The sequence below is a fragment of the Rattus norvegicus genome, chromosome 10 (genome assembly GCF_036323735.1).
Source record: "Rattus norvegicus strain BN/NHsdMcwi chromosome 10, GRCr8, whole genome shotgun sequence".
Classification (NCBI taxonomy): Eukaryota; Metazoa; Chordata; class Mammalia; order Rodentia; family Muridae; genus Rattus; species Rattus norvegicus.
In genome coordinates this window covers 15,650,072-15,910,185 of record NC_086028.1, presented here as the reverse complement: position 1 = coordinate 15,910,185, position 260,114 = coordinate 15,650,072, and the positions used below count along the sequence as shown (strand labels likewise).

At 47.2% G+C, this 260,114-nt stretch overlaps 15 protein-coding genes, 2 long non-coding RNA genes, 2 other non-coding genes and 3 pseudogenes across 66 annotated transcripts in view; 15 read left to right on the top strand and 7 right to left on the bottom strand.

Moving 5' to 3' along the window:
- Nucleotides 1-3,204: 3,204 nt before the first annotated feature.
- Nucleotides 3,205-9,489, top strand: Mpg (N-methylpurine-DNA glycosylase). 2 transcript variants are annotated; one of them, XM_039085191.2, is made up of 4 exons: nt 3,205-3,435; nt 4,439-4,636; nt 6,644-6,848; nt 7,441-7,862. In XM_039085191.2, exons 1-4 carry the CDS (start codon nt 3,262-3,264, stop codon nt 7,446-7,448), a joined length of 585 nt encoding a protein of 194 aa, XP_038941119.1. In that variant the 5' UTR covers nt 3,205-3,261; the 3' UTR covers nt 7,449-7,862. The 2 variants fall into 2 exon arrangements, with proteins under 2 accessions (XP_038941119.1, NP_036733.2); NM_012601.2 differs by lacking the exon at nt 7,441-7,862 and adding an exon at nt 9,040-9,489 and having other exon boundaries at nt 3,262-3,435.
- Nucleotides 9,490-9,924: 435 nt separating this feature from the next.
- On the bottom strand, nt 9,925-50,447 carry Nprl3 (NPR3-like, GATOR1 complex subunit). Of its 12 annotated transcripts, none has more exons than XM_006246011.4 (14): nt 50,021-50,412; nt 41,214-41,283; nt 37,660-37,698; nt 34,017-34,146; nt 32,497-32,571; nt 29,052-29,205; nt 26,583-26,664; nt 20,130-20,267; nt 18,025-18,181; nt 14,321-14,427; nt 13,823-13,952; nt 11,733-11,922; nt 11,043-11,235; nt 9,925-10,406 (listed from the first exon to the last, which is right to left on the bottom strand). In XM_006246011.4, exons 1-14 carry the CDS (start codon nt 50,022-50,024, stop codon nt 10,241-10,243), a joined length of 1,635 nt encoding a protein of 544 aa, XP_006246073.1. In that variant the 5' UTR covers nt 50,025-50,412; the 3' UTR covers nt 9,925-10,240. The 12 variants fall into 12 exon arrangements, 10 of the variants coding, with proteins under 10 accessions (XP_006246073.1, NP_001381164.1, XP_038942220.1 ...); NM_001394235.1 differs by having other exon boundaries at nt 50,136-50,369; XM_039086292.2 differs by lacking the exon at nt 37,660-37,698.
- Nucleotides 50,448-60,428: 9,981 nt separating this feature from the next.
- Hbz (hemoglobin subunit zeta) lies at nt 60,429-61,907 on the top strand. Its single transcript, NM_001172845.1, has 3 exons — nt 60,429-60,573; nt 61,359-61,563; nt 61,669-61,907. The coding sequence occupies exons 1-3, from the start codon at nt 60,479-60,481 to the stop codon at nt 61,795-61,797; spliced, it is 429 nt and encodes a 142-aa protein (NP_001166316.1). The 5' UTR covers nt 60,429-60,478; the 3' UTR covers nt 61,798-61,907.
- A 248-nt stretch (nt 61,908-62,155) lies between these two features.
- LOC103693292 (uncharacterized) lies at nt 62,156-67,028 on the bottom strand. Of its 4 annotated transcripts, none has more exons than XR_005490071.2 (4): nt 66,892-67,028; nt 65,094-65,229; nt 63,879-63,982; nt 62,156-63,225 (listed from the first exon to the last, which is right to left on the bottom strand). It is a non-coding gene; the product is annotated as an uncharacterized LOC103693292 (long non-coding RNA). The 4 variants fall into 4 exon arrangements; XR_594623.3 differs by lacking the exon at nt 66,892-67,028 and adding an exon at nt 65,893-66,817; XR_005490070.2 differs by lacking the exon at nt 66,892-67,028 and adding an exon at nt 65,893-66,817 and having other exon boundaries at nt 62,156-62,383.
- Nucleotides 67,029-67,605: 577 nt separating this feature from the next.
- On the top strand, nt 67,606-68,462 carry Hba-a1 (hemoglobin alpha, adult chain 1). The gene is made up of 3 exons (NM_013096.2): nt 67,606-67,733; nt 67,849-68,053; nt 68,239-68,462. Exons 1-3 carry the CDS (start codon nt 67,639-67,641, stop codon nt 68,365-68,367), a joined length of 429 nt encoding a protein of 142 aa, NP_037228.1. The 5' UTR covers nt 67,606-67,638; the 3' UTR covers nt 68,368-68,462.
- A 1,649-nt stretch (nt 68,463-70,111) lies between these two features.
- Nucleotides 70,112-71,434, top strand: Hbq1b (hemoglobin subunit theta 1B). 2 transcript variants are annotated; one of them, XM_017597613.3, is made up of 3 exons: nt 70,112-70,422; nt 70,589-70,793; nt 70,902-71,434. In XM_017597613.3, exons 1-3 carry the CDS (start codon nt 70,214-70,216, stop codon nt 71,028-71,030), a joined length of 543 nt encoding a protein of 180 aa, XP_017453102.1. In that variant the 5' UTR covers nt 70,112-70,213; the 3' UTR covers nt 71,031-71,434. The 2 variants fall into 2 exon arrangements, with proteins under 2 accessions (XP_017453102.1, NP_001395656.1); NM_001408727.1 differs by having other exon boundaries at nt 70,347-70,491.
- A 9,613-nt stretch (nt 71,435-81,047) lies between these two features.
- On the top strand, nt 81,048-81,895 carry Hba-a2 (hemoglobin alpha, adult chain 2). The gene is made up of 3 exons (NM_001007722.2): nt 81,048-81,175; nt 81,291-81,495; nt 81,681-81,895. The coding sequence occupies exons 1-3, from the start codon at nt 81,081-81,083 to the stop codon at nt 81,807-81,809; spliced, it is 429 nt and encodes a 142-aa protein (NP_001007723.1). The 5' UTR covers nt 81,048-81,080; the 3' UTR covers nt 81,810-81,895.
- A 2,291-nt stretch (nt 81,896-84,186) lies between these two features.
- On the top strand, nt 84,187-84,958 carry LOC134480765 (hemoglobin subunit theta-1-like; annotated as a pseudogene).
- An 8,284-nt stretch (nt 84,959-93,242) lies between these two features.
- Hba-a3 (hemoglobin alpha, adult chain 3) lies at nt 93,243-94,087 on the top strand. The gene is made up of 3 exons (NM_001013853.2): nt 93,243-93,368; nt 93,484-93,688; nt 93,874-94,087. Exons 1-3 carry the CDS (start codon nt 93,274-93,276, stop codon nt 94,000-94,002), a joined length of 429 nt encoding a protein of 142 aa, NP_001013875.1. The 5' UTR covers nt 93,243-93,273; the 3' UTR covers nt 94,003-94,087.
- On the top strand, nt 95,678-96,551 carry Hbq1 (hemoglobin, theta 1; annotated as a pseudogene).
- On the bottom strand, nt 98,600-132,349 carry Luc7l (LUC7-like). Of its 7 annotated transcripts, none has more exons than XM_017597369.3 (11): nt 132,182-132,319; nt 131,226-131,296; nt 130,164-130,258; nt 126,379-126,477; nt 117,100-117,210; nt 115,819-115,962; nt 109,277-109,453; nt 106,315-106,403; nt 105,062-105,091; nt 104,290-104,457; nt 98,600-102,952 (listed from the first exon to the last, which is right to left on the bottom strand). In XM_017597369.3, the coding sequence occupies exons 4-11, from the start codon at nt 126,472-126,474 to the stop codon at nt 102,811-102,813; spliced, it is 957 nt and encodes a 318-aa protein (XP_017452858.1). In that variant the 5' UTR covers nt 126,475-126,477; nt 130,164-130,258; nt 131,226-131,296; nt 132,182-132,319; the 3' UTR covers nt 98,600-102,810. The 7 variants fall into 7 exon arrangements, with proteins under 7 accessions (XP_017452858.1, XP_038942217.1, XP_063125392.1 ...); XM_039086289.2 differs by lacking the exon at nt 132,182-132,319 and adding an exon at nt 131,686-132,173; XM_063269322.1 differs by lacking the exon at nt 132,182-132,319 and adding an exon at nt 131,686-132,173 and having other exon boundaries at nt 130,164-131,296.
- On the top strand, nt 120,621-120,722 carry LOC120095468 (small nucleolar RNA U13). The gene has a single exon (XR_005490932.1). It is a non-coding gene; the product is annotated as a small nucleolar RNA U13 (small nucleolar RNA).
- Nucleotides 132,236-135,038, top strand: LOC108352066 (uncharacterized). Of its 2 annotated transcripts, none has more exons than XR_005490068.2 (3): nt 132,236-132,375; nt 133,792-133,891; nt 134,547-135,038. It is a non-coding gene; the product is annotated as an uncharacterized LOC108352066 (long non-coding RNA). The 2 variants fall into 2 exon arrangements; XR_001840124.3 differs by lacking the exon at nt 132,236-132,375 and adding an exon at nt 132,468-132,608.
- On the top strand, nt 134,542-134,647 carry LOC120095416 (small nucleolar RNA SNORA44; annotated as a pseudogene).
- A 7,104-nt stretch (nt 135,039-142,142) lies between the features above and the next one.
- On the top strand, nt 142,143-173,445 carry Fam234a (family with sequence similarity 234, member A). 14 transcript variants are annotated; one of them, XM_063269318.1, is made up of 15 exons: nt 142,222-142,432; nt 146,932-147,054; nt 147,567-147,663; nt 160,368-160,451; nt 165,204-165,504; nt 167,462-167,578; nt 167,890-168,081; nt 168,797-168,927; nt 169,346-169,478; nt 169,710-169,839; nt 170,906-171,046; nt 171,320-171,395; nt 171,586-171,741; nt 172,207-172,309; nt 172,401-173,434. In XM_063269318.1, the coding sequence occupies exons 5-15, from the start codon at nt 165,237-165,239 to the stop codon at nt 172,610-172,612; spliced, it is 1,659 nt and encodes a 552-aa protein (XP_063125388.1). In that variant the 5' UTR covers nt 142,222-142,432; nt 146,932-147,054; nt 147,567-147,663; nt 160,368-160,451; nt 165,204-165,236; the 3' UTR covers nt 172,613-173,434. The 14 variants fall into 14 exon arrangements, with proteins under 14 accessions (XP_038942209.1, XP_038942210.1, XP_063125390.1 ...); XM_063269316.1 differs by having other exon boundaries at nt 142,222-142,448; XM_063269317.1 differs by lacking the exon at nt 147,567-147,663.
- A 1,204-nt stretch (nt 173,446-174,649) lies between these two features.
- On the bottom strand, nt 174,650-182,907 carry Rgs11 (regulator of G-protein signaling 11). The gene is made up of 17 exons (NM_019338.2): nt 182,830-182,907; nt 182,478-182,574; nt 182,358-182,408; nt 182,180-182,286; nt 181,455-181,506; nt 181,303-181,361; nt 180,853-180,929; nt 180,590-180,671; nt 179,998-180,066; nt 178,481-178,504; nt 178,345-178,406; nt 178,137-178,250; nt 177,925-178,040; nt 177,711-177,798; nt 177,495-177,633; nt 175,592-175,674; nt 174,650-175,508 (listed from the first exon to the last, which is right to left on the bottom strand). The coding sequence occupies exons 1-17, from the start codon at nt 182,896-182,898 to the stop codon at nt 175,394-175,396; spliced, it is 1,404 nt and encodes a 467-aa protein (NP_062211.1). The 5' UTR covers nt 182,899-182,907; the 3' UTR covers nt 174,650-175,393.
- Nucleotides 182,908-184,466: 1,559 nt separating this feature from the next.
- Arhgdig (Rho GDP dissociation inhibitor gamma) lies at nt 184,467-186,661 on the top strand. 2 transcript variants are annotated; one of them, XM_039086280.2, is made up of 6 exons: nt 184,467-184,777; nt 185,469-185,648; nt 185,741-185,824; nt 186,012-186,070; nt 186,165-186,228; nt 186,306-186,659. In XM_039086280.2, exons 1-6 carry the CDS (start codon nt 184,705-184,707, stop codon nt 186,503-186,505), a joined length of 660 nt encoding a protein of 219 aa, XP_038942208.1. In that variant the 5' UTR covers nt 184,467-184,704; the 3' UTR covers nt 186,506-186,659.
- A 138-nt stretch (nt 186,662-186,799) lies between these two features.
- Pdia2 (protein disulfide isomerase family A, member 2) lies at nt 186,800-189,885 on the top strand. 4 transcript variants are annotated; one of them, XR_005489718.2, is made up of 11 exons: nt 186,800-187,018; nt 187,621-187,827; nt 187,931-188,064; nt 188,141-188,278; nt 188,346-188,462; nt 188,578-188,703; nt 188,776-188,973; nt 189,062-189,182; nt 189,273-189,454; nt 189,552-189,652; nt 189,754-189,885. XR_005489718.2 is itself a non-coding variant. In NM_001105775.2 (11 exons), exons 1-11 carry the CDS (start codon nt 186,811-186,813, stop codon nt 189,796-189,798), a joined length of 1,584 nt encoding a protein of 527 aa, NP_001099245.2. In that variant the 3' UTR covers nt 189,799-189,885. The 4 variants fall into 4 exon arrangements, 3 of the variants coding, with proteins under 3 accessions (XP_038941296.1, NP_001099245.2, XP_038941297.1); NM_001105775.2 differs by having other exon boundaries at nt 186,811-187,018; nt 189,545-189,652; XM_039085368.2 differs by lacking the exon at nt 188,776-188,973 and having other exon boundaries at nt 189,545-189,652.
- Nucleotides 189,886-190,093: 208 nt separating this feature from the next.
- Nucleotides 190,094-242,292, bottom strand: Axin1 (axin 1). 4 transcript variants are annotated; one of them, XM_063269923.1, is made up of 11 exons: nt 241,930-242,292; nt 237,328-238,286; nt 209,707-209,847; nt 201,343-201,439; nt 199,214-199,351; nt 196,922-197,439; nt 196,394-196,564; nt 195,089-195,334; nt 192,890-192,997; nt 191,565-191,732; nt 190,094-190,955 (listed from the first exon to the last, which is right to left on the bottom strand). In XM_063269923.1, the coding sequence occupies exons 2-11, from the start codon at nt 238,218-238,220 to the stop codon at nt 190,829-190,831; spliced, it is 2,607 nt and encodes an 868-aa protein (XP_063125993.1). In that variant the 5' UTR covers nt 238,221-238,286; nt 241,930-242,292; the 3' UTR covers nt 190,094-190,828. The 4 variants fall into 4 exon arrangements, with proteins under 4 accessions (XP_063125993.1, XP_063125992.1, NP_077381.1 ...); XM_063269922.1 differs by lacking the exon at nt 241,930-242,292 and adding an exon at nt 241,673-241,809; NM_024405.2 differs by lacking the exon at nt 192,890-192,997 and having other exon boundaries at nt 241,930-242,228.
- Nucleotides 220,972-221,097, top strand: LOC120095465 (U6atac minor spliceosomal RNA). The gene has a single exon (XR_005490931.1). It is a non-coding gene; the product is annotated as a U6atac minor spliceosomal RNA (small nuclear RNA).
- Nucleotides 242,293-254,123: 11,831 nt separating the features above from the next.
- Mrpl28 (mitochondrial ribosomal protein L28) lies at nt 254,124-257,180 on the bottom strand. 2 transcript variants are annotated; one of them, NM_001398816.1, is made up of 5 exons: nt 256,680-257,007; nt 255,790-255,942; nt 255,073-255,207; nt 254,903-254,989; nt 254,124-254,466 (listed from the first exon to the last, which is right to left on the bottom strand). In NM_001398816.1, the coding sequence occupies exons 1-5, from the start codon at nt 256,965-256,967 to the stop codon at nt 254,356-254,358; spliced, it is 774 nt and encodes a 257-aa protein (NP_001385745.1). In that variant the 5' UTR covers nt 256,968-257,007; the 3' UTR covers nt 254,124-254,355. The 2 variants fall into 2 exon arrangements, with proteins under 2 accessions (NP_001385745.1, XP_063125657.1); XM_063269587.1 differs by having other exon boundaries at nt 254,124-255,207; nt 255,780-255,942; nt 256,680-257,180.
- Nucleotides 257,181-257,273: 93 nt separating this feature from the next.
- Pgap6 (post-GPI attachment to proteins 6) overlaps nt 257,274-260,114 on the bottom strand; it is a 9,832-nt gene continuing 6,991 nt past the window's right edge. For 2 of the 4 annotated variants that reach the window (XM_063268946.1, XM_063268947.1), the window contains exons 10-13: nt 260,044-260,114; nt 259,821-259,967; nt 258,863-258,979; nt 258,162-258,573 (exon numbers count right to left, since the gene is read on the bottom strand). The exon at nt 260,044-260,114 is cut by the window's right edge and continues 108 nt beyond it. In XM_063268946.1, the coding sequence (XP_063125016.1) occupies nt 258,277-258,573; nt 258,863-258,979; nt 259,821-259,967; nt 260,044-260,114 (632 nt within the window). In that variant the 3' untranslated portion in view covers nt 258,162-258,276. Of the gene's footprint in view, nt 258,574-258,862; nt 258,980-259,820; nt 259,968-260,043 lie in introns of those variants that run through there. The other 2 variants (NM_001106991.1, XR_010055170.1) reach the window with 2 other exon arrangements.

Genomic DNA, 260,114 nt, shown 5'->3' with positions numbered 1-260,114 from the left:
GGACTTAGTCCTCTTTTCTTACAAAAAGAATTCTATGTTTATTTATGCCTCTCTGTGTGTGGCCCACAGAAGGATCTCCCTGGAACTGTAGTTATAGACAGTTGTGAGTTGTCCAGTGTGAGTGCTGGGAACCAAGCCCTGGTCCTCTGTGAGAGCAACAAGCACTCTTAACTGCTGAGCCATCTTTCCAGTTCCGGAGTCATCTTCAATGTAAGAGTACCACAGACAAGGCTGTCTGCATGCAGTGGCAGAAAAACAGCTCTCTGGGATTCATTGCTCCAAACCTTGTAGTTCCCACACTCCAGGGGAGTCTGCGGCAGCCCCTCTGGCAAACCCCTCCTATGTCCATGCATAGGAGTTGTTCCTGAGAACGTGGTGCCTGCAGACAAACGTCCATCTCAGCATATGGGGGTTCAGGATTCCCCAGATGAAACTCATCGTAAAGTCCTGATGTAAGGGCATCAGGACAGTTTGAGTAGAAGAGTGTGTGGAAAAAATTGTCAGGCCTTTATCCAGTCTCTACAGTCCCAGTACCTCCTACCTGTCCTATTGACCTAAACTTTGGGTGGAAGAATGTTTTACACAGAATTCAATCCATGGCTTCTCTCATACTTTTATTGGCTGTAAAGAACAGAAGTCAGCTGCAATTCCTAATACTCGGGAACTGGTGGACAGGTGTCGGGATGGACGGGCTTCTACACTAGCTCCAGGTCCTGTGTAGCACTCTGTCAGCACCTGTGTGGTTAAGACCCCTGAGCAGTAAAAGGGCTCCCAATGGACACTTCCTGAACCTTCAGTTAGCTTCCTGGCACCACACAGAGAGATGTAGAGACTGACTCTGGACACTAGCTGTCTGGGGAGAAGACCCCTCATGGTATTGGACTCAGAAGGGGGCCCTATAAGCTCCTGGGCCAACATCCTAGCAGCCTGACAGCAGACCTTCTCTTGACCCGTCTGATGGTTACCCTCTAACTATCAAACAGCTAACTATCAAGGGTCCCCCAGCTACAGAGACTGCTGAGGACCGCCAGGGTGACAGCGGCCACTCTGCTGAGAAGCTGCTGAAGGCTGCCTGTTTCCAAACCAGGAGCCAACTGACCTCAGCACATCCCCTGCTTTGCCCATGTTAGACAGGAGACTGAAGCAATGTGTTAGGCCCCTGAGACAGTAAAACTGAAGCCTAGAGAGCTGTCAGGAACTGGCAGCCCATGCCACCATCACTGGAGGCAGTGCCAACATCCCCACAACCTGTGGGGAATCAAAATAACTCACACCATCACCAACCCCAACCTTGATTCCTTTCAAAGAATCCTCCAGTGGCAGGCATCCTTGCCACCAGCCAGGCACAAGGTACACTGGGCACAGAAGAGGTCCCAGGCTCCTTCCTCTTGGACATTCTCTTATTCCTGGCAAGCCTGCTGGCAAAACACACAGGGAAGCCCAACCCAGCACTTCCAGCCTGTAGTGGGAGCCTCACACCACAAACCAGGAAGTGTGGAGGAGGGGCAGCCGTTGCACAATCCCACACTCTGGCCAGAACATCTGGAGAATAAGATGCTGGCCACCACCCCTGTCTCTGCCTGGGGCAGAAGCCAGGCTGCCCACCAAACAGAAGGAGCTTGTCATTCACCCAAAGGTGGGAATGAGACAGCTTTCTAGGAGTCTTCAGAATGCTCCAGGGGACCAGAACCCAACTAGGGTCTCAGTTTCCCTCCTAGATTGGGAAGGGGTATTATCCTCACAGGAAAAGAGAGGCATTGTTCCCTCAGAATGGCTATGGGGATAAGGCCAACCTCCTTAGTTCAAATTTACAACATATTGCCCCCACCCCACCCCCGGAAACTGCACAGAGTGCCACAAACAGCTGGATGGCTTCCAGCAGGCAAAGGCTGCCGCTCCCTCCCCAGGAAGTCCCAGTTGAGGCCCAGGAGAGGGAATGGCTGAGCCCCAGCCTGGGCCAGAGTTCAGTCCCTGAGCTGGCCAGTGAGAAGCAGTTGAGGACCAGAGAGTCCTTAGGCTAAATGCCTTGTTCATGTAAGGGTCCCAAGCATATGGCCTCTTGCTCTGTCCTGTTTCACGTCTCTGGTCCCAGATGCCAGAAGCTCAGAAATCCAAGACAGCTCTAACAAGCCCTCAAAGGTGTGAATATAGGTGTGAATATATAGGTGTGAATATGGCAGTGTGAATGGAGACGGTAGGAATGTGTCTGCTAAGAAACCCTTCAAACCTGCACCACCCCTAGAATGGTTGCAGAGGGTGAGGGTGATGCTGCTGGGTGGGGAGGCTGCCACTCACCTGAAGTGGGAGAGGAGAGCCTATCCCAGGACCTCCCTTCCTTTGGGCCAGTCACTTCCCATTCGAGGCTCAAGTCTCCTGCACAGATGCACAGCCTCATTTGAAAGGTTACAGATAAGGTAAGGGGCAAGCTTAGGTCCCAGAGAAGTAAGAATTAAGAGATACTGGGCAACGGTTACCCAGCTCAGCTCCCTGCAGTTCTGGACCTGCCCTCCAAGCTAGTTCTGCTTAGGTGGTGAGCCCTCTTCGCAGCAGTTCCAAGCATCAGGGGTCCAGGGATGTAAGTGGGGCTCCACTGCAGAGGCAGAATTCCCTTCCCTCCCACCTATCAGCTGTGATCACCCAGGGTAGGGTTCTCCAGATGGGGAAGGCATCCGCTTCCGGTCAGTTCCACCATCCAGCGATAAAGCTGGAGAAGGAGAATTCCAGGATCAAAACCCAGACTGAGGGGTTGGGGATTTAGCTCAGTGGTAGAGCGCTTGCCTAGGAAGCGCAAGGCCCTGGGTTCGGTCCCCAGCTCCGAAAAAAAAAGAACCCAAAAAAAAAAAAAAAAAAAAACCACAAAAAACACAAAAAAAACCAAGAAAAAAAAAAAAAAACCAGACTGAGATTCCCTCATGCTTGTTCTCTACAACACCCAACGCACCCTCTGTGGCCCACCCTATCTCAAGGCAGGGCCTTCTGATCCGGGACCCTCGAAAAGTCAGTCCAGGTTCAGAGAGTATTGCTTGATGGCAGTCGGGCCATTGGGACAGAACCAGACCTAGAGAACCTGGGTTCCAATCCTAGTGGTGAAAGTAAAGGTTTCTACACTCGCCCCGCCCTGTCCCTCCCTCTAGGCTCCTCACTCCGCCTCTTCTGCAGATTTGCCCCACCCCCGCGCTGTACGCCTTCTGCGCAGACTCAGGCTTCAGTCCCCGCCCTCACTGCGCTTCCGGTGGCCTGGGCTGTGCTGGCGGCGGCTAGATGCGCGGCCGCGGTGGTACTGCGCGCCTGGGCAGAGGATCCCTAAAACCGGTGTCCGTGGTGCTCCCCGACACCGAGCACCCTGCATTTCCTGGACGAACCCGCCGCCCAGGGAATGCCAGAGCAGGATCCCAAGTGACCGGATCTCGTGAGGTCGGCCAGATGCCAGCGCCGGTGAGAGGGGGCGCAGCGTCGCGAAGTCTGAGCCCACGGCGAGCTGGCACAGTGGGTCGGGCTGCAGAGACGGTCACGTCAGCATCCATTCCCGGCCACCTGGCAGCCTTAGTCCAACCTGGACGTCAGCACAACAGATAAAAATAATGGGTCTTACCCGGGCGTGGTGGCGCACGCCTGTACTTGAGAAGTGACTAGAAGCAGGAGGATCAGGAGTTCAAAGCCAGCGCAGTGATTTTTTGTTTTGTTTTGTTTTGTTTTTTTTAAAGTAATGATTCGTTAACCAGCCAGCCCATCTTGAACTGAGGACAGATCTCAGGTTCACTACCCAGTTGTCCTTTTAATCCCCTCCTGTTGTACCACAATAGTTGAAGGATGTGGTCAGATTTCCTTGCTTTGTTTATGGGCTGTTGGTAGAGTAGCACCTGCTGGTCCTATAGACCCATAGATTTCTTGTCCCAGTTCCTAGTTAATATCCAAGCAGTCAGAGGACAGCAGGTGCCTGAACACTTAGAATGTGACCAGGCAGGCGGACATCTCCATGCACACCCATTTGTATGCCAGGTCTTGTCAATACCGAGGGGCCTATCTTTTGAGTAGTGCCTGGACAAACTCCGATAGGCCCTGCCCAGGTTCTGACTGTATTTTAATTTCTGGCCAGGATTAGGAATAAAGAACCAGGTTCCAGAAACAAGTTGTGGAGATGGTGTGATTGGCAGGAATCAGAAAAACCAGCTCGTTTGTATTGGAGTCAGGCACCCACCTTCTCCTAATGCCCCTTACCTATGTTTCCCCTATGTGCAGCAGGTATGGGCAGAGAATGCCCACCCATCCTGTCACCACTAACAGCCCATATTACCTACACCAAGTCCCAAGGCCCTCTGAGGCTGTATTAGCTGTAGGGTTCTGTTTATGCCTCAGAATGGCTTAAATAGACACCTTACTTTACAGATAAAGGAACAGGCAGGCAAGCAGACACTTCTTTTGTTTTTAACCATAACAGCTTTCACGAAAGATCGGGCAAAAAAAGCAGCAACTGGCACAGTCAGAGCAGCAGCAGACCCCTAAGGAGAGACTCTCTTCGACCCCTGGCCTCCTGCGAAGTATCTACTTCTCGAGCCCAGAGGACCGCCCTGCCCGGCTAGGACCGGAGTATTTTGACCAGCCCGCAGTCACCCTAGCCCGTGCATTTCTGGGACAGGTAACGTAATACAGGAGCAAGTTCCAGAAGCTCTTTTCTTGTTACTACTCGGTCTCTCATCCCTGACTCGGCCTCCCTTGTGCATACATAGGTAGCTTCCTTGTCCATATGGGCCCCATAGTCTGACTGTTGTCTGGGATCACTGCAAAGAATAAGAATATTGTTAGTGGTGTCCCTTGGTGGAGTCAGCAGGGCCCCTGGCAACTGTCCTGCTTGGGCAATAACAAGAGGTATGTTCTGACGCTTATCCACCAGGGAAATAGGGACTGTTCTGAAGTAACCTTAAGACAGGGTGTCTGCACGGGCCATTGATGGGTATTGGCCCCAGCATCTGTGAGAGACCATTCTTGCCTACCCTGTTCCCTGATGACTGGGGCCAGGGATACCATTAGGCTGCCAGCGTCTGAATCACTTGAAAGAGCTGGCCTCCTCACTGCATGGCTCAGTACCCAAGGCTCAGCACACGCCCAGCCATGCTTACAGTGGAAGTGGGGACTACTCCAGGCCCAGCCTGGGGCAGCTTACCGTACAGCCTGTCTCCTTCTGAAGTGCACGTCGTGGAGCTGACGGGGTTCATCTAGAACCCACTACTCCTTGGTGCTAGAGCTAGACCCTCTGGTTCTAATGGTTCCCTGGCCTACCTTTTCCTTTAGCAAGCTTCCTTTTATGGCATCATGGCTACGAACAGCCAGTTTCTCTACTAGAACTGGGGCTTCGAGTTCCAGGAACAGACCCTGACCTATCAGAGCAGGGATGGGATTCTGTTCTCAGGATGTTTTAAGCTGCAGGGATCTGTGTTCCTTCTAACAGCACCGTAATAATCAACAGCTACGATATAAACCATGGTGCAGAATTATCTCAGGTCAAGGGCTCAAGGATGGCCCAACAACACCGTCACCACCATCACACATCTGCCTGCCTCTACTCAGCTTCCTGGCATATCAGCTGGCTCCCACACATGCCCACTGGAACCTGCATTGGTAGACAAGATGATGTCCAGGAGAGAAAGGGGTATTTTCGCCTGTGTATCCCTTCGGTCAAGGAAAACCCAGGTGTGGGTCCTAAGCCCAGTAAAAGGTTCGTTGCAGTGGGCTGCCAGGACAGCAGCTACTCTGGACTGAGGAGCATGTCGTTTTTCCCAGACCCTCCATCAGAAAAGCCCCAGGAGGTTCCTCAAGAAGCTCGTGTGGGGTTCCCAGTGTGGCCCTTGGAGACATGGGAGCACGTGGGTAGAGTTTGTGAAGGAACACTCCCTGGCCTTTATCTCTTCCTAAAACATTCCTGTCTTCAGTGTTCTGGGTTCCTGAAAGAATTTTCAGGCTTCCTTGACAAACACTGGCCCCCTCTTTTCCTCTACCCTGCTGTTACCAACTGGCACCGTGGTTCTACTTGGGCTAAGAAGAAGGTGCCTTCTGACCAAATAATCCCTCAAACCTGTGAGGGAATTAACGTGGCTGGATGCTGAAATCCTTCTACAAGCCCTGGCTGAATCAATGTTGGTCATTCCTAGGATTACAGTCCGAGCTGGCACTGCATGAGCAGGACCTGCTGGCTACTTCTCACTAAGGCCTCAGCACTGGTGGGCACAATCTGAGCTCGTGGATCCTCTGTGGCTGCCTTAGCAGCCTAGCTTCACAAGCAGGCCACAAAATCACAGTAGGGACACCCTTGGGCCCAATGAACATTAAGGGAACTCTGGAAGATGTGGAGAGGTAGAGACCACCACTGAGGGGACTTGGAAGTCAACCTGCACTGTGACTCCAAGTGAATCCTGAGGTGTGCTTAGAACCCTTAGTGAATAAGAACTAGAGTTGGTCAGGAGGGGCTGGTGACCCTAACATCAGCATTCAGGCTCTGAGCAAAAAGCCCAAGAGGCAGAATGGAGAAGCCAGGTAGCTGGGTCCATCTGGGCCTGGATGCCTGGTATACCTTGAGTTTAAAAGAGGTCTAAGGGGACTGTCCAGGTGGGTTGGCCCCCATCAACCTGAGCAGAATCACTGCCCACAGGTCCTTGTCCGGCGACTTGCTGATGGAACAGAACTCCGTGGGCGCATTGTAGAGACTGAGGCATACTTGGGGCCAGAAGACGAAGCTGCCCACTCAAGGGGTGGCCGGCAGACCCCCCGTAACCGTGGCATGTTCATGAAACCTGGAACTCTGTACGTGTACCTCATCTATGGCATGTACTTCTGCTTGAATGTCTCCAGTCAAGGTCAGTAGTCCTGGGCCTGAGGGAACAGACAGGCTAGCAGCTGGCCAACCCCCCTGAAAGACTTGGGTACATAGGTATTTGAGTAGGAAAGTGCCATTGCCAGGGCAGAGTTAGGATTTCAGGAGCGTTGGCTGTTCTTGAGGGGTGGGCGAGGCTGGCTGAGGCAGCTGAGCTACACACAATAGAGGCTATGGGCCAACCTGAATGCAAAGCAGTCTGTGGCCGGAGTCTGGAGTTAGATTTGGAGTCAGATGGAGGTCGGGAAGTGCAAGAGCCTGACTTTGGGTGAGCTGGGCGCACACAGGAACTTTGCTGAAAACCTTGTTATGGGATCGAGTTCAGTTATTCTCGGCCAGGAGCACTTCTGCCCCCATAGGGGACATTAGGCAGCGTGTGGGGACATATTTGAATATGGTGCCTGACTAGCACCTAGCAGGTAAGGCGGGGATGCTGCCAGAAACCCTGTGATAAGCACATAGACCTGGCCCAACAGCTTTAGTGGAAGGATGCTGGTACAGTGCTCATGGGAGAAACCAACTCTCCTCTGGGGTCCAGCTTTGTCCTGACAGGCATGTGGCTTTGTGTTTCTCAGTGGTCTGAGCCAGAAGAACCAAGAACCAGTACCATCCTGCCAAAGCCACTGCTGGCTAGGAGTGTGGATGGCATATCTCAGTACCTGTGAGCTGAGCCTTCCCTGTTTGTCCCTAAGTGACCAATGTTCTTGGTTTGTTGGACAAGTACTTTGATACAGGGAACTGTTGTTACCTACAGCAGGTGACTGAGGGTCTACCACAGGGGACTTGGGAGCTGCAGGTGAGTGGACCACAGGACTGGCTGTGCACCTACCACAGTGCCAATTCTGAGCGACACTATGGATGACTAGACATCAAAAGATCACAAGACAGGGCTGAAGATTAATTCAGTTGTTAACAGCATCAGCTGCTCTGGCAAAGGACCTGGGTTCTCTTCCCAGCCCCATGCATACAAGTAGTACAGACATACATACAGACAAAACAGTTTTTATTTAAAAACAAAGACCACAGAAGCCTTCTTGGACAGAACCAACCCTGCTTGTGTGGCTGATGTAAGGGAACGAGCTAACTAACCGTGGTTAGTACTACAGTCTCTGGGAGAGAAGAGGTTCCGAGCACAGGGTGGACAAGGCAGAGGCAAGCAGGCCCATCCAAGTTGAGCGCAGTCCCACAAGAGTGCACAGGGTCCTGGCCAGGGCCATCCATGTTGAGTAGAGGCTGAGGACATGGATGTCACTGGCCAGGTGTGAGTGCTGAGGGTATGAGAAGAAAATGAGGATTGAAAGGCCAAACAGAGCAGAGCTCAGGATGCCAAGTTAAAGCAGATGTGTAGCAGAGTTCCACAAGGACATGGGGGTCAAAGTGTTTGCATGAGGATGAGGAAGAGCCAAGAGAAGTGGGGGTACTAAGGTGGCTCTGGGGGACTGAGTAGGGACCATGTGTCCTGTACTTACCGACACTCTGTAACCTGCTTCTCCCTGCAGTGAGAGACGTCCCAGGTAGTGACCTTGGGGTACTGCCTAGTGGGGGATTCAAAGGACTGACTGTCCAGGCCTTCCTGACCTGTATCATTCTGGATTGGGTCTGAGACTTGCTGTGTTCTAGCAGAGTGACATGCCTCTGTCCTAGAGGTGCTAGCTCTCTGGAGCTTCCTCTGTCACCCTCATAGCCACTAACAGTGAAGACCAGGGAAGCAGGCTACAGAGATAGCCCAGTGGTTAAGGACATTTACAGCTCTTCCAGAGGGTCCCAGTCCAGATCCTGCATCAGGCAGTTTACAATTGCCCATAACTCTAACTCCTGGGGATCCTCTCAGAGCACATAGATACATGTATGAATACACAGAGACACATTAAAAAAAAAAAAAAAAAAAGACTAGGGAAGCTACAGAAAGAGGAAGCTGATGCCCAAATCTTGCCCACACTGGTTGATCATAGTTCTGGCTCTGAGGACAGTGGTGAGACTGTCAGTCTTCCGTGGTGGAGGCTTCCCAAGGTACTCAGGGAAGGCTTAGCAGCCTAGTCAATGCTATAGAGAAGGCGGAGGGAGAGGGGTCTGATTCAGTGCTGTCAGAAAGACAGCAGCACCTCTGTGACACTGGGTGTGTGCATGGGCAGGAGACCTGAGGTTTACTTCCAAGCTTTCTGTCTGTCTCACAGGGGCTGGGGCTTGTGTCTTGCTAAGAGCACTAGAGCCATTGGAGGGCCTAGAGACCATGCGGCAGCTTCGAAACTCCCTCCGGAAAAGCACTGTCGGCCGTTCCCTCAAGGACCGCGAGCTCTGTAATGGTCCCTCCAAACTGTGCCAGGCCCTAGCCATTGATAAGAGCTTTGACCAGCGAGACCTGGCCCAAGATGAGGCTGTGTGGCTGGAGCATGGCCCTCTGGAGTCCAGCAGCCCAGCTGTGGTGGCGGCAGCCCGCATAGGTATTGGCCATGCAGGGGAATGGACACAGAAGCCCTTGCGCTTCTATGTCCAGGGCAGCCCATGGGTCAGTGTGGTAGATAGAGTGGCTGAACAGATGTATCAGCCTCAGCAAACAGCGTGCTCTGATTGTTCAAAAGTAAAATAAATAACTTGTTTGTAGAGAACTGTCCAAGTCTCAGCCAGAATTCGTGTTCATGTAGTTAATTCTTTATCCCGGTCGGGAAACCGGGGTACCCAGTACATATAGCAACAGAGAGGGAGAACATCAGTGTGCAGTATATACACCTAAGAGCAGAATGATTAAACAAGTGTTTTAGACCCTCTCCAGGGTAGCTCCACAAGGGGCATGCTGGGAAAGGGATGAGAAGGACACAGCTGTATGTGCACAAAGGGCTTGGATTCTGAAGCCGCGTCCTATAAGATCTTCCCCAGCGCAGCAATGAAGCTGCCGTAAGGACCAGATTGAAGAGGGAGGCTGGAGAGATACCAACGATTACAAGTGCTTCCTGCTCTCCTGTTCTATTCCCAGCACCACATGCAGTGGCTCACAACCTCCATAACTCTAAGGCCTGCTTTTGTCTGACCTCTGAGGGCACACATACACACAAAACCATAAATAAAAATAAATAAATATATTTTTTAAAAGTGACATGGATGGCACACATCTGTAGTCATAGCACTTGGAGGACAGGCAGTAAGATCAGGAGTTCAAGGTCATCCTTAGCTAACAGTAAATATGAGGTCTGGGCTAGAATTTCAGGGAAAAGACAAAGCCCAACAATGGTTGCCCCATAGCTGCTTCTGACCAGACTGACGACCGACACAGGGAGCAGTTCTGCCAGGCTAGGGTTGCCTATCCCCCTAAGGCCAGTCAGGAACTCTGCAGCAGAGGGGAGGTTGTTTCCATCCACACACTCAGCATGCCACCTGGGCTCATGTGAGCAGTGCCTGGAAGACAGCAATAACGGGGTCCTCATGGGTGGTCACCACCAGCACGCTGCGGAATTTGTCAAAGAGCATGAGCAGCTGGGAACGCCGTGTGTTCTCATTGTACATGATCTCCTCCAGATGGTGGCGGCCACGGAAGTAGTGAAGGAGCCTGGAGGAGACAGGACAGTGTGAGCCTAGCCCAAGGCCAGTGCTACTGAGGACAGCCATTGGTGGGTCAGTCTAAGCCGCCTGCAGGCCTGTACAGAGCTGTGGGATGAGATCCAAGCATCCTGCACCCGATGTCCACCAGTCCCCCGAGGCAGGTGGTGGTAGGCCTAAAGAGAGCCAGGAAGCCGCCTGCCGTGCAGACTCAGAGCCACTTGAGCATGCACCCTGCTGAAGGGAGGAGAGCTCAGGGCTTCCTTCTGCTCCCCATGGCATGGGGCAGTCTGCTCCCGAGAGCTTCTGCAGCTGGGTCCTGCACAAAGAAGGCCTGGGTACAGAAAGGCCTGGATCAGCACTTAAGAGTTGCAAATGGTACTCCAATAGTCTGCAGTGTGTTTCTTCAAACAGAATGACAACCTGACCTCTCCTATAACACCATGCCCTTCCATCACCTAAGGCAGGATGGACATGGCTCTGATACAGGGCCAACAATCAGGACATACTCCTGCAGAGCCTGGACAACAGCTCCTGCTGTGCACACACGGACCCCGGAGCCACCACTTCACTGGGCTGTGCAAGGCGACCAGCACTCACTCCCATTAACAGTCCTCCACGTCCCACGCAGTCAGCTGCTCCCTACCTGGCAAACATACGGAGGTCCTCAGGGTTTTGGGCTGCGGGCACATTGAGGATAGCAGCCCGCTCATGCTCTGAGAGGCTGGCCAGCAGGTTCTCTGTCATCCGTTTGTTCAGTGGTGAGTCCCCACTGGGGAGCAGCTCTGCACTGGAGTTGTCCATACTGGGGCTGGTGAGGGTCATGTCGTCACTGCTGGCTGTGGATTGGAAAGGCCAGCTGGATTCCAGTGTACCAAGGCGGAGGCACCAAAGGCACCCCAGACTCCGGAGGGCATCCAGACCCTGAGACCACCGCCACACTCGCCTCCAACTGTACAGTCTGCCTTCATGCAAGAACTCACTGCCATCCCACCACCTAAGTGCCTAATGTGTGGCTAAGCTGGAGTACAAGGAGCCACCCTACAGAAGTAGCTTCAAGGACCCAGAATGAAAGCTGTACACGCACCACACCCCTGGCAGGAATGGGTGTCTTGTCCCACCTCAGCCAACATGGAGGCTAAAGCACTAGACAGGTAGAGATATATGGACCCTGGCAGTACAGGGGACAGGAGGACGAGGTCTCCACGGGAACAGGCAGGTGAGTACAGACGTGTAAAAACACCTCTTATTCCAACAATGCCCAGACTTCCTGGATGTCACCACCAGAGTCTCCCAGCCCCCATTACCAGACAGATGTCCTGGAAGGGGATCCTACTTGGGGAGCCAAAGCTTAGAGCATTGGGTGTGCTGAGGCTGCGGCCACCAACTCGGGCTGTGAAGGGGACGTCATCCTCTCGAGGTCGGGGCTCCTCCTCACTGGGTGATGCCATTAGGCAAACATAGGTATGCAGCTGGATGAGCAGCCGGCGCTGCAGCATCCACACCACCATCTGGATGAGCTGGGTCTGTGGGTGAGCAGAGCAAGACAGCGGGTGGGCTGGGCCCCTGACCCAAGCCTGGAGGAACAGGCTCCTGTCCCTGGGGATTAAGAGAACTGTGGTCCACAGCAGCCCCAGTACCGAAATAGGAAGGCCTCCTATTAGGAAAAAAGGACCCTCAACTGCGGGTAGCTCTGCAAGGTCAGCATACCCCAGGGAACACAGTGGGGCCAGAAGAACTCCCAGACCACACATGCACTAGCTCCCATCATGCACCTGGCTTCCCTCCCTAGCCAACTTACCCTAGAGCCAGACCTGTTCCTGCCTCCCACCCTCACCTCCAGCCCACTAAGACCTGCTGCCATCAGACAGTCCACTGCTAGGCAAGCCCACACAAAGTTCAGAGAGGAAACTGTCATGAGTCCTTGGCTCTACCTCAAAATCTGCTTCAAGAACACAGGTGATTCTAAAAGGAAGCAGGAAGAGGACCCACAGTTCCTATGTGAAGCCAATGGCTCTTCCTTGTGAGCACGGCCACAGCAGTGGAACCTAGTGCCAGGTAGTACCCAACACTGATGGAAAAATATCTCTCAGGCACAGACACCAAGCAGCAAGGTGTGTACACACAGTACCAGTGCTCTGACCTTTGGGAGGCCCAGAAGAGCTACTGCCCAGGTCACTCATGGTAGGGAGCTGGGTTACTGGGGAGGAAGATACACACCCACCATGGTCAAAACCAAATAGAATTCTAAAGAACTGAAGCTATTGTAACAAAATGTAAAAAATAAAACACAAAAGCTTCATAACACTGGACAGCATGTCTCTGGGATGTGGCAAACCAAACAGCTCCATCCCAGGCCTCTGACAAGGCCTGAAGCAGCTGCTCAGACATGGCCTGGAAGATCAGCCGTTATCCTGACAACTGGGAAGTTTCTGCTGGGATGGGAGCTTTGCCAGACCCTCCCCCAGAGAGCTGCCTGGGGGAGAGAGGGAGGTGCAGATGCAAAGTGCATCTTTCATCCTCCTGGCTCTGTTCCTGGAAACCAAGGGCCCTGTGAAAGACAGCTTTAGAACTCTGGCACACTCAGCATGTAAATGAGCTAAACACTCAGGATCTTATTCCCATTCACAATCTGAGAAGGGAAGTGTTTGACTTTAAGGACTGATTTTGCCCAGTGTATCTGGCAGCTATTAAAACAAATACTTTGCTTTTGAAGATAAACCATGGAGATCACCCAGCTTGTCTCCAACACCTGTGTTCTTTCCCTAGCTTCCCACCTAGAGCTTAAAGCACTGAACAGGGGAAGGGGCAAAGCTTCTCTGACTCCAAGTCACCATCTGACCATCTCTCGAGCATGGGGCAGGGAAAAGTGACTGACCCCTACAGCCCACTGCAAATTTATCCCCTACACCTTGAGAAGCATCCCCACCACAACCAGCCTCTAACTGCCAGCCTCTGTCCTGACTCAGGCCCACCATCCAAGACTCAACCCTAGCCTGACACTGAGGGCCTACTTAGGAAAAGGACTCTAGCCCAGCGACATGGGATTCCACACAAAGAACCCATGGCTCCTAAGCCCCCAGAGGAAGGGACACACGACCTGAAGTGCCTCGGAAAGCAGGGCCCAGGCTTGATGAGAACAAGAGAACAAGGCTGTCTGCTGTCTGCTGTCTGCACCTCCGTCTGTGAGAAGCCCTGCCCAAGGCAGCACAAGGCAATCCTGTCAGCCCAGGAAAAGCTAATACCCTCTGGCAAACTTAAACCCATACTAGACCTAAGAATGCCCATGGTGGGCTCCATGGGCACAGGAAGCCTGCAGTGCTTGCCAGTAAATCCCACCAACCATGGCAAACGATCAACAGTGCTAAGAGCCTTGGAATCAGGGGCCACCAGACAGGAAGCCACATAGGGGCTCTATTGACTCACCTCCTGTGCAGGGGGGGCCAGGGGGCTCCTGAACTCCGATAAAGAAACGGGCAAGGAAAACTTGGCCAGGACAGATGGCAGGTCATGAGACGGGAACTGGCGGGAGAACTGCTCAGCTAGTGGAGAGTACCTGGGGCAGACAGCCATGGTCAGTGCATTTCCCATGCTCACTGCAATTATCTCGGTGAGCATAATGACATCAGAATAAAGTATGGTGACCCAGCAGGCCTTCAGATGGCAGAATTATACTCATTGTCCCTCAAGATATGGCAGGAACCACAAACCCCTGACTTCAGCCAGGAAGAGATGGCCTTACCATGGGTGACACCAAACCAGACTGTGATCTGCACCTGAGCACGCTATTGGCAGCATCACGAATATAGTGGGATCTGGCCTCGTGGCTTCAAAGCCTCTAGGGCCACTGGGGGCGCCATTAAAGGGTCCTGCTGGGCGTTTTCTAGCTCCAGACTCCAGATTTTAGCAGCCAGTGGTACTTACAGACACACACTGGCATTGGGAGACAGGACATAGACGTTGTTCTCACACAGTGGATAGATGATGACGGCCTTGCCCCAGTACACCAGGTGAGCTGCAAGCTGGAAGACCTGCAGACCAAGGGAGATGGAAGGACTAAACTTGGAGGCCATGGCCTTCCTGTCTGAAGAAAATACCCTCTGCAACTCTTCCAACTTGAAGCAGCATTGTAGCACCCCAGCCCAAGTCAGTGGAACCATCATCACTGTTCCTGTATTCGGAGTCCCTGTGCTGCTTGATACCACTGTTTTGCTAGGCAGCAGGCACATGACCACGGACACTGGAGTGCTTGGAGCATGGGCAGAAGCACAGCATTCTCAGGTCCACCAGACACCCAGCCCCGTTTTCCAAAGTAATAAACAGAGTCTAATCCTATCCACCCCTGCATATGCACAGGTCCCTATGCACTCTGCTTTCCCCAGAGACCATCCTCCATTCTGCTCTCCTAAGCTCTCAGATACCAGGAAATACACAAAGATACCAGAAATCCTTTCTAGGGTAGCCTCAGTACACACCAACTTTATGGGGGCAGCCAGACCTGAAAACAGCACCACAGCCCTCATAAGGTGTGTGAAGCCTCAAGCAATGGCACTTGATGCTTTCAGGTGAGTTCTGCCTTGACAGTGTCTGTTACACTGCTAAGGGCAGTTGTCAGCATCAGCCAACAACCAGCTCAAACATGGAGGAAACAGCCAGCTCACTGTTGCCCTCTTTGCTCTTATCCCACATTTCAGACTTGAGCTCTCAGGCAAAGACACACCCACTTTCTCTGTATCTGCGGACAGTGACTTCCAATCTCATCCCCCCTTCACCCCTAAAACATTCTCCATTAAGAAGCCAAAATGTGGGGCTGGGGATTTAGCTCAGTGGTAGAGCGCTTACCTAGGAAACGCAAGGCCCTGGGTTCGGTCCCCAGCTCCAAAAAAAAGAACCAAAAAAAAAAAAAAAAAAAAAAGAAGCCAAAATGCCACTCTTGGAACTAAAAATCCAAAATAAGCATGACAGAAGTGGAACCAAGGTGCCAGCACATCTATGCTCCCCTGGGTTGTTCCAACAAAGAATCTGCCCTTGCCTCTTCCTTGGTTTGAAGCCTCATCAAAGCCAATCTCTACTCTTGAATGCACATCACCTCCTTCTCCTCTGCAGTCAACTCTCTTTCAACCCCCATCTTAAAAATATTGCATGCGTGCGTGCGTGCATGCATGCGGTGTACGTGTGTTCATGCTAATGTACCCACAGAAGCCAGAAGAGGCTGTCAGAGGCACTGGAGATGCAACCTGCCCAACATGGGTGCTAAGAACCAAACTTGGATCTTCTACCAGAACACTAAGTGCTCTTAACCTCTAAGCCAGCAGTTCTCAGCCTTCCCAATGCTATACCCTTCCTCATGTTGAAGCCCTGGGTTCAGTCTCTAATATTGCCCAAAACAATGTGTGCACACACAGTAATGCCTGAGGAGGCCTGAGGATGCTGACACACCCAAGAAGTCAGGAGGCTGAGGCAGAAAGATTCTAAGTTTGAAAACAGTCAAGTCTATACAGAGATATCCTATCTCAAAACAATAAAAACTTGGAGGGCCTGTAATCCCAGCACTCAGAAGGCAAGCAGAGATCTCTGTGAGTTCGAGGCCAACCTGTTCTACAGAACGAGTTCCAGGACAGCCAGGGCTGCAGAGAAACCCTGTCTCAAACAGTCCTTCTCCCTCAGCCTCCTGAGGGCTTGGGTTACAAAAGTGTGTCACAAGGCCCATCTGAGTGACCTTAGAGCATGTGTGACAGTCATATTTGAGACAGATGTTCCCTAAAGGTTCATCTACAGGAAACAGCAGTGGCAGAAAATGGTGCGGTGAGTTACAGAGAATGGCTGGGGCTAGACCTCACAGGACACACCAGCAGTAAACTCTGATTTATATCAGGTTCAGCAGGGAGTTAGTTCGGAAGGAAACACCCTCCTCCCCAATCCCAGACAAGACCAAGACAAGGAAATGGAAGAGACATCAAAGGTTTATCAGAAGACTGTGACAGTGAAGTCAGGCACAGGCCTAGCATAGACTCCATCAAACAGCCTCTTAGTAAAGTCTTTTCAAACATGGAGGAGGAAGTGAAAATAGCCATCATCCACATAGCCCAGACTCCTTAGGACAGCAGCACCGCCCCTCTCTGTGGGTGTTCAGAGACAGTGAATACATTCAAAGTTCTGCGTAGATGCTAGAGGGAAGCAGAATGAGATCCTTGCTGAATCTTGTCCAGCTTGAGATGCCAAGTTGAAATACAAAGGCAGGATATGCTAAGTGCTCTCACAGAGCCTATGAAGAGTCAGAGATAGAGAGAAGGACCAACTTATCCTGAGAATAGAAAGGGCTTTGGAAAAAGCAATCCAATAGGCCCACAAAGCAAACACTCTCAGCAATGCTAACCCCACATAGAGGCAGGAGGCCTAGCCGGAGGGACCCAAGGGGGCCTGCCTCAGAGCCATGGCCACTTCATCCCACAGAGAGAAGGCTGGACTTTGCCCAAACTGAGGGCCCGGTTAGGCCTCTGCTACCCTCTGGTGGCCACAGGGTGCACAGCACCACCAGATGAGGATGTTGGCATTTATTCCCTTGGTCCTGCACCTACAGCCCTGGCAGAGGTGACTCAGACAACACTCCAGCCCCAGAAAAACAGTTTCTTCTGTGCTTTTCCTCCTCCACACTTCAACTAAGGGGCCTTCTTTCTGAGCCCAGAGGGCAACCACAAACACTTGCTTGGGGCTGTCTCTGCAGCTCTGCCACATTTCCTTCTCCACGGGAATGAGGGGATGTTGGTGAGTCTAGGCTGGTTTGGAAAAAAGGGAAGAAGGAACAGAAGAAAAGAGATGTGTGTGGAGCGTAACTCGTTTAGACACAGTCCCACAGGCATCAGAGGCAGAGGGAAGCAAATCCTCGGTTCTATAGGGTTTTCTTGAACATTTGATCAGACTTAGCTGACCGCCAGAATAAGGCTCCATCTCTGCATATCATCATTAAAGATATGTACTTTATTAAAAACAAAACAAAGGGGCTGGAGAGATGGCTCAGCGGTTAAGAGCACTGACTGCTCTTCCAGAGGTCCTGAGTTCAATTCCCAGCAACCACATGGTGGCTCACAACCATTTGTAATGGAGATTCAATGCCCTCTTCTGGTGTTTCAGAATACGGTAACAGTGTACTCACATACATAAAATAAATACATATTTTTTTTTAGAAAAAGGATAAAAGGTAGGAAAATGTACAAAAAATAGAAGCTACACGGTAGGGTAAGTTACCCACTCAAGTCCTAGCTCTCGCTTCCCACAGGCTTGCTCATAGAGCAGTGTGAGACTGTCCTAAGCTGGTAGATTCACTGTGTGGACTATACTACTCCCCAAGCTGTTCTCCAGGCCTTTGCAGGAAACACTTCTCTCCTTTCTCCCAAGGCTTGCCCCACCTCTGCTTAACAGAGAAAGAAGTCAGTCCTGTGGCTCTAAACTAAGTGTGACCAGATACGAGAACCCCAAGCCTCCTACCGTGAACCGTGGCAGGACATAGAGCATCTACTGTGTGCTAGACAAGGGCCCTGGGGACTCAGCACAGCAGGCAGTCTTTCCTGATCCCCACAGGCTACCTCCCTTAATGTTCTTCCCACTCCTCCAAGCGCCCAGGGCCCTACCTGCAGCAAGGCCAGATCAGCATCCTGGGCTAGCTGCTGTAGGTTCTTCACAGCAGACGTGGTCTTGATCACCCGCACCAGAGCCGGGGAGCAGTCAATGGGAAGCTCACTCAATAGAGACTTCTCGTCACTGAGCAGTAGCAAAGCATGGTAGGGGCTGAAGGACAGAGGCACATGTCAGCGAGACATAAAGAGCTATGGGGCCCTGAAATACCAGGGCACAGCTAAAGTCCATAGGCACTGGGCAGGAGAGGTTGAGGGGAAATCAGATAGAAAGCCAAGGACCACTGCAGCAGTAATGCTGTCGTCTCTCCCCTCTGGGATTCTCCCAGCTCTCTCTCTCTCTCTCTCTCTCCCTCTTCCTCTTCCTCTCTCTCTCTCTCTCTCTCTCTCTCTCTCTCTCTCTCTCTTGCACGCGCATGCGCGCACATGGGTATGTGTGTCAGAGACAGAGAGACTGAGATATGTATGTGGGGGGGGGGGGCAGTGCATGAGCCTATGCATGTAAGTATGCAGCCCAGAGGTCGGCATCAGATGTCTTTATCACTTGCCTTTTTCCACACTTATTTATTTACGTGAGGCGCACGCATGAAGTTCCCTTCTTCTCCCATGTAGGTTTCAGGAACTGAACTCAGGTCACGTCAAGCCTGGCAGTGAGTGTCTTTACCTGCTGACCAGCTTATCAATCCTCAATCTTATTTGAGACAGGGTTTCTCTGTATAGCCCTGGCTCCTGGAACTTAGGACCAGGCTGGCCTTGAACTCAGAGATCCTCCTGCCTCTGCTTCCCAAGTGCTGGGATTAAGGGCGATGTACCATCAGGGCTGGAGAGATGGCTCAGAGAATTTCCAGAACAAAGCAACTAGTAAGGTCTCAGACAGCAGCTGAGGGGAGGCAGGATGGGGAATCTCTCACCGGATGGCTTTCAGGCTCCGTTCAATAGCCTCAGGAGGGATCAGACTTCAAGCTGCATAGGCTCAGTGGTTAAGAGCACTGACTGCTTTTCCAGAGGTCCTGAGTTCAATTCCCAGCAACTACATGGTGGCTCACAACCATCTGTTATGGGATTTGATGCCCTCTTCTGGGGTATCTGAAGACAGCTACAGTGTACTCAAAATAAATAAATCTTTAAAAAAAAAGGGGGGGGTGTGCCATCATGCCTAGCTCCCCACCTTACTTTTTGAGCTAGGACCTCTCACTGAAGTCACCAAGCCTTTGGGACCTGCCTGTGTCTGCCACTCATACTTATGCATGGTGGCTGGTACAGATCTTCAATTCCAACACCTGAGTGGCAAAGACAGATGAATCTCTGTGAATTCAAGGCTAGCCTAGTATACATAGTAAGTTCCAGGTCAGCTAGGAAGACAGAAAGTCTCTGTCTCATGTCTACTGCATGCATGTAGTGATAAAGTGCTTGCCCTAGCATGTGCAAAACCCTAGGTTTATTCATTAGTACCACAAAAAAAAAAAAAAAAAAAAAAAAAAAAAGAGGTGGGGGTGATGTCTTTCTAAACACAGGAAAAACAAAATATCCATCAACTATGAGTAGAACTACAGAAATATGCTCAGCCATTTGATGTGGAGCATAGATATGGGACTGTAGGAGGACTGGACTAAGTAATCTGCCTTCTGGCATTTCCAGTACTGAGGAATGTGCCCAGATTTCTTCTATTTTTTTTCCTTCTTTATAGTGCTGAGAACAGAGCCAGGCCTAGAGAGCACTGCACCACTAGGTTATAGTCCCAGTCCTGTGCTTAGTTTTCCTTACAGGGAACCAGCTAATCCAAGAAAGTAATTGGCTCCCATGATTTCTAATGAAATGATGGCAATCTTCTCAAGTTCTAGGTTAGACCCAAGCTGCCCTGCAGGCCTGGGCAAGGCCCTTGGCAGGTTCTACTTACTTAGTCAATGCCAGAAAGACCTAGGAAAAACCTAGAATGGGTCATTTCTGGGCAGAATTAGATGGGAAATCATGTGGTCTTATTAACGTCAAAGCTCTACATGGCAATTTCTACACCAGGAAGAACAAAGGGGAATTTCTAGAACAAAGCAACTAGTAAGGTCTCAGACAGCAGCTGAGGGGAGGCAGGATGGGGTATCTCTCACCGGATGGCTTTCAGGCTCCGTTCAATAGCCTCAGGAGGGATCAGACTTGAAGCTGCATAGTGGATCTTGTGGGGAAGACAGAAGCTCACTTCTAGCCAGCTGTTAATGTGAAGCCGTACTACACCAGATGTGCACAGGCTGTGAAGAGTGAACATTGTTACTATGGTGGGCATCTGCTTATTTCCAGTGAACAACACCCTATTCACAGATGGTGGCCTCATATGCTGCCCTGTTGGCTAGAGGAAAACGCAGGTGGAGATCTCAGGGGTACAAGAATATCTTTTCAGATCTCAGTATACCTAAGAAAATGTTAGGAATATACACATAGACACAAACAAACTCTGTCTGGCCTTAGAATAATGTATAATCCATTCAGCCCATCAGGACTAAAAGAAGCTTCGTCCATCTCCCGGAAATTCACTGTGGCAAACACCTGGCACCCACAGCACACCCTCTCTCTGAGAGGGCCTGTCTTGAACACCTGATGTAGACCCCAGCACAGCTGGGCAGCTGGGCAGAATCGGGCTTATCTCCACGGAGAAGAGACGGGTAGAAGAGGGAGGCTGTCAGAGCCTACAGAATGTTAATGGTAGGAAGCGCAGAGCACCTCCCTTTTTGGTGGTGGAGAACCACAGGTACAATCTGTGCAGTTATCAGAGGACATGCAGTGACGACCCAGCAAAGCCCAAATATTCCTCCACAGCAAACCTTTTCCTCCACATTCTCAGTGATTGACACATACTTACAGTTCAATGTGCTCAGGCATGGCAGCATACAGCATCTCAAATCATCAACAAATCCTATGTGCTCTGCCTGCAAATCCAGACCTCTTCAGCAAAACCAGGCCAGAGCTGCCCAGACAACCAGCACCTGAGGGGGTGCCCTTCTCCTCTTTCCTTACAGCTTCTCCCTGGGCAGTGTCATCCATGGATTTCCAACACAGAGAGCCCTGTGTGTGCTGCACACACTTCCTGTCCTGCCCTCACTTCCTTCCCCATCATTCAAGTCCAGCATTCTCAGGATCTGGCACTTAGGTTTGCCATGGCCTCTCTTCCCAGCTGTCTCTTGTCTTTCTTATAACTCCAATCTCATATGTACACTCTCAGTGAGGGATCCTGGCCCCACCTTCATTCTGGCCCCTCACCCTGCACGCTGTATCCATGACCACAGGATTCTACCTGCTTGCTACCTAATACTGTCCTAACCAACCACACCAGGTATATGCAAGGTTTGCACTGGCACACGAAACACTCATGAGTGGAAAGGGGGAGAACCCAGAGTCAGGCAGTATTCTGCAGGAACGCTGTCCTCCCAGAAACCCATCCTGTAGACAGGTGGCCCTGTGGGTTGTCCCTACAGAACTACACCCAGGAGGGCAGGGTTGTGTGAAGGAAGAGCCCCACCCATGGCTCAGCCACACAATCCTGGTGCTAAGTGCCAACAACATGTGCTTATTAAATAGAATTTGTTCAGGTCTATATGCTGAGTGGGCAAAAAGTATGTTAGTGAACTTCTGAAATGAAATTATACACATGACATAAGGAAAGAAAAGCAACTGCTCAGGCCTGAGAAAGGTATTTCCTGTCATCTGCCCCAACCCAGTCAAGTTCAGAAGAGCCAACCAGGCAGGCAGCCTCCTTCATCCAGTGTAGCAAAGACAACTTAAAACTCCATGACTCTGTTCTCAAACAGGACACATCCCCTGGGCTTCTAAACTACCAATCTCTATAGTACCTTCCCTGGTCTTGTTTCCACTCAGAAGAGCAGCCAAGAAGTATTTTCCCACCACCACCCACTCTGCTATTCTCAGCTCCCAGTATGGGAATGGCCAAGGATAGAGCAGGCTAGTGGTTAAAGGGGGTGTGGCAAGGGCTCTTCCTGCCTGGGTCAAAGGTCAAATGTTTGGGTACTGTGGGAGAAACAAGGCCCTTGTTCCAGGCTCCCGAAAACACACTTTTGTTTTCTCTTTTCTCCCACCCCTGTTTCTTTTTCCCAGACAGGGTCTCTCTATGTATTAGTTCTCAATATGTAGGCTGGATTCAAACTCACAGAGATGTGCCTGCCTCTGATGTCCAAGAGCTGGGAGTAAAGATGTGTGCTGCAACGCCCCTCCCCGCTCGCGCTCACTCGCTCGCTCTCTCTCTCTCGCTCGCTCTCTCTCTTTCTCTCTCTCTCGCTCGCTCTCTCTCTTTCTCTCTCTCTCTCTCCCCCTCCCTCCCTTTCTTTCCCTCCCTCCTTCCCTCCCTCCTTCCTTTCTTTCTTTCCTTCCTTCCTTCCTTCCTTCCTTCCTTCCTTCCTTTCTTTCTTTCTTTCTTTCTAGGCAGAATTTTGGGACTGGAGAGATGGCTCAGTGGTTAAGAGCACTGACTGTTTTCCCAAAGGTCCTGAGTTCAATTCCAAGCAACCACATGGTGGCTCACAACCATCTGTAATGGGATCGGATATCCTCCCGATCGGATATCGGTGTGTCTGAAGACAGCTACAGTGTATTCACATGCATTAAATAAATAAACAAACAAACAAACAAACAGACAGACAGACAGACAGACAGACAGAATTTTGTTGTGTACTACAAGCTGGCCTCAAACTTGTGATTCTCCTGCCTCTACCTCCCAAATGCTGAGATTCTCAGCATGTAGCACAATAGCTGCCAAGGACTATTACAGTCTCTTCCTGGGGCCTCCAGCAATAGACAAGAGCTCTAAGCTTCTGAATTGTCCCCAGAGGGTTGCCAGGAACTCTAGCCAACAGATTCAAATGCAAAAACAAGTTTTTTTTCTCCTTCAAGCAGAGAATAAGCGGAGGGGAAAGGAAGCGGGAGAAGAACATATCTGTGACCCTCACTCCCCAGGATCTCTGCAGCATCCACTGATTAATGCAAACTACCTCATGGCTCCAAAACATCTGCTCCTGCTTCTCCCAGGGCCTCAACCTCCTAGGGGTGGGTGTACGGAGGGCACCACAGGCTGTGGCTGAGCCTAGTGGACAATGGTGGTTCACCAAGGAGGTTCACGGGGTAACCAAACTTTGGAGTAACCAAACTTTAAAGTCTGTTAAGAGCAGGGTTTAATGAGTGTCAAGATGTGGGTCAAAGACCCCGATTGGCCTTTCTAGGAACGGACCCGAACCAACTATGTGTGTGTGTAGTTTCCAGAGCTGCACCACTCTTCGGGATGGAAAGCAAAGCTCACAACCAACCCTGAGAAACACTGCGTCAGGAAAGCCTCTCAGCATTCACAGAGGTGGGAAAGGGTCACACTGCTGCGCTGTGGTCACGCCCATGCAAACACTAGCCAGGCTCCTCCAATTGACTTGTGGTCACAAGGGAAGAAATAGAAGGTCCTGTTTTTGAGCTCTCTTATTTAGGGCAGTACAGGGTGGCTACTGGAACAACATGGGATCAGAACTACATACCGAGTCTCTTGTCATTTCAAACATGGTTGATCCTGTCCACCAAGGACCCCAGTGATGTGGGGACAACCATGTGCTAGGTGCAGCTCTAAGTAGTGTTTCAGGCACCTGGGACACAGCAAGAGAGGAGACAAACTGCAGCCTTTTACTTAGAAGATTCTTACTCTGGATGGGGCAGTTTATAAACTAGAGTTATAAGGAAGGTACATAGAGACTGGTGTGGCAGTGCAGGCCAGGGTTAAATGCTAGCTGTGGGCATGAGGGGCACATTAAGTAAGGCCTTTATAACACACTCAAATTCATAATTCAGGTGTGTCTCGACCTCGGGCCAGCTGACTCAGATCCCCAGCCTGTGTCCTTCCCTCTGAATATTTTGTACTGAGCTAGAGTCTCCTTACAAACGAACCAAGCTCTGTGGTGTGGAGACACTAAACCCTGCCATTAGGAGTCCCCTGAGTACCAGATGCACATCTGGACAAACCTCTAGAGTACATTGGGAGGACAAGGAGTGTTAGAAACATGCCTGCCCAACTTCTAGCCTCTAGCTCTAGAGATAGTCAGGTGAATCCTTCACAGCAAAACTGTAAACCAGGAAACACACTAAAGTCTGTTGAGAGAAGGGAAGAACAGGGCTGCCCCTGCTTCTGTGATCTGCATTTCAAGATGAGACCCAGGGTCTGTATCCAGAAAGTTCCCTGCTGAGCTTGTGTTCCTGTTCGCAGGAGTTCAATATTTAGTTTGAAAATTCAATATTTAGCAGAAAGATGCTGTCCCCCGAGCTTATCCAGCCTGCATCCAGCATTAGAGTCCAGCCCTTCTGCAACAGGAGATAAATGTTCCTGCCAGGGTCCTGCATCTACACACCATGACTGTGCAGGGCACCGCAGTCCTATCTTCTGCACCCAAGATGTACCGTGTGCAAGCTATCGCACTCCCACACTCCTTGGCCTGCCTTTAGCTAATAACCAAGAGGTCACTTCTGACCTCACCTCAGCTAAGCCTCTACTCTGAGACTCTGTCATGTATCCTGTGTGCCCTGCCCCACACAGCATCCAAGCTTCCTACTACATGTGATAGGATACAGCACGAAGCAAGAGGCTTCAAAAATCCTACCTTGAAACCTCAAACAAAACTTTACATGTATGTACATTTTTTAATGAAATACAGACTAGCTCTCGGAACATCTACAGGCTTCTCTTGCTCTTGCTCTTGTGCGATTAACAATGCAGTCAGCACTACTTACCCGGCCAGGCCTCAGACAGCATTCCCACCACCTGAGCTCCCAGACCCAACCACGGTCCCTGTTAATTCAAAGAATCACTCAACAGAACACTTCTTCACACCACAAGCAATTTATATCATCACTCCTCCTGCCACTCCATATCTCTTTAACTGTGGATGAGCTGTGCAGAGGGTTGTGTTATAGAAAGTGAAGGGACATCCCTGACCGAAGGGATGCGACCTTGGGGAGACATGGGACCATGGAGTTAGTTCCAGAAGGAGACCCAGGTACTTGGACAACCAGGTAACCTCCTAAGGGATTCCTACTTCCACTCTATAGTCACAGACACTCAGGGAATAGGGTTGCCATCTAGAGCTATACCAGAACTTTGGCTTTGGTTAAAATAGTAAGTCCAGAACAATTCTATTGAACGGATGCTCTTAAAGCTCAATGCCAATTAAGCCCACAACCTCCTGTCTTTTAGGTTTTCTTTGAGAACACCTTTCTCAGGGATCTGGCAAAGAGCTACGTCAGAAGGCAGATGTAATAGTTGATGCTACCCACCCAATGTATACTCAGCTACACCTTTTTATTGCTGAGGGAAGAGGACCTAGAGGCCAATCACAGGCTTGTGGGGTGAGGCTGAGAATGAATCAGGCCAAGAGGGCTACTGGGCAATCATAGAGGTGTACAATATCAGGCAGGGGTGGGAGCAGAGAAGGTCACAACTGCCACATCCTGCCATACAAGTGTGGCTCTCAGCCTCCCAGGACAGGTTCCAGGACCCAGGGCTGCTGGCTGCTGTAGGAGTTCACCTGGAGAAATGAGACCATACCCTTAGGCACTAACAAACAGGGTTTCTGGCTAGAAAGATCTTGAATGCCTTTCTCACCAAAAGCTCAAATTCTGTGTTCCTCTGAATTGGTCCACTAGGTGGCACTGTGAGGCCTCAAGCCCTGAGCTGTGCCTGGCAGATGACAAAGCTTTGTAAGGTTTTACATTTTTCCCACTACGTCCTTTTTCATTTTAGAAACCTAAAGTCACTGGTTTCCTTTTTACTTTGTTTATTAGATGCTATGAAGCCAAGCTTTGTCTCCATAAGTGAATTAGTTCCAGGCCAGCCAGGGCTATAAAACAGAACCCTGTCTAAAAAATAAAAGAGAGAAAGCAAGTATCACACACCTAGATCAAGCCACTCTCACTCAGTGAGAGTCTATCATACACACACACACATACACACGCACACACAAAGGCTTAAGTATTTTGTATGTATTTAATAGAGTATTCAGCCACCAATGTAATCAAATCCATATGAGGTTTCCATTGTGTTCCCAATACTTGCTGACCTCAGATGGTCAGTGTCTCAAACTCCAGCTCTCCCAGAGCAGAGCCTGTCACAGTCACCTCCAACTCTGCCCACTGAACTTGGATTTCCTAGAGTGAGAAGAGGCAATGGTGACAGCCACCTCGATGCAGATGGTAAAGAACGTGGCTCTAGGTTAGGCTCAATAAGTGCTGCTGCCTGAATGGCTGGAAAGCACTGTCTGTGTCACGGACAGTTGTGGGCGGAGCTTCTGTTGTAAAGGGTCAGGAGGTAACCGTCTCTGCGAAGTAAAGCACTCAACGAAGGGGCTGCCATTAGGAAAACGGACACCAAAGTGGTTCCCTGAAAAGTGGCCACACAAGTGTCCCATCCTTAACCTTTCTTGTCCCTGTCTCAGCAGAGCTCCAGCACACACGCACACAGAGCCCATGCAGCACTGTCTGAGGGAAGCTGGCCAGAAAGAGGAGGTTCAACAGCACAGCCCTAGGGGCCTTACCTGTCATAAGCTTCTTTGAGGTCCCTAGCCAGCTTGCACTTGGGCAGGATGTGGTGGAATGGGGACTGAGGACCTTCATTTGCTACAAGAAAAACAACTGTTAAGGATTTACAACTTCCAAAGCAAGAAATATGCACAGGCCAGAACATGAGCAATCTTTAGAACAAATTCAGCATTAACAAGTAATGGTAAACCAATGCTAACATCAAAAACTCCTGTAAGTAGATGGATGAAGCAAAGAAGTGCAGACTGACAGGAGCCGGATGTAGATCGCTCCTGAGAGACACAGCCGAATACAGCAAATACAGAGGCGAATGCCAGCAGCAAACCACTGAACTGAGAATAGGACCCCCGTTGAAGGAATCAGAGAAAGAACTGGAAGAGCTTGAAGGGGCTCAAGACCCCATATGTACAACAATGCCAGGCAACCAGAGCTTCCAGGGACTAAGTCACTACCTAAAGACTATACATGGACTGACCCTGGACTCTGACCTCATAGGTAGCAATGAATATCCTAGTAAGAGCACCAGTGGAAGGGGAAGCCCTGGGTCCTGCTAAGACTGAACCCCCAGTGAACTAGACTGTTGGGGGGAGGGCGGCAATGGGGGGAGGGTTGGGAGGGGAACACCCACAAGGAAGGGGAGGGGGGAGGGGGATGTTTGCCCGGAAACCGGGAAAGGGAATAACACTCGAAATGTATATAAGAAATACTCAAGTTAATAAAAACAAAAAAAACAAACAAAAAAAAAAACTCCTGTAATCATCACCATCACCACCATAATCAATATATCCCTGATCCCTGTAAAAGTAGACTCAGGCTGATCTGAGAAACTATGAAAACTATTTGTATTTAAACTTGTTAACCTTGTAGTCACAGGAGTGAACCGTGAGCTCCACCGCCTCCCACAGAAGGCGCATGTCTCTTGGCTCAGCAGCCCCTACCCTCTGTTGCAGGGAATTCCCATGCCATTCCACTTTTCTCCCACACTGTACAATCATGAGATGCATCTTTTACCTTCATGAATCTCTAACAAAAATATATATAATTAAGATGAACATGGGTTTTTAATATTTAATTTTTTAACAAGTTTTTGTTGGTGTTTTGGGGTAGTTTCTTTCTTTTTGAGACAGGGTCTCACTGTGTAACCTTGGCTGGCCTAGACCTCATTCTGTAGACCAGACTGGCCTCAAAAGTCAGAGATCCCCACTTGCCTCTTTTTCTTATGTCCTGGGATTAAAGGAAGTACCAATCACACCCAGATCTAAATCTTAAAAGAAAATTTCTGGATTGTTTCCTATCATACTTATAATTAGCTAAAACAGAAAACATAAGTGTTGTTTGTTTTGCTGTCTCTCTGCTTGGGTCCTAGAGCTGGAATGCAGGGCCTCGCACACACTAGGCACACACTCTACACCCATTTCCAGGTTCGTAATACAAGTGGGTTCTGTGCTGGAGACAGTCTCTCTATATCCATGACTGTCCTGGAACCCAGCAAACCCTTTGCCTTCTATGGGCTAGTATAAAAGGTACACACCACCATGCCCATCTAATTTTCAGAGGAAAACAGTAAATTTTTCACTGAAAATACATTAGAATCAGACCAGACTTTGTTAGTTTGTAATAATTTGGTCTAATTTCGGTTCCTTGTTCTTTCTTCTGCAGTTTTAAGGTGAGCCTTGGAGAAGGAGGCTGAGGTCATTCCCAGTTTCTCTCCAGTGTAGTCCTCTAGGCACACTAAAGGCTACACAGTGTCTATCAGCACAGATTATTTTTTGGATTGGTTAGAGGACAGTTAGGTTCTTCAATTTAAAAGCCAAGGATGGAAATCACCCAATTTACCAGCTGGATGTTCTCAATGGCTCCGCCCTGATTTTCCTATCCCGGGACAAATTATGTAGCACAACCAAAGCCAGGCAGAGGTATCTGTCCTAAATGAAAGGTGATCACATAGCAATGTATGGGGTTCTTCCTAGAGAGATCAATTCAGACCCATCCATTTAGCAAAGCAGATCCGTATATGTACCCCTAGAAGAGCTATCTTGTACCGGTCATGACCAGCTCAATGTGAAGATCCTGTAACTTCTCTGGCCAGTCTCTGCTTACCAAGTATTGTAAGGACTCCCTCTCCAGTGTCCAGCTCACCAGATGCCAAAGCTCTGGTTAGCTTCTGACATTGAGGTGTAATGTAGGAGAGGCCCCTGGAGCTAGAGAGTCTCTGTCCTCTCAGCGTACCCAAGTCCACAAAGAGAACTAACTGGCATGTGATCAAACTTGCAAGGCAGCAAGCCTGCCCTTCCCTGCACAGAGGATCTCTCTAATAGTGTCCCTGGAACTCGAGAGCTGACTTAGAGCATTATCTGCAATTCCCTGAAAACAAAGCAGAATGACCAGCTGGTCCTCTAGAGACACTACACAAAGAGAAGCCATCGGCCAGAGCAGACCCATGCTCAGCAGGCTGCTGCACTCACCATCGGCCATAGCAGACACCTCATCCTGAAGTGCTAAGATCAGCTTGGCCTCCCGTGTGAGGTACTGGCAGCGGCGCTCCTCATGTTGCAGGACGGTAGCAATGCGCCGGGACAAGGTGTGCAGACAGTTTATCACTGACGGGTCAGCATTGGCCTGCACTCAGAATATGTGTACAGAGATACATTTATAAGACTCTAATACATGTGTACAGCAAAAACGTAGACCATGAAGGAGGCCCTCTCCATTGCTTTCCACTGGTTTCTCCTCATAGCAATTGCCATGCAGAATTCCCTGTGCATGCCCATAGCCTGCCTATAAGCCTGCTGGCTGACTTTCTCATCTTCTAGTCTTGGGAACAACTGTCTAGAGGGTTGCAGAGATGAACACACATCCCCACTACACTAGGACTGTAGAGAAAAGCAAGGGACAGCTAAGGGTACTGATCCCACCCACCTATTATGTGATCTTGGGTCACAGGTCATCATCTGAAGAAGGAAAACTGACTGAGCAGAGGAAACTATTCACTTATGGCACTCAACAGTTTGACCTGACCAAAACCTTGGAGGTATCTGTAATCACTGTTGTAAATTGACCAATCATGAACATGTCTGGCCTATTGTTTATAGGAATTCATTCACAACAGGCCACACTGTTCCAGGACAAAAAATACAAAAAAAGTGTTATGCTGTTCATTAAATGTATGTCAGGGATGAATTATTCCTAGTAAAGACCCAATCTGTTAATCAGATTAATACTAGGCTCCCAGCCCATGTCCCTCCGCAGTGTCCACTGCACACTCACACTAACCAGGCCAAAGTAGCATAGAGAAGGTGCTTGGTCAGAAGTGCCCTCACCCCTCTGGAACCTATCAGTGACCATAGTTAACCAGCAGGTGTACACACCCAGGCCAAGGGTGGAGCAGGCCTCTGTGAGATCTATGGAGATGCTTGAATGAGCAGATAACTGAGCCGAACATGACTCAGAGTTTCTAGAGCCACCAGGACTGCTGAGTAACACTTGGGGGTACAGGGTTAGAAGTGGAAGGGACAAATGGCACCGCTGATTAGGACTTCTCATGCTGTTCCCATCCTGATTATTTGCCAAGTGACCCTGTGTCTGTCACCTTTACGTCAATTATCTTACCCAGACAACACTTTGTATACCTGGTGTTGGAAAGATTTTCTGTATTCTCAATAAGCTCCATATTTATAAACAGAAGTAAAGCCTGGGCAAACTTGCAACAAGGCAGTCTGTCCTGATTCTTCCTGCTTGGGGCACTCCTTGATCATGTCCTAAAAGGGCTGATGTAAGAGTATATACAACTGCCTCAAAACAAAACTCACATTTAGAAGATTCCATGTAGAAGCACTCGCTAGAAAAGCAGGGAGAAGATAACCTTGGACACAGACTTTCCTTTGACGAATGACTCAAGTCATAGTGAGTCACCCTCTCTGCTGGAGGTGCCACCAGCTGAGGTACAAAAGCATCCTTAAACAGCTGCTGGGGACCAACTGTTTGAGTTTCCCCTTTATGCGAGGCGGTTCTCACCCCCACGCCATTAGGCTCAATGACATACACTGAAGGGATATCTGCTATGTCTTGTTTGTACGGGCTAACACTGAGGTAGCTGCCTTCAGCACCGGAGGTATGCAGGCATATGCTGAGAAAGCTGCCACCTAGAATATGTCAGACTTCAATGGAAATGCTAACAAAGAGTGGACGTACAGCTAGGATGGCAGCTTACTCCTCACTTGGGAGGCAGAGGTAGAAGGATCAAGTCTGCATATGAAGGTTGAGGCCAGCCTGGCCTATGTGACACCATCTCAGACAAAGGGAACATTCACAGTACGGAATAAGAAGCAACACCCAAGTTACTATATCGTCACCCATGGGACTTTCCGCCTGCAGATATAACTACACCTTCATAGCAGCTTCCAGACCGCAGGACACAGAAAATCTGCCCAAAGAGACGAATCTGGAGGTGGGAAATGTGACTGGACTAATAGAGACAGAGACCACACACACGGAGCGGGATTTGCATTTTGCCCACACAGGCCAACTGAAAACCATTCTCAATGAGGACATTTACAGGCCAAGTACTAGTTAATACCAACTTACCATGGCTAATTCTCGTCAGATTCCAAAGGGCATTGTGGCATACAATAATAACCACTGTCTCATAGCTATGCCCTGTGATGGAACAATGAATGGGTGTACTTCAGGCATGGGGCACACACATGGTGATAATCTTGGCACTTGAGAGGTGGAGGCAGGAGGATCAGGAGTTCTAGGCCATCCTTAGGCCAGCCTGGGATATATGAGACCATTTCTAAAAAAGTAACAAAAGCCAGGCACGGTGTCACACACCTTTTAATCCCAGCACTGGGGAGGCAGAGGCAGGTAGATTTCTGTGAGTTCAGTCTAGCCTGATCTACACAACAAGTTCCAGGCCAGCCAAAGTTACATACTGAAACCCTGTCTCAAAAGAACGAAACAAAAACAAAGGAAAACAAACCAAGTGCTGGAGAGGTGGCTCAGAGCTCAGACCCTTCGTTGCTCTTCGGAGGTGCTGAGTTCTGTTCCTGGAACACATGAGGTGGCTCACAGCCACTTACTATTTGCTGTGATGAGAGTCAGGTTCTTACTACACAGCCAAAGACAAGCAGTCATGAGGACTTCAGTTGTATACTTTCTTGGAGCACTAAATACTGGGGCACTAAGATAGGGTTTCACGTAGCGCAAACTGGCCTCAAATTCACTATGTAGCAGAAAGTGACCTTGAACTCCTGATTGTCCCACCTCAGTTCCCCAAATGCTGGTCTAGCTGAGTGCTCATCTGTCTGGTTTTGAAATAAGATCTTATTCTGTGGCACAGGCTGGCCTCAAATTTGTGGTAATTCTCCAGCTTCCTCCGCCCAAGTGCTGGGGTAACAGGTGTGTGCCACCATAGACTTTAAAATGGGAAACATTCAGGGCTAAGGATGTAGTTAGTAATAGAGTGCTTACCCAACATGCATGAGGCTCTGGATTCCATTACGACCACTGTTTTAGTTTTTTCACCTACCCCCTTTTAAGGTTTTATTTATTTTATATATGTGAGTACACCATCATCCTCAGACACACCAGAAAGGGACATTAGATCCCATTACAGATGATTGTAAGTCACCATGCGGTTGCTGGGAATTGAACTCAGGACCTCTGGAAGAGCAATGAGTGCTCCTAACCACTGAGCCATCTCTCCAGCCCATCTACCACTGTTAATAAAGTACATATGGTTATGTGTATATATTTTACAAAAAAGTTGGAGGAAGGGGAGGAGAGAGAAGCAATGAGCTATGCCTCCACCTGCATGTTACCGAAAGGGCAAGTGCCATGCCCTCAGCCTGAGCTCCCTGGACACTGGGAGCTCCCTCAGATCCTCCTAACCACTTGTACAACACTCACCCTCAGTGCAAACACCACATTAAAAAGGATCATGGTCGGTGCTTCCCGCTTTGGAGATGGATCTGTTTTGGAGACCTGAAAAAGAGCATAAGTCTAATAAATCAAAAGACACAATACCTTACCTATCTCTTTGTGACAGGGTATCCCTATGAACTGCAGGGTGACCTAGAACTTAATATGAGTCCAAGCTGGTCTTGAACTCCAGTGATTCCCAATACTGGAATCAGAGGGTGGGACACCACGGACAGCAGAGAACCACAACTTTCTACAGAAAACTGTAGTGCTTTTGCTCAGAGAGAAGTCAACCACCACACAAACAACTGAATCACATATGTGCAGTGAGCAAAATGGCTTACGCTCAGAGTTCAGTGATTGAAATCATGCTGACGATGCCCAAAGTGACAGGACAGAAAAGGATGCACATGGGAGGAGAGCCCAGAACCATGCCCCTGATGCCCTGGCAAGGACTTGGAACATTTAGAGATAGGATAGTACCCAGCAGCCCTGATGCAAAGGCAGCCAGTCTTGCTACAGTGTTGGCCTCCACGCAGTCTCAATAACAAGTACCAAAGCACTCAAACGTACCACTTGGAGAGGCATTCTTCAAGCCTAATTACCAGTGTTGCCTATAGATGGAGTTAAATACCTGGGTCCCAACTCTCCCTACAACACCCAGGAAATGTACCCATCCCTGCCTATTACTGCAATTCTACAGGAAGGAACTGTCAACTCCCCCTTCTCACCCACAGACAGAACAGAGCCCTGTCATTAAAGGCCACTGCAGGGAGGGAGGGTACTATCAAAGGTGAGAAGTTCCTCACATGGATCAAGCTTGCAAGTCACAGCACAGCTCTTTGTACATCTCTAAATGATATGGCACACTGAAACGGTTCTGCATCCAAGTGACGCTGTCATGGAGTCTGCCTGTTCGCAAAGGGTTTACTGGCTCTAGTGTACAATCTCCTTCGGGTATTAGCACACTGAACCTTGCTCTAACATTCCTCAGTGCCCAAATACTCATCCATCAGAGAACATATATAGAAAGCAACAATACGTGCTAAAATACGTTGGTTATTAAAATAGCACTTCAACAGGGAGCACCATTGTTTAAAAGTTCAGAACAATTGTCAGTTAACTCATTTTTGCCTTCATCTATATATAAGAGGAAAGGCCAAATAGTAGAGATCCAGAATGTAGTCAGCAAAGGGTAGTAACAGAGGCTGTAGCTCAGTGGGCCAACAATTGCATAGCATGTGGAAGACTATGGGTTCCATTCATCACTGAATAAAAAGACAAGCTACTGGCAGGGACTATAGCACCTGGGGACAAGTACCCTGTCATCCTCTGCTGGATCCCCAGGACCCATGAAGGTATACATCTGATGGCAAGTGGCTGATCAGATCTGCTACCCTCCTCACACATTCACTAGCATCAACGTCAGCACAATTCCGATCCTCAGAGCCAGTAAAGGCCAGGCTCACCCACCCTAGAAAGATCCTACCTGCTGAGGAGAGCCATACCTGCCCCAGAGCATGCTGCAGCAGTGTTGGGTGCCCCACAAACCGTACATTATCAATCTTCAGCTCAAACTTTTGGCCGCACATTTCAGATTTGGTTGCCAAAATTGTTGCCAGAATAGCATCCGAGAACCTTAAAATTGTAAAAAGGTAGGGTGGAAACGCATTAGCAGGAATCACAGCACCGTGCCCAAGTACCCACAAGTGGGGGTGGCTCAGGAAATGACAGTTCTGTGGAGCTACTTTGTCCCCAGAGGGTGGCATTCCTATCAGTGACTCTCTTGCAGCAATCCCAAGGTTAGGGATGTGAAATCACCAGAATTACAGGTAGGAGGCAGGAGAAGCACAGGCTGAAGGCACATGCTGTCATTTCTGGCATGCTGTATGAAATTAGAAGAGAAACAGCTGCGGTTTGCATTGAAAAGGAAGATCAGCTGGGGCTGGCACTGCCCTCAGGAGCCACTCACTGAGGCTCACGGCAGAGGGGCCTCTCCTTACTGCGCTGTAGTTTGGGAACTGTGCCTCTCAATATCCATGACCCCAGTCCCTCTACAACAGGGCCACAAAAAGGACCAGGGGACAGAGCTCAAGGATGCATGCAGTATGCTAACTACATCCCTTTCAGCAGAGCTGCTCAGCCCCTCCCTTATTCTGAACACTTAAACTTGCCATTCTTGTACAAGGCATGCATACTGTGTTACAGGAACATGGGATAAACAGAAATGAGTGTCATGGAGAAGTGGGAATGGCTGGGGTGTGGGAGCTCACCCTTTCCAATAGCCATCTGTACATCTGTCTCCCTATTGGCAAACCTAATCCTCCCTGTCTGGGGACCTGGATAAGTGAGTTGTCTGCAGGGAGGGGAGCATTGGGGCCTAGTGTTGCCTCTTATCTCAGAGACCAGGGACTGAGGGCCTCCACTGTAGACATACAGGCACAGTTTCTGATCTAGCCCTAAAGGGAGAGAGCACCTATGTTCACCTATCTACTAGAGAAAGCTTTCTAATATCTAAGTAGGGTGGTTTGGGGAGGACAGCTCCAGCACTATCAGGATCACAGTCTGTCCTGGGCAGGGGGACCCTTACAGTCCTGAAAGAGACTATGTGGGACCTTAGTCTTGTTTCTTCTGGAGACATTCTCCGTGGAGGAAGGAAGGGAGACAGACTAACATCATAACTCCTCCACTGCATGATGAAAAAGGAAGGTCAGCTTCAAACAGCTGCTGTGGCTCTCAACTCCCAAGCAGCAAATGACACTGGGACAGAAAGTGGCTATGGGGGCACTCATTCCAGGCCACCCTACACAAAGCAGGGCTGTAAGACCAGTGGCCTGGAGGCAGTATGGAACAGAAAGACGTCTGGCTATGGTCAACATGCAAGGCAAGCAAGCAGCTGTGCAATTCTCCCATGTCTACCCACGCCCCATGAGAACACTCCAGGCTGCTATGGCCTGAAGGGCTTGTGCAGGATCCCCTGGCTGTCACAGGGCTTCTGGGTCCCACATAAACCAGAGGCAAAGAGTTGCTCACAAGGGCTTCCTTTCCCTCTGTAATGCGGGGTTACTCAAACCTTCTAGAACTAGGCTTATCACTAAAATTCTGGGACCTGTAAGACACACAGACAAACCCTTAGTCCCCCTTCCCTGGAACATTAATGTCTGGGATATTAGAACAAGGAAGACTCAACATCTCAGACAAGGTTTTCTTTAAAAAAAAAAAAAAGCCTATGTAGCTTTCCGTCCCTTCTACCTGTCTGAAGGGCACACTGATGTGGACAGAGGGTCAGGATACTAAATCCTACCAAACACTTGGGCTCTGATCCAGCCAGCCCTTCACATCACAACTACATAAGCAGCATCCGACACTGTACCATCCAATGAGCTAATATATAAAAGTAGCAGATGGGAGAATATCCTTAACCACCGCAGATCGCGTCTTCCTTGACAGTCAAAAATCTCCACTAAAAACTCCCTCTCTGCCGTGAAGAGACATAGACATGCTTCAGTGTTGGCCACAGGATGCCCAAAGGCACCAAAACTCCAATGTGCCCTTGAAGGAACAAAATCAAATCTTACACCTCTAGGAGGCCTGACCTCAGATGGCTATGTACTGCTGAAGTTAGGCCATGAGGCCTTAAGTAGCTATCCTAGGAAGTCCTGTGTAGCTGGCCATTCTGTTAATATGAGCTGCACGCCACCTCTTAACATTACACATTTATGATGAAAGACACTTGCTTGGTCATGGACTTAGTGTTTGATACTGTAATATACACAAAGGCAAAGTAACCTGAGACCAGGGAAGGGGTATAACTTACGCTTAGCAAATTACAAGGGACAAGGTGTCCTGTTTCCAAAATTTACAAAAATCCTTTGAAAGCCTGGTAAGCATAAAATAAGACAATAAAACACCTGCTACAAAAACTAAATGTTTCTAATCTAAACATCCGAGAACAACATATTTAGGAAGATGTAGCAGCCCAGTTGAAAAGCAGGCCAGGGGGGTTGGGGATTTAGCTCAGTGGTAGAGTGCTTGCCTAGCAAGCGCAAGGCCCTGGGTTCGATCCCCAGCTCCGAAAAAAAGAAAATAAAAAAAAAAAAAAAGAAAGAAAAGAAAAGCAGGCCAGGATTTTTTCCTTGTTTTAATTTCTTTTTATTTTGAAAGAATAGTTTTTCTAGCTGGAGAATTCAAGGATTCTATTTTTAATAAAACATTCTGGAGCGGGATTACCCAGAAACAAAGAGGAGAAAGACAGGAAAGGAGTTCAACTCTATACCCTCAACCTGCCTTTTTTAAAAACGTGTATGAATGTTTTTGCTTGTATGTGTGTATACGCACCATGTATGTACCTGAGGCCCATGGAAGAGAGCCTTGAAGAAGGCATGGGATCCCCTGGAACTAAAGTCACAGAGACTTGTGAGCTGCCGTATGGGCTGGGGATTGAACCCAGGTCCAATGGAAGAACATGTGTTCTTAACCACGACCCTCTCTCCAGCCTCTCAACCTGCCTATGATAGAAGATTACACACACTGAATGTATAGCCACGGCTCACACAGGATGAACTGTTAGGGGGATAAGTCAGTGCAGCTTACCAAAGTTCCATATCACCTTCATGGGGACATTTTTGCCACTATTTGGTTCCTTCTAATCCTGGGTATCTAACTAAACATTCAAATACTCAAATGCTGTTAACACAGACAGTCTGTCGGTCGGTCTGTCTGTCTCCCTCCCTTTGCGCCTCTCTCTCTCTCTCTCTCTCCCTCAAAACTAAAGCAGTGATCATGAGCCCTGGCTGTACAGTAGGACTGGAGATGAGAAACCCACACGTTGGCCCAGTATCATAGGACTACTAGTTCCCATTTGGGGAGGAGGTTTGCACAGCACACCCGGTCCAGAAATCTCTCTGGTGCCAGCCAACCATGCTTTAGGGTCTCAGAGATGTGAAATAGCTAAATAATTCTGGGTGGAAAAAGGGCAGAGGCTGTGGGGAAATCTGGGCTCTTGAGAGGCAGGGAGGGTTCCAAGCTAGAGCCTATGCACCTCGTTAGTCATTCTTCAACATTGAGAGAAATTAGGCAGTAAGCACAATTACGAGAAGAGAAGGCAGCCGGAATCAAGACAGAAAAGGGGTGGAGAGATCTTGGTCTTACCCTGCAACCAATTGCTCATCGGTTGGAGGACATGGCTTGCTGAAATGGGAACAGGACCATCAAGACCAAACAAAACATTCTTTCTTTAAAACCACGTAAAGTCACAAGGTTGTTTTATAAACAGTATTAAAGTCTAGCAGAAGCAGCACTATAAAGTTTTAGCTAAATGATATGACTTACCAGGTGAGAAAAGACCCCCAGATGAACACTTACCAGGGGACTTTTCTCACTAAAGCTCCGATTCTCACACATAAGGACAGGCCAGGAGAGAATGGGAGCCACTGTTCAGAATCCAGGACACTGCAAGAGCAGACCCTAGTATCTGATCTCCCCAAGAATAGGTTTCTTGTATGTGTGAGAACAAATACGATGCCCAGACAGAAAAGCCTTCTGAACTACGGTGCCACAAACATCATGAGCCCCAGATCCTGGAACAGCATGGAGCACCTGCACTCACCTCCTGAGCCTCTACCCCAGCTGGAAGGAGGTCACAGGGGAGGCAAGCACACTTTGATGCTCTATGTTCCTGTGAAGAACATTTGACTCTAGAACATGCTGCTTTCAAGGAACCATGAAAAGCTACCTGAGGGCCCTACCCTGAAGAGCCACTGTGGCTCCCCAGCTTGCTCTCACCAAGAAACACATGGCCAAAGACCCATGTAAGAGAAATGTGTACCAAGGGTGCCCTTCCCTAGCAGCTCCACACTTACAGTCATCAGATTATAGAGCCCGGAGGATGAGAGGTTAGCAGACCTCCCTCAGCATCCTAGAGCTCAGTCACAATGGGCCAGCCAACAGACAGGACTTTATACGGGATGGATACACTCCAAGAGTGCACACTTAATTTGGTAGCCACTGAGCAGCTGAAGTGGGGGAGGACAAATGGATTCTTTTGAATTTCGGAGACGTTTGTTTGTTGACTGGCTGGTTTTGTTTACTTTGTTTAGTTATTTTTCTGAGACAGGGACTCTCGTATCCCAAGTTAACAACAAATCCTCTGTATGGCCAAGGGCCTTGGTCCTTGGATCCACTTTAGCTCTGGGATTACAGAAATTCACCACCATGCTTGGTTTATGAAGGGCTGGAAAGCCACATATTTCTGTGTAAACAGCCACACTGGCCAGTGTCTACAATCCTGACTGAATAGCATGGTTCTGGTCCTTAATTACAAAAGGAAGATAACCCCAGTCAGCTAAGTTTCCACCTGGGAAGCTGACGAGCAGGAAAATCCTGCAGGCCCCAGGAAAGGAGCACCTTTGGGGCAGAGTGGGTTTTGCTGCAGCACTGCCCTGCTTCAGAAAGAAGCCCTGAGCTTGGGAGTTGTGAGGGGACTGGCAGAGAACTGAGGCCCATTAGGAATTAATCTACATCTTGTACTCATGTGGGGCAGAGATTGGCAAATGCTATAAAGTTAAAATTACCAAGCAAACCAATTCTCAAGTTCAAAGAAGAACTTAAGACAAAAGCACTCTCATCCAAGGTTTTCTGGGGTTGGGGATTTAGCTCAGTGGTAGAGCGCTTGCCTAGCGAGCGCAAGGCCCTGGGTTCGGTCCCCAGCTCCGAAAAAAAGAAAAAAAAAAAAAAAGTAAGATCCCAAGGTTTTCTGGTTTTATTATACTCAATACTGAAATGGAGTCCCTAGAAAACATCTTTGTAAGACACTGAAATTCAACTGCAGGAATTTGATGCTGTTGTCAGATCTAGATATAAAAGACTATTCAAAGCTAAACATGGTTGCATGGTGACCTTTGATGCCAGCACTCAGGAGGCAGAGGCATGCAGATCTCAATGAGTTCAAAGCCAGCCTGGTCTACAGAGCGAGTTCCAGAACAGCCAGGGCTACACAGAGAAACCCTGTCTTGAAAAGAGCCTACTCAAGGGTTGGGGATTTAGCTCAGTGGTAGAGCGCTTGCCTAGCAAGCGCAAGGCCCTGGGTTCGGTCCCCAGCTCCGAAAAAAAAGAAAAAAGAAAAAAAAAAAAAAAAAAAAAAGAGCCTACTCAAAGGCTCCGCTCCAGTGGATCTTGGTGGGAGGTAAACGTGAGGGCAGTCGCTCCACAGTGGCCTGTGACACCAACAGAAAACAAGACATACCTGCCCAGTATACAGCAGCAAAGGGTTTGGTTTGGTTTTGTTGTTTTGAGACAGTCTCTTGTAGCATAGGCTGGCCTCATAATTTGTTAAGAGCTAAGGCTGGACTTAAATCCTGGTCACCCCTATGTCCACCTTCCAAGTGCTATTATTACAGCAGGTACCACCACAACCAGCTGGGGCAAAAGCTTTCTCTCTGCCTGTGACACATTTGTTTCAAGCCACCATCCTTAAAGGAAAACTACATCAAGACCCTTCTCTAAAAGGGCCAGCAATTTTCTATCTCTAGCCACCCAAACTTACCACCCTCCCCCTCACTTCTACCATGTTCACAGAAGAGAATAAAACACACACACACACACACACACACACACACACACACACACACACACACACACACACATTGGGAGCTGAGGATGTGATCATGGATCAACATGGTTGCCTGAGTTATTGATGACCATCATGCATGTCGTCCTGGGGGTCAGACCCAGTAGCATATAAAGTGGACCTTGTAGCACAGGCCTGTCATCACAGTACCTGAGATGAAATAAAACAAAAACAAACAAACAAGCAAAAACCCACATACTTTTGGCACTGTAAATCAGAGTGGTGGACATGGTGCCTTCTCAAAGATCGACAGGACACAGCGCTGACTCACTACACAGCAAAGACCCCGTGTGGAGTCTCAGTGGCCTTCGACTGAGAAGACCTATCCTTTCTTTTTTTTTTTTTTTTTTTTTTTTAATGGTCTTTTGAAACAGGGTTTCTCTGTGTAGCTCTGGCTGTCCTGGAACCCACTCTGTAGACCAAGCTGGCCTAGAATTCACCAGGATCTACCTGCCTCTGCCTCCTGAGTGCTGGGAATACAGGTGTGCACCACCATCGGCAGGCTGGGAACACTATCCTTTGCCTCACACAGGATCCCTGTGTTCTAGGGGACCCAGGCAAGTAATTCACAATCTTCTCTCCTTTATGTAGGCCTATGCTGCCTCTTCCTACCCTTTCAAATGAACAGAAGTAGGCAGAAATGCTGCTTATGAATGTAGACCGTGACAGTCCTCCCAGACAGAGAAGAGCAAACACAGGAAGGGGCAGCCCCAGCTCCCACAGTGCCCAGGCTGCACTGTGCCTGAGCCCCACATCTCACTACTGGGCATGTGCTAAGGAAGTAGGTCTGAGAGTGGCTAAGGACCTGCTTCCTCTAAGATCCTCTCATTGGAGAGAAACACACCACGTGACATGCCTCATCCCTCCTCTGACTCCTCTACCTGCACAGTGAAACCTGAGCCAGTCAGGGCTGGCAGTGTAGTCCCAGCTACTCACTTCCTAAGAGCTCTCACTAGATGGCAAAGGGCACCAGATTTCTCAGAGGGACAAACATCTGGGTCAGCAGAAGGGTGGAGCTCTGCCCAGACCTAGAAAGAGAACCAGCCTTCCTGCCCAGAATGGCTGTTGACCCCCTTACCTGGAGTCACCATCCTGGTCATCAACATGCTCTCCCGTGTTGTTGACAGCGTATCTGCTACGTGGTTTATCTGAGTGAGACAAAAGAAGAACAGCTAAGAATGCTCCACACACAGGACTGTGGAGCTATGAGAACACACAGCTCCACTGTCTAACAATTAATATTCATCTACAAAGAGGAACAAACATTCGTCCATCTTGGAAATAGTAGGCTGAGCGCAGTAAGTCTGATACAGTGTCAAGTATCACGTCTAGGAAACCCCTGATCAGCACAGCTGTAGGGCACACAGTCAACTGAGCATTAATCATGGCTAGGAAGTCGTTACTTATCATTACAGAACTTAACTTCAGGAGACTATGTAAGGTGACAGCGTCACAATGGAATGAATGCAGTTAATGACACTGAGCCACAAACTTCAAATGGTTAAAGTGGCAAATCACACGATGTATCTGTGATACCGTGATAAACATGCTCAGGGGTACATGTAGCCCAGTGGCAGTGCTTAGCATGTATGAGACAGACCAGGTTCTATCTGAAGCACAGGGGGAAATTATAACACAGTTTCCAAAAAGTTATGATAAAGTGCTACTCTTTGGAGGAGGGTTAAAACCAGGATCTCACTATACTGCTAGGGCCAGCCCTGCCCTCTATTTAGCTGAGGCTAGACTTGAACTCCTAATCTATACTAATCTACCTCCTAAATGTTGGAGATTACAGTGTTGGGATTACAAATGTGGCCACCATGCCCAGCTACAGCTGTTAATTTTCTTACAAAAAATTATATATACGTAATTATATGTATGGGAGATATGCACATGTAGTGTGTGATGTGATTAGATAAAATAATTTTCAAATGTACATACTAAAGCCTTCATACACATAAACAATTCGTTACTAAAACATTATGGTTTAAAAAAAAATAAAAAAAAAAAACACAAGCCAGGTGTGGTAGTGCATGCCTTTAAATCCCAGGGCTCAGGAGGCAGAGGCAGGTGGATCTCTGAGTTTGAGGCCAGCCTGGTCTACAGCAAGAGTTCCAGAACAGCCACAGCTACGCAGAGAAACCCTGTCTTGAAATCAAAAACAAGGAGTTGGGGATTTAGCTCAGTGGTAGAGCGCTTGCCTAGGAAGCGCAAGGCTCTGGGTTCGGTCCCCAGCTCCGAAAAAAAGAACCAAAAAAAAAAAAAAAAAAAAAAAAAAAAGAAAAAGAAAAGAAAAGAAATCAAAAACAAAGAGAAAACCATGTGATGAGGTGGCATCTGCTTATAATCTCAGCACTTAGGAAGCAGGGGCAGGACTGCTGCAAGGCCAAGGCCAACCTGGCTCTATATGGCATGTTCTAGGATAGCCAGGACCACACACACACACACACAAAGCAGGGGCTAAGGAGACAGCTCTGTGGCCCAAGAATGATCTCTAGGATCCACAAGAAGCACCAGACATAGTAGCATATGCCTATAGCCCTGGTAATTGGGGCTGCAGGTAGGTGCATCGAAGAGCCTCCAGTCTAGCCAAAGCACCAATCTCTAAGTTCAATGTGAGCCTTTTTAAGGCTGCCCACTCTCTCCCTACTTATTCAATACAGTACTCGAAGTCCTAGCCAGAGCAATCAGACAGCGAAATGAGGTCACAAGGATACAAATTGGAAGGGAAGAAATCAAAATATCACTATTTGCAGATGATCTGATTGTATATTTAAGTGACCCCAAAAGTTCCACCAGAGAATCACTAAACCTGATAAACAACTTCAGCAAAGTATCAACGTATAAAATTAAATCAAAAGAATCAGTAGCCTTCCTCTACTCAAAGGATAAACAGGCTGAGAAAGAAATTAGGGAAATGACACCCTTCACGATAGTCCCAAATAATATAAAATATCTTGGTGTGACTTTAACCAAACAAGAACCAAGTTCTTGTCTGTATGACAAGAACTTCAAGCCTCTGAAGAAAGAAGTTGAGGAAGATCTCAGAAAATGGAAAGATCTTCCATGCTCATGGATTGGCAGAATTAATACAGTAAAGATGGCCATTTTGCCAAAAGCAAAATCCAATCCCCATCAAAATTCCTACTCAATTCTTTATAGAGATAGAAAGAGCAATTTGCAAATTCATTTGGAATTAAAAAGAAAACCAGGATATCGAGAACTATACTCAACAATAAAGGAACTTCTGGGGGAATCAACCATCCCTCACTTCAAGCAGTATTACAGAGCAATAGTGATAAAAACTGCATGGTATTGGTACAGAGACAGACAGATAGACCAGTGGAACAGAATTGAAGACCCAGAAATGAACCCACACACCTGTGGTCACTTGATCTTTGACAAAGGAGCTAAAACCATCCAATGGAAAAAAGATAGCATTTTCAGCAAATGGTGCTGATTCAACTGGAGGTCAGCATGTAGAAGAATGCAGATCTATCCATTCTTATCACCCTGTACAAAACTTAAGTCCAAGTGGATCTAGGACCTCCACATCAAACCAGATACACTCAAACTAATAGAAGAAAAAGTGCGGAAGAGTCTCAAACACATGGGCACTGAGGAAAATTTCCTGAACAAAACACCAATGGCTTAGGCTCTAAGATCAAGAATTGACAAATGGGACCTCATAAAATTGCAAAGCTTCTGTAAGGCAAGAGACACTGTAATTAGGACAAAACGGCAACCAACAGATTGGGAAAAGATCTTTACCAATCCTACATCTGATAGAGGGCTAATATCCAATATATACAAAGAACTCAAGAAGTTAGACTCCAGACAGTCAAATAACCCTATTAAAAATGGGGTATTGAGCTAAACAAAACATTCTCAGCTGTGAATTATCGAATGGCCAAAAGCACCTAAAGAAATGTTCAACATCTTTAGTCATCAGGGAAATGCAAATCAAAACAACCCTGAGATTCCACCTCACACCAGTGAGAATAGCTAAGATCAAAAACTCAGGGGACAACAGATGCTGGCGAGGATGTGGAGAAAGAGGAACACTCCTCCATTGTTGGTGGGATTGCAGACTGGTAAAACCATTCTGGAAATCAGTCTGGAGGTTCCTCAGAAAATTGGACATTCCACTACCTGAGGACCCAGCTATACCTCTCTTGGGCATATACCCACAAGATGCTCCAACATACAACAAAGACAAGTGCTCCACTATGTTCATAGCAGCCTTATTTATAATATCCTGAAACTGGAAAGAACCCAGATGCCCTTCAACAGAGGAATGGATACAGAAAATGTGGTGCATCTACACAATGGAGTACTACTCAGCTATCAAAAACAATGACTTCATGAAATTCATAGGCAAATGGAATGAACTAAAAAATATTATCCTGAGTGAGGTAACCCAATCACAGAAAAACACACTTGGTATGCTCACTGATAAGTGGATATTAGCCCAAAAGCTGGACTATCCAAGATGCAATCCACAGACCACAGGAAGCTCAAGAAGGAGGATGACCAAAATGCAGATGCTCCCACTCCTTCTTAAAAGGGGGGAAAAATATCCATAGGAGGGGATATGGAAGCAAAGTTTAGAGCAGCAACTGAAGGAACGGCCATTCAGGGCCTGCCCCACATGTGGCCCATATATATATTTTATATATATACATATATATATATATATATATGTATATACACACACACACACACACACACACACACACACACACACACACACACACATACATACAGCCACCAAAACTAGGTAAGATGGATGAAGCTACAAAATGCATGCTGAAAGGAACTGGATATAGATCTCTCCTGAGAGACACATCCAGAGCATGTCCAATACAGAAGTCAATGCTAGCAGCAATCCACTGAACTGAGAAGAGGACCCCCTTGGGGGGGAATTAGAGGAAGGATTGAAAGAGTTGAAGGAGCTTGCAACCCCGTAAGAACAACAATGCCAACCAACCAGAGCTTCCAGGGAATAAATCACTACCGAAAGACTATACATGGACTGACCCAGGGCTCCAACTGCATATGTAGCAGAGAATAGCCTTGTTGGGGCACCGGGGGAAGGGGAAGTCCTTGGTCCTGCCAAGGTTGGACCCCCCCCCCCAGTGCAGGGGAATATGGGGGAGGCAGTAAGGAGGATGTATGGGGGGAATACCCATATAGGGGAGGGAGAGAGGATGGGGCTTAAGGACAGGAAATCAGGAAAGGGAATAACATTTGAAATATAAGTAAAGAAATATATCTAATAAAAAATAAATAAAAATAAAATATTTTTAACAGAAAAAAATAAGCAGGAAAAGGCATCCAAATGTCAACTTCTGGCCTCTGCACATGCATACATGCACATAGTGTGTATATACACACATATACATATGTATGTATAGATGTATAACTTTAAAATTATCAGACATGGTTGAGTGTGCCTTTAATCTCAGTTTTCAGGAGGCAGAGACAGACAGAGCTCTGTGAGTTTGAGGCCAGTCTGATCTACATAGTGAGTTCTAGGCCAGCCCAGAACAACATCATGAGACACTATCTCAAAAATAAATAAATACTAAAACAGGGGTTAGAGAAACGGCTCAGCTATTAAGAGCACTGGCTGCTCTTTGAGAGAACTTGGACTCAGTCCCCAGCTCTGCTACATGGTGGCTCACATCTGTAACTCCAGTTCCAAATGATCTGAGAACTCCCCGGCCTCCATGAACACTGCACACTAGTGGTGCACAGGCATACATGTAAGCAAAACACCATAAACTAAAATAAAAATACATTTTAAAAATAAAACCAAATAAATAGAAAGAACTCTAAAAAGGATACCAAATAATCGTCCAGGGGAAAACCCAAGTTCTAGCAAGGGAGACTAGGATGACACGGTAGTTTGGACGCCGCGCAGTGCTGCTGCACGCACAAAGCCTTGGGCGCCATGCTCACCACTGGGAAACGTCGTGGGATCAGAGAAGACGTACTGTTTTCTTCAATGGGATATTGAGCACAACAATTCTTTTTTCTCTCCTATTATCAGAACATTTCGAAAAGCTACAGCAGCTCTCTTTGGTCTCAGTGGCAGAAGCGAGATGGCAAAAGAAATGTCCTTGTTTACAGAGGACCACGGTAACACAAATAGTGTCGTCTGGGGCCTATCGCCTCTGGAGTTAGCCTGTGGCAAATGTGCCCAGCCAACCAAGCACAAGGGAAAGTCTAAGTGGAGTGCCAAGACTGAGAGACAAAATATGACCCAGGACCGGGCAAGTGAGTACCTAAGGATGACTCTGCGGTCAGCCCTGGTGGACATCCCCACACCTGGAAGGCAGAGGTAGGCACATCTGTGAATTTGAGGCCAGCCTGACGGACATAGTATTTCTAGGCCAACCAGGAATAAATCCCTGTGTCAAGAAAATAAAAAATAGGGGCTGGGGATTTAGCTCAGTGGTAGAGCGCTTGCCTAGGAAGCGCAAGGCACTGGGTTCGGTCCCCAGCTCCGAAAAAAAAAAAAAAAGAACCAAAAAGAAAGAAAATAAAAAATAAAAATTATCTAGTGGAAATTAAAGCATGAATTTTTCAAAAGAACCACACCTGAACCCAAGAGGGCAGCGAAACTCACCTTGAGAATGTCGACCGCCAAACGGTAAATGTTCTGTTTTAGAAACTATGGGGAAAGAGAGCTGCCTCTACCTCCATCCACATAAAAATCCAAGTTTGAGGGCAGAGCCTAGCACAGTTGATATTAAGTTTCCAGTGAAAAATAATCAAAATTTCTCAGGACAAAACTGAAGGGGAGAAAAGGCAGAAAGTAGCAAATTCTACCTGTAAGGATAACATAGAATGGCACAAGACTTGCGTGTGCAGAAGTCATTAAAAGAGAAAAGAGGGGTTGGGGACTTAGCTTAGTGGTAGAGTACTTGCCTAGCAAGCGCAAGGCCCTGGGTTCGGTCCCCAGCTCCGAAAAAAGAAAAGGAAAAAAAAAGAGAGAGAGAGAGAGAGAAAAGAAAGGGGGCTGGGAATGTAGCTCAGATGGTACAGCACTCCAGCTCATGCTTAGCATGTCCGAGGCCCTAGGTTTAACCCCCAGGACCACACAGAAGTGTGTCAGAGTAGATGCCTGTAATCCGGGCACTCTGGAGGTGGAAGCCGGAGGCTATCCTTCACTACCTGAGACTTTATATCAAAGAATAAAATTTCAAAAATAAACACTGGAGTGTAGTATGGGTGAAGGTGATGTGAACTACTCAAAAAGATGATATAACCATATAGAATGCTGAGTTACGTTGGCTTTTGAGGGCCAACATTCATAAAAATCCAACATCCACATAGGAACAATCCTGGCCTGTCACAAGACTCTAGAGACAAGCAAGCAGCACACACTTGACTCTTGCAAAGTACACAGACTAGACTGGCTCTTAGGAGCTTCTACTGTAGATCAAGATAAGTAAGTTGTAAGGCCAAGAGTGGAGGTGCACTCTTTAATCTCAGCACTGAGGAGGCAGAAGGAAGAGGAGGATCTCTGTGAGTTCTAGACCAGTGTGATCTAACTCCAGGCAGCCAGGGTCTTAAGTAAATAAGTTAATTTAAAAACAAGACCATAAATGTTCTAAAGAAAAACTTATGAGCGGTCTCTCGTTAACAATCTTGGAAAAGGCAGGGCCTGGGTGTGCTCCCTTGCAATCCTACCGCTCCACGAGCAGAGAAGGTAGGTGCCATCAGTTTAAAGCTAGTCTATTCTACACGGTAAATCCTAAACCACCCTAGAATACAATGTTAAACCCTGACTCAAAACAGCAAAACAACATCATCATCTCCCACAGCAGAAGGCCTTACAGATAAGAATACTCAGAAACCACAAGAGAATGGACTGAAAACATGACACCATCAAAATCAAAATTCTGGCAAAAATTACACAGAAAAAGCAAACTGGACACTTACTGTGACAAAAACAAAACAAAAAAAAACAAACAAAAAAACCCAACCAACCAAACAAACAAACCTTCTTTTTTTATTTCATTTTTTTCAGACAGGATCTTACCATGGCTCTGACTAATCTGGAAGTCACTATGTAAACCAGTTTGGCCTGGGACTCAGAGATACATGCCTGCCTCTGCATCCAGAATGCTGGGACTAAAGACGTACACCGCTCTGGTCTAAGCACCTTACTTTTAAACTTAAATATATAAATAATTCTTTCAAGCCTAAAAGGAAAAACTAACAATTCAAGGGGGAAAAAAAATCAGGCACAGAATATGAATTCTCTGAAAGGTGAATCCAAACAGCTCTGGAAAGAGAAAAACAGGCTTGCTCTGAATAACACCTCACACAGTAAAACTATCAGATATAGCTTCTTGTCATCAGACTAATAAAGACTAAAAATTAGTGTTTAGAACATGATCATAAACCCTCAGACAACCACATGACTCAAGATCGATTAGTTCCTACAGATATTCTAGAAAAGAATAATTTCCAGAAAGGACATGTGCAGTTTGTGTGGTTTTTGTTGGTGGTGATGGGGTTGGGGCATGGGTACGTGGCCTACAAGCTGACACAAAATGTGAAGTGTCCACCTTACTGTCTGGAGACCGGTCTCTCACTGAATCAGAACCTTACCCTTCAGGCTAGGCTGGCTGGCCAGGGAGCTCTTGGGATCAGCCCATCTCTACCAGTCAGTGATACCATTACCCACACCACACACCACAGCCAAGGCAGACTTTTTACACAGGTGCTGGGAATTCCACCGTGGGGGTCTCATGCTTGCAGAGCAAGTGTCAAACCATTTGTGTGGCCCCTGTCCTTAACAGAGGGTTGGATGAATCAACCACAGTATGCATATCCCACAGAATTTGCTTCAGCCATTAAAAAGAACAAGGCGGCTGGCGGTGCTGGCCGGTGCCTTTAGTCCCAGCACTGGGGAGGCAGAGGCAGGCAAATCTGAGTTCGAGGCCAGCCTGGTCTACAGAGTGAGTTCCAGGACAGCCAGAGCTACACAGGAAACCTGTCTCAGGGTGGAGTTGGGGGAATACGACATCTCTATAGGTTGAAGCTGTTCAAGACACAGACATAAAGTACAAAGGAAAATGAGCAAAACGGACCTTTCGGAGGTGGCACGCCTTTAATCCCTGACACTCGGAGGCAGAAGCAGGTGGTTCTGAGTAGCCCAGCTTGGTCTCCAAGACAGTTGGAGCCACTCAGAGAAACCCTGTTCCAGAAAAACTTTAATGATAGTAACAGAGAGAAAGGAAGGAAAATGGGCAGTGTATTTCCACTTGTACTTGGAATATGTGTGTTCATGCTTGTGTAAAAACAGGAGGTTTTTTAAATGGTAAAGGTAGCTACCCTTTAAGGGGATAAGGGGGCGGGGCTGAGAGCATGATACCAACTTTGTTTTTGTAACTGAAAACCCTTTGTCGTGTTAGTAAGCTTTAAGAACAATGTTCACCCACAGAGGAAGGTTGTGCATGTGCCCATGCAGCCGTGCATTACAACTAGGCAGGAGTATGTGCTCAAAAACTCGGAGAACCTTGAAGAGAGATGCTACAGCATGAAAAACGAGCGTTCTGAGATTCGTGGAGGGGCTGAGGGGAGGGGTGACGCGGTATTTTATTTTTCGGTGGGTAACACTTTGGGAATTTATGTACAGGAGGGGTGATTAATCAGTTATCTGGGCATGGACCAGAGTTCAAGAACAACTTCAGACCTTACAGTCATTTATACTGTCTAAAACAACTTATAAATCCGTGTCTGTGCATGTAAAATCTGGTGTCTTTCTGGGTTTGGCTGGCCTTGGGCTCCCGCAATACCCCGGCCTCCGCGTCCGGAGCGCTGGGATCCCAGACGTGCACTACTCCTGAAGCCGGCAATTCTTACGCATTTCTAGTTTCACAGGCTGGAGACTCCGGAGTCCTGCCGCGGCCCCTTTCCTCCTCCTCCAGCTCCTGTGCACCGCGCGTGGCAGGGCGGGTGGCCGCCAGGCGCCACTTACTTGTCTGGGACGCGGGGTGCTCCTGGCTCCTCTGGAAGGGATACCTGAAGAGCAGCTTATTGCCCCTGCTGCCCGAGCTCACCAGGATCACGCTGATGGGGCTAGTGTTGTCCCCCATCCTGCGGGAGCCCGGGCGTGCGCCTAAGGGGAACTCGCGTGGGAAGCGTAGATACAGAGGGAAGAAGCTGAAGCCAAGCGCCGGGCCCGCAGGGACACCGGGGAAGCGGGTGCCTCCACCACGGCGCTCACTCTCGCGAGACTTCACCGAGCGACGCTCCACAGCCCCCGCGCATGCCCGAACGGCCGACTGCGCAGGCGCGACGCCTCGGCCGAGCCCTGGTGGCTCTCTAAGGGAACCTGTCTGCCTTTTAAAGTCATACACTTGATTTAACCAGAGCGTATAAACTTAAACATATGAGAAAGACAGGAGCGGTGGTCGGGATCGTACCAGTCTGCACATCACGTAACAATAATGTTTCCAAACTCTACAAAGAGAGAAAATTGTCGTATTTCATTTAACTCCCAACTATTATTCAATGAGAAAGTACCATTTGAATACCTGCCAGTGTCTGAGAATGACACTTAGTTTGCCCTTTGATGGTTTGGATGTGTGATGTGGAAGGATGGTACCCTAGGATTCATCCAAGCCTTTATCACAGCCATGATTTGAGTGTTGCATGATGTTATTGAGGTCTCCCTTGTTCTCCAGCCAGGGTCCCTAGAATGGAAATTAGGAGTCAGGAGTAGACGATGGGAGGGAAGCAGTCAGGGATATGGAGTCAGGTGCCTGGGATGATGGATCGTGGGACCTTCCCACGGAGATAGGGGGAATGGATAGGGGCCAGGTATTTGGGCCAGGAGGACTCTGGTTCAGGCTTTCCTCTTCCTTTCTGGGACATTCTGCTACATCGTCGTTAGGCAGGGTCTTGGGGCTCCAGTGGTCATCTCTGGGGTGACCTAAACGAAGGACCCCAGTGTTTCCCCAGCTATGATTTTTGGACCCATTTTTTTTCTAGTAACCTTCACAAGAGTATTCACAGTATAATTTTCTATATAATTAATAGTGACAGTGAGACCCAGTGAGATAGTGGTGGAGACCTGTATTTCCAGCTACTGAGGAGACTTGGATAGCAGGATAGGAAGTTAAAGCCAAGCAAGGCAACTCATTGAGACCTTCTCAAAAAAGGTAGTCAGCACTTGGCCCTGGGTTCAATCTGTTCTACCACTGCTAGTTCTGAATAGCTGTGCTAATAATGAGTGTGGAGAAATTACGAGATCCCAGTCTACAGAGATCCTGTGTACTTCCCTCCCAGGATGCCTCACCTAGTACTGACAGCACTGGATAGGAGAACCCAGGACTAACTAACCTGGGGTGCATTTCCTCAACCCCCAAGTTGCCCACATCATTGCTAAGAAATACCATCAGCCATGACAGAAACCAAAACTTAAGGTCACACCGTGGCCTGTGGACAAGTGGACTTCCCTGGGGACCCCAGTTTCACTACCAGAAGCTGGATTCAAAACTGTTGTGAAGGAGCAGGGCCAGCCTGAGTTCTACAGGGATAGCCTCAATTCAAATGTGAAATAAAGTAGACTCAAGACCTCCTCTGCAGAAGAAGAAGACGTTTGGAAACTGGAACTTTGGACCCTTGCTCCCCACCCCCAAGGTCTCCCTTGGGCAGAGTAGGAAACCATTTGGGTACCAGGCCTTATCAGTCCAGTCACCTGCTCAGTCCAAGGGCTGGGTGGGGCTCACAGACTATCTGAGAGCCACCTTGTCCCCTGAGTATTCCTCTCCAAGAGAGAGCCACTCTCCCACAACAGCAACAAGAATAGTTCCAAACTCTGCCTTGTCCTGAATCCTATGGCTAGAGATGACCCTTCACCACACTGAGGCAGAAGTTGAGTCCTACTTCATCAGAAAGGTTTAACTGGGGAAGCTGAACAGACCAGGTTACTTTGTCTCCCATGATCACCTTTCTTGGGGGATCTACAGCCCCCAAGTCTGGTCTCTCCTCCTTGACTGAGCAGACAGACCTCATCTGAGTCGAACTACTCAAGTGAAAATGTGTGTGGCGCTTGCAGTTCTGACTACAGATCAGCAGCTCCAGCATCCTGGACTCCACACAGGTCCCGGCTCTTTGTGTCCGTGGCTTGAGAAGCCAAGATGGCCCCTTCACAGTCAGCAAGTCGTTCAGTTAGTCCCCTCCTCCGATAGAGCTGCAGGCACTGGTTATAATCTCCAGGAGCGTCTACGTCCTTACCTTAAAACAAAACAAAACCCCATCGATGACAGAACTGCTCTTTCAGAGTGGCTCTGAGGGTTAAGGATGCACAACAGAGTTTGGTGCCATGTGAGGAACTTGGAAAGCACTTGATAAATGTCACTGACAGAGGTCACACAAAAGAATCCAGTACAAACCGTTGTCACACACACAGTATGGCCCTGCAAAGCTTTTAAAAATGTGCTTAGACTCTCTCAGTCCTGACATTTGGACATGATTTTATTCTCTCTTGTTTGTTTTGAAACAGTTTCTCCGTGTAGCCTTGGCTGTCCTGGAACTCACTCTTTAAACAAGGCTGGCCTCAAACTCACAGAGATCTGACTGCCTCTGCCTCTCAAATGTTGGGATTAAAAGTGTGCACCACGGGGTTGGGGATTTAGCTCAGTGGTAGAGCGCTTGCCTAGCAAGCACAAGGCCTTGGGTTTGGTCCCCAGCTCCGAAAAAAAGAAAAAAAAAGTGTGCACCACTGAGCCCAGCTACTCTTTAGTTTATTTTATATATTTTATATATTTTATATCCTGGTTTTATTTGAGATTTGAGAATCAGAAGTTCCAGATCATTCCTAGCTATATATTGAGCTTGAGGCTAGCTCTAGATACACAAACCAAGTAAAAGGGGATAAATAAAAAATAGCATAAACAGCAAGGCCTCCTGGCCCATATCTGCACGTATCAGCAACCCCAGCGAGGCCTGGCGGCAGATATCCACCCATATCAGAAACGCCAGCACTCTAGAAGTTGAAGAAATGAAGGTAATGATTTTGAGCCCTCTGGCTTCATAACAAGTTCTGAGCTAATCTGAATGACATAATGGACATTTGTCTCAAAAAACAAAAAGGTGACAGGCATGGCGGTGGATTCGTATAACACTTAGGAGGCAAAGACAGGAGAATTGCTACAAGTTCAACACCAGTGTGAGCTACGTAGAAGAAGTTTCAGGGGAGCAAGACCTCAACTCAAAAGCCAGAAAAAAAAAAAAGCGAACAAACAAACAAACACAGAAATTGAGCCAGTTATGTAAGTTAGATAGCTTATGGGTAAAGGCGTTTGCCACAAGGTCTGACAGCCTGAGTTCAATCCCAGGGAGCAGCATGGTGGAAGGAGAGAGCCAATTCCCACAGGTTGTACTCTGGAGACACGTGTGCCATGGCATGCAACAGTGCTTCTCCCACCAAAAATAGTAAATAAAGTAAAACTTATTTTTTAAATACAAAAATAACGGCATAACATTTTAAAAGTGAACAGTTGAGTGGCCTTTGTGCACTCAGGATAGTATACATCCATCGCCTCTCTCTGGTTCTACATTTCCACCACCTGGAAAAGGCATTTCCCTCTAAACACCCGACCCCTACCCCCTTCTCTCCAGGTTTCATAACCGTAATCCACTCGCTCGGTTATCGATCTGCCTGCCTGTTCTGAACCTTTGCTGTCTCACTTTATGTAGCGTTTTCAAGGTCTATCTTCGCTGTCGTTTGTATCCTCACCCCATTGTTATGGCTGGACAGTGTCTCATTGTTCAGAAGTATCATAATTATAATTTGTCTGTCATACATTGATGGACATCTAGGCTGTTTCCAACCTCAGGGTACCTCAAATAGAAGGGGGTGGAATTTTCCCGGCAAGTCAACAAACTCACTAGTTAACTGCATTGAAACTACAAACTCCTTTGTTTCTTTTCTTCTTTGAGACAAGGTCTCTGTCACCCAGGCTGACCTGGGACACACCATGTAGTTCAACCTGACTGCAAACTCACAACAATCCTCCTGCTTCAGCTTCCACAACTGGAAGATATTACAACCGCATGCCACCACTCTTTAGTTTGAGATCACAGACTTGCCAAGCAGTGGTGGCTCACACCTTTAATCCCAACTCGGGAGTGGGGGGGGGGGGTGAAGCAGGCAGATCTTTGTGAGTTTGATGCTAGTCTGGTCTACAGAGTTACTAGCTCCAGGAGAGTCAGTGCTACACAGCAAACCTCTGTCTCTCAAAACCAATTAATCGATTGATTGATGATTGATTGATTGATTGATTGATTAAAAACTGTTCACCATTACTCATCAGAATATGGCAGGGTAGGAGATATATCTCAGTGTACGGTGCCTATTTGGCACGTACAAGGCTCAAGGTTTGATTTCCAGGGCTAGAAGAGGCACTACACACTACAGAGTTGAGGGGAGATAAAACTTGTAAAACTGACAAAGAAATTATATCCATACTATTTTTTTTAAATTCTGACACATTAGTAAGACCAGCACAACAGAAAAATAAGCATCTAGATTCTTCAGAAAGAGGAAATCCAGTAGCCGGTGAATTCATGAAAAAGGGGCACAGCCTCACTTACCACTGGGAAAGGAAATGGAAACCAGGAGAGAATTACTGCAACCTGACCAGAAAGGCTAAAATAAAGGTCACTAAGACCAGCTGTGCCAGATGTTGGGGAGAGAAACTCTCACCCCCAGCAGAAATGCACATTGACCGTCAATTGGAAAAGTCCCCCGTTCTTTTTCCAACGTTGAAAGTGCATGTGTCAGGACTGGGCATGTGGCTCAGTTGGAAAAGTGCTTACCTGGCATACATGAAGGAAGGAAGCCCTGGCCTCAATCCCCAGCACCACACAAACAGATTGTGATGCAGTCTCAACACTCAGCAGGTAGAGGCAGAAGGATCAGAAGTCCAGGGTCACCCATGGCTACCTAGGGAGTTTGATTGAGGCTAACCTGGGATGCGTGAGACCCTGTCAGAGTTGCAGTGGGGAAAGAAAGGAAGGAGAGAGAAGAAAGGACATTTGGGTTGTTTCCACTTCAGGGTGTGATTGGTAATATTGTTGCAATGGCCCTGACTGAAGGCCAGCAGTTGGTTACACTAGAGCCCATAGTTTCAAGAGAGGCTTGAACAACTGTATTCCTGCAGTTTATTGGCTATTCTAAATGATCAAAAAGATAATGACTGTTGTACACCCCCCTCCCCTGGAGCTGAGGACGGAACCCAGGGCCTTGCACTTGCTAGGCAAGCGCTCTATCACTGAGCTAAATCCCCAACCAACCCCAACTGTTGCATTGGAAAGAAACAACCCATAGTGATGCGCTCGCTATGAACACACTTCCCCCATGTTTCATTTCTCCTGAGTGTATTCAGTAATGGAAATACAACCGGACCATATGGTAAGACCACCTTTAACTTCCATCTATCCCTCTGGCTGGCTGGCTGCCCATTGGTCTATTCATTTGTTTATTCATTCATTTGTTTGTTTGTTTGTTTATGGACAGGATCTTTTTACATAAGATAACCCTGGCTGTCCTGGAACTCCCTACATAGACCAGGCTGGTCTCAAGCTAACCAAGATCTTCCTGCCTCTACCTCCCTAGTTCTGGGATGGAAGGTATGGGCCACCACACTCTGCACACTGCCTTTAACTTTTTGAGGAACTACCAAACTTCTTCCCAGTGCGCCCCATTGCATCTTATCAAGACTGCGGTTTCTTTACATCTTCTTGAGCATTTTTTTTTTCTTTTTTCTTTTCTTCGGAGCTGGGGACGGAACCCAGGGCCTTGCACTTGCTAGGCAAGTGCTCTACCACTGAGCTAAATCCCCAACCCCCTTCTCGAGCATTTTTATTTTGTCTGTTTGTTTGTTTGCTTGCTTGCTTGTTTTTCAAGACAGGGTTTCTCTGTGTAGCTCTGGCTGTCTTGGAACTCATTCTGCAGACCAGACTGGCCTGGAACTCCTCAGAGATCTGCCTGCCTCTGCCTCCCAAGTGCTGGGACTAAAATCCTTATTTATCTTGTCTTTTTTATTATGGCCACCCAAGTGGCTGTAAGTGGTATGTTTTACCACATTTGTCTGTTTGTTTCTGATACAAGTCTCACATTGTAACTCAGGGTGGTGAGCAGAATTTATTGGGTAGCCCAGCCTCCAATGTGTGGTAATCTGCTTGACTTTGCCTCCCAAAGGCTGGGGTCACACACAATCATCATCAACATCTGGTGGTGTTTGTCTCCTCTGAGGAAATAGTCAAAAATCCATTAGCTAATAAAAAGATAAACAGCTGTATATTCACATTGACAAATAAAAAGGAGGGCCTGGAGAGGTGTCTCAGTGGTTAGGAGCACTGACTGCTCTTCCAGAGGTCCTGAGTTCAAATCCCTGCAACCACATGGTGACTCACAACCATCTGTAATGAGATATGATGCCCCCTTCTCGTGTGTCTGAAGACAGCTACGGTGAACTCATGTACATGAAATAAATAATATTTTTTAAAAAAGAACACATGCTAATCTTATACAGGATCCAAGTTTAGTTTAGTTTTCCAGCACCCATGTCAGTTACCCCTGTAACTCTGAGCTCCAAGTTATCTGGTGTTGTCAGACCTTTGCAACCACACACACACACACACACACACACACACACACACACACACATTAATAGAAATAATAAATATAAGTAAGGGAATAAACACAAAGGAACCAACTGCACAATGAGAACTCAATAGAGTATCATGCTAAGTAAAAGAAGTCAGTTTTTAAAAGTTACAATACTGTTTGTTAGAATTTTTTTGCCCCTTTTACAATTACTTCCCTCTTTATGATTTTTAAAAATTTATTTGCTTTCATTTTATGTTCATTGTGTTTCACCTGTGAGTATGTCTATGTGGGAGTGTCAGATCCTAGAGTTACAGACAGTTGTGATTCGCCATGTGGGTGCTAGGAAGTGAACTCAGGACCTCTGGAAGAGCAGTCAGTGCTCTTAATCACTGGGCCATCTCTCCACCACCACCCCACAAGTTATAATTAATAACCACCCCAGGGTTATAATTTTATTATTTTGTCTTTTTTTTTTCCGGAGCTAAGGACCGAATCCAGGGCCTTGCGCTTGCTAGGCAAGCACTCTACCACTGAGCTAAATCCCCAACCCCCTGGGTTATAATTTTAAAAACATACTTCGGATAACTTTTGCCAAGCAGTGGTAGCACAGACCACTAACCCAGCACTCAGAAAGCAGAAGCAGAAGCAGAAGCAGGTGGATCCTGTGAGTTTGAGGCCAGCCTGGCCTACAGAATGAGTTTGAGGACAGACAAGGCTACAAAGAGAAATCCTGTCTCAAAAAAACAAAAATAAAATAGAAATAAAAAATAAAAATAAAAATAAAATAGTGAATAAAAATTATTTCTCTTATTCCGCAAGATATTACCCAACTTTAAGCCTTAAAGCTATAGTAATCAAGGCAGTATCATTATGGTTAAATGTGGATATGTAAATCAAACATAGAGGGGCAGGCGGGGAAACTGTCTTACAAAAACAGCAGGAAGGCTCAGTGGGTAAAGGCACTTGCTGCCACACCTGTTGGCCAGGGTTCCATCCCTAGGATCTACATGGTTGAAGACAACAGTAGACCTTGGAAAGGTATCCTCTGGCCTCCAGTTGTGTGCCATGGCACAACAAATAATTAAAACGTAGTGAAAATATGGCTAATTAATGTTTGCACTCTGTCTTGGCCAAGATGCAGAGAAACCGCAGCTAATTAGCATGGGGTGGGGGAGACTACAGCTGAAGACTGAATTCAGAGCCTCAGGCATGCTAGGCAAGCACAGGGCCCCTGCTTAAACATTTGTTGCCAATCAGTGTGAGAAGTGAATTTCATGGAAACATTAGAGACTTTGCAACAACTGACAGTGGAACAGACATCTATGGACCAAATAATAATAATAATAATAATAATAATAATAATAATAATAATAATAATACAGTCCTAACCCTCACACTTCCTACAAAAATTAGCTCTCAAAATGAATCACCTATACAAACATGAAACCTTTAGAAGAAAATATAAGAAAAAATCTTTGTGTTTTGTGGTTAGGCAGTGAATGTTTAAGCATGGTTTTAAAAGAATTCTTTCTGGGGTTGGGGATTTAGCTCAGTGGTAGAGCGCTTGCCTAGCAAACGCAAGGCCCTGGGTTCGGTCCCCAGCTCCGAAAAAAAGAAAAAGAAAAAAAGAATTCTTTCCTAAGCTGGGCATGATGGCCCACACCTCTAATCCCAGCACTAGGGAAGTAGAAACAGGCAGATCTAAAAGAGCCAGCCTGGTCTACATAGGCAGGCTATGTAGTTCCAGGACAGCCAATGCTGCACAGTAAGACCTTGACTCAAGAAACGGGGTGGGAATTCTTTCTTCCACTTAGCTTAATTGTGATATCATCTCACTAGGTAGCCCTGGCTGACCTGGAACTTGCTATGCAGACCAGGCTGGCCTCAGGGTCACCCAGATGCCTCTAACTCTGCCTCCTGTGTGTTGGCATTAAAATCATTCACCACTGGGGCTGGGGATTTAGCTCAGTGGTAGAGCGCTTACCTAGGAAGCGCAAGGCCCTGGGTTCGGTCCCCAGCTCCGAAAAAAAGAACCAAAAAAAAAAAAAAAAATCATTCACCACTAAGTCCACCCCCAAAGAATACTAAGTCCACCCCCAAAGAATGAGTACTAAGTAGAAGCTTGATTAATTCGACTTGATCCAAATTAAAACATTGACTCTGTTTAAAAAAAAAAATACTGTTAAAATGAACTGAGGGCTGGGTAGGATGCCATAGTGGGTACAGGCACGTAAAACCAGGCTTAACAGTGTGAGGTAGTCATCCTCTGGCCTCCACACATGAGCACACGTGAGCCCTTCACACACAAAACAAATGATACATGAAAAAAAGTTAAAGACGAACTGGGAAATGAAAACCTAGAAGTATTTGCAAAAAAAGCATATCTGACCCTCCCCCAACCCGAAAAATAATGCATCCAGATCACATTCAGAATGCCCATAAACCACTAGTTAAGAAAATGGCCCAGCTGAAACGTGTACAAGGTACCTTTTATAGGTAGGCAAAATGCTTGAGCAGTAAGCTTGTGGCAAACAGGCACACAGATCTTCCATCACTGGCCATTGGAAAAACGCAGTTTTCAGCCACAATGCTATATTGCTATTTACCTGTCAAACAGCTAGGATTCGAAGACGCTGTTGTTGATACATAGGAGTATAGGACAGTAAAGACACTCGTGAAAGCAGTGTGTCAAACTCCTTATAAAGTTAAATGTACACTTTGCATTTCCCAGGACTTCTGCCGTCAGATACAGATGAATCTACAGAAACGGGTGTAGAGGAAAGGAGTTCTGTGCTCACTCAGAGACCTCTCTCGGGATGTGGACGGAGGATAAACTGCTGTATATTCACACCACGAAATGAAAAATAGCCCACTGCCAATAAACGCGGGAGCCGACGAGTTTGCAGAACGTTGTGCGAGGGGAAAGAAAGCCAGTCTTAAAAGAATACAACGCCGTCTGGTTCCAGTTGGGCGCATTTTTTTTTTTTTTTGAAACGATGAATTAGTGTGGCTTGGGTTAGGAGCAAGAGGAAGAGGAGGCCTCAAATGGGTGGCTGTGGAGGCTGTGGCAATGGTGGAACTACATCTGTGTGGATCCAGGACAGTGAACAAAGCAACCCAACCGCAGGTCAAACTAAAAGAGTCGTGCGTTTTGTTGGAAACTGGTTGGAATGGAGGGCTATGCTGAAGACCGTTTTCTTTTGTTGACCCGTCCCTTCCTCCTGGTGGGAGCGGACTTCCATGATCTTCCCTCGGTGCTGAGTGAGTGAGAGGGACTATTGCTTCCCTGGAGGGAACCCAAGAGTCACAGAAACTAGGTGACAGGGATGGCACAGACAATTTTGTGATTCTGAAATGAGGAAGGACAGTGCAGATCTGGACACAGGAAGGGACCTCCTGACATGGCTGGGCCCCTATCTCTCCTGGATTCTGTGTGGTACTCCAACACCCCTCCTAAGGCCATGGGGGGTTGGGCAGGGACGATAGCACTTGCCCTCACAGTCCCACCAGGCCCTGATTCCCATTGTTGCTGGCTCTGATAACAGGCTCCACCCTGCAAGCCCCCTCCCCTCTCCTAACCAATGGCCTGACAGGCCCCTGACCATGTGTATATAAGGAGACACTGTGGCCGAGCACCATCAGGCCAATCTTGAGTTCATTCAGCTCTAGCACAGCCTCCAGCCTTTACCGCCGCCACCATGTCTCTGATGAAGAATGAGAGAGCTATCATCATGTCCATGTGGGACAAAATGGCGCCTCATGCAGAGCCCATTGGCACTGAGACTCTGGAGAGGTAAGTCCAGGCACCACGGCTTGAGTAAATGGGTCAGAAGAGGGACGGGTAAGACCAAAATGACAAGGAGAAGACAGTGAGAAGTCATTGAAGAGAGGTCATGAGGTGTGGTCAGGACCTTAAGGACAGAAGCAAAGAGAAAAAAATGTAGAGAGGACCGTGAGTTCCATGCTCTTGGGGAGGGGGTCCGGGCAGGCAGACAAGCTGCTAGAAGAGGTGGACTGGTAACCACAGACCTCAGAGTCTTCCATGTGGCTCCTCAGGTATTTGTTGAATGAATAGGAATGAATGGATGAATGAACCAGCTACAGACAGAGAGGAGATACAGGGCCTAGCCACATGAAGCCTTGGATAACAGGAAATAGAAACATCATTCTTGGGGCTGTTTTGAAAAGATTTATTTACTCTGTGTATGTGTGTGTGTGTGTGTGTGAGAGAGAGAGAGAGAGAGAGAGAGAGAGAGAGAGAGAGAGAGAGAGAGAGAATAGGTGCTAGTGGAGGCATCAGATCCCCTTGCACCTTGGTTACAGAGAGTTAGCTGTGAGCTCTTTTCAGGGCGGTAAATACTCTTAACCATTGAGCCTTCTCTCCAGATGCTTTTTGTATTATTCAACGTACTTTTTTTTTTCGTTTCCTTAAACACTGTGTAAAATACTATTTTGTTTTCTGTCTCGTAGGTCTTTTAAATTGTGTACACCTTGAATTTTGAGCCCAAGGCAAGAGCCTGGTTAGCCTCCCCTAACCAACACTTGTAAAACTAACGCTTTCTCCCGACCCCCCCCCAGGCTCTTCAGCAGCTACCCCCAGACGAAGACCTACTTCCCACACTTCGACCTGCACCATGGGTCTCAGCAGTTGCGTGCCCACGGCTCCAAGATCTTGGCCGCTGTGGGTGATGCGGTTAAGAACATCGACAACCTCTCTGGTGCTTTGACTAAGTTGAGCGAGCTACACGCCTACATCCTGCGTGTGGACCCGGTCAACTTCAAGGTGAGTTTGTGAGAATGGAGGGAGAGGTCAGCAGAGAAAGAGACAAGGGGAAAAGTGGGCTGGGTCTCTGCTGCACTGAGCACTGAACTTCCCTTCCCTCCGCAGCTCCTGTCTCACTGTCTGCTGGTCACACTGGCTGCACACTTCCCCGCCGACTTTACCCCTGAGGTCCACGAAGCTTGGGACAAGTTCATGTCCATCCTGTCTTCTGTCCTGACTGAGAAGTACCGCTAAGTGCCATCGCCGCGAGTCCAAGACCAGCTATGACCTCTTTCCTCCCCTTCATTGAACCCTCCCTGAGGTCTTTCCCAGAATCCCCAATAAATGGTTGACGAAAGAAATAACTGGTCCTGTGTATTCAGTCTCAGAGGGAAACAGGGATGGGGATGCTACAGGATGCACCGGGGGTTGGCAGGAACACTATAGTTAAACACGGACTAGAAGACATTCCTGGGTTGGGGATTTAGCTCAGTGGTAGAGCGCTTGCCTAGGAAGCGCAAGGCCCTGGGTTCGGTCCCCAGCTCCGAAAAAAAGAACCAAAAAAAAAAAAAAAAAAAAATAAAGCTTTACATTAAAAAAAAAAAAAAAAAAAAAAAAAAAAAGAAGACATTCCTAAGGTGTTTGGGGGAGGATCTTGAGAACCCCAGAGTCAGAGCAGGCAGGAAGCAGAGCACCCCACAGTCACAGCTGCAGCTGGAGTTCTCCTCATCTTCCCAAATCGCTTCACACAGTGTGGTGGCTGGATGTCAGGAATTCTTTAAAGTCCGATGTTACAACTTCACAACTCTGCCCCCCAAGCAGGTAGGGGGTGTGCCTGTCCCTAAAGGATAACAATTTTCCAGTAACTGCCTTCATAGGAGTAATTACAGCTTCTGCGAGTTCAAAGGGAAGGCATACGCAAGACTGAGTCTATGACAGAAGCCCCATCCTTTGGCCTCTCTCTAGGCATGTCTCTGCAGACATGCAGAGGGGCTGGGCTCTGTGTTCCTGCTAAGCTCAGCAGATCAGGGTGGGCCATGTGTGGGAGCGCTGTATGAAGAGGCTCATCCTTGTGGCCCCTAGAGCATTCCACTCCTGTGCCAAACTCAACACCCCCGAGAGTGTGCCACATTGCTTCTGATTGTCCGCCACCAAGCACATTTAGGGGAGCAACTGCAACTTGCATGGAGATGGCAGGTGGTCCCCAGGAAGCAAGCCAAGACCAGCCTTACCCTGTCAGGGATGTGGGGCACAAGGCTCACCTGAGGTTTCCACCGGGCGCTTGGCAGTTAAGGTTGGGGGAACCACATGGCTGCCCTACCTGCTCACTATTCACAAACACCAAGAAGTCCCACAACTAAATGTGTGTTTAGTTAAAAGAGGTGCTGCAGTTAAACCTCAGATGATGTGTATTTGTGACTATGTATGTGGTTCTGCCCCATCGGAACCAACCATGTGCAGCTTTTACAAGCTCTGCTGCTTCCTGGGGACCCTGCCAACTTTCCTGTGAACCTATCCAGCCGACATCAGGTGGGCATATTCGGGGAGAGTCAGCGGCTGAAAGGATGGCCTGTCTCTCTTCCTATAACTGCTTCCCGTGTTCCAGGGTGGTACTGGCCTCCCATCTGCAGGGTGAATTCACTGTGGAGATCTCGCAGGTGGAGGAGGATAAGTTCTCTGGTCCTGGGAGAGAAATACTGCTAAGCCTTGGTCTGTGCACACCGATTAGCAGAGGCTTCAAAATGCTGTGTGACTTTTTGGAGAGCTAGACAGGTTACCTCTCTGTTGCTGGGCAAAGAAGGTCAGTATCCCTCAGAGAGTCTCCTAGACTTCTTAAATGCCCACTGAAGGTTTACCTTCCTATGTCCCTGGAGGACCTTGGGGTAGAGGGAGAGCTTGGATGGGGGCAGGTGAGTGTATTCTTTTCCAAGTCAAATCTGGCACGAAAGCACATCATACCATTCCCAAACACATTTCCTCATGCTCCGTTCTCCCCTCCTCTCCCTTGTTGGGACTTCTAGCAGCCACTCCTCTGGACTTTCACTAACAAATGTGGAACCAAGCTCCTGGGATCGAGTGTATGACCTGAAGCCTGGTAGAGTTGGGGGGCCCAGGATCCCACTCCTCTTCCTTCCTAGTATGCTCTCTCTCTGCAGGTGTCCTCTCCCTCGGAGCTTCACAGCATAGGGAGAGTGGGGATTGCTGATGGCCACATGTGGCAGACGGATCCCATTGACAAGCTGGTTGTTTCTGTGCATGTCTGAGCTAAAGGGCAAACTGCTATGAGCCCTCTGGCTTTTTAAAATTATTTTGAGGTCACAACACACAGTAGATACCTGACAGTAGCTCTCCACCCGAGCCTAGACACTTAAATTTCGGGGCTCAATTCCATGAGGTGTCCTCATCCAAGTCTTGTCTCCACACTCCAGGCCCAGGTTGGCTAGGAAGCAAAAATCACGGGCTCCTGTGGTTTGCTTGCAAAGAAAAAGGCTAAAGAGATCAAGGTTCTAGAGCTCTGTAAACACTGAATCCATCCAGTCTCCAGGATGGCACCCATCAGTATTCTGAGCACTAGTCCTTGTCTTTCACAATGCCAGGTCTGAAAAGGGATACCCTGTCCATGGCTCCCTGAACTCCAGTAGCTGGTGCTGAGGGCCTGTTACCCTGAATTGCCTGAGAACTAGCAGACCAGAGGGAGGAAGGAAGCTTCACACACTCTGTTGCTTACAAGTACAAGTAATAGCTTTAGTATGGGAAAATACCATACACGAAGGCATATAAGGTTGCCTGCCAGTGCGCCGGCTGAGCCAGTAAAAGCACTTGCCATAAGCCTGCTGACTGAAGTTAAATCCCCCAAGACTGCCATGATAGAAGGAAAGAACGACTCCCACAAGTTGTCCTCTGACTCCCAAACATGGGCCATTGTACACTGGTGTGCACACATATGCACACAATCAAGCAAGCAAGCAATGTAATTTAAAAATTTAAATATTGTACTCCTCTCCCCAAGCCAGTCTGAGTCTGGGCCACATAAGGTTGGATTGTGCATTTAGAAGTTTCTAGAAGCTCTTGCTCTCTTGTTCCCTTGCTCTTACCCTCTTCCCCCTTTCTCCCTTCTCTCCACATGCTAATGGACAGCCTTTACTCTTCTACTTCTTCTCTTCTCTCTCTCCTCTCTCCTCAATCTCTCTCTCTCTCTTTCTCTCTCTCTCTGCCCCCACTACCCTCTTAACTCCCCTCCCCATGCCCTGAATAAACTCTATCCATACTTTTTTAAAAAAAATTCTAGAAACTGTGCAAGAAACAGAAGGCATGAATGATAGTTTACAGAAAAAAAAGAAAGAAAGAAAGAAAGAAAGAAAGAAAGAAAGAAAGAAAGAAAACCGGGACTCTGCCTGCACAGTACTGAGAGATTTCATTAAAGCAGCTGTGGGAGCTTCATCAAACCCTGACCCCACCCATCTGTACTGTCTCAGTAAGGCACACCCCAGATTAATGAGCTCAGACCAGGAAACTGGCTACACTCATACCTACCGAGATACTTTATTTACCTCATCCATGTCCATCCATCTTCTGCACACTGTACATAAACATGCAGTGTTCCACAAATCCATTCAGACACAGAGTCAGAAAAGAACCCACCATGGTTCTCTCTGTTGGTGGTAACAACACTGGGGCTATCGAGGGCTAGGGAGAAAGGTGTGGGTCTGATTATTGTTAGGAGGTTCCCTCCTGCCCTGTCCCCTGCTCTAACTCCTGGGTTGAACAGCAAATACTACCCTTCAGTCCTGTCTGCAGTTCCTAACTGTGCTTGCCCACTCCCCTTTACCTGCCACCACTACTTCTCTTCATAGGATGTTCAGGAATTTCCTCAAGACCTTCCTCCCCAACTGCAATCAGAACCCGGACTCTGTCTAAGTCAAGACCCGAGGCCAAAGGGCAGCCCATGCACTATGCCACGAAGTGAACGGAATGAACAATTTCCCCACTCTCTTGTCAGCTCTGACATGTCCTCTAGCTGTGTGTGTCACAGGCCAACTTCAAAGGCAGCAAGGAGGCAGGTAGAACTAGAAAGATAAACAGGTGGAGGTCTAAGAACTTGAACCCAACCCCAAAGATTCCAGAAAATGAATGTAGGAGCTCTCCACTGTCCCTGACAAATGGCCAATGGTACCTCTTTTCATAATATCTGATGATGTCAGCCTCCAGCTAGATGAAGTCACCCCAGAGGTGGCTTCTCTCTGGATACTTTTTGGGACCTGTGGCTAAGGCGCTGAACTCCAGATACTACTGAACCAGAACCTTAGACACAGAACACCTGCCCTCCCAGTCCCTCCTTCCATTCCATACCTGCAAGTCCTGAATAAAGGCTGTCTGGGTGGCAACCTATCTGTCTGGGGTGCTTGTGTCACTAGCTTGTCAGCTTTAACCCTGGTTCCACTGTTTGGGCCCAAGGACTTTTCTGCAGTTGCAATAGGAGAGGGGAACAAGTGGAAACAGCTGGAAAGTTTCTATACCCTGGGAAGGCCAACCTTCTCAGGCTGGTTCTCTCAGCTAACTGAGGAGGAATGTCCTAAGATGTGCCACCTCCACTAAAATATCATTGAATTGACCCAAAGCAGCTAAACCTTGAGCAAAGCAAAACAAAGCTTTAGGGTAATGGTCCCAGCTACTATGGAAACTGAGGCAGTTCCACAATGAGTTGAATAAGTCATTCAAGGGCAAGTTCAGCTTTGAAAGAAAGCAACCTAGGTGTTCTGGTGCACAACTGTTACCCCAAAGCTTGAGAGGCAGAAGCAGTAAGATCAGAGTTCAACATCAATGGAAGCACAAAGGGAGAAAAAAAAGTTCACGGCTGGCCCCCACAATGTGGGGTGTAAAGACCAGAGGAGGCTATAAAATAGCAGTGCCAAGGATAAAAAGCAGGGGGGACTAGATAAAAGGGAAAGGATGAAATGAGGAGGGAGAGAGAGGATGGGAGGAAGGGAGGACAAAAAAGAAATGGATAGGCATTTAGACTCCCCAGACATTTCTTTTTAATGAGATTTCAATTAGGGAGTTAATCCCTCTGCTTTCTCCCTCACCCCAAGTCAGGGAAGTTGGAACTGAGCCCAGGAGTTTCCACTGACCACTGCCTCATGTTCCTGTTGTCATTCTTCCCCCTCTCTTTGCACTGCAGGAGACTGGAGCCAGAACCTTCCTCATGCAAAGCCAGCATTGTGCTATCTGCTTACAACCCAGCTTCTGTATTACTGACTGCTTCTGTTGTAAACATGGAGTCTCTCTTTGGAGAGGCTGCAATCTTCAACATCTGGGCTCAAACACTCCCCCTGCCTAAGCCACCAGTACCTGAGGCTCCCCCTGTGTGACACCAGCTCTCAGCATTGCCTTATTCATCCACAGTAGCACTGGGCAGCTAAGTCACAAAGAGTCTGCTGACCAGCCCTGCAGTTCCCTGGACCCAGAAGGCTGAGCTGGGAGATGAAGTCAGAGTCCATGCCAGCCTGGACACTAGAGCAAGACCCGGTCACACAAAAGGAGGAAAAGGAGAAAGAGGGAAAAGAAAAGAAACGAGGAGCCAGGGGAGGAGAGAGCAGACAAAGAGGAACAGAGAGGGAAGAGAGGAAAAAGGACAGGGAGAGAGCTGCTCAGTGGGTCGCTAGCATCCTATCTGTTTTCTCAGAAAAAGGGTGAAGCCTGGGGCTGAGGTCAGAAGCAGGGTGTGGGCTGGGAAGGGGTGTGTGAAGCTGGGACCCAGTGGGAGGAGGGGGTAGGGAATGGGCACTGGTTCAGTTTGGTTTGAGCAACTCGATTCTCTGCCCAAGGCAGGGGGATCCTAACTTCTTCCCAAGCACCAGTCATTGGAGACATAGGAGAGGCAAGAAGCCTCTGGGCAACTGATAAGGATTCCCCGCACCCAGGGGAGGCTATCCCCAAGCCCAGCCTCTCAGGGTCCTGACAAGCCTTGCTGGGGAGAGCAATCACAGGCCAGCCAATGACAGCTGCTCCAAGGGCGTGTCCTTACCTCCTGCACATATAAATGAAACTTGCTGCAGGGTCAATACATTCTCCTTCTTATAGACTCAGGAAGCAATCATGGTGCTCTCTGCAGATGACAAAACCAACATCAAGAACTGCTGGGGGAAGATTGGTGGCCATGGTGGTGAATATGGCGAGGAGGCCCTACAGAGGTGAGATCAGGACCCTGTTCTTTAAGGACAGCAGGATCCAAACCGGACCAGGGACTCAGTGGGCAGCTCCTAAGTGTGCTTTCCCGTGGCCTCAACTTATCTCTCCTTCTCACAGGATGTTCGCTGCCTTCCCCACCACCAAGACCTACTTCTCTCACATTGATGTAAGCCCCGGCTCTGCCCAGGTCAAGGCTCACGGCAAGAAGGTTGCTGATGCCTTGGCCAAAGCTGCAGACCACGTCGAAGACCTGCCTGGTGCCCTGTCCACTCTGAGCGACCTGCATGCCCACAAACTGCGTGTGGATCCTGTCAACTTCAAGGTGTGAGCTCAGACCTGGCAGGGGGCACCTGGGACCTCCAAGGATCCCTTGGGGCAGTGGTGAGGGGCACAGAGGGAGGGGGAAGGGGTTCCTCATGCCCAGGGCAGGGAACACAGTGTTCCAGGAAGGGGAGCTTACCCAGCAGGGTGTCTACTACTAGGGACTGACCCTTCCTGTCTTTGCAGTTCCTGAGCCACTGCCTGCTGGTGACCTTGGCTTGCCACCACCCTGGAGATTTCACACCCGCCATGCACGCCTCTCTGGACAAATTCCTTGCCTCTGTGAGCACTGTGCTGACCTCCAAGTACCGTTAAGCCGCCTCCTGCCGGGCTTGCCTTCTGACCAGGCCCTTCTTCCCTCCCTTGCACCTATACCTCTTGGTCTTTGAATAAAGCCTGAGTAGGAAGCAGCCTGTGTGCCTGTCTCTCTGCATGTACGGTGTCATGTTTGGTGTGGGGAAGCCTCCAGCACATTTAGCCATGGGGCAGTAAAGACAAGGATCAGGGGCAGGAGAGGTAGGTCAGCCATTAAAGGCTAGATTCACAACCAAAAATATGGGACTAAGTTCAGAGCTAAAAAGCATAAATGGATGCACACACACACACACACATACATACACACACACACACACACACACACACACACACACACACACACACACACACAAAGACACATGGCTTCTGAGTCTGGGCATTAGTCCATCCCAAGCTCCTCAATGACAGCCATGTCTTTTCTCCCAAGCCAAAGAATCACACGCTCTCTCAGGTAGGGAAGTTCTTTTTTTTTTTTTTTTTTTTTTTCAGAGCTGGGGACCGAACCCAGGGCCTTGCGCTTGCTAGGCAAACACTCTGCCACTGAGCTAAATCCCCAAACCCTAGAAAAGTTCTTAATACCTCCCTTACTTCAGTGTGGGATCTACTGGAAAAACAGCTAAAAACAGACAACATATGAGCATGTGGGTAGGCAACAGAGAGCCCATCCAGAAATGCCTGCTTGCTCTTTCTTTCTTCCTTTCTCTCTTTCTTGCTCTCTTTCTTTCTTTCCTTAATTCATTCATTCTTTCTTTCTTTCAAATAGAGCTTCATGTAGCCTAGGCTGGCCTCAAATATTTTAAATAGCCAAGGATGCCCTGGCACTCTTATTTTTAAGGATTTATTTATTTATTATAAATGAGTACACTGTAGCTGTCTCAGACACACCAGAAGAGGGCATTGGATCCCACTACAGATGCTTGTGAGCAGCTGTATGGTTGCTGGGAGTTGACCTCAAGACCACTGAGAGGTTCTCTTAACTGCTGAGCCATCCCTCCAGCCCGCCCTGGAACTCTCGATCCTCTTGCTTCTACCCCTGAATGCTGAAATTACAGATATGTGCCTCCATGCCCAGTTTATGCAGTGTTTGGGAATTGAACTCAGGGTTGGATATGTACATACATACGTAATACATACATATATATATACACGTAAATAGTACATACATACTTGTATGCATGCAGAGTCAGGCAGGGCCTCATATACCCTTACTGTCCTGGAAAGCAACATGTTGTAGACAGGGATGGTCTTGAACTAACAGAGATCCTTTTGCATCTGCCTCTTGAAAGCTAGGAATAATCTGTACCTGCCCACAAGACCTAGATTAGAAGGGCTTTTAAATGTAGATTTAAATCTCTTATTTTATTTTACACTCGTGGGCGTTTTGGCTGCATGGATACCCATGCATCGCTTGCATGTCTGTGGGAGACAGAAGAGGGCTTCAGATCCACTGGACCTGAAGTTACAGACAACGGGGAGCAGGCACGTGGGTGCAGGGAATGTGAGCTCGGTGCTCTGGAAGAGCAGTCAGTGCTCTTAACTGCTGAGCCATCTCTCCAGCCCCTTTAAATGCAGATTTAACTATGGAATATTTAACGAAAGGAGACGTGCTCAAGGGAAAAAAAGGTAAGTATGGGTATGTGCTCCTCCAAGGAGAAATGCACCAAGAAGAAAGACAAGTCAATCCTTTTCAAAATGAGTAAGAACGGAAAGAAAATATACGAAGTGTCTTAAGGACTCCGGGGTAGGGGTGGGGCGCAGGATAAGCAGTGCCAAACTAGACATTAAAGTCCATCGTAATCTGATAGTATATATTAGATGCCATTATCCGTACAGGAAATACTTTGAAATGTATGGCTTGGAAAAGGAGCCTAGAGAGACAGAGGGCTGCCTGTCAAGGAAACTCCCAAGTAACCTACAACGATCCAGCGCCCCCTGGCGGCTTCATGGGTTTCAGAACCTCTTGGAGCGCAGCCAGGGGGCACAGAGGGCGAAGCCAGGGCACGGAGCGCACAGCCACAGTTCAGTGAAGATGGCTCTGTCCCAAACTGATCACAGGTTGGTCCTCGCGCTCTGGAAGAAGATGGGTAGCAATGTTGGAATCTACACGACCGAGGCCTTGGAGAGGTACGCCCTCGGGCTCACCTTCCAATGAACTGCGAGGTGAAAGCGGGTTCTCCTTACCTCTGGGTCCGGTTGCGTCCAACCCTCAATCTTTCCACAGGACTTTCCTGGCTTTCCCATCCACCAAAACCTACTTCCCACACTTGGACCTGAAACCAGGTTCCAGCCAGGTTAAAGCCCATGCCCAAAAGGTGGCCGATGCACTGACACTCGCTGCCCACCACCTGGACGACCTGCCTGGTTCTCTGTCTGCTCTCAGTGACCTACACGCACACGAGCTCCGCGTGGACCCTGCTAACTTTCAGGTGAGTCCTGTGACTGAGCTGCACCCGCCCTTGCTGGATATGTGGGTCCCTTCAAGGCTCGCTGTTCCGGAGAGATAAACCCAAGGCGGGGCGCTTCTCGTTCTTCAGTTCTTTAGCCACTGTCTGCTGGTGACTCTTGCCCGGCACTATCCCGGAGACTTCAGCCCGGAGATGCATGCCTCCTTGGACAAGTTTCTGGGTCACGTGACTTCGGCACTGGTCTCCAAGGATCGCTGAACTGAGGATACACAGCGGTGTAGTCTTTGCCCCTGCCCTTCTTCGAATTCACAATATTTGAGTAAACCTCCCCGGGACTGCATTGCTGTCTTGTATGCAGAGTTGCACAGGAGAAAGATACCCCACACGCAGTATCAAACAAAAGGTTCCAAGAGACTGGAATTACAGCTAAACTAGTGTGGAAAACCTCATAGGAAAGTCAGCTTCCCTTGTTTTTGTTGTTTTAATTCATTTTTGCCTTTGAGATACATTTTATGCTCTATGTAATCCAGGCTGGCCTCTCAAATCCATCGTACAAACTAGGTTGGTCTTGAACTCCTCACACTTGTGTTCCCACCCTCATCTCTGTCCATCCCCCAATCCCCACCAAGCATGACGGATTATAAGGCATGCCCCACCATAAATGGCTCCATTGTGGTTCTTTTATTTTTATCTAACCTTTTGTTTGTTTGTGTTCTGTGTTGGGGATGGGAAGGGGTCTCCTGTGTACCAAACTGCTCCAAGCTGCAGAAAGTGTAGCTAACTAGGAAGGAGACCCCACACAGTGAATGAATCAACTTTTAGAATAGAGTAGAAAGAAGGGATCTATAAACTACACTTCCAAAGGACATGAGCTGGGCGGTGACAAGAGTCCCACCTGCAGCCGCTGGAGGACCAGTCCTAGCATCTTCACATATCCTCAAGCATCAGAGGAGGCTCAGACCCTCTCCACTGTGGAGGGCCTGTGACATTGACTTACAGATCCATGCCCTTAACCTTGGCCAGATCAGTGAGGAAGCCTTCAAGTCCAATCCAGCATGAGTCCTCTGAATCCTATGTCCACACTGAAATGTGTCTTCAGCAGGAAGGACTTCCCTTAACTCTCTGGGACGTAGGGGAAGGCGAAAACAAGAGCTCACATTGTTTTTGGAGTCTCTCTGACTCCTTAAAACAACAGCTCACAAGGGCACTTCCCTTGCCTGCTACTGTGTTTTCGTCAGACAGTTGTCCTGGTTAGCATTTCTATGGCTGTGACAAAATATCATGACCAGAAGTGATGTGGGCACAGAGAAGCATTTATTTCATCTTATATCTGTAAGTCAGAGACATCAGGGCAGAAACACAAGGCCCAGGGGGGTAATTGATGCAGAGATTATGGAAAAGTGTTGTTTCCTGTCTTGTTCTTTTAAAAGAAAAAAAACAAGATCTATTTATTTATTTATTTATTTATTTATTTATTTATTTATATGACTACACTGCAGCAACCTTGAGACACACCAGAAGAGAGCATCAAAACCAAGTGCAAATATTTGTGAGCCACCATGTGGTTGCTGGGAATTGAACGCAGGACCTCTTGAAGAGCAGTCTGTACTCTTAACCACTGAGCCATCTCTCGGGGCCCCTTTATCTTGTTATTCTGGCTTACTCAGCCTTCTTGCCTATAATATTATAATATCAGCCCAGGACAATGTCATACTGAGCTAGATCCTCCCACGTCCATAATCAATCAAGAAATGTGTACCACATAAACCTGATAGGAGAATTTTCTCAATTGAGATTCCTTTTGCAAAAATATTTCTGGCTTGGGGGATGGACAGATAGCTCAGCGGACAGGAGCACTGACTGCTCTCCCAGAGGTCCTGAGTTCAACTCCTAGCAACAACATGGTGGCTCACAACCGTCTGTAATGAGATCTGGTGTCCTCTTCTGGTGTGTCTGAAGACACTACAGTGTATTCACATAGATAAAATAAATAAAACTAAAAAGATTCTCTGGCTTGTGTCCAGCTGACATGAGAGTAGCCAGAACAACACTCTGGCTCTTGGGGAGCACGGACAGCACAAGTGACATCACTCCATTAAGACTGCACATGTGCACTCATACACTTGCATGCATTACTCAGAACCAGGATGAAATCAGGACATGTGGGTAAACCATAAAAGGGTCCAGGATGTGTATAGGAGGTGGGAGCCCTGGGAGCCGATCAGTGTTGTCTGTATTGCCTCCTCTTCTGCTCAGGACACTGGGAGGTCCGCATCCACAGACACCTTCATGACAGGTTCTAGGAAGGAACTTAGGGGAAAGACAACAACAGCAGTGGGCAGAAGGGTGCACAGTCAACCTCTTCTCCTAAACAAGGGGCTCCTCTAGCCCACCATAAGTATCTCACTGTCCTCTTGTCCCCTTCTCTGAAGTATCCTTCTCCCAGCAGCAGCTTCATCAGGGGATGGCACCTGACAGCATTCCTGACCTGTCCAATCTCACTTTGCCCTCTCCCTACCTCTCCTCTACAGCCACAGAGGCCACCTGTCCTTGCCTTTCTGCACCTACTATACACCTATGGCTCACAGCCTCTGAAAATCCCATCCTGGTCCTCACACTAGCCCAAGGCTCCTCATCCATTCCTCCAGGTTCCTTCGGAGTCTTTCCTAGAGTTTCCTCCTGTGTGGGGATAGAATGAGTAGCCAGGTCTCTCCTGGACTGAATCCTCTCAGCCCGGGCAGCTTGTGGATTTCATATATAGAGAGAGTCTTGTATGAGGCACAGCTTAGGGGGATGGAGGTGTCATTGGAATTAAGGATCACTCCTGTGGAGCCCGAGGAAGAATTGCCAAAGCCACAGAGAGGGAAGACTTGACAGACTCCCAGTGTGGGTGCATGACCTGGGGCTGCAGCAACTGCCATCCTGGAGGAGGGAGCTTGAACTTTAGGATGAGGGTCAGGAGGGGGCAGGCAGGAGGCCTCCAGGTCCAGAGGCTTTGACTGAAGCCCTGAGAAAGACATGGCTGAAGACAGGGTAATGGACGATGCTTGTACTCTCTGTTACTTCTTACTTAGGCTCCTTTCACACTTCCTGGTCCACAGCCCACTTGTACCTCTCAACAGGTACTACCAGGAAGATTTCACACACACACACACACACACACACACACACACACACACACACACTCTCTCTCTCTCTCTCTCTCTCTCTCTCTCACACACACACACACACACACACACACACACACACACATTCTTTAGTTCAGATATCCCAGAACAAAGTTTTTGGGGCCATGAATATGGGGTGGACATCCAATTACCGTTAACCAGGAGCATCAGTGTATTCAATTCCCCCGACTCCGGCCAGGCCTCACTGTAAACCCCATGGTACACCTTTTTATAAAACCTGCATAGTTCTGGACTCTCTGTGTCACTTGTGTAAGTGGTGGGCGTGGGTCCACTCTTTCCATGGTTTTAGTAAAGAAGTGAGTGGGTCAGAAGATCAGAGGAAAGCTGATGGCCTGTGTGCCAGTGATGAGGAAAGAAGGAAAGAACCAGGAGGAACAACTTCCAATGGAAGACCAAGGACCAATACCAGCTAGACTCACAGTTCAGATCACAATAGAGCAGGAGTCTGTGGGGCACTAACTTGTGCCCCAGCTACATGTTAGCCTGAGACAGGGAGATCTCAGGTTCAAAGAGTGAGCTGTATATTGGCAGAAAGCACACACACACACACACACACACACACACACACACACACACACACACAGTAGGACTGAGGGCCTAACTCAGGAATAGACACCCTGTCTAAGGTTGGTGTCAAAGGTTTGATGTTCAGTACCACAGAATAACCAACAAACAGAAAGCAACATGAAAGACACAACTGGGCTATCACCTGGAGAGAGAGCCCAGCCATTCTTATAGGCTCCGCTCCTCCCGAGAGCAGAAGACACAGAGGCAGGCACTAGAAATGCTCTTGCGCCCCATCCTAAGGTGGAGAGTCAGAACCTCCCAGAGAGCAGGGCTACCTGAAGGGAGGGATGGGCAGCGCTGGAGCTTCTGGGAAACCCATTGCATAGCATCTGTTCTCTTTGCTGTATCCCATGAGGTAAAGATGCCAGCTCTGGACTAGCTGAACATTTGGCAGACTGACCTGACACTGGGGCTATGGTGTGGCTTTTCAGGGACATATAAACAGAGTTCCCACGAACTGGAATGGTATCAAGAGACTCCTCAAATGACTGATACACATGCAGTTTACTACATAAAATAAGATTAAGTGAGGTTCCCAACACACACTGGGGGACTACTGAGCACTACACCCATCCAAAGTCACCAAGAGTCCGAACTCATCTACAGTTTCCTGGAAGTCCAAGCACTGCCCTCCTTTCCTATCAAACAGCCCCTCTTGATGTGGGCAGCAAAAACGTGGACTTACATAATCACGGAGTCAAACTTGTGGAAGAGGGGTTGGAGAAAAGGCTCGGCAGAGAGAGCATGTTGCAGAGGATCTGGGTTCAGTTCCCAGAACTTTACGGCAGATGACCAAGGAACACCAATGATGGCAGCTTCAAGGACATTGGTTAATTTCACTCCCTCTTCTGTTACCTCACCCTCATGTACAGAGAAGAAGACTTAAACTGACAGATATTTCTTACGATTAGCTCTGGCTCACCTGGATCTAGCCATGTAGACAAGGCTGGCTTCAAATTCTTTCTATATATAATTTTATTTTTTTTTACTTGTATGAATGTTTCCTATGTCTATACTATGTGCATATCTGCCTTGGCGACCAGAAGTGTGTACAACAGACATAAGAATATCTGTAGATGAGTTTAGGTGCTGGGTAACATGGGAATAACATGTTACATGCCCCTAGAGCTGAGGAGGCAATGGTTGTGAGTTGCCACGTGGGTGCTGGAAATGAAACCCAAGTCCTGTGGGAAAGCAAGGATCCTAAGCCCTGAGCCCTCTCTGCTACCCTGGCTGTCACACAATCTACAACAAAACAAAACAAAACCACAGGGTAGTGTGTGGGAGAGTAGGTCTTTAATCTCAGCAGGCTGGAGGCAGAGCCAGGTAGATGTCCGTGAGTTCAAGACCACTGTATTTTACAGAGTGAGAACCAGGGTAACAAGGGCTCCTGCTGAGGCCATGCCTCAAAATTAAAAGTGAAGGAAAAAATAAACAAGGAAGGCTGGAGTGATGGGTCAGCAATGGTGAGCCTGTTCTGCTTTTACACAGGGTCCAAGTTAAATCCTCAGCACCTGCGTTAGGCAGTGCTCAAGAGCTTGAAAGCCCAGGTGCAGGGAAATCTGATGCTTCTGGCTTCCACTGACCCGTGACACACACACTCAGAAAATAAAATACTTCTAATTATTGTTGTTTTATGCATATGGGTGTTTAGCCTGCTTGTGTCTATACACCACCTTTGAGTCTGGTGATCATGGAGGTCAGAAGAGAGTGTCAGATCTCCCAGAACTGGAGTTATACATGGTTTTGAGGCTCCACTGTAGGTGTTAGAAACTGAATCCAGGGGCTGGAGAGATGGCTCAGCGGTTAAGAGCACTGACTGCCCTTCCAGAGGTCCTGAGTTCAAATCCCAGCAACCACATGGTGGCTCACAACCATCTGTAATGAGATCTTGTGCCCCTTTCTGGTGTGTCTGAAGACAGTGACAGTGTACTTGTATAAATAAAAAAAATTAATAAATCTTTAAAAAATTATTTTAAAAAAAAAACTGAATCCAGGGGCTGGAGAGACGGCTCCACGGTTAGAAGCACTGCCCCTTCTTCCTGAGATCCTGAGTTCAATTCCCAGCAACCACATGGTGGCTATAACCATCTGTAAGGGGATCTGTTGCCCTCTTCTGGCCTGCAAATGTATATGCAGCAGAACACTCACACAATAAATGAATAAAAAACAATTTAAAGAGAGAAAGAAAGAAAGAAAGAAAGAAAGAAAGAAAGAAAGAAAGAAAGAAAGGAAGGAAGGAAGGAAGGAAGAAAGAAAGGAATGAAGAAAGAGAGAGAGAGAAACTGAACCCAGGTCCTCCACCAGAACAACAAGTGTTCTACACAGAAGAGCTGTCTCTCTAGCCATGTCTGTATGTATACACTCATATATGAAGAGAGGGACAGACAGTGAGAGGAGGAGCAGGGAAAGGGGGAAGGCAGGGGGAAGAACAAGAGGCAGTGGGGAGGGAGGAAGAGAGACAGAATTTCTCTCTGTCACACTGCCTGGCTGTCCTGAAACTCAATCTGTACACCAGCGAGGCCGGAACTCACCAAATTCCACCTAGCTCTTCATCCCAAGTATTGGGATTGAAACCTTGGGCCAGCCACCACAGCCAGCTATATATTCTGTAATTAAAAAAAAAATCTCGGGGGGGTTGGGGATTTAGCTCAGTGGTAGGGCGCTTGCCTAGCAAGCACAAGGCCCTGTGTTGGGTCCCTAGTTCCGAAAAAAAAAAGAAAAAAAAATCTCGGGGGCTGGGGAGATGGCTCAGAGGTTAAGAGCACTGACTGCTCTTCCAGAGGACCTGAGTTCAAATCCCATCAACCACATGGTGGCTCACAACCATCTGTGATGAGATCTGATGCCCTCTTCTGGTGTGTCTGAGGACAGCTACTCACATTCATAAAATAAATAAATAAATCTTTAAAAAAAAAGAAATCTCTTGAAAATAATGAGGGAAGCTTCAGAAACAAATACAATAAGACAAAAATATTATCAAAGTAAATTCCAACCCGTTTTTATACTCGGAGCACTCCAGAGACAGAACCAGATAGAGATCTCTGTCAGTTCAAGGCCTGCCTGGTCTTCAGAGCAAGTTCCATCCCAGTGAGACCCCGTCTTAAAAAGACAAACATCAACACTGCGTCTGTTTTCGAGCTCCGTCCTTGACTAGCACAGCAATGCTCACTGCCTGTGCAAACACAGGCTGCAGAAAGATGGCTTCCATACCTGCACTCTAAGCAGAAGTACCATTAAGCAGCAGGCTGCTGTGAGGTGCAGTTGGCAGGAAGTGAGTCTGAGCTCTGGTCTCACTATGGAAGCTGCCCTCCCGACACGTCCCTCTGCTTCCCCAGCTCTTAGCAGCATCCAGAAATGCTCTTGTCCTGGCTTGAAGGCCACTGGCTCTAGGCTGGCACCTCAGGCTGCCTGGCTATGGTGTTCTGGAACCTGATCTACATTTCCAGGCTTTTCTGGAAGGAGCCAGTGTAAGCTGCACTGGATACAGCTTCCCAGAGAGTGGCAAGTACCACAGGCACTAGTTTCTGGGCAAGGACTGCTCTCAATACCTAAGCAGTGTCCTCCTCATCCTGTGGACTTCTTTCCCTACAGCAGACTCATCTTCATTATTTTTTAATTATGTGTATGCGTGTTTCTATGTATACCATGTGTGTGTTTGTGTGTGTGTGTGTGTGTGTGTGTGTGTGTGTGTGTGTGTGTGTGTCTACCAAGAAGGTCACAAGGGGTGTCAAATCCCCAGAAAATGGAGCTGCTGTTACAGTAGCTCTGATCCACCTCACATGGGTGTGGGGAACCAAAGTCAGGCCCTCAGGAAGGGCAGCAAGCATCTTCAGTGCTGAGCCGTTCCTACAGTCACCTCCTTTCTATTCCAGTGTAGGAAAACACATAAGCATAAGCAGAAGTCCACCCAAGCTCTCACACCCTTTTGTGTTATCAAGAGGGAGAGACTCTGGGTCACATCTCTCTACCCAGAAAAGGCTAAGTAGTCTTTGGGATTGAGCCACTGTCTTTACTAAGTCTGAAAAAGATGAGTCTGAAGGGAAGGAAGGTTGAAGGAAGGGAGGAAGAGAAAAGGGAAGACTGAGGGTAGAGGACAGGAGAGCAGGACGGTGAGCAATGGAGAAGGGATAGGAGAGGAGAGAAGGACAGGAGTTTGGCTGCTTTACAACTTAAGATCCTGAAGGCTAGGACACCCTTTAAGAATCTCAGAGAGGAGAGACTTAAACAGTATGCAGAGAGAGGAGAGACACCCCACCCTCAGGAACTCCACCACCCAGGAGCAGACCACCACCTCCCTGACCAGTCACAGCCATTCCTTCTGCCTCTAAGTTCCCAGAATCCTATCCTTCTTGTCCTCAGAGGAAGGATAAAGCGGGCACTTGGGGGTTGGAGCAGAAGACAGGAAAGGCTAGAGGGCAGGAGCCATGATGTGGGACGGTTCTGCTAAACCTGGGCTTCTGTGCCCCTGAGAATGGCACCACCTCTCCTCCCAGACACCTGCCTCTCTCAGGGGAGGGGGAAGCAGGAAAGAGGAGGAACCATCTGAACCTCAGGCTGGGGTCAGGGAACAAGCTGCTGTCAGCTCACCATGGAGCCCATCCTGGAGTGCAAGGTGGAGGTGGCCAAGGAGGGTGGCCAAGCTGGGAGCTGACCCCTCCCACATGTCACCCTTGGTAGAGATGAAATACCCAGTGCTATCTGCACCCAGCATTCTGGTTCTGAAAACCACGCTAGTGAACAGCACACTGTGGCTCTTACTAATGAAGGTAAGTCCTGGTCAGGACAAACAGGACCTGTGTTAGCACAGAAGCCCTGGACAGGTGAGGGAACCTTCCTGACCTGCCAGGTCTCCAGAGGACAAAGGTGCCCTTTCCTCGTCCAGCCTCTGCCTCTGAACTTTAGTCTTCCTGACGGAAATTCCACAGTTTTGCCACCTACAAGATCTCCTTCCTTAACTAAGACATGAGTCCCTCTCTGCCTAGGTTGCAGCCCAAGGGGAGAGGTGGCTGACACATTCATCACACAGCAGGCCACACAGATAACATTTGCACAGTCATGGCAGCCTAGAGTTTCCTCCTTGTTCACAAGCTGCATGTGGACCCCCATCAACTCTGAGGTGACTGTCGGTTGTGCAGGGGAGTGACCTGGATCTGAGGTGTTGTTGGTCCTTCACCTGATCCTGGTCTCAGACTGGCAGCACAGCCCTCATTCTTTTGCTTCATGCCTGTGCCCTGATTACAGTTCTACACCTGCACCTCTGAGTATGAATAAGACGTATGTATAACTGAGCTGTCCCTGTCCCTGTCCCTGTCCCAGGGACCTTTCTGAAGATGCAAGGGGAGGAGAGCGTTCAACAGAGATCACTGCAGAACCACTGTACACACACAAGAGGAAGAAAAGAAATGGTGGAGGGGGGAAGAAAAAGAAAAATGAGAAATAATAGAAAAAGAGAAAAAATGGATAGGCAATTAGATTCCCCAGATAACATTTTTTTTAACATATTTCAGTTAGGGAGTTAATTCCTCGGCTGTCTTGTCACCCCAAATCAGGCAAGTCAGAATGGAGCCCAGGACTTTACAAGGCTCATGATTCTGTTGTCATTCTTCCCCCTCTCTTTGCACTGCAGGAGACTGAAGCCAGAACCTTCCTCATGCAAAGCCAGCATTGTGCTATCCCCTTACAACCCAGCTTCTGTATTACTGACTGCTTCTGTTGCACAGATGGGGTCTCTCGTGTCAGAGGCTACAATCTTCAACTCCTGGGCTCAAGCAATCCTCCTACCTAAGCCTGCCAGTACCTGAGACTCCCCCTGTGTGACACCAGCTCTCAGCATTGCCTTATTCATCCACAGTAGCACTGGGCAGCTAAGACACCAGTCACAAAGAGTCTGTGGACCTGCCCTGCAGTTCCCTGGACCCAGAAGGCTGAGCTGGGAGATGAAGTCAGAGTCCATGCCAGCCTGGACACTAGAGCAAGACCCGGTCACACAAAAGGAGGAAAAGGAGAAAGAGAGAAAAGAAAAGAAACGAGGAGCCAGGGGAGGAGAGAGCAGACAAAGAGGAACAGAGAGGGAAGAGAGGAAAAAGGACAGGGAGAGAGCTGCTCAGTGGGTGGCTAGCATCCTATCCCTTTTCTCAGAAACAGGGTGAAGCCTGGGGCTGAGGTCAGAAGCAGGGTGTGGGCTGGGAAGGGGTGTGTGAAACTGGGACCCAGTGGGAGGAGGGGGTAGGGGATGGGCACTGCTCAGTGTGGGTTGATCCACTTCCTTCTCTGCCCAAGGCAGGGGGATCCTAACTTCTTCCCAAACACCAGTCACTGGAGACATAGGGGAGGCAAGAAGCCTCTGGGCAACTGATAAGGATTCCCCGCACCCAGGGGAGGCGATCCCCAAGCCCAGCCTCTCAGGGTCCTGACAAGCCATGCTGCGGAGAGCAATCACAGGCCAGCCAATGACAGCTGCTCCAAGGGCGTGTCCTTACCTCCTGCACATATAAATGAAACTTGCTTCGGGGCCAATACATTCTCATTCTGATAGACTCAGGAAGCAATCATGGTGCTCTCTGCAGCTGACAAAACCAACATCAAGAACTGCTGGGGGAAGATTGGTGGCCATGGTGGTGAATATGGCGAGGAGGCCCTACAGAGGTAACATCAGGACCCTGTTCTTTAAGGACAGCAGGATCCAAACCGGACCAGGGACTCAGTGGGTAGCTCCTAAGTGTGCTTTCCCGTGGCCTCAACTTATCTCTCCTTCTCACAGGATGTTCGCTGCCTTCCCCACCACCAAGACCTACTTCTCTCACATTGATGTAAGCCCCGGCTCTGCCCAGGTCAAGGCTCACGGCAAGAAGGTTGCTGATGCCCTGGCCAAAGCTGCAGACCACGTCGAAGACCTGCCTGGTGCCCTGTCCACTCTGAGCGACCTGCATGCCCACAAACTGCGTGTGGATCCTGTCAACTTCAAGGTGTGAGCTCAGACCTGGCAGGGGGCACCTGGGTCCTCCAGAGATCCCTTGGGGCAGTGGTGAGGGGCACAGGGGGAGGGGGAAGGGGTTCCTCATGCCCAGGGCAGGGAACACAGTGTTCCAGGAAGGGGAGCTTACCCATCAGGGTGTCTACTACTAGGGACTGACCCTTCCTGTCTCTGCAGTTCCTGAGCCACTGCCTGCTGGTGACCTTGGCTTGCCACCACCCTGGGGATTTCACACCTGCCATGCACGCCTCTCTGGACAAATTCCTTGCCTCTGTGAGCACCGTGCTGACCTCCAAGTACCGTTAAGCCACCTCCTGTCGGGCTTGCCTTCTGACCAGGCCCTTCTTCCGTCCCCTGAACCAGTCTTTGAATAAAGCAGAAGTAGGAAAGAAGACTCTGCCTATTTCTCTGCATGTGCAAAGTTTTCGTGTGTGGTATGGGGAAGCTTCCAGCCAGTTTAGCCATGGGGCAGTAAAGATAAGTTTCAGGGACTTGAGAGATGATTCAGCCATTAACGTCTAGGCTCACAACCAAATAGATAAGACAGGGTTCAGAGCTAAAAAGCCTAACTGGATACTTACATACTTACACACACAAACACACACACACACACACACACACACACACACACACACACACACACACACACACATGGCTTCTGAGTCTGGGCATCAGGCCATCCCAAGCCCCTCACTGACAGCCATGTCTTTTCTCCCTGAGCCAATGAATCACTGGCCCTCTGAGGTAGGGAAGTTCTTAATACCTCTCTTCCTTCAGTGTGGGATCTACTGGAAAAACAGCTAAAAACAGACAACATATGAGCATGTGGGTAGGCAACAGAGAGCCCATCCAAAAATGCTTGCTCTTTTGCCCTTTCTTTCTTTCTCTTTACTTTCTTTCTTTCTCTTTTCTTTCTCTCTTTAATTCTTTCTTTCTTTCCTTCTTTCTTTCTTTCCTCCTTTCTTTCTTTCAGACGTAGCCTAGGCTGGCCTCAAACACTTTAAATAGCCAAGGATGCCCTGGAACTCTTCTTTTTAAGGATGTATTTATTTATTACATACGAGTACTCTACAGCTCTCTCAGACACACCACAAGAGGGCATTGGATCCCACTACAGATGCTTGTGAGCAGCTGTATGGTTGCTGGGAGTTGAACTCAGGACCTTTAAGAGGTTCTCTTAACTGCTGAGCCATCCCTCCAGCCCATCCTCCAACTCTCAATCCTCTTGCTTCTACCCCTGAATGCTGAAATTACAGATATGTGCCTCCATGCCCAGTTTATGCAGTGCTTGGGAATTGAACTTAGGGTTGTATATACACATACAAACATAATACATAGATATTTATATAATACATACATGCATACATACATACATACATACATACACTAAACAAGCATTCAATTAACTGGGGTACATCTGTACCCCTATAGGAACTAGTGACAACAAAGAGTAAATTGCTTATACAATGTGGCAGAACCATAAATAAAAATGTCAAGAGGAAGAAATCATTAGAACCAAGTCGCACAGAGCATGGCCTCATGTTTGTAAAATATCAAAAATAAGCAGATCTGTAGGAACGGCAAGCAGCCTCCTGTTTGACTGGGCCTCTGTGCAGGGGTTGGATGGTTATGGAGAGTGAGCTAGTGGTTGTTTCTCGGTGAGGAAAAGTTCTGGAAATGGGTGGTGGTGAAAATTACACAACATCGTGGCGGAAAGTGATGTCACTGAGGTGCGCACATCAAAGCAGGCTGAAATGGACAGGGCTTGGTGCCATATCCCTCCAGTTCCAGACCTCAGGAACTATAGCAAGGTCACACGTGCACACACACGTGAGTAAGAACAGAACCTTTAATGAAGGAATGACATAGTCACAGAGAACGTACCATTGGTTCTTCATGTCTTCATTGAGATAGAGTATACGCACCCATAAGGTCATTGTCTCCAAAGGAATTTGCCCTATAGACCAGTCATATACTATTTCTCTTAATATGTAATGTATACATATTTATATATTAAATTGAGTTGGAATTTTTTTTTTTTCGGAGCTGGGGACCAAACCCAGGGACTTGCGCTTGCTAGGCAAGCTCTCTACCACTGAGCTAAATCCCCAACCCCTAGAGGGTTTTAAATCTAGATTTAAATCTCTTATTTTATTTTACACTCGTGGGCGTTTTGGCTGCATGGATACCCATGCACCGCTTGCATGACTGTGGAAGACAGAAGAGGGCTTCAGATCCCCTGGACCTGAAGTTACAGACAACTGGGATCAGGCACGTGGGTGCAGGGAATCTGCGCTCCGTGCTCTGGAAGAGCAGTCAGTGCTCTTAACTGCTGAGCCATCTCTCCAGCCCTTTAAATGCAGATTTAACTATGGAATATTTAACAAAAGGAGACGTACTCAGGGGAAAAAAGGTAAGTGTCGATATGTGCTCCTCTAAGAAGAAATGCACCAAGAAGAAAAACAAGTCAATCCTTTTCAATAATGAGTAAGAACGGAAAGAAAATAAACGGAGTGTCTTAAGGATTCCGGGGTGGGGGTGGGGGGCAGGATAAGCAGACAGTGCCAAAATAGACACTAAAATCCATAGTAATCTGATAGTATATATTAGATATTATTGTCCATACAAGAAATACTTTGAAATGTAAGGCTTGGAAAAGGAGCCTAGAGAGACAGAGGGCTGCATGTCAAGGAAACTCCTAAGCAACCTGCAACGATCCAGCGCCCCCTGGCGGCTTCATGGGTTTCAGAACCTCTTGGAGCGCAGCCAGGGGGCACAGAGGGCGAAGCCAGGGCAACCAGCGCGAAGCCACAGTTCAGTGAAGATGGCTCTGTCCCAAACTGATCGCAGGTTGGTCCTCACGCTCTGGAAGAAGATGGGTAGCAATGTTGGAATCTACACGACCGAAACCTTGGAGAGGTACGCCCTCGGGCTCATCTTCCAATAAACTGCGCGGTGAAAGTGGGTTCTCCTTACCTCTGGGTCTGGTTGCGTCCAACCCTCAATCTTTCCACAGGACCTTCCTGACTTCCCATCCACCAAAACCTACTTCCCACACTTGGACCTGAAACCAGGTTCCAGCCAGGTTAAAGCCCATGCCCAAATGTGGCCGATGCACTGACGCTCGCTGCCCACCACTTGCACGACCTGTCTGGTTCTCTGTCTGCTCTCAGTGATCTACACGCACATGAGCTCCGCGTGGACCCTGCTAACTTTCAGGTGATTCCTTTCTCTGAGCTGCACCCGCCCTTGCTGGATATGTGGGTCCCTTCAAGGCTCCCTGTTCCGGAGAGATAAAATCAAGGCGGGGCGCTTCTCATTCTTCAGTTCTTAGCCACTGTCTGCTGGTGACTCTTGCCCGGCACCATCCCAGAGACTTCAGCCCGGAGATGCATGCCTCCTTGGACAAGTTTCTGGGTCACGTGACTTCGGCACTGGTCTCCAAGGATCGCTGAACTGAGGATACACAGCGGTGTAGTCTTCGCCCCTGCCCTTCTTCGAATTCACAATATTTGAGTAAACCTCCCCGGACTGCATTGCTGTCTTGAATGCAGAGTTGCACAGGAGAAAGATACCCCACACGCAGTATCAATCAATCAATCAATCAATCAATCAATCAATCAGGTTTCAAGAGACTGAAATTACAGCTACACAAGTGTGAAAAACCTCATAGGAAAGTCAGCGTCCCTTGTTTTTGTTGTTTTAATTCATTTTTGCCTTTGAGATACATTTTATGCTCTCATGTAATCCAGGCTGGCCTCTCAAATCCATCATACAAACTAGGTTGGTCTTGAACTCCTGACACTTGTGTTCCCACCCTCATCTCCATCCCATCCCCCAATCCCCAACAACCATGATGGATTATAAGGCATGCCCCACCGTAACTGGCTCCATTGTGGTTCTTTTTATTTATTCATTTTTTTTTTTTTTGGTTCTTTTTTTCGGAGCTGGGGACCGAACCCAGGGCCTTGCGCTTCCTAGGTAAGCGCTCTACCACTGAGCTAAATCCCCAGCCCCGGTTCTTTTTATTTTTATTTAACCTTTTGTTTGTTTGTGTTCTGTGTTGGGGATGGGAAGGGGTCTCCTGTGTACCAAACTGCTCCAAGCTGCAGAAAGTGTAGCTAACTAGGAAGGAGACCCCACACAGTGAATGAATCAACTTTTAGAATAGAGTAGAAAGAAGGGATCTATAAACTACATTTCCAAAGGACATGAGCTGGGCGGTGACAAGAGTCCCACCTGCAGCCGCTGGAGGACCAGTCCTAGCATTTTCACATATCCTCAACCATCAGAGGAGGCTCAGACCCTCTCCACTGTGGAGGGCCTGTGACATTGACTTACAGATCCATGCCCTTAGCCTTGGCCAGATCAGTGAGGAAGCCTTCAAGTCCAATCCAGCATGAGTCCTCTGAATCCCATGTCCACACTGAAATGTGTCTTCAGCAGTAAGGACTTCCCTTAACTCTCTGGGACGTAGGGGAAGGCGAAAACAAGAGCTCACATTGTTTTTGGAGTCTCTCTGACTCCTTGGACCAACAGCTCACAAGGGCACTTCCCTTGCCTGCTACTGTGTTTTTGTCAGACAGTTGTCCTGGTTAGCATTTCTATTGCTGTGATAAAATATCAAGACCAGAAGTGATGTAGGGACAGGGAAGCATTTATTTCAACGTATACCTGTAAGTCAGAGACGTCAGGGCAGAAATACAAGGCGCAGGGGACTAATTGATGCATAGGTCATGGAGAAGTGTTCCTTCAGGTCCTGTTCTTTTAAGAGAAAAAAACAATATTTATTTATTTACTTTATGTATATGACTACACTGCAGCTGCCTTGAGACACACCAGAAGAGGGCATCAAAACCCAGTGCAAATATTTGTGAGCCACCATGTGGTTGCTGGGAATTGAACCCAGGACCTCTGGAAGAGCAGTCTGTACCCTTAACCAGGTTACTGAGCCATCACTCGTGCCCCCTTTATCTAGTTATTCTGGCTTACTCAGCCTTCTTGCCTATAATATTAGTATTATCAGTCCAGGACAATGTCATACTGAGCTATATCCTCCCACATCCATAATCAATCAAGAAATGTGTACCACATAAACCTGATAGGAGAATTTTCTCAATTGAGATTCCTTTTTCAAAAATGTTTCTGGCTTGGGGGCTGGAAATGTGTCTCAGGGGTTAAGAGCACTGACTGCTCTCCCAGAGGTCCCGAGTTCAACTCCTACCAACCACATGGTGGCTCACAACCATCTGTAATGAGATCTGGTGCCCTCTTCTGGCAACTCTGAAGAGGAGAGGGTACTAAGAGAAAAAAACAAAAATCTTTTAATGAGCTGGAGAAATGCTCAGCAGTTAAGAGCTTCGACTATTCTTCGACGGGTCCAGAGTTCAATTCCCAGCAAACACATGGTGGCTCACAACCATCTGTAATGGGAGCTGATGTCCTCTTCTGGTGTGTCTGAAGACAGCTACAGTGTATTCACATAGATAAAATAAATAAACCTAAAAAGATTCTCTGGCTTGTGTCCAGCTGACATAAGAGTAGCCAGAACAACACTCTGGCTCTTTGGGAGCACCGACAGCACAAGTGACATCACTCCATTTAGACTGCACATGTGCACTCATACACTTGCATGCATTACTCAGAACCAGGATAAAATCAGGACATGTGGGTAAACCATAAAAGGGCCCAGGATGTGTAGGAAGTGGGAGCCCTGGGAGCCGATCAGTGTTGTCTGTATTGCCTCCTCTTCTGCTCAGGACACTGGGAGGTCCGTATCCACGGAGACCTTCATGGCAGGTTCTAGGAAGGAACTTAGGGGATGGACAACAACAGCAGTGGGCAGAAGGGTGCACAGTCAACCTCTTCTCCTAAACAAGGGGCTCCTCTAGCCCAGCAAAAGTATCTCACTGTTCTCTTGTCCCCTTCTCTGAAGTATCCTTCTCCCAGCAGCAGCTTCATCAGGGGATGGCACCTGACAGCATTCCTGACCTGTCCAATCTCACTCTGCCCTCTCCCTACCTCTCCTCTACAGCCACAGAGGCCACCTGTCCTTGCCTTTCTGCACCTACTATACACCTATGGCTCACAGCCTCTGAAAATCCCATCCTGGTCCTCACACTAGCCCAAGGCTCCTCATCCATTCCTCCAGGTTCCTTCGGAGTCTTTCCTAGAGTTTCCTCCTGTGTGTGCTGTGTGGGGATAGAATGAGTAGCCAGGTCTCTCCTGGACTGAATCCTCTCAGCCCGGGCAGCTTGTGGATTTCATATATAGAGAGAGTCTTGTATGAGGCACAGCTTAGGGGGATGGAGGTGTCATTGGAATTAAGGATCACTCCTGTGGAGCCTGGGGAAGAATTGCCAAAGCCACAGAGAGGGAAGACTTGAGAGACTCCCAGTGTGGGTGCATGACCTGGAGTTACAGCAACTGCCATCCTGGAGGAGGGAGCTTGAACTTTAGGATGAGGGTCAGGAGGGAGCAGGCAGGAGGCCTCCAGGTCCAGAGGCTTTGACTGAAGCCCTGAGAAAGACATGGCTGAAGACAGGGTAATGTACGATGCTTGTACTCTCTGTTACTTCTTACTTAGGCTCCTTTCACACTTCCTGGTCCACAGCCCACTAGTACCTCTGACTGTGTGCAACCAGGAAGAATTCAACACAGACAGAAAGACAAACACACACACACACACACACAGTAGGACTGGGGATATGACTCAGGAATAGACACCCTGTCTAAGGTTGGTGTCAAAGGTTTGATCCTCAGTACCACAAAATAAGCAACAAAGAGAAAGCAAAATGAAAAACAAAACTGGACTGTTACCTGGAGAGAGAGCCCAGCCATTCTTCTATTCTTTTTTTTTTTTTTTTTTTTTTCCGGAGCTGGGGACCGAGAGCCCAGCCATTCTTATAAGCTCCGCTCCACCCGAGAGCAGAAGACACAGAGGCAGGCACTAGAAATGCTCTCTGCTCCCACCCATACACTGCCTCCCAGATAGCAGGGCTACCCGATGGGAGGGATGGGCAGTGCTGGGGCTTCTGGGAAACTCATGGCATAGCATCTGTTCTCTTTGCTGTATCCCATGAGGTAAAGATGCCAGCTCTGGACTAGCTGAACATTTGGCAGACTGTCCTGACACTGGGGCTATGGTGTGGCTTTTCAGGGACATATAAACAGAGTTCCCACGAACTGGAATGGTAACAAGAGACTCCTCAAATACAGACTGATACACATGCAGTTTACTACATAAAATAAGATTAAGTGAGGTTCCCAACACACACTGGGGGACTACTGAGCACTACACCCATCCAAAGTCACCGAGAGTCCGAACTCATCTAAAGTTTCCCAGATGTCCAAGCACTGCCCTCCTCTCCTATCAAACAGCCCCTCTTGATGTCCACAGCAAAAACGTGGTCTTACATAATCACAGAGTCAAACTTGTAGAAGAGGGGGTTGGAGAAAAGGCTCGGCAGAGAGAGCATGTTGCAGAGGACCTGGGTTCAGTTTCCAGAACTTTACAGCAGATGGGAAGGAACACCAATGATGGCAGCTTCAAGGACATTGGTTAATTTCACTCCCTCTTCTGTTACCTCACAGGCACCTGCACCCTCATGTGCAGAGAAGAAGACTTAAACTGATAGATATCTCATACAATTAGCTCTGGCTCACCTGGATCTAGTCATGTAGACAAGGCTGACATCAAAATTTTCTTGGGGCTGGGGATTTAGCTCAGTGGTAGAGCGCTTACCTAGGAAGCACAAGGCCCTGGGTTTGGTCCCCAGCTCCAAAAAAAAGAACCAAAAAAAAAATTTTTTTTTCTATATATAATTTTATTTTGTTTTTACTTATGTGAAAGTTTCCTATGTCTATAGTATGTTCACATCTGCTTTGAGGCCAGAAGTGTGTACGACAGACATAGGAATATCTGTAGATGAGTTTAGGTGCTGGGTAACATGGGAATAACATGTTACATGCCCCTAGAGCTGAGGATGCAATGGTTGTGAGTTGCCATGTGAGTTGCCTGGAAATGAAATCCAAGTCCTGTGGGAAAGCTAGAATCCTAAGCCCTGAGCCCTCTCTGCTACCCTGGCTGTCACACAGTCTAAAACAAAACAAAACAAAACCACAGGGTAATGTATGGGAGAGTAGGTCTTTAATCTCAGCAGGCTGGAGGCAGAGGCGGGTAGATGTCCGTGAGTTCAAGACCACTGCATTCAACAGAGTGAGAACCAGGGTAACAAGGGCTCCTGCTGAGGCCATGCCTCAGAATTAAAAGTGAAGAAAGAGGGGCTGGGGATTTAGCTCAGTGGTAGAGCGCTTACCTAGGAAGCGCAAGGCCCTGGGTTCGGTCCCCAGCTCCGAAAAAAAGAACCAAAAAAAAAAAAAAGTGAAGAAAGAAATAAACAAGGATGACCTGAGTGATGGGTCAGCAATGGTGAGCCTGTTCTGCTCTTACACAGGGTCCGAGTTAAATCCTCAGCGCCTGCCTTAGGCGGTGCTCAAGAGCTTGAAAGCCCAGGTGCAGGGAAATCTGATGCTTCTGGCTTCCACTGACCCGTGACACACACACTCAGAAAATAAAATACTTCTAATTATTGTTGATTTATGCATATGGGTGTTTTGCTTGCTTGTGTCTATACACCACCTTTGTGTCTGGTGATCATGGAGGTCAGAAGAGAGTGTCAGACCTCCAGGAACTGGAGTTATACATGGTTTTGAGCCTCCACTGTAGGTGTTAGAAACTGAATCCAGGGGGCTGGAGAGATGGCTCCACGGTTAGAAGCACTGCCCCTTCTTCCTGAGATCCTGAGTTCAATTCCCAGCAACCACACGGTGGCTATAACCATCTATAAGGGGATCTGTTGCCCTCTTCTGGCCTGCAAATGTATATGCAGCAGAACACTCAACACAATAAATGAATAAAAAACAATTAAAAAAAAAAAAAGAAAAAAGAAAGAAAGAAAGAAAGAAAGAAAGAAAGAAAGAAAGAAAGAAAGGGAGGAAGAGAGAGAGAGAAACTGGACCCAGGTCCTCCACCAGAAGAACAAGTGTTCTACACAGAAGAGCTGTCTCTCTAGCCATGCATGTATGTATACACTCATATATGAAGAGAGGGACAGACAGAGAGAGGAGGAGCAGGGAAAGGGGGAGGGTAGGGGGAAGAACAAGAGGCAGTGGGGAGGGAGGAGGAGAGACAGAATTTCTCTCTGTCACACTGCCTGGCTGTCCTGAAACTCAATCTGTACACCAGCGAGGCCGGAACTCACCAAATTCCACCTAGCTCTTCGTCCCAAGTATTGGGATTAAAACCTTGGGCCAGCCACCACAGCCAGCTATATATTCTGTAATTAAAAAAAAATCTCGGGGGGGGTTGGGGATTTAGCTCAGTGGTAGGGCGCTTGCCTAGCAAGCACAAGGCCCTGTGTTGGGTCCCTAGTTCTGAAAAAAAAAAAGAAAGAAAAAAAAATCTCGGGAGCTGGGGAGATGGCTCAGAGGTTAAGAGCACTGACTGCTCTTCCAGAGGACCTGAGTTCAAATCCCAGCAACCACATGGTGGCTCACAACCATCTGTGATGAGATCTGATGCCCTCTTCTGGTGTGTCTGAAGACAGCTACTCACATTAATAAAATAAATAAATAAATCTTTAAAAAAAAAAGAAATCTCTTGAAAATAATGAGGGAAGCTTCAGAAACAAATACAATAAGACAAAAATATTATCAAAGTAAATTCCAACACGTTTTTATACTCGGAGCACTCCAGAGACAGAACCAGATAGAGATCTCTGTCAGTTCAAGGCCTGCCTGGTCTTCAGAGCAAGTTCCATCCCAGTGAGACCCCGTCTTAAAAAGACAAACATCAACACTGCGTCTGTTTTCGAGCTCCGTCCTTGACTAGCACAGCAATGCTCACTGCCTGTGCAAACACAGGCTGCAGAAAGATGGCTTCCGTACCTGCACTCTAAGCAGAAGTACCACTAAGCAGCAGGCTGCTGTGAGGTGCAGTTGGCAGGAAGTGAGTCTGAGCTCTGGTCTCACTATGGAAGCTGCCCTCCCGACACGTCCCTCTGCTTCCCCAGCTCTTAGCAGCATCCAGAAATGCTCTTGTCCTGGCTTGAAGGCCACTGGCTCTAGGCTGGCACCTCAGGCTGCCTGGCTATGGTGTTCTGGAACCTGATCTACATTTCCAGGCTTTTCTGGAAGGAGCCAGTGTAAGCTGCACTGGATACAGCTTCCCAGAGAGTGGCAAGTACCACAGGCACTAGTTTCTGGGCAAGGACTGCTCTCAATACCTAGGCAGTGTCCTCCTCATCCTGTGGACTTCTTTCCCTACAGCAGACTCATCTTCATTATTTTTTAATTATGTGTATGCGTGTTTCTATGTATGCCGTGTGTGTGTGTGTGTGTGTGTGTGTGTGTGTGTGTGTGTGTGTCTACAAAGAAGATCACAAGGGGTGTCAAATCCCCAGAAAATGGAGCTGCTGTTACAGTAGCTCTGATCCACCTCACATGGGTGTAGGGAACCAAACTCAGGCCCTCAGGAAGGGCAGCAAGCATCTTCAGTGCTGAGCCGTTCCTACAGTCACCTCCTTTCTATTCCAGTGTAGGAAAACACATAAGACATAAGCAGAAGTCCACCCAAGCTCTCACACCCTTTTGTGTTATCAGGAGGGAGAGTCTCTCGGTCACATCTCTCTACCCAGAAAAGGCTAAGTAGTCTTTGGGATTGAGCCACTGTCTTTACTAAGTCTGAAAAACATGAGTCTGAAGGGAAGGGGGGTTGAAGGAAGGGAGGAAGAGAAAAGGGAAGACTGAGGGTAGAGGACAGGAGAGCAGGACAGTGAGCAGTGGAGAAGGGATAGGAGAGGAGAGAAGGACAGGAATTTGGCTGCTTTACAACTTAAGATCCTGAAGACTAGGACACCCTTTAAGAATCTCAGAGAGGAGAGACTTAAACAGTATGCAGAGAGAGGAGAGACACCCCACCCTCAGGAACTCTGAAAGAATAAAGATTTTAAACTATCCCCCACTGACCCTGCTGTGAGGACAAGTGCACCTCACAGCAAAGAATAACATAACATGTTTTGGGGATGTAGCCTGGCTATAGCCACCACAAACCATCTGGCCTTGATAAGGCCTGACTCAACAGTCCTGAGAAAAACAAGAATTGGGGTCAGCTTGCCCCAGAAGCAGGGCGGCCTAGAGTTGAACTGAGCCCAAGTTACAAACCAATGAAATTGCTTTGTGTCACTGTTGCCAACTGCCTATGTAATTTTCCCTATAAATCCCTTCCCCTAATTGGGCTCGGGGTCCACTCCTCTGTCTCCTGTGTGAGATACGTGTCATTCCCAGATCTCTGGTTCCTCAAATACACCTCTTGTTTATTACATCAAGACTGGTTTCTTGTGAGTTCTTGGGGGTTGCGTCGTCTCCAGATTTGAGTGGGGGTCTTCCCCACCCCGGTGGTCTTTCAACTCCACCACCCAGGAGCAGACCACCACCTCCCTGGCCAGGCACAGCCATTCCTTCTGCCTCTAAGTTCCCAGAATCCTATCCTTCTTGTCCTCAGAGGAAGGATGAAGGTGGAAATAGACAATGAGGGAGGCCAAGCTGGAGGTGACCCCTCCCACATGTCCCTGTTTACAAGCCTTCCTGGGCAGAACACAGGCCAGCCAATGAGAGCCCCTCCAAGGGCGTGTCCTTACCTCCTGGACATATAAATGAAACTTGCTGCAGGGCCAATACATTCTCATTCTGATAGACTCAGGAAGCAATCATGGTGCTCTCTGAAGAGGACAAAAACAACATCAAGAAAGCCTGGGTGAAGATTGGTAACCATGCTGCTGAAATTGGCGCAGAGACCATAGGGAGGTAACATCAGGACCCTGTTGTGTAAGGATAGCAGGATCCAGAACAGACTGGGGACTCAGTGGGCAGCTCCTAACTGTGCTTTCCTGTGGCCTCAACTTCTCTTTCCTTCTCACAGGTTGTTCATTGTCTTCCCCTCCTCCAAGACCTACTTCCCTCACTTTAATACAAGTGAGGGCTCCGACCAGGTCAAGGCTCACGGCAAGAAGGTTGCTGATGCCCTGACCAATGCTGCAAGCCACCTCGATGACCTGCCTGGTGCCCTGTCCACTCTGAGCGACCTGCATGCCCACAAACTGCGTGTGGATCCTGTCAACTTCAAGGTGTGAGCTCAGACCTGGCAGGGGGCACCTGGGACCTCCAAGGATCCCTTGGGGCAGTGGTGAGGGGCACAGGGGGAGGGGGAAGGGGTTCCTCATGCCCAGGGCAGGGAACACAGTGTTCCAGGAAGGGGAGCTTACCCAGCAGGGTGTCTACTACTAGGGACTGACCCTTCCTGTCTCTGCAGTTCTTGAGCCACTGCCTGCTGGTGACCTTGGCTAGCCACCACCCTGGGGATTTCACACCCGCCATGCACGCCTCTCTGGACAAATTCTTTGCCTCTGTGAGCACTGTGTTGACTTCCAAGTACCGTTAAGCCACTTCCTGTCGGTCTTGCCTTCTGACCAGGCCCTTCTTCACTCCCTTGCACCTGTCTTTGAATAAAGCAAAAGTAGGAAGAATCCCGTGTGCCTGTTTCTCCACATGTGCAAAGGTGACATGTTTGGTATGGGAAATCCTCCAGCCTATTTAGCCATGGGGCAGTAAAGACAAGGTTCAGGGGCTTGAGAGAAGTCTAAGCCATTAAAGGCTAGACTCACAACCAAATAAGTAAGACAGGGTTCAGAGCTGAAAAGCATAACTGGATGCACACACACACACACACACACACACACACACACACACACACACTCACACTCACATATGCCTTCTGAGTCTGGGCATCAGTTCATCCCAAGCCCCTCACTGACAGCCATGTCTTATCTCCCTGAGCCAATGAATCACTGGCCCTCTGAGGTAGGGAAGTTCTTAATACCTCTCTTCCTTCAGTGTGGGATCTACTGGAAAAACAGCTAAAAACAGACAACATATGAGCATGTGGGTAGGCAACAGGTAGCCCATCCAGAAATGCCTGCTCTTTTGCCCTTTCTTTCTTCCTTTCCTCCTTTCTTTCTTTCTCTCTCTTTAATTCTTTCTTTCTCTTTACTTTCTTTCCTTAATTCTTTCTTTCTTTCTTTCTTTCTTTCTTTCAAATAAAACTTCATGTAGTCTAGGCTGGCCTCAAACACTTTTAATAGCCAAGGATGCCCTGGAACTCTTATTTTATTAAGGATTTATTTATTTATTATACATGAGTACACTGTAGCTGTCTTCAGACACACCAGAAGAGGGCATTGGATCCCACTACAGATGCTTGTGAGCCACTATGTGGTTGCTGGGAATTGAACTCGGGACCAGTGCTGAGCTATCTTAACTGCTGAGCTATCCCTCCAGCCCGCCCTGGAACTCTCGATCCTCTTGCTTCTACCCCTGAATGCTGAAATTACAGATATGTGCCTCCATGTCCAGTTTATGCAGTGTTTGGGAATTGAACTCAGGGTTGGATATGTACATACATACGTAATACATACATATATATATACACGTAAATAGTACATACATACATGTATGCATGCAGAGTCAGGCAGGGCCTCATATACCCTTACTGTCCTGGAAAGCAACATGTTGTAGACAAGGATGGTCTTGAACTCACAGAGATCCTTTTGCATCTGCCTCTTGAAAGCTAGGAATAATCTGTACCTGGCCACAAGACCTAGATTATAAGGGTTTTTAAATGTAGATTTAAATCTCATTTTATTTTACACTCGTGGGTGTAAAATCTGAGCCCGGTGCCCTGGAAGAGCAGTCAGTGCTCTTAACTGCTGAGCCATGTCTCCAGGCCCTTTTAATGTAGACTTAACTATGGAATATTTAACGAAAAGAGACATGCTCAAGGGCAAAAAAGGTAAGTATGGGTATGTGCTCCTCCAAGGAGAAATGCACCAAGAAGAAAGACAAGTCAATCCTTTTCAATAATGAGTAAGAAAGGAAAGAAAATATAGGAAGTGTCTTAAGGATTCCGGGGTGGGGATGAGGGGCAGGATAGCAGACAGTGCCAAAATAGACACTAAAATCCATCGTAATCTGGTAGTATATATTAGATGCCATTGTCCGTACAGGAAATAGGAAATACTTTGAAATGTAAGGCTTGGATAAGGAGCCTACAGAGACAGAGGGCTGCTTGTCAAGGAAACTCCTAAGCAACCTGCAACAATGCAACGTCCCCTGGCGACTTCATGGGTTTCAGAACCTCTTGGAGTGCAGCCAGGGCACAGAGCGCGAAGCCACAGTTCAGTGAAGATGGCTCTATCCCAAGCTGATCACAGGTTGGTCCTCGCGCTCTGGAAGATAGGCAGCAATGTTGGAATCTAAGCGACCGAGGCCTTGGAGAGGTACGCCCTCGGGCTCACCTTCCAATGAATCCAATGAACTGCGCGGTGAAGGCGGGTTCTCCTTACCTCTGGGTCTGGTTGCACCCAACCCTCAATCTTTCCACAGGACCTTCCTGGCTTTCCCATCCACCAAAACCTATTTCCCACACTGGGACCTGAAACCAGGTTCCAGCCAGGTTAAAGCCCATGCCCAAAAGGTGGCCGATGCACTGACGCTCACTGCCCACCACCTGGACGACCTGCCTGGTTCTCTGCTCTCAGTGACCTACACGCACAAGAGCTCTGCGTGGACCCTGCTAACTTTCAGGTGAGTCCTGTGACTGAGCTGCACCCGCCCTTGCTGGATATGTGGGTCCCTTCAAGGCTCGCTAATCCGGAGATAAACCCAAGGCGGGGCGGTTCTCTTTCTTCAGTTCTTTAGCCACTGTCTGCTGGTGACTCTTGCCGGGCACCATCCCAGAGACTTCAACCCGGGGATGCATGCCTCCTTGGACAAGTTTCTGGGTCACGTGACTTCGGCACTGGTCTCCAAGGATCGCTGAACTGAGGATACACAGCGGTGTAGTCTTCGCCCCTGCCCTTCTTCGAATTCACAATATTTGAGTAAACCTCCCCGGGACTGCATTGCTGTCTTGTATGCAGAGTTGCACAGGAGAAAGATACCCCACACACAGTATCAAACGAAAGGTTCCAAGAGACTGGAATTACAGCTAAACTAGTGTGAAAAACCTCATAGGAAAGTCAGCTTCCCTTGTTTTTGTTGTTTTAATTCATTTTTGCCTTTGAGATACATTTTATGCTCTCATGTAAGCCAGGCTGGCCTCTCAAATCCATCATACAAACTAGGTTGGACTTGAACTCCTGACACTTGTGTTCCCACCCTCATCTCTGTCCATCCCCCAATCCCCACCAATCATGATGGATTATAAGACATGCTCCATGATAACTGGCCCATTGTGGTTCTTTTTATTTTTATTTATCCTATTGTTTGTGTTGGGGATGGGAAGGGGGAGGGGTCTCCTGTGTACCAAACTGCTCCAAGCTGCAGAAAGTGTAGCTAACTAGGAAGGAGAGGGTCACACCTTGAATGAATCAACTTTTAGAATAGAGTAGAAAGAAGGGATTTATAAACTACACTTCCAAAGGGCCATGGGCTGGGTGGTAACAAGAGTCCCAGCTCTCAGAATTGCCTTATTCATCCACGGTAGCACTGGGCAGCTAAGACGCCAGTCACAAAGAGTCTTCGGACCTGCCCTGCAGTTACCTGGACCCAGAAGGCTGAGCGAGGAGATTAAGTCAGAGTCCATGCCAGCCTGGACACTAGAGCAAGACCCGGTCAAACAAAAGGAGGAAAAGGACAAAGAAGGAAAGGAAAAGATAAAGGAGGAGCCTAGGGAGGAGAGAACAGACAAAGAAAAGAGGAAAGCGGAGAGAGCTGCTCTGTGGGTCGCTAGCATCCTATCCTTTTTCCAGAATCATGGTGAAGCCTGGGGCTGAGGTCAGAAGCAGGGTGTGGGCTGGGAAGGAGTGTGTGGAACTGGGATCCAGAGTTACGAGGTGGTGGTGGGGTTGACACAGCTTCAGTTTGGTTTGGGCAACTCGCTTCTCTGCACAAGGCAGGGGAACCCTAACTTCTTCCCAAACACCAGTCATTGGAGACACAGGAAAGGCAAGAAGCATAAGGATTCCCTGCACCCAGGGGAGGCAGATCCCCAACCCCAGCCTTTTGGGGCCCTCACAAACCTTGTTTGACAGAGCACAGCCCAGCCAATGAGGACGGCCCAAAAGGCATGTCCCAGGTGCTGCAGCATATAAGATCTTGGCTTACCACCTCCTTTAGGATTTCACCCTGGCCATGCCTGCTTCTCTAGACAAATTCCTTGCCTGTGTGCACTGTGCTCACCTCCAAGTACCGTTAAGTCGCCTCTACTGGGCTTGCCTTCTGACCAGGTCCTTCTTCCCTCTCTTGTCCCTGTACCTCTTGGTCTTTGAATAAAGCCTGAGTAGGAAGCAGTCTGTGTGCCTCTATCTCTGCATGTGCAGTATCATGTTTGGTGTGGGGATGCCCCTAAGCCCTTCAGTTACTGTGTTCCTAATGCTGCACCCCCTTATATGGTTATGACACCCAACCATGAGTTTACTTTGTTGCTATTTCATAACTATTATTTTATTAGGTAGTGTAAATAAATACCTGATAAACAGGATAATTTTATAGCGCCCCAAATGAGTCACAACCTGCAGGCTAAATTCCAAGTCTCTCCGCCCTAGAGTCTAGGGGGACACATTTCTAGCCTTGGTCCCTATGCTGAGGAAGGCCAGTCAGTAAGGGAGTATAGGAAGGAAAGGCCAACTGGCCCTTTGCACAGTGTTTCTGGACAACTCTTGGCCCTTTAGTTCCTAATTTGGTTCCTACCCTTGGTCTCACCTTCAACATGAATTTTCTGGAATATAATTACCTCCCCACAATGTTACCTTTTATTTCATTCAGACAGGGCAGAGGTGGAAGGCTAACAACCAAATGCTTCTTTAGATGTAAATCCACACTGCAGAGCAGGAATTGTCTTAAAAAAACAGACAAAAGCAAACCCTGGGTGGGAATGAACCCAGCCAAAAATTACAAAGTCAAGGTTCTTAGTAATTCTGGGCACTAACAGTAGTGTCTTTTTCCCTGGGCCCATGAGTGACAAAGTACCGGAAAAGAGCAACTGAGGGAAGGTTTATTTGGCTCACAGTATAAGTGGGTACAGTCCTTGTGGTGAAGTCATGATTGCAGGGACTTAAGGCAGCTGGTCACATGGCATCTGCAGGCAGGACATAGACAATGGCCGGTGGTCAGCTCTTGCCCTCCTTTTTATTCAGTCTAGGAGCCCAGCATATAGAATGGTGCAGTCCACACTCTTGGTGGGTCTCTCTGAAACCCTTGGAAACACGCAGGGGTGTTTTCATGGTGACTCTAAGCCCATCGAGTTATCGGGTTAACCATCAGAGTAACATGTAGCTCACACTCAGAACAGAGTGTTTTTTACCCATAAAAGAAATGAGATTACATCACACAGCTGAGTTTTGCAGAAACCTTGGGTGGATAAAGCCAACATACCAAGGGCCATCCAGTGCATGAGTCTATGTTGTGAAATACCCAAATGAGCAACCTATAGACAGAAGACAGGTTCCTGGTTGCCAGGGGCTTCAGGAAGAAGCTGGACAGTTCTAAGTAGTGGGTTGAAGTTTTTGTCTGGATGAAACATCCTGCAACTTGGTACCAGTGATGACCGCACAACACTGGACACATAAATGCTACTGACACATAACATCAGAAGCGGTTATGACGGTAGTTGATTATAAGAAGCTTCAGGGCATTTTGTTACCATCACTGGGATACAGCACAGCACTCTATAAATGTCACTGTTCTGAAAGGAACATGTGCTACAAGTCAAACAGTTGTCCAGTTTTACTTTCATTTTAGCAGTAAATTTAAGTTTAGACCCAAAGAAGTGTGTCAAGAACTCAGTAGGCAGCAGACACTGATACAGTACACTAAAATTCAGTGTATTCTAATAGTGCATGCTAGGTATAAAAAACGTGAGGCCTTAGAATCCAGAAAGCTTAAAGCTCCCAGGCCACAGCTGACTACACATTCTAGGACTAGACTGCAGAGTAAAGCCAAGAGGCTGACAACTGATCCTGCTGTTGGGCCCCCAACCAAGATAAATAAACAAGAGCTTCCTGAACCTTGTCGGCTCCTTCATCTTCACCTGGCCCCACTCTGAATACCTCTGTCCCATGAGGCAGGCCTCAACAGAAGTGACATTCCTGAACCACATGGCTCAGGTACTGACTTCCAAATACTGCTGGACTAGGATGGGTCCTCCAAAGAGCACAATCTTTACCTCCTCTCATGTCTGAGTACTAAGGGACTACACTTTGAATGCAATGAGCCAAGTTCCAAGTGTCACAAATCTCCCAAGTGAAAACCCAGTCTTTTACCTGTTACAATGACAGTGAGACATTGGGAAATTTAAGAGGCCTCCAACAAGAGGTTTTTCGCCACAAATACTGAGGCTAGATTTGGCCACCCTGAACAAATACTGCAACTTTTGTCCCCCAGAAAGTAACAGGCCGGCATTATGGGTTCTATAGTCTTGATCACTCTCTAGGGATGCTCCATGTTCATCCTTCTGACTGTTTTCAGATCCACATGGATGGGCTGGGCCTAATTCACTGATAGGCTAGGCTGCCTGTCGTGTGGGTGCTGATTGACCCTGAACATCTAAGACAGTCTCCAAAACTAGTACAGTGCCACCTACTGGCACAAAGCTGACCTGCACAAGACAAGACAAAAGGCTTAGTAAAAAAAGCAAGATGTTGGATGAGTGCAGACGTTGGAATCGGCCCTCCAGGCCCATTGCCTATCACCTAGACGAGGGGAGCAGGAGCTACCCTGTTTCCCTCTGGTTTCAGAGGGAAAGTAATGCCTTATTCCTGCCTAACAATCAATCATGGTCATTGCAGAAACCTAATTAAAACTGCTCCCCCTTTGCTATATCCTAGATATAGGAATATGTCCTGCATGCCCATCATCATTACTCAACACAAGTCAAACTATGTCCTGTGTGACCAAGTAAAAGAAATTGTGAAGTCATATGATATGGGGAAAACAGAGTGGATTTGAGAGAAGCATTAGAATCACCAGTCAGAACGATGACTTCCTCACTCAGTGCACTGGTCAACACCAAAGGCCTGGAAGGAACAAGAGGGTCCAGGAAGGATCTCTCTCTCTCTCTGAGCTGGACATCTACCTCCTGTGCCCTGGCCCATGGGTGCTACTGGTTATGGGGTTTTTGAAAACTACTGGCCCTCCCAGTTCTTCAGCTTGGAGGCTTAGTCTGGAACCTAATCAGTACTTGGTTAGTACTTGGCCTAATCAGGCCCTCAGGTTACAGATGGTAGACCCTATTGATTTCTTGCATAATGGCCAGGGCCAGGGCCAGCGCCATCACCGCATCTCTGATTATCTATGTCCACCTAATTCCCTTTCTACAGGAAACTCCAATTAAGGAAGTTTAACAAAACATCAGGAGGCAGAGTGAAGAATGAGGTGGATCTGAGTTTGAGGCTAGCTGGTTCTACATAGCAAGTTCAGGACAGTCAGGCTACACAGAGAACCCTCCCCCACCCCACTGCACCCCCAAAGAAAAAGCTACTTGGGACTGAGACAAAAGTGCCTGGAGTCCTGAAATCCAAGTCTACCCAGACAAAACTGTCCTTCTAGAAAAAGTTCAAAAAACTTTTGCCACAGCGTCCTGGTAAAAATCACCCTCCACAAGAGACTGAGGTGCAAAGCAGCCTTTCTGCAACCCTGAGGAACCTGACCACTCAAAAAGATGCTACCTAAGCAGGGGGTTGTAGTTGTATAGTATGTGATGGGTACTACAGACCACAGCACAGAAATGTTTCCAGTAACTTTACCCCATGGTAAAATAAAGCAAAACAGCTGTTTCTTCATATACAAATTTATATTTAGACAGAAAGGGATCCAAACCAACAGGCTCTAAGGTTAGGTCTGTCCAGTTAAGGCCCAAAATAGTCCAGGAAACAAGTGTTCCCAGCGTAAGTGACCACGGCTAGTCAAAATGTCCTCCCGGGACTAAGAAGCCCAGGTAGAGACCTTATCCCAGGAAGACTGCAGAGCAGAGCAGAGCTAAACTCAGCCCCACCTGGAAGCCAAGGCAAGGGAAAGAGATGAAGAAAACCTACACATGGCACCTGTGCATGCTACTGAGCCCCAGGGAGTCCTTCAGGGATAGTTTGCCCTACCTCCTTGCACAGACAGATAGTTGATCAAGGAAAGCCAGTTTCACATGAGCAGAGCAGGTAGGCACTCACACATACTCTCCTATAGACGGTAGTCCAGGGCATCACCAGGAGCCACATTACAAAAACCACAAGATCCTAGGTGTAACCATCAAACCAACAGCTCACGAACAGCACCTACATTTTTTTACAAGCACAGCATGGAGAAGGGAAGGCTTCTTTAATACAACCAACTAAAGTTCCCTCCAAAAACAAATGGTAACACCTCCCTCCCCAAGACAAATAAAGGGAGCAACTCCTATTCAGCGACCCTTTCTATTTGGGCTTCACTTTGGTCTTAAGGCATTAGTCCTTTGAGAGCAACAGCATATGCTCAGAACATAACAAGAGGCCGATCTTGGGTATAAACTACCCACGATACCTGACCTAAGCTGTATCTCTCTCTCTCTCTCTCTCTCTCTCTCTCTCTCTCTCTCTCTCTCTCTCTCTCTCTCAAGGACTTCTTGTTGGGCAGGTAGGGGCCATCTATGTCTTTATTCCACCTAAGTGAACAAAGTGAACTGCAATGTAGCTGACCTAAGCTAAGGTTTCAATAGACATAGCTCTTCCTAAGGAATAATTGTATAATATGGCCGCCCCCTTCCATCCACAGAACCTGCTCAATGGTCTGCACTCAGAGAGCACATGAGCAGCTAAGATGCAGAGTGTGAACCAGGGAAGGGAAGCCACATACATCTGGCTCGGTTAAGTGTGTTGGGAGTGCCAAAAGTTAAATTGGTCAGATATTTGGTCAGTTTTCTAAAGTGACGGCAGCACCAGCCATTTCTCCACAAGTGCAGGCAGGCAGGGTCCTAGTGAAGTGCCTCTAGTGCAGAGGACAGCAGACACCCCACACAGCTGTCAGGAGGCAGCCGCCAGATTTATTTGTTCCTATATAACATAACCCCAAACACAGAAGCAGCTCTGAACAATCTAGAAACTCACAGCTAGGGCCAAACAATAGAAATTTTAACTACAAAAGATGAGTTGTAGTCAGCAAATATAAAGGGTAATTTAGGCTGTGCTGAACTTTTGTCAGACTATTTACAGCGCCTGAACCAGATTCAGATCTCGCCAGCCTCCTTCTCCTCCGACCTCCGCGATGCAGTCTTGCCATTGGAGTTCTCCAGCCTCCAGTCAGTGGGCCCTCGTTCATTCCGCCTGTACTCCCAGGATTCCTCTCTCAATGAGCGCTCCCTGGAGAACCTGGGAAAGTGAACCAGAGGCTCAGCAGAGGCTGCCATCTCCTTCTGGCCAGCTGTTGCACAGGAACCAGTAAGGCAGACCCTCAACCCTGGATGAGAGAAGGGCATGCTCCCACCACATTCAGGCACTTGTTTCTTTTTAAGACAGGGTTTCTCCATGTGGCCCTGGCTCTACTGGAACTCAATCTGTAGACCTGGCAGGCAACAAACTCAGAAATCCACCTGCTCTGCCTCCTCAGTGCTAGGATTAAAGGAATGCACCACCACCACCACCACCACCACCACCACCACCACCACCACCACCAGCAGCAGCAGCAGCTCCAGCACCAGCTAGCCTTAGGTGCCCCAAGCTTGACTTCATCTAGTTTCTGACAACATAAGTAATCATTTAAAAAAAAACTGACCCTTTTGGCTGGTGATGGTGGCTAACCCCTGTAATCCTCACACTGAAGAGGGTGAGACAGACAGGAGTAATTAAGTCTAAGGCCAGCCTGCACTAGAAAGTGAGATGTGGCCAGAAAGTGACTGACAAGAGTAGCACTGAAAAGGCTAAGGGATAGAGACACAAGGAGGACAGGAGGACACTCTTGTGAGGAGCTCAGCTTATTTCCCAGCACCCATATTGGGTGTTGTCTCAGAGTTACCAGAAACTCCAACTACAGAGGATCTAACACCCTTTTGTTCTCCAACAGTATATGTGTCCACACACATTCACTCACAGTAGCACATGTGACACAATACACTAATGTATACACATAATAAAAATAAATAAAAAGAAAGGAATTTTAATAAGCAAAGTTTTTAGTGTAACAGAAACAAAACAAATGGGAATACAACAAAGCAATACGTGTGAAATATGTCTGTAAAGACGATGGGAGAAGGAGGATGGAAAAGCACAGGTCAAGACGGTAGTATACACTTCATATCAGCACTCAGGAGGCTGAAGCAGGAGGAGCCTGAGTTCAAGTCAACCTAAGTTACAAAGGGAATGCCTGTCTCAAAACAAAACAAAAAATTCCAAGGAATTAAGCAAGACCTGTTCAAGATAAAAATCTCAGCTGCTCCTTACCAAGTTAAAGTACATAAAGTACATAAAGCCCAGCCAAGCAGAGGGCTTCAATGCCCTAGCCCATTCCCAGCACTGCATGCCACTCTCTATTCCTCAGGGCACCAACCCAGAGTGCTAGTCACCCAGAACCTGCACCCTCACAAGCCCAACCTTGTCCCAACCAGATGTAGTGGTCAAAAGACTAGGATGGCAGATCCTAGCCGATCTTGGGAACACAAAGGCAAAGGGCCCACTTCTGGCTGCAGTTACTGAGGAGTCAGAGTAGTTACTTGTATTTTGTACTCCGGTCCCTGGAAGCCCGTCGGTGACCCCGGCTGTGGCTCCGGGAACGGCTGCGATGTCGCCGGTATCTATCTCGGGACCTGGAACGGGAAAACTTCCGCCGCTCTCGGGAGGTAGACCTAGACCGCCTCCTTCGACGATCCCGGGAACGTGACCTGGGAAACCCAGATGATTTTGAAAATCAAGATGTCACTGGGGTCAAACCACCCCATTCCTCAACTCTCAGCATCTTTTGTCCTTCAGTGTTACTGGGATTTCTTTTTCCTCCTACAAATGTACAATTTAGAAATGAAAAAGTCCCTTGAATTAATCCAATGACCAAACCTTTTCCCTGAATGTTTCTTGAAAGCATAGACTTGGCCAGGTGTGATGGCACATGCCTTTAATATCAGTAATTGGGAGGCAGAAGCAGGTGGATCTCTAAATGCAAGGCCAGCCTCTTCTATAAGAGTTCCAGGACAGCCAGGTTATACAGAGAAACCCCATCTCAAAAAACAAAACCAACCAACCAACCAAAAACAAAACAAACAAACAAAAAACAACCCCCCCCCATGAAGGACATGGACATTCCTAGTCGGCCTTCAGCAGGGTCTTCCGTCTTCCCTCATCCCAGTGGTGGCAGGGTATGCGTGAGTGCATGGGAGTCCGTGTGGTAAACCCTAACCAATGCCAGCCTTTTGAGGCTGTAAGCATCAATTAAATGTTTTTACAGAAAAAGGCACTCAACCTAAGAGCCCTGTGACAGATCTTGAAACCTACCTCCTCCGATCTCGGGTTCTTGATCCAGACCTAAAGAGAAAAATAAAGAGATGAACACATTTAATCCATCCAGGAGACAAAGGCAAATGGATCTCTGTGAACCTGCAGCCAGCTAAGGCAACTTAGTGAGATGCTTAGAGTGCATAGCTGAGTCTGGCTCTGATCTTTTTTTTTTAAATCAATCCCAAATATTTACCTGAGTACTGTTCCAGCATTTCAAATTAAATACAGCTAAATTCTAACCCGTCCTGGTTCTACCCTCCCTGGACTAGTTAAGGAACAATTCCAGATCAGAAACCAAGAGGCTGCTGGGGCATGATAACACATGCTTTAATCCCAGCATAGAGAAGCAGAAACAATCAGATCCCTGATCTACAAAGCAAGTTCTATAACAGCCTGGGATACACAGAAAAACACTGTATCAAAAGACCAAACTTCATTCCTTCTCAAACAATCACCAGGTCCATTCAGTTCTACTCCAGACAGCCTAGCCCAGACCACATCACCTACATTCTTCCTGCCTCAAAACTCCCACTAGTGCCTCACTGGTGTGGTGGCCTTTGCTGAACACCTTAGACTCTGCTTCTCAATGGGCAAGAACATATTCCAACTGCATCTTTAATGGGAAAGTCTGTCCAGTGGCCCCACATGACTGATTAAAAAAAGTAAGACAGCCATACAAAGCTTCCACCCTCAAATCCAAAGCTGATGATTTCCCCTCAATGCACTGCCACGAGACTGCTGCTTAGCCACCAGTATTAGATCCACTTTTGCCTTCCCTATTTGGTAAGAGATCCATGCCCAGCTGTCAGAGGGGCTGGCTGGCTGAGGTTAAAAGACGGCTGAGGGGTTGGGGATTTAGCTCAGTGGTAGAGCACTTGCCTAGGAAGCGCAAGGCCCTGGGTTCGGTCCCCAGCTCCGAAAAAAAGAACCAAAAAAAAAAAAAAAAAAAAGACGGCTGAGAGGTGGTAGGACAGACCTTTAATCCCAGTACTTGGGAGGCAGATGCAAGTGGATCTGAGTTCAAGGCCATCCAGAGATACACAGGGAAAGTGTCTGTGAGTGGGTCAGGGGGAGGGAGGGAGGGAGGGAGGGAGGGGCAACCTTCATCAGCTCCTCCTTCCCTTGTCTGCAAGTTCTAGGCAGATCCTGCTTCAAAATAAATAAATGCATGCTTTTGCATGTCTCAAACACTGATGGCTCCAAGTCATAAAACAGCAAACAGCAGTTTCCTAAGGCTGGCCCATGCTTACCGCCTGCCCAGGCGCTCTTCTCGCTCTCTCTCCTCTCTTCTCCTCAATCGATCCTGATTTCTTTTTTCCTGTTTTTCAGCCACAGTTTTCTAAATAAATGGGGGGTATGGGGGAGGATAAAAGAAAAGCAACAGCTTTTAGGAAACAATATTCTATTCATTTAAAAACAGAATATATGAAAAAATTAACCATTTTCTACATTTGGTAACAAATTACAAAAAGGGAGCTGAACTTCTAAGGCACAGGGCTTAATCACAATGCTTCAAACCAGGCCATAAACATAGCTGTTTATCCTATAGCCTCTCCACAAGCTTTGTATTAAAAAAAAAACATTAGTAAAAAAGAAACTTAACTTAGACCAACAGCAATAGCACCACGCTGTTGGGAGTGGAACTGTAGGTAGCCAAAAGCAGCTCACTTTTGATCTGGTGTGTAGCTCACTTTTGATCTGGTGTGTGCTATGACAACATTAGCACAATTATACACTGAATTCATCAAGTCTGATCCTAAATGCAACAGAGGCAGGAGGCTCTGAGAACCTCTACCACCAAATCAGCATCACCTTAAGCTAGCTTGAAAAGTGTTAAATACCTCCATAATAAACACACCAATAATACTAACTCGAACCCTGTAATACATCATCTGGGAAGAGTGAATGAAATGAAGTCTTAAATGGGGGAATGAGCCACATACCATAATACAAACACTCATCAGTCTTCCCTACTTAGAGCAGAGATAGCAAAATACTTTCTATGCCCAGTGATTAAAGCAAGTCCTCTTTAAATGAGGACACCACAAGACCCAGGTGAGCTGTCTCATCTAGCACCCCAAACTCTACACTTCCAATAGAGTCCTTCATCTGAGCTAGGTGTACAACACAGTCAGCTCCAAGTCCCTTTCACACTTCCCTAAAGCAGGTCTGGCTGGAACAGACCCATGGGTATGACATGACTTCCTTTCCAAGTCCTATCATCATCTACCATTTCACATGACCAGCAAGCCAAACTCATACCCATGAAGATAATCTAATGTAGAATGTTAAAATGCTATTGGGAAGACAGAAGCAATTATTTTTGTTGAGGCAAGGTCTCAACAAAACTGGCCAGATCCCTGAAGATAACTTTAAAATTCTGACCTTCTTGCCTCTATTTCTTCAACATCAAGATTTTAAAGCACACCTATTTTATGTGATACTGATCAAATCCAGAGTTTCAACTGAGTTAAATTCTTTTTGTTTTTAAAGATTGGTTGATTTACTATATATAAGTACATTATGACTGTCTTCAGACACACCAGAAGAGGGCATCAGATCCCATTACAGATGGTTGTGAGCCACCATGTGGTTGCTGGGATTTGAACTCAGGACCTCTGGGAGAGCAGTCAGTGCTCTTAACCACTGAGCCATCTCTCCAGCCCCTGAGTTACATTCTTAACCCCAGCAAAATGTTTTTAAAATCAGAGTTACTGCCAGGCACCTTTAAACCCAGTACTCCAGAGGCAAAGATAGACAGATCTCTGTGAATTTTGAGGCCAGCCTGGTCTACAACGGGAATTCTACAACAAGGGCTACACAGAGAAACCCTGCCTCAAACAAACAAAAAAATCAAATTTAGGGTATACGAAAGTCAAAGGACAGCCCCTGTGAGTAAGCTCTCTCCTTCGTGGGTCTGGGGGACTGAAGCAGTGTTCTGTGCCTTTACTTAGACACCTCATTAGACCTCAGCAAAGTGTGTGGAGGACACTCTCAGTGCCAGTCCCTCAAGCTCCAAGCTCCCTATTGCATGTTAGGAAACTTCCTGGAATTACAGTTTTCCCTGTTGCCTAAATAAGTAGGTCTGCTTTGGGAACATGCAAGGCTCCCAACAGTGACTAGGAAATATTAGAGCATTCTACATTTTGCATTCGGGTACCACATATCATGTTTTCCCACTTCATGAATAGAGAGGTAGAGTTGACTTTATACCTTATCACAGTTCAATTACATGTAATAAGTAGTGGAAGCATGATCATTTTGAAGCCTGATAATTCAACTTATCAAAAAGAACGTTACCTTGGGATTTAGTTCAGTGATAGAGCACTCGCAGGCAGGAGGCTCTGGCTATATCTAACCACAATTAAAAAAAAAGGGAAGAGGAGAGAGACAGAGACACACATACACACACACACACACACACACACACACACACGCACACACACGCACAGAGAGAGAGAGAGAGAGAGAGAGAGAGAGAGAGAGAACGAACATGAAGGAAAGAATGGGACTAGACAGACAGCTTAGCAGTTAAGTTGCTCTGCCACAGGACCCAAGAAACTTAGAACACACATGGTGAATAAAACCTGGCTCTAACTCAAGGGGATCCACTGCCTTCTTCTGGCCTCCAAAGGCACTGCAAGAACATGCTACCCATATATATACATGCAGACAAATCATTTCTCACACACATAAAATGACACTTTTTTTTTAAACCCAGAAATATGTCAGGCAGTTGTGATCCACACCTTTATTTGCAGCACTCAGGAGGCAGAAGCAGGCAGATCTCTGAGTTTGAGGCCAGCCTGGTCTACAGAGTAAGTTCCAGGACAGCAAGAGATACAGAGAAACCCTATCTCAAAAACACTAAATAAGGGGGCTAGAGAGACGGCTCAATGGTTAAGACCACCAGCTGTTCTTCTAGAGAGGACCAGGGCCAGGGTTCAATTCCCAGAACCTACATGGCAGCTCATAACTATAACTCCAGTTTCAGGGGATCTGATATTTACACACACACACACACACACACACACACACACACACACACACACACAAAGTTAATAACCCCAAACAAACAGCAAAACAAACAAAACAACAGAAACATGTTCAAATTCAACTTAAAGAATACAAATATATTTTTTTTTATTAAAGAAGCTAAAGGTGACTACAAGACTCCAAAGAGTTCTCCAGAAACAGAATATATTAACATACCCTCAACTGATCAAGCTTCTCTCGGATCTGAATGAACCCCAAGTGTAATTTGCCTCCGAAGTGGTCTGCAAGACGACGGTCATTGTCATGGAGACCAAGATAAGCTGAACAAACCTCGCAAACACGGAGTTTTTGCTGTTGAAAACTGGATGCAGGCATGGAATTTCTGTATTCTTCCTATGAGGGGAAAATAAAGATGAGGCATTTGAAAACTGCAACTATGCACAGATCCCCCAAATAGAAAAACCTGAAAAATAGGCAACTTTTTACTATATATTGAAATTGGATTGTTGAGCTTTAGGTATGTTGTAAATTTCAATTCCACTGTTGTTTTTTTTTTTTAAACTAACATTTAGAGGCAGGTAGTTCTCTGAGCTCCAGGACAGTCAACAGCTACACAGAGAAACCCTGTCTTGAAAAATAAAAAACACGCAACATTTATGTATGTCTCAGCAAAAGAAACAAAGACAATTCAAACATGCAGATAAGGACTGTTCTGAGAATATAAGTTTCTGAATAAGAATAGAAAAGGATTTAAAACTAAGTAAAAATTGGGGCTGAAGACGTGGTTCAGAGCATTTGCTCTCTCAGAGGCCCAGGAGTGGTTCCCAGCAGCCACACGGAGGCTAACAATCATCTCTAACTCCAGTTACAGGATCTGATGCTTTCTCTGGCTTCTGAGAACACTAAATACGATACATCTATAAAGGCAAAAACCCAAATACATATTTTTTTAACTTGAAAGAAAAACACAAAGTTGGGCTGGAGAGATTGCTCAAGAATATATGCTGCTGGGGTTGGGGATTTAACTCAGTGGTAGAGCGCTTGCCTAGCAAGCAGAAGGCCCTGGGTTCGGTCCCCAGCTCCGAAAAAAAAGAAAAAAGAAAAAAAAAAAAAAAAGAAAAGAAAAAAAGGGGCTGGGGATTTAGCTCAGTGGTAGAGCGCTTGCCTAGGAAGCGCAAGGCCCTGGGTTCCGTCCCCAGCTCCGACAAAAAGGAAAAAAGAAAAAAAAAAAAAAAGAACAAAGCACTACTTTAGAACAATTTAATATAAGTACCCACTAAAAATTGAGAAACTACCATTAACTGTTCTGTGTGGATGAAATGGAAGCCTGTAGCACTAAACCAAGTAAGATCTTGTCTTATTAGGCTTACTATTGCTATTTGAAACAAGACCAAAAGCAAGTTGGGGAGAAAACTGGCTTATTTTTATTTGGTTCACATTTCCACATCTTAGTCTATTACTGAAGGAAGTAAGAGCCAAGACCCGGAGGCAGAAGCTATACAAGTCATGAAGTGCTGTTTACTGGCTTGCTCAGCCCGCTTTTTTATAAAACCCAGGACCATCAGCCTATAGATGTCCCTACTCACAGTGGACTAGTCCCTCTCCCAATAATCACTAAGAACATGCTTCCCTACAGGTTTGTCTTCTTAAAACTTGATCTTCTGAAGGCATTTTCTCAATTGACCTTTATTCTGCTCAGAAGTGTCAAGTTGATATAAAACTAGCCAACACAGGGACTGGTGAGATGGCTCAGAGATTAAGAGAATTGGCTGCTCTTCCAGAGGTCTGAGTTCAATTCCCAACAAGCATGTGGTAGCTTACAACCATCTATAAAGGAATCTGATGCCCTCTTCTGACACGTCAGCTGTACATGTAGCAGAGCACTCATGTATTAAATAAATATTAAAAAACAAAACAAAACAAAAAACAAGGGTGCTGGAGAGATGGCTCAGTGGTCAAGAACACTGACTGCTTTTCCAGTGATCCTGAGGTTCAATTCCCACAACTACATGGTGGCTCACAACCATCTGTAATGGGATCTGATGCTCTCTTCTGGTGTCTGAAGACAGCAACAACGTACTCATATATATAAAATAAATCTTTAAAAAAAACAAACAAAAAACAAAAAACCCAAAACCTTAGCACAGATTTATATATTCAGTAACCAAAGACCTTCGACAATTCTAAAAGATCCAAGTTTATACTATGGAAGCTAGGTTAGAGAACAACTTGGGTTCTCCCCTTTAACCATGGGTTCCAATAATCAGAGGTTAAACTTATGTGGCAAACACAGTTCACTGATTCTCTCTTTATGTGTATGGGTACTCTGTCTGCACCCACACATACATCCAGATGAATACCTGGTGCCATTGATCCCCTGAAGTAGGAGTTACTGTCAGTTATGGGCTGCCATGTGGGTGCCGAGGATTGAACACAATCCTCTACAGGATCAGCCAGTGTTCTCAACCACCCAGCCATCTTTCTAGCCTAACATTTATTAATAAAAAAATTTCCCCCTGAAGACATGGTCTATATGTCCCTGGATGGCCTTGAACTCTAAGAGATAAGCTTGCCTCTGGCTCTAGATCAGTTCTCGACATTCCTAATACTGTGACCCTTATTATAGTTCATGTTGTGGTACCCCTAGCCATAAAATTAGTATTGTTGTTAACTTACCAACTGGAATTTTACTACTGTTATGAGTCAAAATGAAAATACCTGTGTTTTCTGATGGTCACATTATGACCCCAGTGAAAGGGTTATTTGACAACCCCTTGAGGGTCACAACCCACAGGTTGAGAACAGCTACACTAGAGTGCTGGAATTAAGGACATGCTTTCACCCCCAGACTACAAATTATTTTTGTGTTAAGTTGACCAAGCAGAAGTTGAACTCATAAATTGATGTGATCCTATAACCTCTCCTGAGGGACAAAAGACATGCTTAAATGCTACCTTTTAGGGCTGGGTGAAATAGCTCTGTGGTTAAGAGCAGTGGATGCTCTTTCAGAAAACCCAGGCTGGACTCCTAGCATCCACAACCATTCAGTTCCAGAGTATCCAATGCCTTCTTCATGCCTCTTCAGGCAGGTGGTAAGGAAACAGAATACCCATACACATTAAAAGATAATATCCGTATTATTTAGGTCAGGCTGGCCTGAAATGCATGATTCCCCTGGCTCAGGCTCTCAAGTACTGGGATATCTGTCATGGGCTGCTATGCCCAGCTTATCATTAGCTTAAAAATCAGTTACAGAAATGAAGAGTGCTGGGGTAATCTGCCCTACAAATAATCAATCAACTGTCTGTGGGTGTGTCCCTGCAATCTCAATTGTTAAATGCTGGCAGGATATATGGCATTGTCATTTCTATAACCCACAATACCTGTTCTTGTACACACTCTCTCACCTGCCCCAAAACATGATTCTCTAAGATTATCAAGTTAAAAAGCAAACTGCCATGGGGAAGGTCAAGGGGCTCCCAATCTGGCCAAAAGGCAACTCTAAGATATGGAGGGGGCATAGTCCTGGTGCTGACTGGTTCAGAATGAGTTGTTGAAATGAGTTGAAAGGAGTGTGGCGGGGTTGGGGATTTAGCTCAGTGGTAGAGCGCTTGCCTAGCAAGCACAAGGCCCTGGGTTCGGTCCCCAGCTCCAAAAAAAAAAGAAAAGAAAAAGAAAGGAGTGTGGCACAACAGGACCCCCATTGGAGGAATCAGAGAAAGGATTCAAAGAGCTGAAGCAGCTTCCAACCCCATAACAACAACAAGGCCAACCAACCAGAGTTCCCAGGGATTAAACCACTACCCAAAGACTATATACATGGACTGACCCATGTCTCCAACTGCATATGTAGCAGAGGATGGCCTTGTTGGGCACCAATGGAAGGAGAAGCCCTTGGTCCTGCCAAGGTTGGACTCCCAGGGGAAGGCGGGGGGGGGGGGGGGGGACCGTTATAGAAGAAAGGGAGGGGGATGGGATGGGGGCTTATGTCTGGGAAACAGGGAAAGGGAATAACATTTGAAATGTAAATTTAAAAAAAATCCAATAAAAACTAAATTAATTAATTAATGAAAAAAAAGGAGTGTGGCTTTTGACAGATAAAGAGCTGGAGCTGAGACAGAAGAGTGAAGCATAACAGACAGGGCAGGGAATGGTCTAACTGGGTAGCTGAGGGACTGCCTTGGCAAGTAGGCCAGATGTCTCTGTATCATCATTATTAAACTCCTCGCAGAAGCCCTAAATGTCCCTGAAGAGCTAATGAGAACACCACACCTAATCATCAGAGATCAGAAAAGGAGTTGTGACTATAGAAGGACAATAGGATCTCTATTATTTCTTAATTTTTTTTTTTTGTTCTTTTTTTCGGAGCTGGGGACCGAACCCAGGACCTTGCGCTTCCTAGGTAAGCGCTCTACCACTGAGCTAAATCCCCAGCCCCTATTTCTTAATTTTTTTTCCTTTTAATTCGGGGCTATGTGTGTGTATGATTGCACAGATTTGTGTCATGGGAAGAAAACATTCAGAAGTCAGTTCTCTCTTTACCACACGGTCCAAGACTCAAACCCAAGTCACCAGGCTTCTCCAGCAGGTGTTACTTATCTATTGAAACTCTCACTAACTCATATTTCTTACAACTGAATGATTATGAAACTAACAGAATTAGAGATGATGTTTCTGGGTGGTGCTGATGATGGAGCAGAGTGGCAGAGTGCTTAGGAAGCATGTACAGGCCATAGGGTCATCCCAACCTCACAAAAATAACCAACAGGCAGTCATTCTTTTAAGGGCTGGGAAAATATAGTACAATGATAGAGAAAAATATCCTGCACACCATTCGGATGTAAACATTTCCTCAAATGAGGTGCCTTCTTCCCAGATGACTCTAAAGTGTGACAAAAAATGACAGAAAACTTATCAGTACACAGAACATTTCCCTAGCATGCATAAGGCCATAGGTTCAAACCAAAGCACTACACACATTAATGAAAAACCTCTACAAACACTCTAGTAATTGACGTCATTACTGAGGATCACCTGCTCTTTCAGCACAGTACTATAAGCCTCTTCCTCACCCCCAGTTTCTATACCACTGGAAGAGACTCAAACAGCAGAACAGGCCTGTCAAATGTAACAACTTGAATGTGATCTCTGGGACTTTTCATGGTGAAAAGAAAATTGACTCTGAATGCTGCCCTCTGACCTCAGCACCTACGATTGCATATGCACTTGTATACATAAAATAACATGTAATAAAAAGAAATAAAATCAACAATACTGGGTTTAACAAGACTATCTAATGGCTTCATTCTACACCACTACAGAAATAAAGAACTTACAGAAATAAAGGACTTATTTTTGGGGGCAAGAATTACAACAGAGAGGGAGAACAGAAGGAAAGCAAAGGTGGGGTGAGGGCAATTCCTCCAGGTATCCTGGTCATAGGCAGCCATGCTCATCCCCTTTCAAACACCCCCACCCCCAATCAGGTGGATCAAAAGAGTTTTAGGAGCAAATGTAAGCTATATAAAAGATGGATACATGTCCTTTAATACACTTTCTAAAATTCACAGAATATAAAATACCATGATTAATGTAAACTATGACATTTGGAGTGACAATGATGTCTAAATGTGGGTATACTAATGGTAACATACCATTGTGGTTGGGGGATGCTGATAACAGGGCACTTTAGGTAATCATTTGGAAGTTTCTGACCCAACCTTAAATTTTCTGAAAACTTGTGACCAAGTTTTATTTATTTATTTAATTAAGTTATAAAGATTATTATTTGAAATAAAAATATAGAAATGGCCTAGCACTGGCCCAAAGACACTAATCTGTTATATTAGTATCATTCCCCTAATGCCATTTTTCTTCTTGTTTTGAGGTAGAAACTCAAGCAGCCCAGACTGGCCTCAAACTTACTATGTAGCCAAGGCTGGTTTTGAATTCCTAATCCTCCTAGCCCACCCCCACCCCAAGAACTGGGATCACAAGTGTGTCCACTGTGACTGAATACTATACTTCCCTTATCTTAAGACATTTCTTACCTGGAATAATAATGGCCGATACCTATAATTGGGAAGCCCAGGTAGAGGGATTATCTTACATTACAGATGAGCCAGGGCAATAAAGACAGACCATATTTCAAAAATCAAAACAGTAGAGCTGGAAAGATGGCTCAGAATGACTGCTGCTACTCCAGAGGACTTAAGTTTGGTTCCCAGCACTCACATGACAAGTTCAAAACCAAAAAATTAACTCCAGTTCCAGAGTCGTTTGGTCTCCTGGGAGAACCAGACATACAAGCACATGATACACATACATGTAGGCAAAATAAAAATATGCATAAATAAACAAACAAACAGCCAGGTGGTGGTGGTGGTGGTGCATGCCTTTATCTCAGCACTAAGGAGGCAGAAACAAACAGATCTGCGTTTGAGGCCAGTCTGGTTTAGTGACTTTAGAACAACAAAGGCTACAGTGAAAAACCCTGTTTAGAAAAAATACAAGGGGGTTGGAGGTAAAAAAAAAAAAAAAAGAAAAGAAAAACAAACAAAATAGAGAAACACTCATACATTCATGCATACACACACATATTCACACACAGAGAGCCAAGCATAGTGGTGCAAGTCTTTAATTCCAGCACATGGGAGAAAGAAGCTGGTCTCTGTAAGACCAGCCTGGTCTACACAGCAAGTTTTAGGACAACCAGGATTATATAAAGAAACCATGTCTCAAAATCTACAATCACCAACCTCTGCTTCTTTTTTCTTTGAGCGAACCTTCTCCACTTCCATAAGAATCTTCTGGGATTCATCCACATTTCCTTCAGCTCCTAACTGCTCAGCTTTAGCAAGAAGTTTTCCTATTTCTTCATTTAATTCATGTACTTTTTCTGCCTGAAGACAGAGAATCAGACACCAAGTATCAATACAAAAGAACCAAGTATCACTTTTTCTTGCTGTATGTCTGGCCTATTCCTCTGAAAATTTAAAAAAAAAAAAAAAAAAAAAAAGGGGGGGGGGGCTGGAGAGATGGCTCAGCGTTTAAGAGCACCCGACTGCTCTTCCAGAGGTCATGAGTTCAATTCCCAGAAACCACATGGTGGCTCACAACCATCTGTAAACAGATCCGATTCCCTCTTCTGGTGTATCTGAAGATAGCTACAGTGTACTTATATATAATAAATGAATAAATAAATCTTAAAAAAAAAAAAGCCCTTACAATCCAAACTTACTTTAGATGGCTTATGATTCAATATTTAGATGGAGGTTGAAGGAGGGTTGGGATGGGAGTATCTTGAGTTCAAGATCACTATCACATAGCTGATTCAAGGCTAGCTGGAACCATAAATGGCCCTGTGCCACAACAAAACTATGACATCCTTACTGTCAGTACACCAGACTCCAAGTATAGCAACATGTTCCACTGCATGCTGTTTTTGTTTTGCAATGGCACACAGATCATCTCAAAAGTGACACTTTAGAAGATAAAACTATCTGCATATCTTGTGTCTTCTGGGTATGGGTAGTAAAATGTCCAAGTTTAACATACAAACTTAGGCTCCATGCAAAATAGCCAATTACTAGGATTTATCAGCAAAATAGCATCTTTTTTAAATTAGTAACTGCTTATAGCCTAAGAAATTTTAATTAGATCTGCATGCCTTTAATCATAGTACTCAAGAGGCAGGCAGATCTCTGTAAATTCAAGGTTGGCCTAATCTACTTCATTAGACATTGTCTCAAAAATAATGAAAAAAAGAGGGTTGGGGATTTAGCTCAGTGGTAGAGTGCATGCCTAGCAAGCGCAAGGCCCTGGGTTCGGTCCCCAGCTCCGAAAAAAAAAAAAAAAAAGAAAAAAGAAAAAGAAAAAAAGAGTCAGGCAGGGAGGCATACAGGTTCCCTTGGCACACAAATGCTTGATTACAGACCCTGTCTCCAATGAAAACCAACAAGATGGAAAGCACCATCCAGAATCCTCACCTAGTGTGAGGGCAAGACAATAAGCTGAGTTATAGCAGTTACTTAATATACCTTGGCAGAAACTTCTGCACTTATTTCCTCCTGTGTTTCAGCCAGCCGCTTCTTAGCAAGTTCAGTTCTCCGATCACACTCTGCAATGAAGGACTCTAAGTGATCCATAGCCTAGTTTGGGAAAAGCAGAAAGTTAAGATCAATACTACATAGTTTTTTTTTTTTTTTTTTTTGCCATTGCTCTGGCTTTTATTTGAGAAGAGAAGTGCTAGAGATTAAACTCAAGACCATGAATGCACTAGGAAAGCACCTTACTAAATTATATCTCCAGACCAGTTTCCCCTGACAAAGCCTCATAGACCAGGCTGCCCCAAAAGTTGGTATGTATTCTAGATTGGCCTTGAACTCACAATCTTATCTTAGCCTCCAAAGTGCTGGATGGTAGGTATGCACACTGTATTCTGCCAACACTGCATAGTCTAACCACCCATGTGTATAATAGGAACACGAGTCCGTATTTATTTGTTTCACTGTTACTGTTTTGAGATAAGGTCATACTACATAAGCCTTGTGGGCCTCAAACACCCTATATACATTAGGTGGGCCCATCTCTGTGAGTTCTGGCCAGCCAGGGTTACATATGAGATCTAGTCTCATAAAAAGTAATTCCAATTCCTATCTCTGCTACTGGCATTTGTACTGACAGCATAAGCTGATGTTCTGCTTACCAATTTATTATGATTGCTTTGTCAGACCAAATGGCTATCTGATTTACTTATTTCCAAACTTGTAGAAGGATTCCCTACTCTCTGTATCATTACCAAGTGAACTAAGGGAATTGCTTGGGTAGTCAACTGTTAGCTGTGCAAACATAAGGACCTGAATTCACTCCCTCAAAAGTACACACATGGCAGAAAAAGAAAGCCTTTATCATCCCAGCATTGGATAGGTGGAGATAGGAGGATCTCCTGGGCTTCCCAACTAACCAGGCTGATCTACTTGGTACATCCCAGGCTAATGAGAGATCCTGTCTCAAATAACAAGGTTAGGAGCTGAAAAGCTAGCTAGCTTAGTGGGTAAAGGCACCAAGCCTGATTAATCTAAGTTCAGTCGTTGGAACCCACATGATGTTAAGAGAGAACCTATTTGCACAAGTGTGTGTAATAAATAAATGTAAAAGTAAAATATTTAAAGGTATATAGCATAATAAATTAAAAAATAAAAACAAACAACAACAAAAATCCCACATCTATGGAAAAGCAGCCAAGCTTGTCATCTCGTCTCCACAGGCACACAGCAGGGTTATCATGAGTTAGAGGTTAATTTGGGGCTTTAGTATGAGATAAAGAGAGGCGCTCCACATATAGAGGGGATGTGCAGTTCAGAAGTGGTTCAGTGGCTAATAAGGACTTTGCAGAGAATGTATGGGAGTATTAAGATTGAATATGTTTCCTGGAGCTCTTAAGAGACAGCTGGGCAGTGGTAATCCTTTAATCCCAGGAGGCGGCAGGCAGGTCTTTGTGAGCTCTAGGCCAGCCCAGTGTACAGAGTCAGTTCCAGGACAGCCAGGGTTACAAAGAGAAACCCTGTGTCAAAACAGGAAGGAAGGGAGGGAAGGAGAGACAGAAGAAAGAGAGGGCAAGGAAAGGGAAGATCTGGCCTGTTTTGTTAGGATCCTTGTTAAGCTGTACTTCTTTCTGGAAAGATGAAGAGCTGGCCACCTTACCTAGAGTAAGGTGTTCCCCAACACAATCCTAAAGTTTCCCCCAAGCTCATTCAAGTAGTGATCCCTACATTATACTTTGTACTGTATGCCTACACAAACCAATGACCCACTCAGGAGCCAAAATGAGCCATGCCTTTATCATTCAAATGCCTTTACCTTAAGCAGATTCTTAGTCCATTGGCAATGAACTCAAATGTCTAAAAATCTAAAAACTAAATGGTAATACAAGAGCAGAACATCATGTGTCAGATCTTGGAGTGTCTTCCAGTAGACAGCTCTTTAAAATGCAGATCCATTTTGCTGTCCTTTTCTCTCCTTTAAAAGTGCTTCCGATGTAGCTTGGCTAAATAAGGGCAGAAAATTTAAAGGCTAGAAAAAGTTAAATGTAAAACTCAGGTTCTAATCACAATTGACCATTTACTAGAATGTCTACAATGGTCCTACAAGGTGGTACAATGATCCAATTCCTAAGAGCATCTTGGCATATTTAACCCTGCCCGATAATCCAATAACAAGGTTACACTGTGACCTGGCTAGCTCTGAACTTTTCTATGCCAGCCTTATTAAACAACAAACCTCTTCCTTAGCCTCCTGAGTGCTGGGATTCTAAGCTATAGTATTTTTGTAGAAAAGTATCTATTTGAATTTAGGCAAATGTCTGTAATCTCAACACTTGGGAGGAAGAGTCAAACCATGGCTACAAAGTTTGAAACTAGCCTTAGCTACACGAAGCTCACTGTCTCCAAGAAAACAAAAGTGAAAAAAAAAGGTGTGTGTGTGTGTGTGTGTGTGTGTGTGTGTGAGATTAGCTGTAGGCAGGCAAATCTATGAGCTCAAGACCAGACTAGTCTATACAGTAAGAATCAGGGCAGCCGGGTTGGGGATTTAGCTCAGTGATAGAGCGCTTGCCTAGGAAGCGCAAGGCCCCTGGGTTCAGTCCCCAGCTCCGAAAAAAAAGAACCCCCCCCCAAAAAAAAGAATCAGGGCAGACAAGATTACATTGCAAGACCTTGTATCAAACAACAACCAAAAATAAACAAGCAAACATAAATAAATTCGGGAACTTATAATAAAAACTTATATGCAATGTTTGACTCTACCTATGACATCATTCTAGAAATTTTCTATAAATGCAACATCCATCCCACTTCATCCCCACATTGGCTAGCAGAGTCTCACATTATGACATGCCCCTCTGTGAACTACTCTGAAATATGGCTAAAAAAGAGATCAATCAAGATGTTTACAGCAGGGGTTGGGGATTTAGCTCAGTGGTAGAGGCCCTGGGTCCTCAGCTCCGGAAAAAAGAAAAAAAAAAAAAAGAAAGAAAGAAAAAGAAAAAGATGTTTACAGCAGGAATATTAACCTGCTGCTTTGGCTGTCTCCAGAGGAAAAGGAAGGTTTGCAGTTTTTAGAGAAACTATGAATTTATTTAGAAATACATGACCAATAAAGAGAACCCAAAAAGTGTTTTGTGGGACTGGAGAGATGGCTCAGTGGTTAAAAACCAATGCTTCTCTTAATGAAGACCCGAGTTTGTCAGGTGACTCACGACTGCATGTAACTCCAACTCCAAGGGGATCTGATGTCCCTGGTCTTTACAGCCAGAACAAATATACATACCCACATGCAGAAAAACACACAGAAATAAAAGTGCTTTGTGCCCGTACTGTTCATGTTACTGTAAGCAATCTGAGCAAGGGTTTGAGCTGGAGGACAGGACTGAGAATACCCCAACTCACATCATCACCAAATTCTATGCTCTACATCAGCCCAATAGACAGATATTATTTTCTAATTATGTACACATGTTCTTGTCTGTATGTGGATATGCACTCAGGAATACAGGAGAGCGATCCTTTCGGTTCATAAAGCATGATGATTGGGTGTTCATGCCGTTGCGGGACATGTGCAGCCCACTAAACCTTGTTATGACGGGCACATTACCCGTCTGATGTGGGAAAAAAGGAATCCAGGAGAGCAATGGATCCCCTGGAGATGTTGTTATAGGCAGTTGTGAACCACCCTACATGAATGAAGCACCAAGCTCCAGTTTTCTGCAAGAGAAGTATGTGCTCTAACTGAAATATCTCTCCAGACCCATTAAACGATTCTTTTTTTTTTCAAAGATTTATTATTATATATAAGTACTCTGTAGCTGTCTTCAGACACACCAGAGGAAGGCATCAGATCTCATTATAGATGGTTGTGAGCTACCATGTGGTTGCAGGGATTTGAACTCAGGACCTCTAGAAGAACAGTCAGTGCTCTTAACCACTGAGCCATCTCTCCAGCCCCCATTAAACCATTCTTAACACAAAAGACCTTAATCCCTTCTATAAATAAATGCTTTAGTTTTTGCTGCTTCACTAATTCCAAATGACCTCATAAAAAAATTTCATGAAGTCTCTTACTTCTCACACAAGTATTTCCTTTCCTCCTTCTCACTCTTCCTTCCCCATTTCTTTTTTTCTTTTTTTTTTCTCCTTTTTTTTTCTTTTTTTTTTTTCGGAGCTGGGGACCGAACCCAGGGCCTTGTGCTTGCTAGGCAAGCGCTCTACCACTGAGCTAAATCCCCAACCCCCCTTCCCCATTTCTTTTGAGGGTGCTGGAGATGAAATTCTCCAGGACCCTCCACAAGTTAGGAAAATACTCTACAGCTAAGCATACCTTACCTCTAGACCATGCTAAATAAGTTTTAACAGTTCTTTAGAAGTGACCATTTTATTTATTTATTTATTTATTTATTTATTATATATAAGTACACTGTAGCTGTCTTCAGATACACCAGAAGAGGGCATTGGATCTCTTTACAGATGGTTGTAAGCCACCATGTGGTTGCTGGGAATTGAACTCATGACCTCTGGAAGAGCAGTCGGGTGCTCTTAACCACTGAGCCATCTCTCCAGCCCAGAAGTGACCATTTTAAATTCATAAAAGACCAGTTCCTAAAGTCATAGATCTACTCAGGGCGCATACTTGGTGGTACATGCCTATAATCCTATCACTCGGGCAAGATTTTGACCTTGATGCTGAACTGACTGACAGTAAAACTCATTAAAATACCAACTCAAAAGGTTGGGGAGATGGCTAGGTTAAGTATGGAAATCTGAGTTTAATCCCTAGCACTTCTGTTAAAAAAGTTTGGTGTGAGGCTGGAGAGATGGTTCACTGGTTAATGGCACTGGGTATTCTTCCAAAGGACTTGGATTCAATTCTCAGCACCATGACTTGGCAGCTGACAACTGTTCACACCTCCAGTTCTAGAGGTCAGGTTTATGAGTTAGGACTGAGGAAGCCTAGAAGCTAACATAAACCTTGGAATGCTAATAGGCACCAGTCATATATTAATCAAACAGCCACCAGTCCCTTTGCAAAAGACAAGGAGATAAGACGATACCTTTAAGCAAAATGAACTATCTTCAAGCTGGCTTCAGTCTAAATACCACACTTAGGGAAAAGGAAATTTCTTGAGGAACTAAAACAGATTCTGGAGTTCAACTCAGGTCCGCATGCTTGAGGTTTCCCTGTGTGAGAGACCTGACATTCTCACAGAGAAATTACATGTAAGCAAAAAACACCAATGCACATTAAAAAACAAACAAACACACAAAAACCCCTCAAAACCTTGGTATGGCCAAGAGTGGTGGTGCATGCCTTTAATCCCAGCACTCAGGAGGAAAAGCAGGTGGGTTTCTGTGAATTTGAGGACAACCTGGTCTACTTAAGAGAGTTCTAGGAGAACCAGAACTATATTACATAAAGAGACACAGTCTCAAAAAAAGTAGTCGGGGGGTCTTGGGATAGTAGTACACACCTGTTTTTTTTTTTTAGTTTTTTTTTTTCTTTTTTTTTTTTCAGAGCTGGGGACCAAACCCAGGGCCTTGTGCTTGCTAGGCAAGCGCTCTACCACTGAGCTAAATCCCCAACCCCAGTAGTACACACCTGTAATCCCCACCTCAAAACTAAATTAAAACAAAATTTTTATGGATGTTCTGCCTGCACGTATGTCCATGTATATACACCATGTATGCAATGCTGTCGAAAGTCAAAGACAGTATGAGATCCCCTGGGATTGGGGTTGAAAACAGTTGTTGGGTCACCCTGTAAGTTGCTGGGGAAATAAAGTCAGGTCCTCTAGAACAATCATGTCTCTAGGCCCCAAAATAAATCTCAAAACTAAAAAAAAAAAAATTTTTGCTAAGCAAAGTAAAAAGGAAATAGGAAGTTTGGCGTCTCAAGCCTTTGATCTCAGCATTCCAATCTCTGTGAGTTGGAAGCCAACCTGGTCTACATATCAAGTTCCAGGACAGGCAGTGGCATATGCCTTGAATTCCAACACTCTAGAAACAAAATTTGAGTTCAAGGCCACCAAGGGCTACACAGAAAAACCCTGCTTCAAATAACTAAAACCAAAAATAAAAATTACTGAGCCTGCTGGAACGTACTTTTAATCCTAGCAGAGACAGGAGAATCTGAGTTGAGGGCCAACCAGGGCTATAGTGAGACGATGTCTCAAACATAAATACATAAAATATTTAAAAAACTAGGGGTTGGGGATTTAGCTCAGTGGTAGAGTGCTTGCTTAGCATGCGCAAGGCCCTGAGTTCGGTCCCCAGCTCCGAAAAAGAAAAAGAAAAAAGAAAAAAACTAATCAATACCAGCTTGGGCGGTGATCCAATATGTAGAATGCTTGCCTACTAGGTACAAAGCCCTGGATTTGATCCCAATCATGACATAACCCCAGTGTGGTGGGAAGCAGAGAGAAAACGATGAAAACTTAGCTATACATCAAGTTTGAGACCAAACTGAGCTACATTAAAAATCTCAAGAGAAAGGCTGTTATGTAAAAAGGAAATAGTCCATCCATGTACATAATACAAAAAATTTCACCACACCGTCCCACTCCAAACTCTTTTTTTTTTAAAGATTTATTTATTTTATGTGTATGAGTACACTGTAGCTGTTTTCAGCTGCATCGGATCCCATTACAGATGGTTGTGAGCCACCATGTGGTTGCTGGGAATTGAACTCAGGACCTCTGGAAGAACAGTTAGTGCGCTTAACCACTGAGCCATCTCTCCAGCCCCCACCCCAAACTCTTTCACAGATAAAATGTCTGACCTGCCACCTTGAATTCTTACACAAATAAATGTATCAATGCATCCAAGGGATTGGGAGAAGAGCTCTCCATTAAGTGCCAGGAACAGAAAATGGATGTGTGGTGGTTTGAATATGCTTGGCCCAGGGAGTGGCACTATTAGGAGGTGTAGCCTTGTTGGAGGATGTGTGTCACTTTGGGGGTGAGCTTTGGGACCCTCCTCCTAGCTGCCTGGAAAGCCATCTTCTCTAGAAGGCCAACAGGCATCCACATTAATAAAAATAGAAATAGAACCTGGGTGTGTGACACTGTATACCTTTAAAACTGGTATTCAAGAGGCAGAGGTAGGTGGGGTTGGGGATTTAGCTCAGTGATAGAGCGCTTGCCTAGCAAGCCCAAGGACCTGGGTTCAGTCCCCAGCTCCGAAAAAAAAGAAAAAAAGAGGCAGAGGTAGGTGAGCTCTGTGAACTTACGACCAACCTGGGTCTATATAATGAGTTCTAGGCAAAACAAAATTATATAGTGAAACCCTCGCTAAAAATAAGATGAAACAAAAAATTAAACTAAAAATTTTTGGAAAATACAATTTGTTTTTAGTTTGCCCACGCGCATGCGCGCGCGCGCGCGCACGCACACACACACACACACACACACACACACACACACCCACCCACCCACCCACCCACCCACCCACCCACCCCATATTGGGTAGCTTAAAACTAGCTGTTAACTCCAGTCCAGGGAATTCAATGCCCTCTTCTAGTCTTCAAAGGCTTCAAAGTACATACATGGTACATAATATATATTTAAATAAAACATCCACATACATAAAAGTAAATAAATAAAGCTAATATATAAAAATTAAGAGACTGGAGAGGCGGGCTGGAGAGATGGCTCAGTGGTTAAGAGCACTGACTGCTCTTCCAGAGGTCCTGAGTTCAATTCCCAGCAACCACATGGTGGCTCACAACCATCTGTAATGCTCATATAAAAATAAATAAATAAATCTTTAAAAAAAAAAGAGACTGGAGAGGCACCTTAAGGGTTAAGAACATCGGATACTCTTCCAGAGAGGACCTAGGCTCTGTCTCTTGCACCTACAAGGTAGCTCACAACCATCTTAATTTCAGTTCCAAGAAACCCAAAACCGATTTTGGGCCTCCACTGGCCCTACACAGACAGATGGTTAGGACATACAAGCTGACAAAAGCCCATTTAAAAATAAATGAGGGGTTGGGGATTTAGCTCAGTGGTAGAGCGCTTGCCTAGGAAGCGCAAAGTCCTGGGTTCGGTCCCCAGCTCCGAAAAAAAAAAAAGAACCAAAAAAAAAAAATAATAATAATAATAATAATAAAAATAAAAATAACTCTTTGTTCTCTTCTCTTCCCTGCTCTTCCTCTCTTCCCTGTCCTTTCTCTCTACCCCCACCCCTTCCCTCCACGTGCTCATGGCCGGCCTTTCCTCTCCTCTCCTCTTCTTCTCTCATTAAACCTCTCCACGTGGAAAAAAATAAAAAAATAAAAAAAAAATAAAAAAATAAAAATAAAAAAAATAAAAGAATGAATAAGTATATTGTCATTTCAGTTTAGTACATCCAAGAGATACAGTCCTTAAAGTGAGACTTCAATCCTATCATTTTTTGAGACCTGATATCTCAAGGTAACAGTTTCTCCTAAAACTTTCCAGGGGCTGGGAATCCAGTTTAATTGGTAGAATGCTGTCCAATATGCATGAGGCCTTCAGTTCAACTGCCAGCAGTATCTAAATCTATCATGATGGCACACTGCTGTAATTTTACCACTCAGTGGGAAGAGTTCAAGATCATGGGCTGGAGAGATGGCTCAGTGGTTAAGAGCACTGACTGCTCTTCCAGAGGACCTGAGTTCAATTCCCAGCAACCACATGGTGGCTCACAACCATCTGTAATGGGATCTGATGCCCTCTTCTGGTGTGTCTGAAGACAGCTACAGTGTACTCATATATATAAATAAATAAATCTTAAAAAAAAAAAAAAGAGTTCAAGATCATAATTGGCTATGTAGCCAAGTGCTACCAGCATGGACTATACCAGACACAAACAAAAAAAGCAAACAGGGGTTGGGGATTTAGCTCAGTGGTAGAGCGCTTGCCTAGAAAGCGCAAGGCCCTGGGTTCAGTCCTCAGCTCCGAAAAAGAAAGAAAGAAAGAAAGAAAGAAAGAAAGAAAGAAAGAAAGAAAGAGAGAGAAAGAGAGAGAGAGAGAGAGAGAGAGAGAGAGAGAGAGAGAAAGAAGCAAGCAAGCAAACAATGAAATAAGATTCAATATAGTAATAGGTTGAGAACCACCTGTTGTGCATTAAAACTTAAAAGTATCTGAGTGGCCCCTCAAAAAAAAAAAAAAAACAAAAAAAACTTAAAAGTAGTTGGTTAAGTACATATTATTTTTGTAACTTAAAAACATAACATTACTCTCAATAGCAATTGCTACTTTGCAGCACTGATAAATCAACATCCAAAAGAAAAAAAATTCTTACATCTAATTCAAAAAACAGGTCTCTTTCTTTACTTGCAATTTCATAATCTGCTCGAAGGGCCAAGTCGTGGATTTTGGTACATTCTCCTAAATCCATGCGCTGTGGGGAAACAAAAGTTACACATTAGCACCAGCCCATTTTAGAAAGCATGTAATTAATATGATTTAGCATTTCAACTTTCACTGAAATAAGCAATATAGTTTTATAGATAGTAAATGAAGAAATGGACCAAGTGTAATGGCATATGCTGATAATCTCGACAGTCTGGAGGCTGAGTGGCAGCAGGATAGCAAGTTCAAGTCCAACCTGGTCTATGTAAGACCCTGTCTCCAGTGGAAGAAATGGTGACAAGCACATTTGCACGTTTCTGTAACTGGAGCACTTGGTAAGGAAGGAAAGGTAGGAGGGTCAGGAGTGCAAATTATCTTTGGATTCATAATAAGTTCAAGGTCACCAAGGGCAACATGAGACTATATTTTTTCTTTTTTTTTTTTTTTTTTTTTTCCGGAGCTGGGGACCGAACCCAGGGCCTTGCGCTTCCTAGGCAAGCGCTCTACCACTGAGCTAAATCCCCAACCCCTAACATGAGACTATATTACACAAAGAACTGAGAGATAACCTAGAAATGTGTTTTCTTTTTTTTTTCTTTTTCTTTTTTTCGGAGCTGGGGACTGAACCCAGGGCCTTGTGCTTGCTAGGCAAGTACTCTACCACTGAGCTAAATCCCCAACCCTTCTTTTTTTTTTTTTTCAGAGCTGGGGACCGAACCCAGGGCTCTACCACTGAGCTAAATCCCCAACCCCGAAATGTGTTTTCTTATTTCGTTTTTTAGAACTATTTAGCCAGGCAGTGGTGGTCTATGCCTTTAACCCTAGCAGTCTGGAAGCAGGTTGATCTCTTGAGTTCCAGACCAGTCCGGACACAGGGAACTCCAGGATAGTTATATAGTGACTCTGTCTCAAATTTTCAAAACAACAAAAGAAATGTATTCGCTTTTGCCAATTTAACTTTAATTTTTTTAATTTTCCCAAGCATCCAGTTAAGAGGAAGAAAGGGGTTGGACATTTAGCTCAGTAGTAGAGCGCTTGCAACCACAAGGCCCTAGGATCGGTCCTCAGGCGGGGGGGGGGGGATAAGGGCTTGGTAAGGGCAAGAATACAATATTACTTAGCAGCTTTCTAGGCAATCCTCAAAATCCTCACTAGTCAGGAGAGGTAGTGAACAACTTTAATCCCAGCACTTAAGAGATCAAGGCAGTTGGATTCTGTGAGGAAGCAGCTGGTCTACATGGAGACCCTGTTTCCAGAGAGGGAGGGGAGTACACAAAGAAATCAGGTTTGGGGGTATGGAGAGATGACTCAGTGGTTAAGAGCACTGACTGCTCTTCCAGAGGTCCTGTGTTCAATTCCCAGCAACCACATGGTGGCTCACAACCACCTGTAATGGGATTCAATGCCCTCTTCTGGTATGTCTGAAGACAGTGACAGTGTATTCATAAATAAAATAATGTAAAAAAATAAAAGAAAGGTTTTAGCAATTGTAGCCTGGTCTACAAAATGAGTTCCAGGACAGCCAGGACTATACAGAGACTATACACTGTCTCAAAAGACTATGTCTCCTTTTCACCAAGATGGCGCCCAAAACGAAGAAGGAAGCGCCTGCCCCTCCCAAAGCCGAAGCCAAAGTGAAGGCCTCAAAAGCTAAGAAGGCAGTGCTGAAAGGCGTGCGTCTACAGCCACAAAAAGAGACAAGAAGATAAGACCTACTATCCCCTTGCTTCTGCAAGAGTGCATGAACACACACATGCGTAAGCACCACTACACAAATTTTAATCCATGATTCACCAGGAAATGTTTTCTTTGGCACACATACTTTCTTTCTTTCTTTTTTTTTTTTTGGTTCTTTTTTTCGGAGCTGGGGACCGAACCCAGGGCCTTGCGCTTCCTAGGCAAGCGCTCTACCACTGAGCTAAATCCCCAACCACACATACTTTCATATGATCAGTACATTCCTCAAAATAGCTGTGAAAGTCTTAAACTGGACCAAAACACTTTTTCACTCTAAGTGGCTGAAATATGGCGGCTGACTCTCTTCACTGCTTAATCTTAAATTTAACTTAATTTCAAATGAAAGCACACTTTTCGGGGTTGGGGATTTAGCTCAGTGGTAGAGCGCTTGTCTAGGAAGCGCAAGGCCCTGGGTTTGGTCCCCAGCTCCGAAAAAAAAGAACCAAAAAAAAAAAAAGAAAAAAAAAAAAGGCACACTTCTCAAAATTTATCTGTGTTATTCAGATTCTACAATTAATGTTTAATAGATTTCTTGAAAGAGTTACAAAAGTATGTAATCAATGTGATCTCCACTTGATTTTTATTTTATATTAGGAGCTGATAAGATGACTCAGCAGGAAAAGCCACCCGACAATCTGAATGCAACCCCCAGATCCAATAAGAGGGACAGAATCATTCCTCCAAGTTATCCTGACACCTACATGAACACCTTGGCACCTACACAGATAAGACACCCAACAAATACACACTCAATATAAGTAATAAACAAATAAATAAGGTGAGAACAAGCACGGGTTAAAAAGGTAGCCCTGAAATTAAAGCACTTGGTGCTCTTTCAGAACCTGGGTTCAGTGTCCAGCACCGTATCATATCAGAACTACTCAAAACCACCTATAATTCCAATTCCAGAGGATCTGATGCATTCTGGCCTCTGTGGGCACCTCCAGCCAAAATTATATGTAAATTATTAAATATACTAGTATAAGGTCTAATATATATTCAACTTGAAATTAAACAAGATTAGCCAAATTTTCAAAACAACCTGCTTTATGGATTTCTCATTAGTGAAATGTCTCATAACCCAAAAACTCTACCAACAACCTATAACCTGAAAAGCAGCAGACTTACATAGCAGGAAAATGGAACTCTATGTCCAAACATTCACTCCCCCCACATCTCCCACTCCATTTGTCCCATGAGACCCTCAAAATCATATAAAGAGTATGAGTGTATGAAATAATCAAACTACTATTTTTTAAGAGATAAAAGATGGGCAATGGGGCTGGGGATTTAGCTCAGTGGTAGAGCGCTTACCTAGGAAGCGCAAGGCCCTGGGTTCGGTCCCCAGCTCCGAAAAAAAAGAACCAAAAAAAAAAAAAAAAAAAAAAAGATGGGCATTATCCCTTCTATAATTGTTTACATTTTATGTGTATGAACATTCTGCTTGAATGTATGTCTGTGTACCATGTACATGCCTGGGTGCAGTTAAGACAGTTGTGAGCTGCTATTTGAGTCCTAGGGTCCTCTGAAAGGACAACCAGTGCTCTTAACCATGAAAGCATCTCTTCAGCCCTGTAACTCTTTATACACAGTATAAAGCGGGTGTTTTGTAATTCTAATCCTAACACTCATATTTTCAAACATTACATTATTTAAGGCTTAATTTCATTATTTTTAAATTATGCATATGTATATACCTGTGTCTGGGTATATGCACATGAATGTAGTTACCTAGAGTACAGAAGTATTAGATCCCCTAGAACTGGAGTTACAGACATTTTGTAAGCCACCACATGGGTCTTCCGTAACAGCAGGAAGTGTTGTTACCCACTGAGCTACCTCTCTAGCCCTTATGTAATTTTTTAAGACAAAATTTCCCTCTTGGGATGTATGTATATGTGTGTGTGTGTGTGTGTGTGTGTGTGTGTGTGTGTATTTAACATCTACTGGACCACTCCTTCTAAGTAATCGAATCATAAAGCTCTGGAATGCACCTACCGTCCCAGCAAGGATGTCGTGGGGGCAGCAGTCCAGAAGGTGACTCTTGCAGACACGGTCATCTGTAAACTTGACCCTCTGTCTGGTTTCATCTCCTGAAATTCATTTATGGTTTTAAATAAAGTATTATCTCATTCACTACACAAGGCTATCTGGCAAAATTAATATATTTGGATGATTTGCAGACTAGTGTTTCTGTATTCTTCCCATCATATACACTAAGAAACTGATCTAAAGATATTTACAACTGGAATAAAATACAAATAGTTTCTAAGCTAAATATTTTATGAAGAAGCCACATCTAACTCCACCATTAATTCACGGAGTCAGAAGTAGGAGGGAGCACCAGAAGGCATCTGCCCAAATTTACATGTGGGCAATGACACTTCAGACCCATGTAACTTGTGCCACGAATCCACCACCGGTCATTACAGCTGCTAGTCACCACCAGCCACAGCTATTCAATAATCTAATCTTTCTGTTAGAGTCAAATTAATAGGCAGTATTTTACCAACGAACTACAAAAGGAAGAATGCTTTCAAGTTCTATCACTGACTTAAATATCACTGGACCTTTTCTTCTTCCCATTTCATCCCCACCCTTAAAAAAGGAAAGTTGGCACCTGGGAGTCACTTTTAACAAGACAATACCAAAGAAAGCAAAAAGGAATCTGGTTAGTCAATACACACTGTGAACTCCAACACATACTGTACCCATCTGCAATCTTCAAGAACTCAGCTGCAGAATTTTATGCCCGCTGTTGAAAAGTTTTAAAGGAAAAGTTTTCTTGCCCACACCTGCAGTAAGGAAGTCAGGGGGAATGATACATAAAAGTAAAGGCAAAGTGGTATGTGACAAATTTTAAGGCTATCTGTGTATAGGACACAGTGCTGTGTAATAGTCAAGGAGGAATATATTTCAGGATTTGCAAGCATCCAGGATTAATGTAGTGTCTTTTTACTGAAAATGTTTTCTTGCTAAACTACACTTTTAAAGTTACTTGTGGGGGAAAAAAGCAAACACTTTTTTGTTATAACAGCTTAGAAATTGGTTGTGACTCACGGCTCGATGAACATGAGGCTTTTCTGCAACTCCCTTGCAGATTGATGTAGGCAGGCAAAGATACACTGAACCTTTATAAATAAAATAGAGGGGCCACAATTGTTCAGTTTGTATGAAATAAAAATATGGGAAGCAATTCAAAAGCAACTCAACATACAAAGAAAGCTAAAAGCACTTATTGACCTATGAAATGGTGCAAAGAATCTGCACAGCCCTGTGAAATGTGCCAGTGTGAAATTACAACTTCATTACTTTAGTAAAAATGAAAACACAAACCACAGCAGGGATCTAGCTTTACTAGGATGCAACTGCTTTTTCCTGAGACACCACCATGATCTTGCACACCTCCTAACAGAACCAACTACCTAACGAATGCCAAGAGGTGACTAAACCGAGGCTAGTCTGTGAGGCAGGGGAATGAAGGGTGGGAAGACTAGAAAAGTACACCGAGGGAACCCACGTTAGAAATGCTCATTTGTGGCTCCCCTTGTAGTAACCGTATGGAGCAAGCTCGCCCGGGTTTTCGAAACCCGTCCAGCTCCTTCGGGGAATCGCCTCTCCTCCGAGGAGTATCAGAGAAATTCCGCCACCCGGCAGCCAGCACCCCGGAGCCCACGCAGGTTCCAGCCCTTCGCCGACGCTCCAGTATGCCCGGCGGCGCCGAACCGCGGTGCGGACCAAGAGGAATTCGCATGACAGAAAACGAAAAGGGGACAAAGTCCCCACCGTCGGATCGGACTCTCAGGAAGGAGGCAGCCCAGACCAGTAGAACACGACGGCCGCGGCAGGCCAAGCAGATCAGACAAAGGCAAAGGCCCCGAGCCTGGGGTCCGCAAGCAGGGGAGGGAAATGGCGCCCCGCGCAGGCGCACGCTGTCACGGCCCTCACCTCAGGCTTCCAGGCAGCCTCGCCTTACTCCCACCCCGCCCAGAGCCTGGACCGCTGCTCAGACTCACCGTCCCGAGCCGTGCCCATGAGCTGGTCCAACAGGGCCCGCATCTGCGCCTGGGCGGACATGGTGGCCAGTGGGGAGGGCCGGCTAGCTCTTCACAACTCAACAGCAGAAGCGGCAAACACCGACGACGAAAGACGATCTTATCCGCCTGAACCCCGCACCGCACTTTCCCGCCGCGCGGAATGCTGGGAGGAAGTTCGTAGACGTTGATGCAAGGCCTGTTGGGAAATGTAGTTTGTAACGCCAAGAGCTGCTGAGTGGAGCGGTCACAAATTGTCCTAAAGACTAGATCAACTCAGCCTGATTTGGTCAGGCGTCGTGGTGCATGCCTGAAATCCCAGAAGCTTGGGAGGCTGAGGCAGGATCGTGCTTGAGAGATCAGGGCCAGAGACCTGGATGTCAGGCTACCCTGTGGAAGTGTGGTCATTGTGAGACTAAAATCCTTCCTCCTTTTAAAAGGAAGGGTTGGAGAGAAAGATCAGTGGTTAAGAGCACCGATTGCTCTTCTAGAGGTCCTGAGTTCAGTTCCCAGCAACCACATGGTGGCTCACAACCACCTGCAATGGGATCTGATGCCCTCCTCTGGTGTGTCTGAAGACAGCTATAATAAATAAAATAAATGTCTTAAAAAAAAAAAGACTAGATCAAAACTACAACACTGATTTTTACCTTGATTCTTTTTTTTTTTTCTTTTTCTTTTTTTCGGAGCTGGGGACCGAACCCAGGGCCTTGCGTTTGCTAGGCAAGCGCTCTACCACTGAGCTAAATCCCCAACCCCCACCTTGATTCTAATGAAACTTTAGTCAAATACAAACAAAACTGGGCCACCACGGCAAGAGCACTGGGGAGGCAGAGGCAAGCACATCTCCGAGTTGGGGCCAGCCTAATCTACAGAGCAAGCTCCAGGATAGTCAGGGTTACACAGGGAAACCTTGTCTTCAAAAAACAAAAAACAAACTAATGATATATTAATTTCTAGGTTAAGTCTCCTTTCTCGTTATAGTCTGGAGTTTGTGTAATATAGTCTCATGTTTGTATAATATAGTCTCATGTTGCCCATGCTCACCTTGAACTTACTATGAATCCAAAGATGACTTGCATTTCTTTTTTTTTAAGTATTTATTTATTATATATGCATCATACAGTTTTCTGCCTGCATGTATGCCTGCAGGCCAGAAGAGGGCATCAGATCTCATTACAAATGGTTATGAGCCATATAGTTGCTGGGAATTGAACTCAGGATCTCTGGAAGAGAAGACAGTGCTCTCAACCACTGAGCCTGAGCCGTCTCTCCACTCCTGACCCTCCTACCTTTCCTTCCTTACCAAGTGCTCCAGTTACAGAAACGTGCAAATGTGCTTGTCACCATTTCTTCCACTGGAGACGGGGTCTTACATAGGCCAGGTTGGACTTGAACTTACTATCCTGCTGCCGCTCAGCCTCCACACTGTCGAGATTATCAGCATACGCCATTACACTTGGTCCATTTCTTCATTTAGTATCTATAAAACTATATTGCTTTTTTCAGTGAAAGTTGAAATGCTAAATCATATTAATTACATGCTTTCTAAAATGGGCAGGTGCTAATGTATAACTTTTGTTTCCCCACAGCGCATGGATTTAGGAGAATGTACCAAAATCCACAACTTGGCCCTTCGAGCAGATTATGAAATTGCAAGTAAAGAAAGAGACCTGTTTTTTTTAATTAGATGTAAGATTCTTTTGGATGTTGACTTATCAGTGCTGCAAAGTAGCAATTGCTATTGAGAGTAATGTTATGTTTTTAGGTTACAAAGCAAAATAATGAAATATGCACTTTTTAATGTATATTTAAAACTGGGCAGGGGTGGTTCATGTCCGAAATCTGGGGAAGTAGGTGTTGCATCTATAAAGTTCAAGGCAAGGGATTTCTTTTCCTGCTGGGAGGAAAAGATCACACTGTGATGGTAGACTTTCGTGACAAAGCTGCTTGCTCTATATAAATTGTAAAATGTCCTACCATGAGACTAGACAGTTTTGAGGATCTAGCCCATGTGTTTATTAAATAGTTCTCCTTTCTCTCTGAACGCTTCTGTGCTCTCCATGTTGGTCGGAGTTCGCACTTCACACAGAATCATAATAGTACAATATCATTTTCTAATATACTACATGGAACTGGAGTTAGAAATGTTTGGCTGGGGATTTAGCTCAGTGGTAGAGCGCTTACCTAGGAAGCGCAAGGCCCTGGGTTCGGTCCCCAGCTCCGAAAAAAAAAAAATGTTTGGGATCTGCCATGTAGGTGTTTGGAACCAAACCAAATCAAGAACAGTACGTGTTCTTAACCTCCAAGCTATTTCTCTAATCTACAACTAACTTTCTTTTTAAAGAGTTTCCTTAGCCATGGGATCTCCAACTGCATGCCAGAGTAACGGAGAGACTTTGACAGCCCAGGTCATCATAGCAGTTGCCACTCAGCTCTCCTATATGTTTTTCCACTGGAGTTAGGAGCCGTCTGTCCTTCTGCTGTCCTGTGGTATTCACAACAAACTTTCCTTCTGCAGTGTACACTTGCGCGGTTCTTGGAAGAGTCTGAGGAGACAGCCTGTCAGCCTCTGCTCATTAAGCTAAGGACCATGTGACCAGTGTGGCGGCCATTATGTGATTTGGTCTGCATTATTTGTTGGAAAAATGCCACAAGAAGATCACACTGGGATTTGAAGTTTCTGGCTAATACTTAGCCGGGTAGCCTTTTGTGGCCTGCAGATCTTTAAGGCCAGATTGATCTACAAAGAGAAACAGCATTTTTGGAAAAGTGAAATACCTTTGTAACCTAACATGCAATTGGTTCAATAAAGACTTTTGAAATTTAAAAAAAAAAAGTTTCCTTGGCCCCACCCACTCGCTATTGAGGGCTGACACACATAGCTTTATTATGGCATTGATATGTTTTCTCCTTTTTTTTTTTAAAGGTTTATTTATTTTATGAGTACACTGTCGCTGTCTTCAGATACACCAGAAGAGGGCATCAGATCCCATTACAGATGGTTGTGAGCCACCATGTGGTTGCTGGGAATTGAACTCAAGACCTCTGTAAGAGCAGTCAGTGCTCTTAACCACTGAGCCATCTCTTCAGCCCTGTTTTCTCCTTCTTGTCTCCGGTGAATTTTTTTTTTTTTTCTCCATTGAACTGGCCATTGTGCTCTGGTCCATCAATACAGATGTCTCAGTCTAATTTTTTTTTTTTCCTTTTTCTTTTTTCTTTTTTTCGGGGCTGGGGACCGAACCCAGGGCCTTGAGCTTCCTAGGCAAGCGCTCTACCACTGAGCTAAATCCCCAACCCCGCGATTGTTGTTTTAAAATCTCAGTTGCTTTATTTTGCTCGTGGAGGCGTGGGAATCCCGATTCCCAGGTGAAAGCCTGCTAGCTCATGGAGGCAGAGAAAACACCAAGCTGACCTTCCCTCACAGCCAATGCCCCAGAAACAGTGCCCCCACCTCCTTTTCAAACCACACTCCTCAAACTGAATAACGCCTCCCTTCTACTTCCTGTGTATGCACATCTGTCTGTCTTCCTGATTCCCTTTTACTCTCCATGGTTACTTCCTAAAAGAATAATCATACATTCGCTTCCTGCCAACTGGTTGCTTGCCCCTCCTCTTGACCTACGGTTGACTTTATTTGATCCTATTTAAAGTATTCAAGCTAAAAGCTCTTGGATTAAAGGTGTGTGCTAAGCCACACCACAACTAAAAACAGGTTTTCCCAGTAAATGACAGAATCATGGGGTTCACAGCACGATCAAAGTGTTTCTAGTTGTGGTGTGGTTCAGCCCTTAATTAAACACTTTAGACACAGGCGAAGACAGAAGAAGCCACAGAAAGAGAAGGAGTCGGAAGATTAGAACAAACTGCCAAAGTGTTAGTATGAGGCCAAGCACAGCAATTGGCCAAACACAGCAATTCAGGAGAGTCCAAGAGAAGACAGATTGAATTAGTTATTCCAGAGAGACATTGGAGCCAGAACAGCTGGGCTGAACCAGCCATCCAGAGCTCAGAAAAAGCCAGGAAGTGATGAATTTCTTCAGCAGTAAGTCTCAGAGGCTAAAACCATTCTAGGCCTAAATTAGATTGTACGGAAGCTAGAAGCTTCCAGGACTAGGCCTAGCTTAGCAGATGAAGGCAGTAAACCTCTGAGAGGACAAGCACATCAGGAGAATAAAACATACTTTTACAAGATGATGGAAATTGGAATTTCCAGGAAAGGCCCACACTCGTTGTAAAGATTCTATAAGGCCAATTAACTGATTATAGCTGTATGAAGGGAAAAAAGAAGGGTCCGAGGAGGTCGCTCATTTAATAGTGCTTGCCTTGTTGGAGAGATGGCTCAGTGGTTAAGAGCACTGACTGCTCCTCCAGAGGTCCTGAGTTCAAATCCCAGCAACCACATGGTGGCTCACAACCATCTTGTAATGGGATCCGATGCCCTCTACTGGTGTGTCTGAAGACAGTAACAGTGTACTCACATACATAATAAAATAAATGGGTTTGCCCTTAAAAATAGTGCTTGCCTAGTGTGCCTAGTGTGCCTAGTGTGCCCTGGGTTCTATACTCAGCACAACACAAAACCAGACACGGTGCTGTTCACATGTTATCAAAGCAATTGGAAGATAGAGGCAGGAGGATTAAAATCTCAGATTCATCATCAACTACGTGAGTTCAAAGCCAGCCATGACTCCTTGTCTAAAATGATTTTATTTTATTGTATTTATGTGAGTACACTGTAGCTCTCTTCAGCCACACCAGAAGAGGGCATCAGATCCCATTACAGATGGTTGTGAGCCACCATGTGGTTGCTGGGAATTGAGCTCAGGATCTCTGGAAGAACAGTCAGTGCTCTTAACCACTGAGCCATCCCACCAGCCCCACGACTCCTTGTCTAAAGGAAAAGGAAAGAAGGAAAGAAGGGAAAGGGGAGAAAGAGCTTCCCGAATGTGGAGTGTTAGAATGTTGCTGGTCTAGAACCAAATTATCATGAGCTTTCTTTAGTCCTTGTAGTACCATTTATTGTCTACTCTGAGTTTGACCCATAGGTGGTTCTCTGTGACTGAGGCCAGCCTGGCTTACAAAGAGGGTTACAGGCTACCTAGGGCCACAAGCCAACCAGGGCTACATAGTGAACCCTGTGTGTGTGTGTGTGTGTGTGTGTGTGTGTGTGTGTGTGTGTGTGTGTCTCAATTTATGGCTCCCCTTCCCACCTATAATAGCTTCATGAGCCAGGTATAGTAGCCCATGACTTTAATCCCAGCATTCAGGATGCAGAGGCAGGCAGATCTCAGAATTCAAGGCAGCCTGGTATACAGAGTGAGTTCCAGGACAGACAAAACACAGAGACCCCTTCTCAAAAGAAAAAATTAAAATTAAAAATTCATGAGGCCTTTCCCAAGTTAGGAAATAGTATTCAGAGGCATGGTGGTTTGAAGGAAAATGACCCCTCCCCCAACCCCAATAAACTCATAGGGATTGGCGCTATTAAAAGGTGTGGCCTTGTTGGAAGAAGTGCTTCACTCTGGGTGGGCTTTGAGTTCTCAGATGCTCATGCCCGGCCAGTGTACGCTCTCTCTTCCTGCTGTCTGTGAATTCAGATGTAGAAGTCTTTGCTATCTCCCTACTACCACATCCGACTGTGTGCCTCTATGCTTTCTACCATGATAATAATGGACTAAACTTATGAACTGTAAGCCAGCCCCAATTATGTGTTTTCCACTTATGAGTTGCCATGGTCATGGTGTCTCTTCACAACAACAGAACCCTAAATAAGACAAGGGACAAACTGATTCTTTGTTTCTGTGTCATCTCTTATCCCCTTCTAGGCAAGAACTATGTATGCCTTTGTGCTGGCAAACTGCTGCTCAGTTTAAAAACCAAGCAAAAGGCTGAAGAGAGAACTTTGTGGTTAAGAGAGCATAGTGTTCTTGCAGAGGACCAGAGTTTGGTGCCTGTCACCCATAGCTAGAAGATCACAACTGTCTGTAACCTTAGCTCCAGGAAATTTAACACCTTCCTCTGGCCTTTTGAGGCACCTGCAGTGAAATACATATACTCTCCCTTGACATACACCTCAAAATACTTTTAAAAACCAAATGAAGAGGGCTGGAGGGCTAGAGAGATGGCTCAGCGGTTAAGAGCACTGACTGCTCTTCCAGAGGTCCTGAGTTCAATTCCCAGCAACCACATGGTGGCTCACAACCATCTGTAATGGGGATCCGATGCCCTCTTCTGGTGTGTCTGATGACAACGACAATGTACTCACATATATACGATAAATAATCTTTTAAGAAAAAGAAGAAAGGGGGGTTGGGGATTTAGCTCAGTGGTAGAGCGCTTGCCTAGCAAGCACAAGGCCCTGGGTTCAGTCCCCAGCTCCAAAGAAAAGAAAAGAAAAAAAAAAAAGAAAGAAAGAAAAAAACAAAAGAAGTTGACAAATTTTAGCAACAAGATAGTTAGGAACAATGGTACTTAGGTACACACTGCAGTAAGCACTAAGCAGTTGTTTTTACTAAAATATATTTACTCCTCAGTCAGGCCCATAGGGTAAATAAAAGTAGTAGAAGAAGCTGGGCGGTGCTGTGGAGCGCCTTTAATTCCAGCACTCAGGAGGCAGAAGCAGGTGGATTTGTGAGTTCAAGGCCAGCCTTGTCTGCCGAGTGAGTTTCATAGCACCTAGGACTACATAGAGAAACCGGATTTAAAAAAAAAAAAAAAAAAGAGGACTAGTATTTCTGACTTCATTTCTGTCTGTCTCCTTTACTTTAACTTACAGCAAGTATTAATGATTATCCTCGACCTTTCTGCTCCAACAAATCTCCAGAGGAAGACAGCCCTCCCCACAATTATCCACGGTAATGAGACTGCGCCATCGGCAAATTAACAATTTAAAGTGTACTGAGGGTCGGGGATATAGCTCAATGAGAGGAGTGTTTGCCTAGCATACACACTGGGCCATGAGTTAAGCTCCCAGGACCACCCTTCCCAACTTTCAAATCACTAAGTGTCGTGTTGCAGACCTATAAGCCCAGCAAATGAGAGAGGCAGGAAAACCAGGAGTTCAAGGCCAGCCTTAAATACATAAAAAAATGTAAGGCTGACCTGGGCTAAATGAGAACCTCACCTTTAAAAAAAAAAGGCTAGGATTATACCTAAATTGCTATAATTTTGGTATAATTACCAACCAGCCACGAAACTCTCAGTTAGATTTACAGTACTGCATACAATCAGTGTAATGGCACATGATGTAGAAACTTCTAGTTCTTTATTTTATGTGACTACACTGTGACTGTCTTCAGACACACCAGAAGAGGGCAATCAGATTCCATTACAGATGGTTATGAGCCACCATGTGGTTGCTGGGAATTGAGCTAGGGGATTCTGGAAGAGCAGTCAGTGCTCTTAACTGCTAAGCCATCTCTCCAGCCCAGTAAAAGGATTCTTGATGAAGGAATGTAAATAAGACCCCACAGACAGTGGGAGAGGAGCACTGAGCTTTGGTTTGGTTTGCTCTGCCTCGATATTCTTTGCTAAAGACAGGCATGTGGGGGTTGGGGATTTAGCTCAGTGGTAGAGCGCTTGCCTAGCAAGCGCAAGGCCCTGGGTTCGGTCCCCAGCTCCGAAAAAAAAGAAAAGAAAAAAAAAAATCCTGGGTTTTTGGGCTGGAGAGATGGCTCAGCGGTTAAGAGCACTGACTGCTCTTCCAGAGGTCCTGAGTTCAATTCCCAGCAACCACATGGTGGCTCACAACCATCTGTAATGAGATCTGATGCCCTCTTCCTGTGTGTCTGAAGACAGCTACAGTGTCCTTGCATATAATAAATAAATCTTTAAAAAAAAAAAAAAAGACAGGCATGTGTTTGCCTTAAATAGCATTGTTGAGCTCGCCTCATGGTAACATTGCCATTGAGAGAAACTCGCCAAGGAACTTCTTGTGAGATCCCTTTGGCAGTTTGCCACTTCTGCGGCCGGGCTTCAGGCCAGTCAGTGAGCCTAGCAGTTTCTTCAGGATTGAACTACAGTTGCCTGGTGACTGCTTGCTGAAAGGACTGGACTGTAGCTGCTGGTTCATGCCTGGGGTTTGCCTGCCTCGAGGACTGGTCTGCAGCTGCTGAATTGTACTTGGTGTTTGCTACAGGACTGAACTGCTGCCCAAGAAGATGGAGCTTGCTCTCAAAGAACTATTGCTGAACCGGTCCATTTCCCCCATATCCTAATAACTTTTCTCTTCCACTACCTTTGCTGGGTGGTGGGCTAGAGGAGAGAAGAGAGGTTGAACCCTTATTAAGAGTAGGATGTGGGAGTAGGCTCAGCGGTTAAGAGCACCCGACTACTCTTCCAGAGGTCCTGAGTTCAATTCCCAGCAACCACATGGTGGCTCACAACCATCTGTAAAGAGATCTGATGCCCTCTTCTGGTGTATCTGAAGACAGCTACAGTGTATTTATATATAATAAGTGAATAAATCTTTATTTAAAAAAAAAGAGTAGGATGTGGGCTAGAGAGATGGCTCAGAGGTTAAGAGCACTGACTGCTCTCCCAGAGGTCCTGAGTTCAAATCCCAGCAACCACATGGTGGCTCACAACCATCTGTAATGGGATTCGATGCCCTCTTCTGGTGCGCCTGAGGACAGCTACAGTGTATATATATATATATATATGTATGTATATATGTATATATATACACACATATATGTATATATATATAAAGTAAATATTTTTTTTAAAAAAGTAAGATGCATTTTATGGCTACAAGCACATGCCTATAATCACTGTTGAAAGACCCCCTCCCAGAAAGGGAATTGTACAAGCCCAAGGCCCTCAACTATAGAAGTAAAAAGTAAGTTTTTAGATACACAGACTCAGAACTAAAATAAGCCTGGGAAAGTTCAGATGTGTCCAAGCTTTGTGGGACAAGCTGACCATCATTTAGACAAAACAGACCATAAAAGAAAACAAAATACAGAAACCAGTCTAAATTATTGGTATTGCTTTATGGGCCACCTAACAAGAGATAAGCCCCTAGCCCCTTACATTCTGGACGTCCCAACCTGCACGTATTCTCTTGCTGTGTGACAACCTCATTTGAATAGCCAATTGGGTGTAACCATACATCCGCGCCTCACTTGAATCCACCAACCATACATCTGCTTCTGTAAGCCTGCTTCTGCTCCCCAACACCTTATAAAAACCCGCCCCTGGTTCTGCTAGGTGCGCCAGTCCTCTCGAGCTGACTGGGACACCCACAGGTACCTGTGTACCCCAAAATAAACCCTCTTGCAGATTGCAGCCTGTGGACTCGGACTGGTCATTGGGCTCGAGGATCTCCCTCCTGAGGGAAGATTCTCTCTGAGAGTCTTACACTGTGATCAGTAGATATAGTTCAGAAAGTAAGGATTTTGAACTCGAGACCAGACTAAACTACATCAAATCCTGTCTCGAAAACAGTAAAGGTCCCGTGAGATGACTCAGTGGGTAAAAGTCCTTGTCAAGCAATTGTGCAAGCCTGAAATCCTAAGTTCGATCCCAAGGACCTACATAGAGACAAAGGAAGAGAATCAACTCTACAAAATTGTCCTCTGACCTTCACTCTCTGTCTTAGTGTATGTCTGTGTGTGCCTGCGTTTGTATCGAGGAAAGAAAATACCATGGCCAGTACCTGCTCAGAACAATACACAACCTAGAAAAAAGCCTCAGTGAGGTTCTCCTGCAGGTCAGGTGACCTCACCTTCAACAATGGTTTCTTGAGGTTAGTATCGCAACTCGAGGCCTAAGCCTTCACAGCATTATCATGCTAAAATGCTTCTGCTCAGATAGTCTCTGCTGAAAAAGGGGCAAAACAAGACCCAGCGGCCGCGTTGCTAAGCAATCACTCAGACAGCAGAACGGAATCGCTCTGGTACACCTCTTCCGCTGACAGGAAGTGACGCACAGTCCACTTGGGCAGAACTAGGGGGGGCGCAGCCTCTCTGGGGCGGGGCCTGCTACGGGGCGGGCCTCTTGGGTGGGCCCTGTGGGGGCGTGGCACGCTGCCCGCCGGGCCGGGGCGGGCCAGGGCGCGCCGGGGAGGGGCGCTGCTGTCCCGTGTAGTCTGTGCTCCTGTTCAACCGCTGTCCTCCCCGGAACCTTGGGAATGTGGATCCCAGACTCCAGGGACCGCAGTTGAGCCAGTCTCGGCAGTCCTGTACCACTTGCTGAAGAACAGGATCTCGTGGACGCATCCGAGAGCAGGTCAGGATCGGACTAGGTAACTCTCAACGCGCGTGCTAGTTCGGGCCAAAGCGGTCTGCGTCCTATCGCCATGCGCTAGTGGGGGCCTGGAGCGGGTCCCGCCTCCCGGAATGAGGCGCACAGCTAAGGTCGGCCCGGGTTGCGCTCCCAGAGTAGCAAGAGCACGGGGCCTGGCACCTTCAAGCCTGAGGAACTCGGCCAAACAAATCTGAGCTCCGTCGTGTACTGTTCCCTGGAGGGCGCTGTAGTGACCCGGAGCGACAGGGGTTGACCTATCCTCCGGACCCTTTGCTCCGGAGGACTTGTGTTAAATCTCTTGCAGTTCCTTAAATCCTAATGCTCTTTGGACACGGTATGTTTGGTATCAGTGAGAATCAGTTCATGTTCTTCAAGTTAAGAGCCAAGCAGTGAGGTAGGTGGTCAGGAGGGGTGATGGCAATGTAGTCCATCCTCACAGTTCTTTCTGCTGTTCTTTTAATGCGGCCGCCTCCTCCCGCTGCTGCCTTGAACTGGAAGTAATCTTCCTGCCTCAGTCTCTGAAATGGGGGACTTGCAGGTGCTAGTCATTACCCCGAGCTGCCCGTTGTTTCATCTGCATTGGCGTTTTTTCTTACTCCTTCCATTGCCTCCCTGTGTTGCTTCATAACAAACACGAAGTGTATTGGTTTAAAACAATCTTTATCCTAGGCGTGGTGCAATCCCTGAAGTTGAGGCTGAGACGTATGAATTCTGAGTTTGAAATCAGCCTGGGCTACACAATATGAGGTCTCCAAATAAACGCAAGAAATAAAACAACCTTTATTAGTCAACACTTTCAGTGGGTAGGGAATCAGATGTAGTCTACCTAGGTGTTGATGGTCCATTATTTCTCTCCAATCCAAATCCAAGATAGTGGACTCAAAAAGACCAGTGGCAGGAGTCCTCGTTGTCTCTTGTTTTCTGTTGGTGACTGTCTTTCCTCATAAGGAGTTATCTGTAAGGGAAGTGGGGAGATAGAAACCACTGTTCTGGGGTTGAGGATTTAGCTCAGTGGTAGAGCGCTTGCCTAGGAAGCGCAAGGCCCTGGGTTCGATCCCCAGCTCCGAAAAAAAAAAGAACCAAAACAAAACAAAACAAAAAAAACAACAACAAAAAAAAAAAACCAAAAAAAAAAAAACCAAAACAAAAAAAAAACCACTGTTCTTTGACCCAGCTTGGGAAATCTAACACTCCCTTCCACATTCCGTATTACTAGGTTTAAGGAGGAAGTATATGCAGCAGAGCTTATGAAGTGTGTTCATGCATTCAAGTGTGAGTGCAGGTATACATGTGTCAGAGAAGACAACTTGGGGCTCTCCCTCCTCTATATGGGGTCCAGAGAATCCTCTTGTCACGAGTCCTCCAGTGCTGGAATTGTGTGTCACCATTCCAGAACCCTACTGACTGACCTAGCACCCCAGCTCCCAAACTCTCTTTCAGGAATGGAGTTTTTTGAGGAAAAGTTTTGCTTTTATCTCTGGCTAGCCTGGAACTCATGATATAGACCAGGCTGGCCTCAAACCAGAGGTGAGCCTCTTTGCTCTGTCAAGTATTATTGGGGGTCTCAGAAATGTGCTACCAAGTCCAGCTTGTGAATTGTTACTGTTTTCAGAATTATTTTATGTGTGAAACTGTTTTGCTTGTAAGTATATATGTGTGTGTGTGTGTGTGTGTGTGTGTGTATGTATGTATGTATGTATGTGCACCGTGGGAATGCTTGGTGCCGGTGGAGGTCAGAAAAGGTGTTGGATCCTCCAGACCTGGAGTTACAGATGGTTTTATGACCCACCATGTGAGTGCTGGGGAGTCACGGCCAGTGCTCCGAACCAACTCTCCTGCCCCTTGTGATTTTATTTTAAAATCCTGCTATTGACCGTACCTGTGGGCAGAGATGCTTACTCTTTCTAATTACAGCTGACGTCTTCCACCAAACACTCACATGAGCTTTAATTGCTGTGAGAATGGCTGGTCGGTTGGTCTTGGTATGGGGCTTTCCCAGGGAAGGGAAGCATTCAGCACCCAGGGATGATGCTGAGCCCTTGGAAGAGCCGACCTCCCTGTAGAAAATGGAGCTAGTCTTACAGAGAAATACGTGGCCATAGGAGTAGAATGAAGGCATAGGTGCTGTCACATCTAACTGACGTTCTGAATTTACAATCGGCATTTAAAGTCACCCAATCCTGCGAGATTTCTTTAGTGAACATAACATGTTAGTAAGTCATGTGTGTTTTATAGGCACACGTGCTAATAACTCTCCCAAGAGAGGCCGATGATCATATTAAGAACATTTATTCAGTGTGTACTTTAAGTCTATTTTCTGCCAGCTACTATTCTGCCTTGTCCTTGGGTGGGACTAGGATGGGGGATGGGGAAGCAAGGACAAGTGTGTGTTCTTAATTTCTGGAAATATCTGTGGAAACCAATGTGAGAGGCGCCCTACACCACAGTGCTGTAAATCATCATGGGAAAGTGTCCCAGTAGATTCTGGGCACATCAGGGTTTTGCAGATAGAGTAGGAGCAGAGGGGTAAGGGCAGATGAAGGGACAGGTGCATAGCCGCAGTATGATGGGAACCAACAGTGGGTATGATACAGGGGGAGGATGACACTGGACAGACAGACAGACAGGAACCAGGGATGGAAAGACCTGGAGTTATCCAAGGTGTTGACTTTGTTCCAAAGTGGCGATGAGTCATTCTGGAGTAACATGCCCAGCAGATATTTTGAGAACATTAGAGAAAGCTCTGGGATTCACTGTGAGAGGTTTTTTTTTTTTTTTTTTTTTTTTTAAGATTTATTCATTTATTATATATAAGTGCACTGTAGCTGTCTTCAGATACACCAGAAGAGGGCATCAGATCTCTTTACAGATGGTTGTGAGCCACCATGTGGTTGCTGGGAATTGAACTCAGGACCTCTGGAAGAGCAGTCGGGTGCTCTTAACCGCTGAGCCATCTCTCCAGCCCACTGTGAGAGGTTTTAAAATATAACCTATGTGGTCTCCCGGAGGCGGACCCAGGGCTGCTCAGACAGCTCAGCAGGTGCATGCACCTGCTACCAAGCCTGGTGAGCCCTAGATCCCACTCGGCATGAGGAGAGGGCCAACTCCTGCACGTTGTCCTGACTTCATATGTGCTCTGTCTGTGGCATGCGTGTGCCCACACCCATACACAAAACACACACACACATTAAGGAGAACGAAACAAAGAGGAGGAGCCAGACTGACAGGTTAGAAGCTACAGGGCTTATTAAGCATTTAAAAATTTATCATGGATCTCACCCAAAATTGATCTTGAAACCCATATGCTTGATGTGATGTGCTCCCAATCTCCTTTGTAAACTCCTTCTAGGAACGATTGTTGTCACGATATAACACACACGGAAAATGCTGACTCTTAGCTAAATAACCAGAAAATCGATGCCGACAGTTGGGGGTGACTCATCTCTGAAGTGGAGTATATTTTAGGGTGTTCTTAGGTTGAACATGCTGGATAAGCATGCTAGCTCATAGGTTACCTCAGTCGGTCTTGGTAGTTGATTCACAGAGCTGTTGCTCTCTGCTTTTGTGAATGTATAGATATGTGCATTGTAAACATTTTTTAAGATGATATGGTGTACAGGTGAGGTGGCACCAGCCTACAGTCTTAGCATTGGGGAGGGACAGGTATGAGTTTGAGGTCGATCTCAGCTACATAGCAAGTTGAAGGCCGGCCTGGGTTATGAGACCCCTGTGTAAAAAAACAAACAAAAAACAGGAAACAAACCACAAAAAATTATAAATAAATCTATGTGAAACTTAAAGCAAATTAATGCAAAATTAGAGTTATAATTTATCTTAATATGCCCCCTACTAAATACAGGAATGAAAAAGGAATAATACTGATTTATGGAGGAATTGCAGGAAATAAAGCTAATCTGGATTTCACGGAAAAGTTTATTCCTTGGGCTAATCTGTAAGGCTTATCTGAGGCCATTTTTCTTCTGAGCATCAGGCCTGTATGTGCTGGGAACCTTTTTGTCTCAGCAGGGAACCATGACCTTAAAATTCATTCCCCTTTGAGAAATGGCTGAGGCTCTGTCCTTTGAGACTGTGCTTTGTGGAGGGAGTCAGTGGTGGTTCCCTGTAAACAACTGAACACTAACTATCTTTGTCTCATATCTGCTTGGCTCAGCTGGAAAGCCGGGTGCTGCCTGGCTGGGTTTTTGTGGGTGTCTCTCTCAAGTATCTCCTGTTGGAATGCAGGGAGCAGTCCTGGAGGTGGCACCGGCCACACAGTGTCAAAGACATTCTTTGTTCTTTCCTTTGTTGGTTTTGGTTTTCAAGGCAGGGTTTCTGTCACCTTGGCTATTCTGGACCTGAGTTTGAGGCCAGCCTTGAATTCAGAGATCCACCTGCCTCCCAGCTGCTGGGATTAAAGGTGTGTGTGACCACACCCAGCTTGTTCTTATTTTGTTTTGTTTTGTTTTAATTTGTTTTTCCAGATAGGATTTCTGTGTTTAACACTCCAGGCTATCCTGGAACTTGCTTTGTTGACCTGTCTGCCTCTCTGGCCTTGAACACCCAGAGATCAGCCTGCTTCTGCCTCCTGAGTATGCCTCCTCAAGGTATGTATGTACCTCCATGCCTAGCCTTGACCTTGTTTTTTGTTGTTGTTGTTGTTTTTTTTTAAGATTTATTTATTTTATCCTTATGTGAGTACACTGTATTTGGTCTTCAGACATTTCAGAAGAGAACATCCCATTACAGATGGTTGTTAGCCACCATGTGGTTGCTGGGAATTGAACTCAGGACCTCAGGAAGAGCAGTCAGTGCTCTTAACCACTGAGCCATTCCTCTAGCCCTTGATCTTGTTTTTTAAGACCAGATCTTGCTACATATAGCCCAGGCTGAATTTCAGCTCCATATGATTGTGTGTGTGTGTGTGTGTGTGTGTGTGTGTGTGTGTGTGTGTGTGTGTTGGGGTCTTTCAATTACCAATGTGTGCCATCATGCCCAGATGGTAAATACATTTTTTATAATAATTGTCTTTTTTTTAAAGATTTATTTATTTATTATATGTGAGTACACTGTACCTGTCTTCAGACACACCAGAAGAGGGCATCGGATCTCTTTACAGATGTTTGTGAGCCACCATGTGGTTGCTGGGAATTGAACTCAGGACCTCTGGAAGAGTAGTCGGGTGCTCTTAACCGCTGAGCCACCTCTCCAGCCCGGTAAATACATTTTTTAATTACCTGTGTGTATACTGTTAGGCTCTAGAACAAGGAGACTGAATTATCTTGCTCATCTTTGTGTCCAGACTTACTCCTTATCGTCTTGTGCCCACCATGGTTCCAATGATATTTGTGTGGCCTGTGGGACGCCATAGATGTCTTTCTGCCATTAAACAGCTGCTGATCTGGCAGAAGATGAGTGTGCATGGAAGGCTTTGAGTGGGAGGTATGCCACAGTAATAGAATGCTGGCCTGGCATGTGCAAGGCCTGAGTGGCGTGCGTGCGTGCGTGCGTGCGTGCGTGCGTGCGTGCGTGCGCGCGCCCCTCTTGCTCGTTCTCTCCCTCCCTCCCATTCTTCCCTCCCTCCCTCTCATTTATATTTCTGGGGTAGGATGAGGTTAACCATGGTCGGTAGAGTCAAACTAAACTTTTCTAAGACTTGATGCTTAAGATGAGACTTGAATGAAATGGAGGGGTAGATGTTCCAGGCTCTGTGTGCCCAAGTAGGAGTGCATGTGAGAGCGCAAGAGAAAGAGCATGTGAGATCATGTGAGATCATGTGTGTCTGTGTGAGAGGGCATGTGTGAGTTTGTGTATGTGTGTGCCCGTGTGTATGTGTGTGTGTTTGTATGTGTATGTGTGTGCCCGTGTGTATGTGTGTGTGTTTGTATGTGTATATGTGTTCTCGTGTGTCCGTGTGTCCCTTTACTTTCAGATATCAGTACAATTACCATTACCATTTGTTCTGTCTGGCATGGGATTTCAAACCCTCCATAAATGTGAAGCAAACAGAACCAGACTCTCTTACTCTCGGTTGTCAGCGACTTAGAGTAGAGCACTTGGGGACGGGGAAGCATATTTCATTTCTCTCCTGCACCTCCCTTGTTATGAGCTGAAGGAGCTGTTGCACAATTTTATTGTTCTGCCCCACAATCAACCTTTTTACCCAGGTCATGATCGCCTGTGTGCATGGACAGGCGTGGCAGGGACTTGCCTGGAAGAGTGCACAGTTTCCTGATAGTCCATGGTGCCAGGGTGTAATTGGCTTCAAAAGCCATCATAGCAACGGCCTTGCCTCAGAGCGATCCTGGTTTGTTTGCCCGCTTATGTGATACATAGCATAGGGTTGGAGTGTTGCATATTAGATGGTTATCTGGCGTGAAGTAAGCACTGGTTTCGATCCCCAACTCCTAGTACTTCAACGTGTGTGTGTGTGTGTGTGTGTGTGTGTGTGTGTGTGTGTGTGTGTGTGTGTGTTTGTACTTGTTCTTGAGTGTGCATTGGGAGGCCAAATGAACATCAGGTATCTTTCTTAGTTCTTCTCTACTGTATTTTTTTTTCCTTATTTTATACACATGAGTGCTTTTTCTGTGAGTATGTTTCTTCACCACATGAGTTCCTAGTGTCTGTGGAGGTAAGAAGAGAGTGTTGGATCCCCCGGAACTGGACTTCGAGGTGGTTGTGAGTTGTCATGCATGTGCTAGGAATGGAACCTGAGTCCTCTGGAAGAGCATCGGCCAGTGCTGTTAGCTGTCGAGCCATCTCTGCAGCCCTGACAATAAATTGCTAAGAAATGTATTTTAAAACAATTTTTTGTTTACATGTAATTGTAGCAGTTATTGAAGTGGAGGAAATTGGCATCCTAGTGCCAAATGTGCTTCTTTATTTTTACCTGTGAAATTAAAATTAGGCCGAGGTCACATTCCTTCAATCGCAGAGCCTGGGAAGCAGAGGCAGGTGCCTTTCTGTGACCTCAAGGCCAACTTGCACTACTTAATGAGTTGGAGGCCAGCCAGGGACACACAGTGAGACCCTGTCTCAAAAGTAAATAAATATTTAAAAAATTTAAAATAAAGATCAAGATGTAGTAGAACACATCTTTAATCCCAGCACTCAGGAGGCAGGCTGATCCCTGTGAGTTTGAGGCCAGCCTGGTCTACATAGTGAATTGCGGGACAGTCGGGGTTATGAATAGACTCTGTCTCAATAAAGTTAGTTTGAATATGTGATACTGCGAGACAGGGGTCTTCAGAGCTTGCTGGGCTCCATGACAACTTTGATTTTGTAAATGCTGTATTTGTACTGTATTGTAAATGTAAATTTTGTATTTGTATAAATGCATAATAAAAAAATGCCTGATAGAGACATGCTCAGAGGTTGAGAGCAGGAACTGCTCTTCCAGAGGACCTGAGTTCAATTCCCAGCAACCACGCGGTGGCTCGCAATCCTCCGTAATGGGATCCGGTGCCCTCTCTGGCCTGCAGCATAAATGCAGGCAGATACTACATACTAAATAAATAAAATAAATGCCAGAAGTTCTGAGCCATCTAGGAAACTGTAGAAACTTAGTCCTAATGTAAAGCTGGGATTCTTTGGGAGTTGTTTGTTTTGTTTTTAATTTAGGATCCCATGTAGCTCTGGCTAGCCCTGAACTTGCTATGTAGCCAAAGCTGATCCCGATCCTTAGGCCTTCGGCCCTATCTCCCATGTGCTGGGTTTATAAGTGTTTACCACTATGTCTGGTCTTGTTTTCCTAATAACCAAATGTCCAGACTCTAGTTGTTAGTGTAGAGTCTGCAGCGTCTTAGGGACAGTATCTGGCTCAGTTTCATCGAGCTGGAATCCATACCAGGTTTTCTTGGCAGCCAGGTCTTGGGAGGCTTTGTCTGGTCGGTCCTCCAGGTATTATTACTGACCACAGCAAAGGAAAACATGAATACCTCTGTGGCAATGAAGGACACATCTCTGAGCCACTCTCAGTGCCTGTTTGCAAAGCCGAGTGAAATGTGAAGTGGCTGGCATTGGCTTTGTTGCTCCTGAGGCCCTTAATAACTATTTTTGTTGGTGTCTGAGTAGAGTCCCACCGAGGAAGTCCTTAGGGATTGATTTTATGGGTGCCATAAAGGAATTTCTCAGCAGCCCTTTCATTTTTCACATTCTAAAGCTAAGCCTGCACTTGCTCTTTCTGCAGCAGGGAATTAAATCCTGTGTGGAGGGCGTTTAGCGGCAATGAACTCACCAACTGTCCCTTTCCCTGTTTAAGCTGTCACCAGGGTCAGCCTGAGTGATCCTTGGTAAACTGTGGTCTCTGCTCAGCACTGAGTTTTGGGGTTCCATTGCTAAGGAATTACGCTGTATTGTTTTTCTCCACTCTGAAAAGGGAAGTGACCTCAGAGGGTGGCTTTCAAGAAGCCAGTAATTATTTGGGAATAAAGAGTTGCAGAAGGCCAGTGGCTTGGCAGTTCTCGGACTATGTCCCCGAGTTACTGAAAAAAAAAACCCCTCCATTAATGATATCCTTCCATCCACAAGCAAAGCAAAACAAAACAAAAGGTTCCTGTCTTTTGGAGCAAAACAGCCCCACAAGATGAAGGCTTGGAGGCTCTGGCTAAGGCGCCCCCGGCAGCTGCTGCTTCCTCCTGAACTTGTGTGAACCTCTGACTCCACCTCCTCTCCTGAAGGGTTTCCTTTGCTTTAAGTTAGCTTTTGTTTGGAACTAATTCTGCAATCAAAGGATACTGTAAAAATAGTGTAGTGTTGTCTTGACTGCCCTGTACCTGGATGGTAACGACCCCTGTATGAAACTGTACATCTTGCCTTACGCAGATGTACAGCGTCTGTTAATACGAGGGTGACTTTTATTTCATCAGTCCGCCCGCCTTCATGCCCTGGTCTGTGTGCGTGCCTGGCTACATCAAGCATCTCAGTAGGTGGTAGTGATGTGCCCAGCCTTCACGTAAGGATGCTCGTCTGTACCTCAGGGCAGAGTCGTCCCTGCCCTTACGCCAGGCTGTGACTCTGGGAGAAGTGAGTGTTGATGAGAATGAGACATCGTTCCTTGTCTTTTGGTGAGGGAGAAGAAAAGCCACCTCCCTCCATCTGTCCGGATCAGGGGCGTTTTAGAGATAAAGAACATTATTTTCTTTGACTTAGGCCTAGGGTCTTTCCCAGTGCTTGAATCTTTAGTTTTCTCTCAGAACAGAAACGTAAAGAAAGATCACAGTGAGACTGGAGAGACGGCTCGGTGATGAAGAGCCCTCGCTGCTCTTACAGAGGACTGGGTTCAGTTCCTAGTGCCCACAGCTCCTCACCATGTGACTCTGACTCCAGGGCATCCATTATTTCTTCCAGCTCTTGTGGGAATCAAGCAGGCAGGTGCTATACGGATGTGTATCTCATTCAGACAGCCAAAATACTTACATTTTTAAAAAGGTCACATCTTCCACAAAGTATTTACCTTTTTTTTATTTTTATTTTTTAAGATTCATTTATTTTTTTATATGTGTACACTGTAGCTGTCTTCAGACACACCAGAAGAGGGCATCAGATCTCATTACAGATGCTTGTGAGCCACCATGTGGTTGCTGGGAATTGAACTCAGGACCTCTGGAAGAGCAGTCAGTGCTCTTAACCACTGAGCCATCTCTCCAGCCCCCAAGAATTTATCAACGTTTCTAGGTAGAGGCAGGTGGATCTCTGTGAGTTCAAGACCAGTCTGGTCCACAAAGTGAGTTCCAGGACAGCCAGAGCTATATAGTGAGACCCTACCTCTAAAAACAAACAAGCAAATAGACAAACAGAACAATTGTTGCTTTTGCAGAGATCCCCGGTTTCATTTCCCAGAACTCACATGGCAGCTCGCAACCACCTGTAACTCTAGTTCCAGGGACTTGGACACCCTCTGATCTCCATGCTCCATGGCGTATATCCATCCATTCCGACAGATGACACTCATCCACATCAAATAAATCTCTTTTAAAAAGACGTTTAGGCCTTGGAAGACTATTAGTAATTAGTAGGCAAGCTAATTGAACTCTTGTTATTTAGTGTGTGTGTGTGTGTGTGTGTGTGTGTGTGTGTGTGTGTGTGTGTGTGTGTTTACGTGTAGAGGGAGCATATGTACCCTGGTGCAGATGTGGAGGTCAAAAAACCAAGGTTTGTGAAGTCTGTTCTCGCCTTCACTTCCCAGGATCCAACTCAGTTCTCCGGGGATACTCAAGTTAGTGCCTTTACCCACTGGGCAATCCTACCCCCCTAGAAGTTCTTTTTTTTTTTTTTTTTTTTTTTAAAGATTTATTTATTTATTATGAGTACACTGTAGCTGTCTTCAGACACACCAGAAGAGGGCATCAGATCTTATTATAGATGGTTGTGAGCCACCATGTGGTTGCTGGGATTTGAACTCAGGACCTCTGGAAGAGCAGTCAGTGCTCTTAACCGCTGAGCCATCTCTCCAGCCCCTAGAAGTTCTTTTACTTTATTGTTGAGTACCTCCCAAGGTCTCTGTCTACTGGCTCCTTTCCATGGGAAGCCTTAAAATTTCCAAAGACATCCCAGGTAGAATTTAAAATCTCTTCTGTGAGTCATTTGTTATAGACTCCAATATAAAAACAGCCCTGTGAAGCCAGCCTGTGTCTAGATGTGGCCTTTGGGCATGACCAGCAGTGACCACACGGCTAGTCCAGCAGCATTCAGAAGCCCGGGGCTGATATGTTTATATGCACTGTGACTTATTTGTAATAGCTCAAAGTAGAAACAACTCAAATATCTTTCAGTGCACGTCTGAGCTAACTGCTGCAGCTTCCACAGCATGGGCTGCTCATGAAAGGAAGAGCTTGCCAATACCTGTGACTACTTGGGTGGGCCTCATTATCCTGAACTGGAAAAACAGCTTCAGTTCCCAGCCGTGATCCACTTAGGCAGTGTCCTCTGAAGGCAAAGCTTAGAAATGGAGAGTTCAGCGGGGCGCACTTGGGAGGATCAGGAGCTCAAGGTCACCCTTGACTATACAGGCGTTCCAGGCTCATCTGGCTTAGTTGAGCACCTTTATCTTTAAAGAAAATGATCGGTCAGCAACTAAAGTGCCTGTCTCACAAGCCTGGTGACTGGAGTCTAACCAGTGCAGGCCAGAGGAGGAGGGCTTAGTTTTTTCTTTTCTTGTTTTTGTTTTTTCAAGACAGGTTTTTCTGTGTAGCCCTGGCTGTCCTGGAACTCTCTCTGTAGGCCAGGCTGACCTCAAACTCAGATCCACGCACCTCTGCGTTCTGAGTTCAAGTGCTAGGATTGAAGGCTTTCACCACCACCGCCTGATTCCTATTTCGTTGTTTGTTTGTTTTGGATTCCTTTCCCTTTCTTTTTTATTTGGAGCTGGGAACCGAACCTAGGGCCTTGCGCTTGCTAGGCAAGAATTCTACCACTGGGCCAAATCCTCAACCCCTTGTTTGTTTTGGTTTCTTTTGTTTATTTGCTTTTAATTAAAACTTATGGGACTGGAGAAATGGCACCAGCTGCTCTTCCAGAAGACCTGGGTTTTATTTCCAGCACCCACATGGCAGCTTACAACCCCTGTAACTTCAGTTCCAAGGGATCCAACGCCGTCTTCTGGCCTCCAGGTGTATGTGGTGCACACACAGGCCGGCAAACACTCATCCACATAGAACATGGTTTTAAACTTTTTAAAAATTATGTGTGTTGGGCTAATAAATGAAGTTAAAGAAAACACACTTCTGGGGTTGGGGATTTGGCTCAGTGGCAGAGCGCTTGCCTAGGAAGCGCAAGGCCCTGGGTTCAGTCCCCAGCTCCGAAAAAAAGAACCAAAAAAAAGAAAACACACTTCTGATGTACGGAAATCAAAATCAAAATTCAACAGTTGTGGATATGATTCAATTATATATTTATGTCCAATTCAGCATAAATCCATAGGTTTATCTTTTTTTAAATATTTACTTACTATCTATAAGTACACTGTAGCTGTCTTTAGACACACCAGAAAAGGGCCCAAGATCTCACTATAGATGGTTGTGAGCCACCATATGGTTGCTGGAAATTGAACTCAGGACCTCTGGAAAAGCAGTCAGTGCTCTTAACTGCTGAGTCATCTCTCCAGCCTCCAATCTATAGGTTTATACATACATAACTTTAAATTAATGTTTAAAATGGAAATGTCACTGGCTAGATGTGTATTTAACAGACTGTTTAGAAAAATCAGAACTGGGGCTGGGGAGATGGCTCAGCGGTTAAGAGCACTGACTGCTCTTCCAGAGGTCCTGAGTTCAAATCCCAGCAACCACATGGTGGCTCACAACCATCTGCAATGAGATCTGCTGCCCTCTTCTGGTGTGTCTGAGGACAGCTACCGTGTACTTATATAATAAATAAATCTTTAAAAAAAGAAAAGGGAGGGTTGGGGATTTAGCTCAGTGGTAGAGCGCTTGCTAGGCCCTGGGTTCGGTCCCCAGCTCCGAAAAAAAGAAAAAAAAAAAAAAAAGAAAAATCAGAACTAAAATAAAGATCAAAAAATCACACTGTTAGATACAGATTAGGAAATAATTTAGACACAGATAAGGAAACAAGCACTGAGGTGAGGAAGCACCACATGGCTGATGTTCTGCCTCTGCCTATGTCCTCCAGCAAGGCCACCTCACAGTTTCACCATTTTGTGTGCTCACCATTCTGTGTGCGTGCGTGTGTGTGTGTGTGTGTGTGTGTGTGTGTGTGTGTGCATGCATGCACATGTGTGCGTGTATGTGCGTGCATATTCATGTGCACGTGGAGACCAGAGGTCAGCTTCTAGTGTTGTAGCTGTCCCTCCTTTTGGAGGCTGTGACCAAGACCTGCTGCTCTCCATTCTGACTGGGCTGGCTGGCCAGTAAGCCTCAGGAGTCCTGACTCCACCTCCCTAGCGCTGGGGTTAAAAAGCTTGCTTAGCATTTTACACAGATTTGGAGGACAAACTTGGGACCTCATACTTGATTGGCTAGCACTCTGCTGACTTACCTACCTACTGAGTTTCCTCCCTTCCCTTCTTCTTCCTTCCTCTTTCTTCATTCCTCTCTCTCTCCCCCCTCCATCCCTCCCTTCCTTCCTTCTTTCCTTCCTTTCTACTTTAAGGCAATCTCTCAGGGGCTCAGCAGTTAAAAGCACTGGCTGCTTTTCCAGAGGTCCTGAGTTCAAGTCCCAGCAACCACATGTGGCTCACAACCATCTTTAGGGAGATCTGATGCCCTCTTCAGGCAGGCAGATGTATATGCAGCACAGCACTCATACGTTAAATGAACTTTGAAAAATAAAAGAAGTCTCACAGGAAGCTCACTATGTAGCTCATAGGAATTCACTATAAAGAGGAATCTGTCCTAATTCACCAGAGATCTACCTGCCTCTGCTTCCTGAATGATGGGATTAAAGGTTTGTGCCACCACACCAGGCCTTGTATTTTTCAGACAGGGTTTGATCTGTTTAGTTAGCCTTAAATTCATTGTGTTGACAGGAATAGCCTTGAGCCTCTGGTGCTCCTGCCTGTGCCCGCCAAGTGCTGGGATCACATGGGCCAGCCATGCCTGACTTCTCTCTTTTGGGAGAAGCCATTTCTGTGGTCATTTTGTTCCATAATCTTTACTATAGTGACTATTTAATCCTCTTTCCCTCTGTCTCATCGGGATTTACTGGGAAATCTGCTTACCATATTCCCAGCGGCCTTCCTAATGCTTCCAGACCAAATACTTTGCAGAGGCTTTAATAGCCGGCAGGGAAGTGTCTAGTGTTGTTGTTTACAAGGCAATACACAAATAGGTTTCATGTCTGAGCCAGTATTCCAAAGCCTTGACCCCTCCAGCACAGCATTCATGCCCCTGTGGCCGAGCTCACACTCAGCTCAGCCTCCAGATGGAGGCTGAGTAACATAGAATCATGACTTTCTCTTTCTGGAGGTCACAACAGGATTAAAACTACGGCTTGCAGCCTGCTAAACATGCCCCACTGCCTGTGAGCTGGTGCTTGTCTCTCCCTCCTCTCTCCCAGACTGCCTGTGTTTCATTTGACTGAAGGCTTCATGTACAAACCTGCTGTGTAAAGGAAGTCGATGCTGATGTTGAGCTCCTGGTCACTTCACCTCCGCCCTTCAGTTGCTAGGACGGCAGACATGCGCTGTCTTGCCTGGGCCATTACTGAGTTATTCATTTGTTATCTTTTTTGAGTTTATGTTTTATTGAGTATGGGTGTTTTGGCTGCATGTGTGTCTGTGCAGCACACTAATGCAGTGCCCATGGAGGACTACAGTTGTGGCTCAGTGGAGACCACTGGGCCCCTGTATGAGAAACCCTCACTTCAGTCTCTAGTGTCACAAATAATACAATGAGGTGTCCCTCACTCACCAACCCTGTGTCCCTCGTCACAAGCTCGCCTCTTGGTTCCAGGTTTCTAGGTCTAGTGGGTGCGTTCCCAGGCCACCCTCACTTTGCCCAAGAGTCAGGTCTAGCTTCTGCCTGGGAATCTGGAGATGGCTCATGCAGCTGTGCTGCTCCCTGGACAATGGCTGTCAGCAACAAGTGAGTGAGTTCCCCTTTCTAGGCCTCTGTTCTGTCTGTAAAGCACAATGCAGCAGCTGCCACGTCTCACCACCCAAGGGCAGGACAGAGCAGGCAGTCAGCCTGGGTCAGGGACTCTGAGGACTCCTTCCATGCCCAAGCGGAGTAAGGCCTTACTTCCCCTCCTTTGCCCTACACTGTGGGAGCAAATGCCACTCACTAGCGCCTCCTGTAGAAACTGATTTTTACACAAGAATAAATCCTACAGGCAAGTTGAAGTGCTGTCATAGTTTTTCTTACTGTATCATCATCATCACCATCACCATCATCGTCATTGTTCACTTATGCACAAGCCACAGCGCATGTGTGACCGTCAGTGGATGGGCTCCTCCCACTGTGGTCTAGGGATTGCCCTCAGGTCATCTGGCTTGTGCAGCAGGCACCTTTACCACTGAGCCATTTCTACAGCCATGTTTATGACTAAGAAACATTTAAGTGATGAGCATCGAACCCCTGGCCTCTTAAATATTAGGCAGATATTCTGCCACTGAGCCACAGCCACAAACCCCACACATTTTCTTTCACTTTTTCTTTTTTATGGGAGAGGGCTGTCTTGGAACTTACGCAGTAGACCAGGCCGAACTCAGACTCTAGAGCTCTGCCTACCTCTGCCTCCTGAGTCCTGGGATTGAAAGGTGAGCCATCATATCCGTCTCTCACTCTTTTTTTTTTTTTTTTAAGGTTTATTTATTTTATGAGTACACTGTAGCTGTCTTCATGCACACCAGAAGAGGGTGTCAGATCTCACCACAGATGGTTGTGAGCCACCATGTGGTTGCTGGGAATTGAACTCAGGACCTCTGGAAGAGCAGTCAGTGCTTTTTTTTTTTTTGGTTCTATTTTTCGGAGCTGGGGACCGAACCCAGGGCCTTGCGCTTCCTAGGCAAGCGCTCTACCACTGAGCTAAATCCCCAACCCCAACAGTCAGTGCTCTTAATCACTGAGCCATCTCTCCAGCCCCCGATTTATTTCTTTCTTAAATAGCTGGGGGCGGGGGGGTTGTGTGTGTGTGTGTGTGTGTGTGTGTGTGTGTGTGTGTGTGAAGGTCAGAGGACAGTTTTGCAGGAGCTGATTTCTCTTCCTACAATGTGAAGCCCAGGGATCAAATTCAGACTGTAACACTTGTTGGCAAGGGTCTACCCCACAGGCCTTCAAGCAACTCCTATTGTTTTCTTTCTGAAGTGGTGTCTTGTGTAGTCAGTTTAAAGCCTGGCTTTGAACTTCTGATGCTTTTGCTCCCCAGACTCACAGCACATACTACCATGCCCAGTGTGTGTGGTGGGGATCAAACTCAGGGATTCATGGGTCCAGGCAAGCATCTACCTGGTCAGCTACACGCTCAGCCTTTGCCCACCAAAGGTCATTACAATGTGCAACAGGCTCTGAGACAACACTTAGTTCTAGGCATGGGTGGCAGGCGACGGACACTATGGCGGGAAAGCGAGGTGGTTAACCAGCGATATGGAAGAGTCACTGTCATCTCAGGCACAGAGAGTCCCTGACTTTTTGCCACTTTTCTCAATTCTGTTTGAGGCTAGGAGGCCTTTCTCCTCAGCTCCCTCCTCTGTTGCTTTGACTCCTCCTGCTGTTTCTACTTGAAAGCTTAGTCTTCTTTAAGGAAGTGGAACCCGCAGCCCCTCCCCAAAACATTAACCCTCTCAGCGAATTTTGAGTCAGGGTCTCACTTTGTTGTCCAGGCTGGCTCCAAACCTCTGAACTCTAGCATTCCCCTGCCTCAGCCTCCAGAGTAGTTGGTACTATGGCTGGATGCCTTTGGTGTCTGCCAATGTATTTTTATAATTTTCTAACTTAAGTGTCCTCTTTGTGTTAAGCCACTTATTCCTAATAAAAAGGTATTGATGGTGCTAAAAGGGAAAAAGAAAACTAAACAAGAATGTTACTTACCTAGGCACAGTGAGTACCTGTTATTTGAGTGTCTTTGATCCCAGCACTCGAGAGGCAGAGGCTGGTGCATCCCTGGGTTCCACACCAGCCAGGGCCACATAGTGAGAACCAGCTTAAAAAAATAATTTACAAATACACATATTTAATCTCTTTAGAGTTTATGCTGATTGATTGGGATTTTATTTCATTGAGGATTTTTTTTTAACTCATTATGTATACAATATTCTGCCTGCAAGCCAGAAATGGGCATCAGATCCCATTACAGATGGTTGTGAGTCACCATGTGATCACCATGGTTGTGATCTGGAAGAGCAGTCGGTGTTCTAAACCACTGAGCCATCTCTCCAGCCCCTTATTGAGGACTTTTATGTATTTATTTTCTGTCAGGATCACACATAGATAGCCTAGGCTGGCCCCAAACTCAATTAGTAGGGAGGATGACTTAACCCCCTTACCCTCCCCTTTCCTCCTCCCAGGCGCTGGGATTACAGGTGTGGGATCACCGCTGGTTTTACTGAGAATTTTTAAGCTAGTCTTCCTTGTTTTGTTTTGTTTTGTTTTGTTTTTCCCGGTTCTTTTTTTTTTTTCGGAGCTGGGGATCGAACCCAGGGCCTTGCGCTTCCTAGGCAAGCGCTCTACCACTGAGCTAAATCCCCGACCCCCCTTATTTTGTTTTTTTCAAGACAGGGTTTCTCTGTGTCACAGCCCTGGCTGTCCTGGAACTCACTCTGTAGACCAGGCTGGCACCTGCCTTTAGACCAGTACTTGGCAACAGCAGATGATTCTCTGAGTTTGAGGCCAGCCTGGGCTACATAATGATACCAGGCCAGTCAGTATTTCATAGTGAGACCCTGTCTCAAAACTACCACCATTTAAAAAAAACCAAAGAAACAAAAGAGGGAAAGAGGGGTTGTGTTGTAGCTCAGCGTTTAAGTGCTATGGCTCGGGTATGCAAGGTCTTGAGGTTCAGTGTACAAACACACACACAAATATAGTATCTTGAAGTCTGTACTTGGAGCCACGAGAATTCCTGCCAAAAGGAACAACTCCACACCCACATTGGCTGAGCTGAGTGAGGCCTTCCCCTCTCCCCTCTCCCTCTGTACCTTTCCTGGTTGGCAGTAAGGAGATGAGGCCCAGTGTGCAGTGAGGAGAACAGACTCCATTCTGATTGGAGGAACAGTAATGGCTAAATTAATGGTGCCTAATGGGAATGGGCAAACAAGGGCAGGTTCTCAACAGCCCTTCTCCACCTGGCTGCTCCTGCGAGACCTAGGAGAACATTAATCAGATCCTGACTCAGACCTCACCCTTAGGGGCCATTAGATAAATTGGGCCACTGCATCAGGTGGCTGTAGTGTGGATCGCTGTGGCAGGAGCTGCTGCAGACATCGGTGACCTGAAATGCGTTTACTGAAGGCTTTACAACCCCTTAGGTCTGCCTGGGCTCATGGAGACAAAGACCCAGCAGGTGTCCAGGATCTTCTAGTGAACACGCCTTCAGGCGCCCCACCCACCAGGTAGGTCTGGGAAATTCGGACCTTGAGGACAGATGGGCTATGTTTTCAAACTCCTAGCACCCTGGCTGACACCCAGTGTGTGAAGGTTTTGTTGTTTTTGAGACCGGGTCTGGTTCTGTAGCTAGTCTGGTCTACAAGGACAGTCCCCCTGCTTCAGTCTTCCAAACACCAATGTTACAGGTAGAAGCCACCATGCTGGCGTGGTGTATGAAGCTTATCCACACAGCAGCAAACCTGTCCTGGCTTCCGATAGGTGATCATGGCCGCCAAGCTCAGGCTGGAGGTCCCTGCCTAGAGAAAGGCTTCCAGAGCGTTACAGATAGAGTCCAAAGTGTTAGCTCTCGGCTTCTCAGTTGGGCCTCATTGCTTTGCAGAGACAGTTCTGCTTTACCCATTTCCAGTCCCTGTGTTCGTGGCACTGCTTGCTGAAGCTCTGCTCTGCTCCAGGCCCTCACCTCGCCCGTGGGCCCCGAGTTGACCCTTGCCAGCTGCAGTTGCTGACTTTTCCCCTGGTTATCTTTCCGTGCCGCCCACTGCCCCGCCCGCCCTGCCCGTCTCAGGTGCCCGAGCTTAATGAGGTGCCAGGCGTGACTCAGTGTTTGATTTTCCTTGTGTCCAGCTCATTACCTTTGATAGGAATGCCTCTTCTGACCTTCAAGAAGTGAGCGCTCAGTACTCAGGAGAACATACGCAGATTTCGCTTGTGGTGAAAGATATGGTAACACTTGACTGTGACCCCTGTACAGTGGAGATTGTGAGCTTGAGGCCAGCCTGAGTTGCATAGTAAGACCCTATCTCAAAACAGAACAAAAACCACAGAGGTGGAAAAGATTGGTCAGCTGTTAAGAGAAGTTGCTGTTCTTCATTTAGTTCACAGCACCCACATGTCAGCTCTCGATCTTAACTCTATTATCCTAGCACTAGAATGAAATAGGATAGGGAGGTGAAGGCCAGCCTGGGCTATGGATGACCCTGTTTCAGAACAGATAAACATTTTTATTGTCTTCTAAAGTAGCTGCACCTCATTTACCAGTGAGGAAACTGAGGTGCAGACAAATCAGGTCATTGTCCCAGGTCACATACTTAGGAGCAAGGCTGTGCCCCCAGAACCTACCTTCACTCCAGATTTCATTTCTCTCTGTGTGTGTTTGTTTGTTTGTTTGTTTTTCAAGACAGGGCTTCTCTCTGTAGTAGCCCTGCTGTTCCGGAACTCACTCTGTAGACTGGCCTTGAACCCTCAGAGATTAGCCGGCTTCTGCCTCCTGAGTGCGGGTATCAAAGATGTCACCACTGCCCAGCCCAGTATTAAAATAATTAATATTACTTTAATTAGTATTATCTTAAATTGGCCCTGGGGAGGCACAAGCAGGTGGATCTCTTTGAGTTCAAGGTAAACCTAATCTTCCATAGTGCGTTCCCAGCCGGCCAGGACTAAGTAGTGATAACTTATCGCATGAAAAAAGTTTCATTAAAATTAGAGTCTAGATCTTAAGTTGTTGCATGTAACTTTTGCTACCCCATCTAAACTGGAAACGGGCTGGGCTGCCAGCCCCCGCCCAGCTTCTCTTGAGTCCACGGATAAAGACACAGACACACGTTGTTCGTTTTCAGCTTGCCATCTTGGCACAATTGCTGGGCATCATTAAAGAGGCCATCGTGCCCTTATCAATGCTCCCAGCTCCGCACCTCCCACCTGCCATAAACTTGAGTTGTTCAGTTACATCTGGTCCCAGCTAGACGCCCCACAAGACTGCCCACCTGTAGGAGGGACCTGTGTGGCCACCGTTTCAAGATCTCACACGACTGGCCAACTTTTCTCCCTCAGAAGCCAAACTCTCTCCTTCCTTGCATCTCTCTGCTCGCCTCCAGGGCCCAGAAGTCCCGCCTTTTTCCTCTACTCAACCATTGGCCCATGGCTTCTTTACTGACAGATCAAGAACTAATTGGTGAACAGGACCTTAGCATCAGAACCGCCCTACATTATGTGACAGACTTTTTCTGAGGAAACATCTACTCACCCCAGAATGGGGTGGTCCAATAAGTTTTTCTTGTTACTAACAAGAGCATGAGTGAGAGGTCACAGGAGCGCAAGACTGAGAGGCTGCTGAAAGCCTCCCCCTCCCCCACAACTCAGACAGCCCTACAGGTCTGAGATTCTCCTGAGCACTTGGCTGGTCAGTCTCCATCTCCGAGAGCTACTTACTTTTTCTGTAAAGCTCTGAAGGGTCCTTTAGAATCTTGCAAGTTTCCACTTTGCCTCCCCATCCCTCCTGAAGAGAATGTTTCCATTCGAGCAAACCTTTTCCCGACAGATCTTTTGGTAGTCCATTTGTGAGGGTGCTGGCTCCATCAGATCGGCACACTTCCCCTTTCCCATCTGCGTGCCCGACTCAGGAGCGGGTGGGGCTTGGCTCTAGCAGAAGGAAGGACTCTAGAGGACCTTTCTGTGTGAGGAAGCTGCGGTGTCTGGTCAGCTGGAGCTGAAGAATCAGCCATGATTAACGAGACAAAAACCACTAACGGAGAACCTTTGTTTACTGGGGCATTTGATGCTGGTCAGCTGGAGCTGAGCAATTGGAGAGGATTAGGAAGAGACCAGCCTCCAGCCTCGCTGAGGTAAAGTCTGGGAAGCTGTATTCCAGAGGCAGCCAAGGAAGGTTATACCTCAGGCTGGCACTACCGAACTTGATAGCGTAAGAGTCATTAAGGTGGAACCAGCTTTGAAGGCATGAAGAGGAGTCATGGAGAGCAGCTGAGGCTTGGCACTGTAAGGGGCCAGGAGAGGCGGTTGCAGAAAGGTGCATCCTCTGTAGCAGTCGAAGGCCCAGGATTGGAGGGATCATGCAGAGAAGTTGAGGCTTGGCACCATGACGTAAGCCCAGAGAAGCTGTTAGTGAGAGTGCCCCCCAGTTGCCACAGAAGACCCCAGCATTTTGAAGATACTACATGGCCACCAAGATCCCCCAAGAACAGCAGCCTCGGTGGAGTGGAGCTTAGCAGACAAGTCGTGTGTGCCCCAGAGGTTTAAGCTAGAGAAGTGGCCCAAGCCCCTTGGAGGAGCCCAGAAGATCATGAAAGAATCCCAGACATTGGATGTTGAGTTATTTACACTGTCATTCAGATTGTGACTGCGCCCTGCTTCTTCCCTGGTTTGTTTTGTTTGACTGCTCGCTTGTCTCATGGAGACAGTGTTCTCTGTAGCCTTCACTGTCCTGGAATTCTATAGACCAAACTGATTCTGCTGGGATGAAGAGTGATTGCTGCCCCCTCCCTTGGTGCCTCCCCTTCCCCCCAAGGCACACTCACTTTTTCCCTCTTAAAGTAAGAAAGTACTTACTTAGTTTGTTTTTTATTTTACTGGAGCCCACAGTTGAGAGATTTTTAATTTTTTTTTTTTTTTTTTTTTTTTGGTTCTTTTTTTTCGGAGCTGGGGACCGAACCCAGGGCCTTGCGCTTCCTAGGCAAGTGTTCTGCCACTGAGCTAAATCCCCAACCCCGATTTTTAATTTTTTTAAATGGGATTTTGGAGTTTTACAGAGAATTTGGATTTTAAAACAGACTGGTAATTTTTTAAGTGTTTGAATTTGCAAAAGCTGTGGGACTTTTAAAGTTTGTGAAATGTTTTATATTGTGTGTTTTTTTTATTAATGTGTAATTTGGCAGGGGGTGGGTGAACAAGAAAGGAAAGGTTGTGACTTAATAGTGATGCCTTTGTGTGTCGAGTTGACAAAGGGTCAGTTGTCCTGAATAGTTTTATGTCAAGGTGACAAAAGCTAGAGTCCTTGGAGAAGAAGAGGGAGCCTTAATTAAGAAATTGCCTCCTGGGGTTGGGGATTTAGCTCAGTGGTAGAGCCCTTGCCTAGGAAGCGCAAGGCCCTGGGTTCGGTCCCCAGCTCCGAAAAAAAAGAACCAAAAAAAAAAAAAAAAAAAAGAAATTGCCTCCTAAAGATTGGGCAAGCCCCTGGCACATTTTCTTAATTAGTGATTGATGGGACCAGGCCCCGCCCATTGTGGGTGGGACCATCCCTGGGCTGGTGTTCTGGGTTATATAAGAAAACATGCTAAATACACCTTTAATCCCAGCACTCAGGAGGATGTCTGAGTTCTAGGCCAGCTGGTTTGTAGACCAGGACATTCAGGCTACACAGAAAAAAGCTTGTCTCAAAACAAACAAACAAACAAACAAAAAAAACAAAAACAAGAAAAGAAAGGAAGGAAAGAAGGAAGCAAGCAAGCAGGCTGAGCAAGCCATGAAAAACAAGCAAGCAGGCAGCTGCAGTCCTCCATGGTCTCTGCATCAGCTCCTGCTCAAGGTTCTGGCCCTGTTGGCGTCCTGTCCTGACTCCGTTTAGTGACGTGACGGGCTACAATGTGGAAATAGAAGTTAGCTAAGCCCTTGCCTCCCCATCTTGCTTTGGCCATGGTGTTTCATCAGAGCAATAGTAATCCTAAGACAGAGACATCATCTCAAGACAAACGAAAACAGGACAGGGCAGGTGAGATGGCCCAGGGAGTTCGATCCCCTGAACCCACAGAAAGTAGAGGAGAAGACCTGTCTCCACCCAGACACATGTGCTGTGTTCTCCGAGCTCACGTGTTCTGTGGCGGGGATGCATTAGACACGTACAATAATACTAATTAATAGTTTGTTTCCTGTTAGCAAAAAAGAAAAGAAAAAAGGTGGGGGATAATATTGTAATTTGCCTGGTGTAACAGCTCACGGCCGCCTTACCCATTTCTTTTCTTGCTCAGTGACCGCAGGTTAAGCTCTGGAATGTGCTCGGAATGATGGATGACAAGGATCTAGAAGCTGAAATACATCCCTTGAAGAATGAGGACAAAAAGTCACAGGAAAACCTAGGAAACCTACCAAAGACCGAGGACAACTTGAAGAACAAGCCTGTGCCTTCTCGCTTGTCCCGGTGTCGCACGGTGGCATTTTTCCTTTCCCTGTTCATCTGTCTCTTTGTGGTGTTTGTCCTCTCTTTCATCATCCCATGCCCAGACCGACCGTCCTCTGAGGACAAGTGGAGGCTGGACTACGACTATGCAGGTGAGCTGTGGGGGAGGGGCCGCTCTTCCCAGCAGGGTTCCAGGCCGCCACCCCCCCCCCCTCGCCGCCAGTACCAGACATGGCCTAGTCATGTGGTCTTTGACAGTCAGCCCTCAGTGGCTCCTGGGTTACCTCTGAACCTGGGGATTTTAGGAGCCTTTCGGGGGGAACTAGAAGCACTCCTGTGATCAGGTAAGCAGGCAGAGGCAGGCTCGCAGGCTTCAGTGGAAACAGTTCAATGAAACTCAACCTGGCCGAGGGATTAGAGAAGGCGCCATCAGCTGTGGAGAGCTGTGCCAGGCGCTTGCGTGCTCCAGACATGGAAGCTGAAGCAAATCACACTTTATTTCCAGCCCATGAAGTTAGCCCTTATGAAAAACAACTGAAAAGCCTTTTAATTTTGAGGATTTGTTTTGTTTTGTTTTGTTTTTTATTTAGAGGCAAGTTCTCCCTTAACCTCAGGATGGCTTTGGATACACTGTATATCCAGGCTAGTCTTGAATTCCTGCCTCCCACCCACAACTGCTAGAATTACAGGAGTGTGTGAGCTACACTTGGCTTCATGTGGCACAGGAAACTGAGCTCAAGGCTCCTAGACACTAGGAAATCACTCTACCACTGAGCTGCAGCCCCTGCCCCCAACTCCTGCTCTTTTAACAAATTAACTTATTATTTCACTTATTCATTCATTTGAAATTTAATATTTCAAAGTATTCACTTTACTTTCGTTATAAAGGAACTTTTTAAAAGGATTTATTTACTTCATATATATGAGTACACTGTAGCTGTCTTCAGACACACCAGAAGAGGGCATCAGATCCCATTACAGATGGTTGTGAGCCACCATGTGGTTGCTGGGAATTGAACTCAGGACCTCTGGAAGAGCAGTCAGTGCTCTAAACCAATGAGCCATCTCTCCAGCCTGTAAAGGGACACCACCCCCCCACCCCCCCACCCCCCCCACCCCCCCCCCCCGGAGCTGGGGACCGAACCCAGGGCCTTGCACTTCCTAGGCAAGCGCTCTACCACTGAGCTAAATCCCCAACCCCGTAAAGGGACTTTTTAATGAATTTAATTTTAGGTTTGTTGCTCCCATGCCAGGGCACCAGCTAATCTGCTGACACTAATTTCCAGTTCGGCTCTCCAAGCAGCCATCCTGATGGGTTTGTGGCGGTGTCTCCTTATGGCTTGTTCACTTGTCTCACTTTACCAGGCCCTGTTTGTGTAATGCTAGGCATTGAGCCCTGGGCTTATGTGCAAGGCAGATACTCTAACACTTAGGCTACATTCATTGCCAGCTATTAGGTTTTTTAATTTATTTATAATAATTTATATATTTATTCACGGTTTTTCAAGGCAAGGTTTCTCTGTGTAGCCCTGGCTCTCCTGAAGCTCACTCTGTAGACCCGCCTGCCTCTGCCTCCCATGTGCTGGAATGAAAAGAGTGTGCCACCACTGCCTGGCCTGTATTTTATAATTTTAACTATTTAGGATCCGATCCATTTTGAAATTTTGAGTATGATAAATGTCCAAACTTCACCTTCTGAGTGTTCGGTTTTATTAAAGCTTATCAGCTGAGTCCTAGGATGCAAGACAGCGCCAGGCCTCCCTGATGGAGCCCAGCTGTCAGAGTCCAGACCTCCAAGGTCCCATGCCAGGCTTGGAGGAAAGCCTCCTGCACATATGTTCAGATTTCTTTATTTTTTTACTTATATTTTGAGACAAGATCTTTCTTTGTAGCCCTGGCTGACCTGGAACTTTCTGGGTAGATCAGGCTAATCTCAAACTCACAGATCCACCTGCCTCTGAAGACCCTGCCCTTATTGGCAGCAGGGGACCTCACCGTGGCACGTTGTGCAGCGGGAACACCAAAGCAGTCAGAGCGAGCATTCTGCTTGATCTTCCCGGTGACAGGCACGCACCGCCGTGGAGTGTAACTTGGGGCCTTCTCTTTCAGTCACGTACGACTTTCTGGCTCTGGGAGACGTAGACAGGGACGAGGTTCAGGACGTTCTCTTTCTTTATAAAAACACCAACAGCAGTAACAATTCCACCAGGTCCTGTGCTGACGAAGGTAACTCCTGCTCTGTCTACTACGGTGGCCACATGGGAAGAGGGCTCCTTGTCCTGGCCCCCCTCTCATTTGGGGCCTGTGGGTGATGGGGATTGAGGGGACCCCTTCGTCACATTTTCTTCTTTATAGAATAGACGAGGTAACACTGTCAGCCCCCTTCCTCCACCTGGGGACACCTCTGATGCCCCATGAGGCTCGGGGATAAGGGGCTACTAGAGAAGATGGGCTGTCATGTGGCTGAAGCACAGGAGGCGGAAGACAGGAGGCGGCAGAACACAGTCTCAGACTGACCAAATGACTCTACCCTCCAGGCTTTTCCACTCCCTGCACCTTTATGGCTGCTGTGTCAGGGACCAACGGTACCGTGCTCTGGGAGCGGCCTTTGGCCCAAGATGTTGCCCATGTAAAGTGTGCCGTGCCACAGACACGGGACAGCAAGGTGTCTTCTGCCTGTGTCCTGGTGGGAAGACTTGGTTCTTTCATGGCAGTCAACTTCTTCACAGGTCAGCCACCTGGGGAAGGCTCTGGGTGGTTGTCATTGGAGGGGTCAGCCCTGGCTCTCTCCCAGGGATTGGTGCCTGGGTAAAAACCCTCCAACTGAGAATGTGACCATTTGGAAGTCAGTGATGCCACCTCTTTCAGCCGCTCTGCCCTGTTGCAGCTGTGTCTTTGCAAACAGTTGTGTCTTGTTATGGATGCTGGCAGAGACAACTAGTGTTGCCTGTTATGAGGCAACAGGGATGCCTGTTTGGGCTGTGGAGGGCCTTGGCTCCGGAGGGCTTTGAGGGCTGGACTGAGTCTATAGATGGCCCTTTGCTCTTAGAATAAGTCTCTGAGCCAGAGGAAGAAAAGCATACCCACCCAACTTTTATGTGGGTTCCTGGGGATCTGAACTCTGGTCTTCACACTTGCGTGGCGAGTGCTTTAACCACGGAGCCATCTCTCTGCTTTGCTGCCTTTTTGGGGTTTTTGCAAGGTCATACTATGTAGCCCAGGCTGACCTACTTGCAACAAGCTTTCCAAATGCTGAGATTACAGACATGAGCTGCCTTTTCAAGAGGCTGCCTGGTTGTACTTGTTCTTCTCAACAAGTATCTTGGGCTGTTTGTACACACTCCTGTATCTAAGTGACCTCAGAATCCCAAGGATGAATGCTCTCATGTAAGCCTACTATTCCTTTGTCATGGGGATTTGGAGCTACTATGTGTTTGGTTTTAGGAGAAACGCTGTGGAGCCATCCCAGAAGCTTTAGTGGGAATGCGTCCATCTTGAGTCCTCTGCTCCAGGTGCCTGACATCGACGGTGACGGTGCTCCAGACCTGCTGATGCTCTCCCGGGAGGGACAGGAGGTGATCGGCATAGCTCTCAAGTGCCCCAGGCCCACTTCCCTCCAGGCCCCCTCTCTACTTCCTCATCCACTTCTCCCTAAAGAGAATTCGTGTGGCTACCCCTCAATGCATCCCCCTAGGGCTCTGTGCCCTGAGGTCCACACATCCAACACGCTGGGAGGCTCCTCTGCAGGCAGCTTGCTGGCCTTCCTCATGAGGAGCCGAATATACATGGCCTGTGTGTGTTGGTATGAGCTTTGAGCCCACAGCTGCCATGCCTCCTGGGCAGCCTAGGCAGCACAGTCATGTGTTCTGTGTTGGGTCACTCTCTTCCCCAGACCCAATGAGTGTTGACTCCCTGCTCCAAACTCCCTACAGTTGCCCTTGCCCTCCCGTGGTGAAGCTGGTTCTGTCTCCCCTACTACCCTTTGCTACACAGGTCAGTGGCGCTCTCTATTCAGGTAGCACTGGGTACCAGATTGGCCACAGAGGCAGCCTTGGTGTGGATGGAGATGGTGTCGCCCTCCTTCACGTGACCAGAACGGGTGCTCAGTATATTCTCCTGCCCTGTGGTACGTTGGATGCCACATTCTTGGGATGCTGGGCTGGCTTGGGGCTAGAGAAAGAAGCATACAAAGAAACTGGTGACTGGCCACCTTGCGGCCATTCCTGTTCATGAGCTGACACTTAGTCACTGGTCAGGAAGCCCAAGGATAATCCGGTATAGCACAATGTGGTTCCAGAAGTGGGGCTGACGGATGCACCTGATCCCCATGGTGACTGCCCTTCTGTGTTTTGAATAGCAAGTGCCCTCTGTGGCGTCTCTGTGAAGGGTCTCTATAAGAGAATTACTGGGAGAGATGACCATTTTAAGGAAGACCCCTCCTGGGAGAACATGCTCAATCGCTCTGCTCACAGGAGGCTTTTGCACAGGTTTGTTGGCGTACTTGTCTAGTTCTTACTCTACCTCCCTTCCACCCTTATGCCACCCTAACCCCTCCTGCCTCCCCAACACTAGGTAGGAGGCTCAGAAGGGGAAAGGGCGTGTATAACTAACTCTATAGGCTACTTCCTGCTGATTAGGGATGTCGGGCTCCTAGGGGCGAGTCTAATCTATCTCCTGCCATCCAACAATAGCAAACCAGCAATCCAGTAATGAAACGGGAACAGCAGCCACCACAGGCCCTCTTGAGGCTCTCCCAGGTATGCCCTCTGCAGAGTCCTCAGAATTAAACTGTCTGCAGCTGGCAAAGATCCTGCCCCTGTGGTGTACGAGGCAAATCATGTCAGCTGCTATGAAGCAGCCTCTGTCCCACACCTGAGCCCAAAACAAAAGATATTCACATAAGATAACTGCAGTTTTTTAAGATTTATTTATTATATATAGAGTTCTGCCTGCATGTACACTTGCACACCAGAAGAGGGCATCAGATCCTATTACAGATGGTTGTGAGCCACAATGTGGTTGCTGGGAATTGAACTCAGGACCTCTGGAAGAACAGTCAGTGCTCTTAACCTCTGAGCCATCTCTCCAGCCCTGATAACTAGGTTTTTTTTAAAGAAACCAAAACTTTGCCTACACAGGTTTGTCTGACACAGGCCTTAGTTAGGGACAACCCCGTGTGCGGCACAGGCCAGTCAGGCTAGGGCCTTGCAGTACTGTGAGGTCTTCATTTGAGTACAACACTTGGAAATGAGAAACGGGCAAACAAAGGCAGAGAAAGAGTTGAAATGGCTGGGGTGGCGAACACGTTTGAGTCTCTGGCTTTCATCCCGCAGTAGTGAAGAAGAATGTCTATCATACAGGGGCTCATCCATGCTCCACAAACAGAATCTCACTCTCTCTAGTCAGGGAACTGAGAAACATGGGAATATACTACCGGGGCCTGAGGGAAGCCACCCTCCAGCCTCAGCAGGCCCCTCTTAAAGGACTCATCCCAAAGACCACATATGTCTGCCTCCCATCCCTCCCTATCCCCACCCCCACCTCCTTGTTTAGCTCTGGAGCAGTTCGATACCTGATGAATGTCCCAGGGAAAACTGGCCAGGACTTGCTTCTTGTGAGCTCTGAGGACTGTAAGCTGCTGGATGGACAAGATCTGGTGCCCAGGTGGACTCTTGGTGCAACTCAGGTTCTGAGGTATGTGCAGTTCCTGCTAAGCTTGAGTGGGCACTCCCTGCTCAGGACCTCAGCCTGTCCTGCAGGCTGGCAGGATGATGGAGTGGCCTGTCCTGGGATCTGTTCTTTATCCCTGGAGGGGCTGCTGAAAGTGCTGGTCACAGGTACCAGCCCCTCATCCTGGGTTCCAGCATAGGTAGCACCTTTCAATCCAGGAGTGTGCAGCCATGAAAACTTCATCTCAACTCCCTGAACCAACACCTTCTGTGAGGTCTTCTCTTTTAATCCCTCCAGAAAACCTATCCTTGGCCACTACAAACCAGACACCTTGGCTGTGGTAATTGAAAATGGAACCAGCCTTGATAGACAGGTAGGCTGGGCTTCTGTGTGAATTGAGAGTCTCCCCTGTCCACGGTTCATGAGTGCACAGTGCTGAGCCGAGACTGCTGCCCTCAGATGGTGAGATTGCTCCGAGAGCAGCCTTTGTGACTGGCATGGCTGGGCTACACATTCCTATGTCGGCTGAGGCTGTCCGCCAATAATGTCCCCACCCTCCCCAGATCCTCCTTCTGGACCTCAGCACTGGGTCTATGCTGTGGAGCCAGCCCCTCCCAAGCCTTCCTGGGGCCCCACCATCCACAAGCCTGATGACTGCAGACCACCGCTCAGCCTTCTTCTTCTGGGGCCTCCATGACCCTGTGAGCGCTAATGAGATGGTATGATGTCTGGGATCCGAGGCCAGAGGGACCAGACCCAGATCCCCCTGGAGGCTGCCAGGACTAGACCCTCCGGAAGTCCACTGAGTGTAGTGCAGACTGTTGGGTGAGGGTGCAGGCCAAGGGGGAAGTACCCTGCAGGGCCGTGGGGCTGTTGGAGGAGGCTGTTGGAGGCAGGAGCAGACCTGTAACAGGAGGGCAGGTGCTGATGAACACCAGGCAGGACCAGGCCCCATGTGGGGAAGCAGGGGGCTAACAGGCAGGCGTCACGGAATGGGAGTTAGCCTTCTGGGGGACACTGGGGGACACTGGGGGACATAGTCGTGAACAAGGTTACTTGGATAGCAGCTTCTGAAGGGAACCTGAGGGCTGCCCAGGAAAGTTCCAGGAACTCAAAGATCTGCTGAGACGTGGCTATGGCCCAGACACAACAGGTGAGTGGGACACATGCTGTTCTCACTTCAGGATCCCCAGGACACGCAGCACAGCCTGTATATGTTCCACCCGACCCTGCCCGGCATCCTGCTGGAGCTAGCCAACGTGTCCGCCAACATCGTGGCCTTTGATGGTGAGCATGGGCTCAGGCGCTGGGTCCAGATCTTCCCCCGCCCCCGTAGTTTGCTCTGGCTGGTCCTGAGCAGCACTGACTCCCCCTACAGCGGTCCTGTTTGAGCCAAGCCGCCACGCTGCCTATGTGCTCCTGACGGGCCCAGCAAGTTCAGATGTGCCTGGCCTGGTCTCTCTGACCAAACACAGAGTGCGAGACCTTGTCCCAGGCAGTCGAGTGATCCACTTGAGCGAAGGCAGCTCCGACAGTGACCAGGCTATCCGGGACCGGTTCTCCCGACTACGGTACCGGAGTGAGGTGTAGGTGGTGTCAGCTGGAGCACATGGAGAGACTCCAACTGTGAAAACGAAGCCTCTTGGAAAGTTGGCCTGCCTCAGCCTTCATGCTGGCCTCACTGCTTGCCCTGGTGATTCTGGCCCTCTGGGAGCTGTGGCCTTACCAGTTCTACCTAAGGATAGTTCTACACCTCCAGCCTCCTGCCTATACCATGTCCTCCCTCAAAGGTCTCACTGTGTGGCCCATCTGATCTGGTCAAGTAGGACTCCCTGGGCCAGCTCGGGTGGGCACGTCAGCCCTGCAGGAGGCTCACTTGTCACTGACTGCCTCTGCACCCTCCCACAGGGAAAGCCACCTCTGGTGAGCTTCTCCCTGGGCCCTCAGTCCAGCCTGGCTTTCCTGTGTCTGCACTGTCTCTCAGGAGTCACGAAGCTCAGGGCCGTAACTGGAACCTGAGGCTCTGAAGTTGCTTCTCCAAAGCAGAAGGGAGCATGTCTCCTGGGAAGTGAGCAACCGAGTCTGACTGGGCAGGAAGGACCCTGTCCTGGGCCTCCGGATGCACTTGAGGGATTTAGACTGCGCTAAGTCAGTCCCTCCCCTCAGTACACTGGACCTGCTGTCTGCACAAGTCCCTGCACCCTGGCACAGCAGGCACATCCCCTCCCTACTCTCTGGTGCTTACCTGATGAAGGTCTCACCTTGTGCCTTGTTGCTCCTGAAGCCCAAGGGCTGCAGAGCAGCTTTGCCCAGACCAGATCTCTAGCTCTGTAGCCAAAGCCGTCCCATGACCCCAGCCACCATGGAAACCAACACAATAAACGATTTGCACTGATGGGGAAAGTCCCAGTAGCCCAGCGTGAGCCTGCAGTCTGTCTGGATGTCTCTCTGCTTGTGACAAAGAGGGGGTTATTGGAAGTCATTATACTCTGAGTTCTGTTATGGAATGCAGCGAAATGCAGGTCAGGTGAGCCTTGGCTGTCACAGCACAGGAGAACCTGGAGGGCTTGGCCTGAGAGGCCTTCTCTTCTGAGAACCCTTCAAGGTTTGCTAAACAAACTTACTGTCATAACTGCACATGTATGGAAGCCCAGAGTGCACAGGTGTGCCTGCCGTGTCAACATGATGGCTGAGGTTGATAATGTTTTCAAGTCAGGGAGTTGGTCCCTCAGCCCTGCCAAGTAAAGGTAACCCAGCCTACATGTGACCCTGAGAAGGAGATGAGAAGAGGGGTGTGCCTCCAGATTTCAGCCTGGCTCTCTATTGCAAAAGATGATATGAGGTCGGGATCCAAAGGCACCTACCACTCAGTGCCAGGCTAGATTGTGCCCCACACCTCACTCCCCATAGCCCACCTGGTGGCTGCTGAGGACAGTGACCTGTTTATGGTCATTAAGGGGCTGAATGACCCTCTAGCCTGCCATTGTTTCTTAGGGTCCCTGGGCTTGATTTGTGTCATGCCTCCTGTGGCTGGGCACACCTGTGGCAGGGGACAATGGCAGGTGCAGCATCCTGTCCACCTTCAGCTTCTTTCACAGGTTTCTGGCCCTCGCTGTACTCACACACCCGTCTTTGGTGCCCTTTCTCCTCCACAGACTAAGTACAGACTAACTGCCACTGAAGCCTGAGAGAGCTGGGTCACTCATGAGCCCAAACCAGACAGGCACCATCCACAGTAACCACTTAAAAACCATTGATTTATATAGGAGTGGGGGTATATATGGAAATCGGAAGACAGCCTGTGGGAGTCCTCTCTAACATAGGTGCCATGTAGGAGATTGAACTCAGGTCACCAGGCTTAACAGCAAGGATCTTTACCCACTGAATCATCCCACCACGCCATGGTGGTTATTTTTTATACCAGAACCACACCCTTGATCTCCCCCCACTTCACACACACACACACACACACACACACACACACACACACCAATATACAACATATTCACACCACAGATACCACACGTCACATGCAACATGCACACCTACCACTATGCACCCATGCATTGAACCACAGACACTCAAGTCATAGGCGCAGCCAAGCTGGACCCACAGAAGAGTAGACTGTGCCAGGGCCTGAAACTTTCATTTCTGTAGGAATGGGTTGTGAGGGAGACTAGAGAATAGCCCTGCCGGGAGCTGCATAGCAGAAGGAGGTGCCGTCTCTATTTCTACCTCTGGGGTGGGGGTGGCAATGCTGGTGGCACAGGACAACCTAGACAGGAAGCCTGGATGCTACGGCTGCCAGCTTGACAAAGACTTGCTAAGAGATCTGGGAGCCCTACAGTCAGGACACCACTGTGGAGTGGCCTTTCTACACATCTGGTCAGAAGGCAGGTGGACGAGATGCCATGTATGGCAGTAAAACGGCATCTGCACACATAGTCTACTGAGAAGTCACTGGGTTTAGCCTAAGGAGTAGGTTACACAGGGGAGGAGTCCTCCTGAATAGGATGGCATGGCCAGAAACAACACTTCCGCATGTGTCACTGACAACTTTCTAAGGTTGAGATGGCCTCCTAGTCCTGAATTGAAGACTACAGAATACCAGGAACTGAGGACCTTGATTTTACTTCCTAGAACAAGTTCTGTCCTGGCAAGGATCAGCCAATGAAATCTTGCCCTAGGAATCAGCTGGGCCAGTCCCTTCTGGGAAGGAGAGGGCTTACTTAGTGGAGGCTAAAGGGCCTCGTAGCAAGGCTGGGCCCTCTACAGGGAGACACCAGTGCTGGGAGTATCTCAGTGAGGAGAACATGACCCCACAGGGTGTCAGGCAGGTGATGATAAGGTGACATGTGCAGCAAGAGCCACTTAGTCCTCCTCATTGCCACCTGCAGGGGAGCTGGTAGCTGCAGGCTCCCCAGAGGTCGACTGGAGAGCAGGGCTGGGACTTGAGTGCAGAGGCTTCCGCAAGAATGGGAATGGCCTGGGGACAAGAAAGCGCTGAGGGCACAGGTCCCCCTGCAGGTCCTCCCTGCTCAGCAAACACTGGGCACCAGCTTGGCTCACCAGCGCTTGGTCTCCAGCGGAATCACAGCTTCCTCCAGCAGCCCTCTGTAGATATCAGACTTTAGGAACCTTGGATAGGAGTCCTGCAAGAGAGCGTCCAGTCTCTGACTCTTCACCTCAGAGCTAGATCCAGCCAGGCATTGCTGGGACCACCTTCTGCTCAGAGGCCCTGGAGGACCCTGCTGGGGGGCCAACTATTCAAAGCAGGACCTAGAGAGAACTAACCCCCATCTACTGGGGCCGCTAGATTGCAAAACATGGGCAAGAGACCTCGTGTTCACACCAGGATGAGTCAAGCACCTCCGGCCAGGGATAAGAAGCCAGAGTGCTAGCGGGGTTGGGGATTTAGCTCAGCGGTAGAGCGCTTGCCTAGCAAGCACAGGCCCTGGGTTCGGTCCCCAACTCCGAAAAAAAGAAAAAAAAAAAAAAAAAAAAGAAGAAGCCAGAGTGCTTCCACTTTTGCAGAGGAAGGGCAAGGATGTGGGATTTTATCTACACAGCTGAGCAAGGCTGAAGGTTCACACCTGTAATCCCAACACAGGGAAGGCAAAGGGAGGAGGAGCATAAATGTGTGGATAGCCTGGGCTACATAGACAAATAAAAGGTAGCCATGTTCTAAAGGGCAGAGCACTCCATAGAAAAATCTCGAAAAACCTCATGAGAGTCCAGTGTAGAGTTGCACACTTTTAATCCCAGCACTCAGGAGATAGGCAGCCATTGTGAGGTCAAGCCTAGCCTGGTCTACATAGTGAGTTCTAGGACAGCCAGGGCTATGTGGAGAGGCCCTGCCCAAACAAAAGAAAAACCACACCAGAGAGCAGGAGGCCACCAAGGTCTGGGCAGACATGGAATATGGCCATTAAAATGACCAGGTCAAGAGGGAGAACTCAAGTCACAGTTGAGGGACAAAGACCCACTTTTCTTTGGTTTTGTTTTTTGTTTGTTTGTTTGTTTGTTTGTTTTGAGACAGGGATTCTCTGTGTACCCCTGGCTGTCCTTGCTGTTGGTTTGTTTTTTGTTTTTTGTTTTTGATGGTGTGATGGGGGGATTTAGCTCAGTGGTAGAGCGCTTGCCTAGGAAGCGCAAGGCCCTGGGTTCGGTCCCCAGCTCCGAAAAAAAGAACCCAAAAAAAAAAAAATGACGTTTGATGGTGTGATGGTGCATGTCTGAAATCCTGGCACTTGGTTGCTGTCACAGGATTAAGTTTTCAAAGTCACCTGTAGCAAAATCAGGGCAGGTCTGACTATAGGAAACTGTCTCTAATGACACCCTGGCAGTTGGTCGTTGCGGGTTGAAACATTAAATATATTGAAATCTATGAGTTTTTTGAGACATGATCTCATTCTGTAATCCAGGCTAATCTTGAACTCACACAGATCCACCTGCCTCTGGCTTCCTAACGACAGGAATAAATACATCCCATGCCCTAAGAATTCTGTGAATTTATTATGGTATTACAACATCAGGAGGCTGAGGCAGGAGGATCACCCACAGGTCAAAAGCCAGTTTGGACATCTATACATAGTATGAGATTACAGAATGAGACCCTGATTCAGACGAACTGAAAACCCCCCATTAACCACTCTGAGCAAATACCAAAGATCCGACTAATTGTTTTAAACTGCTCCGTAGTGTAAAGTTAAAGCTTTGATTCCATCTGTCCCACCATATGACCAGAGTGTACACAAAGGGTGGGGTGGGGAAGGCACAGCCCAGTCAATGGACTGTAGGCAATGGTGGGGTCTGGATACCACCACACTGGTTTACTGGTACCAGAGCAGCAAGTGACAGAGGCTGTGCTCACTCCTGACGAAGCCAAACAGAACCCCCACCCCCCAAAAAAAAAAAATACAGAGAAAGAGTAGAAGGGACCATGATAGCCAGGACACCAGGATGTGCCCACCTTCTTCATGAGCATGTAGATGTGCAGTTGTGCTGCATCTAGGACATAGCGGTGTGGCTGGCGCAGCCCCTCCAGGGTCCACTCCATTGTTCTGCTGTCAATGTTGATCCAGCGGGCAGCTCCAGGGGCCAGGAACTGCCTAAGATACCGTTGCTACAGCGTGACCCACGCTGGGTCTAAGTGATGGCCAACTAGCTTCCATTTCCACACACTTACTGGTAAACAGAGTCCACCAGGGTGGGGACCTGGGCCTGTCCGCCAAAGCGCAGCTCCTCACACGCCTCCCAGAAGCTGAGGTTTTCCGCTAAAGACAGGGCAGCAGTCAGGGTTAAGGGTTCTCACTGAACTGGCTAGAGAAAACCTGGGGCAGGGTCCCAGGTAGTAGCTCCCTCCTTTGGGGGTGCCTACAGCAGGAAGGTAGGCTTCTTACCACTGAATTCCTTCTGCAGAAAGTCCATGAAGTGGATACGCCCCACGGGGTCATCCAGGAGCTCCCGGAAGCTGAAGCTCCATCGCTCGACGCGGAGCTTTGTCGGGGCAGCCACACTGGGAGGGGAGAGGTGGGAAGCAAGAGAGTAGGATGTTCATGATCTTACCAGTCCAGGAGCACTTAACAAGGGCACCCAAAGACTGGGGGCTTACTTGGGCGCATTCATGACCCAGTAGGTGACATCGTCTGTGATCCAGGGGTTGCTGGGCAGGCACCCTGACAGGATGGGATCGTGCGGCCCATGCTGGCTGCTGAACTTCAGGTACCTGGGGGTTCCAGAGGGCAGTGCAGGGTAGCCTCAGGGACAGAGCTCTATAAAGGGTCTGAGTTGGAAAGGGGCTCGTGCTGCCTCTCACTCACGCCTCGAGGCAGACAGAGGACTTCACCCGGTTCCTGCTCAGCGCCTTCCTGAAGCACTCGATCTAGGACACCAGAGCTGAGTCAGGACCTGTGCTGGGCAATGGGCATCGTACCCTCTCAAGTCCCTCGGACCTACCTCACACTTATAGAAATCCGAGCTCTAGGTCTGAAAGACACAGTTGTTTTGAGTTACAAGCAGCCCTCTGGGATTCAGAAACACCACCCAGGGCTGAGACCTTCCCCACCAGGGTGTAGCCAAGAATGGCTCAGACCTGCACCCGGTCTTTAGAACCCTCTCCTCCTAGCCGTCCAGGAGAACTCTCCCAGACTTTACTCAGGGACCCTGACGATGTTCTACAAAACCCTAAGTCTGTCTAGAAACTGCTCACCTGTTATTAACCTGTCACATTTTCCAGTGACTTCAAGTGTTTTTGTCGTTGTTGAGACGTTTCTTTGTGCTGGCCTTGAATTCACTATGTAGCTGAGGACACCCATATATTTATGATCCTTCTGTCTTCACCTCCCAAGTGCTATGATTAGGTGTGTGCCACCATCCTTGGCACTTAAAATATTTTGTTTGGTTGGTTTTTTTTGTTTTTTGTTTTGTTTTGTTTTGTGGGAAAGAGGGGGGGAGCTGATTGGTCTTTTTTGAAACAGGGTTTCTCTGTGTAACAGCCTTGAGTGTCCTGGAACTTGGGCTGCCCTAGAACTCACAAACATACACATGCCTCTGTCTCCCTGCTTCTGGGACTAAGGGTGTGTGCCACTAAGCCTGAATGCTTGTTTTGAGACAGAATCTTTAAGGTAGCTCTGGCTTTATATAGTCCTGGAACTTGCGATGTAGATCAGGCTGGCCTCAAACTCACAGAGTCCCTGCTTCTTCATGCCGCCATGCCTGGCCTTTAAAGTCGTTTTAAAGACTTATATACTGAGAAATTCTCTGGGGAGCCTGGTTTAGCTGAGCCATAGCCCCTCTAGGCAGGTTTGTGTGGCTAGACTGCAGGGGCCACCTAGTAGACTGGCCAACTATTCCCCTCTTAGCCATACTGGGCATGGTGCTGAGGTAGGTGGATGACATCTCTGACTTCCAATAGCCATCCTAGCTCTCTCTGCTTTTATATAAAAAAAAAAAATTAGGGGCTGAAGTTAGCAAGATGCTAGGAGACAACAGGAACTGTTCTAAATTTTGGGTTTGGGTGGGAGTGGCTTTTGCAAGTAGGAGTACTGTCACTTACTGCTACATTAGTTAAGGCTCTCTGCTCTGGGTCTCACCTTCTCTAGTTTACAGGTTACCAAAGGCTTTGGAGGGAGATGCCTGCAGACCCAGAGCCCTCAGGCCAAAGCCTTTTGGTCACCACTTCACTTCCCTGGGAACTCTGTTGCTTCAGCCCTGGAGGAAGAGGGTTCCTCCGCCCTCCCCTGGGACTGGGACTGCCACTTACTTGCACCCAAGGCAGCAGGTGAGAGAAAGAGGATGGAGTTATTAAGGGAGTCTGAGGCGGGAGGGAGGGTCCATTTAGGTAGATCAAATGATAGATAAATGGGGTGAGCAGTCCAAAGAAACTGGAAGTGTGCCGAGTGGAAGGGTGTGTGTTAGACTTGGGGTTAAAGCAGCAGCAGTTAGGGTGACACGGCTGAGTGTGAAGTGCTTACCATCTGCACTTGACTGGGGTTATCAGAACCCCTCTCAGGACCCTGCTCCAGAACATTAGGTGCCCCAGGCTGCAGAAGGATGATAAGATGGGGGTGCTGAGCCCCCGAACCCCCACAGACTTCAATACTGTTTGGTGTGGGAACTGACATTCCTAGGAACTTGGGAACTGAGCCCTGACCTGGCCTTGAACCCCATCTCTCTGCCCACCCTGACTCAGAGGGATCCCCTTGGATAATAAGCAGACCTCAGTTTCCCAGCACTGCCCCCCACAGCCCAGTCCTTTCGCTGCAGCTGAGATCAGCCTTGTGTCCTAGGACCCTCAGCCCTACACTGGCTCCTGTGTGTCTCCCTTAAACAGAATGAACCTGGCTTGTTCTGTGGTCTGGGACTAGAGGCAGCCTCAGATCTGACCATGACACCTCTACATTGTCAACCAAGAAACAAAAGCAAGTTCCCTGACACCCACCCAAACCCTGAAATCCACTTTCCCACAGCTTAAGAAAGCAGTTTCGAGAGGGTCTTTTAGCAAAGCACACAGACCCCTTTAGACTCTCAGGGAAACTCCTCCACTGTCACCACACGAGGACTCACAGGGGGTTTGTTCACCAGCCAGTATGTCTGCTCCTGACACGAAATGACCAGCCTGTCTCCCTTCCTGCGCTGCTTAGCAGCCCTGGGAAAGAGTAGGCAGAGGTGAGAGGAAGCTGATTCTACCACAGCACTCCCCACACTCGGCCATGGGCAGAGGAACCTGCGATGTCATGTTCTTGGCCCCAAGGCTGCCGGTGGCCAGCTCGATGACATCCTGGACACTCTGAGCTCAGTGTCCCACCAGCTATGGTGTGGTGTCTCACCGCAGCTGCTCTCGAGCCTGCATCAATACTAGATCCCACGCATGGTTGATCTTCTTGTGCAGCAGGGTGTAATGTTCCTGGAGGGCAGCAGGGAATCCAGTGGGTAAAGCTGCTAATCCCCACACAGGCCTCTGGGATATGGGCTGCAGCTCCTCCCAGGGGCACTGCAGGGAGCTAATTGTGTGTGTGTGTGTGTGTGTGTGTGTGTGTGTGTGTGTGTGTGTGTGTCCCTACCTGATACAGATACCAGCTCAACCCATTGGGTCTTAAACAGGGGCGGTCTCCCCTTCTGGGAACCCTAATCCTCCCCCTATGGGGGGAGGGGAGGGCCCTTCCCAGTGAGGCTGCAGGGGGTGAACAGGGGTATGTGTGTATTGTCTAGTGGCCTAAGCTGTACGCTGCGGCTCAAGGGGTGAGCGTGTGCTGCACTCAGCCTGCTGGAGGGCTCACCTTCTCATAGTCCACCAAGGCCCCTTGTTTTTGGATGTTCTTCTTAGCCAGGTAGATGGCTGAAAGAATAGGAGCATAGTGCAGCTGCAAACCCCATGGCCTTGCCCTGGGGTCACCTGTTTCCAGCCTGGATTTCCACCCACCCCACTCACCATAGTCCAGTTCAGCAGCTGGCCACAGAGTGCTTGTCCAAAAGTAGGGTGTCTTGTGTTGTGCAGGGAAAACGATGTCCAATACCTTCCCATTTATCTCCCAAGTACCTCCCACCATCTCATAGCTCCCAGCTACAGCTGGTCAGAGGGTGCCTCCTAATGTGGACACTCCTTCTGACCACTGCCCATATGGGGGGGGGGTTGAGATAGGGTTTCTCCGTGTAGGCTGTCCTGTAACTCACTCTGTAAACCAGGCTAGTCTGGAATTCACAGAGATCAGCTTGCCTCTGTCACCTGAGTGCTGGGATTAAAGGCATGTACCACCCCTGCCCATTCTTTCTACTTGGAACTACCTCCCTGACTCTGAATGTCTATGGAGCCTGGTAATCCAAGGATGTGACCACAGTCTGAGCTTGGGTTGGTCTGGACTCACACACTGAGGTGCAGGGATCCTATCACTTCACCCAGCAGATAATTTTTCAAGGATAAGACCTGCTGGGACCCCAGATGAACGCTCTGCAGACATGGCCTTTGCGTGGTTGCTGCAGCACCAGAAAGTGGAAGCTCCCTCGATTTGCCTCAGTCCATATTTTTGGGTGTGGGGGGTGGGAGGTGGGGGGGAGAAGGGGCGGCTCCAGCCTAGTGACGTCACAACGTCCCGCTCCAACCCCAATAAGCTCCACCCTCCCCTAAGTGGGGGTGCACCCTGCAACCCTGGACCTGACCTGGAACCTGTAGGGGGTCTCGTCCGGCCTGAGCGTCAGGTCTCGGGACTCACGCAGTGGGTAGATGTAGCCGTGCTGTGTCAGGAGTGTGCCCAGGTGCAGGGCTTCTGAGGAGAACGAAAGTGAGCGCTCGGCCAGCCTCCCCCCGCCCCCCAAGCCGCGGTACGCCGAATCTCACCCTCCTCCGAGATGCAGAACTTCTGGACCAGCCATTCCACGATGTCTCTGCCTGCACAGGAGAAGCGAAATGGGCGGAGACCGCGGCGCCCTGCTCCCCCAGGGTGCCCACGAGCCTCACCCGCCACCGCGTGGGGAATGACGGTGATCAGAAGGCGCTGGCTCCGCATCTTCACGCCCTGGTCAGGGTCCTGCATACTCACGACCACCCGTTCCATCTGAGAGCGAACGCGAGAGGGGGCGGGGTTTGGGAGGGGAGTGAGAGGAACAACTCAGATCGCGTACACTTGCCCCCAGGTTTCCCAGGTCACCGCGCAGGGACAACAGACTAGGGCAGTAAAGGCCAGGACCCCAGCCATCCAGTGCTGTCATGAACTCCCAGTGGTTTCCTGGATCTGTTCACCCCTCTCATCTGCCGCGTTGCACGTCCCCTCTCCTGCCCAAACTCTATGCCCTCAGGCCGAGGGCCCAACCTTGCTGAGATGTGGTCTCTGCATTCGGGAGCACCCGCGATGGGGTGTGCAGCCTCTAACCGTGGCCATGGCGGACCTCGGGAGAGGAGACGCCCCGCCCCATGCCGGCCCCGCCCGCTAAGGTTAACCGTGTGAGCCTCGGGGCACCAGTTCCCTCACCACAGAGATGCCTGAGCCCCCACAAACTGTGACTTGGGATAGCCTGCAGTGTGGGCAGCCTGAAGTCAGATGCCTACAAGGCAGAGGATCCTGTCTTCGTCTGGTGGCTTACTTGCCGCAGGCCTTGGTCTTAGAGATGGGACCTATCTCTGAAGCTCTGGAACAGGACAGAGTGTAGCCAGACAGATCAGGTTGGAAGCAGTGTTTTAGGGTCTTGATAGCCACTACTCCATTCGTGGGCCAGTAAGGAGTGCGAGGGCCAGCAGAGTCAGGGTTGTGGGGTTGAGGGTGCAGCTTGACTTGGCCCAAGAGTATCCTTTCACAGAGGTGACATGTGCGTAGCCAAAGGGTTTTGTATGATGTAAGCCTCGCCTGGCAGGTCATTGATCCATTTATAAAAGTCACAAGTGTGTTGTTTCTTTTTTCCCGAAGATAGGAGGACCTCTTTCTCTTCCCTACTCAAGGAATGCCAGGTGCCATAGGAGGGGTAACTGGCCTTACTGAGACCAGGAACCTTCAACACGACGTTTGAATTTATCCAACGAATCAGAAGAGCTGGAAGGCTGTCCTACCCAGATACGGTACATCGACCAAAGATCCCCAGCTTTCTCCCAGCCCTACTTCACTTAAGCACAACCAGGCTGCCCCCAGGCCAGCTGTCCTCCCTGGATGAGTAGGCATCTCTGGAGGCTGCAGGCTGCTGGCAGCTGAAGCTATCCATCCCAGTGTCTAACATTACACACTCGCCAAAGGGCATGGTTGGGTCTCCCTGGCATCCTGGCCTCCTTGCAGAATCTCGCTTTGGAAAGATAGTGGACAGCGTGGTCACTAGCCCAAAACCTCTGCATTTATGGTTGGTGTGCTGCACAGCAAAGCAAAGTTGGGCCTGATGCCTGGATATGCCCAGAAATGCAAGACACTGCTTTGCACCACTTCCTAACTCTGATCCCGGCCCTTGTTCAGCTGAAGGCCCAGTTCACCAGTCACCTGCCTTGGCTAACCAACATTCACTTCCACCCCTAGGTCTCCTCTGGATGTCAAGATTAAGAAATCCCCCAGCACCTACTTTTTGTTTCTTTCCCTTTTTGTTGTCTTGTTCCTGTCTAGGAACCTGCAGAATTGTCTGCATCCCAGGTCCTCACAGACATCCCCCCCCACCCCCACATTCACAGTCTGTATCAATAAGCTTTAAGAGATCTTGAGTCTGTGTGGCCCAGACTGCACTTCAATGTGTGGGTACCAAGAACCAACAGGGTGTGGCCCAGCTGGAGGCTGATAGGTCCCAGGAGTCCCCTTTGCCCAGACAAGAGGGAGGGAGCAGGTGGAGGATTGCGGGGCTCCAGGTGTGCCCTGTGCCGCTTGCCGATAATGGGAGTCCAGGGACGTGGGGGCGTCGCACCTGTTCCACTTGGCGTCCCTGACCAGCACGCCCCGCCCAGGGGATCCCGGGGGACCCGACTCCACGTGGGGGTGGGGCAGCCCTGGGTCCCTGGCGACGCGTCCCAGCGCCGGGCGCGGCAGGGACAACCGGGTTCCGGCGCGGTGCGGACGACACGCGCGTCTCTGCGGGCTGCGCGGGGTCCGCGGAGCGGCTGGGGGCGCGCGGCGCGGGCGCGGCGCTGGGCGCGGGGGGCGCTCCCGGCCGGGATGAGCTCACCGCAGTCGCGCCGGGGCTGAGCCGAGCGGGCGGCGGCTCCGCGGCGGGCCGCGGCTACCATGCTGGGCCTGGACGCGTGCGAGCTGGGGGCGCAGCTGTTGGAGCTGCTCCGGCTGGCGCTGTGCGCCCGAGGTGAGCGCAGGAGCCGGGTGGCGGCCACGTGCGCCGGGGGCAGCAAGGGAGCGGCGCGGTTGGGGGTCAGTCCCCGCGGCAACTTTGGGGCGCGTGGGGACCTCGTGGCGTGTATGTATTCTGGCCGGGCGTGAGACTTTAGTCCACGCAGACCCTTCTGTGGGAGGAAGCTAGGAGGAAAGGAGTGTGTCCAGCCGGGAGGCTGCGGCCTCTCCCGTAGGTGGGGCTGGGGCTTCTTCCGGTGAGAGGCAATCCAAAGGTTGGAGGGCAGTGGGCAGCATCTCAGTGAGACCCCTGTCTTTAGACACCCAAAGGGACTATGGAGACCCTTAGTTTGGGGCACCATCGGAGGGAACTAGGACATTATGGGAAGAGCATAGAGCTGGGGAGCCCCGGGAGTACCCCAGGGCCACTACTTTCAGCTGTAGCCTGTAAGCTAACCACAAACAAATTGGTCTCTCCAGGGTCTCTTAGGAACCCCTTCCAGTCACAAGAGCCCCTTCTGAAGAGACCAAGCTTAGTGATTTCTAGGGACTTGGGTGGTCACCGTGTGCCCATGACAGCTCCTAAGGCTTCTTTGGCTCCACTGGGTAGTGGGAGGAACAACTGGTGAACGTGTGGGTCCCAGCTCAGCACTTGAATGTTGGGGTCAGCAGGTGGCAGGTGCTTACATACCTTCCCCTACTCACAGTTCTCTTGGCTGACAAGGATGGGGAGCCAACTCCATCAGACGAGGTGCTGGACGAAATTGTACCAGAGTACCGGGCCCCTGGGAAGAAGAGCATGCTGGAGATTTGGCAGCTGGACCCTGGGGACGTGAGCTTGGTCAAGTACAAGCAGGCGCTCCTTGGGCCCCTGCCACCCATTATGGGTATGGCCTGGGGCCTGCATGTGGAGGGCTGCAAACAGGGGGAGGGGACGGTAGGGACAGCAGAGCACCCTGTGGATGCTGTTTCTCTTCAGACCCCAGCCTGCCCAACGTGCAAGTGACTAGGCTGACACTGCTGACGGAGCATGCTCCAGGGCCTATGGTCATGGACCTTACAGGTAACCCCTTCTGAGGGCCACAACCCATCTTTGGATGAAGACAATCCTTGGACCCCGTGCCGAATCCTAGTTCCTTGGGTGCATTGCCACAGATTTCATGGGTACCACCAGTCCCCACATAGATGTTGCTGGCGTAGGGTTTTGTACATCTTAGAGATTTAGAGTGTACCTGTCAATTCCCTAACAGGAGACCTAGATGCACTGAAAAACCAGGTGTTTGTCCTGAAGGAGGGCATTGAATACAAGGTGAAGATCACCTTCAAGGTGAGGGTAGCTGCAGTAGGGGCCAGCCATGCCCCGGCCTTCCAGAGAAGGCTCTTAAACCTTCTCCTTTCCCCAGGTCAACAAGGAGATTGTCAGTGGCCTCAAATGTCTACATCACACCTATCGTCGGGGACTGCGTGGTGAGGCAGTGTGGAGGGCACCCCAAGTCTGGGGGAGGTGGGTGTAGGGTGGCTCTTGATGACCTTCCTTCCCACAGTGGACAAGGCCACCTTCATGGTGGGAAGCTATGGCCCCAGGGCCCAGGAGTATGAATTTGTGACTCCAGTGGAGGAAGCACCCAGGGGAGCATTGGCACGTGGTCTGTACGTGGTCAGGTCCCTCTTCACCGATGATGACAGGCTGAACCACCTGTCCTGGGAGTGGTGCCTCCATGTCTGCCAGGACTGGAAGGACTGAACCCCACTTGGGGGGGGGGGTCTGTATTCCCAATCTCTGTCAGTTGCAGAGACCTGCAAGCATTCCCTAGACCTCCCGGTTGGTGACCAGATGTCCCCTACTCTCTGCTGTGTCCTCCCTGCCTGGTGCCTATTAAATGTTACCTTGTCTTGCTGCTGCCTGTGTGTTGCCTCTTTCTGCCTGTCTCCGCCCCTGAGGGGCCTTTCAGGCTTTATCTCCCCTGAGACCCAGCCAGGTGCCACGTGGCTGTCGCTGCTTGGTCCCCGGTCACTTTATCTGTGCCAGCCTGCAGGGCCCAGCACACCATGGATGATCGGTTTCTGCCAGTGTTGCTGCTCCTGCTGGGTGTCTCAGGCTCATGGGGACAGGGAGAGGAGCCGGGGGGTCCCCCAGAGGTGCTCTCTGAGGAGTCCATTGGGGAAGAAGTCCCCGAGGAGGATGGAATCTTGGTTTTGAACAACCAAACCCTGAGCCTGGCACTGCAGGAGCATTCAGCCCTGATGGTGGAGTTTTGTAAGTGCTTGGGCCAGTGGGCTGGAAACCATGGTGGTAGCATAGGGGTTCAGGCCTCTACTTCCTGGATGTGGCCTTTCTCGTGGGCACCCTGCCTCCTGAGTCCCAGGATCTCTGAGAGAATGCCTGGACTAGAGGTTGTGATGTTGAGAAGGGTTGCTGGTGGTCCAGAAGGAGAGGTGTTGGTATAGGGGGTACCCTGAGGACACATGGACCCTCAGACTCCCCGCCCCCCCAATGCTCTGTCTGCCATGGCCACATACTGATGTTACTATCTTTGGAGCCTCTATTCTAAACAGCTGGTCACTGGTTCTTCTGTGGTTTCTTAAAATCTTTAAAAAATGTCAAAGCATTCTTAGCTGGTGGGCTTCAGAAAGTAGTTACATGTGGCCCTGGGAGAGAGGAAGCAGGGTTCTTCTCAAACTCTCCCAAACCTCACTGTGCCTGGAACCTAAGGGTTATCTGGGATCTGGGACCCATGTGTACCTCTGATCAGGGTTGAGGGTGAGCCTGAGGGGATGTGAACAGAATATGCCCCCTGTTGAACCTGGGTTGCAGCTAGAGTTGTTGGGGACTGGGGTACTCACAGCCTCATCCCTCAGATGCCCCATGGTGTGGTCACTGCAAGGCACTAGCTCCTGAGTACAGCAAGGCAGCTGCCCTGCTGGCAGCTGAGTCAGCTGCGGTCACCTTGGCCAAGGTGGATGGGCCTGCGGAACCAGAGCTGACCAAGGAGTTTGGAGTGGTAGGGTACCCTACACTCAAGTTCTTCCAGAATGGAAACCGCACAAACCCAGAAGAATACATAGGTATGAGGTGGGTATGGCCTGGGGTGGGCAAGTACACAGTGTGGAGTGGGTGTGGCCTAGGGATGGGGCAGAAGTCCAGTCTAAAACAGAGATCCCTCTGCAGGGCCCAAGACAGCTGAGGGCATTGCTGAGTGGCTGAGGCGGCGAGTGGGGCCCAGCGCCACACGTCTGGAGGATGAGGAAGGTGTCCAGGCACTGATGGCCAAATGGGATATGGTGGTCATTGGCTTCTTTCAGGTACAAGGGCAGGGGTAGACAGCTTGTGGGAACAGTGCTGGTGGCATCCACGTTTCTCATGGGGCTGGGCCTCTAGGATCTACAGGAAGAGGATGTGGCAACTTTCCTGGCCTTGGCCAGGGATGCTCTGGACATGGCCTTTGGCTTCACTGACCAGCCACAGCTTTTTGAGAAGTTTGGCCTCACCAAGGACACTGTGGTCCTTTTCAAGAAGGTGAGTTGGGGCTAAGTACAGGGTTGGGGTCAGAGTCATAGCTCCTGCTAACCTTGCTGGTGTCCAGTTTGATGAGGGTCGGGCCGACTTCCCGGTAGACAAGGAGGCTGGCCTGGACCTGGGGGACCTGTCCCGCTTCCTCATCACACACAGCATGCACCTGGTCACAGAATTCAACAGCCAGGCAAGTAAAGCTGTGGGTCACGGTGAGGTAAAGGGACCCCCAGGAGGTGGGAGGCTTGGCTGGGGTGGAGGGAGCTTGGCTGGGGCCCTCAAACATGAGATTCCTACCCCTCCAGACATCACCTAAGATCTTTGCAGCCAGGATCCTCAACCACCTGCTGCTGTTTGTGAACCAGACACTAGCTCAGCACAGGGAGCTACTGACAGGCTTCAGGGAGGCAGCTCCTCCATTCCGGGGACAGGTACTGGGGTCTCAGGAGGAGGGAGGGGGGGTAGAGCTGAATGGGACCCCAACTTGGTATTACTTTTGGTAGGTGTTGTTTGTGATGGTGGATGTGGCCGCTGACAACAGCCATGTGCTAAATTATTTTGGCCTCAAGGCTGAGGAAGCCCCCACCCTGCGTCTGATTAATGTTGAGACTACCAAGAAGTATGCACCTGCAGGGGTGATACCCATCACTGCAGCTTCTGTGGCTGCATTCTGCCAGGCAGTCCTCCATGGGGAAGTCAAGGTCTGTAGCTCTTAGCAGGGAGGAGAAACAGCAGTCCTAGGTCCCTGGCCCTGCACATGACCCCAGTTTTGTTTCGTGTGTTTCCCAGCACTATCTCCTGAGCCAGGAGATACCCCCCGACTGGGACCAGCGGCCAGTCAAGACTCTTGTGAGCAAGAATTTTGAGCAGGTTGCCTTTGATGAAACCAAGAATGTGTTTGTCAAGTTCTGTGAGTGCTGAAAGGGGAGAAGGTGGCAGGGGCAGGGGCAGGGGCAGGGGCAGAGGCAGGTCGAGCTCGATAAGCTGACTGCTTCTCTAGATGCCCCATGGTGCAGCCACTGCAAGGAGATGGCTCCAGCCTGGGAGGCACTGGCAGAGAAGTACAGGGATCGTGAGGACATTGTCATTGCTGAGATGGATGCTACAGCTAACGAGCTGGAGGCCTTCTCTGTGCATGGCTATCCCACTCTCAAGTTCTTCCCTGCAGGACCTGACCGAAAGGTGAAGGGACAGAGGTGGGTGGGGAGTGGACTACTACTCCAAAGCTGGCTCCAGGCTGGGGAACATCCCCTCAAGTCATCATCTTCTCAGATTATAGAATACAAAAGCACCAGGGACCTAGAGACATTCTCCAAGTTCCTGGACAGAGGAGGTGACCTGCCTGAGGAAGAATCCAAGGAGCCTGCAGTCTCTGCCCCAGTGGGTACTCCATTCAGGACACTATCCAGCCCCTGAACAGGTTTTCTCCTAACAAAGTGGGCAGAGGCAGGTCTGAGTTGGGCTTCTGTGATTCTTTCTAGGAAGCACAACCCAATTCCACCTTGGGTCCCAAGGAGGAGCTGTAGCCATTGGGACACTGTATTCCAGAGAGTGGTGTCCTCACTCAGGTGCAGGAGGGAGCTGTGCACTATGAATAAACATGCTGTCCCAGACTTGGTGTGGTTCATGAGCAGGGTGGGTTGGCTGCTAGACTGCCTAGCGTGGTTCCTGGCCTTTAGTGCTTGCCTGGGCAAGAATGGGTAACATGTTCAGAGGCCATCTTGCCTCCTTCACCACTTGCCTCCTTCACCACTTGGCTTGAGGGCCGCAGAGCCATTGGCCCTGCCCCACTGGCAGCAGATAGTATATCACATATCCAAGGGAGGTTCAAAAACATTTTATTTCATTATTATCCAAGTACCTTTGAAAAGATAATTGTACAAGTCATCGCATGAAAAACGGGCTCAGGGTATCCCCTGCTGGCCCTGGCCTGAGAAATGTACATATTTACATGGACACTTGGAAGGGACCAGACCCCCCCCCTCTGCTGAACCAAGCTGGTGGCTGGAGACAGGCAAAGAGGCCTGAGATATTCAGCCGCCAGATTCACACAGTGGCAGGCAAGAGACAGCTATGTTGAAGGCACTCAGTGACATGTACAATATACAGAGGCCCCCACAGGATCCCCTGCTCCTGGACCTGAGCCCAATGAGGTGCAGTGGATAGGTCCCAGAGAGAGAAGAGGACACTAGGATACAAGCCCAGGGCAAAGTATCCCTAGGTCAGACTGTATTTAGAAGCAAGAGCTGCTGAGGGTCATGAGATGGCTCCTGGTATTGCTTCAGGGGTAGTGTGGGGGTAGGTGCGGCTTTCCCTTTGAACAGCAAAACAGAGAAACCCATGGAACCACTCAGTAGGATGACCCTCCCACCCCCACTTTCCCAGAGCCAGAGGGATAGAAATTAGCAGACATCTGAGGCCCCCAGCCTCATCCCCTGGAAGAGCTCGTGACAATCTTGTGTTGTTCCCTACACCAAGCTCCTGAGGACAAGGCTGCCCACCTGGCGGATGCCACTGCACAGTAGTGATGGTAGCTCTGGGTGTGCTGCCCAGGGCTCAGTCCACCTTTTCCACCTTGCCGATGATCTTTTCTTCAAAGACAGGCAGGATGGCCTCATCTTCCCGTACTTCCTCAAATACCACACCACAGTCAAACTCGTCACTCACTTTCTTAAAGTAGTATCTAGGGACAGAAAAGTGTGCAGACAGTGAGAAACCTGCTCCAAGAGAGGGATGCCTGCTTGTCCTTGACCCCCTAGAAGTCTAGCCACCCTAGAGTACAGGCTTCCCCCAGACATCAAGCGGGGCTCCTGGTTGGTGCCTGCTGGGCGGTGGCAACACTTGGGGTAGAGCTGGGACCACGGATGGGCTGAGTTACAGCATGTTGGGAATTGGCAAAAACAAAACAAAACGAAAAATCTGGGAGCCCCAGTCTTGACATGCTTCTTATGCAAAGAGAGCAGAGGTCTCGGGCCCCGCTTTGCCATCTACATGGGCTGACTCCAGCAGGCTTGACAGGTTCTCATGTCACTCAGGGAGCAGTAATCTGTCTGTCTGTTGGAGTTTCCAAGTTGGCTGACGTGGAGGGACAGACAGGTCTAAGGCTAGAACAAAGGGCCAGTCAGGCTCTGAGGCAGGGCCTGATGCCACCACACAACAGTGTGCAGCATCCATGGCTGAGAGGAGTAGGGTGAAGGGGAAGATAAGACCAATGGAACAGAAAGCTTTTCCTTTAGACACTAAACCAATAGCATAGCGGGCAAATATGCTCAATGGCTTCAGCTTCTCTCACCTGTAGCTCCCCTTCTTGGTTAGCAGCTCCTTGAACTGGCCCAGGGTGACAGCACGGCCCCTCACCAGGGTCCGGTAGGGTATTGGTTCACCACAGAAATAGTAGGCCACAACGATACTGTCACATGGTGGTGCACTCCCGCCACCTGCCTTTCTTTGTGATTTTGTCCTGGGGCAGAAATAAAGTGGTAAGTAGTGGGCTCAGGGTGATATCACAGAGAGTACCTCAAAGGTACCATCTATCAGCAGAAGACAAGATATCCCAGGGTTAGCACCTCATTCACCAATGTGGTATTCACAGGCCCTGCCACCCACCTACCCAAATCTGGGTGCCAGTCCTGTGTGAACCACTCACTGGGAAATGAAGTACAGGTCTAGCTTTAAGAACACACGCCCCACCAGATCATGACCAGGCCAGGCACACAAAGTCCCATCTCCAAGGATATAAAGGGAGTTGGTTCCTAGGCCCTGTCAAGTTCCAACCTCTCCAAACTTCCCTAAGTCTCAAGGATAGACCATAGACCAATCAGTGCTGTACAGATCTGGAAGGGAAGTGTTCCCAGGATGGCCAGGATCTCCAAAGTAGACTAGAGACCTGAGCTATTTCCTGCTCAGGTCCTCAAAGTGCTGTGAGGCTGTTCCAAGTCTGGATGACAGGCAATGCTCCTGTGCTCCTGTATCTTTCAATCACCCAGAAGCTTCCACAGCTGGCTTCACCCATGGCCACAAGTGGGCCATTTAGGCTGTGAGACTGTCTGGGTTCTTGGACTTTTCCTGCAATGGGCTTCAGGAGGGCCACCTGCAGAGGCCCCAGTACAGGCTCTGATGACACCCTCTCTTATGCAATGACTGGGATGGAACGTGTACTGGGTCAGCAGCAGGGCTCATCCTCCTAATTGAATGAAAGTACAGGAAGGAAGTCAGGCATGTCCCTAACCTACATGTGACCATGGGAGAGGAGGCACACAGCCTAAGTCCTGGCTGCAGTCACACTGTCCAGATCCTACTTTAAAGCTGGCTCAAAGTCCCAGGATCCAGATAGTAGACCTGCCAATCCCTGAACCTCGCTGAGAAGCTCAGGAGAGCAAAGACAAAATGAAAGGCAGGCTGTGGTACCTGTAGGACCTAGTGATCATGTTACCACCACGAAGAGGCATGATCTCCTTTATTGGGAGACAAGAGGGAGAAGCCCCAGCACGTCTTTCTCCAGCCCTGCTGTTTTCTGGCTCAGTGACAAAACCTATCAAAATAGGTGGTCCACTTTGGAATTTGGTCTGGCCTGGGCTGGGCTGGGCAAAACCAGGAGGACCCACAGGGCGCACATACTCTGTCTCGGAGAGTTCCAAGTCCGACACGGCTGGTACCACACTCAGCACCGGTGCACATGCTGGCCTGACACAGGTGCGTCCCCGCTGCATGACTGCCTGCACATACCTAGGGAACAACCCGCATCAAAGAGGATGGGGTTCAGCCAGTGTTGTGGACAATGGGCATAGAAAGGGTGAGAAGCAGGACCTCGCCGTCAAAAACTCCTACTCACATATTATCAGATGCCCTGCCATAGGTATCTAGACACAGGGTCAATGTCAGTCTGTTCTTTGGAATACACTCTGGAGAACTGCTGATCTAGATGCTATAAGCTGTTACTTCACCCCTTGTTCAGATGTCTTAAAGAGGATCTGCCAGGACAGAAATGTGGCTCTTTCTTACAGTTTCTAGCACAAGCTTCCTGAAGATGATGTGGATATCTGATATGGTCGGTAGCAGTGGTTCTGCTGTACAATATCTTGGGGAATTCTTATTGCTGTGACTAAGGCATGTCCCAGAGTCTGAGCAGAGCCTTTCTAAGTGAACCCTCTACCTTGGAGTGATGCCACTATGGGTTCCTAATAGTGACTTTACTTTGATCTATCTTAATAGGGCCTGCCAACGCCTAGGACTTTCACTTCATAAGTCTACACTTGCTTACACAGTTCCAGACCGACAGATTTAACATGATCAGTTTTATCACAAATGAAGATTTTGGAGGCACCAGCTAAGATCTGGGGTGTGTGTGTGTGTGTGTGTGTGTACACGTGTGTGCGCGTACATGTGCACACATGAGTAATGGTGATAGTTGTGCTGGTGTGTGTGTGTGTGTGTGTACACGTGTGTGCGCGTACATGTGCACACATGAGTAATGGTGATAGTTGTGCTGGTGTGTGTGTGTGTGTGTGTGTACACGTGTGTGCGCGTACATGTGCACACATGAGTAATGGTGATAGTTGTGCTGTGTGTGTGTGTGTGTGTGTGTGTGTGTGTGTGTGTGTACAAGCGCACACATGAGTAATGGTGATAGTTGTGGTGGTGTCATACCCCAAAACATAAACCAGAAGGATTTAGCTGATGCTACTGACAAGAGAAAACCAGTCACTGTCTCATGTGGTGCTTGCCAGGTGCTGGTAACCAGATGAACAAATGTCACCTCTGCAGTGTCACCTGCTCCATAAGTAAATCCTGCCTCCTAGGAACACTTTGCTTCTCTGAGAGCACCCTGCCCAGACCACTGAGGGCATCAGTCTTAACAGATCCCACATAGACACCCTGCTCAAACTGCCTCTGACCCTCGCCAGATACACGCAGTATTTCAGCACCAGGACGAACACTTCCTGCACAAAACAGGTAGCAAAAGAGCCTAATGTTGCTTATAGTAGGTGACATAGTGGTCTCTTGTGTTCAAGGCAACTGTATCTTCTTTTGGAAACAAAACTAGTATAGGCTCAGAGCACAACCAAAGGAGATGATGGACAGTTCTGATGTGCAGGCAGTTGTAGGACTTGTCTGGAAAGACCGCAGCTCCTAATCCTTCTCCCTGTCTTCCTTAACCTGAGGAACATCAGTATCAGCCACATTGCCACCACAGTTCAGCAAGCCTGTTCTGTCTCTTGGGGAGCGGGTTTGCCCAAACTCAAGAGACTTCTTTTTGGGTAGCAACATTCTTGGAGCCAGAATGTGCCTTCTCTGACCCTTTTATCTTGGCTCTGAGTCAGTTGCCTGGACATTGTGACTGATTGCAATTCCCAAATAGGTAATACTCTCCATGAGGGCTTAGGGTCTGTTTCTTACCCATTCCCTGACACCATGGTCACACAAAGGCCACTATTGCCTTTAAACCTATCAGCTCTTTTATTCAGCTTGGAATGTATGGATTCTGGAGTCAGGGTTCTCACTCCCTCAGATGCTATGACTCATGACTGTCCAACCCTGCACTTCTGGTCTCTAGCAGGACCATCCTGTAGTTGCTTAAACTTGTCCTTGGTCACTGGAGGTCTCCATAGGCTCACACTTGTGCTTTGTGTGACCATTAGAGATGGTCAGAATATCTACCCCTAAGCCAGGCATGTCTAGAAGTTGCTGGCAACCTGACCATATGCCTGGTAAGAACATTCACCTCACAGCCCTCAGTCCTGTAGCATTCTCCATGGAGAAGCAGCCCTCTTTAGGCCTTAGGGTCATGGTAAGGTCACCTATTCCACATGAGCCTACCTCTGCTTGGAGGGCAGTTTGTTTGCTCTCTTTTCTTCTTCCTCCAAACGCCTGCGGGCCTCTTCCAGCTGGGTCAGAGGATTAGGGGCTGGATTGGGTGGCATTGTGGGATCTTGGATGAAGAGATGAGAAGGCTGGACAGAGTTCCGAAGCTGAGCACTGACCCAGGGGTGCACGGCCCCAGGACGTTCAATGGACAAGGGCCTGGAGCTTTCATGGGCCTGCTGCTTCCTCATCCCAGAAGACCTTGGGGGACAAGGACAGTGACTACATGAGCAGTGGGAGCGACCAAGTGTGTCCACACTCAACTACAGGGTCACATCGATACACCTCTTCCCTTCCTGCAGACTTTTCTTTTTGTGAGTGATTTGAGATTGAACAAGGAGTTTTCTCATGACGCACTGTCACTGAACTGCATTCTAAACCTTTCTTACATTTAGAAAAAATTACTAATTGTATTTTGTGTGTGAACACAAACACACATGTACCACAGCCTATGTAAGGATGTCAGAGGACACTTGTTCCATGTGTGCACCAGAGATTAAACTGTGATCCTTAGGCTTGGTTTTACCTACTGAGCCATCCTGCTAGCCTCCTTTATTTCTGAGAAAGGTCTTCTTCCTAAGCTTCCAGGCTAAGCTGGTGTGGTAGCACATGATTATAATGCTAGTAACTTGGGAGGTAGAGGAAAGAAAATCACAAGCTTCATCTAACAAAGGTTAGGCTTCATCTGCACAGACAGACAATAGGCCAATAGGAACCTATGATTCCAAAGATAGTCTTTCTGCCCGTAAAAGAACAGGTTCAGGTACCAGGATGTCTACTGCTCAATTTACAATCTCCTGCTCCATAGGAAGGTGGCCTCGTAGCCACTGTTCCCAAGTATGCTGAGGGCAGGTAGTGAGCAGGTAGCACATTAGAGTAATCTGGGACTGAGGAAAGGAACCTGCCTTACTCCTAGATCCCCTAATATGCTCAGAATTGGGTCAAAGGGAGGATCACAAGGATGGTACCTCTCCCTGTGGAACCAGGAATCTGTGCAAACACACAAGCAATATGAGACAAGGTAGATGAGAGAGGTCACATTGAAGCTAAGCAGCATCAAACCCTCAGGAGTGAAGAAAAACAGGTATAAAAGACAAAAGGCTCTTTCACAGTTGTCACTTATGTAAGTTCATAGGTGACAAGGAGTTAGGTGAAGTCATCAGACCTTGAAGACAGAAATATACTCCTAAAGGCAAGGGTGCTGGCAACAAGAGGACAGGTGACCAGCTGCTCTGGGGCAGGCCCCTGCAGTGTACTTACCCATGGCCTGCCTTCCGGTGTCTACTGATCTCCTTCTCCCCCTCAATGATCCACTGCATGATCTTCTGGTTCTTCTCTGCATCCTCTGTGGTACTGGGTACCTCAGCACTGGCATTCTTCCCAGATTCAGCCTTCTTGGTGTTTCTTTTGGAGGGTGCACTAGCTTTACCACTGGGAGAACAAGGCATATGAGGTTACTTTGGTCTTTCTTGCTGCTTGCTAAACCCTCAAGCTCAACAAGATGACCTGGAACCCACTGTGAAGGCAGCGGCCTCTGTGAAGGTCAGCTGTCTGCGGTTTGTTTTACTATGGTAGGAGAGCCATGCTGACCAGAGCCCAAGACAAACCCAAAGCCTGCCCCTCCTCATCAAGTCATAGCAAGGCCTGGAGCCTGACTGGCCCATGACCCCGGTATTGTATGACTTGTACTGGGGAGGATCAGGTCACCACAGGGCCATGGGCCCTCTGAACTATGACTCGGATAAGAGGACACACTGGAAACATTAAGAAGGCTGGATCAGGACTCACCCAAAGGCCAAGTCCCCAGCACTGGGGTTGGTGCCTGTGCTCTCTGAATAGCTTCGGGGCTTGGCATGACCATGTGTTTCTGGGCCCCATGAGAAGCTGCTCTGGACCCTGCGGGCAGCTTCAGCCTCCATTTGCTCCTTGGGTCTAGCTGAATTATGGTGAACGTGGTGGTGGACGTGCCTATGGTGGTGCAGGCCAGCTGAATCCAGCTTCAACCCTAACTTAGGAGCATGCTTCCCATGCCCAGATGCTGTACCCCCTAGCACTGCAGTCTTGGCCACATGCCCGCTGTCAGGAGAGCGGTGGCCTGGGCCAGGTGACTGGCAGCCAGGTGTCCTCATGACCCTTTGCACATGCTCATCCAGGATGCTCTCAGGATTCTCCTCATGGGCATCCCGCAGTCCGGAGCAGCCCATATCCACATAGCGAGGTGGGAAATGGTGCCAAGCTGGGACAGAAGGCAGCTTGTGACTTGCCATGGGGCCAGAAGGCATTTCCCCATCTTCCCCTTCTTCCTCCTGTGGAGAAATAGCAGTGCCATTGGAACAAGGTTAAGGACTGACCTGGAAGTGAGTCACAGTCTGACAGTCAAGCCAAAGACTTTGCAGTCTGCAGTGTGGCCAGGTCAAGGAGAGGTGTTGACTCCTGGATACCCTATGTTCTCTCTTTTATTTTGCCCTTTCTTTTCTCTCTCTCTTTATTTTTTCTTTTCTTTCTAAACAGAGTTTCTTTATGTAGCTCTAGCTATTCTGGAACTAGCTCTTGTCTGGCTTTATTTTTTTTCCTTAAAGATCTCTCTCTTCTTCTTCTCGTGTGTGTGTGTGTGTGTGTGTGTGTGTGTGTGTGTGTGTGTACACATGTGTGCACACAAGTGGGAGTACATCATGCTCCCCTAGGCTTAAGCTGGAATTTTTATTTTGTTTTTCGAGACAAGGTTTCTTTGTGCAGCCCTGGCTATTCTGGAACTTGCTCTGTAAACCAGGCTGGCCTTAGACTCAGAGAGCACCCTGTTTCTGCTTCTTGAGTGCTGAGATTAAAGACATGTGTTACACTGCTCAGTTTTGACCTGGAATTTGTAAGGCATCTCACCTGGCACACGGGAAGAGCAGAAGAGACTATCAGGTATCTTCCTCTGTCACTTTCCACTCATTTCCAGGAAGCAGGGTCTCTCGTTGACCAGGGACTTTCTCAAACAGGCTGGAACCCAGACAAGTCCGGTAGTCCCCTCTCTCTAGCCCTCACTCCTCCTAGCTGGGAACACCCAGCACACTCTTCCAGTAAAGGGATCTGAACTCTAGTCCTGATGAGCATGCCATTTCTTCAGACCTTTTCAGAAGTTTTATTTTCTCAGGTTTTGGATAAAAATAAAACTGGGTAATTATGTTGGGCAGTGGTGGCGCACACCTTTAATCCCAGCACTCAGGAGGAAGAGGCAGGTGGATCTCTGAGTTTGAAGCCAGCATGGTTGACAAAGTGAGTTCCAGGACAGCCAGGGCTACACAGAGAAACACTGTCTTGAACCACTCCCCCAAAAGAATAAAATCTACAGTTAATGTAAACATATCAATGTATGCAAGCTACAAAATTCTATGTCTGTGGTTACACGGTCATCCACTCAACAGGAGACACCTCAGGATAGGATGACACAAAAATAAAGGCTGGGGCATATATGGCAGCCCATCAAGCCTGAGGGCCAATGGCCACAGGTTATTTCCTGAGCTGATTATCAGGGTCAGTCACTCAGGGCTTTTCATTTTAGTGATTTGTCAGATAAAAACAACAATAGCACCATTCTCACCTGCGGCACTGACCTAGCCTCTCTCTCTCTAGAGATCTGTGGTGTTACTCTTCAGACTCTACATCTGCTGCTATCCTTGCTACTAGGGACAGGGCCATTCTACCTGGCACTCCACAGAGCTCAGGGAGTTTTAAGGCCTGCCTCGCTTGCACCTGCCTGCCTCGCTTGCATACCACGGCCCTATTGTGCCTTCCTCAGTTCCTGTGCTAACTGCTAAGGCTAGGCATTTTGTCAGCTTCCTGTCTTCTTCAAATGTCAGAAGCCTTGGGAGCTTCTGTTGGGAAAAGGAATTGCTAGAGGTAAGCACTAGGTTCATTTATTGGTAAAAGAGACAGAACAGGGTATGGAATATGAAGGAAGGAAGGCAGGCCAAAGAAACACAATGAGAAGAAGGCTGAACAGAACACCTCAGAATGGAAGCTTCCCTAAATGTGGGACTTGTAAGCCACAAGAAACAGTGGCCTAAACATGGTCCTAGCACACAGTCTACTCACCATGCGTACACGCTTCAGCCGTTCCTCCAACTTTTCTTCAGCCTCTCGAGTACGCTGGACAGCCTCTAGACGGTGAATAAGCTCTTCAGCAAATTTCTGTGGCTCTACCCGGATCTCCTTTGGCATTCGGTAAGTGCGCTGTGGTGAAATACAACAGTCAGTAGATATAGCATCTCTTATGGAGCAGCACAGTAACAGCCTTCTAGTAAGTGATACTTGAACTTAACCTCCGAGCCATCTCTCCAGCCCTTATTTAAAGTTTTTAATGTTATATTTACCCACTAAGTAACCCTGCTGGTTATATGTTTAAATTTTTTTTTTTAAGATTTATATAATTATTTTAAGTATGAATGTTCTATCTGAATCTTCACCTGTGTGCCAGAAAAAGGCATCGGATCCCATTACAGATGGTTGTGAGCCATCATGTGGTTGCTGGGAATTGAACTCAGGACCTCTGGAAGAGCAGTTAGCGCTCTTAACCGCTGAGCCATCTCTCCAGCCTTAGTCATAGCTTTTTTAAAAGCAGGTGTTTACTGTTCCCTTTCACTGGAACACTAGCATCCTCACTGTTCTCTTTTGCTGATGTGAAGATGTAGACTGCTTTCTAGCCATTCATAATCACATTCCTGGAGGCCTGAGCAGGGTCCTGGTATGCACTGGCTATGGCACCCCTGAGTGTTCATGTGTACATGAACACCCAGACAGGCGATGGTTAATGCCTTGGCCAACATGTTCTACACTGAATACTCCCAGCTTGTCACAAAGAAACATTCATGACATAAATGGGGAAGAGCTCAGTGCAAACATAGGATGAAGATGAGTTAGTACAGCACTGGTCACGAGAAGATCCTAGGGTGAACTTGTGGTCCTAAAATAGCCATAGCATCCCCCAGGCTTACACCTCTTCAAATGAAATCCTGGAGCACTGATGTATGGCTGAGTGTAAGCAGGATGGGATTGCACTCAGGAGCGTTGGGACTCTAAACTCTGTTATAGTGACTAGTGAGACAAAATTCATGATACAAGGAACAAACACCATCTTCTAACCACAAATGTTTACTCCCTAAAACTGAAGATGCAGTCAAAAAGCTGAAAGATTATAACTAAGAAATTCTGATGAGCCAGGGAATGATAGTGCATACCGTTCATCCCAGAACTCAGGAGGCAGAGGCAGAGAGGCAGAGGCAGAGAGGCAGAGAGGCAGAGAGGCAGAGAGGCAGAGGCAGGAGCATCTCTGTGAGTTCAAGGCTACCCTAGTCTACATAGTGATCTCAAGGTCAGCGAGAGCTACATAGCTGCTGTCTCAAGACAACAATAAAACCAATCAAAAGAAATGATAATGGTGATGTGATGCTCTGAAGTGCCCATCAGCCCTATACAGGCTCTATAAACAACATGCAGAGGAGTCATGGGTGGAGGACACTGCCACAGGCTCCCAGCCTCTCCTAGAAGTCTTTCTGGCCCAAGCCCATGTGCCGGAAGAAGAAATGATTGTTCTGTGTGATTGTCACCAGTGGTCAGTGCTATGCACGCTTGCTCAAACATATAGTCAACAAAGCCTCATAGTACAGGCTCAGGAAAAGCTACTGCTATCACCCAAGGGTGAAGCTGGGCAGCTTCTGACCTAAGATGTCCACATGGCAGCATCCACTGCTCAGGCAGAAAAGTCACCCATTTCTTTTTTTTTTTTTTTTGGTTCTTTTTTTCGGAGCTGGGGACCGAACCCAGGGCCTTGCGCTTCCTAGGTAAGCGCTCTACCACTGAGCTAAATCCCCAGCCCCAAGTCACCCATTTCTTAAAGCCTTTACCCTCTAGCGAAGCATATGGCCAGTGACTATCAGAGAGATATCTCACATTACAGGGAAAGGAGTGCAACGAAAGGAGGATGTATCTGGAGGACTTCCTGTTATTAAGCAAAAGAAGCCCTCTACACATTGGGAGCTATCCTATACTATCTACTGGGAAGGCTATCTCTCACCCCAACATCACTCAGATTGCCTGCTGAGCCCAGAGATAAGCTGTGGTTTTAGGAAGTCTACCAGGTACCTTTCCCACTGGTTGGTGCCATAGTGGAAACCAGTTAAGCACCAGGAGAAAATACAGGGTACTGTTGAATATCCAGCACTTACAGGAATGTGAGGTAGAGGTACCCGCCCATTGACTTGGACACTCTCCTGCATCTCCCTTCGGTGCTGCTTACGGATCCTGTATGGGGGGATTCCATCCCTGCATAGACAAAAGATGTAGTCATTAGCTCAATCAGAAAACAAGGTATTCAGCAGAACATCATACAGTTACCAGCCCATGGCCATTACTGATAGTAATGATTTCCATATTGTATCATCCCATGTACATGTAGACATGGAACTACATAAACACAGACACCAATATCCTTATATGCACTACACAGCATACGCACACAACTTATATATGATAACAAAGCCCAAGAACTCAACCATGGAATGTTATTCTGTCTACTCTTCATGCAGCATTTCAACCAAGGTCAGCCACTCTCACATTATGATCTCCGAGTCTACAAAGTCTCAAACATTGTAGCTAAGAATGATTTTCACACTAAAAGAATTTTTGTTACACACACATCATGTAGTGAGTACATGTGCTACAGCATGTGTGGAGGTCAGAGGACAACTTTCAGCATGTGGATTCTAGGGCTTGAATCTAGGTCATCCTTTTAGAAGAGTGAAATAAACATGTAAGGCAAACTGGAAACAGCCTTTGGTAGCTATAAATCCAGGGACTAAGTTCACTAAAAGGCCAAGCTATTTTTTGCTCATTCAAGATAGATGCTACATCAAACTTGAAACTGCCTAGCCTCCATTCCATGGTTTTGGAACTGCTCTAGAAATAATCATTGCACTAACTGAAACGAACAACCCAGAAAAGACAGGCTGATAAAAAAAAGTGCTTGGTGTTCTCACCATAGCTCTCTCACCATAGCTCTCTAGTGACAAGAATGCAGGCGGGTGGGGGGGGGACGACTATAATCACCAACCTGAATGGGATGCATTTTTAAATTATCTTACTAATGAAAGACTCTATAGGGCAGCAGTTAAGGAATGTGGTCTGTGTACTCTGCCCTGGAGAAGGTGGGAAGCCATTAAGGACAGTGGAAACCCAACAATAATACTCTTGGAGTATTTTTCAGTAAAATCAGTAAAAGACACAGCCTCAATCAAGGGAGGGTTGCCCCAGCAACCTGCCCAGGTGGTCAGTGTGCCCAGGCAAGAGGGTAGTATTACAGTGTTTTTCCATTTATAGACAAAAAGGAGGCACAGAGGATTGAGGAATGGGAGTTTAAAATTCATATGACTTGGCTTTCCAGGCAGTCAGGATAGTAGATGGCCTAAAGCCAAGAGCTGAAACCTGTTTCTTCCATACTTAGATATAACACTTTAAAATCCCTAGCATTTGGGGCTTAGGCTTGTCCTCAAAATCTACATCTAAGGATGGGTGACATACTAGGAAACACCTTGTTGAACAGTTGTGTGATCCAACTGTGACTCCAACATGGGAAACTCGTGAACAACCCAGCAGATATGGTCAGATTTCATGTCTTTACCTCAGATGTGTGTTCAAATATAGATGGAGATTTTGTATCCTAGATTCTTAGGTCTCCTAATAAAATCCAAAATTGTCAAAGAAACTTTGTCTATGCTTGAGTGTGTGGCCATTGCTCTGTTGACAGAATGCTTGCCTAACATGTATGAAGACGTGGGTCTGAGCCCAGCTCTGCATTAACTGGGTAGAGTGGCAGATGCCTGGAATCTCAGGCCCTGGGAGGCAGAAGCAGCCTTGTTTACATGAAACTCTTATCCCTAAAATAAAACACATTTACATGGATTTTAACCTTCTCCATTTGGGTAACATGTTTTCTTAAGGAAATATTCAGAGTTTTCAGAAACAAACTATGTTAGAAGTTAAGATTCATCAATTCCAAGGATGAGGAAAATCAGGTGCTACAGACACAGCTTGTTGTCTTCTTCTGATGGGACGGGGGCTGGCAAATACTTTTTAAGTGAGAAGCTACAAAAACCTCAAGAAACTTCAAAAAAGTGTTGCTGGAAATGCCACTGAAACAAAGCTAAGCATGGCGGCACACGTTCACTCCCAGCGCTAAGGTGGGAGAGGCAGTGAATCTCCAAACTGGAGGCCACCCTGGTCCACACAGTGAGTTGCAAGTCAGCAAGGGCTTTTTAGAGTAAGACCCTATTTCAAAATTAATTAATTAAAATAGAAGGATATGAGACATTCCTCAGATATAACAAAACCCAAAGAGAAAAGAGGCTATCCTTGTGTTACTACCACATGCTTATTGTAGTAGAAGAAAAAAAAAAAATCAAACATCCCAATATATGCCACATGGCAGCAGCCAAACTGGCTTCTGAGCAGCAGGAGATGGCATGCGGTTTGTTTGTTTGTTTGTTTGTTTGTTTTAAGACAGAGTTTCTCTGTGTGGAAACCTGGTTGGGCACAATCTATTTTTAAAAGTTAAGTATTGGAAGACTGTAAAATGGCAGGCAGATGAAAAGCACCAGCCACAAAAATGGCGCATGATGGCACATGTCTTTAATCCTAGTACTCAGGAGGCAGAGGCAGGAAGAGACCGTATCTCAAGACGAAGACGAAGACGACGAAGAAGAAGGAGTAGGATGAGAAGGAGGAGGAAGAGGAAGGAGGAGGAGGAACAGAGGAGGAGGATGTGATGATGATGATGATGACGATGATGATGATGATGCTAAGGGGGGACTGTACTGGCTGGTTTGGTGTGTCAACTTGACACAAGCTGAAGTTATCACAGAGAAAGGAGTCTCAGTTGAGGAAATGCCTCCATGAGACCCAGCTGTAAGGCATTTTCTCAATTAGTGATCACGGGGGGAGGACCCAGACCACTGTGGGTGGTACCGTCCTTGGGCTGGTAGTCTTGGGTTCTATAAGAAAGCAAGCCGAGGGGTTGGGGATTTAGCTCGGTGGTAGAGCACTTGCCTAGCAAGGGCAAGGCCCTGGATTTGGTCCCCAGCTCTGGAAAAAAAAAAAAACAACAAAAAAAAACCAAACCACATCTACTCCAATAAGGCCACATCTCCTTTTTTTCCCCCCCTATTCTTTTTTTTTGGAGCTGGGGACCGAACCCAGGGCCTAGCAAGCACTCTACCACTGAGCCAAATCCCCAACCCCAAGGCCACATTTCCTAATAGCACCAACTTCTTAAGGCCAAGCATTCAAACACATGCGTCAAGGCGGGCCATACCTATTCAAACCACCAAATGTGGTGACAGTGAAATAGAGGTGAGTGCCTGGCAAGGGGTCCAGCTGTGCTAGGGACAGAGGAGATGATGATATGGAGATTGGAGGAAACAGAATCATTATGAACTACTGCAAGTCATGGATAAATGAGTTTTCAAAATCCTCTGCAGGTTGAGTCTTCAGCTCTGTCTTTTGATCTGGTGCTGCTGTACTTCTCGACTGGTTTACTGACATGTTAGTTCGACTTCTGGAGTGAGTCCTAAAAACTGCTACAGATTTCTTGAATAAAGACAAAATTTCCAGCAGCAAAATTTCAAACCTCTAGCCTTATTTTTTTTATAAACACTATACCATACTAAAATAGTATCAAGTATTTCAAAATTGTTTTGTTTTGTTTTCCTTCTTCCAGACAGGGTTTCTCTGTAGTTCTGGATGTCCTGGAGACTCATTTTGGTAGAACAGGCTGGCTTCAAACTCAGAGGTCTGCCTGCCTCTGAGTGTTGGGATTAAAGGCATGTACCACTACCAACCAGTTCAAATTTGTTTTTAATACTGATTTAATTATGAATCAATACAACTATAGCCAAACCATATATATTTTTTAAAAAAATGCCTGTAAATTTTGCAAAACCAGTGTGGAATTTACTCATTTAACAGGTATTGGGCCCCTCACTAGTAGCCAGGCAAAATTTTAGACCCAGCAATGAACAACAGCAAAAATCATTCTGTAATAGGTTTACTTTCTTGATTACAGTTGCTTTAAAAATATACTACTTAAAAAGAACTGACATCTAGGATTGGGTAGTTAGCATTTAGTCAGAATATGATGTGATGGTTTCTATAAGTTTGGCCCATATTACGAGGTATGGCCTTGTTGGAATAGGTGTATCTCTGTGGGTGTGGGCTTAAGATAACTGGAAGTTATCACCCTAGATAACTGGAAGTCAGTCTTCCACTAGCAGCTTCAGATGAAGATGTAGAACTCTCAGCTCTGCCTGAACCATGCCTGCCTAGATGCTACCAGGCTCTCACCTTGATAATGGACTGAACCTGTGAACCTGTAAACCAGCTCCAATTAAATGTTGTCTTTCTAAGAGTTGCCTTGGGGGTTTGGGGATTTAGTTCAGTGGTAGAGCGCTTGCCTAGCAAGCGCAAGGCCCTGGGTTCGGTCCCCAGCTCCAAAAAAAAAAGGAGAAAAAAAAAAAAAAAAAAAAAAAAAAGAGTTGCCTTGGTCATAGTGTCTGTTCACAACAGTAAAACCCTAACTAAGACAGAAGCTGGTACCAGAGGAATTGCTTTGATAAGCCTGACCATGCTTTTGTTTGGAAGAATGTGGATTTGAAACAATGGAATTTTTTTTTAAAGATTTATTCATTTATTATATATAAGTACACTGTAGCTGTCTTCTGAGACACCAGAAGAGGGCATCGGATCCCATTACAGATGGTTGTGAGCCACCATGTGGTTGCTGGGAATTGAACTCAGGTCCTCTGGAAGAGCAGTCAGGGCTCTTAACCACTGAGCCATCTCTCCAGCCCCAACAATGGAATTTTTTTTTTTTTTTTGGTTCTTTTTTTTCCGGAGCTGGGGACTGAACCCAGAGCCTTGCGCTTCCTAGGCAAGCGCTCTACCACTGAGCTAAATCCCCAACCCCAACAATGGAATGGTTTAAGTGCAGCTTAATGAGCCATCCTAGTAGGAATATGGAAGACTGTTGTTGAGTATTGTGCAGATCTAGTCCAAGAAGTTTCAGAGGAGAAGAATTTCAGTCAGTATGTGGCTTAGAGACTGTTTTTGTGGCATTTTGGTAACCTTGTCTGAAGAGTCTTTCTAAGGCTGAGGTAAAGAGATAAATATTAATTGCATTGGTAAAGGGAGTCTTTTAAAAGCCCAGCTTTTTTCTCTTTTGTTCTCTGGTTAAGTCTCATGAAGAACATTTTGAACAATTGTAGCAAGCTTAGAAAGGAAAAATATAAAATATATGGTTCCAGTATTAAAGGGGCACCAGAAGTGAAATGGAGCTGAAGCCTGTGTTCTAGAAGATAGTAGGTTAAGGGAGTGGGAGTTTGGGACAAGATCCTACCTAGCTAAGTTTAGATCCAGGCATGGTGGTACACACCTTTAATCCCAGGAGACAGGCATGCAGATCTTTGAATTCAAAGTCAGTCTATAGAGCAAGTTCCAGGACAGCTAAATTTAGACAGTGGAGGAGGAGTTGGAAAACAGAAAGCTGGGGATAATGTAATAGAACAAGGGGCCATGTCCTATTCCCTGCAAGCAGCAGAGCTCAGCACTCCGCCATGTGGCTGTGGCTTTATAGTCTAGAGAAGACGACGACTGGGACAGCTGATGCTGGGTAGGTGGAGCTAAGAAAACAGTGGTGATTAAGAAGAGCCAGCATCACTGAGGTGAAATCTTCTGGGAAGTGTTTTCTGAGAGCACAAAGAAGCTGTGTTCCAGAGATAGCCAAGGTTGTACACCATGCTGTAGCTGTACTTGGTAAGGTCTAAGAGTCACCCAAGTGGTACTGGTTTTGAAGGCTTGGCATTCCCTTCACACTTCTCTGTGTGAAGCCATGGAAGGCCATTGGTAGAAGGTGCAAACTCAGTTGCACTTGATGGGCCAGGATGAAAGGGTCATGCAAAGGAGTTGAGGCTTGGCACCATGAGAGAGCCTGTGAGAGGCTATGGTGAAGCCTAGTTGCAGTGGAAGACCCTAGCATATCCGAGATGCCAGTACCATGGGATGATCACCAAGAACAGCAGCAGCAGTGGAGTGGGTCAACCTGAGCTTAGTGTGCTACAGAGAGCAGAGCACCAGTCTTTTGGAGGAGCCCAGAAGATCATGTGTGGATCCCAGACATTGAAACAAGAAGTTGTGGACTGGGGATTTAGCTCAGTGGTAGAGCCCTTGCCTACCAAGCCCAAGGCCCTGGGTTCGGTCCCCAGCTCCGAAAAAAAGAAAAAAGAAAAAAAAAAAGTTGTAACATTGAAGTTGCCTTGGAGACCCCAAGATGTTTGAGATGCCAGAGCCATGAGCTGTGTCTGCTGAGGAAAGCTGCTAACAGAGAGTGCAACCAGCCCAGGAGAAAGAAGTTTGTTACAGTCAACAAACATGAAAAAGGAACTGGAGAGCTAAAGACCAGTTTGACATCAGACATGGAAACGAAAAGTTTTGAAGTTTGCCCAGCTGGTTTCCTGTCTAAAATATTTAGGGAATATTCTCCCCCTTACTAATTAAGCCATAAGGTGGCTGAGCAGATAAGATGGCTTAGATGTGAAGTGCTTACACCCCAGCATCTACTTAAAAAAACAAAACAAATCTGGGCATGGTAGTATATACCTATAATCCTAGTGTTGAACAGTCTCTGGTGCTCATTGGTCAGTTAGTTTTACTGAATCAGGATCTCCAGATTCAGTGTCAGCAAGTAGGTAGAGGCCCTTTGGAGCACCATAGGCTTGATGACCTAAATTCAATCCCTAAAAACCACAAGGGACAGCAGAGAACCAACTCCCTAGAGTTGCCCTCTGACCTTCACATGTGCTATGGCACACACATGCACTTATATACTCTTTTTTACTTCACAATAAATTTTTTAAAAAATTTAGGGGGCTGTGGAATCAGCCCTGTGGTTTAAGAGCCCTTCCAGAGGACCCAGCTTCCACACAGTGGTTATATAGAACTCCACGTCCAGAAGATATGACATTCTGATCTGCCCTCAAGAGTACCAGACACACATGGCACAAATACATACATGTAGAAACAAAATGTATGTATGTATGTATGTATGTATGTATGTATGTATGTATGTATGTATGTATGTATTTTAAGACAGAGTCTTACTATATAGCTCAGACTGTCCTGGAACTCACTGGGCAGACCAGGCTGGCCTTAAACTCAGAGATCCACCTGCCTTTGTCTCCCAAGTGCTGGGATTACAAGGTGTGAGCCAAAATAAATTTTTTTTTCTTCTCTTTTTTTCAGAGCTGGGGACCGAACCCAGGGCCTTGCACTTGCTAGGTGAGCGCTCTACCACTGAGCTAAATCCCCAACCCCCAAAATAAATTTTTAAAAAATGAAATTTTAAATCAGGGCAGAACTGCTGAACTGGGCCAAGAACCCTTTTGGGGACCCTATGCAGTCATGAATTAAGAGCCATCTAGCAATTGGAAGACTTGGCTCTGATCACAAGTAATGAGCACAAGCTAGAGCAACACTAGGATTGGAGGAAGCACAGGCATGGGGTTAAGCTCAGCCCAAACATGACCAAGTCAGAACCCCAGGAACCTTGGGTCTGGATGGTCAATTCAACAAAATGTTTTATGCCACTCAATTATTTAGTTTAATTATTTAATAGTCACCAAGGCTCCAAAAAGCCACCCACAGGAAGGGGTTCATAGGACAGGTCCACCCTACAAGGGCTTTTGGGAATGTGACCACACAAGACAAAACAAGTTCCTAATTGTGATCATATCAGGGATGTGGAGGGAAAGATCTGCCTCCATAGCTTGGAACTTAGGCTCTCAGGGAACTAGTCTTAGTACAGAACGCAGGCTCCCCAGCTGATCCAGACCATTCATGATCTATCAAGAGTCTGTATCATAAAAAGATGCAGGGAAGAACAACACAGGCAAGAAACCCATTTATGCAGACTGATGGCTCCCAGGAGAGAAGACCGCCTGGTCTGATTGTTCCCTGTGTCTGTCTTCTCACTGAAATCCCCATTCTATAGCTAGGAGAAAACAAACCGCAAGTTTCTTACAGGCAGCTGTAACTCTGAGTCCACTACTCTTAAAAGCAGCAGGAAGCTGCGGCCTCCAAGACTGTCAGCTAATACAAACTTCATCTGTAGGTTGGATTCTGTTCCAGGATTTTTAAACCGCTTTTGTTGCTATTGTGCTGGGGACTGAACCAGGACCTCCACTGAATTACACCTTGGCCCTTGGGCTAGGTTTTGAAGAATAAGCACTTATAGGGCAGTCTGTCATTATTTTTAGGGTTTGTGTTTTGACACAGTCTCATTCTTGGCCCAGGTTGACCTGGCACTCATGGCAAGGCTGCTTCAGCTTCCCCAGTGCTGGCGTTACAAATATATTCTGCCGTGGCCAGCTTCATGTCTGTTCCTTAGGAACAACTCAGTCAAGCTCTGAGAGCATCAATCAGTAAGGAGCAGCCTGTTAGATCAGCAGAGAACACTGAAGCACACAGCAAGCACGCATGGGACTTACACGCTACTGTCCGTGAGGGATAGAGTGTCAGCATCACTGGACAGGCTCTGCTGCTCACTGTCATTGGCACTGGTGGCTGGGGCCAGGGCATAGCCAGAGTTGACATAGTAGGGGTTGACAGGCTCCCTCCAAGATCCATACCTGTGAATAAGAAAGGCAAGTGAGTGGCAGCAGAGCAATTATTCTGTTTTAACACACAGTCAGTTATCTGAAACAGAGCAGAAGATCACGTGCCTCCATCCCCTTCCTCTTCCCCTCTTTCCATCTTTCCCAATTCCAAGGAAGGGATGAAAGAGGTCTAAACTCTTTCTTTCTAGATGTTTCCTCTTTTTTTAAAAGGCATTTAGGTACATAAACACAGCATATCACTTGGGTAGCGGACAATACTCCATCTTTCTACTAAAGAGCACAAGAAAAAAGAAACCATTATCTTTGTTACAACTACAAAGTAACCCACTTCTGGCCCAACTCAATAGGTTTTTCTGGATCAGCCAGCCAGAGCCACCAGGACTCTAATTCAAGTCCTTGGGTGTCAGGCATCATGATGTTCCATGGACAAAAAACACAAATGAAATCTGTTGCTGGTTGGTGTGGGAAGAAGATCAAAGCCCCACTACTAAAGTAACAGAGTCTGATTGTTGCTCTGTGATTGGCCAAAAACAAGAAACATAACCTGAATTTTCTGTAAGGGCACTTTGCTATACTTATTTTTCTCTTCATCTCTCTACAGCATTTGGCACTTGCCTACTAGCTGATTTGTTACATTTTGGAATTTTTATTTTGTTGTTGTTGTTGTTGTTTTAACACTTTACAAGTTTTCAAGTTAAAAAAAAATTAGCTAGGCATTGTGGCACATGCCTTTAATCTCACAACTCTGGAGGCAGAAGCAGGTGGATATCTTATGAGTTTAAACCCAGTCTGGTCTACAGAGCCAGTTCCTAGAGACAGGTGATCTTGTAAGTGCAGGGCAAGCCTGGCAAGCTTTGCAGAGAGCAGAGAAGTGGGCTCCAGGAAGTCCGGGCTACACAGAGAACCTGCCTCAGTCAGGTGTGGGGACACACATCTCTGCGGCAGAGCCAGGTGGATCTCTCTAAGTCTAAGGTCAGCCTGGTCTACAGAGCAAGTTCTAGAACAGCCATGACTACACAGAGAAACCATGTCTCAAAAACAAACAAACAAACAAAAAAACCCCAACCAACCAATGAAAAACAACAAAAGGGGGGGGGGAACCCTGTCACGTTGTGTTTGGCCTACATGCACTCGTGTATACTACATGCATGCCTAGTGTCCATGGAATCCAGAGAATACTGAATCTCCTGGAGCTGGAGTTAGAGACAGTGGTGAGTTGCTGTTGAGGTGCCAGGAACCCAGCCAAGGTCTTCTGCAAGAGCAGTTACTGCTCTCAACCACTGAGTCACGTCTCTCCAGCCCTCCAGACGTATTTTTACTGTGTGTGTGTTATAATTAATATATATTAATATTTATCTATATAAGTAGTGCATGCAAAATATTTTCTCCCTAAACATACTTTTTCTTACAGTCAAGGCCCTCTTACTCTGGTCACTTGAATGCATGATCCTGCCTTAGTTTTCCTGAGTAGTTGGGATTACAGGACTGTACCACCATACCTGGTCCCTTTTTGTATTGAGCACACACAGGCCTTTTAATTTTAGGTCATAAACATATTCTTCTATTATTCTTTAAAACAATTAAAAGATTTTCTTGAGGCAGAGATTTAGCTCTGGCTGATGAACTTGTACTGGTTTTATCTCTGCTTTCCCAAGTACATGACCTATCATATCAAGCTTCCAGCAGTTTTTTGCTCGTGTTTTAAGAAAAGTCTCACTATGCAGTCCGGGCTGGCTCAACTCACATTCCCTTGCCTTAACTCTTCAGATACTGGGGTTACATCTATATGTCACCACCCAGGCTTCCAATATCCACCCTGAGAGTGTTTTTTTTTTTTTTTTTTTTTTGGTTCTTTTTTTTCGGAGCTGGGGACCGAACCCAGGGCCTTGCGCTTCCTAGGCAAGCGCTCTGCCACTGAGCCAAATCCCCAACCCGAGAGTGTTCTTTAGAAGACTATCCATCTTATTTTGAGACAGGGTCTCTCACTGGGACCTAGGGCTTGATGATAAGGCTAGGATAGCTATCCAGTAATTCCCAAGGATCCTGTCTTCATCTCTCCAGTACTGATCATTACATCTGGCTTTTAACATGGGTGCTGGGAATCAAACTAAGGTCCTCACACTTACATAACAAGCATTTTATTGAATTCACAATGAATGGCCAATTGGTAACACTAACTACTACATGATTAGAAATTAAATGCTGCTTTTAGCCATATCCTAACTTGACTTTTAACGTGGGAATTGGGATCCATGGTGCTGTGCTGAGAGACAAACTTGTAGCAGCTGCACATCTATAGCAGTGGTTCTCAACTTGTGGGAAGAGACCCCTTTGGGGGTGTGTGTGACATATCCCTTTCACAGAGGTCACGTATCAAATATCCTGCATATCAGATATTTATATGATTCATAACAGCAAAATTACAGTTATGAAGTTGCAACAAAAATAATTTATGGTTAGAGTCACTCTAACATGAGAAACATATTAAAGGTTCACAGTAGGAAGGTTGAGAACCACTGATTTACATAGGGCCTCCTGACAAGTCTCTTCTCTAAAGATGGCTGAGTATGGTGGTGCATTCCCCTTTAACCTTAGCACTTGGAAGGCAAAGGCAGGTGAATTCTGGGTCTGTGTAGAGTGGTTCTTTTTTTTTTTTTTTAAGATTTATTTATTCGTTATATATAAGTACACTGTAGCTGTCTTCAGACACAGCAGAAGAGGGTATCAGATTGTAGAGTGGTTCTTAACCTTAATGCTGTGACTCTTTAATAGAGTTCCTCATATTATGATGACCCTCAACCATAAAATTATTTCCATTGCTACTTTAGAACTGCAATTCTGCTACTGTTATGAATTATAAATTGTAAATATTTTTTGGAGACAGAGGTTTGCCAAAAGGATTATGACTCAGCTTGAAAACCACTGATATAGAGCTCCAGGCTAGCCAGGGCTATATAGTGATGGCCTTCAATAACTCTATTCACTGTACCTGAAGTCAGTAAAATAGAAAATAACAAAAATGGAGCTATTTAAGAGGTTTCTCTGTTTGGATCTTAGATCCTAGGGTTAGAGCCCTTCCCACTAAGCAGTAAGCCATAGACTGTACTTGCCTGCCAGGCACTCTGTATGGTACCCTCAGTGTAGGAAGATGAGGAACACCCAAACTGTTTCTAAGGGAACAGGCCTCCTTTAACCATCCACATGCATCCTCTGACCACCTACAAGTACGCAGCGGTGGCAGGGATGCTACAGGTGTACATCATTATAGTCACTCTGCACTTTTCTTTTTTAAAGATTTATTTATTTATTATATATGAGTACAGTGTTGCTGCCTTCAGACACACCAGAAGAGGACATCAGATCTCATTATAGATGGTGGTGAGCCACCATGTGGTTGCTGGGAATTGAACTCAGCACCTCTGGAAGAGCAGTCAGTGTTCCTAACCACTGAGCCATCTCTCCAGCCCACTGCACTTTTCAAAGTTCTCAAAATAAAAATTTAATGGAATCCACGCAAACATGCCCATCTTGACATAAGTACAAAAGCAAATTGATGAAGAAAAGGCAGTCTTTTTAATAAATGGTGCTATGGCACCTAGACATGCACAGACCCAAAGAACAAACTTTTATCTACATCCCACACTTACACCAAGCCAAGCCCTGCAGCTCCTGTGTTCAGGATGCTCCACACTCCATTCACTTGGCCTCTGCCCACCTTGACTCAGCAACAGGCCCTGACACAGTGTCCTGAGCATCAGTGCTTCTTTCCAGCCCTTGTAACACCACATATCAGCTGACGTTCAGGCTATTTTGAGTGGCAATCTGGTCATCCGTGGCCAACCCAGAGTGCACACAGATATACTCATATATGCATTTGCACGATGTGTACGCTTAGTGCCTACAGAGGCAAGAAGAAGGTACTGTATCTCCGGAAACTGACGTATAGGCAGGAATGAACTGCCTGATGTGAGCGCTGGGAACCAAACCCACATTTGACACAGCTATGGCGTCTTAATACCTGGTTCATCTGTCTCTCCCAGCTAGAAGCTACTTGGTGACTAAATGCTCTTCAGGCTTCCTAGGATATCTTCTAACATGGGTCAATGAAAACACTTATCTTAGGGCTAGGGAGATAGTTCAATTATAAAACAACTGCTATGCAAGCATGAGGACCTGAGTTCATCGTTCATAAAAAGCCAGGTATGGGGGTTGGGGATTTAGCTCAGTGGTAGAGCACTTGCCTAGCAAGCGCAAGGCCCTGGGTTCGGTCCCCAGCTCCGAAAAAGAGAAAAGAAAAAAAAAAAAAGATGTATACCATCACTACCCAGTTCAAAAAGAAGGAAGGAAGGAAGGAAGGAAGGAAGGAAGGAAGGAAGGAAGGAAGGAGGGAGGGAGGGAGGGAGGGAAGGAAGGGGGAAGGGAAGGGGGAAGGAAGGAAGAAAAGAAAAAGAAAAACAAAAGAAAAACGGAAAAGAAAAAGCAGAGCTTACAACCAACTTTTTCAGCACATTCCTTAACGGGCAAGCAGGACTGAGATGTGGCTAAGTGCCAGGGGACAGATGGACTGACGGACATACACACAGAGAATTTTAAAATTATTTATGCATATGGATGCTTTGCCTGCGTGTAAGTCTGTGTACCACATACATGTCCAGAAAGGTTTACTGATTCCCTGGAACTTCAGTTACAGATGGTTGTGAGTTGCTATGAAGATGCGGGGAGCTGAACCAGGGTTCTCCAGGAAGAGTAGCCAAAACTCTTAACACTAAGCCAACTCTCCAGCTCCTCGTTTGTTTTGCTTTGTTTTGTTTTGAGATAAGGCTTCAATATACAGCCCAAATTGGCCTTAAACTCACATTTATTCTTCTGTCTCAGCCTCCTAAGAGGTATGTACTACAGCAGGCCCAGCTTGAAGCACTGGTTTTTGTTGCTGCTGTTTGTTTTGGTTTTGTTCTTTCTTCTCTCCTGTGCTGAGTGATCACTTGACTGCCTCAGTCTCCTGAGAAAGCAACCTAACATCCATAGGTAGGGGCAGGGGCTCTACTGGCTTTAATTTGTTGTGACAGATGATGGAATACTCCTGAGAATCAGAGGCCTTGAGCTCCTATGCTGGTAGACTTGGCCTGAACTCTGCCTACTCTGCTGCTCCAAATGGGCATAAGCCAAGAACCAACAAATATATGTATCCTCTCCCAAGGCTTGTTCCTACTGTCCCAGCCCCTTGCCCTGGTACCTATGGACAAATCTGTCTTACGCCAGGGGGACATCCTGGACTGAACGGGATGTGGGCTAGAGGAAAAGGTCTGTCTAACTCTTAAGACCACCCCACCCCAGTCCTGTGTCTTTGGCCAACTAAATCCCAGAGACTCAACTCAAATTGGATGAATTCATCCAATAGTTGCTGGTTCTTTATGATATCTCTGGAGCTCAGACAGCAGTGGTGAGGACAGTGTCTTAGCAGAGTATAGAAGCCAAACAAGGGCATGTGAGTAGACTTGACCATGCCCCACTACCTGCAGACCATTGTCTCCAGACCTGTCCCTGAAGCTCATCGTTCCTATCTGAACCTAGATCTACACTTGACTGGCAGAGATTACCCTCAGCTGCATTCCTACCCTCAATACCAGCCTGCATCTTGCCCTGAGAACAGCAAAGAGTAAATATAAGGTGCACATGCAGGAGTAACGAACATCCTCTTCCAGGCTCAGAACCATTAATCCCAGAGTCTCAGTCCCCTCACCAATCACAACAGGAACCCACCCTGCTAACATCCATGTAATGATTCAGACAAGCTGTGATTCCAGAAGAACAAAGAGATAATACTCAGTCTCTGATACTACATCTATGGTCCCAAATAGATGAAGGCAATTGACATCAAAGAACAGAAAGCATGATAGCATATCATTAAAGTCCTAACATTGTCCACTCATGAGTGACAGCATGCCACCCATGCTCAGATGCACATCCACTTACAGGAAGGAGCATGCTATTGCCAGGCGTGTTGGTGAATGCCTTTAGTCTTTAATCTCAGCATGTAGCAGGCAGAAGTTGTTTACAGACTGAGTTCCAGGATAGCTATAACTACAGAGAAACCACACCCAGAAAAAAAAAAAACATATTGTTTGATATCTGGATGGTGTCCACCCAGGGATGACAACTATTATTTATCCATGTTATAATGCATACCCACTCATAGAAGGTGGTGATGTCTAGGTTCTGACTGTGTCCATCTCATTAGATCACCATGACCGTGACACCAATATATCTTTCATTCCACATTCCCTATGCTATATCCTTTGGACAAGAGACTAGTTTCCCAAGATATCTCCTCTTCCAGAGTTTATCTTCTCATACAGGGCTTCAGAACTACAGAAGAACCTGTGATGATACTAGAAGGGTGAGAGGGAACATCTCACTCTAAATTACCACAAAACCCTGGCTCACAAACAAGATCTTCCTGGGTATACCCTACTGTGTAAATATAGTTACGTACAGAACAAGCACCTCACTCACCTCTGTACCTAGAGGGAAAAGAACATCCTACTGGATGCAATCCACAACCCCCACCAGTAGCCAGCAAAATCCCCTCATTAGGAATCCGGCCTCTTTCTCCCCTGTGTGGATCAGTCACCAGCACCCTCCAATAGTACATCAATCAGATGTTAGAACCCTTGTGAACAGGCCCAGGTGACCTTAGAATCTGAAGCAGCCTGCCATTCACTGTAAACCCACTTGGCAGCTTCTGATTGGGCTGGGAACAACCTAACTGAGTGGGGGTAAAGAGGGTACATGGCTCCCACTGTGCAAATGCAGTAGATGAGGTGATGTCATCACGCCTTGAGGAATTCTGACTGAATTTCCTGTTACCACTAAGTCACCATTTCTTCATTGTAAAGCAGAAATGATAATGGTCAGCCAGGCGTGGTAGCATAAGCCTTTAATCCTAGCACTCTGGAGGCAGAGGCAGGGTGATCTCTGTGAGCTTGAGGCCAGTTTGATTTACACGTGATTTCTAAGCCAGCTAGAGTTACATGGAAAAACCCTATCTAAAATTTAAAAAGAAAGGGAGGGAGGGAGGGAGGGACAATAGATTCTCTGTAGGATTTCTGAGCTCTTAGTAAATGTACAGTACTCAGTGCTTGGAGAGGGTTCAGAAAACAATGCAGAAGAACCTCAACATAGACTACACTGTCTTTGGCCCTGCATCCCTCAGAGTTGGAAGGAGAGAGAAAAAAAAAAAAAAGTTGGTTACAGGCCACAGCTAAATAACATAAATATGCAACCAATTCAAGATTCTGAAGTCAGAACAACAGATCCTCAGGACCCAAGCACTGCTGACTCTACCATGGCTCTACAGAATAGAAAGTGTGCAAGTGAGGGCCATATCTGATTTCATATCGTCTCCAGCCCAATTCTACACATTCCAGTGTTAACCCAATCAGCAAATGTTTAAAGTAACTGCTAAAGGATGAGCAAGGTAGCCTAGATGGTAAAAGTGCCTAATGCCAAATCCAACCGCCTGAGTTCAATCACTAAATACACGTGGTGGGAGAGAACTACTGAAAATTGTCCTTTTATGCCACACATATACCATGCATGAACTAAAAACTAGACTATGTATTAAGAAAAACCTAGAGGAATCCAGGCCATATAAGGTTGTCTCTGGGTGACAGAAAGATAAGACACCTCTGTTTACCTTACTTTCTCTTTTCTGCAGCAAATCTATCTATTTCATGTATCTCTTAACATCAAAGTGAAAACTATGGACTAATAGATGCAAAGAGGAATTTAAAATGAGCAAGCTCGGGCTGGAGGGATGGCTAAGTGGTTAAGAGCACTGACTGCTCTTCCAGGTACAGAGTTCAAATCCCAGCAACCACATGGTGGCTCACAACCATGTGTAATGAGATCTGATGCCCTCTTCTGGTGTGTCTGAAGACAGCTACAGTGTACTTATATATAATAAATAAATTTTTAAAAAAAATAAAAGGAGAAAGCTCTGTAAAACTATACACTGGACTTGCTAGTCAGGGCTCAAAAGCACTGAGGCCCTAGAGACCCCTTTCTTTTCTGCTTGCACCTGAGTGATTACACAGCTCCTATCACTTTCTTCAAGAGCCTGGACTCATATAAATGGTTTCAGAATAATTCTGTAAGTCACAAATCTAATAAACACTCTAACTGATGAAGTTGAGATTTAAATAGTGGGATTAAATAAATGGAATAGCTGAATGTTGATACAAACTTGTAATCTCAGCATGTAAGAGGTTGAAGTAGAAGGATAGCAAGCCTTAAGAGGGGGAAGGTCGGGTTGGAGAGATGGCTCAGTGGTTAAGAGCACTGACTGCTCTTCCAGAGTTCAAATACCAGCAGCCACATGGTGGATCACCATGAGATCTGATGCCCTACCTCTTCTGGTGTCTGAAGACAGCTACAGTGTACTCATAGATAATAAATAAAATAAATCTTTAAAAAAAAGAGAGGGAAGGTCTTATTTAATATAAAATAATATAAAATATAATATTGTTATGTGGAGATGTCAGTCCCTCACTCTAGCCTTGTCCTAATAAGCAGATATTTCAGAGGACTGTCAGTTCCAAAGACATGCCAACTCTCCTTCATAGACTCAAGATAGTCAAATAAGTACTGTAAAGTAGCAACCACCAAAGAGCTTCAACTTTGGGACACATGCAGATGCTTGTTCGTTCCTTTTTTCTTGTTTTATTTTTAAGATAGGGTCTCACTGTGTAGACCTGGCTAGCCTAGAACTCACAATGTAGAACAGGCTAGCTTTGAACTTACAGAGATCCATCTGTGTCTGCCTCCAACAGCTGGGATTAAAGATATGTGTTATCACACCCAGCTTTCATCAAGTCTTATGCTTCTTTGGGATGGAGAGAGAGAGATATGTATCCATCATGAATACAAAAACAGCCATGAAGGACTGAAAAGATGTGGTGGTACACCTTCATCTAGCATTCTCACCTTAAGCATGCGTGTATGTGTGTAGTGTAAAATACAACTTGTTAAAACTATAAACTTAGGGTTAAAAGATATTTATAGGCACTAGGGGATGGTTCGGTGTTAAAAGGCTTGGCATTTAAGAAATCAAGTTCAGATCTCCATGTAAGAAATTTAGAAAGGGGAGCAGGGGAGATGGAGAGATTAAAAGTGGTTAAAAGTGCTCACTGTTCTGAAAGGGAACCCGAGTTTGGTTCTCAGCATCCACATGGCAGCTCAGAATAACCCCCATCTGAGGGAATGTTTAATAACCTCTTCTGACTCCAATGGCTCCTGTACACGTACGTACATACATACACCCAAAGTGTCTTGAGCCAGCTTAGGCTCAGATACAAATAAAAACCATTAGACTCTCCTTGCTTCTGCTAATCTAGCTATACCCCTTTACCCAAGTTGCTGGTTTAGCTTACCCCTCACCTAAACAAGAAGTTTAAAATAGAAAATTAACAGTCAAACTTGACTACAGATATGACAGTCACATGTCTGGTAAGCTTTAAAATAAACAGAATGTGAAACAGAAATGAATCCATCCATAATCTGTTGAAACTAGACAAATGTAGGTGGCAGAGGGAAAGAAAAGATGTAGATGACATTAAGATGTACTCTCCTGACTATGAAGCCAATGAGGAAAAGAAGAATGAAGCTCTATTTAGGGATATAAAACCCAACTCTGAGCTGACTCTGATACCTAATTTTGCAAAGTTTTAAAACTGTCTTGCTTTCACTAAGGGGTCTTTGTTCCTCATATCTAATAGGGCATATAAATGTCAGGTTGATGGGATCCACTGCCTTCCTCCATCCTGGTCCCCATAATCCTAGTGCTTGGGAAGTGAAGCAAACATTAACAGAAGGAGCTAACAATGGGTTCAAGTAAGAGATCTGCCTCAATATATCTGAGAGAAAAGACACCTGACAATCTCTGGTCTCCACATGTACACCTGCGCATACACAAAAAAATTCAATACACACATATGGTGTACATACATACAATAAACAACAATTTAAAAAATGGGTACCTAGGGGTTGGGGATTTAGCTCAGTGGTAGAGCGCTTGCCTAGGAAGCGCAAGGCCCTGGGTTCGGTCCCCACTCGGGAAGCAGAGATAAGTATATCTGAGTTAAGAAACCAATTTCCTTCCCTCCTTCCTCTTCCTTTCTGAGTTTTTTTTGAGATGATCTCAGTCTTGGCTGGCATGCTGGCCTCAAAGTCAGAGATTGGCTGCCTCTGCCTCCCAACTGCTGGGATAAAGTGCATGCAACACCCAGGCCAGGCCCAATTTTCTTGTGATGAGCAAAGGTCCTCTAGCAGATCAGGTAGAACCCCTGAGCTGTAGAAGAATGGGAAGCACACACACACAAGCCAAGATTTTAGCTATGTCTCATGTAGGAAAACCTGCTACACAGAACACTATGCTCCTGAGAAGGATGTAATTTTCACTCATAATGAGCTTGTATAACAAATATGACCTTCTACCTCCATCTTCATGCTACATGGGTGTCACATTTGACTTTCTCTAACTAGCTAGTCTACATGTCTTTTCCTCTTAATTCTGTTAAAAAATATTTAAAGGCCCACATATGGTGATACACACCAGTAATTCCAGCATTCAAGAAGCATAGAGATGATGACTTCCACAGATCAAGGCCAGCCTGGGATACATAGTGAGTTTCAAGCTAGCCAGGGCCACATGGTAAGACACTCCCCCAAAAAAGGGTGGAAAGGCATCATTTCATAAGATCGAGATCTATAATGCACAGGCTCTAAATTAAAACAAACAACGAAAAACAAAAAACAGGGAGATGGAAAGGAACGAAAGTATTCAAAAAATGACATTAGAAGAAATTATCAAAAGATCAATCACATAACTGAAAGACAAGTTTCTTCAAGTGAAAAAAGTCTTAAAGGGAAAAACCTGCAATACTACGAGAGAACACTAACAACACTAACAACAATGAACACATTCAAAGACATCCATCCTCAGGGTAAGGTCAGCATGTAGCTCAGCAGCAGAGTGTCTATCTACCATGATTAAGGCCCCAGATTCAATACCCAACACCTTAAAGAAAACAGGAAAGCCAAGTGTGGCAGTCAACACTTGTTAATAATAACATCAGCGTGTTGTATGAAAGGAGAGAAGGTTAGCACTCCCCTTGACAAGAATGGAAGAGGCCCTTGGGCCTAACAACACACATACGGTTAAGGCATTGCCACCTACTTCGTGGCATCTAACAACTGTTTTTGAAACCGGGAAAGGGAATAACAATTGAAATGTAAATAAGAAATACCCAAGTTAATAAAGATGGAGGGAAAAAAAAAAGAAAATAATAACATCAGCACTCAGGAAGTGGAAGCAGGAGGATCTCTTTTAAGTATAAGGCCAGCCTGGATCATAACTCAAGTCCTAGGCTAATCTAGGATACACAGCAAGACCTTGTCTCAAAAGCCATCCTGGGAAAGAAGTCATAGCCACAGAAAGGGTCACCAGTTCAACTCCAGCATAAAGGTATAATACACTTGAGAGACATGCCACCCAATTAAATCCTACCCAACTAGGGTCCACAAAGTGAGTTTGACAACTACACAAGAACAGCAACTAGGGGCTGGAGAGTTGGCTGGCTCAGCAGTTAAGAGCACTGAATGCTCTTCCAGAGGCCCTGAGTTCAAATCCCAGCAACCATGTGGTGGCTCACAACCACTTGTAATGGGATCTAATGCCCTCTTCTGGTGTGTCTGACATACCAGTGTACTCATATACATAGAATTAAAAAAAAACTTAAAAAAAAAAAAAGAACAGCAACTAGTATCATTTATTACTAACCTAACACCCAGTAGTACCATAGCACTCAACCACAGCATTGAACACAGCACACCATAACACAGTATCTCAGGAACTCAGAGAGCATCTAGGACACCTATACTGATGACACCATGCACCTAGCACCACACTATTGAACATCATATACACCACCAAGCACCAAGGCAACACAGTACCTTGTACTACAGTACTCAGAGACACAAAATGCCTACAGGTTAATTCTTTCAGCTAGAGTAGGAACACAGAAGGCTTTGGGAAACATGTTCAGGAAAAACTAGTTTATTACTCATATATCACAAAATATAGCACTTCATGTTGGTAAAGATTCATGAAGAGACTGGAAAAATGACTCAGTAGTTAAGAGTACTTGTTTTTACAAAGAACCTAGTTTCAATTCCTAGCACCCACATACCAACTAAAGTCTGTAAATCCAATTCCAGGGGAATCAACACTCTCTTACATCCAAAAGTACAAGGCACTCAGTCTGAATATCCATACAAACATGTACACATACACACACACACACACACACACACACACACACACACACACACACACACACACAAATTAAATTTTTTTAAAAAGGGGCTGGAAAGGGGCGGGGAGTCCTGAGTCTAGTCCCAGCTCCCATGTCGAGTAGCTCAAAACTACCTGTAACTTCAGCTCTAGAGATCTGAGACCTTAGGTCCCCGGGTGTTCACTCATATATACATGCACAATTTTAAATAAAGAAATAAAAATTTTAAATCTTAGGGCCTGGAGAGATGGCTCAGAGGTGAAGAGAGCACTGGCTGTTTTCCCAGAGACACTAGGGTTAGATTCCCAGCATCAACGTGGCCACTACAATCATCTGTAACCCAGTTCAGGAGATCGAATGCTCTCTTCTAGTCCCTGCAGGTAGCAGGCATGTATACAGTGCCCAAGCATATATGTAGGCAAAACACCCATACACATAAAATGTTTTCTTAATTAAATAAAAAACAAAAACAAAAAAGATGGCTCAACAGTTAAGAACATTGACTACTTTTCCAGAGGTCCTGAGTTCAATTCCCAGCAACCAAATGGTGGCTTGAAACCATCTGTAACAGGATCTGATGCCCTTTTTTGGTTTTGTCTGAAGACAGCGACAGTGTACTCACATAGATAAATAAAATAAATCTCAAAAAGTGATTTGATCACTGGGGAACAGAAATGCAAACATAGAGGACCTACTTCAGACTGACCATGAAGAAAATTATATAGCATGCCAACCCTAGTCTGAATAAAGGGACTTCAAGCAATTTCAAGAGAACCCACCTGGGGGGGGAGGGGAGCAGGGGTCAATGGCACCCTAACTGAAAATATTACTCAGTGGAGCCCGATTATACTTGGAACAGAAAGGAAACTCTGTAAGTCAGCACCTTCCAACAGAATTTTCTAAAGAACATTTAAATAAACAATTATTAGGCTTTTATCCAAAGTATTTCATCAGATAACATGTTTAGAAATTCTTCAGAGTTGATGGACTTTAACATAACTATCTTCTATCTTAATCTCAATTCAGTCTCTTGATAGATGAACCAAATATAAATAGTCCAGCCAATAGCTGGGAAGTACAGCTTTATCAACAGAACAAGAACATGAGACATTTTAGCCATGGTTGAACACAGTTTTAGTGATTCATAATAAACAACGAGTCTGTTAGTCTTTGTTATCATTGCTGAAATATAATAGTTTATCTCCCAAGAGAAAGGCTAGCAAATTTAAGTGTCACAAGCTTTAAGGATTCTGCGGAAAACTAAAAAAATCCTTTAGTTTAGAACCTAAAGGCTGTATTATCTTGATTAACGTACCTTTTGTATAATGTGAAGTAGTTATTGCTACATAAATTTGTAACATTCTGTTTGTATTTTTTCCGAGAACATAATGTCAATGTGTTTTCTTTCTATTTTATGTGTATGAGTGTTTTACCTGCATATATGTTTGTGTATTAGTTGTGAGCCTGGTGACCATGAAGACCAGAAAAGAGAACTGGATGCCCTGCCTGGAACTGGAGTTACAGAGGTTGTAAGCTACAGTATACTTATATATAATAAATCTTTAAAAAAAAAAAAAAACACACAAAACAAAAAACAAATGCATTTTTTTAAAAAAAGTATTTTATGTATATGCATACACTGTCGTTGTCTTCAGACACACCAAAAGAGGACATCAGATCCCATTACAGATGGTTGTGAGCCACCATGTGGTTACTGGGATTTGAACTCAGGACCTCTGGAAATGCAATCAGTGCTCTTAACCACTGAGCTATCTTTCCAACACAACAAATGCATCTTTTTAAAAAATGTTAAGCTATCCCATTTTTTTTGTTGTGGTTTGTGATTTTTGTTGTTGTTGAAACAGTCTCTCTTAATGGCCTTTGCTGTCCTGGAAGTCACTGTGTAGGTCAGGTTAGCCTCAAACTCAAGAGAGATCTTTCTGTCTCTGCCCCAAGTTCTGGGATTAAAGTGTTCAGTCTTGTGTTGCCTGTAAGTGCTTCCCATTCATAAACCCAGCGAACCAGTAATATCAAGTACCAGCATCTCATGGCCTGGGAGCTCAAGACTGGAGCTAATCTCAATTTCTTTGTCCAACCCCTACCCATTGTATTTCATGGATGCTGTGGAGTTCTGTCAGACTGTGGAATTCTGCATGACTATTGACAGGCATGTACGGATAGTATGGTGGGTACATTGGGGTTCATAAGAAATCTCTGCAGCACTGGCACAAGGGATAGTATATTTAAGATTTGCTCTAATGGGGCTGGAGAGATGGCACAGAGAACTCTTCCAGATGACCTGGGTTCAATTCCCTGCACTCATGTGGTAGCTCATGTGGTAGGATCAGAGCTGCAGCTAAACTGACGTAGGTGGCTAAGCAGAGTTGGGCTGCTGCAAAAACCAAGTTGGGGCAGAGGAAGGAAGACCTAGTGTTAGAACCCTCAATGTGTCATGCACCATCCTACCTTTGCAAACTCAGACGTTAATTCTACCAGCATCTAAACATAAACTTTGTTCAGGAGGCTCAATGCCCAAGTAGAGGTAAACAGTCATCTGGTAAGAATCTCTGCACTTCCCACATATTATCTATCTATGGCTTCTCTACAACATCCTTATTCTGCAGAATACATAAAAAACATAAAAAGCACAGTAGGAAGGTAGTCAATTTCACAAAATAAAGCCTGTGAACTTATTAAGCTAGGGTTTCTTTTTCTTTTCTTTCCTTCTTTGTTTCTTTTTGTTTTGATATAGAATTTCTCTGTGTAGGCCTGGCTGTTTTGGAACTTGCTTCGTAGACTAGGCTGCCCTCAAACTCATGCAGATCTGTAGTTGATGTCTATATGCTAGTGAGGGCAAGCACAAGATAAGGCATGGCCTGTGAAAAAGTAAGGCAGGGACAGAGTTTCTTTAAGGTAGGAGAGGAAAAGGAAGAACCAAGAGAAGGCAGAGAAGGACTATCGAGATCTGTATGGCCTTAAATGGCTACAAGTAGTTATGAATATTTCTTAAGGGATAGATTTTTATAGGACAATTTGTCTTATCTAGGTAGGCAGTTTATATCATTATCAATTGGTTGTGAGTTTATTATGTGGACGTTTTGTGGATTGAGAATTTAAGATATAAATATGATTGCTAAATTACAAGCTTATTGAGTTTTGATTTAACGGGATACTGGGAATATACTATACCACAGGAGGTGAATGCTGGGAATGTGATCAGAGTCCACAGCAAGAAAGCCACGAAATAGGCAGACTCTGTGAGGAACTGGCATGGCAGTGGCCTGGCAGGCTCAGAGAGTAACTGGCGGCAGCATGAGATGGTGAGTTGGTTGATGCTTTGCTCTCTTTGAGATGAAAATACCCAGCAGATGCCATGTGGCCCACCTGAGCCGGCACTAAGGCAGATGGTATTAGATTCCTTTATTAATAGTTACCACAACACTGATCTCCCTGCCTCTGCCTCCCTTTAGTGCTAGGATAGACCAAAGGCATGTGCCACCAAAACAGGCTTAAACTGGGGTTTCTAAAGTCACTATGAACCTAACTCTTGCATATTAATGTATTTGTAGAGATGTGTACATGTGTGGGGGTGTGTGTCATGGTGTGTTTGTACATATCAGAGAACATGTGAAAGTCATTTCTCTCTTTTCACTAAGCAGATCCTAGGGATGGAACTCAGACCTCAGATCCTCAGGCTCAGAGGCAGGATCTTCTAACTACTGAATCATCTCACCAGCCCTCACAAAACTGACTTTCTCTCTCTTCTTACTTTTAAAACAGGCTCTCTCATCCAGGGCATGATGGCCCACACCTTTAATCCCAGCACTCAGGAGTCAGAGACAGGCAAGATCTCTGAGACTTTGAGGACATCAGGGTGTACAGAGCTCCAGTTCCAGGATAGTCAGGGCTTTGTTATACAGAGAATCCATGTCTCGAAAACAAAACGAAACAAAAAGACAGACAGGATCTCTCTAAGCAAACTAGGCTGGGCTTGAACTCACAGAGATTCTTTTGCCATCGGTGGGATTAAAGGTGTGAGCACTTCAAAACAACTTAAAGGGAAAAGGTAGTTCTACGTACTTAGTTAAATAATTTTTGCAGGCTGGAGAGATGGCTCAGTGGTTAGGAGCACTGACTGCTTTACCAAAGGTCCTGAGTTCAAATCCCAGCAACCACATGGTGGCTCACAACCATCTGTTTTGGGATCCTGGGATCCGATGCCCTCTTCTGGTGTGTCTGAAGACAGCTACAATGTGGTTATATATAATAAATAAATCTTAAAAAAAAAAAAAAAAAGAAAGAATTTTTGCATTTTCCACTAGATATTCACAATATTTCTTAAGGGCTGATGAGATGACTCAATGAGTAAAAGTCCTTGTTGAACAAGTCTGGCAATCTGAGTTCAATCCCTGGGATCCACAGGTGGTGGTTTGAATAGCTTGGCCCCATAGCCTCATGTGTTTGAATGCTTGGCTCACCTGGAATAGCACTACTAGGAGGTGTGGCCTTATTGGAGTAGGTGTGGTCTTGTTGGAAGAGGTGTATCACAGTTGGGGTGGGCTTTATGCTCCTGCCCAGTGTGGAACCAGACCCTTCTTCTGGCTGGCAGCAGAAGATAATCTCTTTCTCCTGCCTTGGGATTAAGATGAACTCTCAGCTTGTTCTCTAGCACCATGTCAGCCAGCACACTGCCATGCTTCCCACTATGATGATAATAAACTGAACCTCTGAAACTGTAAGCTAGCCCCAATTAAATGTTTTCCTTTATAAAAGTTGCCTTGGTCATGGTATTTGTTCACGGCAATAAAACCCTAAGACACTACACAAAGCTGAAAGAATGGACTCCACAAAGTTGTTTTCTGATATCCACACACACCACGGTATGTGTGCATCTACACACATAATAATAACAGACAAAATCTGGAGAAGGGGGGGAAGGATAGCTCAGCAGTTAGTAGAATGTACTGCTCTTATGGAAGATCAAAGTTTGATTCTCACCATCCATGTTGGGCACCTCAACAGCTTATAATTCCATCTCTCTCAGGAATCTATGTCTCTGGCTTCAGTGGGTCCCTGGACTTGTGTGTATATGTGTACTTACAAGTGTGCATGTGTGCACGTATACGCACACTTAAAAATAACCTTTGAAATTTCTCAAGCTGTATGTGAGGATTTACACCTGTAATCCCAGTACTTAGGAAGTAGAGGCAGGAAAACCAGGAGTTTAAAGTTATCCTCAGCTATAGAACAGGTTTGAGGACAATCTGGGCTACATAAGACAATGTTTTGTTTTAAAAACTTTTTGGATTTGGGAACTAAAGAGAAGGCTCAGAGGTTATAAGCACTAGCTGCTCTTCCAGAGGACCCAGGTTCAATTCCCAGCAACCACATGGCAGTTCATAACTGTCTAGTTTCAGGGGAACTGACAACCTCACACCAATGCACATACGATTAAATAAATTATTGAAAAAAAAAAACTTTTTGGATCTTGTTCACATAGGGAAAGTGTACATCCGCTAGTTAAGTAAAACCAGGGCTACCCACTGGCTTCTGTGCCAGACATTCCTTAATAGTAATGGGAGAGAAATAAGTTTTAAAAGAGCCAAGGAGCGGGGCTGGGGATTTAGCTCAGTGGTAGAGTGCTTACCTAGGAAGCGCAAGGCCCTGGGTTCGGTCCCCAGCTCCGAAAAAAAGAACCAAAAAAAAAAAAAAAAAAAAAAAAAGAGCCAAGGAGCCACTCAGACACCAAGGGTGAGATATCTCAGGTTTCCTCCCCAGAATCCAAATCTGTATGTTAAGACAGTCTAGGAGGCTCCTCATTCTGAGGTCATGTAGTAAGAATTCACTCTGGGCTGGAGAGATGGCTCAGTGGTTAAGAGCAATGACTGCTCTTCCAGAGGTCCTGAGTTCAATTCCCAGCAACCACATGGTGGCTCACAACCATCTGTAATGGGATCTGATGCCCTCTTCTGGTGTGTCCGAAGAGAGCGACGGTGTACTCACACACATAAAATAAATAGATCTTTAAAAAAAAAAAAAAAGAATTTACTCCATAGAACCAACCAGACATCTGAAAAATGGTAGGCCAGCAACAGGGACTAGCTTTCCTTAACCCCATGTCCAAGGCAATAGCAAGAGTACCAAGAGAAAATTATTTTAGTCAGACTAAATGATGAATTTTTAGTCACAAATGGCCATGAAGAGATAGGTCAAGTCAGTCTAAGTCTTCAAATGCAGGCTCAGTAGACTACACCCTCCTCTGAAACTAGATAGATGTTCTCTCACACCTTTCTGGCCTTTTGGATAAGATCAAGTGAGACCAGATGTTCTCTTTGGAGCCTCTGACTCCCTCAAATCATGATCCAAAGTTAACCTTCAGAGTTATGCACCTACTGGGTGCTTCCTCTTTCAATTTCTTTTTTCTACTGGTTGATATAGACATACCCTCCCATCACTTGGGAGGTAGAGGCAAGTCGATCTCTAGGAGTCCAAGGTCAGCCTGGTCTACTGGCAGACGCCATACAGGAAGAGCTGCAATAGACAAGTGAGCCTCCTGGGAATGGCCCACTGTTTTGCATGGCTGCGATGGGTTAACCCTGGAAAGGCACCACCTCAGGGCCTTTGTCTCAGGATTGTTTCTTTCTGCTGATCTGCTTCTTATGTGTGTCATGGCTGTATTCCTCATTGTTCTGACATGGTGTGACTACACAAAGAAAGACCTTTTCTGCCTATACTCTGTTATGATTGCTTCCTGGATGTTAGCCTATTCTGTTGAGCAAATTTCCTGTAGATCAACGTCAAGTGAACTCTGTTTTATTATAAGATTTATTTATTATATACACAGTGTTCTGCCTGCATATATTCATTATAGAGGTTGTGAGCCACCATGTGGTTGCTGGGAATTGAACTCAGGACCTCTGCAAAAGCAGTCAGTGCTCTAATTGCTGAGCCATCTCTCCAGCCCCAAGATGAACTCCCCAAGATGAACAATATTATAAAATTTATTGTTTAAATGACTTAATGATTTTACAGTATTCTTGATTTGATTTAAATAGTTTTAGGGAGATAAAATAATCGATAGAAAGTTTAAGGAGATGGTTTAAGTTGTTTTGCCAGAAAGATGTTAGAATCAAGAATAGAATGTGCTCCTCCTCATAGAAAAGGAATACAGTAATTTTCATGAGTTACAAACATATACATTTCACTATAAAGAAAATCAGGTTGGAACAAACTAATGATCAAGGAAAACATTCATTCTAGGTTAGGTCCAGGGATGAGGCCACAGGTGTGCATCAGGGTAAGTAAGGTCTTGGAGAAGGAGTGGGTAACTCTATTATGAGTGTACGAACAGGGAATGGATGACTAGCTAGACTTCAAAAATAAGACAGATGACTTGTTTCTTGGTAAAATTTTGTTAATCTATGACATAAAAACTATTGCTTTAAACTTATAATGAATTTGTGAAGTAGAAAATAGATAAAACTATTGCTTTACTGAGCTTATCGAATGATAGATAAAACTACTGTTTTGCACTTTAACAATCCTGCTGTAACCTCCTCTTGTATAACATTTTATCTGTTTTTCTTTTGTATTTTATCTGCTTTTTAATGAGGTAATTCTTCCTTTTACATAAAGAACTTAGTCTTGGGGGTATAAAAAAGCTAAGAGAAAAAATAAATTGTTAGAGCTTTCTCATTAGAGCTCTACCTACCAACTGTGTACATATGTAAAATGGTTAGAACTAGCTCACTAGAATTTTGCTCTATCCATCAAATGTGTGTGTGAGATATATGTATGTATATATGTGTATATGTAAATAGTTCGAGCTTGCTCATTAGACTTTTGCTCTGTCCATCAACTATGTGTATGTATATAAATGGTTAGAGCTTGTTCGCTAGAGCTCTGCTCTATTCACTCAAGGTATGAATGTGTATCTGTCTGCATGCATGCATGTATGTATGTATAAAGTTGCTGGAGCTTGATTACTGGAGCTTGCTTGTAGGAGCCTGATACACTTCAGCCACTAAGTTTGTGTGTATGAGTGTATGAATTTTCTCTTTTCTTTCTTGCCATCCCTAGAGTTTAAAGAATTCTGAGTTTCTTGCCAGCCACAGAGATTATCAGCCCCAGATAATTGGCTTTTGCTCCCATGGCAGCACTACCAGGGCTGACCCCACCCCCACCCCATCAGTTGTTGTTAGCAACAACCCCAATCAGTTTAAACTTTTGGTTGTCAAAGCTGGCCTTTAACAGTAAACAGGACTGCCAAAGATATACAGAGAAACTGTCTCCAAAAAAAAAAATAATTTTCGGGGTTGGGGATTTAGCTCAGTGGTAGAGCGCTTGCCTAGCAAACGCAAGGCCCTGGGTTCGGTCCCCAGCTCCGAAAAAAAGAACCAAAAAAAAAAAATTTTTTTTTTCTTTCTCTTTTTGTTGTTTACTTAAGCCATCATCAGAAACACTAAGTACATTAACAGGTAGGCCTAATAGTTAGTTCCTCTAGCAAGAGAGCAAGGACCAGTTACCATGTCTAAAAGATCCTCTTGTTTTCTGAGTGGAGAGAGCTGTGTGGCAGGAACCCAGCCAAGCCACTATACTGTTCCTGTTGTCAACACCATCTGAAGTCCACTCCATGTCAATGGCAGCAGCAACCAAGTCTGACCAGGAGTGTTGGCCTCAAAAAGACATTAGGAAAAGAGCCAGGAGACTCTATGTACAGGGACGGACACAGCTAGCAAGAATGATAAGAAGAGCAAACATAAATGTAAGAAGAGATCATTTCAGAAGTTAAGGGTTAAAACCAGCAAATAGCAGGCTTACTTTAAACCTGATCATCAAGACTTGCCAAGAAACCCAACCAAAATCAAATGACACTTATGAGCCAGGATCACTTACCAAAGAGAGTAAAACCCAAGTCTGCCAGTTATCATAATCCCCAGACCTGAGTGCCAAGCCATTCAGGAATCTGCCAGGACCCTGCTAACTCACACCTGTTAAAACTCTGGGGCTACAGAGCAGGTACATCAAGCTCACAAGTAATTATTATCCTAGTTCCAGGGAATCCAGCACTCTGGCTTCCAAGTGTACCTTCCTACATGTAGTACACATTCATACACAACCATCTAGTAATGCCCATACAAGCATGAAAAATAAGATAATAAAATCTAAGACTGAAAATAACAACAAAAAACCCCATCATCTATGCCATTCAAACCTTGGAGAACTAGATCAGTGGGTAAAGGAGCTAGCTTAGCTGCCAAGCCTGCCAATCTGAGTTCAAACCTCAGGAATCACATAGTGGAAGGAGAGACTCTTGCATTGTCCTTTGACCTTCACATGTGCTCTGTACTACATGCACATATATACAAACACAGAGACACATAAATAAAATTTGAAAAAAGACAAACAGCGGGTAATAAGTGGGTATGGAGGCTCTCTTATAATCCCAGTACTCGGGAAACTGAGATAGGACTGCTAAGTTCAAGACCAATGTGAGCTAAGAAGTAAAAAGGGATCCAATGTGGTGACACACACCTTTAATCCTAGGACTGGGGAAGAACCAAATGGATTTCTCTGAGTTCAACCTGGTCTACCTAGTAAGTTCCAAGTTGGCCAGGCATACAAGGTGAGTCCTGTGAAAGGGAGGGAGGAAGAAAAGAAGACATAAAGTAAAAAGTTGGGCTGGAGAGATGGCTCAGCAGTTAAGAGCACTGACGACTCTTTCAGAGGTCCTGAGTTCAATTCCCAGCAACCATGTGGTGGCTCACAACCATCTGTAATGGGGATCTGATGCCCTCTTCTGGTGTGTCTGAAGATAGCGACAGTGCACCCACATACATGAAATAAATCTTTAAAAAACAAAAAAGTAAAAGTGTCTGGGAAGATGATTCTACAGTTCAGAGCCCATAACTGAAGTTCAGTCCCTAGCACCCAAGTAAGGTGGCTCATAGAACTTCCTGTAACCATCTCCGGAGTTTCTAATTCCCTCTTCTGGCTTTGTAGGCACTGTGCCCATACTCACAAATGAACAAATAAACCTTTAAAAAGAATTTTTCAGGGCTTTATTTTTACAAAAGTTATTTATTCATTATATGTGAGTACACTGTAGCTGACTTCAGACATTCCAGAAGAGGACATCGCATCCCATTACAGATGGTTGTGAGCCACCACGTGGTTGCTGGAAATTTTTTTTTTCTTTTCTTTTCTTTTCTTTTTTTTTTTTTTTTTCCGGAGCTGGGGACCAAACCCAGGGGCTCTATCACTGAGCTAAATCCCCAACCCCGGTTGCTGGAAATTGAACTCAGAACCTCTGGAAGAACAATCAGTGCTCTTAACCACTGAGCCATCTCTCCAGCCCTTTTCGGGATTTAAGACAGGGTTTCTGTGCAGCCTTGGCTATCCTGGAACCCACTCTGTAGACCAGGCTGGCCTTGTACTTAGGGATCCCCCTATCTCTGTTTCCACTGCCCAGTGCTACCACCACCTGGCTACATCTTAAAACTTCAAAAAGCAACAAAATAACAAAAAAGAGATCAGATATGGTGGCATATACCTAAAATCTCAAGGTTTGGGACTTAAGAGACAGAAGAGAAAGAAGTTCAAGATCAGCCTTTGCTAAGTAGCAAGTTCTAGACCGTGTCTTCAAAAGGATCAAAACAGCCAGTTAGTGATTGCACATACTTTGATCCCAGCACTCTGGAGACAAAACTAGGCAGATTTCTGTGAGTTCAAGGTCAGCCTGATCTCTACAGTTAGTTCTAGAATAGCTAAGGTTACACAAAGAAACCCTGTCTCAAAACACCAAACAAGACAAAAAAACGGCGTGTGTGGGGGGAGATACATGAAAAGATGCTGCATGAGCATAATGAATTTGAAAACCAATCAAGAGTATTGTGTGTCTTCTTGTTTTCATGTGAGACTATCACGACTTCTCAGATTTGACAGTATCCTCAAATCATCTATATGAAAATCACCATGTACATGCAGTAGCACAAGAGGACAGCAATGGCAACTCCTGCCAAGGCAGAATAGCCACCAACAAGAGCAGAGCAGAGCACCAAACCACAGAGACACCAAGCAAGGAGGCCAGTGACCCAAGTCTGTTGATACCATCTATACCTCATCAGGCTCCTTGCATCTTATTAACATGCCATTCACTGTAAAGCTAACACCCAGGAAGACTTAGTTCCAGGGCCTCCTTCCTAGTGAACACTTGCTAGTCACCTATTCAGTATCAACTTATCTTTTCCCAATTCCTATCAGCCCCAATCTTCTTTTAGAGGACCCTCCCCCATTACCTGTACCACTACTGGGGAACAGTCATGCTGTCTGGGTAAAGTTCCCCACTTTCCTTACTGGATGGCCCTACTTGGCTTAAGTGTAACAGCACATCATCAGGCTCTAAGTCTGTGGATCTCAATCATCCTAACCTGCAACCTCATGCTGTATTGGCTCCAACCGTAAAATTATATTTGCTGCTCCTTCATAACTGTAATCTTGCTACTCTTATGAATCATAATGCAAATAGCTGTATTTTTCAATGGTCTTAGGTGACCCCTATGAAGAGGTCACTTGACAACCCCCAAAGGGGTCACGACCCACAAGTTCAGAATGCTCTAAGCATTCAAGGACTGGCAGGACATAGCAGCAAAATTGTTCCCTACTATGAGCCAGTAAAGAGCCTTCCTTCACTGGTGTGGGAAAGTCTTGTAATTAAGGGTAGTTAAGAGCATATGTTCACAGAGGTAGCCACCTCCACAAGGGACCCCAAGTGGGTTGTCAAAAAAAAAGCAGGTTCATTAAACTATAAAGAAAAGTGCTAGTCAGATGTGGCACACGAACTTTAGTCCTGGTAATCATGAGGCAAAAGAAGAAGAGGAATCTCTGAGGGTTTGAGACCTGCCTGGTCTACAAAGAGTACTAAATTTGCCAGAGCTAAATAGTGAGACCCTGTCTCAAAAACAAAAAAGGAAGAGGAAGAGGAGGAAGAGGAGGAGGAAGAGGAGGAAGAGGAGGAAGAAGAAAAAGAAAAGTGTTGAATTTCTGATCAAAGCACATGAAACACTAGCCAACTAAGTCAAAAATTAATCCCAGTAGACTGGATTTTCTTTTTTTTTCTTTTTTTCTTTCTTTTTTTTTTTGGAGTTGGGGACCGAACCCAGGGCCTTGCACTTGCTAGGCAAGCGCTCTACCGCTGAGCTAAATCCCCAACCCCCTAGACTGGATTTTCTTATTCCCAATCTAGTGCTTCCTAATTACAGCCCACTGCATGAAACGCAGAATGTATTCAAATATGAAAGTTGGTGGGCGGGTGTAAATTACTGGTAAGCACTTGCCTCTAATGCATGAGGTCTTAAATAAAATCACTAACATTGAAAACAAAAACATGAAAAAATACCAACAAAAGACATGTTGGAAATGAGGTGTGATGGAACCTGCCTGTAACCTCAGCACAGAAGCAATTCAAGGTCATCCTCAGCTATACAGCACATTAAAGGGCTCTAAAAGACTTTGTTTCAAAAACTGAACATACTGAGAATGTAGTTCAATTGGTCACATGTCTGTCAACATCCACTGCTTCCAGTTTAATCTTCAGCACTGCGTAAACTGTTGGCACATGCCTGTGCCCAGGATTCTAGAGGTTGAGGCAGGAGAAGCTCAAGTCATTCTCAGTTACATAGGGAATTTTTGAGGCCTACCTGGGATGAATAAGAACTTGTCTCCAAAACAAAACAAATTGTCCTTTAAAATCTTGCTAAGTAAATATCACTTGGCTAATGACAATGAATAAAAACAGTACATATTGAACTGTGTCTCTTGAACTAAAGAAGTGTTAATTCTGTGGCTTTGTAAAAGTGACCAATTTTAATTTCTTTGTGTTCATAGTAAACTTAAAGAACAGCCATGGTCTGTGTCCATGTACAAACTGCCCCCAACACCCCAGGACTTCTTGTGTAGCCCTGGCTGTCCTGCAACTAGCTCAGTAAACTCAGAGATCCCCCTGCCTCTGCTTCCCTGAGAGTTAGGATTAAAAGTGTGTGCCAACACATCTGACTACTGCTTTTCTTCAGAATTCAATGAACCTCCTTTCTTGAGAACCCACTTGACTTAATCCCTGAGCCACCACACCCAGCTCAGTCCTGGTTCTAAACAACAATTACCTCAACATCTGGAAATGGTTTTCAGGTTGGGAACAATAGTAAATTCGGTATCTAATCATCAGTTCTAGGGAAATAAGCAAAAAAACGCAAACTCTGCTCATAAGTGCAGTAAGTACCAATCCAGCCAATCCAGCCTCCTGTAACCACAATGATTCTGAATTTAAAAAACAGCAACGCTTGGTCTGATAAGACAGTTCAGCAGGGAAAGGGGTCTGTCACCAAGCCTAATGACCACATTCAATCCACAGAACTCACAGGATTAAAAATGCCCCCTATAAGGAGTTTCTCTTACCACATATTAGCCACCTGAGCCTGAAGTCAGTGCCTCCCCCATCCACATATAAGGTGGATGGACACACACACACACCACACACACGCACCACAAATAAGTGTAAAAATACCTTTTTTTTTATAGAGAAAGGTGAAGAAACAAGTTTCAAAGCTATGCTCTCTTCTGGAGAGCACCATCATGCTGCTCAAGTTGCATACATCAGAACACACAATCAGAACTCCCTTCAGCAGATCACGCCATGGAGGGAAAAGGTCCAATTCTAGAAATCCAAGCACAGCCATCAGGAGTTTCTGAACCCTCCAACAACTGTCTACACAGACTAAACTGCCCCACTACTGTCTCATCCTCCAGAAAGAATCCAAAGTACTGACTAAAAAATTAGCAAGATGTGGAAGGGAGTGGAATGATGGGTTAAAAGTTAAAAGTATGGGGGTTGGGGATTTAGCTCAGTGGTAGAGCACTTGCCTAGCAAGCGCAAGGCCCTGAGTTCGGTCCCCAGCTCTGAAAAAAAAAAAAAAAAGAAAGAAAAAGAAAAGTTAAAAGTATTTGTTGTTCTTATAGAGGGCATGAGTTGATTACCAGCACCTATGTGGTGGCTCACAACCATCTGTTAACTCCAGTCTCAGGGGATCTGGCACCCCCTTCTGGGCAGCAGGCACATACATGGTGCACATACATATGCACATACATACATACAAAACACTCATCCCCATAAAAAAACTAAATGAATCTAAAATAAAAATAAAGTAATTATAATTGTCTATGTATTTGAATGTATTTCCCTCTCATTATTAAGGGTTAAGATCCTTCTATGCAAGAAGACATGAATTTTGTGCTAAATGGTAAAGTTTAAACATTATGACTTCTGGGTTAGAGAGATAGCTCAGTGGTTAAGAGCACTGATTGCGGGGTTGGGGATTTAGCTCAGTGGTAGAGCGCTTGCCTAGGAAGCGCAAGGCCCTGGGTTCGGTCCCCAGCTCCGAAAAAAAAAAAAAAAGAACCCAAAAAAAAAAAAAAAAAAAGAGCACTGATTGCTCTTCCAGAGGTTCTGAGTTCAAATCCCAGCAACCACATGGTGACTCACAACCATCTGTAATGGGATCTGATGCCCTTTTCTGGTATGTTTGAAGATAACTACAGTGTACTTATATATAATGAATAAATAAATCTTTAAAAAAAAAAACAAACCAAACCATTATAGCTTCTAAGAATTCTCACGCTTCTAATAATTCACAAGCCATATGCTTATAATTCACAAAGCCCTATATTTAGTAGTACACGTGTTACTAAAGAGGGAACTCAAAGAGTTTCCTCCATGCTATGCAAGAACTCTCCTAAGCCTTTACTCTTTTTCATTTTGAATCTCTACAAGTTGCCCAGAATGACACACAATTTTTCGATTCTCCTACCTCAGCTTCCCAAGTAGGTGGGATTACACCTGGCAAGTCTTGTTTGTTGCGTTCTCAATGCCACAAAATATAAGAAGGTATCTAATAACAAGTATGAAGTATCTAAGTAGGAAATAAAACTATAATTCAGCAGCAGCAGCAGCAGCAGCAGCAGCAGCAGCAGCAGAGATCTCAGCTGGGGTTAAAAACAAGGCCACCTGTTACCAACACCTTTCCCTCGCTCCTTTGCCAGGTCTCTGAGCTGTGTAGAGAAAATGGACACCCTGTGCCGAACTCACCTGAGCTCTCTGCCTTCGTTGTACCGTCTACTTGAGGGGGCCCTCGGGGCAGCAGTCTCCAATAGCAGCTTCTGGGTGAGCCTGCTGGGGGGGACAGAGTCTCGGCCATCATCCTCATCTGCATCTTGGTCACATTTCCATTCTTCATCTTCATTCAAAGTGGGCAAGTATCCAGACATGCCCTTCCCTGTCCCGGACCCTGAGCTCTGGTCACTGCAGACCTTTGGACTTTCTGAGCCTGTCCTTGTGTACTCCAAATAAATGTCAGACTTAAGGAAGGAAGGGTAGGTGTTCTCCTCCATGGTGGACTGGATTTCTGTCTGTGCCTGGTCAAACATGGCAGGATCGATCTGCTGCTTCATGACGCAGTCCTTTATGAAGCTCTTAGTGGCTGGCTTGGTTTGTCTGGACACAATGCCATTGCTATCCAGGATGTACTTTCGGTAGATGGCTCTTGCCAGCTTCAGCCTCTTTTCCTCATTTGAGTCACAAGGCTCAAGCTTTCTGAAGCCACTGCAGGCAAACCAGAAGTCCAGCAGGTCAGCACAGCCCTCCTGCTTCAGGAAAGTCCTGAACAGGCTGATCCCATCTTGGTCATCCAGTAAGGAATGCAGTGACTCAGCCCACCTCAAGTATGGTGGGGTGGGGGAGGCACTGCCCTCAGGCTCATATCCCAGATCCAGATCTGAACGTCTTGGGGTGGCTGTTGAGGTCTCACTTTTAATGCTGGTACCTTTCCCAGAGCAGAAACTGTGGTTGACAGGCCTCGAATCAGTGGATACCAGTTCTCCCTCTTCTCCAGGCACTGGGGGCCGGGGGGCATCTTCGGTGAAACTTGCTCCGAGGTCCAAGGGGAAACCCTGCTCCTGGACATTCATTTTGGGACTCTGCATCAGTGAACAATGAGCGCTGCACCCTAATACCTCAGTACTTACAGCTCCCAAGGGAATCAATCTCTCCTGTTAAAACCATTAAGAGGACAAGGATTAGGAAAGGTGGTCCATGGAAACACCAGAGGTTCTCTTGAGATGTGCAGGGATGCCCTCCCACTCCCACTTGGAGCAGAGACTCAGTGCAGACTTCTAGCAGAGACATATTTTGGCCACAATTTTTGCTCTATCATTAAGGCAATTTCTGGAACTTTTACAAGACTGCCTCTCACACTAAGTGAAAGTCTGGATCATGGGGGACATCTCTCCTTCAAAGGATGCCTTCAGTGGTAAGGCCTGAAGATCACCCATCCTGGCTAAAGAAATGAATGTCAAGAGGACAAGAAAGCTAGAAAAAGGTGCCTCTGTCCCCAGTCACCAGCATCACATCAGTCAGTTGGTCCCTCATCCATGAAGACAATCACCACACTTGCCCTAGTGACACTCAGAAACAAAGAAGAGGCACACTACAGATCCTCAGGTAGACAGGCATAGGGCAAGTTTAACAGAGTCTCTATTTTCTGTCTATTCTATTATTTTTCATACTTGGCATGCCTTATGAGCAACCACACAGCAAGATGTCCTTCCAGCTCTCAACAAGTAAGAGATCAAGTGATCATAGGCTGGCTACCTTGCACACCTTGGACCAGTGATGGAAGAACACAGTCCACACTCAGAGGCATCTATGCATTGTCTACACAGACAACTTTAGAGATTCAGAAAGCTGTACTTGGCTGCTAATTTCTCTCTTACAAGAAGATTCCCTTCTGATAGCATATGGTGACTTTGGAAAGACAGAAAAGGTACAGAAAAAAAAAATCAGTTACAAATACAAGTATGCTTTTTCAATAAAGAAGCATACAAGAAATGTGATTTAGCTCCGCCAAATGAAAACTGTACCACCTATACCTTTGTTGCCGTGTGGGGTGTGCAAAAGGGAGCAAATTTGTTCAAATTTGGATTGGACCCTGCTATGATCTCTGGTCCTTTCTGCTACATCTGATATATCTCAACATATCCAAAGGGGAGACAGCAACAAAGCCCCAATTGGTCCCAGCTAAAGTGAGCTAGAGAGGCATATGTCAGGGTCAGGTAACCGGAACAAAATGAATCCTAAAAACAAAAGACAGGCATCATGGTTCATGCTTGTACTCTCAGCACTCAGGAGACTGAGGCAAGAAGACGATCATCCTGAGTCAAGGCAAGCCTGGGTTATAAAATGAGGACCCGTCTCAATAAATAAATAAACCCAGTGTATTGACACAAATCTATCATCTCAGCACTTGAAAAAATGAGGGAGAATTCAAGGCTCGATCGAGAGTTCAGGGTCAGCCAGATGGTGGGTGGTCCCTGAACTTGGGAGGTTAAGAGACGTGAATCTCTGAGTTCAAGGCCCACCTGGTCTACAGAGCAGCCAGAGTTCCAGAACAGCCAGGACTATAGAGAGAAACCTTGTCTCAAAAATAAAACAAATCAAAGAGTTCAAGGTCATGGGCTGGGGATGTAGCTCAGATGGCAGAGTGTTGCCTAGCAAGCTTGAGGCCTGGGCTTCATCCCCAGATCCCCAATACTGCAAAAAATGAGTGTGTGGAGGTAGAGGCAGAAGGATGAGGAATTCAAGGTTATTCTTGGCTACATCAGAGTTGGAGGGCAGTCTGGGGTACAAGAGACAACAAAAACAAAAAACATGATACACATCAACAACCAAAAAGGGAGATGCTGTCCTTGGTCACCATTCTACAGTGCTGAGCCCTGACTTCCATGAAATCCATCTTTTGTTCATTCTCACACAATACACACTTTACCTGCTAACGATGCTGATGACTAGATTACTAATGGCTAGAAGGAAGAGGCATGTACAAATAAAAGATGGGTCACAATTATGATATTTCTGCAACTAATGACTTCTTAGGTAAGCTATAATCTCAGCCTCAGCAGGATCAGCCTGTTTCTTAAGGTCACAGCCGATGACTGTGGTCTCCTGCTGCTCACAGACCTCCTATACCTCTCCTTAACTTAGTCACTTTCTGGGAGTTCTGTCTACATGTGGTAAGCATCTTGGACATCTGAAACACCACAGCAGCCCATCATGTCTCCTTGCTCTTATCTAAGATATCATCATAGGAAAGAGGGGCCTGCACTCCTGCACCTGTCCCTGAACATCAACATTCCCACAAATTACTAACATTAAAACAGCCCAATTTCCAATAATCCCTGGGCTCCCACAGAGGACACCTAACAGGTAAGGTACACAGAAATACCACACAAAAAGCAGCTATGATAATTCAATAAGTCTAAAACCCATAGTACCAAATCCAGCCTCAAACCTGCAACCAACACTTATAAAGTAACTCCATAAAGGTAATATACAAGTCTGACACACACACACACACACACACACACACACACACAGAGTATAAGCTTATGATTTAGGTTGAATGTGAAAATAATATGACTAGCATTTTACTAATGAGCCATTGATTAAATTCTTGAAAGGTCAGGGTTCTCATTTCATATCTAATCCAGTCACCCATCAAATAAAGTCCTTTTTTTTGGGGGGGGGGGGAGCTGAGGACCGAGCCCAGAGCCTTGCGCTTGCTAGGCAAGAGCTCTACCACTAAGCTAAATACCCAACCCCTTCAAATAAAGTCTTAACGGACAATAAAACCCACTTTGTTTCTCCAAAAGATGTAGCACAAGTCAATACTGCTGAAAAATCAAACAGAATCCCTGTGCTTCATATACTTTCTTGATCCTGAAGTGAAGCTCTAAAACTGAAATCAGCCAGTACTGCCTCTCTCAGGTAAAGTCAGACTCCCATGTTCTCCAAACTGGCTGTGAGTAAATGGACTTGTCAGAGTAAAAGGGAAAAATGCACACGTTTATCTTGAAGATGAGCTGAGAAAAATCCTTAGGTTTTTTTTTTTTCTTTCTACTTTCTTTATGCCCAACTAAAAATGTGCACTTTGGGTTTCGGTTGGGAGGGGGGTATTTTGTTTTGGGGGAGCATAAGTAAGGCAATGGACACCAGAACAAGTGGGTATTTGGCCAGTCAAACCACACCATAGAGTGCCCTCCTTGGATTGTTCTTACTTGACCCTACTTTACTTTTTCATAGGGATTAGGATGATGTGAAGGAAGGACACACACACCCAGTTCGGAGGACACAAACATAGTCTACCACCAGCAGCTCCTCAACACCAACTCACCCACATCCTAAACGAGTCCCCGGCCCATGAACAAGTATACCACGCTCAGCAGACACACACCTAACTGTAGACCATTCTTAGAATCCTTGGTTTTCCGTACTCCCTTGTCCTGTTCACACAGGCCTTTGCTCTCCTCATGCCCTACTATCATCCCGTCCCTAGCACATCGCCCCCTCAAAGCCCTTCTCCCCAATATGTCTAGCATACCAGGCAGTCCCCACGCCTCTACACATACTGCGGAACCTGCCACCTCTCCTGCTTAGCGTCCGCTTGGAGCTCTGTTCTCCCTACACCGGGCACAACCTCGCACAGCGCGGGCCACGCTCCGACACGCCTCCCGCCCGCAACCCGCGCGCCCCTCTCTTCCGGGTCCGCGTACGCCGGCCTAGCGCGGCCTACTCCCGCAGCCCCGGGCAGCAGGCCTCCGCGCCACAGGAGCGCGCCCGCCGGCTCCCACTACTCACCAGCGCGCGGCGGCTGTGGAGGCGCGGCCCGGGGCCTGGCTCCCGGCCCGGCGAGGCCCATGCGCTCAGCGGCGGCTCAGCGGGCGGGCCACGGCGGGGGCGCGGCCCTGAGGGGCCCCCATCGCGGCGGCGGCGACGGCTCGGCGACCCGTGGCCTGGAGGCGGCGCGAGGCAGGCCGCAGAGCGCCGCCAAGACCCGCTGTTCACTCTCACCAGCCCACTCTGGAAGGAGGCTCCAGCCCGACCCCGGCAGGCTCCTGCGGCGGCGGCGGCACCGGCCGCAACGGCCGCAAGCGCTTCCCTGAGCCGGGAGCCCAGAGCCCTGAAGCCCAGGCCCGAGCGCCCCCGCCGGCGCCGCCCGGAAGTGCGGGGGCGGGGCCGTGGTGTGGGGCGGGACTGCTGCGGAGGCTGGGTCTCTGTGTGAAAGCAGAACCACGGTGTGGGGCGGAGCTTCTAACATGGGCGGGGTGGGAGGCTGAAGACCAGAAGAGTAAGGGGCAGGGTCTTGAGAGGCGGGGCTGCGGCGTACTCAAGATTGGAAGGAAACCAGAGCCAAGCAGTGTCTTGCGGTGGTGGAGGCGGGGCGTGAACTAGGAGCGCCGCTGGAACGTAGTCGCGGAGGATGCCCAATGGGGCCGCAACTACTGCTCGTCCCGAAAGGTGGCATGGGAAACAGCCCTGAGCGCGCTCAACAACCTCGGCCATCACCGAACCCTAGGCCAGTACACTGAAGGCAGACCACCTATGTCTGGTCGCAAACGCTACCCTGAAACGGCCTCTGGGTAACCGGACCTCTCCACACAAACACACACATAACAGATATACGGTCCCCCAAAGCAGCTCTTGCTGAGTCTGAAGGCGCAACGAGCCAACTCCATGATGCCCCACCACAGGCTTACGTACACAAGGCCACAGTATCAGGAACATGGATACCCAGCTCTCTACTTGACAGGCCGCAACCCTCGGTCAGCCACGCCCCAAGAAGATGGATGTGTACACAAGGAATTACTGCACTTAAGAATGTCATCTACCAGTCAAATCGGGACTCTGGAGCACAGTCGGACACCTCTCAGGTAGTCCATTTTACAGACAAGAGGTTGCAACCCATGCTCAGTACACACCCAATGCTTCACCTTGACCAGAGTAGTCCTGGTACCCAAATTCTTTTTTTTTTTTTTCTTTTTTCTTTTTTTCGGAGCTGGGGACCAAACCCAGGGCCTTGCGCTTGCTAGGCAAGTGCTCTACCGCTGAGCTAAATCCCCAACCCCCCCCCCCCAAATTCTTTCAGAACCTCTCCAGTTATCTATCCTGGCTGCATCCGCACTTGCCCATCTACATGCTTTTAGTGCCTACATCTACATGCTGCTAGTGCCACTATTATGTTTTATTCTGGGCTTTGTTCTCCCTCGTTGTTTGGTCCCTTATCCATCATGGCTTCCAGGCAAAAGCAGTAGTATTGGCTTAGGACTCTAAACCCACAGGCCATCTTCCACCCAGCTGCTTGAAGTGATCCTAACCCTGCCACCTGTCTCTTGAGAGGACTTAGCACAGTGCTGAGGCCCAGAATTACTATGTATAGAGAAGGAACCACTTGAACTATAGCTACTAGGGTGACCTAGCCTGCCAAATTCCTCTCATTGACCCATCACTGAGCCTCAGGATTGGGGCTGGGGTATAGACAGTGCTAAGCCAACACAGCCCCACTCAAATCCCAGGACAGGTTTCCTGTTCACATCTGTCCAACTGATGCAGCCCCAGGTCCCAGGCCCTCCGGGCTGGAAGTCCCAGACCATTCAGCCTCATATCATTTAGAAGAACCAATCATGGCCACTGAGTGAGCACTGGATAGCCTTGGCCTTGGGCTTCCTCCCCACTCCCAAACCCGGGCCCCAACGCTTGCCTTGATTCTGTAGAGCTGCTGCTGCGGCCAGGCCAGGCTCTCGGGATCAAGTCCACGTCCATCCTCCTGCTAGCCCACGGTGGTAGGTATCCCCAAGCCCTGGGACCAGAAGAGGACCCTCGGGCCTCCAGCTCCTCGGGACCCCTGCCCTGCAGGGACAGGAAGGGAATCAGGAAGCCTGGAGGAAATGCAACAGCCTGCTAAGGAGGGCTGTGGGGGTGTGGTGGAGGAGAAATTATAAATAGGGGGTGAAAGGGCTAAATTATAAAGACCTTGAGGGGACTTCTGCAATGAGGGGGGGTTAAGGACAGCACCTGGGAGCCTTCATTCTGAGAGATAGGGACCTTAAACTACAAATGCAATATCCTTTGCTCCACCCACAATTGCCATTAGCAGCTTTAACTTTATTTTCATGGCATTTGTTCAGATTTCTTGGCCAGGAATCAAAGAGTTCCAAAAACCCAAACTCATGAGCAGAAATTATTTTCTTCAATGTAGACATAGAAATGTTTTTTGTTTAAAAAAAGATTTATTTATTTTATGTATGTGAGCACACTGTAGCTGTCTTCAGACACACCAGAAGAGGGCATCGGATCCCATTACAGATGGTTGTGAGCCACCATGGGGTTACTAGGAATTGGAACTCAGAATCTCTGGAAGAGCCATCTCTCCAGCCTGACATAGGAATACTTTTTTTTTTTTTTTCCGGAGCTGGGGACCGAACCCAGGGCCTTGCGCTTGCTAGGCAAGCGCTCTACCTCTGAGCTAAATCCCCAACCCCCCATAGGAATACTTTTTTAAAAAAGATTTATTATGTAGTGTTCTGCCTGCATGCCAGAAGAGGGCGCCAAGATCACATTACAGGTGGTTGTGAGCCACTGTGTGGTTGCTGGGAATTGAACTCAGGCTCTCTGGAAGCGAAGTCAGTGCATTCAACCTCTGAACAATCTGTCTCGCCTAGGAATACTTTTAAATAAAGTGATACAAAGAAGGTCACCGGGCACCACCTGGCATGCATGCAACAGAGGGTCTGGCCCAGAGATACATTGCAGGAAAATGCACAGCAGAAAGCCAGCGGCAGACATGAATGGCCACTGTTGATGTCACAGCTCAGGAAAAGAGGGACCATTTTGATCCTCAATTCTAGGGGAAGAGGGGCTTCAGGCTCAGCTGGTTTCTGTCTGTCCCTTGCCCCCTCTACCCAGTGCAGAAGTGTAGTAGGTAGTGGTAGGATGCAACTGAATTCCTTGTAGCCTCATATGTCTTATTTGCCGTTCTAGAATACAGCAGCCATCTGGACCCAATGTGACCCAGAATGCTCAGAGGACTTAGGTGGCCCAATTTCCTCCCTCTGTCAACCAGCTACCTTCCTGCCCTAGCCCAACCCCAGCTTATGTTTTCCCCCACTCTCCACCCCTCAAATGAATCTTCTTTCCCATCATTTCTGAGATTAGGGTTGAGGAGTTCAGGTGTGGGAGTGTGGTGTCCAGGACCTCTTTGCTATAAGGATAGTGAGTTGCAACAGTGAGAAAAGCCGTAATGGCACAAACACAGATGCTAATTTTTGTATCAGAATAAGTATCTATGAAAGCAGGAAGAGCTTATCAAAAGAGGGCTCATGTAGGTCCCTGGAGAATAAGCAGTGTCTCACTGTATAGCTCAGGCTAGCCTTAAACTTAAGGTGCTCCAAGCTCTCCAAGGGCTAGGAATACAGGAATGAATGTGCCATTACGCCCAGCATGCATCTTATTTATTCTTTTTTATTTTTATGTACATTGGTGTTTTGTCTGTATTATGCCTATGTAAGGGTGTCAAATCTTGGAGTTATAGACAGGTGTGAGCTGCCATGTGGGTGCTGGGATTTGAACCCGAGTCCTCTAGAAGAGCAGACAGTGCTTTTACCGCTGAGCCATCTCTCCAGCCCTATTTTATTCTTCACGAAAATGCAGCAGAGCCAGTTGTGGTGGCACATGGCTTTAACTCCAGCACTCGGAAGGCAGAGGCAGGTGAATCACTGTGAGTTCAAGGCCAGCCTGGTCTACAAAGCGAGTTCCAGGAGAGCCGGGGTTGTTACACAGAGAAACTGTCTTGAAAACCCGAAACAAGAAAAAGCAGAGTGCTGCAATAATATTGCCTTTACAATGAAATGGAAGCCTTGACAATTCTGCAGTGGCTATTACCTTCCAGTGACATCGATGCATAAGTAATAGGAACAACACAATAGCAAAGTGAGCCCTGGAAGGATGAAACTGCTCACGGGCAGCATTAGCTAATGTGTTTCTGTATTCACTCCAGGGTAGGGCCCAAGGCCTTAACTCTGTGCCAGCTGCCACCTTGGCACGGGCATGACCCATGACAGATTGATTGATTGATTGATTGATTGATTGATTTATTTATTTATTTATTTGGTTCTTTTTTTTTGGAGCTGGGGACCGAACCCAGGGCCTTGTGCTTCCTAGGTAAGCGCTCTACCACTGAGCTAAATCCCCAGCCCCAGATTTATTTATTTTTAATGTGTACGGGTACAAGCTAGCCAGGGACCATATGTAGAAGTCAGAGTACAGTTTTTGGAAGTTGATTATCTTCTTCTACACATGGGCCCTCAGGATTGAACACTGGTCATCAGGTTTAGCAGCAAACTCTTTTGCCCGCCGAGCCATTTTGCCGGCCCCAAGTTCTTGCTCCCCTTGAATCACTCCTGGTGATGTGTGTTCTGAGCTGGCCCCTTGCATTACTCCTGGTGTTTGTATTTCGCCCAACAGGAGCATGACTGTCCTAAATGATATGGTTCAACACGGCTGCAGTGTTAACCACTGTTGAGACATCTAAATAACAGGTTCTATGCCAGCCAGCATTGCAATGGAGGGTTCTGATGGCTCCTGCTTCAAAATGCTGTTACAGCTGAGTGTCTGCCTTCCCCTCCCGGGTAAGAGGCATCTGTCCACAGAGGACTAGAGAATGAGTAACTGCCTTGCTATCATGGCCTCTTCAGAGATGGACACTGCAGTAGCTAGCATGCTTATCCCCTGAGTTAGACTCCGGGTCCTCGTAGCCATGTCCTCCTCTCTAGCACGTCTGACCCAGCATACCACTTCCCTGCCAGCCTACAGGAGTCAAGAGCCACGAAGGCAGGAAAGCAGGTAAACGGGCATGAAGGTGGGGCTGCACTAGCTCGCCCTTTGAGGGGACCCCAAGAAGTAAACCCTTCTCAGGATACAACTCACACCTTCTTTTTTAGATTTTTTTTTCTTTTTTTCGGAGCCGGGGACCAAACCCAGGGCCTTGTGTTTGCTAGGCAAGCGCTCTACCACTGAGCTAAATCCCCAACCAACTCACACCTTCTTATTGAGGTCTGAGTCCCTACTGTCTTAAGGGCAGTCATCTGTCTGGGGGCATCTGGGAGGAAGGGCAATGCAGAGACCAAGGTAGCAGGCAAGTCGATCAGGGTCAGCAGGTAGGTATGGAAAATGGGAGGTCTAAGCTCTGTTTTACTTCCTCAGCCCAGTAAACAGTAGGGGCGGGTAGCTCGATACCAAGCCCCGTACCCCCCCCCTTGTACCCAAACTAGGAAACCTCAGGAACACAAGGGAATGGCACCAGCCACTCCGGAGACTTGAATACCTGCTGTGTCTGCCAGAGTGAGGCTCCCTTAGAGGTCCATGCACAGCTTTGCACGGATAAGATCAAGTGGCAGAGTAAAGTCTCCTGCTATGCCTGGTATACGTCTTAGAAAGAGGAAGGAGCCTGCTGGCCTCCCTAACCTCAGTACCATTTGTCCAGCGTCAGCACTGTTCTCCCCTGTGAGCGTGCCAGGCCCTAACGATACTCTGCAGGTGTTCTTTCCTACTTCGCTATACCCAAGCCACTTTCTCTTCCTGCTCTCCTGCTGCCCACTGCCACCTTATTCCTTCTGTTCCCACCCTACCCCCCCATGTCATTTGCCATCGTCCCCAGCTTCCTTACATCTTCACAAGCCTGTGTCCCAGGCACTCTCGTACAGTGCATTGGGTATTAATTTTCCATCTCTCTGGCTCTGCTCCTCTGCCCCCACAAACTTGCAAAGTACCCATCAGTCAGGGGCTATCCAAACAGGTGAAAAGGTATCACCTAGGAAGGCTAGTGGCCAACACACCTTCAGTCCAGAAGGCCCCTCCTTCTACCTCCTACCCTCTACACTGCTGTCCTGAGATGTCTCTCTCTGCTGCCTAGGAACCCTGTGGGCAGCGGCGGCCAAGTTCTAAGTATGTGATTATGTATGCTGGGGTCCCTCCAGCCCCTTTGTTGCCGCAGAATCTGTCTTGGCAAACAAAAGTGCACTGGATTAGCCACAGTGGATTAAAAGATTTGCTTCTCAGAGTTTACCTAACAACCTACCAATCACATCGACAGCAGCTTTCAACCCCCAGGATGCATTTACCAGGGCAGCTGAGAGCTCATGGCCTGTGGGCAGCAGGACCTGGTTGTAGTAGTTACATATATACCCTGATCAGCCCATCCTCACACCCACCATTGCCCATGGCCAGCATGCCTTCCCAGCTCCTCCAGGCTCCTATAGGTAGACTTTGGGGAAGGGACATGAACCAAGTAAAGGGTAAAGGCCCGGAAATGGGGACTAGGTCTAGCCAGGACTGCCTTACAGGGGATGCATTAGGGACCAGGCCTCTCTTTTGCCCAGCCTGGCCCCTGATGCATCCACGCATGTCATACACAGCAGCAGCAAGGACAGAAGCAACATGGAGGGTGGCCACAGGAGGCAGGTGATACACAAGGCTCTTCTGTACTACAGCACATGGCCCCTCCACTGTCACCCCACAGCATGTGCTCCTACACATACATGCACACACATGTGCATGCACACGCGCTCGTGCACGCACACACAAACACACACTCTCTCACAGGCATGCCCCTTTGATCTCCGAAGGGGACTCCATTGACAAGCTCTTAATCGCAGCTGCCTGTGCAGGGCTGTGCTCTGAAGTCCCGAGTAATGGGATTTGGCGCTTCTGATCTATCTGGGCTGGCTGCTCCCCCTGTTATAGGTGGACATTTTTTTCTGTTGCTTCTTTTTTTTCCCCCTTATTGAAAAAAAAAAAAAACAACTGCCGATTTAAGGCGGCTGCCGCAGAGCCCTGGCATGGTGGTCAGGACACCAAGGGCCTGGGCTAGTGGGGGGGGGGGGGTCTTTGAAGCTGCCTCTGTATGGAATCTGACGGGAGAGACCAACCAAGGCGGTTTTCGGGCCCGTGGTGGTGTGGTGTGGCTCCATTCTGCTCATAGACTTTCTATTGTCTCCTCCCTTGACCCTTCCATGGACCATGTGGAGTGAGGATCCAAAGTGAAGGTTCGGTGGGAGAGTGTGGGTGTGCTGAGGGTGGGGTGGGCTGAGGGCAGGGCCACAACCACAAGAACAATGGGCTACAAGGACCACCTACATACACCTGTCCACCCATTCTTCCATCCATCTGTCCACCCGCCTGGCTTACCTCACCTGCCTGGCTCCAAGTGCCTGATCGCGACCCACTGTCCCGCTGTCCGCCATGATGGGCTTGGCTGTCCGTCCGAGCACTTTCAGCCACTCCAGGAAGCCGGTCCCTGCTCTTGGCCACTGTGTGGCTGGAAGGCAGAAGCGTGACTCTAGGCTGCAGCTCGGGCTCCTGCCGCCTATTGGCTGAGGCAGAGACCAGATGACGGGCCTCAGAACCCTATGGTAGCCATGGCAACCAGCCCCTTTAGACACCGCCACCCCCCAAGCCACTCCTATTTGCGGAGGGAGCAGGCAGTGCTGCCAGTGGCCCCATGCCAGTGTCCCTTCAGAGGGGCGACTGGGATTGACTACATGGTAACTGTCCCCACACTAGCTGTTAAGCATTTTTGTTATGTGTTTCATGCATGTCCCATGTGTATGGGTCTCTGTCCACCTTATGGCCTTTCCTGAGCTGTTCCATGTCCTGCCTGATTCCCTGGCAGAAGTCAAACAACCATCTTTGAAGCCCTACGAGAAAAGGATTTCAGGTCAGGCTTGCCCCAGGGGCTGAAGGCCAAGCCACTGCAGGTGAAAAGCCAGTGAGACATGGGGAATGGACTGCAGTAGGAGGAAGAACAGGGAGAAGGCCCACCCCAGCCCCTGGTGGGAAGAGACAAGGTTTCCACCTACCTCAGATGAAAGTTTGTCAACATCGCCTCTATTCACAAAGCACTCCATACTCTTATGGTAATGTCACTGCCTGCTGAATACACGCCTGCTGCCAAGAGTCTCCCAAGGCCCTAAGTATGGCCCTGCTCTCTACAGACCTGGGTCCCCGAACTGGAAAGACTCTGGAATCCTTCTGGAGAACACTACCTCCAGAGCCAACTAATATTAGTCCCTAGAGAGACATTCCAGGATACCCCTAGAGCAGATTCTCAGCAAGGATGTGGTGTGGCAACCTCCACAGGCTGCTTGTCCTCGTTACAGACCCTCGAACAACCTGGAAGCCATCAACATCCCAGTTCTGGACATTCAGAAATAGCCCTGTCTGGTCAAGACACCCCTGTGAGCAGCACAGCCTGGCTGAGAGCCCTGCAAAGGCCTCTGGGAGCTGTCAGACTGCATCCCACTTTCTAGGTAAAGCCCAGGTCACACCTGTGGAACAGTCTCCTCCCAGGCTTCCAGGAGCTCCTTAGAGAAAGCCAGAGCCGGTGCAGGCCCCAGAAACCTAAGTGGCCAAAAAAGAGGGTCCTGCCAAGACAAAGAGACCAGAGAGCCAGGATAGGTCCCGGGATTCTTGCATCCAAGGAAGCAGGGTGAGAACAAGTAGAGCTGGTCTCAGGGCCCCAAGCTTGAATTGGGGACCAATCCCGGCATAGCTCATGGCTCAACTGCTTCACACTGCTCAGGTCTGGTGCCTCCTGAGCTGACAGAACAACACCTAGAACTGAAGGGTCCCCTTACCATATTGGAGGCCACCAATACACAAATCTCATCCATGGGCAGGGTCTAGGTGAGAATGGGAGCCCCGGCCAGCTGGTTGTGGGAAAGGGTCCACTCTACAGCACAATGTGAGTTTAGGAAGGTTGGGGTGATCTGCATCAGATGAGCTGGGGTGATGTGGTGTTCCTCCAACTGGCTAAGCTCTTCGGGCCCAGGGATCCCACGTGGGATGGCTCAGAAAAGACAGGAGAAGGCGTGGGTACCATACAACCTGACTGGTGTTTGCAGGAAGGGTTCAAGTTGCCAGGAGTCCTTGGTGGTAGCACAGAGCAAGGTCTCCCAGAGTGCTGACAGGGCACAGAACAAGATCAGAGGTCCTTAAGCAACTCCCCAGGGCCCATCTGCACTCCCCTACCACTCTAGAGACCACCGTAGGAATCAACATATATGACAAACTCTCAAAACAAGTCAGGTACAGAGCTCTGTGCTGGGCTCACAGACCACCTTAGGTCATCTCACTTTTGAATATCAAAGGTTCTTTCTGGCCTTGGTGTCATTTTTAGTTGGAATGATGGAGTCGCAGCTTCTCAGGCCTACAAATGCCCAACCCCCAGTGAACAAGAATAGCAGCAGTGAGGAATCTCAGCAGCAGTGGTACAGCCTCCTGTGACCCTCATCACAACCAGCTGCAGTCCTTTTGACATTGAGGCTGACCTCAGACTGTAGTCTTAAAAACACAGCGGGAGGGGTTGGGGATTTAGCTCAGTGGTAGAGCGCTTGCCTAGAAAGCGCAAGGCTCTGGGTTCGGTCCCCAGCTCCAAAAAAAAGAAAAAAAAAAAAAACACAGCGGGAGGTATTTCTGGCTTTTGACAGTTGGTCTTAGTACACAGTCCCAGTGCAGGCTCTGAAACACACAGCACATGGACAGGCAGGTTCATGGGGCACACAAAGAGCCTAGGAGAGTGGCTAAGGCAGCTGGAGTGGAGGAGGCTGAGGACTCCTGACAGGTTCTCAGCCCCTAGTCTAGTGTGCTACAGTACTAACACGGGATGGCCTGGGCGTGTGCGTGCGTGCGTGCATGAGCGCATGAGCAGGGACACTCTATGTTACATCAGCTCCACTCTGTAAGCTGGGACTCTCCCTCACCGCACCCCAGAAGGCAGCACAGGGTGTAAATGGTTTGGGACCCACCTCTGGCCCGAGTCATTTTACTGGGAGAGGAGATAAGCTAATCATTTACTGTAGAGCATCACAGTTTCCTGACCCAAGGATGCTAGTGAAGCTGGGCAGGACCCACACCTAGAATCGTAGAACTCAAAAGGGTTGAGGCATTAAGCATACCTCATGTCCCAGGCCTTCTTGGGCTAAAATGAGACCCTGTCTCAAAAAAAAAAAAAAAAAAAAAAAACCAAAAAACTGTATGAGGATGTAGTGAAGCAAAAGCAAATACTATATCCCACTAGAATGGGGCTATTCTGGGATTCAAGGCTAGGGCCACAGAGTTCTGCCTGGCCTTCTTTAGGAAAATGAAACTGCCTTAGACCTCAGCAGAAGTGGCTAGCAGTGACTGGCAGTGACCTATTCTGACAGAAGTCAAAGCCTGTAAGATCTTAAGTGTAGCCCTTGCCCTGTTCTATTTTCCTAAGGTAGCCAGTGTCTCTTGGGGCCCTAGGAAACTGACACACGATATCCTACAGGACCTAGCCAGGCCTCAGGAGTGGGATGGTGAGGTAGGTGCGTGTGCGTGCGTGCGTGTGTGTGTGTGTGTTACATCTATAGTTAGTGTCTACAGTTCCAGCACATGGGGGAAAAAGACATGAAGATCTGCAGTTCAAGGCCAGCCTGGGCTACATAATGGAGAGCTCCTCTAAAAAAAGAAGCAGTAGGGGTTGGGGATTTAGCTCAGTGGTAGAGCGCTTGCCTAGCAAGCGCAAGGCCCTGGGTTCGGTCCCCAGCTCCGAAAAAAAGAAAAAAAAAAGAAGCAGTAACAACAACAAAAACTCTACACAGGTCCTACTGGACCCAGGCCTTGGCAGTAAATAAAACAGACAATCAGACAGGGAGCTGACTGAACTGAGTCAGACAGTGAGGACACTCTATTCCCATCCCAACAAGGACCTAGCCCTAGCTGGTGGATACTGGTTTATATTTAGAACTCAAATTTAAAGACAGTGATATGGGAACCATACTGATGATTTAAACAGTTAGGGTGAGCCTTTTGGGTTCACCAATGCAATAGCTGGCCAAGTAGTGTTTGCTTCAGGTAAAAAAAAAAAAAAAAAAAACCTTTAAATTACGCTCAGCAAGATGTCTGAGCCAGTAGACACTTGCCATCAAGCCTCCTGGCCTGACTCGATTCTTGGAACCCACAAAGTAGAAGAATCAACTACCACAAGTTGCCTCCTGACCTCCACATGTACCATGGCAAATGGAAGCACACATACACACTAGATAAATGTGATTGGAAAACTTTTAACTTAACAATTATACACAGAGCAAGAATGTTATGTGATGTGCAGGAACAGAGAGGCCAGAAGAGACAAAGACCTAGGTACACCCCTTAGGCTCTGACCCCAAGGCGGGCCCCAGCCCTTATAAGTGTCTGTGTGGGCCCTCTAACACCGGAAGAAGGGCTGCATGCCAGCTTTGGACTGAGCATCATGAACACAGCCAAGCACAGGCGCGTCCCTATTGTTCCCCATCAGGGATCCCACAGTCAGTGACCAGGCCCAAGTCAAGCAGGTACCTAATGCTCCCCTTTACACCAGCCAGATGTAGGGCTCTGATGGCCCAGTTCCCACTACCAGCTCATCTTCCTCCACACATGGTTAAGGAGACCATCCTTGTCCTTCCCAAAGAAAAGAATGGATTTCAGTGCTAATGCCTCTGAGTCCCAAGCTCTCAGGGCAAAACAGGCTCCAAGTCACTAACTGGCCGGACTTCCTACCTCGAGCCATAGCCCCAACCACAAGTAATGGGGGTAGTTAAGGATGGGGGTGCTGAAGTCATGGCCTTTTAAGTCCACTGCGCCCCACCTTCTGCATCAGTTCAGGGGAGACCCAGAAAGCTTCCCCCTTTTAGCTCTTCAGGCATACTGCAGAGACCCTTCCCCAGGTCTGGCCCATGCCACAGGCTCCCTTCCTGCGTCCTGGAAAACATTCCAGAGCAGGCAGGGGGCACACACTGGATGTAATCAAACTTGCTAGGTCCTTGATGCCTCACACTCGAGGAACCCTTGCCCTGAGGTTAGATATAAACACCAAAGAGGACCTCAGAGTCCACATCCCAGAAGGGCCAGCGGCTACAGCTGGACAGTGCAAACAGTCCACCCGTGTTTCTGGGACAGAGGAATGACCAGAACAAGAACACACAGGACTCCAGATGTCCAAGCAAACCAACACTTTACTGTGGCTCAGACTGCCTCAGACTTAGCTCAGCCCAAGAACTATAATGCTGCAAGGACTTGACCAGCTCAGACAGGCATCTGCTCCGCTCCAGACCTCCACGAGTCCTGGCACAGAAGGGTTCTCTGAAAAGTCTACTACAGGAGCTGTGCAGTCAGCACATGCCAAGCAGGGGTTCGCCCTCTGCCCACAGGGGAGGCTGAGCCCAGTGGTCAGACGTGGTCACCAGCTCTCTTCTGCACCACTGCGGGCCTGGACAGAGCCTGCTCCTGAAGCCGCTGGACCAGCTCCTCTACGTAGACCTTGAACAGGGGCACAGGGTCCTGAAGGGGAGAGGTCATGGTAAGGCTCAATGTAGCCCAGGGATGGAACTCTAAGGAGGGTGGTAGCCGGCTGCTTCTGGCTGAGCATGGTGAGGGATTCTGACCACCAGAACAGGACACCAAAACTCACATGCCTACCCCTATCTTTTCTGTAACTGGTGGCCACCACAGGCTCCTGACTATTCTGGAAAACAGACACAAATGGAATGTCCTAGGTGATGCCGAGTGGCTAAGTAAACACCTAGTGTCAAAGATCCCTGAGCATTGAGGGGGGAAAGAGTGGGAAGGACTTCAGAAGACGCCATGCTTCATCAAAGTGGCAGGAACCAAAGGTATGGCAGCATTTCCATGTGGTAGTCCCTAAATGCTAGTCTCCTCCTCCCCCCTCACCACTCAACTTCAGTGGCCTGAGGTCGGCTGGTACACAGGTGCTCACCTTTTCCTCCAGAAGCCTCTGTTTCTCCAGGGCCTCCTCCAGCGTCAGGCCAACCCACTCGGCCTCTGCCTCTGGGATGACAAAGTTCTGAACAAGCAGGAGAGAACCTCGTGAGGTGCAGGGGCCAGGCCAGGAGCCTCAGGCAGCAAGCAGGATGGGGAAACTCTCACCCTGTACTTGTCATAGATGGCTGCTCTCCGCTCGGGGTTATCAGGGTGGAGCTGGGGGTCCTGGCGGGCAAGCCTCAGCAGCATCCCTCGCTTCAGGTCCATGCCAAACTTGGAGCACAGGTCCTCCTCAGGGGTCTGGCGGAAGGTTCACATAGGGCCAGGTGCTACAGCAGGCTCCCACCCCACCCCATCAGCTGACCTACAGCAGCCCTAAGCTAGACGACAGCAGAACGGGCCATTGGGATCCAAGCATCCAAGCCTATGTGGGTCAGGCCCAAGGCAACCCCAAGAGAAGGGTAAGAGGTGTCCAGGATCATTGGTCAAGTCAGAAGCTCACAGGGAGTGACCATGTCGAGACAGAAAGCTTCAAGGGGCTGTACCAATGAGGACTCAATCCCACTGTGTATCGCTAAGACCTGTTACGGCTATCCTGGGTGCTCCACACTCCCACGCACATGCAGTGCTCTCTGCCCTTCCCTTGAGTCTTTTTTTTTTTAATTTATTTATTTTTATACGAGTACATTATAGCCATCCACAGACACACCAGAAGAGGGCGTTGGATCCCATTACAGATGGTTGTGAGCCACCATGTGGTTGCTGGGAATTGAACTCAGGACCTCTGGAAGAGCAGCCAGTGCTCTTAACCTCTGAGCCATCTCTCCAGCCCCCCTTCCCTTGAGTCTTAACAAGACTTGTAGTGCACTAACCCCTGCTTGCCTTGAGAATATAGAAGTCGAATCCATAGGCCTCATCAATGAGATCCAGGGTCCTCATGGTCACAGTCACGGTGAACTTCTTGTCCAAGATTTCACTGTAAAGCTCCCGAGTGAACAGCTGAGGTTTCCACACCTTCTTCACCCTATTGGAGAGCTAAGTGTGCAAGAGAAACGTGCTGTTTCCCTACAGCCAAGTGGGCCCCAAAGCACCCTTTCTGGAAGCTGGGCTAAGTAAGCCATGCCCTCTCACTTCCTCAGAAACTCCTCAGGACCATTGATGCTAGCTAGTCAGGGCTCCTGGGCTGGCTCCGGATACCCACCCACCTAGATGTCTGGTTCTCTCAGGCTAGCCCTAATGCTACTATTCCAGACTCTCACACAGCTGAAACTCAGTAGGCACAGGCAAGTGAACCACACCTTGGAAGGCCGGAAACATACACTCTCCTCCAACAGGGCTTGGCTAGGAGCAGAGCATCACCAGAAGAGATAGACTCCAGGCTCTGCCCTGTAAGCATCTCGGCCTTTGTAATTTTTATATACAAGGAGCAAAGGTATCTTGTCACAAGAATTAGGGAAATGTGCATAGAAACTAGCAGGTGACAACCAGATTTTACTTCTCCCTCTTCAGCACAAGCCTCAAATCTATTCTTCCTTTCTTTTCTCCATTGTCACCCACTCCATCCTTACTTTTGACGGCTACCTGATCCAGGACCACCCCACTTCAGGACCGCACTAGACTTTACTAGTGGAGTTTTTCAAATCCTCCCCGCATCACGTTTTAGCGTGCTCCGTAAACAAAACGCTTGGGTCAGCCAGGCTGGCGGTCCATAACGCCCAGAGCAGAGCCTGCTCAGCAAAGCATGCAGAACCACCGAGATGGTCCGCACCCACCTTGTCGTTGTTGGCGTATCTGTAGCCCAAAATCAAGCCCTCTCCACCCCACAGTTCCTGTTGGGACTCTGGAGGATAGTGAACTGGAATGGGTACGTCCTCAACGCGCTCGCGCTGCCCGTTCTTGGGGTTGATCTTGAACTTGGCCCCGTGAGGTTTGTAGTGTACCGGGGTCGGCGTCCGTTCTTCTTCCAGTGAGCGCAAGAAATGGGAGGGCAAGCGCGCACAGATGCCTTGCTGCAGCCGCAGCTTCTGCCACAGGTGCACAGGATACCTGTGCAGCGGCATTGCGTGACCCTCTACTTCTGGAAGAAGCGCGCCCGCGCCTGCCGGAACCGGAATAGCGTCACCAAATGTGCACCTTTGCTCACTGCCGATTGGCAGCTATGCCTATCCATCTAAACTAATCCCTTTCCCTCCGCCTCCTTTAGGGACCATGAGAAATTACTGCGAATGCAATGATACAAGGCACCGTCTGCCAAGTGCAGCCCAGGAGTTCCCCAGCAGCTTTGGTAGGCCTGTTGGGAAAGGCTACCCTAAGCTCAATCTCCCTTTCCCTCCAGAGACGCAAGAAAAAAAAAAAGACACTCATTTGGTTTGAAAAAATCATTGTAGAATATTAAATTCACCAATTACATAAAAATATGCCTTCATATCTTAGAACAGTAACATTTTACCACCTCCCCCCAACAATATATACATGTTTCCCCTTTCAGGGGCTAAAGTGTGCTTTGGTGGCCAAATAAAGGATGTTAATAGCTTGGGAAGGAGCCCAGAGGCCTACACCTGTAATCCTAGTACTCAGAGCAGATGGGCCTCATAGTGGGAACCATACAGACAGAGCACACTGCATTGCCAACTCAGTGATCCCAGGAAACCAGAAAGACTGGACCAGGGCTCCAGAACCCACTCCTCAAACCTCGATTGATCCAGTAGGGGTTAGCCTCAACCTAGTGCCTAGGACAGCACAAGAGAATGCTCACCAGACTGGGGCCTAGGACTCTTAGGGTGAGAAGGACACTGGCATAGCATTGTGTGCCTTCTGGAGCCACACCTCATACAGCTGAGCAGCCTGCTACCCCAGGATCTTTCCAGGATCCCCCACTCCAACAGAGAATGAGGGAGGGACAGCACACAGCACCCCAGGTCTTAATCAGCTCTCTGATGACCTTGGCCTCTGCCATAGCAACTGCAGCAGCAGGGCATCCCCATGCCAAGGCAGGGTGGCATTCAAGGGTACACGATGTCATGGACAGTGGTCTCTGTGCACTCAGCCTTCCTTGCTTGTGGCTCTCACATCACAGCTTCCCAAAGGAAGGGGACCACGGGAACCCCTTATCTGTGTCTCCAGCCATAACAGAGTGCTCTGCCCACACGTGGCACCTGTGGTCTATCTCCAGGTGGAAGCAGCTCTGACTGGCAACGGCCATAAAGATTTTATGGGTGGAGAGGGTCTTCTCCTCTGGAGAAAGAAGCCAAGGGTCTCAGGACAGTTTTATTCAGATGGAAACCTGGTTGGGGCTAGACAGGCACCTCTCTCATTCCTGTCCTGGCTGAAGAGGTCATTAGAGTCTCGGGTGTCCGTGAGCTAGCCTTATCATGTCACTGTGTACAACTCATCCCGATCATTCCTGCAGATCTGGTAGTGACAGGGGAACTTCTGCAAACAGGCCCAGGACCCAGCCTTTTCTTCTCGTGGAGGGAGAAGAAATGCCACACTGCCAGCCAGTAGGATGTGCCAAATGCTGTGGGTGTAGTAGTAGTTGTCGCTGGTCATCATTGAAGTGTACATGGCGATGCCCACAAAAGCCATGGAGATGCCAGGCAGGAGGTAGAAGACCCAGCGCTGCCACGAGGTAGGGTAGCACTGACGTCGGTGCCCACAGCGGTATATCTAGAGCGGATGGCCAAGTCAGTTATAGTTCCCAGAGGCCCAGAGCCAGGAGTTATGGAGTCTGTCTAGATCTAGGCAGGAGGACTGGACTCATATGGACTCATGCCTAGTGTGATATGCTTAGCTCATATCAGCTAAGGCACACAGCCAGCCTGGGGCTCTATGGGTAGCTGCTACTAGCTCTGAACAGATGTGGGGTTTTGAGGCCCTCCCAGCATAACTAGAATCAAGGGCCTGGATCTCTTCTCCCTGAGTCTGAATGGGAGACCGTGTATGCCCTGTTCCTTACCCACATGAAAGCCATGATCACAAAGGCAAAGACACAAGGTCCCATCAGGTTCCAGATGCCCCTGCGATCCATCTGCAAGGACATAGCGATGACCAGTAGGCCGAGGACAAGTAGTACCTAGGAGAGACACAGTGGTTTGTGGGATCATGGGAGCCTTTGGCTGGAATCACTGGTGATGGCACAAGACACAGTTGGTACTGGTGGCCAGGCATGCTGGTTACCCAGATCAGTTTCCCACCATTCTGGCCGCTCTCCTCTGCCAGCTCCTCTTAAGTGTCACTGGAAGATTCTGCCTCATTGCTGCTCAGCCCCTGGGAGGGAAGTGTCCTTCCTCTAGTCCCTTTACTGTGTCCAAAGGACCCTTCGAGGACTAGGTGGTGATGCCCACTCCTGATGGGCAGTCTTGTACACACTCGCATGATCCTGCATACCAAGCCTTCCAGAATCTGTAATCAGGATGGCCTTAGATGCTCCCTGGGAGCGGACCCCATCTGCCCACAGCCTGAAAGTTCATACTTTCAGCCTGCCGGATCCCCATACTTCAGAACTTTCTCTGCCCACTCTTTGAGATGATAAGGGTGCCCCCCTGATGGGCAGTACCCAGGCTGTAGACAGAGAACACGGTTCACAAACAGTGAAGAGTCACCCCTACTGTCCAGCTGTTGTATAAAGTCCCCGAGTGCCCTTAGACAAGGAACCCAGGAGCATGGCTGAGGCTTCTCAGGGAGGCCTGGCCCGGCTCCTCTTTGAGACTAGAGTCCTGGTCCCCCGTCTTCTTTCCTAGATCCCTCTGATGCCTACACTCTTCTTTCATAGCTTCCTAAGACTTCCTCCACGAGTTCTCGTGTGAGATCTGACGTCCAGCTCTTTCCGTTTTATCTGTCTTTGCCGCTTCGCACAGTGTATGTGAGGGCCTGTGCTTCCCCCGAGCCCAGGTTTGGCATCAGAAGACACTCACCTGTTTCAGGATTGTCTTCAGACGGGCCATGCAAAGAATGGTCACCCAGGTGGATGCCCCAGAACCCAGAAAGTCGCAGTACTGCAGCGTGTCATAGCTGAGGATACACAACACAGCCTCCCCAGGCTGGTCACAGGCGTGGTAGAACTGTAAGGTGAAGCAATGAGCAAGCAGGCCTGACCTCCCCTCCCAGAGTTCCCAAGAGGGTTAGGGCCAAGCCTACCGTTGAGAAGAACATAGTGTAAAAGTAGACAGAGGCCTCAACCAGGAAGGAGCGGTGCACGGATATAGCAA

Bases quoted from the DNA above. Each gene is read 5' to 3' on its own strand.
- Mpg (NM_012601.2), top strand. From the start codon at position 3,262: ATGCGCGGCCGCGGTGGTACTGCGCGCCTGGGCAGAGGATCCCTAAAA. The intron at 3,436-4,438 runs GTGAGAGGGGGC...TAACCATAACAG, and splicing joins TCGGCCAGATGCCAGCGCCG to CTTTCACGAAAGATCGGGCA. The intron at 4,637-6,643 runs GTAACGTAATAC...CACTGCCCACAG, and splicing joins CCCGTGCATTTCTGGGACAG to GTCCTTGTCCGGCGACTTGC.
- Nprl3 (NM_001394235.1), bottom strand. From the start codon at position 50,253: ATGGGGGACAACACTAGCCCCATCAGCGTGATCCTGGTGAGCTCGGGC. The intron at 11,236-11,732 runs GTAGGATCCCCT...TCCAATCCACAG, and splicing joins TCTAAGCTTTGGCTCCCCAA to CCAGCAGTGACGACATGACC. The intron at 10,407-11,042 runs GTAGGGAGCAGC...TGTCTCCTCCAG, and splicing joins GACCTCCGTATGTTTGCCAG to GCTCCTTCACTACTTCCGTG.
- Hbz (NM_001172845.1), top strand. From the start codon at position 60,479: ATGTCTCTGATGAAGAATGAGAGAGCTATCATCATGTCCATGTGGGAC. The intron at 60,574-61,358 runs GTAAGTCCAGGC...ACCCCCCCCCAG, and splicing joins GGCACTGAGACTCTGGAGAG to GCTCTTCAGCAGCTACCCCC. The intron at 61,564-61,668 runs GTGAGTTTGTGA...TTCCCTCCGCAG, and splicing joins TGGACCCGGTCAACTTCAAG to CTCCTGTCTCACTGTCTGCT.
- Hba-a1 (NM_013096.2), top strand. From the start codon at position 67,639: ATGGTGCTCTCTGCAGATGACAAAACCAACATCAAGAACTGCTGGGGG. The intron at 67,734-67,848 runs GTGAGATCAGGA...TCCTTCTCACAG, and splicing joins GGCGAGGAGGCCCTACAGAG to GATGTTCGCTGCCTTCCCCA. The intron at 68,054-68,238 runs GTGTGAGCTCAG...CTGTCTTTGCAG, and splicing joins TGGATCCTGTCAACTTCAAG to TTCCTGAGCCACTGCCTGCT.
- Hbq1b (XM_017597613.3), top strand. From the start codon at position 70,214: ATGTATGGCTTGGAAAAGGAGCCTAGAGAGACAGAGGGCTGCCTGTCA. The intron at 70,423-70,588 runs GTTGGTCCTCGC...ATCTTTCCACAG, and splicing joins CTGTCCCAAACTGATCACAG to GACTTTCCTGGCTTTCCCAT. The intron at 70,794-70,901 runs GTGAGTCCTGTG...CTCGTTCTTCAG, and splicing joins TGGACCCTGCTAACTTTCAG to TTCTTTAGCCACTGTCTGCT.
- Hba-a2 (NM_001007722.2), top strand. From the start codon at position 81,081: ATGGTGCTCTCTGCAGCTGACAAAACCAACATCAAGAACTGCTGGGGG. The intron at 81,176-81,290 runs GTAACATCAGGA...TCCTTCTCACAG, and splicing joins GGCGAGGAGGCCCTACAGAG to GATGTTCGCTGCCTTCCCCA. The intron at 81,496-81,680 runs GTGTGAGCTCAG...CTGTCTCTGCAG, and splicing joins TGGATCCTGTCAACTTCAAG to TTCCTGAGCCACTGCCTGCT.
- Hba-a3 (NM_001013853.2), top strand. From the start codon at position 93,274: ATGGTGCTCTCTGAAGAGGACAAAAACAACATCAAGAAAGCCTGGGTG. The intron at 93,369-93,483 runs GTAACATCAGGA...TCCTTCTCACAG, and splicing joins GGCGCAGAGACCATAGGGAG to GTTGTTCATTGTCTTCCCCT. The intron at 93,689-93,873 runs GTGTGAGCTCAG...CTGTCTCTGCAG, and splicing joins TGGATCCTGTCAACTTCAAG to TTCTTGAGCCACTGCCTGCT.
- Luc7l (NM_001399674.1), bottom strand. From the start codon at position 132,242: ATGTCCGCCCAGGCGCAGATGCGGGCCCTGTTGGACCAGCTCATGGGC. The intron at 115,963-117,099 runs GTATATTAAGTA...CTCTGTCTTCAG, and splicing joins GTGCAGAAGTTTCTGCCAAG to GCAGAAAAAGTACATGAATT. The intron at 106,404-109,276 runs GTATGTTAATAT...CCATTTATTTAG, and splicing joins AGAAGCTTGATCAGTTGAGG to AAAACTGTGGCTGAAAAACA.
- Fam234a (NM_001009701.1), top strand. From the start codon at position 165,237: ATGATGGATGACAAGGATCTAGAAGCTGAAATACATCCCTTGAAGAAT. The intron at 169,840-170,905 runs GTTTGTTGGCGT...CTCCTTGTTTAG, and splicing joins CACAGGAGGCTTTTGCACAG to CTCTGGAGCAGTTCGATACC. The intron at 172,310-172,400 runs GTGAGCATGGGC...CTCCCCCTACAG, and splicing joins CAACATCGTGGCCTTTGATG to CGGTCCTGTTTGAGCCAAGC.
- Rgs11 (NM_019338.2), bottom strand. From the start codon at position 182,898: ATGGCCACGGTTAGAGGCTGCACACCCCATCGCGGGTGCTCCCGAATG. The intron at 177,634-177,710 runs GTAAGTGTGTGG...ACGGTATCTTAG, and splicing joins CTGGTGGACTCTGTTTACCA to GCAGTTCCTGGCCCCTGGAG. The intron at 175,509-175,591 runs GTGAGCCAAGCT...TCTTGTCCCCAG, and splicing joins CCGCTGGAGACCAAGCGCTG to GCCATTCCCATTCTTGCGGA.
- Arhgdig (XM_039086280.2), top strand. From the start codon at position 184,705: ATGCTGGGCCTGGACGCGTGCGAGCTGGGGGCGCAGCTGTTGGAGCTG. The intron at 186,071-186,164 runs GTGAAGATCACC...TCCTTTCCCCAG, and splicing joins AGGAGGGCATTGAATACAAG to GTCAACAAGGAGATTGTCAG. The intron at 186,229-186,305 runs GTGAGGCAGTGT...TCCTTCCCACAG, and splicing joins CTATCGTCGGGGACTGCGTG to TGGACAAGGCCACCTTCATG.
- Pdia2 (NM_001105775.2), top strand. From the start codon at position 186,811: ATGGATGATCGGTTTCTGCCAGTGTTGCTGCTCCTGCTGGGTGTCTCA. The intron at 188,974-189,061 runs GTCTGTAGCTCT...TGTGTTTCCCAG, and splicing joins TCCTCCATGGGGAAGTCAAG to CACTATCTCCTGAGCCAGGA. The intron at 189,183-189,272 runs GTGAGTGCTGAA...CTGCTTCTCTAG, and splicing joins GAATGTGTTTGTCAAGTTCT to ATGCCCCATGGTGCAGCCAC.
- Axin1 (XM_063269923.1), bottom strand. From the start codon at position 238,220: ATGCAGAGTCCCAAAATGAATGTCCAGGAGCAGGGTTTCCCCTTGGAC. The intron at 196,565-196,921 runs GTGAGTCCTGAT...TTGTTCTCCCAG, and splicing joins GCTGGGGACTTGGCCTTTGG to TGGTAAAGCTAGTGCACCCT. The intron at 192,998-195,088 runs GTAGGCTCATGT...GTTGTTCCCTAG, and splicing joins AAACTGCCCTCCAAGCAGAG to GTATGTGCAGGCAGTCATGC.
- Mrpl28 (NM_001398816.1), bottom strand. From the start codon at position 256,967: ATGCCGCTGCACAGGTATCCTGTGCACCTGTGGCAGAAGCTGCGGCTG. The intron at 254,990-255,072 runs GTGAGAGTTTCC...CTGCTTGTTCAG, and splicing joins CCATCTATGACAAGTACAGG to AACTTTGTCATCCCAGAGGC. The intron at 254,467-254,902 runs GTGAGCACCTGT...TCTCCCCTTCAG, and splicing joins AGAGGCTTCTGGAGGAAAAG to GACCCTGTGCCCCTGTTCAA.